Below are 288,358 nucleotides of genomic sequence, written 5' to 3' on the forward strand. Positions count from 1 at the left end.
TAAGGCTTTCCTGTGGCAGTGAAGGCTTCCCTTCTCTTGGCATTCTCTCTGAGCCTGAAGGATGTTGGGAGGGAGGGAGGATTCTGGAACTCTGATCTGTGGCCAGAATAGCCCTTTCTTGTTCCAGGGGTAGCTGAAGATGCAATGTGGTTATCTTGCAAAGGCCAGTGTTTCAGATCCATCCCCTCCCCCAAAAACCAGTGACTCAGGCTTCTCAAGCCAGCAATATATACTGGGCACAACGTTGAGAGGTTCCCACTTCTTCCTCCAGGACTGGTAGTCAACTCCCTCCAGGTACCAAGCACCACAATCCCCTGTTCCTACTCCCATGGCTCTGGGGACAGCTTCTAGCGCAAGGGGCAGGGGCTGAGGAAGAAGAAAGATGCTCTGGGCCTGCCCCTTCTTGCCCTGCCATGGGACCTGTGTGGCTCACTCAGACTTTCTGGTCTTTCAGTTTCTCACAGAGCCTCCTATGATGTGGGATGTGGAGCTGAAGCAGACACACATGAGAGCTCAGGATAGGGTATTCTGGAAGCATCTTGGCCAGCTCCTCCTGGATGGTAGAGAGCTGAGTGCACAGCTCCGTCCTAGAGGAAGCTCTGGGAGATGAGGAGAATGAGGTTTCTGTCCTTGCTTTTTCTTTCTAAGTGTCAGTCGAGTCGCAGAGAAAGAGAGCGATTTCCTCTAGACCACACAGCAAGAACAGAAACAGCGCCCAGACACGTGGAGCTGCTCTGGGGCACCACGCCCTACCCAAGTGCAAAACACTCGCACAGTGAGTCAAAGCCCTGGGCAACCCCCACAGATTGCCCCTCTCCCGGGGATAGCATGCTTTTAAAAGGTGCCCTGAGCACACTCCAGCCTCTTTGTAGCCTGTGACCGCTGCCCTCAGAACCCAAGCCATTTCGGGGGAAATTACTTTCATAAGTCTCAAATCTACTTCTCTCCAAAACCCCTGACTCAGCATGTCCCCCTCTGCCCCACCACTCACTCAAGGAAAACAAGCCGCAAACAGCTCAGGCCAGGGGTCTGTTGTTAGCCCAGTGCCTGTTCCCACCCCAAACCACAGATATCCGAGGACACCACCCCTTCCTGGGTGGCCAGCAAGCCCCCTCCTTCCTGCGGCCAGTAAGCTCTGGTCTTGGGCTACCTTGTTGACAGCTGGCCGGGGGCACGGCAGTGAGCAGGCCCAACACGAGCAGGCGGGGGGCCAGCATGGCTGCAGGCAGGAGCTGAGGTCCAAGTTGGTGGCTGGGCTCCTGGAACTACCGGCGATCTGCGGTTGTTTGCCTTAGATCAGTTCCGTTGCAGTCTGGCCGGGCAGAAGAGGAACAGGTTAGGAAGAAGGTGAGGGAGGGCGGAGAGAGAGAACAGCGGGAGTGGAGAGAAACTGCCCTCCCCCACATGGAAATGAGCTGCCAAGCCTGGCCTCCCTGGCCTCTGCCCCAACCTACCAGGCTGGCATTTGAGGTCACCCTTCAGAGGCCATCTAAAAGGTGGGTCTGTGAATGAGGGAAGTGTGGGAGGAGACCCAGTCCCTCCAAGCCACAAGACTGCCCCAGAGTCTCTGCCTGAGCTCACCTTTCCTGGCAGTAAGGCTGAGCTCTGGTGAAAGGTATGACACATTGTCACTCCTGTCTGGAATGAGCCCTGTGGGTGGGACTTCTCAAAAGACTGACAGTATGATTAAGAAACTTATAGCCAGTCAGGGAGCCTAGGAAAAACCCTAAATCAGGAGGCTCAGGGAAGATTCCTTTACCCACTTCCCCAAGAACCTGGCCTATGTTTTGTCCTCCTCTCACCTGTCCCTGCCCCACCAACGCAAGGTCTGGGACACAGTCTGGCTGTCCCTACCTCTGGCCAGCCCAGTGACTCCCTAAATCCAGCCCAGCACACAGTCCTGCTCAATTCTGCCTCTTGTCTCGGTGGTCCCTGTCAACTCAGCAGTCTCATAAGATCTGCCTTGATAAGAGGCCTCAATGCTCTCAGATCCACCTCCATCCATTTCAGGAAACAGAAGTGGGTGGACAAGAAAAAAGAAGGAAGCTCTCAGGTACCAGAGTCTACAGTCTACAGCCAGGAGAACCCTGAAGGAAACTCACCTGTCCCAGGATACAGGACATGGAGCCACACCTCTCAGAAGAGAGAAAGCCTTTGTGCAGGACATATAACATCCATGAAGCCCTCTAGCTCAGGAACAGAGAACGGCCCAACTACCTATTGAGGCCTGGGGCTGAGAGTCATGCTGGGACCTTGTCTCAGCCATTCCTGGAGTACAGGAGTTGAGAGACTAAGAACAGATCTGACTTCCTTCTTCATAGGACAGCATGGAAGGGCTGTAAGCACAGCTTTCTGGGTGGTCAGTGTACCCCTTTGCTTCCAGGAGCTCCCCAAAGGACTTTGGAAACAACACTTCCCAAGGAATGGTCATGTTGCAGATTCATTCTGTCTCAGGGTCCTTTGGAAAGCTATATTCATTGTGTGTCCTTTGGAAAGGACATATTCATTGTGTCCATCTACATCTGGGTGCATGTTATCCAAGCTTAAGTTCAAATTCCCTGACTGCTAGGACATCCAGTTTCAAAGAAGTGGGCCTGTACCAAATTTGACAGAGATGAATTTGAAGACATAGTTGCTGAGTAGTGGGTGGCTGTGGGGTCAAATCAAACACATCCCTGGGTGCTATAGACAGTAGCCTATAGCACCAAAGTCAGCACTTGTGAGGGATTCCACTATGCTGCCTCTCCTGAATGACACCACGTCCTACATCTTATCCAGAAAAAGAGGAAGGAAGGGAGGAAGGGAGGGAGGGAGGGAGGGAGGGAGGGAGGGAGGGAGGGAGGGAAGGGAGGGAGGGAGGGAGGGAGGGAGGGAGGGAGGAAGGAAGGAAGGAAGGAAGGAAGGAAGGAAGGAAGGAAGGAAGAAAGGAAGGAAGGGGAAAGAAGGATGCAGGTACACCATGAGCAGTCTGAAATGGGCCATTCCCAGAGGCCAGGACCAGAGCAGGAGGCCCTCCACAACACCCAAGGGGAAGCCACCAAACTGCTGTTCAGAGATAGCCCTCTCTATTTGGGGTTGTTCTGCAGGTGGGAGCCTTGTACCTACTTCCTCCATGTATGTGCATGTGAGGGGGTTCATGTGTGTGTGCCCACCAGCACCCATGTGCAGAGGACCTGTGGTAATCCAAAACTGAGCTATTCTCAAAGCGCTGTGGGGGAGTTCTACATGGCATTGAGCAGTGTCTTCCATACAAGTCTACTTTGTTGTCCCTCATCCAATGTGGGGTCAGAATCTTCAGGCATACCTGAGAGCAGGCAAGGTGCATGTTAATGAACAGCCAAGGAGCCACTAGCTGGAATGTAGGGAATGGGCAGAAGTTGCCAAACATCCACTATTTCTTTCTCGGGGGCTGTAAGCAGGGCAGTCAGGAAGTCAGGTCTGCATCTGAGAAAAGGAGACAGGCATCAGAGTGGGGGCGGTGGGCCTGGGGATGCTGTCATGAGAGCCACACAGCTAGTGACAGAGCCTGCGGGGATAGACTGAACTGTGCTGGGAAGACTAAAAAATAAAACAGGGTGCGATTTCTAAAACAGTGGCTGACTGGGAAGAGTAGGGAATTGGTGAGTCCCAGGTTGTTTCTGGCAATTGGGTAGGTACCACTTCCTCAAGATGGGAGAACATGGCTTCCCTAAGGAGTATGGTGTGTGTGTGTGTGTGTGTGTGTGTGTGTGTGTGTGTGTGTGTGTGTAGCAGAAGGACCAGGTTCCAATACAAAAGTGTCTCAAAGGAAGAAAGAGGAGCCAGGATGCAGCAGGAAGATGAAATTCCTAAATACAGTATATCCCAGGAGCCAGAAGCAGCCTCACCTGGGTCACCCCAACCCCCATCCCCGCCCCCAAGAAAAAGAGAGGTGAACAGAAGTCACTAGTCACTCGCCAGCTAGGACCCTAAGGGCAGCAAAACCTCTACCATCATCCTGGGAGCCCCAGGCTCTGCCTTCCCACCCCCAACTTCCCTAAGACCCAGGAAAAGGCAAGGACTCTCAGGACCATACTTTGGGTTCCCTGGGGGAGGAGGATGAGCAGGAAGGACATCAAGTGACCAGCAGGAGGTAAACAGCTTGCAGGGCAAAGTCCCAAGCTTTAAAGCAAAAACAAGTTGTTCCGGAAAGGGAGGGTATGGGTGGACCCTTGGCTTTGAGGCTGGTCCCTGCTGCCTGGAGATCTTCACCACAGGTGAGAGCGTCAACGCCCCAGCCTAGTGGACAGACCTATCCCCATGGTAACAAGGTGGTGCCTGCTGTCTAGCTGAGGTCCAAGGTCTAGATGGGTCTCAGCAGGGCTGTACCTTGGGTCCTCTCTCCAGAAAGCCAATTGCTTTATCCATGCTTGGTTTCAGTTCCCAGTCAAGCTGTCTTCCAGAATCACCCCACCCCAGATAAGCCCTCCACCTGCTGGATGGAGCTGCTAGGCTGGACGCTGAGGCAGCAGCTTCCCAGAACCCCTCCCTCCTGAGCCGGGCGTGGTGCCTTCCCATCTTCTGTGTCATTCCACTTACTGCCAGCAGGTGGCACTATGTGGCACCAATGCCGCGCAGGTTAGGGAAATGAATAGGGAGGTTTGTAATCGAAGATGCAAAACCATCCTTACCTGGGACCTGCACTCCTACCCTACTTCAGAGTGGCTTAAAGAAGGGTAAGGTGTCGAGAGAGAGAGAAAGAGAGAGAGAGAGAGGGGGGGGAGAGGAGAGAGAGGAGAGAGAGAGAGAGAGAGAGAGAAGCAGCTTGTGGCCAGAAGTGGTGGCGCACAACTTAAATTTAGCAGAGTTAGGAGGATCTTCATGAGGTCAAGGCCAGCCTGAGACTACATAATGAATTCCAGGTCAGCCTGGGCTAGATTGAGACCCTACCCTGGGGGTAAGAAAAGAGGAGGAGGAAGGACACTGATGAATAAACAGTTGTCGGTGTTGGGAACAGGGCACACTGCGTGTCCAGGGCTGTGGTGTAGATCCACAGGCGGTGAAACATTAAGGAAGTGTCCTGGGGAGAGGGCATGACACTTGGGGCCCGTGGCGTGGGGAGGGACAGTTAGATAGGACGTCATGACTTTGCAGAAAGGGCAGAGACCTTAGCTTGAGAAAAAAGTCGAGTTATACATTCAAGAAGGAATGTTTAGAGCACAGGTATAAACCTTCTTTATTCATTCTTGTGATGTTCTACCTGTTAATCTGTTAGTTTCAAGCCTGTGCACTCCAGACTGATTCAGCCTTCTTATAATCCTAACACAACGCTTCCACTTCTGCACAGGCGCCTGAAGAGCAGGGCGACCGTCTTTCAGCCTCCTCTCCGGTCTCATCTGGCTCAGGGCCCCTGCTCCAGGCAAGACCCCGGTGCTCTTCCCTCCCGCTGAGGGGCTCTCTCCATCCCTCCTAGCACACTGGTTCTCCAAGTCGTGCAATTTAATGCAAGGTCACTTTCTCCAAGGTTTCTCGTAATGAGCAGGGTACAGGGCATGGTGGTGCATGACTTCATTCCCAGCACTTGGGAGATAGAAATAGGATTGCTGTGAGTTCAAAGCCACCCTGAGACTATATAGTGAATTCCAGGTTAGTCTGGGCTAGAGCTAAACCTTATCTCAGGAAAAAAAAAAAAAAGATTTCTCTTGACTCCCCCACCACCTCAGTCTCCTGCGTGCCTCTAATGACAGCCATTATCAAAAACTGCAGTATTGTATTATGGATTTGCACATTCAATGTGTCTCCTCCAAGGAAAGTCACATGAACTTGGACAGGGAAAATAACTACAAGTATTTCTTATGTTTTTCTCCAACCTAAATTGACCATCTTCTTCCATTAGGAATGAAAGCCAAAAAAGAACCCTCTGATACACTCCTTTCACTCCACAACTACTGCACTATCTGAGCATATTACACATGTTGATCACGAGGGAAGTATAACGCTCGTCAGGCCAGAGAGATGGCTCAGCAGTTAAGACACTGGCCTGCAAGACCTAATGACCCGGGTTCAATTCCCTAGTACGGATGTAAAGCCATATGCACAAAGTAGTGCACATATCTGGAGGCCGTTTGCACCCACTGGAGGCTCTAACACACCCATTCTTCTCCATCTTTCTATCTATCTATCTATCTTCTCTATCTCCCTCCGCTTAAAAAAATATTTTTTGTGTGTTTTCAAGGTAGGGTTTCACTCTAGCTCAGGCTGGTCTGGAATTCACCATGTAGTCTCAGAGTGGCCTCAAACTCATGATGATCCAACTATCTCTACCTTCCAAGTGCTGGAATTAAAGGTGTGTGCCACCACACCTGTCTATAAATAATTTTTTAAAAGATGTACTTAATGGGCTGGAGAGATGGCTTAGTGGTTAAGCACTTGTCTGTGAAGCCTATGGACCCCAGTTCAAGGCTTGATTTCCCAGGACCCACATAAGCCAGATGCTTAAGGTGCATGCATCTGGAGTTCACTTGCTGAGGCTGGAGGCCCTGGTGTGCCCATTCTCTCTCTCTATCTGCCTCTTTCTGTCTCTGTCACTCTCAAATAAATAAGTAAAAATAAACAAAAAATTTTAATTTATTTTTGTTTATTTTATTTATTTATTTGAGAGCAACAGACAGAGAGAGAGAGTGGGTGCGCCAGGGCTTCCAGCCACTGCAAAGGAACTCCAGACGCATGCGCCCCCTTGTGCATCTGGCTAACGTGGGTCCTGGGGAATTGGGCCTCGAGCTGGGGTTCTTAGGCTTCACAGGAAAGTGCTCAACCACTAAGCCATCTCTCCAGGCCCCCCCCCAAAAAATTTTTAAGATGCACTTAAATTACTGTAATGCAAACGTATCTTAAATATTTTGATTACTATATGTCAATATAATTGGCTGAATTTGCAGTGTTTAGCATTTTATTTTATGCTTCTAAAGACAGAAAGGGTTCATAGGCTTTTACCCAACAGCAGTTGTGGCCCATGGCACAAAGCAGTTAAGGGGTCCTGACGCTTCACAGCATAAGAGCAAGTGTGCTCAAGGTAACACCATATGATCATGCAGTCAGACTTGGAGAAAGACTGGCAATTCTCTGGGCAGAGACTTTCAGGTGCTGAGAGCCAGGGCTATGATCAGGTTAGATGGGTACTTGGACCCCCGGGGGGCCCCAGTGCCAGGAGCTGGAATTGCCAAAAGCTGCCAGCCTGGAGCCAGTAGAGCCAAGAAATGCACTGCTGTGGCTCCTGGGTCCTAGGCGACCCCACTGTGCTGGGGAGATTTACTGCCAGGACCTCCCAGTAGGGCAGATCAATCAAGCATGCTGCTGCCTCTTCTTTCAGCCAAGAAACTTAGGTGCTAGCCAGGTGCCTGCCTGCCTGCCTGCCAGCAGAGGGCCCACCGCCAAGTTTCCCTGGTGGTTCCAGCTGAGCCCTGCTGCCCGTCCAGGGCTTCCTGTGGGTAGTGAGCCAAGCTGGGGTCATGGCTTCTGCAATCAGTCTCTCCTAGCCTACAGGCTTATTCCAGAGTGAGGCCAGTTTGCTCCCTTGATCCTCATTTTTCTGCTGGGGCAAGTGTGACCCAGAAAGGTTTCCAGCAAAGACCACTCAGTGCTAACCTCAGGCACTCCTATGTCCAGCCCCACACCTGCTTATTGTTCAGTTTGCCCAATAACACCCTGGCATGTTTACTGCATATTGAGGTATTGAAAATACAGCAGTGGGCTGGAGAGATGGCTCAGCAGTTAAGGCACTTGCCTGCAAAAACCTAAGGACTAGAGTTCAATTCCCCAGTACCCACATAATCCAGTCATAGAAGGTGGTACATGCATCTAGAGTTCATTTGCAGTGGTTAGAGGCTCTTATGTGCCCATTCTCTTTCTGTCTGCCTTTCTCACGTTCTCTCTGTTTTTTAAAAAGAACATACAACAGTGAATAAGATGGTGCTTATATTGTGCTGTGCACATCTGTGCTTATATCAGCCAGTCGTGGCGACACACATCTGTAATCCAGCATTTCTAAGCCAGCACAGGAGGGCTACTACAAATTCAAGCCCTGACTGGGCTAAGTAGTAAGTTCTAGGCCAAATTTCCTGCCCTCCTAAGCTGATGCTCCAGAGCATTCACCAGGAAACAAACAAGTAAAATATTTTTAAAAGTTGCACGTGTATCAATGGGTTAATAATCCCTTGGTGAACTCATAACATGGTGACATTTGGGGAGGTCATGGAAAGTAAGAGGTGGTACTTGGTTGGAGGAAGTGGGTAACTCGGGGTATGCCTATGAGAGATGGTGCACCTTGCCCCTGGCCTCTACTTCTTTCTTTCCCCTCTGCTTTTGGCCACCATGAGGTGATCAGCTCTGTTCCACTGTGCCTCTCGACAGCGAGGTTCTGCCTTGCCACATACACATAGCTATGGGACCAAGTGAAACCTCTCAAATTATGAGCCAAAATAAATCTTTCCTTTCTTTAAATTATTTCTCATAGGGCTGGAGAGATGTCTTCATGGTTAAGGCACTTGCCTGCAAAGCCAAAGGACCTAGGTTCAATCCCCTAGGACTCATGTAAGCCAGATGCATAAGGTGACACATGCATCTAGTGTTAATTTGCAGTGGCTGGAGGTTATTCATTCTCCCCCCCCCCCCCCCTCTCTCTCTCTCTCTCTCTCTCTCTCTCTCTCTCTCCATATATATATATATATATATATATATATATATATATATATATATATATATCTCCCCCTTGTGTCTTTCTCTCAAAAAAATAAAAATAAAATATTTAAAAAATATATATTTCTCATATGTATCTGTCACCATTTCCATGTTACTTACTTTTATAGAACTGAATTTAAAAAGCCTCACATAGACTACTTAAAGGAGAAAAGATGGTTTCAGAGGGCTCAGTCCAAGGTTGCACGGCCCCATGCACTTGAGCAGAACATCATGGTGGTGGCAGCATGTGGTAGATGCTGTTCTTTGTTTCTTGGCAAACAGGAAGCAAAGAGAGAGAAAGACAGGAAAGGGCCAAGAACAAGATAACCTCAAGGACCAGCCTGCAGTGGTCTCACCTCCTAAAGCTTCCAGAGCTTCTCAGTACAGCACCCAGCTGAGTAGGGGTGGGGGCAAATGTTGAACACATTTTCCCCTGACTCCCAGAAGCCCACATTCATCTACCAGTGAAAAGTCCGTCTCCAAGAATCTTCATTATCATAATCCCACCATTGTTCACGTCTAATCCCAGAGACTCCTTGAAACCCAAGACATCTCTTGGCTATGAACTCCTACAAAAGAAAAGTGACACACTTCCAGCATAATGGCATAAGTAAACATTTTCATTTAGAAAAGGAAGAATGGGAGCACTGACAGAGAGATGCAGCCAAAACAAGACCAAAACCCAGCATGGAGGACAATATCCTGGTGTGAGCCCCGGAGGGGCTGGTCAGCCCTGCTCTATAGGCTTTCTCGCTGCAGCCCACATGGCTTCTCCTTCAGGCTGCCTTCACTTGTCACCTGTGGATCTCCTCCACTGACACCCCATGTTCCTGGGATCCCCAGTGTAGCTCAGGCTTTACCCTCTAAGCTTTGTAGATCACCTTCTCAGGGGCTCCTTGCAGGGAATCCAATCCTGTTGCCTTGTCTCCTAGGATTTCCTTTGAAATCTCCATGGAAGCCTCTATGATCCCGTAACTCTTACAAACGCAGCAGCATCGGTGAACGATGCCAAGCTATTCTGCCAGCTCAAGCATTAAACACACCCTCTGGGCCCAGACCACATTTGAAGTGGCCTCTGAGTGCCTGGGCTTCTGAAGCAGGGAAAACAATGGTTCAAAGGGAAGCCCTGTAGGAACAGCATACCCTAGTGACTCTTACCAAGAAAAGGTCTTTCAATTGAAAAATTTATAATTTTTAGCCAGGCGTGGTGGCACACGTTTTTTAATCCCAGCACTTGGAAGGCAGAGGTAAGAGGATTGCCATGAGTTTGAGGCCCCCCTGAGACTACATAGTAAATTCCAGGTCAGCTGGGCTAGAGCAAGACCCTCACCTCCCAAAAAATTGTGATTTTACAGCCTATAGCCTGTGATGGGTGGGGACTGACTGACCTATTCCTGAAATGCCCTCAAGACACCCTACCTATTTTCTTAGTGTAAAGTACTTGGCTTCTCTGTTTGTTTGAGAGAGAGGGAGATAGCAGGCTACAGAATGGACGTGCCAGGGACTTTAACTACTATAAACCTGTACATCTGGCTTTATGTGAGTGCTGGGGAATCCAACCTAATTCCTTAGGCTTCACAGGTAAGCATCTGAACCACTGTGGTGTTTTGATTCAGGCGTCCCCCATAAACTTAGGTATTTGAATGCTAGGTTCTCAGCTGATGGAGATTTGGGAATTAATGCCTCCTAGAGGGAGTGTATTGTTGGGGGGCTCTCTTAAGGGTGATATAGCCAGTTTCCCCATGCAAGTGTTTGGCACACTCTCCTGTTCCTGTTTTTCACCTTATGAGGGCCAGAGGGTAATATCCATCCTCTGCTCATGCCATCATTTTACCCTGCCATGTGGAGCTTCCCTTTGAGCCTGTAATAATAAATAAACCTTTTTTTCCCACAAGCTGCTCTTAGTTGGGTGATTTCTAACAGCAATGCGAACAAAACTGCAACAACCACTAAGCCATCTTTCCAGCCTTTTTTTTTTTTTTTTTTTTTTTTTTGAGGTAAGGTCTCAGTCTAGCTCAGGCTAACCTGGAATTCACTACGTAGTCTCAGGCTAGCCTTGAATTCACAGTGATCCTCCTATCTTGGCCCCCAAATTCTGGGTTAAAGGTGTGCTAATCTCCTCAGCAACCACAACCTGCTTGTTCAACTTTCCTCTTGTTTCTTTTCTGGTTAGACTTCTTCTTCTTTTTTTTTTTTTTTTTAATTCTTCTGCTTTGCTTTTTATTCCCAATTATCACCCTAAACCTTGCTAAAAGCAGCTAGCAATCATGATGCCATAGCCCAAATGCTATGCTGTGTTAAAATTTTCTCCACCAAATTAATTAGTACATTACTTTTTTTATTTTCAATTTGAGAGAGAGAGAGAATTGGCACGCCAGGACCTAAGCCACTGAAATCAAACAACCAGATGCTTGTGCCACCTACTGTGTATGTGTGATCTTGCATTTGCCTCACCCTTGGGTTTCTGGGTTAAGTGAGATCTGAAGAGTAAAACATGGGTCCTTAGGCTTCACAGGCAAGCACCATAACAACTGAAACATCTCTCCAGCCCTACATCACCTTTGAATCTCAGCACCCCAGAAAATTTCAAGATTTGGATGAAAAGCAGAATTCTTTGCAGAATGTAACATAAATGGCCTGTATTCCATTTCTCAATAGAATACTTTTTCCCATTTGGATCTTCATGAGTGGTTTTTGCTACCTACTTTGTTAAGGCATTCTGAGCTCCAACAAAATCATTCTTTAAGCTGAGCTTACAGCATTGTAAAACTTCTCTAACTCATTTTTCAAACTCTTCCAAATTCCTTCTGCAAACTAGTTCCAAAGGCCTAAGAACCATTTGTTTAGGTTTCTCATATCAATGACTCCACAGTACCAGTTTTCTCTGTTAGTTACTGTGACAAAAGAAAAAAAAAAAAAAAACCAACACAGGGCTGGAGGGATGGCTTAGCAGCTTAGCAGCTAAGGCATTTGCCTGCAAAGCCAAAGGATCCCAGTTCAATTCCCAAGGACCCACGTAAAGCAGATGCACAAGGGGGCACATGCATCTGAAGTTCGTTTCCAGTGGCTAAAGGCCCTGGTACACCCATTTCTCTCTCTCTCTCCTCCCCCCCCCCCCGACCTCTTTCTCTTTCTCTGTCAAATGAATAAATAAATAAAATAAAAAATATTTTTAAAAATCTAACACAGGAATGGAGGGATGGCTTAGCAGTTAGGGCATTTGCCTGCAAAGCCAAAGGACCTAGGTTCGATTCCCCAGGTCCCACGTTTGCCAAATGCACAAGGGGGCACACGCTTCTGGAGTTTGTTTGCAGTAGCTGGAGGCCCAGTTGCACCCATTCTCTCTCTCTCTCTTCCTCCCTCTTTCTCTGTCAGATAAGTAAGTAAAATAAATTATTTTGGCAGGCATGGTGGTACACACCTTTAATCCCAGCACTCAGGAGACAGAGGTAGGAGGATCGCCAAGAGTTCGAGGCCACCCTGAGAATTCAGAGTGAATTCCAGGCCAGCCTAGCATAGACTGAAACTCTGCCTTGAAAAACCAGAAATAAATAAATAAATACAAAAAAACACTTTTAAAAAATCAAACACAACTTAAAGAAAGAAGTACGTATTGTGACTCACTGTTCAATGACTTCAATTCATGGTTATGTGGTCCCATGGACTTGGGCAAATACTGTTCTTCCCTTCTTAGTGGACATGAAGAAGAATGACAAAGAGTGATCAGGACAAAACACTCCCAACGACCAGCCCTCGGAGAGTTACTTCCTCCAGCCAGGTCCAACCTCCTAAAGTTTCCACAACTTCCCAGAACAGCACCAGCAGCTAGGACCAAACATTCCACACATGCACCTTTAGAAGCTATTACATACTCAAACCACAAGGCACAGTGACAGAAATCTCACTAGGACTAATGGCAAAATGGAAAAGTCCCAACAGGCTCATGAGCAGAGGGGCCTCAAAGAAGACATGCTACATTGTATAGACTCAACAGGAAATGGAGTGACAACCTGAAGGTGAAGAAGCAAGATATTTCACAATCAGAGGAGAGGGAGTGACAAGCTGAAGATGAGGAAGCAAGGCACTGCACAGTCAGAGGAGAGGGGTGACAAGCTGAAGGAGAGGAAGGGAGACATTGCACAGTCAGAGGAGAGGGGTGACAAGCTGAAGAGGAGGAAGGGAGACATTGCACAGTCAGAGGAGAGGGGTGACACGCTGGAGGTGAGGAAGGAAGACATTGCACACTCAGAGGTGAGGGGATGACAAGCTGAAGGTGAGGAAGGGAGACATTGCACACTCAGAGGAGAGGGGTGACAAGCTGAAGGACAGGAAGGAAGACATTGCACAGTCAGAGGAGAGGGGTGACACGCTGGAGGTGAGGAAGGAAGACATTGCACACTCAGAGGAGAGGGATGACACGCTGGAGGTGAGGAAGACATTGCACAGTCAGAGGAGAGGGGTGACATGCTGAAGGTGAGGAAGGGAGACATTGCACAGTCAGAGGAGAGGGGTGACACGCTGGAGGTGAGGAAGGAAGACATTGCACAGTCAGAGAAGAGGGGTGACACGCTGGAAGTGAGGAAGACATTGCACAGTCAGAGGAGAGGCGTGACAAGCTGAAGGTGAGGAAGGAAGACATTGCACAGTCAGAGGAGAGGGGTGACAAGCTGATGGTGAGGAAGGAAGACATTGCACAGTCAGAGGAGAGGGGTGACACGCTGGAGGTGAGGAAGGAAGACATTGCACAGTCAGAGGAGAGGGGTGACACGCTGGAGGTGAGGAAGACATTGCACAGTCAGAGGAGAGGGGTGACAAGCTGAAGGTGAGGAAGGGAGACATTGCACACTCAGAGGAGAGGGGTGACAAGCTGAAGGTGAGGAAGGAAGACATTGCACAGTCAGAGGAGAGGGGTGACAAGCTGATGGTGAAGAAGGAAGACATTGCACAGTCAGAGGAGAGGGGTGACATGCTGAAGGTGAGGAAGGAAGACATTGCACACTCAGAGGAGAGGCGTGACAAGCTGAAGGTGAGGAAGGAAGACATTGCACACTCAGAGGAGAGGGGTGACACGCTGATGGTGAGGAAGGAAGACATTGCATAGTCAGAGGAGAGGGGTGACATGCTGAAGGTGAGGAAGGAAGACATTGCACACTCAGAGGAGAGGCGTGACAAGCTGAAGGTGAGGAAGGAAGACATTGCACAGTCAGAGGAGAGGGGTGACACGCTGATGGTGAGGAAGGAAGACATTGCATAGTCAGAGGAGAGGGGTGACATGCTGAAGGTGAGGAAGGAAGACATTGCACACTCAGAGGAGAGGCGTGACAAGCTGAAGGTGAGGAAGGAAGACATTGCACAGTCAGAGGAGAGGGGTGACACGCTGATGGTGAAGAAGGAAGACATTGCACAGTCAGAGGAGAGGGAGTGACAAGCTGAAGGTGAGGAAGGGAGACATTGCACAGTCAGAGGAGAGGGGTGACACGCTGAAGGCGAGGAAGCACGTCTTTGTCCAGTCAGAGGAGTGGGACTTGACATCAGGACCGGAAGTGCAAAGGTCCTGAGAACAGACCTTGGGGGACTCTCAGAGTGTTTAGGGGAGAGAGGAAGGTAGGAGGCGCTGAAGGTTGCAGGATATCCATTTACTTGGGGCCTGTGACTGCAAACATATTGGCTTTGATTCCAGTAGAGACCAGTCAGCCATTGGAGGTCTCTGAGCATAGAGACAATTTGGCTGGTTGGTTGAGAAGAGACCATGTCAAGCCACACCTGAAGGGCAGGGTAACCCTTCAGGAGCCTCATACAAGGTTCCAAGCCAGAGATGGCAGCTCCTCCTGTCAGGAAGGAGCTGGGGTACACAGAGATATGTACTGAGATGGGCACCTGAGACAGGTCAGTGCAGCCTGAGGGGTGCTTCCCAGGAACCCACGTTGAGATCTGAGTGCCATGCTCAAGGCCTGGTGGAGAAGTACACATGGAAGGCAGCTGTGATGATGGCCCGGCTGGAGAGCAGAGGCAGATAGGGAGATTAAGCCCAGAGGGCCTTGTGGTGGGACAACTGTGGAAGAATCCAGTGTGTGTGATCTTCACCTTACAGATCATGCAAGGTCATCACAGGATTTTAGGAAAGAATATGACCAGATGACCCCATCCCCAGCTTAGAGAATGGGCTGGATGGAAGGCAGGGGACACGGATCAGGCTTTGAAAGGGAACCAGCAGTGGCCAGGGATGTGGCTCATTGGGTGACTGCCTGGCATGCATGAAGCCCTGACTTAGATCCCAGCACTGCATAGACCAGGCCTGGTAGCCTGTGCAAATGATCCCTGCCCTTAGGAGGTATAGGCAGGAAGATCGGAAGTTCAAGAGATCCAGGAGGACAGTGGCACCTGGGACAGAGCCATGCGTGGAGAGAACTGGTGCACGCAACACACAAGAGTGGCTCAGCCCGCTGCATGGGCGTGGGAGTCCAGCATTCAGAGCAGAACCTGGTCCTCTGACTGTTTCCAAAAGGGGAAGAACAGAAGAGCAGCAGGCTGGGATGAGGCATGGTGTGTATTCACTGGTTTAACAAGCCTTTGCCACGGCCCACTCTGACCTAAGCACCACAGCGCCCAGCCCTGCCTTCGGGGGCTTGGGCCAGTCAGGGACATGGCTGTGAGCAAGATGAGCCTGGGGAGCGTCTAAGTACAAAGTTGATATTGCAGTCTGGCATTTGAGGGAGAGCTCTTAGCTGGAAATAGAGGCTCAGCACTCCACAGCTATGGACAGAGACAAAGACAAGAGGCCTCAGCCCAGCCTTGAAAGTGGAGGCTGAGGAACTGGGGCAGAATGCCCTCAAAAACCTAACGAGGGGGCTGGGAAGATGGTCCAGCTGTTAAAGGCAATGTGATGGGATGTTAGGGGTTCAGGAAAGTCATTGAACCCTAAATCCTAGGTCTGCGTCTACTTTTCACCAGAGAAGGAGAACAAGAGAGAGAGAGAGAGAGATTGAGAATTGGCATGTCAGGGCTTCCAGCCACCACAGTCAAACTCCAGACACATGTGCCATCTAGTACACATGTGCCATCTTGAGGGCTCGTGTCACCTTGTGCTTGTGCAGGACCTGGAGAGTAGAACATGCAGGCAAGTGCCTTAACCACTAAGCCATCTTTCCTGGCCTGTGCCTACTTTTAATCAATGAATTGAATTAAAAGACTGAGAAAGATAATTATTAAAATATTATATTTATTTAGGGACGTACAGAACCAAGGAAAGGAGAATTAATACACCCATGTGGCTTGAAAGCCCACATGATGGGCCTGAAAAAACCTGTAGAGAGGATAGACAAGAAAGTACAAAATCTCCTGCCATATGGAGAACTGGAGGAGCAAAAGAGCCCATGTGGAGAGTCAGGGCTGGCTGGGGGGGTCTCCCCTCAGCTAGGCCTGGCTGTGCCTGGGCCAAGCAAAGGGGAAACTCACCAGCATCTGGAGGTTTCCAAGTGGTCAGGCAGCTAAGAGAGCTCGCCTTCCCCTTGCAAATGTATTTATAACCTTATGGTGGTGGGCCCTGCCTTCTGGGTCAGCTCACCTGATTGATCTGGGCTAGGGGCTATCTCAGGAAGAGGATAGCCATGACACCAAGTCCTGGGGGCTGAACTTTGATCAACCACAATGTTAGGGCTATATTTAAATCCTAGGAGAGACCTCCCTCGAAGGAGGGGCCCAGGTTGTGATAAAACAGGTTTAGGGAACCAGGCAAGATATAAGATCATTCTTTGATTTCTAGCAAGTGTCTTTTTACTTTCAGAGGTCACCCTAACTGCCTAAAAGAACTACCTGACTCCGCCTCAGCAAATGCTTTCAAAACCTGCCAGCCCAGGTTCAATTCCCCAGCCACCCATGTAAAAGCCTGATGCAAAAAGTAGTACAAGCACCTACCATTCTGTTTGTTGTGACAAGACGCTGGTGTGCCCACGCACATACACACAAACTAACAAATAACTAGAAACCTTATTTTTAAAAAACCTACATAATGAATTACAGGTCAGCCTGGGCTATAGTGAAACCCTACATCAAAAAAAAAAAAAAAAAAAAAAAAGCCAGGCATGGTAGCACATGCCTTTAATCCCAGCACTCGGGAGGCAGAGGTAGGAGGATCACCATGAGTTCAAGGCCACCCTGAGACTACATAGTGAATTCCAGGCCAGCCTGGGCTAGAGTGAGACCCTACCTCGAAAAACCAAAACACAAGCCTACTTAGGTGAGTGGGAGTGGGTCACCCTCACCTAGAGGAACATGAAGAAGTGCTACCAGTGACTTTTGTCACAAAACTCAAAGCCCCATCCAGGCCGGGCCCATCACTTCAGAGCACTAGTCACAAAACAGATGATCTTTCACTCTAACAAAATATTCCCTTCCCCAGGTATTAACTTTTCCTAGTCAATTAAATATCAGGAAAGATAAGATTTTTCAGCATGAAGAGCAACAGTGTCAGAGTCCATGTACCCAGAATGCTCTGAGAGGAAGGCTGAGCTTGTGCCCCTGACCACACAGAGGTCATGAGAAGAGTCACCTGGCAGCTGGGTTTAGTTCAGGCTAAGGGAGCTATCTTTTAGAAACTACTCTGAAAGGTGGTGCGTTCCCTCGCCAGAGGTATGCAGGTAGAAGCTTTAAGTTTGTGGAGGATGTAGAGCACCTCAGGGAGCATGGGAGAGACAATGGACTCATTCCTGAGGTCCAGGAAGGGAGCTGGGTCAAGATCCTCATGCACAACTGCTGTGTGACTTCAAGTTTGGCCTTTCTTGGGACCCATTGCCAAGGAATACTCCACTAGATTAGCCGAGCAGAACACATCTGAACACCTCACAGCAAAGGACACAGCTAGAAGCATCCAGATCCAAACAGGGCAGCAAGTGTCTAAGCCCTGCTGCCCCGCCGCAATCCAGTTTTGGCTTGGGATAGACACCCTAGCAGGGTCGGGAGAGGCCTGACAGGCATGCGGTAGCAGTCATGTGGTAGCCACTTCTGGTGCCGCCAAGAAGCCACTCCCAAGCTATCTGACCCCATCATGGCTGGAGCTTTTGTCAGAAAGGTCAGGCTTCAACCTTTAGAATAAGAATAATTTTCAAAGGCTGGAACTGAAGGCAAAAATCAAACAAAATGCAGTTACAACTTTGCCAAGGGGGAAAACCAGACTTTTTTTTTCTTTAAAAAGAAAGAAATACAACAGAGTATTGATTGGTAACCTGGGCTGAATTTGTGACTACATTTTTCTTCTTCCTAGCTTCAATCATGAGAAGGTTCATTTGAGGGTGGGAAGAGGAAGCTTGTCATTCAAAAGTAAACAAAATATGTTTACATTTAAACAGGGGCTGGAGAGATTGCTCAGTGGTTAAGGTGCTGGCCTGCAAAGCCTAATAACCAGGGTTCAACACCCCAGTACCCACATAAAGCCATATGCACAAAGTGGCACATTCAGCTGGAGTTCATTGGCAGTGGCTGAAGGCCCTGGTATACTAATTCATATTCTCTCTCTCCCCCCCTCTAATTGCAAATAAATAAATATATTTTAAAAGATGAAAACACCTTTTTTGTCAGTGCTGGTGATTAAACCCAGGTCCTTGCCCATGTGAAGCAAGGACTGTACCCCCAAGCTGCCTCCCTACCCTTGGCTGTTTTGAGACAAGGTCTCACTATGAAGTGAACCTCTAACTCAGGATCCCTCTGCCTCAGCTCCATCTCTCGATTACAAGCACGTGGCACCATCCCCACCTCAAAGTCTTTACTGTGCCCTTAGACAGACCAAAAGTCAACCCAGCCAGGGCTGGTGTAACCCTGTAATCCCAGCTCTTGGGAGGCTAAGATATGAATGTTGAGAGCTAGAACCCAGCATGAACTACATAACAAGGTCCAGACCCGCCTGGACAACATAGCAGATCCAATCTCAAGAAAGAGAAAAGCTAGGAGCGCCGGCTGTGCGCACGCGCCCTGCGGTCGCCGCTGTCTGTGGACGAGAGGAGCGGGCGCGATGGCCGGGTCCGCATGGATCTCCAAGGTCTCTCGGCTGCTGGGCGCATTCCAAAATACAAAACAGGTGACCAGAGGTTTTGCTGGTGGTGTTCAGACAGTAACTTTAATTCCAGGACATGGAATTGGCCCAGAAATTTCAGCCTCAGTTATGAAGATTTTTGATGCTGCCAAAGCACCTATTCAGTGGGAGGAGCGGAATGTCGTGCCATTCAAGGACCAGGAGGAAAGTGGATGATCCCTCCAGAGGCCAAAGAGTCCATGGATAAGAACAAGATGGGCTTGAAAGGCCCTTTGAAGACCCCAATAGCCGCTGGTCACCCATCTATGAATTTATTGCTGCGTAAAACCTTTGATCTTTATGCCAATGTCCGGCCATGCGTGTCGATTGGAGGCTATAAAACCCCTTACACCGATGTAAATATCGTCACCATTCGAGAGAACACAGAAGGAGAATACAGTGGAATCGAGCACATAATTGTGGAAGGAGTCGTGCAGAGCATCAAGCTCATCACCGAGGAGGCCAGCAAGCGCATTGCCGAGTTCGCCTTTGAGTACGCTCAGAACAACCACTGGAGCAACGTCACCGCTGTGCACAAAGCCAACATCATGCGAATGTCAGATGGGCTTTTTCTGCAGAAATGCAGGGAAGCTGCAGAGAACTGTAAAGATATTAAATTCAATGAGATGTACCTTGATACAGTATGTTTGAACATGGTACAAGATCCATCCCAATTTGATGTTCTTGTTATGCCAAATTTGTATGGAGACATCCTTAGTGACCTGTGTGCAGGATTGATTGGAGGTCTTGGTGTGACTCCAAGTGGCAACATTGGAGCCAACGGGGTCGCCATCTTTGAGTCGGTCCATGGGACAGCCCCGGACATCACAGGCAAGGACATGGCCAACCCCACTGCCCTCCTACTCAGTGCTGTGATGATGCTGCGCCACATGGGACTTTTTGACCATGCTGCCAAAATTGAGGCTGCGTGTTTTGCTACAATTAAGGATGGGAAGAGCTTAACGAAAGATTTGGGAGGCAATGCAAAATGCTCCGACTTCACAGAAGAAATCTGCCGCCGAGTCAAAGACTTGGATTAGCGCTGCACAGGTGGTGTTTGCTGAGTCAGTCACTACTGCAGGACTCCCCGTGAGCCTTTACTGAGAACGCCCCTATTCTGTCTGCATTTGCTTGTTTCCTGATGGGGTACATTTTCAAATCTGGCCTTTTCTTTAAAAAACCTGTGCAGCCGATTGATGTACGCCATCCGTGGCCCTAGGCCTGTTTTCAAAGGATTTTTTCCAAGTGCTTGTTTTATTTATTAAATGTCTATCTGGGAAACAGTTTTTGTAACTGTAAGTGGACTGTGTTATTTACCATTACTACCCATCTCACACTTCAGTTAAAATAAGTTTTCCTTTACTGTAAATATTATACAGAGTTAATATGAGAAAAATATCTAACTTTTTAAACAACAGCCCTGTTTTCCTTGGTTTATGAAAAACATTGGAATAAAAATAAAAAGTGGACATAATAGCACAATATAACATTCTTATAAATGTCTTTAGTCTTGTAACTAAATGGGCACAGGAGAAATTTCCTGGGAAAGTTCTTATCAAAAATAGCAAAATGACATATTTCTTAGTGATTTGGAAAATAAAGACATTTGTCCTTTACATGAGTTACTGTTAATAAAAACTTCAGATCCAAGAAATACAAAAAAAAAAAAAGAAAGAAAGAAAGAGAAAAGTGAATGCAGAGCGTGTCTGTCCAGGTGGGGCTACAGGCTGGTCAGACTGTGTCCTGTCCATCTGGAGGTTGCCCCTCCCATTTTGTTCCACAGAGACCACCCAGGTGCCCAGGTGCCAAGGCCCATCAAAAGCAGTACTGGCCCAGCCCTCCAGCTCACAGAGAGACATGTAATTTATAAAAGGAATGTTTATTGTATGCCAGGCACATAAGGTGGATTCTTTTAAAGTCATATTAATTTTTCCCAGAGAGACATCTATTCGCTCCCAAATAAGCACCACCAGCAGACCAAGGTAACAAGTCCACCAAAGTCCAGCTTAGGAAGCCAGTGAATTTACTGGGGTTAGTCCCAGGAGTGTGAGTGAAGGGTTGCTTACAGGAATACAGATGACTCAAAGGCCCCTGCTTCTCTGCAAAGCCCTCCCCAGCATAACCAATGCCGCATCTATGGAACTCAGTGAACACCTTAGGCAGCTTCCCGGGATACTTCTCTCAAGCAGTTTTTTTTAAAATATATATTTATTTAAAAGAGAGATAAAGAGGCAGAGATAGAGAAAGAATGGGCGCACCTGGGCCTCCTGCCACTGCAAATGAACTCCAGACACATGCCATTTTGTGCATCTGGCTTTACCTGAGTACTATGAATCCGTCTCCAGCCACTGAGCTTTGCAAGGAAGTGCCTTTAACAGCTGAGGCATCTCAAGCACTTCTTTTTTTTTTTTTTTAATTTTATTTATTTATTTGAGAGCGACAGACACAGAGAGAAAGACAGATAGAGGGAGAGAGAGAGAGAATGGGCGCGCCAGGGCTTCCAGCCTCTGCAAACGAACTCCAGATGCGTGCGCCCCCTTGTGCATCTGGCTAACGTGGGACCTGGGGAACCGAGCCTCGAACCGGGATCCTTAGGCTTCACAGGCAAGCGCTTAACCGCTAAGCCATCTCTCCAGCCCTCAAGCACTTCTTGATCGTCACATAAGCTTGGGAAGGGGCCTTGTGAATCTTGCAACTTTTAGGAACTTCCTGAAACTTGTGGTGTGTTTGCATCGTGAGCCTTAAGGAGATTGTGTCTTAGCCTGTTTTAATCTGCTTGGGAGGAAATTGCTATGTAATAGAATCTTCATCCATTCCTTCTGATATGAGGTGAGTATAACACCTTCATTTTACTGATAACAACAGTGGGGTCTCAAAAAATTAAACTTGGAAATTAAGTGGATCTAGAATTTTAATCCAAATTTATTTGAATCTGAAGCTCTGAAGTATTACACCATATCTTGTCTTCTGTGTTAGTTGAATATCTGTTTCAGAGATATATAACTTCAAGGAGGAAAGGTTTATTTTGGCTCATAGTTTCAGAGTGTTCAGTCCATGGTCACTTGTTCCACTATGTCTGTGGTGACACAGAACTTTTACTGCAGGGAATGGTTGACAGGTGGTTGCTGAAAGGAGGGGAGGGACAAGGGTCCCAATATACCCTTTGGATTTTTGTTTTGTTTTGTTTTTTTGGTTTTTCGAGGTAGGGTCTCACTCTAGCTCAGGCTGACCTGGAATTCACTATGGAGTCTCAGGGTGGCCTCAAACTCATGGTGATCCTTCTACCTCTTCCTCCTGAGTGCTGGGATTAAAAGCATGCGCCACCACGCCTTGCCCTATATACCCTTTGTAAGGGCATGCCCGCAATGATTCACTCCCTCCAGATCAGCCTCATGTTGGTGGTTTGAAGGTGAAATGTCCCCCATAGTCCCATGTGTCTGTGGCTAGATGCTTCTTCTACATCAACCTCCCTAGTGCTGGGATTAAAGGCTTGAGCCACCACCATGCCCAGTGGTAATTTTTTTTTTTTTACTAACTCAACTAGTAAAGCTATTAACTGACTGTGCAGATGAAGTAATGTGATGTTTGAGATTCATTTGTAATGACCCAATGTGGGGACTGGGTGTGGGGACAGAAATGGAGGTATAAAAGAATAACGATTCCCTGACATGCTGGTGTTTGAAATGGATTCACACTAAGTATCACATTATCCTCTCTATTGCTACACAGTTGAAACTGTTCACAGTAAAAAAGAAAACAGAAAAATTCAGGCTGGAGAGGTGGTTCATCAGTTAAAGAAGCTTGTTTGCAAAGCTTGGTGGTCTGGGCTTGGTTCCCCAGTACCTATGTAAAGCCAGATGCACAATGTGGCACATGCATCTGCTGTTTGTTTCAGTGCCAAGAGGACCTAGCATACCTATTCTCTCTCCCTCTCCCCTTCCCTCTTCCTCTCTCTCTCTCTCTCTCTTCTTTTTCTCTCTCTCTCTCAAATAAATAAATAAATATTTTTTAATTAGGAAGATTCAAAGAGATGCTGGATGTTATATTTTACCATAGTTGAGCTCTTTTAAAGATACTAGAAAGGGGAACGAGCTTAGCAGTCAAAAGTGCTTGCTTGCTAAGCCTGCCAGCCCGGGTTCAATTTGCCCAGTACACATGAAAAGCCAAAGTGGCATGTGTCTGGTATTTGTTTGAGCAGCAAGAGGCCCTGTCACACCCATTCTCATTCTCTCTCTCTCTGCAAATAAATAGATAAAAATATTTTAAAAGACATTAGAAAGCTAAAGATAAGTATGAGGCATTAGAGGACACATGTACCACACAGCAAGTTCAATACCAGTATAAGCTACATGGTGAGATCTTTTACAAGATTTTACTTTTATTTACTTGCAAGCAGAGAGGGAAAGAATGGGTGCACCAGGGCCTTTTGCCACTAAAATGAACTCCAAATATATGTGCCACTTTGTGCACCTGGCTTTACATAGGTACTAGGGAATCAAACCTGAGTTGTCAGTCTTTGCAAGCAAGATCCTTTAACTGCTGAGCCATCTCTCCAGCCCCATAGTGAGGTCTTGTCTCAAAAAAAAAAAAAAAAAGAAGAAGAAGAAGAAGAAGAAGAGGAAGAGGGGAGGAGGGAGAGAAGAAGGCAAGAAAAAGGAAAGGGAAGGAGGGGGAGAGGAAAAAGAGAAAGAAAGCCCGCTGCATTCACAGATGGACTTGCAACGGTACTGATGGGTCATGAAGCTCATGTTCAGAAACAGGACTAATGGAAGGTGGAATCCCAGCTTTGCTTCTCCTTAGAGGCTTGACTTGGACAAGCCCCTCGTGTCTTGGGCTTTAGTTAAAATGAGGATGACAGTAGCACCTGCCTCTTGGGCTTGTGGGAGGCTGAGGGGAAAATGGTATTTGGAAAGTGTGTGTGCGTGTGCGTGTGTGTGTGTGTATCTGCAGATGAGCATGCTGTCCCACTGTAACTCTCCGCCAGCTAGCCCACTCCCACAAGCAACATCTCAAAGACAAAACGTCCAGCTGGGTGTGGAGGTGCACACCTTTAATTCTAGTGCTAGGGAGGCTGAAGTAGGAGGATCTCTGTGAGTCTGAGCTAGCCTAGGGCTACAGAGTAAGTTATGGGTCAGTCTGGGCTAGAGCAAGCCCTATATCTAAAAAGAAAAGAAAAGAAAAGAAAAGAAAAGAAAAGAAAAGAAAAGAAAAGAAAAGAAAAGAAAAGAAAAGAAAAGAAAAGAAAAGAAAAGAGAAAAAATGGGCCTGGAAAGATAAGTCAGTGGTAAAAGGCACTGGCTTACAAAGCCTGATGGCCTGGGTTTGGCTCCTCAGTACCCATGTAAAGCCAGATCACACAGTGACACATGTACAGTGGCAAGAAGCCCTGGTGTCATCCCTCCCACACACACACACACACACACACACCCTATTTCTCTTTCTTGCAAATAAATAAATATATTTTTAAACACACAATGTCCAAATGAGCCCCTAAGCTCATCCCCACGGAGCTCTGGCTCCTGTGCAGCTTCTGCCTGGCTGAGACACCCTATCCTCCCACCATTGGTCAAAGAGCTCAGAGAGGTGTGTCAGAGATGCCTTTGACATCTCTCACACACCTCACATCAGGAACATCGCTGATCCTCTAAGCTCTTCTTAAATATATCCACCCTTCTGACCATTCGCGTCACCTCCACTGCTATGCTGTAGCCAAGCCTCCTCATTTTACCAGGCTTGTTGCATTTTTACAGTACGTGGTTTCCCCACATTCATCGATGTCTGCTCTCAGCATGGCAGACAGAAATTCAGCTGGGCATGGTGGTGCACACCTTTAATCCCAGCACTGGGGAGGCAGAGGTAAGAGGATCACCGTGAGTTTGAGGCTACCCTGAGACTCCATAGTGAATTCCAGGTCAGCCTGGGCTAATGTGAGACCCTACCTCAAAAAGCCAAAAAGAAAAAGAAAGAAAGAGAAAGGGATTCAAGGCACCATATCTCTTGTCTATTCAAAATTGTCCCATAGTGGACTGGGAGAAGACTCAGCAGTCAAAGGCACTGCTTGCAAAACCTGCCAGCTTGAGTTCAATTCCCCAGCACACATATAAAGCTGCTTGTGGCACAATTGAGCCGCACCCCCGCCCCGAGCTCCTCCTGGAAGGAGGCCTACTTACCTAAAATCTAAATCTAATCCTGACATTGTGGTTGGTCAAGTTCAGCCCCAGAACCTGCCACCATGGCTAGCCTCAACCAGCTATCTTTCTGGCTCACCTGAGCTGGAAGGTAGGGCCCACCACCATAAGGTTATAAATACATTTAGCAGGGGAGGGACTCTTGGCCTGCTCCTGAACCTCGAGGTCAAGGTTCTGGTAAGCTTCCCGCATCTTGACCCAGTTGGGCCAAGACAAGGGGAGACCCCTATTCCCACACAGGCTCTCTCCCCCTCCTGCACTCCACATAGCAGAAACTCTTTGTGCTCTCTATTCCTCTCTCTCTCTCTTTATTTTTTTTTTACTTTTATTTATTTATTTGAGAGAGGCAGACAGAGAGAGAGAGAATGGGTATGCCAGGACTTCCAACCACTGCAAAGGAACTCCAGACCAGCACTCCCTTGTGTATCTGGCTTCTGTGGGTTCTGGGGAATCAAACCGGGGTCCTTCTGCTTGCAGGCAAATGTTTTAACCACTAAGCCATCTCTTTTTTTTAATGGACAACTTCTATACTTATAGACAATAAACCATGAAAATTCACTCCCCTCCCCGTACTTTCCCCTTCACAAACTCCACTCTCCATCATATGCCCTTCCTTTCTCTGTTAATCTCTCTTCTATTTTGATGTCATTATCTTGTCCTCCTATTATGAAGGTCTTGTGAAGGTGTTGCTAGGCACTGCGAGGTCATGGATATCAAGGCCAATTTCTGCCTGGATGATTGCATTGTAAGCAGACCTACCCTTTCTTTGGCTCTTACATTCTTTCCTCCACCTCTTCTACAATGGATCCTGAGTCTTGGAAGGTGTAACAGAGATGTTTCAGTGCTAAACACTCCTCTGTCACTTCTTCTCAGCACCATAGTGCCTTCTGAGGCATCCCAATGTTCACTGCCATCTGAAAAAAAGAAGTTTCTCTAACCAAAAGTGAGAATAGCATTAATATATAAGTATGAACATTAAGTAAAGTGCTTACAGAGCCTGGCATCTGTGGGGTGCTTGTTAAGTACCAGCTAGATTTTAAAACACACAGCTCAGGGGTAAAGGTGGAACACTAAACCCTACTCCAATCCCCTCCAATCACACCAAGTAGGTGCCTTCCATTTCCCCACCTTCCCTACATTAGTAAGACCACAGGTACTGAGCACAGATGCTAGACCCCTCACTGCCATGGGGCTTTTAAACAGTGTGGTGGAATCTATGAACTCTTGAAATGAATGCCTTAAATGCATAAAATAAAATATAGTGTTATAATGAAAACCAGTGGGATTAAAATACAATTGTCAAGGTAGCTTTAAACTTTGTCACATGGGGGAGGGGGGGTCTGGAGAGATGGCTTAGTAGTTAAGGCAGTTGCCTGTGAAGCCTAAGGACCCAGGTTCAACTCCCCAGAACCCACATAAGCCAGCCACACAAGGTGATACATGAGCACCAGGTAAAGTACGTATCTGAAATTCGATTGCAGTGGCCCTGGTATGCCAACTCTTTCTGTTGCTCTCTCTCCCTGTGTCTGTCTTTCTTTCTTCCTTTCTTTCTTTCTTTCTTTCTTTCTTTCTTTCTTTCTCTCTCTCTCTCTCTCTCTCTCTCTCTCTCTGTCTCTCTCTCATAAAATAAGTAAAAAATTTTTAAAATATCTTTAAAAGTTTATCATTTGGTAGTTGGGCATGTGGCCCACACCTATGACTCTAACATCTGGGAAGCTGAGGGAGGAGGATTGCAAGTCTTGCCTGAGCTACATAGACAGACCCTGTCTCAGAAAAATAATACTCGTCATGATTTCAAGATGGGAAAAATCATGGACACTATCTCAAGGTTACCATCCTCAACTGAAATGTGATGCCCACTGTGGGGACAAAAGTCTCAGATGCCACTGGTAACCCTGCTGTTATCAGCTCCCTACATCAACAAAGGACGCAAAGTCAGAGCCTGGGGAAAATAGAGATGTGCTATACCTTCCCATTAATATTCTGCCTGAATTCTCTCCTCAAACGTCTTAGATGCCCATGGGTCCCAGGTTTGAGAAGCTGTGTCCCAGAAGAGGCGTGGAGCAGGACTGGGAGGCCCAGTTATTCATCCCCTGTGTGACTTTGCACAAGTCCCCACATCCTTTCCCAACTTCAAAATGAAGCTATGATCTGTTGTGTACCCTCCTGGGGGCTGATGAGAGCAGGAAATGTTTACTGAGCACCTGCTAGGTGGAGCCCACAACCCTGTCCAAGATGGGGCCACAAGAGACCAGTCACACACTGACCCAGCACTGAGCAGCTCCCAGACAAATGGGGGGAGGAGGCAAGATGCACATAGGGGCTGGTGGCAGCTACGGCCAGACGTGGTGCAAGTAACCCTGGGCGTTCAGAAAGAGGAGAGACGTGGTACCAGCAGAGATACTCTAACAGGGTCCTGGTGATGATTCCTGGTGGTGACAAGCTCCAGAAGGCATTTTAGGTCCGCAAAGTTGTAACGTGGGAAAGGAAGGAAGGACAGGGAAGGGTGGGGCAGTGTTTTCTACATGCTGATTTTGAAATAGGTTATTCTCTAGGAATTCAGAGGCAGCACTGAACCAACCTGCTCCCTTCCTTCCCCACCATCTCTGTCCATGTCCTAGAACAGCCGGTGCCATCAAAGTGAGCGACGGCAGGCTCATCGAGGGTACTTGGGCCTGAGGAGGGCCTCTTGTTTCTCTCGGAAGACCCTGGGCAGAGACAGCCTAGGACAAAGGCCGGCCTCCCCTAGCCTGAGACTGCCGCATTAGCATCACGCAGAGCCTGCCAGCAGGCTCCTGCTCTGCGTGCAGCTTAGCCGCAGCCAGGCAACTGGACCGGTCAGCAGCGCCTTGGCACAGCCCCAAGCCAGCAGATGTGGACCCTGAAGGGGTCTATAGCCACTCCCCTCCCCATAATAAGCAAGCCAAGCACCTACTGCCTCGCCCTGCCTGCCTGCACAGGGCCTCTTCTGGAATTATCACAGTGCGGCAGCCAAAGCCTAAGGGAAGAGTAGAAGCACACGGCCCCAAACGAGCCTCCAGCCTGCACGAGCTAGCCACGGGGCCTCAGGAGCCGCGCCTAGCACAGGGCGGGCAGGCTGAGCGTGTAGGCTCAGTCGGCTGCTGTAGAATACACATTGTCAGACAATGGGAGCGCAGGCTGCTGGCTCAAGCTCACTGGCTGTAGCAGGACATGCAGTCCTGCATGTGGCAAGGCAGGTAACATGTCAGCACTGTGAGATCCCAGGCGACCCGTCCTGGGAGAGATTGGCTGGGGGCTTGGGGCTGGGAGTGTCCATATCTGTCTGGATCCCACCTATTCAGGGGTAACAGAGGAGGGAGTGAGAGTGATGGGCAAGCCTGATAGCCCATTGAATGTGAAATGTCTGGGGGATTGCTGGAGAAAGGGGCGGGAGAGCTGAGAGACAAGCCTCCCACAGCCTGTGTGGGAACGGCCAGAGGGCAGAAGGCCCAGCCCCCTGAGATCCCACAGAGCCTGGGACCCAGGAGCACTGAAGGTCTCAGGCTGCAGCGGGGTGAGCCAGGAGCTGGGAAAGGCTGGCACCCTCAGCCATGGGGCTCAGGTGGCGGGGCTGTCTCAGGCATAGGGTGGGAAAGGGTCTTCTAGCCCAGTCCCGTGACTTTGCTGGATCTCAGAAAGGCAGGGATCTTGGGGACATAGTCAAGGAGTGGGGGGTGGGGGGAGCGGGGAATCTCTGGTCAGATCTGCACAACTAAGTTTCAATATAGACACATCTCCCAAATCAGAGAGCTCATGAAATATCATACATAAACCTCCCAGTATATGGAGCTGTCCTCTGACTTTCCCTCCAAGGACTGCCAGTCCAATGGTCTGGGCGGTTGTTCACACCTGAAATGATCACAACACTGTCCATGTCGACATCATCAATAACTTATCTCTGAGCCACCCAGCCTCTCTGACCTCAATGTTTCTCTCTTTAAATGGGAGTGAAGGTCCCCTGCCCTGTCTGGTTTTCTTTGGATGAATCTATCTTTGACATGAACTGCAGAACGCAGTACTGGGGAGGCTCACCCTCAGGAATTTACCTCCTCTTTCTCAATGTCCCAGGCCTGGGATCTGGAACCAGTTCTGTCAAAACTGCTCTTGCCAGGGGATGGGTCCACGAGTTTGCCCTGACACCTTGGCACCCCACTGCACTATTCCTTCGAGGGGGCAGGCATTCCTATAGGAATGGAGTCCCGTGACAGAATAGGTAGCTAGCATGGGGGAGGATGTTGGACAAAAGGAAGGGCTGATTGGAGCCTGGTTTCACAGGATTCTGATCTCTCCTGAATCCCCTGCCTTCGCCTTGTCCAGGAACCCACAGTCACGAGTTCCTTTCTCACAGTCACACTTGGGTTTTGGTGAGAGCAGAAAGCCTGTCCCAGCCTGCTGTGAAGCTGGCTGCTGTGCAATGCTATGACTAGCTGACTTTCTGACACCTCTCTTGTCTCCCTACCTCCAGCTGCCCTCCACCATGGCTACTTATAAAGTCCCTAAAACACAAATCTGGTCATCCTCCTACTGCTCACAACCCTCTATATGGCCCCATTGCATTCATGCCATTCAAGGCCCATGGTGACCAGGCCACAATCCTTCTCAGGCACAACCTACGCCCTCACTCACAGACCATAGCCTCCAAAGCACATCCACTCTTACCAATGCTGCACCTCTGTTCATGCCATTCTTGCCACCCAAATGTCCTTCCTTCTGAATGCCTGATACATCCCTGCTCATCTATCAAGACCCATATCCTCTTGAAAGCCTTCATGACCCCTAGGTGAGTCACAATCTACTCCATGATTAACATCAAAGACAGTTCTTAACATACGGCTTCAACTACCTGACTGATGTGTGTCCCCAGCATGGCCTGGGTTAGCAAAGGAGACAGTAAGTGAATAGCAACTTAATGGAGGAGGCAAAACTTCATATAAATGACTGCTGTTCTCACTGCTAGCCTGACAACCAGCTCCGGGGAGATGGCAGTAGCCACTGAGGAGACTCAAAACCCATCAAAGCAGAAATCCAGAGGTTGCAGAGGGCTCAACACTAAAGTAGACTTATGACATCCCAGCCAAGACTCAGGGACATTGTGGAAGAAGGAGCAGAAAGATCATAAGAGCCACAGGGTGGAAAGGAGTATCCTGCGGCATTGTTCCCCCTCCCCACAGAGACTGACTGATGCATTCATAACCCCATGGTGAATACTAGTAACTCCACTGAGGAGGCTCTCAGTGGACTGGGAGAGGAGAGAAGGCATATAACAGGATAATCTGAGGGAAATATGACCAATACATTATCTGTTCATACAGTAAAGTTCATAATTAATTAAAATTAAAACAAAGAAAGTAACAAAGGTAGAACAGTTTGTTTAGCTAAGGAAATGTCAAAGATAGAAATACTCTTTGGGATGACTCAGAAGTATCATAGTGTTGGAAAGAAGTGGCTGGAGTACTGAGTAACATCTCGATCACAACTTCCAAGGCTCAGGGTCTAATGCGGAAGAGGCGGCAGAAAGAATGAAAGAGCCCAAGGAAGGGTAGGACTCCTTACAACGTGCTCCTCCAGTCATCAAATGGCCTGGATATCCATGACCTCACAGTGCCTGACACTACCTACACAAGACCATCATAAGAGAAGGAAAAGACCATGACATCAAAATAAAAGACTGATTGAGATGGGGAGGAGATATAATGGAGAATGGAATTTCAAAGGGGAAAATGGGGGGGGTGTATTACCACGGGATACTTTTTATAATTATGGAAAATGTTAATAAAAATTGAGAAAAAAAGTCAAGGTTAGGGAAAACAGGATCCTCACAGTCTGGATGCCTTGTTTTGCTCTTCTTTGCACATAGCTCCTTAAAATGCTCAATAAATGTTTTCTTTAAAAAAAAAAAAGAGAAATACTAAATCAAAGAAACACTTAAGTTTCTTGACATAAGTTATCAAATAATTCATGTTTTTAAATATCTTGAAAACATTACCAAACTACTTTCAAAAAGGGTATAGGACTTTATTTATTCTTCCCAATAATCTATGAGCTATGTCTAGCCATAAACAACACTAGATATTACCACTGTTTCAAATATTTTATATGTTGGCATAAGAAATATAATCTGTGAATTTAAAAAAACAAAATCTTTATTGTTCAATAGCCAATAGCTACATCTTGCATTTAAGTTAATTCATATTAAATGAGGTTAAAAATTCATTTTAGCTGAGCATGGTGACACACACCTTTAATCTCCGTACTTGAGAGGCAGAGGTAGGAGGATCACCATGACTTTGAGGCCAGCCTGGGGCTACAGAGTAAGTTCCGTGTCAGCCTGGGCTAGAGTGAACTCCTACCTTGAAAAAACTAAAACCAACAACAACAAAAACTCAGTTTACTTAGCATAACAGTCACATTTTATGTGTCAAGAGTGGCATGTGGTTAGTGGTTGTCTATATTATACAGGGCAGATCTAGAGCATTTCAATCTGCTGGAAAAGTGCTAAGGATAGCACTGGCCAAGAGGGTGATGGAGCACCAGTAGACCTAGCACTGGATTCCAGCTGATCCTAGTTCATACTTACTGCCCCTTGCCTCTCTCAGCCTCACCTTCCTCATCTGCTTAGTCCCTCATGGTCTTCAAGGCCAAGCCCTGCCTGCACTTAACGACCTGTTGACTGATTCTACCACCTACTGTTTAAGTCAGGACATGTGCGCCTGGGGAAGCAGTTGGGCTAGTGCAGCTTCTGGCCTGGAGGCTGAGTGACCTTCATGTCCACCCTCAGGCTCTACCCAGAACTAGAAAGAACCCAGCATCTAAAGCTTGGACAGCAAGCCTACCAGGAGCAGGCCCTAAAGAGAGTGTAGTCAGTGTGTGTCTGTCCTTAGTCTAACAGGCCTGTGTGGCCCCAAAGTCCCCATGCTCATCCCTCCTGGACCCAGACACAGGTCTGGAAAGGGCCTGGGGGAGGAGGAACTGCAGGGGCTGGTGTACAGAGAAGGGAAAGAGTGGAGAGGGAGAGTCAGAACGGGCTATCAGCCCTGCCCGTCCTCCCCCACTTCCTATCTTGAACGGATCACATCCTGTTATTGTGTGGACAGAGAAGGCCAGGAGCTGGGGAGGGGGCAGGGCTCAGACCTAACCAATGGAAAGAGGGGGAGAAAGGAGGGGCCAGAAGGCACATCACAGGGACAGGGTTGGCCCAAGTGGCCAGGGTAGGAGTATGGGACCCAAGGGGGAGGACAGCATTCTTGGAAAGAAGATGCTGAGGCTTGGGATTAAAAAATGGCCCTAACTCCCTCTCAGGTCCTTTAGTTCAGTACCTTGGGTCCTATGTCCAGAGCTGCCTCTGGGGGTTTTCCCTACATACACTTCAATCCACCCTGCAGCCCATGCTGACTTGGATGGGTGGTCCTTCCCTGCTATCCAGCAGTACTCCGGACAGACATAGAGGAAGACCTGATGGTGTGGGTGATGAATGGCCCAGTATGCCCAAGGACCAGATCCCATTTCCAGAAACATTAATGACTGTTTTCTATAAAACATGGGCACTTTACATATGTTATTTTGGAACTCCCAAGACAGTCCTGGAAAATGATCTTCATGTATCAGATGAAGAAACTAAACCTTAGAGATAAAGTGACTCACCCAAACTCACACAGCCAGGACACTCAGTAGCAGCAATAGAACGTAAACCCAGATGCTTCTGACCCCAGAGGCCATGCTGGTGGCCCAGATGCCTTTCCTGGTCACTCCCACCCAGGTTCTGGTTCTGCCTGTTCATGAACCATGCCACATAGACTGTCCTCAGCCTTTGTCCTTACAGTCAACTACTGAGCCTGCCCCTCTGACCAGCGCCTACTTCCAGCAAGCTCTCTAACACACACACACACATTATTCTCAGTCCTAAGCTGAACTGCCATCTCACTCACAGAGAAGCCAGGCCTATGTGCTCTAAGAACACCAGCTGCCTATTGGCCATCTCTTCACCTTCCTAATCTTCCTGGGAAGTCTGGGTGCAGCCCCAAGTCCACACCCAAAGTCACCTGGGTCAAGCTCCTTCCATCTCTGGGAAAGATGTCCTACTATCATAGCTGTTGGAGTCAACTCCATGTTTCTGGGATGAACAACCAAACCAGGCACAGTTGATAGGACGAAGGGTTTATTTCAGCTTACAGATTCAAGGAGAAGTTCCATCAGTGGGAAAAGAAGCTGGTTCCCATTCATAAATCCAAACAGCCAGACACCTCCAAACAGCCAGCACCACAAGCAAGCACAAGCGAATAGGAAACATCCGGGACCCAGGCGGAGGTCAGACTTCTCTGCATAACTTCAGCCTGTAGTTAAGATCTTCCACCAGTAGCACCTTAGGGCTGGACCCCAGGATCTGCCCTCAGTGATACCTCCTCCAACTAGGCAGCTGGAGATAAGCTTTCATAAAACATGTGAGCCTGTTGGGGTACATACATTCAGACTACCACACCAGGAGATCCAGATGTATGCCTTCCTTTGTCTCAGACTCATGGATCCCTAACTTTATTGCTGGGTACTACCAAACATCAAGGCCTGTGTCCCCACTGTTGTCTGGCTCACATGAAGAGTGGGGTAAGAGGGTAGTGCTAAAAGAACAGAGAAATAGGCAGGAGCAGGCATGAGGGGACCAGGCAGCTGGGAGTGGACTGGATACACAGCCTTCCATCTTCACCACTCTGCCTCCCATGATGACAGTCTGCTACAGACAGCCAAGCCCCCCAAAGCCCACACCTTCTTCCCTTTCCTTCAACAAGATAAAACCAAGCACCTCCCAAGACACAGCTGCCATCTACCAGGGACCATCGCAGAGCCTGGCCAGCCCAGAAGTATGGTTTCAGGTAGCAGGCACTGGAAATTCCTGTACAAGAAAGACTTGCCTCCATCTATGTGCCCCTTCCCTGCTGCCCTCACGAATGAGCTGGTAGATGGCAGAGGGAGGGAGGACCGCGAACTGTCAATATGAAAACAGTCTTGAATCCCTTATACTCACAGGTACTTGGGGCAGAGGTCTAAATCAGACTTAATCTCATCACCAAGAGGTTTATGTTTCAGTGGAGAAAGCAGATAAATAGGCCCCTGGATGCAGTATAGCTTCCTGGATATTGAGAGCAAATCAACTAAACGAAAGGAGTGTGGACAAGGAGGATGAGTAGGCTGTTCTGAGAAAAAGAAACAAAAGATACAATAAAAAATCTGGAAGGCCATAAATTGGTAAAAGAATGTCTGGAGCCAAAAGGCAGTAAGGAGCAAAGTGAGTGTGATGGTGAGAAACGACAGTGGACTATTTCAGGCACGGCCTCAGGATGCCACTTTTTCCCTGTGTGGTTAAAGGACTCTGGGTCTCAGGGGCCAATCTGAGGACAGATTGTCTAAGCCTGCCTAGCTTAGATGCAGGGCCCTGGAAAGACTTTGCCTCTCTAGACCTCAGTGCTTCCATCTGAAACTTAGATAACCCCAAGGACCAGGCCAACCTGAATATTCTGATCTCATGGTTTCTCTCTTAGCAGCCACAGAGTACAACAAGTTCTTGCCCTCCCTACATAGAAAAGGTCCACCTCTCCCGAGGAAAGTCACGGGATGGGAGAGCTGTTTTTCTCCTTTAGCCCAGGACCATCAGGCTGCTGTCTCCGCCTTTCCCTGATGCTGTCTTTCCTGGCCATTAGTGGACCCAAAATCCAATCAACATGATCATGTCTTGCATGACCCTGGGCATGGCTAACCACTTCCTCCACCCAAACATCACATATGCTCTCTTCCCCCTCCCCTCCCCCTCTCATCTCTTTCATTCAGCCATCCCTCAGGCCTGTGAGCCTAACATAGCCAGTTCCCATCATCTTCCCCACTCCATGGCCAAATCACTCTCTCCCACCTTGTTCTAGTCCAAAAGAGGTACATCTGAAGTCTTCCAAAAATGGAGGTACAGCTGGGCGTTGTGGAGAACACCTTTAATCCCAGCACTTGAGAGGTAGAGGTAGGAGGTAGAGTTCAAGGCCAGACTGAGACGACAAAGTGAATGCCAGGTCAACCTGGGCTACAGCAACACCCTACCTCAAAGAAGGAAAAAAAAAAAGGAGACAGGCTGGAGAGATGGCTTAGCAGTTAAGCACTTGCCTGTGAAGTCTAAAGACCCTGGTTCGAGGCTCAATTCCCCGGGAGCTACGTAAGCCAGATGCCCAAGGAGTGCATGCATCTGGAGTTTCTTTGCAGTGGCTGGAGGCCCTGGCTTCCCATTCTCTCTTTATCTGCCTCTTTCTCTGTCTGTTTCTCTCAAATACATAAACAAAAAAAAAAATCTTTTTTTAATGGAGGTACTTCCCCCAGGCCTGGGTCATACCTTTACCCTCCTGGAAATGGTTAGAAACCTAGAGATCAGGTACTACAAAGACAAGATCCAGGCAAGGATGGAAGAATTATCCAAGACCTTCAAATTCCCCTCCTAGCATAGGTTTTTGGGTTAATACTAATCACATTGTTACTCAAATAATGAGCCTGTTTAATGTAGTTGTTGTTACTCCTGCTCCACAAGAACAGCAATGTCTGCTCTGCTCAGTGCTGGACACCCCAGCCCCTAGAACACTACCGAGCCCAGAGCAGATGGTCAGTAAATGCTTGTTAAATGAAAGGAAGGATGAGCACTGGACCGGAAGCACCCACCCTAAAAAAGTCCCTAAGGATCAAACAATTGGTGTGCAAAGTCTCCCGTAGGGGTCTTTCTTGAAACCCCATTCCTGAGTCCCTGGGGAAGCCTCTCCCTCCAGGTAACAAAGCCTGAGGCAGGGCCTCCAGCTTTCACCCCCAGCACCCTGGATGCAAAAGCCACAGCTTCCCCTGAGTCATTAGGGAACCAGAGGATGTGTGTGGATGGTAGGTGACAGCTTCGTGTCCTCAACCTTTGCTGAAAACAACTGCCCCAGCCAGGAAAGCCAACCCAACAGAAAAAGGGAGAACGCTGGCCCAAAACAGAGGAGCTGTCCTGGGCTGAAAACTTGGGGACAACATATTGAGGAAAGGGGCCTCTCTGTGATCTGTGAGGCACTGCAGAAAGACAAGAGGAGCCTCCATCCTTCCCACCAGGCCAGTCCTGAGGGCAAGGGCTGGATTTTTCTTCCCAAGAGTCTTGGAGGCACCCTCAAGCCAGCAGAGGCAGACCTTACCACACCTTTCCTTTTAAAGGCCCCATTCTCAGGCCCTAGGGCACAAAGTGTAAGCACAAAGTCCAAGCTCCTTTGTAAAACTTTTATTTAGAAATCTTCCCCATATAACCTTATATATGTTCACACATCATCATCACCACACAGGTTTCTTCACTAAAGAGTCACACGCCCACAGTGTTGGCCTCTGAGCTGTACAAATGTCAAGGTACCCGGAGTGGTTACTCCTCTTCTGCAGAAAAAATGCAGAGACCAACGCAATTCATTACATACAGTACAACATTGACGGAAAGTGCTGGGCCCACCCTCAGACAGTGCCATGTACACAGGCTGGGGGCAAGCCTTCGGCAGAGGGTCATGTACCATTGGAATCACAAGTACAGAGAGACCCACACGAAAGGCCGAAATAGCTGTCAGCTGACTACAGATGCTGCGCCCATTGTTTTACTTCTGGAAAATGATAAAGGTTGTACCATCTTGTCATTTACCACCACAAATAAACATGGATTCTTCTTCAAAGATGTGAATCTCTTCAGTCATTACATTCATCTTTGTTCTCAGTATGTTTTACCTTTACATTTTCTCCTTTTGTACAGATATTATTCTTGGACTGCTGCCGTTTCTTCAAGGGCAAGGAGGAGGCAGAGGAAGGAGAAGGGTGTGGGGTATAGGAGATGTAAACAGAGTTCTGGAGCTTCTTACGACAGATGAAAACCTGCCCCTTCCCTGTTCCAGTCCACTTGTGGACAGTCTGCCCACATCCCCGAATCTCTTGTCCCTTCTTACTCCTGCCCCTGGCCTTGGAATGACATTTAGAAAGAAACCTGGAGAAACGAGCTGGACCTAGATAGCTCAGGAAAGGGGTTACCAAAAGTACCCAGCTGCCAACTGCCCAGGCTGGCTTCTAGCTGGAACTTCACGGCAGGGGTGGGGGAGTAGGCACAGCAGGAAATGGAGCCTCTTCTGTGTGTGTTGGGGATCAAACCTAAGGTCTGTACGTGCTAGACAAGCACTCTACCACTACTACCATCAGAGCTCTTTACAGTCGCAAAAGATTTCACTTTCATGTCACAGCCATCTACACCACTGGCCTAGGAGTCAGACCAAGACAGGTTACTCCATCCCAGTGACACAGCTCCCCAGAAAACGTGTGCTTCCTTTTACAAAACCCGCCCACTCATCTACATATCATGTTTTATTCCCTCGCAAAGTTAACCACCACGAAGCAAACACAGCCTTGGAGACTAAGACAACTGCTCCATTTTCACATAGATGACACTCCTCAGATAAACATGAACTCCAGAGCACTGGAGAGGAACAAATCCTGATGTCAATGGAGACATATATGGTGATGTGAGAGTATGAAATAAGATGAACAGTCAAGGAGCTTCAGTGGCTGACCATGTGGTGCCCAAGAAATGGACCTCATCACTTTAAAGGAAGGGAAGAGGGACAGGATTGGCCCATGTCTGCATAAGTCTATACTCGAAGCCCCATCATAGTGGAGCCAAGTCACTGGGTTAAAACCCAAAAGACAAAAGCAATGGGCTCTGACATGACAGGATGGAGTTCTGGATATTTTCCTCTGGCTCAGAGACAGAGCTTAGGGGAAGAGGGCTGAGTAACTTAAGCTACGGTGACAGACATAGAGAACTGAGCAATTTGTTCCAAGGGCTCAGATAGACTTCACTGAAGACAGGTCTACTTATCTTAAGAAAACCTGGTCCCACCACCTGGACTGACAGAAGAGAACAAAGGGGGCAGCTGTCCACATGACAAAAGGGCTCTCTACTTTACGAAAGGACTTGTAGTAGTTGTTTCTTCAAAAGATGAAAGATTTGATTTACAAAAATTCCATGTACAACTTTTAGAGGGGCACTGGTGTTGTGTGAAACCAACCTCTCATGCATACCCTTGGGGGCCAGCAGCCGCATGAGGGAGGCGCATCTAAGGTTGTGCTGAGTGATGCATGCGCAGGTCGCAGCCAGGGCTGGACTCTTAGCAGTGGGCTACATCCTGGGTCATAGAAGGCCTAGAGTTCCCACCAATAACTGAAATCAAGCAAAATCGCAAATACAAAGTATTCATAGGACATTTTGCATTCCCCTCATAAGCCTATCTTGCAGCAAGGCGCTCCCTCTAATCCTCCAGAAAGCCCACAGGCTGCGCGTGCCCCAGCAGTCTGCCGCGTGCTCCCGGCATGAACACTGGCATTTAGGAGCCCATGCGCTCAAAACACTCAAGTTTCACTCTAATGTCACTTTCCCTTTCTGTACCTGCACACGAAACTCAACAGAGCTTTGTGGGGGTGCTGACTCAGTCCCCACAGTCACAGGATAAAGAGGAAAGTCTCGGCAGAGAGAAAGCAGAGCTCTGATTCCCAGGGCAAGAAGTAGGAGCTGCTGGGCTTTCTGGCCCAGCTAGTCGCAAGCAGGCTGTCAGTCCACGGGCCAGCTTCTGCAGTCCGGCCCTGAAGAAGGCACCTCAAGGCTTAATGCTCTGCAGCAGCCAGCAAGCTCGATGGATTGCCATGGGCCTGGGTGAAGATGGGGCTCAGGACATGGGCAGCTCTTGGGTACCTATATATTTGGACAGAAACCTCCACAAAAGCCACCCAACAAGCTTCAGAGGGGTTAAAGGCAAGGTACAGACTGCTGGATGCCTTGGGTGACAGCTGACAACCACAGGTCTAGTCCAAGAAAGGGGTCACAAACTCCAGGCCCAAAGCAGTGACACTTGGCAAGTCTTAGGGGTTGGGAAAGGGGGAAGACCGTGCCATCTTCAGAAAAAGTACCTACCACTTCACTCCTTTTTCCTGCTCTCTCACTGAGGAAACAAAAGCCAGTCCAGGGTCAGTTAGGGCTTCCCAAAGTTTAGAAGTTCAAATCCATTGCCTGCTTCTCATCCCACCTGCCCTGTAGCCCAACAACCCCTCTGCCTAGAAGCCCCTGCCTGCTGATCCTGGGCAGCCCCAGACACATCACCGGGGCCCGGCCCCTTCAGCGGCAGGCAACAGGGCAGGGTGGAGACCTCGGGCAGCGTGCTTGGGCGCCGGCTCCTCCATGTAGCTGTCCGGGCTGGCTGCCCCATCCAGGGAGCTGCCGCAGCTGGAGTTGGGGGAAAGCACATCCTGCAGAAGGTCTTCAGGGGGCGTGCCACTCCCTGTCCCGCCCCCACCAGCCCCCACCACAGGGTCCTTGCCAGGCTTGGCCCTCTGGGTGCCTTCCTCCTCCTGGTCATTGAGCAGCTTGGCCAGGAAATTGATGTACTTCATGGCCAGGCGGAGGATCTCATTCTTGCTGAGCTTCTTGTCTGGGGGATGCGTGGGGATCAGCTTGCGGAGTTCGGCAAAGGCCCCATTCACGTTCTGCTGCCGCCATCGCTCGCGGCTGTTGGTGAAGATTCTTCGTACAACTTTGGTGTGGGGACCTGGAGGCAGGAGAATGCCGATTAGAAGCGCAGGTGGAGACTGCCAACGTCCCACATCCACCAAGAAGCTCAGGAAGAAGCGCTCACTTACTCATCCTCCAACTCCAGTTCACTCATCATCTCCTCTGAGGTCTTCCTACACCTCTCCAATCCTATCCAATGAACCCTAAAGCCCTATTCTCTTCCTCTCCCTCGCCCTCCATGATGGTGTCTTCCTGTCTGTGTTGAGCCTCTTTTCTAAGCTGTGCAGCATTTGAGGACAAGGACCATAGCTGGTGCCAAGAGGCTTAGGGCATTCGAGGAAGAGAGATTGGAGCCAGACTGTCTAGGTTCAATTCCTGACCAGTACTCACTACAGACGTGCCTCTGGGCATGGCCCTGGTGGCTTCCTCATCTGCAAACTGGGAACTGTACAAGTAAGTGACGTCACAGATGGTTAAGTCACTGATATCTCACCCAGGTAAAGTGCCTACCACACCTGCCTCCACTTAAACATCCTCTAAGTGAAAGCTATTGCTATTCACTCACTGGGGTTTTCACTAACAACCTGCATCGTGCTAGGCATTAACGAATAATGAACAAGGGGCTGGGAGGGTGGCTCCGTAGTTAAAGGCACTTGCTTGCAAAGCCTATTGAGCAGAATTCAGTCTTTCTTGGCACCCACATAAAGTAAAGCTGGATGCATAGTGGCACATGCATCTGTTGATTCCAATGTGCCTGACAATGGAAGGAGAATCCAAAGCTCATGGGCCAGCTAGACTGCCATTTGTTTGCAGTGGCAAGAAGAGACTCTGTCTCAAAGAAGGTGGAGGAAGAGCATAGATGCTTCGAGAGTGTCCTCTGATCTACACACGTGTGCTATGGCATATACACACACACATAACAGATAAATGAATAAGTGAATAATATCTAGATGAGTAATTAACAAACAGGGTTGCTGCCCTCGGAGCTTCCATCTGATTGTAGGGGTGACAGAAAGCACAGGAATAGGGGCTTAGTACATGATTTCTAAGTGATCTATCATGGCAGGAGACGGACCAAAGGGAAGCACAGAAGGTAAAGGATCTACCCTGGGGGCTCCCATCCCCAAGGAAGGAAGGGAGAGAAGCCATGCACAGCCATAGCTTGAGGTTCTGCTCAGCTTCCAATGACTGCCTCAGTCTCCCCATGCCTACAATGTACTGTTCATAGCTTCACCCAACCATCATGATCATATGGGATACTAAGACCTGTCAGGCAGGCACAGACACCAGCACACTTGTCTGCAATGCCTGTGTGTGCAAAGTACTGTGTGAGTGCTTAAGCCAGACCTGGGCTTCCATTCCACAATGCCAGGAAGGTACGGGAGGGCTTTGCCAGGGGTCCTGAGCTGAGAACACAGCTCCCCAACACACACAGAGCCAACAGGTCCCCAACAGCCCTCCAAATCTCTGTTCACAGAAGGGACTACCTCTTCCAAGTAACTCAGACAGTGAAAATGGAGAAGGGGTCCCTACAGCCCATTCAAGTCTTCTGCCACTGCTCCCTTTACAGTTAAAGAGGGAGGCCAGCACAGAGGCAGTGATAGCCAGGGACCTGCTCACCCATGCTGGCATGCCTGGTCATCACTGTCTTGCATGCACACCCAACCCCATGTTTTCCCCAGGAGGATCACGCAGCCCTTGCCCTACCTATCCAGTACCTCCAAACCCCTGCCTGACCCTAGGATGAGACTTGGGCTGGGGAAAATGCCATACACCTGCTATCTCAGAAGAAACAGCCTGATATTCTCAGGCCTCTAGACCACACAGAGGTGTGACATAGAAGATTAATGCTGGTGAGCTTGATGAAGCTCCCAGTTGGGGAGTTGTTGGGGGGTTGGGAGTGGCATTATTACTCCTGCCATAGTGAAAGACAGCCAGACTGTTGGGGAAGGTAAGGGAGAGACCAGGACTTCCAAAACTTCAGACTAATGATATGAAGGTGGTCCAGGACTCAGCTGTGTAACTGTGATCAGACTGCTTAATCTCTCTGAGCTTCAATTTCCTCACCTGTGAAATAGAAAACATATTGACCTGTTTGTGGTGAAAATTAAATAAAAATTGAATGCACAAAGTCTGCTGCATGTAATACGAGTCCAACAAATGGCAGCAAGATTGCTGTCACCTACCCATCACACCCTTTGGGTGACTACCTGGGGACTGTTAGCAAAGTGGCTGCTGCTAAGCATATGGCCATGGATAAACTAGAAAAAACCTCTGTGTTGAGAAGATCCAAGCCTTGGTTAGAGGGTATTATTATGACTGCAGAGGAAAGGGAAGGGAGCCAGGAGCACTCCTATGTTCTCAGTACCTACCCTGAGCCAGTTCCTAAAGGCATTTTACAGAAATCTCAAAAGTCTACAAGGAAAAGAAAAAGAAATAAAGTCTGGAAGGAAGCTGTTATCCTCCCCATTTAATAGTATTTATTTATTTATTTATTTAAGAGAGAGAGAGACAACCGAACAGACAGAGAGAGAGAGAATATGGGCACGCCAGGGCCTCTAGCCACTGCAAACATACTCCAGACACATGTGCCACCTTGTGCATCTGGCTTTCCGTTGGTACTGGGGAATCGAGCCTGGGTCCTTTGGCTGTGCAGGAAAGTGCCTTAATCACTAAGCCATCCCTCCAGCTCTCCCTCCATCACCAACCACTTTTATACATAAGGAAAGTGAAGCAAGAAAACTCCAGCAGAGAACCCACACTAGTGCCCATACCTGTGGGTCCTGAAATAGATTTGTGTAGCAGATCTACTTCTAGGACTGACTCTTCTTGTTCCAGCTCTGATTTCTAAGTCCCAGAGATGTCCTGCACCCATCCCACACCATCACATTCATGTCTGCCTGTGCTTCTCCAATGCCCCCCCCCACACACACACACACGTACACTGTTTCCATTTTTCTTTCCACACTCTGTCTGTCCAGTCTGGCACTGAATAGTGCTCAGGAGATACATGTGACATTAACAGGTCTTACACTCTCCCAGCCCTCCCCACTGGCCCATCTCCTCTGCTTCTCACAGCTGGTCCTGCCTGCTTCCCATTTGACCCCCTGATCTCTATGAGGCTGGAGAACATTCTCTCATCCAGAAGCACCTGTCACCCTTCCTTCTTGGTCGCATGAGCCTGTGTCCATCTGTGTTGGGAGGTTCTGAGTTCTCTTCTGTTATTGTCAGACTCCAGCCCTCTCTGCTTCAGAACCTTACACGAGTCCCAGCTCCACACCCATGCCCCTCCCAAGGGGCCCAGCCTCAGTCGTAGGTTTCTATGGCCCCTGAGTCCCTCCTACAGGAGCCCCAGCCCTATACCTGTACCCTCTCACTGGTTCCCAGTTCCAACTCTGCAGCTTCGGGGCTCATTCTATAGGAGTCCCAGCTAGGCAGCAGCCGTGAGAGATTCTTCCCACTGGCTGAAGTCACTCAGTTAGGAAGAGACTCTGCACCCTGGTGCCATCAGGTCAACCCTGAGAGGAGGGGCCAGAGCCTCCAAATCACTCACCAAGCCTGAGAGCTTTCAGTACAGGGTAGACGCTCCCCTGGGGGTGATGCTGGCAGCAAGAGCCATGCCGGCCCAGAATGTGGAACAGGGGCTAAGGGAGCCCACAATGGAGGGATCTGAGAATGAACCCTTGAAGGTATAACTCCATTCAAGTAACAGACAGAATACTCCAAAGAGGATTCGTGGGGCCCTGCAGGGACTTCGTAAGAGCCAGGGGTTGGAGCTGGGGTCATGGAGTATTTCTGCCCTCATCGGATCCCTGTCAGAGTACAGGCATGGAGTCTACAGTGGGACAAGAGCAGCCTTTACAGCTTGGTCCTCAGTGCCAGTACATGCACCTTCTGCCACATCCCCTTTCAAAACAGGGCTCTCTGTGAGTGTAGCCCTCACCCCCAAGTTCACCTGGTCCCAATTCAACCCCAGAATGAAGGGCTTTGGCAGTTTGGGGTTCCAAGGTAGCCTGCCCACCTGTATGAGACACCACCATTGTCCCCACATTGCCCCCTGCAGAGAGATCTAACCAAGTGAGGGGTGAGTGCAGAGGTAAGACAGATAGACTCACCATCAGTGATCTCCATCTCATAGGGGGAGGGCCTCCTCTTCACCCGGTTGTTGTTGGTGAACATTGGGAAGGCATCAGGCTCCCCAAAAAATCCGCTGAGGAGGCGCATCACAAGGGGACAGAAAGAGACTCCTTAGGAATCCTCCCATGTCTTGAGAGGCCCCCACCAGGTAGCCCTCCTTTCAGACTTGAATTGTAGATAGGGAAATTACCTTCTCTCCTCTTTCTCCCCCCACCCCCCCCCACACACTCATGGGACAAGCAAAGAAAGGACGGTATGTCCACACAAAGAAGCCTAGAGGAACACACGGCGCGATGACCGAAGTCAAACAGCACACGCATCTGTTAAACACGCACACATTATGGCCCACAAACAAGCCAGCGATCCGTGCGGACATCTTCCCTCAAGAACAGGTACTAGCTATACAGGCAGACGCGGCCTTCACTTCTCATGGTATGTGAAGCCAGTGCCACCTTGGAATGGTCATCCTGTCCCCTCCCACCACCTCACCCTGCCTGCCTCGGGCTGCTCGGCCAGCACAACTGTGCCCTGGAGCTCTTTCTCACTGCCAGCCCCTGTGCCCCTGCCTCATCTTCCTTTTCGGCAGAAAAGCTGTGCCACCACCCAGAGCGGGGGCAGCTAGGAACCCAGCGGCTAGGAGGGAAGGATAACGCTCCTCGCGCCATGCCCAGCGGAAATGCAGACGGCCAAGCCTGCGCAGCCACGGGCACATCTTTCCTCGCCCGTCCGCTCGTCCTGCAGCTTCCAGCACACAGACGTTTGCCTGGGACCCACACTGGGGAAGCTCTTCTCGCCGGGCATCCCTCCCAGCACCCCACAGGGCTTCTCACACCAGTCACACGCCTGCCTCCCGGAAGGCGGGCACCCCTCAGCTGCTACAAGTCCCACTGATCTCTCTCCACCTAGAGCCCCTTCCCCGCTTGCCCGCGTGAGATCCCCGCTCTGGCCCTGGGTCTCCCGCGCGCTCCCCTCTCCCCGCGTCCCGCGCTCACCTGCCCAGCGAGGCCAGCGGCTGGCTGAGGCTGTAGAGCAGCGCGCGGCCCGGGCCCGCGGGGGCCGCCAGCGCCGGCGGGCTCAGCTGCACCATGCGGCCGTCTCCGGACAGCTCCGCGGGGACCGAGGCGGGCGCGGGCGCCGGGACGGGCCCCGGAGGTCTGCACAGCTCGGTGGTAGGCACCCGGTGGCGCGCTTCGGTCACCGTCGCGTCGCGGCCCTTTAAGTCCCTGGCGGCGCCGCCCCCACCCGCGGGGCCGCCCCCCGGGCCGCCGCCGCCGCGCGCGCCCAGCTCGATGACCGCGGGCTCCGCGGGGGCGGCGCGGCTGGTCTCCTTGGCGACGCCGTTCAGCAGGACCAGGTGCGGGGGGGCCATGCGGGCCTCGACCGCGTCCTGTCCTTCTAGCTGGGGGTCACTGGGTGCCGCCTCGCTCGGCGGCCGCTCCGTCATCCTGCAAAAGGGCGAGGGGCAGAGAGAGAGGTCACACGCTGAGAGGAGGCCCCGAGCGCCCCCGAGCCCCCCGAGGACAAGCACCCTAGGGCCTGGGGAGGGGGGCGGTCCCTGATAGCGAGAAACAGGCTGAGGAGAGATCGCCTGGGAGGCCTGGAAACCAGAGCTGGGGAAAGACAGTAGAAACATTAGAAGGAAGGGAATACAGCCAGAGAAACAAAAACCAAAGGGAAGAAAAGGAGGAAGGAAATGTACAAAGAGAAAGAAAGATCACCCTGTGCCCCCCCCACACACACACACCACCTTCTCAGGCCGCAAGGGAAGAGGAGGGAACCTACCCTATTCTTCCTGCCCCCTTTTGGTTTTGGCGGGGAATCTGTCAGGCAGGACAGAGGTGCTTTGGGAACCTCTACCACCCAGCCACACATTTGCACCCCCACACACACACCAAGAAACCTAATGGAGGTGGAAGTAGGGAATGGAGTCTACACGGACTGGGGTCCATTTAGCCAGAGCTGGTGGAAATAATCCACAGGCACCGGCAGCTGAGCACACTGAGCATGTCCACGCTATACTTTGTGTGCATCTCCCCCACCCTAAGAAGAGAGGTCAAGGAAGAGGTGATCCTAGCCCTAGGTGCCCCTACAAAACAAGGGAACATGTCAAGGGCACCCATTAGCTCTGCCAATCAACCCCTCCATCTTGGTATTCTCCACAAAGTGGAGCTCAGATCTCTGAATTACCTTCTCATATGCAGCCCAGAGCCTAGAAACTACCTGTCCCAGACCACTATGCTCTAAGATGAGCTCAGACCCTCACTCCACTTCACACTGGCACCCTAGGGATCTTCCCACACCCAGCTTCTTCCACATAGAGCCAGGCCCCAGTGAAAGGCCCAACACAAAAACCCTGCGACTCAGGATCCAGAGTTTAAGGGTCCTTATGAGTTGTTTTAATATAAAAAAAAAAATAGGGGCCTCGGTGTGGTGGTGCACACCTTTAATCCCAGCATTCTGGGAGGCAGTGGTAGGAGGATCGCCATGAGTTCAAGGCCACCCTGAGACTACATAGTAAATTCCAGGTCAGCCTACCTGCCTCAGAAAAACAAACAAACAAACAAACAAACAAAAGGCTGAAGAGATGACCTAACGGTTAAGGCACTTGCCCGCAAACCCTAACGACCCTAGTTTGAGTCCCCAGTCCCCCCACATCACAGTCAGATACACAAAGTGGCACATGTATCTGGAATTTGTTTGCAGTGGCAGAGGTGTGCCCATTCTCTCTGTCTTTCTTCTTTCTTTATATATATATAGAGAGAGAGAGGCTGGAAAGATGGCTAAGGCGCTTGCCTACAATACCTAATAACTCCAGTACCTATGTAAAGCCAGATGCACAAAGTGACACATGCATCTGAATTCATTTGCAGTGTCTGGAGGCCTTGGTGTGCTCATTCTGTCTGTCTCTCATCTCTTCGCTCTCTCTCTCTCTCTGTACTTGCAAATAAATAAAATATTCTAAAAAAAATAATGAACTTATCAGATGTGGTGGCACATGGCTGTAATATTAGCCTAGGATGGTGGGGACACGCAGGCAGGAGAATCTTAAGTTTGAGGTCTGCTTGGGTTATACAAGGCTCTATCTCAATGTATACATTTATGTATGTGAGATTATATATATATATATATACACACACACACATACACACACATATATATGTATACATATAATATACATATATATCACATACATATACCACACATTATAAATTGTTCAAAGTAAGATTTTTGCTCTCAGAATTATTGGGGATTTTTTTTCAAGGTAGGGTCTCGCTCTAGCCCAGGCTGACCTGGAATTCACTCTGTGGTCTTAAGGTGGCCTTGAACTCATGGCGATCCTCCTACCTCTGTCCCCCGCTCCAGTGCTGGATGAAAGGCATGCCCCACCACACCCGGCTCAATTGGGCTATTCTTAAAACAGAAAATAAATACATAAAAGCCCAAGTCAACTCAGAATACAGTCCATCTAATTAATTATTGGCGGCAGGCACTGACCTCCCATTTGGCCAATGCAATGCTAGGGACCAGAGTCATCCTGCAAAGTGGCTCTCCCATTCCAAGAGGGAGACTGGACCTTCCTCATCCTCCAGAACTCAGTTCTTTAATCATACATCCACGGGAGGTGGGGGAGGGGGAGGGCATGGGGGAGGGACAACAAGAGTTGAGATTCAGGCTGATTTGCTGTTCTGGGTTAGCCAGCCACTGCCACCAATGAAAATGGCAAAATTCCTCAAGTCTTGTTACACACAAGCTGCCAAGCTAGTGGGTCTGCCATGCTTCAGTGAAATCAAGTTCAAAATTATAGGGGAGACACAGTGTCTGCACCCACAGAATACCATGACCACAGGAAAGTATAGTAGCCATTCTGCTTCACACCTCCTCCAACTTCTCCACCTCATGAAAATAGACCATTCCCTGGTGAATCACACAAACCAGAGTCCTCACTATCACCATCAGGTGTGCACTGGCCAGCTTCTAACAGAGTGAAAAACGTTGTGCACTACAGTTACCCACTGAGCTCGGGCTTCTTTCCGACGCATTTGAGCTGCGCCCCCTCTCCCCACCTCCCTCACCCTGCCAAGAGGCTAGCTCCTAAGGGCCAAGGGGTTCACATATTCCAGATGAAGATGAGTTGCCCCTAGCCCCAAATGCCCTCTCCACATACCATAAATATCACGGTCTTTCAACAGAGCTCTCCACAGCCCTTCCCTGGACCTCATCTAAGGTCTCAGGAGCCCTGCAGCCCAGCGGGAAAGGGGAAGAGAGAGCCGCTGGAACGCACAAGCACCTATGGCTGGTGGATAAATGGCACCCCTCGTCTCTGATTAAGATGACTGAAAGTCTGAATGACTTTTTAATGAACTTGTTTTCATTTAGGAGGGATGGAGACGTGAGGACGTTTAAGACCAGATGGTACTAGACTAAAAGCATTGGACCATTACAACTCCCTTTGAGCTGCGAAGACCCAACTTGGCAGCCCACAACCCTCTCTTCACCCTGTTACCCCCAAACCAGAATGTCACTATGTATACGGAATAAGGAGATGAAGCATCTTCCTGGGACCAGGCAACCCTGTCTCCCGCAGCTCCCAATCCCAAGGCCCGGCATAGAGACTTTCGAGTTTATTTTTAAATGAAATGGCTCGCACCTTATACCTGGCCTCCAGTTCCCTTCCTACAGACAGCACCCACACTCCCAGGGTAAAGCGGAGATGCCAAAGCTCGCATCAGAACTACGCCGCTGGTGAACCGCACACTGCCTCTGGCACCTCGGGAGCGAAGGGGTGTTCCAGCCCAGCGCCCTAGGCCTCAGGCCTCAGCTGGGTGGCTCGGGCCTTCTTCCTGCTGGAGCTCCAGACACAACCCGCACCACCCGGATGTAATCGCTACAAAGTTACCGGCCTTGTGAAACCTACCGAGGACTTACTCCAACCAAGCGGGTTTACGCGAGGCCGGAAAAAGGAAAAGGTCCAGATGCAAGCCCGAGGCTGCTGGCGGCGGCGGCGTTCAGATCCCGGATTCCCAGCCCCGGGTGGATCCTCCTCCCCTCCCCACCCCCAGCTCAAGACTGAGCTCCCCTCAGTTCTAAGCCTCTCCCACCCCAGCCCGGAAACCTGAAGCCTTCCTAAACACTGTTGTGTCCACAGACATCACCCACTCAAAACAACAATAATAATAATTTTAAAAAAGAACTCACCTGGGGCATATTTAGAAAGGCCGGCCCTTGTGAACAGGACCTCCACTCCTCCTCGGGAGAGGGGTTGAGGATGGCACCGGGGTCTTTGCTTCCCCCCCTCTCGCCGAGGCCAGCAGTTACTTAGGCTGCGGTGCGATCCTGGGCGGTCTGCCGCGCCCAAAGAGAGTTTCCAGGAAAGATGGGGGTGGAGAGAAAGAGGGAGGGCGAGAGAGAAATGGGGGTCAATGGCTGGGAATTACCTCATGTGCCCCGTCAGCCCAGGGAATTACGAACCGCTTTCCGCCCCCTACTTGCAGGTGTTTGGAGCCCCCTTCCCGTCCAGTTAAAAAAAAAAACAAAAAACAAAAAAACCTACACCTGACCAATCCGGAATAACTATTTAGTTGAACAACAACAGCCCCTCCCGGCAGGCTGCCCGGAGCATTTTCTAACCCTCTAACTGGGATCCGTTTGCTTTAGTTTATTTGGTTTTTTGTTTTTTAACATGGTATGTCTGTGCGGTTTGTTCCGCAACCTAAACCAGGCTATATGGCCACTGCCACAGCTCAGAGGGGTAGACTCCCGGCTGGGCACCGGTGGGGAAGATGTGCTGGAAAAGGTGAAGTCTTCAGGCATTGGTTGCTGGAGCAGAAGCTCGGAAGCCCCAGCCGGTCTCTTCATAACCCCCATCTACCGGCCCAAAGTAGAACCCCATTCCAAAAGCCCTACCTCCCTAAAGGAATTGGAAGGGGATCCCCGGCCTATTCAAACCTCGTGTGTGTGTGTGTGTGTGTGTGTGTGTGTGTGTGTGTGTGTGAGAGAGAGAGAGAGAGAGAGAGAGAGAGAGAGAGAATACAAGAATGAATCCCACACCTTCCCTTCCACCAGCCTTACAAAAGAGTTTCGATTTTTCGGGGTTTGGCAGAAGATGGGAGATTTCTAATGATGTTTTGCAGCCCTAAACGAGGCGAAAAGGAAGGAGGGTAAAAGCAACCCCGTACTGCTTCCAATGGTATAGCCTTGGAGGGTTAGTTTGCTTTTATTTCCCCCTCGCCGCCACCGCCCGTGGGTTTTGTTTAATTTGTTTAATCATCCAATTTCTGATCTCACATCGAAGTCTTGAGTTTATTGCGAAGGCTTCCTTCTTTCTGCCGCGGCTTTGGTAGAAATACAGGAATAATTCTTCCCTGGGTTTCAATCCAATGCGAGGTATTTCCTTTCTCCGGTTCTAATCCAAATGGACGGAGGCAAGGGGGAAGGGGGAAGGGGGACCCACCCTTTCCCCGTATGATACTTGGGGTTAATGTTTGCTTTGCGGCCGAGACCCCCTCCATTTTCTCTCTTGCCACAAACCCAGCAACTCAGAAAACAGAGTTGGGGAGGGGCGATAACCACCCGGAGCTGCTTTGTTCTCCTCCAACGAAGCCGTAGCTTCGGGTTTCTGTACGGTTGTTTTAATTAAGATGGGACGTGAAATAAACGATGGTTGTGATGTCGGTGATATTAGCTAGCACAGTAAATGGGGGGAAACTCGATCCTTTCTTCTCGAGCTGGGGCTACACTGAGGCGGTCCCTCCAAGGAGGCCGTATTCGGAGGCGGCTGCCGGGGCGGCGGGCATCGAACCCAGAGGGGGACGTCGCTCATCCGCGCCAGAGGTGGGTAAACGTTTCCCGAAGGTGATCCCGAGGGCCCCCACCCGCGGCGCGAGGCCTAGAAAATGTGCCCATTGTCCTTTCCCAGCCCCCCCCCCCCCCAATCACCGCAGCCAGAAACTGACCCGAAATGGGCGAAGCCCAAGTGCCCAGGCGCGCACTCAGCCGGCGTCCGCGAGCGCCGCTCAGCTTGGAGCCTGGAAGAGCCTCCGGAACACCGCGCAAGGTGCCGAAGAGACGGCCACGGCACCGTGCAGCCTCCGCCTGGGCTCTGTCCGCCCATCCGAGCCAACACTGGCTCCCGAATACATCATAATTTGGAATAAAATGTGAAATCCCGCTCCCCGCCCCCATGCCGACGCCCCCACCAGCGCCTCGATCTCTCGCTCGCCCTCCCCCCGCCCCCGCCCCCAGCGATTTGCAAATGTACCTCCGAAGGACACAAACCCACAGGCACCCGACTCGCGGCGGACAGGACCACACATGATCCAGCCCCAGAGGAGCAAAGCCAGACCAGCCCCGGCCGACGCTGCCCCACGCGCCGGCGTGGGCTCCGCACACTGCCCAGCACCACACAACGAAATCAGCCACACGCAGTCGGCCACGAACACGCAACCCCACGCAGCCGAGATCACACACACCCGACCTCACGACGAAGCCCCCAGACACCACCCCAAGGCCACGCACACACACCCAAGCCCTAGAACCGAGCCCGTGGAGAAAGGAAAAGGGACAATTACATACAACGAATAAAACGCAAAGAAGCCTCGGAGGGTCCAGATGGACACACCCAGACAGTCACCGGCATCACACTCGGACACACTAGCTGCCGCCGCGGCCCACAGCTATCACACACGCGCACTCTCCGCCCCGCCGCACGCACACAAACCCCGGGAAGAAATGAAGACCAACCACCGCCTCGCGCGTTTCTGTGTATTGCGTAAGGAGAAAAGGGGAAGGAAGGAAGAGAGTCTCCGAGACGGGAGGGGCGGCGGGGCGAGGGCGGGGGTGTCGTGGAAAATGTCCCCCCCGTCGCAAGAGCCCCGGGAAGGGAACAGGGAGCGAAGGCTTCTTCCGCGGGCGAGGGAGGCAGGGACTCATGGACCACGGATGACGCGGGCCGCTCGGGAGAAAGGGCCCGGGGATGCTCACGTTGGCGCGCTCGCCCGATGGTGCGCGGGCCGCTGCCGCCGGGGAGCCCGCCCCGCCCGCCCGCCCTCGCCGCCGGGCCTCTAATCCCGCTCCAGCGCCCCGCTCGTTAGCACGGGCCGAGGCGCGCCGGGGCCGCGTGCGCCACCGAGATAAGGAGCCGCCGCGGGTCCGCCCGCCCCCGATAAGCGCCTCGGCCATTATGGGCCAAATGATTCATTTTAATTTGGCAATTTCACTGGAGGGAGCAGGGTCTGGTGGTGGCACGGGGCTGCGGCGGCCCGCCGGGGGAAAGTGGCCTTGGAGGGAAACGAGCGCGCTGTCTGGGACCCACGGGCCTAGCAACCCCATTTCTCGGCTCCCAGGCATCTCGCAAACAGCCTGAATTGCCTCCGCCTGACAGATGCCCCTTCTGTGACTCTTACCCCTTCATTGCCCTTGCCACCGAAGATCACTTTGATACCCAAACCATCACCTCCGACCTTTCTTCGTTCATTCTGTCTCTGGTGCCCTAGAGAACACATTTCAATGGACAGTTTTCCTTATCACAGGCAACCCCAGCTCCTAGCCCACCTGCTCCGCCTCAGCGCGGCACCTCCACACCCCAGGGTGGCTCTAACATGGAGCCCGAAGCTCAAACCCAAGGCCATGCCTAGAAGACGTCACTACAGAGAGGACCATGTCCCTTGTTTGTTTCAGGGTAGCGCAGAGCCCACGAACGCTAGACTCCTCCATGTTTTTTCATGCATTTTGTTGTTTTGTTTTGTTTTGACCTGGAATTCACCGTGTAGTCCCAGGCTGGCCTCAAACTCAAAGCGATCCTCCTACCTTAGCTTTCCCAAATGCTGGGATTTAGGGCGTGCGCCACCATACCTGGCATTTTCATACATTTTAATCTTGCTACTGAAGCACTGTTTTAAGCACTTACCGCTACTATGTAAGCTTCATAAGCAGCCCTGAGGGTTGGAGATGCGTCGAGTGCCTGTGGAGCTTGTTTAAGGTGCACCCCTGTCAATGCAAGCGTAAAGATGAGTGCTTAAACAAGCAAATTCTAAATTGGAGCATCTATTATTCTCGATGTGCAGGTGAGGAAGCTAAGCCACAGAGAGTAAAAGTAACCCACAACATTAAATTTCTAGTCAGTACTTTGGTTTGAAGGAAACTTGGTGCAGGAATCGTCTCTCAGGCTCAGCCCAAGAATCTAGGTTGGGATGAGAAAACTCGGCTCAATGTATGGTAAGGCCAAGATCTATACTTCAGGATAGAAATCCAAGTTCAGAACCACCCAGAGAGGCTACCTGAGTTTATTCTTTCTGAGGAAAAACCACAGGCTCAAATTTCAGTTGCCTTGCTTTCTGAGCCTCAGTTCTTCATCTGTAAAACAAGGAGATAATTTTTACCACACAAAGTTGTGAGGGGTAAATAAAATTACCTTTAAAGCCGGGTGTGGTGGCGGATACCTTTAATCCCAGCACTTGGGAGGAAAAGGTAAGCGGATCGCCATGAGTTTAAGGCCACCCTGAAACTACTAAGTGAATTCTAGGTCAGCGTGAGCTACAGCAAGACCCTACCATGAAAAACCAAAAAACAAAAACCCAACTTTAAAAGGTGGTGCTGCAGGGTGCTGTGGTTGCAGGACATCTGAATATGCTGCTGGTATGGAAAGGGAACCAGCCCTGTCCAGGCTAGCCTTCCTAGTGCTGGAGAGCCCTGTTGGAGCTGCCAGAGAACAACCGTCCCAACACGAGTAAACAGAGGACCCTACCGACTATGAATGAAATCGATCAGCAAGACAAGAAGTACTCTTGTGCCTCCACAGGTAGCCAACTCTCCTGTTCTCTGATTGGAAATGAGACCCACTCAGTGGGAGAGAACTCACATCTGGTACTGGAAAGCAAGTCAGAATCCCAGAATCAGGAAAGACTGGTCTGGCACACCAAAAATATCCTAAACAACTTTACATATCCCCCTCAAACTTGGTTGGAGAAGCTGTTTTATTTTACAGATGGCAGAGAAAATGGAAGAGAGCCTAGAGCCATCAATGAGACAAGAGGATAGTCAACTGTCCACCATGAGGCTTTCCACCTCTACCACTTCTACCAGGGGCCAGGAGAAACTGCAGAGGAAGTGACCTCATGAATGCTGCTCTTACTGCTAGGCTAACAGTCAGCCCCAGGGTGATGATGACAGACACTTAGAATAACCAAACCTTATGCAAGCAGAAATCCAGAGGCTACAAAGAACTCAACACTAAAACAGACTGACATCAGACCTGCCATGGCTCAAGGAGCTTTCTGGAAGAGGGGGCAGTAAGAAGCCATAGAGTGGGCGGGAATACCCTGAGGCATGGTTCCCACTACCCATAAGGACTTACTGAGGTCTTCATGACCCCCAGAGTGATTATCATAACCCCACTGAGGAGGACCCCCAGGATAATGAGAGTTGCGGTGAGGGGACAACAGTGTATAACTGTTATTATATATGTATGTATGTGTATATATATATATATAATAAAATTTTAAAATAAATACAGATGCACAGAAAATTTCAAAGCATAAATATATATATTTTTTAAAGGTGGTGGGGGCAAACTGAAAATTCTACAACACTAGCTTTCAGGAGGTGGAAACAGGAGGATCAACAGTTCAAGGTCATCCTCTGCTACATAGTGGTATATATACATGAGATCCTGCCTCAAAATTGTCCTAAAATAGGCGTGTGTTGGGGGAGGGGCTAATAACATAACATTATGTGTACCTGCATGGGTGGAGGTCTGGTTGTCGCTATAGTGAAGGCAATTAAGGAACATAGATGTGACTTAGCCAAACTTGTAGTGACCCAGGACAAAGCCAGTAGCCAAGGTCCATTGTTCAATTCCCATTTTATAATCCTATGCATCATAACTGGCTGCTTTGTCATTCCACTGGCTCTGGAAATTTAAAGGTAATTTTATTTAGCCCTCACAAGTTTATGAAGTAAAAATTATCTCCTTGTTTTACAGATGAAGAACTGAGGCTCAGAAAGCAAGGCAACTGAAATTTGAGCCTGTGGTTTTTCCTCCACCATGAAAGAATAAACTCAGATAGCTTCTCTGGGTGGTTCTGAACTTCTTGGCCTTATCATAAATTGAGCCGAGTTTTCTCATCCCAACCTAGATTCTTGGGCTGAGCCTGAGAGAAGATTCCTGCACCAAGTTTCCTTCAAACCAAAGTACTGACTAGAAATCTCCTTTTGCAGTCTGATAACTAGGGGAAAGCTCCTAGTCTGGTAACAGAGTAAAACCCAGTCAAGGCATAAAATGGCCTGGATATCCATGACCTCACAGTGCCTGACACTACCTACACAAGACCATCATAATAGGAAGAAAAGATGATGACATCAAAATAAAAGACTTATTGAGATGGGGAGGGGATATGATGGAGAATGGAATTTCAAAGGGGAAAAGGGGGTATTAACATGAGATATTTTTATAATCATGGAAAATGTTTTTTAAAAATTGAGAAAAAGGGCTGGAGAGATGGCTTAGCGGTTAAGCGCTTGCCTGTGAAGCCTAAGGACCCCGGTTCGAGGCTCGGTTCCCCAGGTCCCACGTTAGCCAGATGCACAAGGGGCGCACGCGTCTGGAGTTCGTTTGCAGAGGCTGGAAGCCCTGGTGCGCCCATTCTCTCTCCCTCCCTCTGTCTTTCTCTCTGTGTCTGTCGCTCTCAAATAAATAAATAAAACATAAAAAAATAATAATAAAAATAAAAATAAAAAAATTGAGAAAAAAATTAAGTTAAATTAAACTTTAAAAAAAAAAAAAACAGTGAAGGACTGATCCCAGAACTTGGCTCTGAGTTCTGGTACCTCCTAGGTTATCAGGGCCACTCCCTGAAACACACATAATTCAGAGCAGCCCATCTCTTATGTTCCTCAGAATTCTCTGGTGGAAGTTGGGATGCCGTGTGTATACAGGTAATTTTCGCAGAGTCCCTTGGTGGAAAGGCCACCTGTGTCCTGAGAAAAAAGAATGCAACTTCATTCCTTCCCACAAAACCCTTGCCTTTTCTGGGCCACTTCTCTTAGTAGCGGTAGGTGATAATGAGTTTGAGCCCCAGCTGTGACCCTGTTGGATCACGGACTGCTTAGTTAAATCATTTCATTTCTAGCTCCTGCCAGAGACAATCCATTCCCTTTTCGTATGGAAGAGTCCTGTTAGGGATGCTTCTCTGAGAACAAGATCTGAAGCTGAGGGGGTGTGAGGTCATGCAAGGAACAGAAAAGAATCTAGTCTGAATGGAGCAGTTGAAGGAGTTTTAGGAAACCATTTTCTTTGCTTACTTAACTGAAGAGCACAATGCCCTATAAAATCAGATTTGCTTTTCTGGAAACACTTTGGTTGCAAAGTGGAGACGGGGTGGGATGACGATGGGGGACACTAGGAGGCCAGCTCTGGGGTCAGTGCAGGTGTCCAAGGAAGGGACTAGGGCTTGCTCTACGGTGCCTGCAGGACAGAAGGTGAGGGGGTGCAGACAGCACAGACATAGGAAATAAAGTTGCCTGTAACCCAAACACTTGGGAGGGTCCACATAAGTTGGAGTCCATGAATTCCAAAAAGGACCATAACTAGGTTTGTAAGAATTTGGGTTTAGGGCTGGAGAGATGGCTTAGCGGTTAAGCGCTTGCCTGTGAAGCCTAAGGACCCCGGTTCGAGGCTCGGTTCCCCAGGTCCCACGTTAGCCAGATGCACAAGGGGCGCACGCGTCTGGAGTTCGTTTGCAGAGGCTGGAAGCCCTGGCGCGCCCATTCTCTCTCCCTCCCTCTGTCTTTCTCTCTGTGTCTGTCGCTCTCAAATAAATAAATAAAAACTTTAAAAAAAAAAAAGAATTTGGGTTTAGTGGGAGGAGTAAGAGAGAGGGAGGAATTTTGTGGGGCAGAATGTTTATCCCTGAAGAAGGGGTGGGAGGTGTGGGGGGAAGTGTGGGGGGGTATACATTCGGTCTTGAACTTCTTTCATATCGATGCCTTTTTCCAGGGCGTGAGATGGCCTTGCCCGGCGCCTCCACGGCCATGGAGTGGAGAAGGAATACCACGGGTGGGGGCCCTCTGTGGTTGGGAGGTGGCCTCACCATCACCCCTCCACACATGCGGAGCTCAGGCAGCCTAAGGCCAGGAGCTTATGACGTCTACAGTTTTCACGTCCCTGGTTTCCTACGGTGGAAAAAAAAAAAAAGCGGAAACTGAGCGCTAAGCGGGGCGCCGCCCGAAATAGCATCTGGTGCCTGTAGGTCAGCGCTTGTCCGAGCGCCCCTGAGCTGGCCAGGAAATGCCAGCCCTCCTCCACCCGTCCCAGGCCGGGCAGGAAACCCAGAGCGCCTGAGAGGGGGAGGGGAGGGGAGGGGAGGGGGAGGGGAGGGGAGGGGGAGGGGAGGGTGCGAGTGGGAACTCTGTGTAAGTCTGGAATCTGGGGCTGAGGCGACAAGAGAGAGGGAACAGGAGAAATGGCCTAGGTAGGCCCTAGTGCCTCCACCATCCTAGACGGAGTGTTCTCTTCCTTACAAAGCTCAGGCTTTGAAATGTTTTCAAGTGTTTCTGCTGCTGGAGCATCTCTGAGCCTCCAGCCCTGGATTTGCTGGGCCTGCCCTCTCATGGGAGGCTGCTTTTATACCTAACAGATTTAGACTGTAGATAGTATGTACTAGGCACTAAACACCTCACAATGTTGTGTTGATAGTGACAGCAACCCAAAGAGGTAGGGAGTCCTGAGACCTCATTTTGTAGGTAGCACAGAGAAGTGAAGCAACTTTCAGAGAATGTCCAGCTGGTGAATGATGAGGACAGAACTCTCACCCTGGACAGTGATTTCGGGCCATGGTGTTTCCAGACAGCAGAGCAGGTCTACTGGGCAACTGGCTTGTTGCGTAAGTCTACGCAAGATCTTTTCCTCCTCTGTAGAAGGGAGGTGATTGCCAGGGGTGGGGGCTTGTGCCTTTCATCTAGCACCCGGGAGGCTGATCCTGAGTTTAAGGCCAGCCTGCACTACAGAGCGGAGCGAGCTCCAAATCAGCCTGGGCTTGCGTGAGACCTTGCCTCAAGGGGAGATAGTAAAGGAGAGAGGGAGGGAGGGACCAAGAGAGAGGGAGGGAGAGAATAATTGTATACAGCACTGGTATAAATTTTAGTGGATATCATAATTCTCCCCTTTCACTTTCATGTGACTATTCTCTCCTTTTTTTTGTTTTTGTTTTTGGAGGTAGGGTTTTGCTCTAACCCAGGCTGACCTGGAATTCACTATGTAGTCTCAGGGTGGCTTCGAACTCATGGTGATCCTCCTACCCCTGCCTCCCAAGTTCTATTCTCTCCATTTTTATCTTAGTCCCTTACCCAGAGGAACCCTGGTCCCACCAGCTTGCAGAACTGAGCCCAGAAAGTTCCACACACCAGGCTGGCTGCCAGCATCTTGTAGGGATAGAAGAATTTTATTCTAGTTTCTGACTCATCTGCATCATCTGGGGACTTGTTAGACAGGTCAGTTCTCGGGCCCACACTGGGCCTGCTCTGAGAATGAGGCCAGCAGGATTTCATCAGTTTGCACATGATTTCTGCAGCGAGCGTGTATGTGGCATACACGCGGATATCAGAGGACAACCTCAGGATGTAGATCCTCGTCTTCCACCTTGTTTGAGACTTGTCACATGCCAAACAAGCAAGATGCTAGACTAGGAGACAAGGGTTATCCTGACTTGGCCTACCATTGCTTTAGGCACACTGGGATTAGACTGGGTGTTGCTTGAGTTGGAGTTTATGTGGGTTTCTGGGGATCCAAACTCTGGTTGTCAGGCTTGCAGAGCAAGTGCTCTTAGCCACTGAGCCTTTCCCCACCCCAAGAACCAGTACTATTGTCCACATCCATAGCAAAGCCAAGTAACTGAGTTCATTCAGAAGGTAGTGAACTTCCCAGAGCATCACAGCCTTCTCTTTCCCTCTCAACCCAGGCTTCTGCTAAAAGCATATGGAAAACCAGAGCTGTGTCCCCAACTTTACAGAAGGCGCAGTGACTAAGATTATCTGTCTTCTGGAGCTAAGAACCACAGAGTTGACAAGTAGCCACCAGCTTTCTGTAGCAAATAATTGTTGAAGGTCAACAAGACAGGGCCCTGGGCCATGTGTAGACATCCAGACAGAGGATGGGACCTAGGTCCTGAGGAATCTATGTTACTGAGTTGATCTCTTGTGTGTCTATTCTGCAACACGCCTCAACTTCTCTGTGTCATCTGACCCTACACAGTGACTCTGTCAGGCTGCTGGGGTAATCACACCTCTTTGGAAGTGAGATAAGTCACAGTTCACCCAGAGTCACTTAGCTGGTATACAATCAAATTAGCATGGCCCCCTGTTTCCTCTATTCCTTCTGGCCTTAAGGAAACATTTCTCCCTTCCAAGTACTATTCAGGCCTGACCCTGCTTAGCTTCAGAGATCAGACACATTCAGGGTGGTGTGATTATAGACAAAGGGAACATTTTTTACTATATGGGATTCAAAATCTTCAGCTGGGGCTAGAGAGATGGCTTGGTGGCTAAGGCACTTGTCTGCAAAGCCAAAGGACCTGGATTCAATTCCCCATATAAGCCAGATACATAAGGTGGCACATGTGTCTGGAAGTCGTTTGCAGTGGCTAGAGGCCCTGGTGTGCCCATTTTCTCTCTCCTCCTATCTGCCCCCCCCAATAAATAAGTATTTTTTTAAACTTCAAAAAATCTTCAATTGAACATTATATAGTATTGTGATGTGTCCTGTTTAAATCCTTGTGACCTCAAGAAGACAAAACAGTGAAAAATCTCATGAAAAGATGCACCAAATTCTATCAGGGAGCTGAAAATTAAGACCACAACAAGCTACCATGATACACCTATTAACATGGTTACCATGGAAAGACTGGCAATGCCAACATGGTGAGCATGTGCAACAACAGGAATTTGCATACATTGTTGAAGAAAATGCAAAACTTCTTCAAACACCTTGGAGGTTACTTTGGTGGTCCATCATAAAGACTGAAAGAAGTGAAAGTATGTATCTGGAGGAACATGTACACATAAAAAATTCACGGCAACCTTACAAATGGGACAGGAGAGATGACTCAGCAGTTAGAGGCACTTGCTTGAAGTATTCCAGCTCTGGTTTGATTCCCCAGTACCCATGTAAAGCCAGGTGCACACAAAGGCACAGGTGTCTGGAGTTCATTTGCAGTGGCAGGAGGCCCTGGACACCTGTACTCACTCTCTTTCTTTCCTTACAAATAAATAAAAAATATTTTTACAAAGTAGAAATAACTCAAAAGTCTATCACATAGATGAATGGATAAATGAATTTTGGCATGCAATGGAATATTGCTTAGAGATGAAAGGAATAAACTGCTGTTACATGCAAGAACAGGGAATAATCCCAAAACCATGCTCAATGAGCGAGGTCCAGACACAAGAGTCTACAATGTCTGACTCCATTAACCCAACACTCTATAAAAAGAAAAGTAAATCTATAAGGGCAGAGTTCAGGTTGAGGGGGCAATAGTGTAGAAGGGACATAATTGTAAAGAGACATAAAGGGACTTTTTTTTGGTCTTTCAAGGTAGGGTCTCACTCTAACCAAGGCTGACCTGGAATTTACTATGGAGTCTCAGGGTGGCCTCAAAGTCACAGTGCTCCTCCTCCCGAGTGCTGGGATTAAAAGCGTGTGCCACCACACCTAGCTTGGTAAAGGAACTATTTTTGTCTTCTTTGTGGTGATAGTTATATACCAGCATATGGATTTGTTAAGCCTAACTGGACACTAAAGTGGGTATATTTTGCTACACGTAAATCATGCCTTGGTATGGCCACCTACAACGTACCCTGTGCCCTGCTTCAGTCTTACCTGGTTGGGGAGACCACCCCTGATTAACCTCAGAGCCCTCCACTGTGTTGTTCAGGCTAAGGCACATGGGCACATGGAAAGATGAGGGGATAAGAGGGGACCCTAACTGATGGAGTTTGGAACAATGACAGGAATGTCACTAGGAAGTCGAGTCACTTTTTCCCCTGAACTTTGGTCTCCCTATCTGTAACCAAGACGCAGTGAGGGAACCCCAGGGTCTCTCCCTTTTATCTCTTATCATCTCTCTCAGTCTGCCTTCATTTCTGCCGTCTCTATCTTAGGCACATGCGCTCAGAATCGGCTCCCTTTCCTGCCTGTGGCCCTGTCTGTCATTTCTGCTTCCTTCCTCTGTCTTAGCCTGGGCTCAGGCACCCAGTAAGAGCTCTAGTCCCTCACAGGCACCTGTGGAAGTAAGCATTCCTTCGGGAGCCCTGCCTCACATTCCCCACTGGTCTGTCGGTTGGGGGCTGAGGCAAGAGGAAATGAAGGGAGTGTAAAAAGAAGGAAGGAGTTTTTTTGTTTTTTTTAAAGCACCATTAATGAAACCCATACCTATTCTGCAGACAAATGGGACTCTGACAGACAGCTATGGGTCACAAAGAGAAACTATGGCCCAAGACATCTCCTCTGTGTGGTCTGGGGTCTGCGTACCCTGCCCCGAAGTCTTTCCTCGGGACACAGCCTCATAGCATCGGTAGGGACGAATAACTGATTGTTAGGCACCCTGGACTCAAGCCACTCCTCATGCTTCAGTTTCCTCAACTCTAAAATGGGGCTAAAAAACAACACATGACTCATTGAGTTGCTGCAAAGAGTATGAAATTTATACAACAAGCTATAGCAACAGTGTCTTGCAAGATTTAAGAATAGAGCAACTAGGTTTTTATTATGAACCACAACTCCCCCCTCCCCCCACAGACCCTGGATTTAGGTGTAGGGACGCTAAGATGAAGGAGACAATGTTAGAAACAGAAATTGCCATGGAGTTTAACATGCTGTCTGCTGGACAGGGGTATGCAAAGCACTTTGGGAGTCCATGAGTGGCTGTGTGTGCATGTACACCCTTGTGTGTCTTTATTCTGGCCAGAAAGAATCAGAGCTTTGCACAGTGGTATCTCCTGCTTTGAGCTGTGCATAATGGGACCAGAGAGTAGGAAAGATCGGTGATGAAAAGTGGAGGGCACAGTTGGGGGCTGAACTGCTCAGTAAGATTGTGGCTCAAGTTTGCAAGGGCTTCGTAGGAATGCGGGCCTGGGGGATCAGATACATACTCACTATCACTCTCTCACTTGATTCCACTTACTAAGGACCTAGTTTCTTTCAAAATCGTAGGATCTTGGGTATCAGTAATGCAAGCTCTCCTTTCTTTCTCAATCTTGACATTACAAGTGATAGGGGAGGGCAATTTCTGATTCTCTGTGATGCTGTTCTCATCTGCACAATGGACCCAGCCACCTACCCTTTGGTTCACTTTAAGCAAACGCATTTTGAGCAGGGGTGTGAGCTGTGTGCTGACATATGGGTGAGTGTGAGAGAACTGGGCTCACTTGAGCTGTCCTTGAGGAACTGAAGCTCTCGCCTACCACAGGTCTAGGAGGACTGAAAGAAATGGGGTGAAATCACATACAAGTGCTCAGGCCAGGTGCCACAAGAGTGGGCACTTTGTTTCTCGTAGGTAGTTTCCCCAGGCCTTTAGAGGAATTGGCTCCACTTAACTGAGGGCAGGAAGTGGGTGAAAGCCCTGTGCGCAGACTGGGACAGAGAGCCAGAGAGTGGGTTGCCCTGTGACTCCCAGTAGAGCAGGAACTCCTGTGTCCTTGAAACGTCCCCAACCTGGTGCTGAATACATCAGGCTGTGTGCACAGAAAGACCTCATAAGATGGGGAGGGACGTGCCCATGGTTTGTCCTGACCCCAGCACATCGCAGGGAAGTCAGAGGCAGACCGATGGAACTGCGGAGAGAAATGACGGGACCTAGGCTCTCAACTGAGGAAGTGGAACTGGCCAGCCGCCCAGGCTCTATAAACAAGCCAGAGAAGGGTGAAAAGGTGTCCTGTCGCCCTCCCACCACGACAGAAAAGTGGCTCCACGGTCAATGTGCTGTGAGTGGCGCCCCTCTGTGGGGTACTTGGGAAATGCAGGCATGCGTGTGCTGGGGCAAGCAGAGGGCTGCGGTCTGGGGTGAATCACTCCTTAGGAACTGATTCAGCTGCTGCACATTCCCTTCCAAGCACAGCGAACACTTGATTCTGAACATAAGCCTGAGTTCAAATCTTGACTTTATTTATTTCACCCATGTAACCTTGGGTTCATAACTTTACCTAACTATCCCTATACAGGTAATCCCAACCTGATGCTCAAATTATAAACTTGGGCTGTGGAGCCAGATGATAAGGGCTTGAATCCTCATCTTGACTGTGTGACATTAGAGCAAATTACTCCAAGATCTCATTTCTATTTTCTACTTAAAAAAAAAAAGTAGGGAGCTGGCATGGTGGCACACACCTTTAATCCCAGCACTCAAGAGGCAGAGGTAGGAGGATCACCTTGAGTTCGAGGCCACTCTGAAACTACCTAGTGAAGTCCAGATCAGCCTGGGCAAGACCCTACCTCTAAAAACCACACAAAAAATACGGGATAATAATATTTGCCTCAGGCTGCAGAGATGGCTCAGTGGCAAAAGGCACTTGCATGCAAAGCCTGAAGGCCCTTATTCATTTCCCTAGTACCCACATAAAGCCAGATGCACAAGTGGTGCATTCATCTGGAGTTCATTTGCAGTGGCAGGAGGTCCTGGCACACCTATACTCACTCTTTCTGTCTGCCTCTTTCTATCTAGCAAATAAATAAATAAATAAAATAATTTTTTTCAAAAAAGACACTTGCTTATCCCGGTGTAGTGCAATTGAAAGGCAGAGGAAAGAGGATTGCTGAGAGTTTGAGGCCAGCCTGGGACTACAGAGTGTGCTCCAGGTCAGCCTGGGCTAGAGTGAGACCCTAGCTGCGGGGGGAGGGGGGAGGCACTTGCTTGCAAATCCTGATCACCTGGGGTTTGGTTCCCTCGTACCCAATGTCAGATACACAAAGTGGCATATTCATCTGGAGTTTGTTTGTAGTGGCAAGAGGCCCTGGCACACCCAGTCCCTCTCGTTCTCTTGCTTGCAAAAAACAAATAATTTTAAAAACGTCTACCTCGCTGGGCGTGGTGGTGCACGCCTTTAATCCCAGCACTCGGGAGGCAGAGGTAGGAGGATCTCTGAGAGTTCGAGGCCACCCTGAGACTATATAGTGAATTCCAGGTCAGCCTGAGCCAGAGTGAGACCCTACCTCGAAAAACCAAAAAAAAAAAAAAAAAAAAAAATGTCTACCTCTTACTGCTGTTATGAGGAATGTGAGAGTTAATATATCAGACTAGACCATAGCATGGGTGTTTGCTCAGGGATTACGTCGAAGTATGATCCTAATGGTCCATTCTACAAGCAAACTGTGTGAGCCCCTAGCAGGCAGTTCTGGTCTGTACAAACGCCTCTCTGAGAATAATCTCATCTCTTTCTCAGTCTTGTCCTCATTCTTTCCACTGTTCTGAGCCCAGGTCTTTGGTCCCAGTTCTTTTTTTTTTTAAATTTTTTTAATTTATTTATTTGAGAGCGACAGACACAGAGAGAAAGACAGATAGAGGGAGAGAGAGAGAATGGGCGCGCCAGGGCTTCCAGCCTCTGCAAATGAACTCCAGACGCGTGCGCCCCCTTGTGCATCTGGCTAACGTGGGACCTGGGGAACTGAGCCTCGAACCAGGGTCCTTAGGCTTCACAGGCAAGCGCTTAACCGCTAAGCCATCTCTCCAGCCCGTGGTCCCAGTTCTTATACAGTGAGTACTTCTGTGAGCGCCCAGGGGTGAAGCTGCAGGTTTGCTCCTTTGCCTGAAAGGGCTGCTGTGAGGCCTAAGTGAGATACAGTGGTAGTAGGGATCAAAACGAACAAACAAACCCAGTCATGGTGGCACATACCTTTAATCCCAGCACTCGGGAGGCAGAGGTAGGATTGCTGTGAGTTCAAGGCCAGCCTGAGACTCCTTAGTGAATTCCAGGTCAGCTAGAGTGAGACTCTACCTCAGGAAAAAACAAGACAAACAAAACAAGAAAACCTAAGTAACTGGGATACCAGATAGGACTCTGATCAGTGCTGAATGAAGACAGTTCTCTCTTGGTGTCTGCACAGAACGCATGCACACCCACAATGCAGGGAAGCACAGTGTCTGCTTGTGCTTCCTTGTGCGATGTTCTGGCAGGAGGCCTCCGGCTGGCAGAAGCATGCAGCAGGTCTTTTCCTCGTGCTCTTGTCTTACACCAAGGGCAGTGCTCTTAGCCACAGGCAACCATAGGCAGTTTGCAAGCTGGTTATCAGATTTATTTTTTATTTTTAGTTTTTGGTTTTTCAAGGTAGGATATCGCCTACCTCTGCCTCCTGAATGCTGGGATTAAAGACGTGTGCCACCATGCCCAGCATCAGAAATTTTTTTTTAAGAGGACAAGAAAAGGATCCGTGAAAGGGCTATGGAATTTCAGAGAAGGAAATATCACTTCCACGTGGAGATTCCAGGTTCCTGCAGGATGGGGAGAAGATATGCGGGCTGAGGGAAGTCTTTAAAGTGGGTTTGGAAGGGATCTCTTGAACCTGTGGAGAGCTTGGAGGCAAGGGGTTCAATATGCACAAGCACTGAAAACTCCATCTCTAGCTGTTTCTGTCTGTCTGTCCTGCCTTTATTTCTCTGTGGCATGTCTGAGAAATCAGAAAGGGCCTGTGTTTGGCTGTTCCATTGCGGACTCACCCTACAACAGATATCTCTGGGAGACTGGAGCCCTGATTCAGTGCCCACTGTACCATGTGAACTAGAGCGAGTCCCTTCTCTCCTTTGCTGAGCCCTGCAAATCTGATTCTCTTGGACACCTGATAGCACCCGTCTTGCTGTTTTTAATGAGTAACTCCTGTTCTCTTGGCCCCAGACCTCCCATGAAGAGGCAGGACACAGAGCTTTCCCCCATTCCACCCTTTTCCTGGTGTTCAGCACCAGGCCAGGAAATGGGAAAGCAGGATTTCCTCTGAGGATGTTCCCTATGACCTTGATGGTAGAGGGGGAGGGGAAGAAAGGAGGGGTGGGAGACAGGGAGCATCACCCAGGACTCTGTACACGGAAGAAACTTTTATGGGTTTTGTTTTTCTTCCACTGATTTGAGCTCCTTAAAAAGAGGAAATAAATGTGTAATTCAGAGAACCCTGCTGGTATCTTTTCAAACAAGATAGGATTCCTTTACATAGTGGCAGGGAATCAGAATTCCCTTTTAACATTTATCAAAAGCAGGGAAATCTTTTATCTTTTCCTGGTAAAATCTTTCAGGACCTTTTTTTGTTTTTGTTTTCGTTTTTTGTTTTGTTTTGTTTTTCGAGGTAGTGTCTTGGCTCTAGCTCAGGCTGACCTGGAATACACTATGTAGTCTCAGGATGGTCTCAAACTCTCGGCGATCCTACCTCTGCCTCCTCCTGACTGCTGGGATTAAAGGCATGCACCACCACACCTGGCAGGATCTTTGGCTTTTTTTAAAAAAGGGTTTTATTGGTGTATATTAATTATACATGATAATGGGTTTCATTATATTTTCATACATGTGAGTCCTGGAGAATCAAACCTGAGTCCTTTGCCTTTGCAGGCAAGTGCCTTAGCTGCTAAGCCATCTCTCCAGCCCATCTCTATGATTTTCTTAAAAAAATCAAAAATTTTTTAAAAAAATAAAGAGAAGGAACAGAGAAAACGCGCACGTCAGGGCCTATTGCTGTTGCAAACACCAGACACATATGCCTCTTTGTGCATCTGACTTTACATTGGGTATTGGGAAATTGAACCCGGGTTGTCAGGTTTTCCAAGCAAGCATCTTAGCTATTGAACCATCTCTCCAGCTCAAAATATTTTTATTCATTTGCAAGCAGACAGAAAGTATGGATGTGCTAGGGTCTTTTGCCATTGCAAATGAACTCCAGGTGGCTGTACCACTTTTTGCATCTGGCTTTATGTGGGTACTGAGGAATTGAACCCAGGCTGGCAGGCACTGCAAGCAAGCACTGTTAACTGCTGAGGCAGCCTTCTGCCCAGCCTCCTCTGTGGTTTTATTCTAAGCACTTGCCTGGCTGTCTTGCTAATGTTTATGCATCTCTTGCTCATTAGACTGACCTTCCTTTCTTTTGCTTTTGAGGTAGAGTATTGGCTCTAGCCCAGGCTGACCTGGAATTCATTATATAGTCTCCGGATGGCCTCAAAATCACGGTGTTCCTCCTACCTCTGCCTCCCGAGTGCTGGAATTACCTGTATGTGCCACCATTGAACTCCTTCCTTTAAGGTATGGCTGTCTTGTTCACCATCTTATACACAACATGTATCTCAGTAGCTAGGCAGGGTAGACTGCTGAATAATGAAGGGTAAGAAGGGAGCTGGTGGACAGAGAGTGGCTTCTACGGGACTAGCAGCTGTGCAGGAACATGAGGCTGGTGTCTTGGCTGTTAACTGACTTTGGCCCAGTTACTTGTTTCATCATCTGTAAAGAGGAGTTAATTATGCCTGCCATATTGCAGGGCTTTTGTCTTGAGAATCATATGGAAAAAAAAATAGGTAGGAAAATCCTTTGCAAAAGGAAATAGTCTGTAAATCAAGACATAATAAATTTACTCTGCAAGCATAAAAGCCTTTCAATCTGGAGGCCATGAAGGTTTTGCCTTCATGAACAACAAGGGCACAGCAGCCACTTTGTCTTAAACTTCCTGAAGCCCTAACAGCAGACTTGGTTGTAGCTTGTCACTGTATAGATACTGGAGTGAACACTTTCTCACAGAAATGGGAGTTCCCTCCTCAGGACACACAAGTAAGTAATGGGTTTAGCTCTCGGCTAAAAGGTAAGGAACTCCTTCCAGAAGAAGAGTGGGTGGGTAGCTTGGGGCAGTTCAATATTTAAAGACAGCACTGGCCGTACTATCAGAAGTCAACTCCAGACCCATGGCTTTCAGGAAGCTCTTCTTGATGTCCTCTGGCCTTAAAGGGGCTTTTTCTCAGTGGTTCCAAAAAACCTTGAGCTCTGGTAGCAACCTACATGGGTATGACTCTAGACTGCTCGGTGTGGCTTTCATCATGTCCTCTTGGAACTAGTTCACCTGCTTTCTCTAGAATCCTTATAAGGCTGGCATAACATCCACTTGTGTGGGGCTGAATACAGGGTGGGGGAAGGAAGAGTGCAAGGGTACACGGACTGATTGTTGAGGTCACTTGACCAGCAGGGGGTTTGGAGATTGAGTGAGGGACACTTGAAAAGGAGGGGCAAGATGCCAAATGGCAAGAACCCAGATTAATGGGTAACTTCCCAGAAGCTAGAAAGAAACGCCATCATTGCCCTATTCCACTTGAAGTCATTCATGGTCATAAACAGTATTCTGTGGGATTGGATGACAGAAATTCAAAGAAAGGCCACTTCAGAGGCAAACATCTCTAAAATCTTTTAATCCAATTTCCTCAATACTAATGCTTTTCTAAAGATATCTAAAGGCTATGACAACAACTAACATTTATAGTAAAACACTAAAGAACTTTCTAGAGTAGGCGTTATTGATAGTCCCTCTTGGCACATACTTAATAGAAACAGGTATTTTTGTTAAATTAATCTGCAGTCTAAATTCAGTCTCCAAAACTGCTTAAACATGTTATCAGAGGCCTTGAATTAGATGTGGTAACAAGTGATCAAATTAAATTTTGCCTAAAAAGCCTCAGGTTCAGTTTTTATTGTTCAGATAAAGAGCTACTTGTTTGGCATAAAAATTACAAGGTTCACAGCAAAAAGGGAAAACAATTGCTGAGGCTGTCAGTTAATCCACTAACATTCCGTTTTCAATAGGGCAACATAAATGGTACCCACGTTCACTTGGGTGAACTAGAGGGTGAAAGCTAAACAGCATACTAGAAAGTGGCACCAACAATAATTGCCTTTACTTAGACTATGTCCCAATGAGATGTGAAGGGAATTTTAGGCTAGTGTCAAAATAACTAACACTCCAAACAACACATGTGGAAACAGGGAAAAACATCACCAGTGCTATTTATATATTAACTTTAACTTGAAAGTGCAGCAATGTAGGGACAGTCTCTGGCTTCATGGAGGAAGCTCCATGTTAGCATGAGTGACCTTGCTGACTATACATTTCTATCAGGTTACTGACTCAGAAAGCCACAGTTCAATTAGAAAGCATTCAGAGATCGAAATTCTATTTCTTTCAGTTTACATATCAAACTTTAATACACGGCAATCACATCTAAACTTCAGCAGAAAATCTTTCTGTTTCAAGTGCATAAGAATGTTTTACATTATATTTAGAAATAATAATTTGGGGAGGGAGGGTAGAAGAATATTTACTGACAGATCTCAGGACATACCGAGTGAAAACAGCAAATTTCAAAAGGTGCAATTCTAAATAAAACCACAAAAAATTTAAAAGTCTAACTATTTCATGTTATATTCTTAGAGTGACAAAAAATTCTGGTGATAGAAAACAGATAATTGGTTATCAGACATAAGGATGGGAGGGACTGTTTGCTTTGAAAGGATAGTGGAAGCTATGTTAATGTAGAAGTTATATAATTTTATACAGTGACCCACAAGTAAGTAAATATATGCATGTAAGAAATTGTGGGGGCCGGAGAGACGGCTCAGTGATTTCTTGCAAAGCCTAATGGTCTGAGTTTGATTCCCCAGTACCTACATAAAGCCAGATGTGAAAAGTGGCACAATAATCTGGGATTTGGAAGTATACAGCTCCATGGTAAGTTTAAAAGGCCTTTGGGTGAGGCCTGGGTTCAATCTCTAGCAATGTCAATTCTAACCCTAAACAAACAAGCGCAACTTAAAAGTTTTGTGGTTTAGTTTTTAGTACTGTGCCTAATGTTCATTTAGTAAGTTTTAATATTTACTATGATTATGATTATGTAAGGTATGTCATGCAAGGGGGAGTGACACTAGGTAAAGTGTGTACCTGAGCCAGATGAGGGGCACTTGGCAGTGAAGGAAGAGGATCTCAAGTATGAAGTCAGACTGGGCTAAACATGGAGACTTGTGTCTTCAAAACAAAAACCAAGCAAAACAACACAGACTGGGGATGTATACCTCAGCAGAGCTCCTTAGCATGTGAAAGAACCTGGGTTCAATTCCCAGAACTTGGGGATACAGGCAATATTTTTGAATGTTCCTTGCTAAAAAAATTAATTCTAGATATGTGTACACGTGCACAATTTTTTTATGGGGGGGGCTGTGGGTGCAACAGGGCCTCTTCTGCTGCAAATGAATGAACTCCAGACACACGCACCACTTTGTGCATCTGGCTTTATGTGGGTACTGGGGAAGCAAACCTGAGTTCGCAGGCTTTAACTGCTGAGACATCTCCCCTGCTACAACTTTAAGATTTTTGTTTTATTATGTGTTCAGTGACAATGACAGCCCTAGTTGAAAAATCACACAGCCTTTCCCACTAACCAGCCATCTCATAACTGAGTCACTTGTTGTTAATAACTTGTTATCAGCTACTACTGAGACACAGACAGACTCCTACACTGATTAGAAATCCCAGAGGTACTGGCTTCTAAAGTACCTTCAGGAAACAGAACAGTCAGAAAGGAGAGGACTAATGATCTAAAATAACTTTGGCAACTGCCTGAGACGCTTTACATCTAGAAAGGTGCCTACAGAATCCATGCTAGCCATCTGCTTTATTGTTTCAGAAGTCTGCAGACTTTGAGGAAAAATGGGGATGTCCCTTTCATTTTCTTTCTCAGGATGCCGAGTAAACTCTGCTTTTCCAGTTCGAAGGCTCATGGCAGGACCTGGTTTAAGGTTCCTTAATAAGAAAGCTGGATCTTCCCTCAACTGCTGTGTTACCTTTGGCCGTGCAACTTCGTTTGTAATAGTTCTCAATACCGACATTTCTGTGAGCATGTCCTCAGATCCACAATTAGAAGGATGAACTATTTCACAGGCATTTCTGGGAAGCTCCTTCTGTGCAGCCAGCTGTGCAGGTACGGAGGCAGGGTTCTGACTCAACAAACAGGCACCCTCACTGCCCGCACCACTGGGAGGCTCCTCTTCATCTTCACTGTTGTCGCTGCCTTGTATGAGTCCATATCTCTTCATGTATTTTTTCGTTGCAAATGACATGTTGTTTGGTGAGATTAAGCTAAGCCCTACTGTGCTTCTGTCTGTATTAATATGTAGAAGGCTAAAAGACGAATCACAGTTATTTTGGTTTGATCGACTGAGAGACAGTTGTGACAGCTGATTTTCACTTAAGTATTTCAGAGCTATAGCATTTGCCTCCATGCTCAAATCCACACCAGTGGGACTTAAGCCACTCACACCAACATTAGCAAATGACATGTAGTTTAATCCAGAGATCACCGCTTCTGGGCTGATGCACGCCAAAACACTGAAAGACACAAAGCAGTAAGACATCTTTTCCTATATTCAAATAAAATTTTTCATTCTAAATGCATTTTACTACTAAAGTAACAAAAGTTTCAGCTTTAAACTCACTGGTACTTTTTACCTGAGTCCTCAGACATTTATGTCTTCATGATCCAGATATACATTCAGGGATAAATACGATAACCCAGAAGTATTCCACATTTCACAGACTAAAGGCAATGATTTCCCTAAATCTGTATATCAGTCTGATTTTAAGAATAAAAACAAGGGCTGGAGAGATGACTTAGTGGTTAAGCACTTGCCTGTGAAGCCTAAGAACCCCAGTTCGAGGATCAATTCCCCAGGACCCACATAAGCCAGATGCACAAGGTGGCGCATGCATCTGGAGTTTGTTTGCAGTGGCTGGAAGCCCAAGTGCGCCTATTCTTTATCTGCTTCTTCTCTCTCTCTCTGTCACTCTCAAATAAATAAACAAAAAAATTAAAACAAAAAAGGGCTGAAGAGATGGCTTAGCGGTTAAGCACTTGCCTGTAAAGCCTAAGGACCTGAGTTCAACGCTCGATTCCCTGGGACCACATTAGCCAGATGCACAAGGGGGCGCATACATCTGGAATCTGTTTGCAGTGGCTGGAGGCCCTGGTGCATCCATTCTCTCTCTTTCTCTCTACCTGCCTCTTTCTCTCTCTGTCTGTCACTTTCAAATAAATAAATAAAAATAAATTTAAGAATTTTTTTAAAAGCTGGGGATGGTGGTGCATGCCTTTAATCCAGCACTCAGGAGGCAGAGGTAGGAGGATTGCTGTGAGTTCAAGGCCGCCCTGAAACTACATAGTGAATTCCAGGAGGTCAGCCTGCACCAGAGTGAAACCCTGCCTCGAAAAAACAAAAAACAGGACTCTACATGTAAGTGTCATATGCCCTGTTGCTTGATTTTTCAACTATTCACCACAAAAATCATGAGAAATTTGGTAATGCAGTATAAAAAATGTATATCAATATATATTAAAAATATATAAATAAAAATTTATATAACAAAAAAGTAAAATTACACACAAAACACATCCAATGATAGCTTTGTAAGCACATCAGAAGAATGCTCGTAGTTGAAGAGATTCCATTAGTAGTAGCGAGTGACAAGCATTGTGCAGATTGGGCATAGGCTTACGCAAATACACATACTGACGTTTTCATTAACTATAATGAAACTCACTTTTATTAGCATTAACTAGCCTTTTTCTCTGTGTCACATATGCAATTGATATAGAAGAACTCATAGTAACTGTAATTCTCATGGAGGTCTTAAATGTCAATTCACCCTCCTAAAAGTTTTCCATATTATCTCAGTTCTTCCTCAGAGTGACCCTTCCCATGGAGGTACGCCCCATCTATTTCGACCACATTCTCCACATCAACACTTTATATTCCCTTTTCCTACTTTCTGTCTATCCCATCCCTATTTATTGCTACCTATATATCGGAAGTACATATCTTATTCATCATCTAGTTCCCTCATGAGAGACAAGATAACAACTGGTCTGTTTGTTTCTCATTGCTGGACCCTCAGGGATTGGAACAGTGCCTGTCAGGTATATAAAATGTTCTAGTCTGGGTGATACAGCTCAGTGAATAGAGTACATGAGCCCCTAGGTTCAATCCCCACTAACACATAAAAACTGAGTGTGGCTGGGTGTGATGGTGGACACCTTTACTCAGCATTCAGTAGGCAGAGGCAGGAGGATCACTGTGAGTTCGAGGCCAGTCTGAAGCAACAAAATGAAGTCCAGGTCAGCCTAGGCTAGAACGAAACCCTACTTGGGGTACAAAAAAAAAAAGCCATACAAACAAGGCTCAACAGTTAAGGCACTTGTTTGCAAACCCTAACAACATGGGTTCAGTTCCCAAGGACCCACGTAAAACCTGATGTACAAAGTGGCACATGCATCTGGAATTTGTTTGCAGTGGCTGGGAAGTGCTAGCATGCCCATCCTTTTTATCTGTCTCTTTTCTCTCTCTCTCTCTTTGCTTGCAAACAAATAATAACAAAAATAGCTATTTAAAAAAAATGAGCCATAAAAAAAATGAGCCATGCATGGTGGTGCACAGCTTTAATCTCAGCTCTTGGGAGGCAGAGGTAGGAGGATCACCATGAGTTCAAGGCCACCCTGGGATTACATACTGAATTCCAGGTCGACCTGGGCTAGAGCAAGACACAACTTCAAAGAAACAAAAAAGAAAAGAAAAGAAAAGAAAGAAAGAAAAAAAGCGGCGGGGGAGGGGGAAGGGGCTGGAGAGATGGTTTAGCAGTTAAGGCACTTGCTCGCAATACCAAAGGACCCAGGTCTGATTCCTCAGAACCCATGTAAGCCAGATGCATAACATGGCACATGCATCTGGAGTTCATTTGTAGCTGCTGAAGGCCCTGGCATGCCCATTCTGCCTACCTCTTTCTCTCTCAAATAAATAAATCAAATAAAAAAAATACAAGTGTGGGGGTACACAACTATAATCTCTGTGCTCAGGAGGTGGGGGCAGGTGGATAGTTCAAGGTAATCCTCAGGAACACAAATTTGAGATCACCCTAGGATACCTGAGACCCTATCTCAAGAAATAAACACAAAAACTCAGCTGGGTGTGGTGATACATGCCCTTAATCCAAGGAGGCAGACGTAGGAAGATGGCCATGAGTTCGAGTCCAGCCTGAGACTACATAGTGAATTCTAGGTCAGCCTGGACTAGAGTGAGACCCTACCTCGAAAAAACAAAAAACAAGCAACAACAAAAAAACCAAAAACTCTATTCTTGGGCTGGAGAGATTGCTTAGTGGTTAAGGCACTTACCTACGAAACCTAAGGACCTAGGTGTGATTCCCCAGTACCCACATAAGCCAGATGCACAAGGTGGTGCATGTGTGTGGAGTTGTTTGCAGTGGCTAGACACCCTGGCATGCCCATTCTCTATCTGCCTCTTTCTCTCTCAAATAAATAAAATAAAATATTTAAAAAAAAACTTCTATTTGGGCTAGGGAAATGGCTTAGCAGTTAAGGTGTTTGCCTGTGAAGCCTAAGGACCACAGTTCAATTCCCTAAGTCCCAAATAACCCAAATACACAAGGGGGCGCATGCATCTGGAGTTAGTTCATTTGTAGTGGCTAGAGGTCCTTGCATGCCCATTCTTTCTCTCTATCTGCCTCTTTCTCTCTCAAATAAATAAAAATACAAAAACAAACAACAAAAAGACCCTTCTATTCATGGGCTGGAGGGATGGCTCAGCAGTTAAGATGCCTGCTGGCTAAGCTAAAGGACTTAGGTTCAATTCCCCAGAACCCATGTACAGCCAGATGCACAAAGTGGCACATGCATCTGGAGTTTATTTGCAGTGGCTGGAGGCCCTGGCATGCCTATCCTGTCTATCTCTCTCTGCTTGCAAATAAATAAAAACATTTGAAGAACTGTGAAAAAAAACCCTTCTATTCATAAGCTCTACAATATTTTATGCAATAACAGATAATACTATAAAACATTTAAAATGTTTTAAAAACACTTCATAAGGATATAAAGCTATGTTATTGTAAAATGTTTGCCAATTAATTCCTTGACATATTGTTTTGAACTGAAGATTTCATATTTTAGTTCCTTGAGAAATTATATTATATAGAACCTAAAATCCTGCCTATGTATATGAAAACTTCAACTCATACATAGATAAATGAATTTAAAAATGGAAATCACCTATAATACAAAGTTAAAATGCCTCTTTAGTGCTACGGAAAATAAGATTGCATATATTAAAATGCCAGTTATTTCATAAAAAGCTGATTTGTCTTGGGCTGGAGAGATGGCTTAGCAGTTAAGGCGCTTGCCTATGAAGCCTAAGGATTCAAGTTTGATTCTCCAGGTCCCACGTAAACCAGATGCACAAGGTAGTGCATGTGTCTGGAGTTCATTTGCAGTGGCTAACAGCCCTGGCATGCCCATTCTTTCCTTCTCTCTCCTCTCCCTCTCTCTGTCTCTAATAAATAAATAAAAAGAAATTTTTTTTAAGCTGATTTTCTTTATGTTCCTACTTTATATGACATTTTAAATTTTTCCCAAGTTTAACCATGAGTATGAATTATTTTTTAAAATATTTATTTATTTATGAGAAAAATAGGCAGAGAAGGAGTATGGCATACCAGGGCTTCTAGCCAATGCAAACAAACTCCATATGCATGCACTACATTGTACATCTGGCTTATGTGGGTACTGGGGACTGGAAAATCTAACCTGGTCCTTAGGCTTCACTGGCAAGTGCCTCAACTGCTAAGTCATCCCTCCAGCCCTACGCATGAAATTATTTTATAGTACAAACTTATAACTTATTTATTTATTTTATATTTTAATTTATTTATTAAGGAGAGAGAAATAATGGGCACATAAAGACTTCTAACCACTGTAAATGAACTCCAGATGCATGTGTCACCATGTGTATCTGGCTTGCATGGGTACTAGAGAACAGAACCTGGGTCCTTAGGCTTCCCAGGCAAGCACCTTAACAGCTACACCATCTTTCTAGCTCATAACTTACTGAAACCAGGAACTTGTGCATACTGTGCAGGAGTTCTACCAATGAGCCACACCCCAAGCCAAAAATCAAAATAATTTTGATAAAAACAAACTGACTGCCTTATCAGTATACCTTAAAAAATACTTGGGCTGGAGAGATGGCTTAGCGGTTAAACACTTGCCTGTGAAGCCTGAGGACCCTAGTTAGAGGCTCAATTCTCCAGGACCCACGTTAGCCAGATGCACAAGGGGGCACACGCATCTGGAGTTCGGTTTGCAGTGGCTGGAGGCCCTGGCACGCCCATTCTCTTTCTCTATCTGCCTCTTTCTCTCTCTCTCTGTAGCTCTCAAATAAGTAAAAATAAACATAAAAAAATAAAAAAAAAAAACTTTACTTGGGCTGGAGAGATGGCTTAGTGGGTAAGGCATTTGCCTGCAAAGCCAAAGGATCCTGGTTCCATTCTCCAGGACCCACATAAGCAAGATGCACAAAGGGGCACATGCATCTGGAGTTTGTCTGCAGTGGCTGGAGGCCCTGGCACACCCATATTCTCTCTCTCTTTCTCTCTCTCTGCTTCTTTCTCTCTCTCAAATAAATAAAATTTAAAACAAACATAAAACATACTTTACTTGCCATTTCATTTTAGGTATTTAAAAATCAAATCAAGGATCTGGGGATATATATATAGCTCAGTATGAGACTGCCTTCTTAGCATACATGAGGCTCTGAGCTTAGCCCTCAGCACCACCAAAAAACAAATAAATAAATGCACTATTTTGTTTTTTCTTTATAATCTTTGCATGTGTATATGCATGTATATGTGTGTTAGTACAGGTGTACATGCACATGTGTGCACATGCATATGAAGTTAAGAAGATAAGGTTGGGCAGGAGGGATGGCTTAGTGGTTAAGGCATTTGCCTACAAAGTCAAAGGACCCAGGATCAATTCCCCAGGACCCATGTTAGCCAGATGCACAAAGGGGTGCACATATCTGGAGTTTGTTTGCAGTGGCTGGAAGCCCTGGCACACCCATTCTCACTCTGACTCTAATAAATAAAATTTTAAAAAATTTAACAAAAAAAAAGAAGATCTGGTGTCATCCTTAGATAAGCTATCCTCCCCATTTTGAGAGAGGGTCTCTCAATGGTCTGGATTTTGAGGATAGCTGGGAAAACTCCTGTTTTCATATGTCCACATGACTTCTGTTACAGAGTAGGTTTCTTTTTTTAAAATTTTTATTAACTTGTGTATGTGTACATGCATACATGTTGGTATGGATATATCAAAAATTCTTGCCACTGAAAATGAATTCCAGATGCATGTACTCCCTTACATCTGGCTTTCTGTGGTTTCTGAGGAATTGAACCTGGGCCAGCAGGCTTTATAAGCAAGCATCTTTATCCACTGAGCCATCTCTCCAGCAAATAGTTTTTTAGGTATTTTTTTATTCTATTCATTCTTTCCCATCCCCCCTTTTTTATTTTTTTTTTGTTTTTATTTATTTATTTATTTATTTTGGTTTTTCGAGGTAGGGTCTCACTCTAGCCCAGGCTGACCTGGAATTCACTATGGAGTCTCAGGGTGGCCTCGAACTCACAGCGATCCTCCTACCTCTGCCTCCCGAGTGCTGGGATTAAAGGCGTGCACCACCACGCCCGGCTTATTTATTTATTTGAGAGAGAGAGAGAGAGAGAGAGAGAAGCAGAGAGACAGAGAATGGGTGCGACAGGGCTTCCAGCCATTGTAAACAAACTCCAGATGCGTGTGTCCCCTTGTGCATCTGGCTAACATGAGTCCTGGGAAATCGAGCCTTGAACCAGGGTCCTTTAGCTTCACAGGCAAGCTAAGACATCTCTCCAGCCCCCTCCCCCTGTTTTTGAGACAGGGCCTTATGTAGCCTAGGTGCACTACTCTAATAAATAAGTAAAAACGAGTCAATTAAATTAAGATACAGGCTTGTACACTTTCTCAGGAAAGTGCTACAGTATCAGTAAAATTCACTCATCGTTAAAACAAACTGTAAAGTTACCTGGCCTGATCCACTTTCTGTGCATTCTTTTTCACTTTAGTGGGAGAGTCAATTTTCACTCCCAGGCTTCTTAGCTGCTTAAGAGTTGCATTAAGAACACCGTCTTTGTCCACTAGTCCTGAATTGTGCTTTTTGGTTTTTGCATGGTAAACATTTTGGGTTTTGGCACACTCATGGCTGATGACTACTGCTTTGGCAGATGGTTGATCTGTTTCTTTGGAGGAGTTACTTAGTAGGTGGTTCACTTGACCCTGGGGGGAGAAAAAAGGATTTATTTTAAAATCAGTATTAATATTCAGAATAGATCTTTAAAAACACAATAATAGCCAGGCGTGGTGGCACATGCCTTTAATCCCAGCCCTTGGGAAGCAGAGGTATGAGGATCACTGTGAGTTTAAGGCCACTCTGAGACTATATAGTGCATTCCAGGTCAGCCTGAGCTAGAGCTAGAACTAGAGCTACAGCTAGAGCTAGAGCTAGAGCTAGAGCTAGAGCTAGAGCTAGAGCTAGAGCTAGAGCTAGAGCTAGAGCCTACCATGGGGAAAAAAAAAAAAAAAAACAGCTGGGCATGGTGGTGCACATCTTTAATCCCAGCACTCAGGAGGCAGCTGTAGGAGGACTGTGGTACATTCAAGGCCATCCTGAGACTACATAGTGAATTCTAGGTCAGCCTGGGCTAGAGCAAGACCCTATTTAAAAAAACCAAAACAAACAAACAAGAAACCAGTAAGGACAAATATTATCTTGTCAGATCCTATTAAATATCTAGTTTACTTGAAACTATTATAGTTTTTAATAAAAAGAAATTCATTATAATGATTTCATCAGGCCCTAAAGGAAACAAGTATTTGCTGAGAATCTTCTCATTGAAAAACCAACATACTTCAACAGGTATGGTGGTACATATTTGTAATCCCAGCACTCCAGAGGATGTGATACGAGGATCTAGAGTTCAAGGTCTGCCTGCAATAGATAGTAAAACCCTGTCCTATCCCACCCCAAACCACAATAAGGACAAAAAAATATAAGGGGGAAAAAAAAAACCTTACCAACATAGATAAAATCATTTGTAAAGCATTCTAAGTATTTTCAATAAATGCTTTAGAAATACAAGTTTTAAATTACTCATTTTCAAAATGGCAACGTATTTGAGAGTTAAAATTAGACCATATTATTTTTGGAATTAGACTCCTTTTTTTTGTGTGTGTGTCTTTCTAAAAACAAACACAAGGTGGACTTCCAGTTAAGATGGTAGTGTAGGAACCATGCCAAAACAGCATAGGGGAGAAAAAGCAAAAGCAAAAAAAGCCAAAAACCAACAACAACAACAACAACAAAAACAAACCCCTTTTCTACTAAAAAGTGAAGGTGTATAAGAAACTACCAACCACAGCAGTGAAATAGGAGAAATCCAGAGTGTCTAAAGGCCACAGAAACAGACAGAAGCAGCTCCAGCAGCTCCAGGTCCCCGCAGCTGCAGCCGCCAGCTTGGCCTGAACTGCAGGAAAAGCCTGGTGAGGGGATTTTACACTCAACGGGAAGGGAAGGACAACAGGGACCAACAGAGTGGCTCAAGAGGAGAGGACTGTGAGGACCACCTGGAGAACTTCAGCCACCATCCAAAGCCTCCCGTACCCCCACCACCAGCGTAAGCAGCAGCAAGCACCAGAGACCTGGGGAAGGGAGCTCACCTACCCAGCACATGGCAAAAAAAAAAAAAAAAAAAAAAAAGCAGTGTCCCACTGACCCAGCCATCCTACCTGAGCCCACAGCACAGCAAAGAGGGACCCAAGCAGGCACGCAGCATAACTGGGATCAAAGCCATCCTAACACATAACTGGGTTTATACCAGGTCAGTACCTGCCAGAAAAGCCTGGTATATGGGCTTACATTGGAAGTGCTAATTGCACCTTCCGTGTCAAGGTAAATTATGTTTAAATCTGATGGATGGCCGGCCTGATTTGCCATTCTTAAATAAGCTATATTTTGGGCTTTTTTTATTTGCTGCTTCCTGATTTATAGTGCCTTTGTCTCTTCTGTTGTTTGTTGGGGTAGGGTCTCACTTGGTCAAAAGCTGACTTTGGAACCTTCTACAGACCAGAAATCTCAGCCTCCCAGTTGACAGGATTAAGAGTGTAGGGCAACACACATCCTTAGGGACTTTGACTTTGTTAGAGGATCTGTTTGTCATAATACCTACTCTTGGATTAATACTCTATGCTGCTTTTCATTAAATGTGCATATTGTTCAGTTAAATTTTGGAATTTCCTTATATTTTGTTCCACCCAGACTACTAGAATATTCTCATAGCAGGCAAACCCAACAGCTAGGTTCACTTTTCTAGTTTCTTTGAGAGTCTTTTAAGAGCCATGCCTAGCAACTTAAGCTCCTACTCTGAAGATATATAACATCAGATTGATTGATACATCTAATAATACTGCAGATAATTAGAAAAACAAGCATTAAATTAATCCAAGATGTAAAAGTCTCTACATTATAAGAAATACAAAAAAAAAAAAAAATCCCTCAAGACAATATAAATCCACCAAAAAGTATTAATCCATCAGAACTGGCCTCCAGTGAGACTGACTTAGAGGAAATGCCTGAGAAAGATTTCAAAAGAATGATTATAAATATGTTCAAGGCTGGAGAGATGGGTTAGCAGTTAAGCACTTATCTGTGAAGCCTAAGGACCCTGGTTCGAGGCTCGATTCCCCAGGACCCACGTTAGCCAGATTCACAATGGGGCGCACGTGTCTGGAGTTCGTTTGCAGTGGCTGGAAGCCCTGGTGTACCCATTTTCTCCCTCTCTCTTCTCTCTCTCTCTCTCCTCCTCCTCCTCCTCCTCTCTGTCACTCTCAAATAAATAAATAAATAAACAAAAAAATGTTCAAAGACATCAAAGAGGAAACCAAAGGAATCAAAGAGGAAACCAAAGGGATCAAAGAAGAAACAGGAAACCAATTTCATGAAATAAGGAGGTCAATACAAGAAATGAATAAGGAAAAAGCCGGGCGTGGTGGTGCATGCCTTTAATCCCAGCACTCGGGAGGCAGAGGTAGGATTGCTGTGAGTTCGAGGCCACCCTAAGACTCCATAGTGAATTCCAGGTCAGCCTTGGCTACAATGAGACCCTACATCGAAAAACCAAAAAAGAAAGAAAGAGAAAGAAAGAAAGAAAGAAAGAAAGAAAGAAAGAAAGAAAGAAAGAAAGAAAGAAAGAAGGAAAGAAAGAGATGAATAAGGAAATAGAATAGTTAAGAAAACCTAGTCAGAAATACTAGCAATAAAAAACACAGTAAGTCAAATAAAAAACTATGTAGAAAGTCTCACCAGTTGAATGGATGAAGGAATGGACAGAATATCTAAACTAGAAGACCAGGTGGCAGATCTAATACAGTCCAACAAAGAGAAAGACAATCTAATAGGAAGATATGCAAGATATTCAGGACACTAAGAAAAGATCAAACATAAGAATTCAGGGTATAGTAGGAGAATTTTACTCCAAAGGCATAGTAGGTGTTTTCAACAAAATCATAGAAGAAAACTTCTCCCAAACTGAGAAAAAGATGCCAATGCAGATACAGAAAGCCTTTAGAACACCAAACAGACAGAACCTGGAAAGAGGGATGGCTAAATTGTTAAGGCATCTACCTGCGGAGCCAAAGGACCCAGATTAAATTCCCCAGGACCCATGTTAGCCAGATGCACAAGGAGGTGCACGTGTCTGGAGTTTGTTTGCAGTGGCTAGAGGCCCTGGCACACACATATTCATTCTCTCTCTCTCTTTCTCTGTCAAATAAATAAAAATAAAATAAAATTTTAAAAACCTGGAAAGAAACTTTCCTCACCATATTATAATTAAACCACCATACACAAAACCAAACAAAATATATTGAAAGCAGTTAGAGAAAAAAATTAAGTCACATACAAAGGCAAGCACATCAGGATCACAGCAGATTATTCAACACAAACTTTAAAAGCCAGAAGGGCTTGGAATGATAATAAATAAAGATAGTAACTGTCAACCAAGATTTCTTTATCCTGCAAATAAGGACATTTCACACAAAAAAAAGCAGGCTAAAGGAATATTTGAAGAGAAACCAACTCTACAGAAAATACTTGAAAGAATCCTCTATGCTGAAGAGAAAGAAAAACACACATATAATGAGCCTGGAAAAACAAAAAATACTCAAATACTAATTAGCACAAGAGAACAAAGGTAAAATAAAACTGGAAGAACTACAAAACGAAAATAGCAAGAATAAATACACACCTTTCAATCATAACTCTTAATATCAACATCCTTAATGTCCCAACCAAAAGACATAGGTTTGCAGACTGGGTTAAAAAGCAGGATTCTTTCATTTGTTGCCTCCAAGAAACTCACCTTTCTACAAATGATTGACACTATCTGAGGGTAAAAGGTTGGAAAATGGCGTTTCAAGCAAATGAGCACAGAAAACAAGCAGGGGTTGCTATCCTAATATCTGACAAGATAGACTTCAGTCCAACATTAGTTAGGAAAGATAAGGAAGGTCACTTTATATTGATTAAAGGAACACTCCACCAGGAGGACATTATAATCCTAAACATATATGCACCTAACATGGGCGCTACCAACTTCATCAAACAAATGACATTAGAACTAAGGTCACAGGTAATACCAAACACAGTTGTAGTGGATGACTTCAAGACCCCACTCTCAATTGGCAGGTCATACTGGCAAAAAATAAACAGAGAGGCATCTGGATTAAATGAGATCATGGAACAAATGGACCTAACAGATATCTACAGCACATTTCATCCAAATGCTGCAGAATACACATTCTTTTCAGCAAACAGCACATGGGACATTCTCTAAAATAGGCCATATATTAGGACACAAAGCAAATCTTAACAAATACAGGAAAATTAAAATAATTCCTTGCATTCTATCTGATCACAATGGGATCAAACTACAAATCAATAGTAAGAAAAGCTATAGAGCATACATATGATCATGGAAGCTAAACAATACACTACTAAATGATGAATGGGTCAATGAAGAAATCAAGAAGGAAATAAAAAAATGCATAGAGTCAAATGATAGTGAGAACACAACATACCAAAACCTATGGGACACAATGATGGGAGTCCTAAGAGGGAAATTTATAGCTTTCAGTACCTGTATTAAATTAGAAAAGTCACAAGTAAGCAACTCAATGCTTCACTTTAAGGCCTGAGAAAAAGAACACAGAAAACCAAAACTCAGTAGATGGGAAGAAATCATAGAGTAGGGCAGAAATTAATGAAACAGAAATCAAAAAAGCAATTCAAAGACTCAATAAAACAAAGAGTTGGCACTTTGAAAGGATAAACAAGACTGATACACCCTTAGTAAATATGACCAAAAAAACACAGAAGAGAGACAAATTAATAAAATTAGAGATGAAAAAGGCACCATCACAACAGATACCAGAGAAATTCAAAATATCAAGGGACATACTATAGGAACATATACTCTCTAAGTTTGAAATTCTGAAAGAAATAGATGATTTCTTCTCTCTTTACCTCTGTCTTAAATAAATAAATAAAAATAAATATTTTTAAAAAACAAAGAAGAGAAAGGGCTTGAGAGATGGCTTAGCAGTTAAGGCACATGCCTGCATAGCCTAAGGATCCTGGTTCGATTCTCTAGGTCCCATGTAAGCCAGATGCACATGGTGGTATATGCATCTGGTATTTGTTTGCAGTGGCTAGAGGCTCTGGTGTGCCAATTCCCCTCTCTCTCTTTCCCTCTTTCTGTCTCAAATAAATAAAACAGCTATTTTTAAAAAATAGATGATTTCCTAGATTTGTATGACCTACCTAAATTAAATCAAAATGAGATCAACCATTTAAATAGACCTATAACAAGTATGGAGATACAAGCAGTTATAAAAAAATCTCCCAACTGAAAAAAAGTCCAGGCCCAGATGAATTCACTGGTGAATTTTACCAGATCTTCATGGAATAATGCTTCTCAAACTTTTCCATCAAATAGAAAAAGGAAGGAATCCTACCAAACTCCTTCTTAAGAAGCCAGTATCATCCTGATACCAAAACCAGACTAACACAGAACAAAAAAATGAAAACTACAGACCAATCTCCCTCATGAACACAGATGCAAAAATTCTCAACAAAATATTGGCAAACAGAATCAGAAAGATCATCCACACTGACCAAGTAGGCTTTATCCCAGAGATGCAAGTATGGTTCAACATATGCAAAATCGATAAATGTAATATATTATATAAATGGACTGAAGGACAAAAATTACATGATTATCTCAATAGATGCATAAAGAGCATTTGTCAAAATCCAACATCTCTTCATGATAAAAACCCTAGAGAGAGCTGGGCATGGTGGTGCACACCTTTAATCCCAGCACTTGGGATTAAACTTAGGCAAAGGTAGGAGGATCGCTGAGAGTTCGAGGCCACCCTGAGACTACATAGTTGATTCCAGGTCAGCCTGGACCAGAATGAGACCCTACCTCGAAAAACCAAAAAATTAAAATTAAAATTAAAAAAAAAATCCTACAGAGGGCTGGGTGAATGGCTTAGTGGTAAAGGAATTTGCCTGCAAAGCCAAAGGACCCAGGTTCAATTCCTAGGACCCACGTTAGCCAGATGCACAAAGTGGCACATGTATCTGGAGTTCATTTGCAGTGGCTGGAGGCCCTGGCGTGCCCATTCTCTCTCTCTCTTTTTCTCTGTCAAATAAATAAATAAATATTTTTTTAAAATCTTACAGAAACTGGGCTGGAGAGATGGCTTAGTGGTTAAGCACTTGCCTGTGAAGCCTAAGGACCCCGGTTCAAGGCTCGATTCCCCAGGACCCATGATAGCCAGATGCACAAGGGGGCGCACACATCTGGAGTTCATTTGCAGTAGCTGGAAGCCCTGGCATGCCCATTTTCTCTCTCTTTTTCTCTGTCAAATAAATAAATAAATATTTTTTTAAAATCCTACAGAAACTGGGCTGGAGAGATGGCTTAGTGGTTAAGCACTTGCCTGTGAAGCCTAAGGACCCCGGTTCAAGGCTCGATTCCCCAGGACCTATGTTAGCCAGATGCACAAGGGGACGCACACATCTGGAGTTCATTTGCAGAGGCTGGAAGCCCTGGCATGCCCATTCTCTCTATGTGCCCCCCGCCCCCTGTCACTCTCAAATAAATAAATAAAAATGAACAAAAAAATTAACAAAAATCCTGTAGAAACTAAGAATAGAAGGATCATATCTCAACATAATAAAGGCTATTTATGACAAACTTACAGCCAACATAATACTAAATGGAGAAAAACTTGAAGCTTTTCCACTAAAATCAGGAAAAAGACAAAGGTGACACCACTTTTATTTAACATAGTACTGGAAGTCTTAGCCATAGCAATAAGGTAAGAGACACACAGAAAAGGGAAACAAATTGGAAAGGAAGAGATCAAGTTATTATTATTTGCAGATGATATAATTCTATACATATAGAAGCCTAAAAACTCTACCAGCAAAATGTTACAGCTGATAAGCACTTTTAGCCATGAGGCAGGATACAAAATAAACATAGAAATCAGTAGGCTTCTTATATGCTAATAAAAAACACATAGAGGATGAATTCAGAGAATCATTCCCATTTATAATTGCATCAAAAATAAATAAGTAAATAAAGTACCTTGGATAAAACCTAACCAAGGAAGTGAAGAATCTCTACAATCTTGGCAAAAGTAATTTACACATTTTCCGATGGCATTCTTCATGGAAATAGAAAAAACAATCCAAAAATTCATTTGGAAGAACACACACAAAAAAACAACCCTCAAATACTAAAATAATTTTGAGCAACAACAATAAGGCTGGTGGTATTACCATACTTGATTTTAACCTATACTACCGAGCCATAGTAACAAAAATAGCATGGTGCTGGCACAAAAAAAGACTGTAGATCAATGGAACAGAATAGAGGACCAGATGTAAGTCCGGGTAGCTACAGCTACATGATCTTTGACAAAAATGCCAAAAATACTCATTTGAGAAAAGATAGCCTCTTCAGCAAATGGTGCTAAAACTGGATATATATTTGTAGAAGAATGAAAATAGATCTGTATCTCTTTCCATACACAAGAATTGAGTCCAAATGGATCAAAGACCTTAACTCTGAAACTACTAGAGGAAAAAGTAAGGGAAACCCTTCAACACATTGGTCTTGGCAAAGACTTTCTGAATATAACCCCAAATACTCAGGAAATAAATCCACAGATCATCCCCTGGGACTTCAAGAAATTATAAAGCTTTTGTACAGCAAAGGACACTGTGACTACAGCAAAGAAGCAACCTACAGAATGGGAGAAAATCTTTGCCACCTATATATCTGACAGAGGATTGATATCAAAAATATACAAAGAAATCAGACGGTAGCTCAAACAGTTCCCATGTACCTCCTTATGTTCTTTTACCTGTTGTTAACATCTTATAATAAAATGTATATTTGCCACAATCAACTAAAAAAAAAAAACCAAAAACCAAACAAAAAAAATATACAAAGAACTAAAAAAGCTAAATAATAAGAAACCAAACAACCCAACTAAAAAATGGGCTATTGGGCTGGGTGTGGTGGCACATGCCTTTAATCCTAGTACTCGAGAGGCAAAGATGGAGGATGGCCATGAGTTCAAAGATGCCCTGAGACTACATTGTGAATTCCAGGTCAGCCCAGGCTAGAGTTAAGACCAAACCTTGAAAAACCAAAAATAAAAAGGGGGGGGGGGCTATGGAATTAAATATAGTTTTAAAAAGAAGAAATACAAATGATATATAAATATCTAAAAAAAATGTTCTACATCCCTAGCCATCAGGGAAAAGCAGACTAAAACCACATTGAGATTCTATCTCACTCCTGTCAGAATGGCTACCATCATGAAAACAAATGACCAGAAATGTTAGCAAGGATGTGGAAAAAGAGGAACCTTTCTACACTGTTGGTGGGAATGTAATCTGGCCCAGCCATTGTGGAAATCAGTGTGGAGGTTCCTGAGACAGCTAAAAATAGATCTACCATATGACCCAGCTATACCACTCCTAGACATATATCCTAAGGACTTGTCATACTACTTTAGAGATACTTGCTTAACCATGTTTATTGCTGCTCTATTCACAATAGTTAGGAAATGGAACCAGCCTAGATGAATGGGTAATAAAAATGTGGTTAATTTACACAATGGAGTTCTATTCAGTGGTAAAGAAAAATGAAATTATAAAATCTGCAGGGAAATGGATAGACCTGGAAAGTATTATACTTAGTGAGGTAACCTAGGCCAAGAAAGTCAAACGTCACATGTTCACTCTCATATGTGGATCCTAGCTACAGATGATTGGACTTCTATGAGAATAGGAATAAAACTCAGTAGCAGAGGTCAGTAAGCTAGAAAAGGGATGTAAAAGGAATAGAAAAAGGGGGAGGGGACCTAATAGGATGGTATTATATATATGTAAGTACAAGAACAGATTAATGGGGTAAAAAGGCCTAAGTAAGGTCAGGGGAAGAGATTGAGTAAAGGAAAGGTGGAGGGAGAATTAATCAAAATCTAAGAAGATATCAATAAGTCATATGGAAACCTATTTGTGGGGGGGCAATGGAACACTCAGGAGCTATAGATTGTTGCTAGAAAATTTTCAGTGTCAGGAATGGGATACCTTCCAGCAAGTTGTTGGCCAGGGAGGTCCCTGATACCCATAAAACATTACAGGCCATTGCCAAGGCTCTTGGTTTCCCACCAGGAATAGATGGTAAGACCCTATTGCTGAAGACTCCACATACTTGTACTCCAAGGTCACTGAGCAATCCTGCTGGACCTGAGCTGAAAACCTTCTCTGTGTAGAACAGCTGAGAGAAAGCTGGAAAAAGTTACGCTGCATGCAGTTCAGTGGAAGAAAGAGAAATCATCAGTGGAGATACTCAACAGTGGACACTGCAAGCCTTAAATTTGGCCAGCCAGGCCAAATGAGCCAACTGATGCAACTGTGGCATGTCTGTTATGGGGGAAACCAACCACTCTCTAATTGGACTGGAGACCTGGTCCATGGGAAGAAATACATCCCTGGTAATGAAAACCTACAACAAGGGTAGTCATGAGCCCTAGAGGTGTAATATCTGCTGCTGTATGGCTAAATGTATACTATGTTCATCAAACTGCCCGGTAAGCACTTCTCTTAATGTTCATACTCATATATTAATGCTGCTCTCACTTTTGGTTAGAGAAGTTTCTCTTTTCAGATGGCAGTGATCTTGGGATGACTCAAGGCACCATGGTGCTGAGAAGTGAGAGAGGAGTGCTCAGCACTGAAATACCTCTATAACACCTTCCATGGCTCAGGGTCCATTGTGGGAGAGGTGGTAGAAAGAATTTAAGAGCCAAAGGAAGGGTAGGGCTCCTTATAACTTGCTCCCCTCAGACACAAAATGGCCCAAATATCCACTGACCTTGGAGTGCCCAACACTACCTACATAAGACCATCGTAATAAGAGAAGAGGAGGACATAAAAATAAAAGAGGTGGATTGAGAGAAGGAGGGGATATCGTGGAGAGTTGCAAAGGGGAAAGTGGGGTGAGGGAGGGAATTACCATGGGTTATTTCCTACAATTATGGAAGTTGTCAATAAAAAAAATAAGTTGAAAAAAATGAAATTATCAAAACAAAAGAATTAAAAACAAGAATTGCCAGTGATGTTCTCTGTCTTCATGAAAGAGCATACATGCTGGCACCAGCCTAAGACCTAGCAAGCAAATGACAAATGTGTATTCGCTGGTAGAATACATAAACATCTACTGAAGTATGTTTATTCATTAACTACAAATATAGCAACTAAATGTTCCAAAATTTATAATTTGAATAGAAACAAAAGTGAGGGTCATTTTAACACTAAGTCCTAGTTCACATTGTGTTTCCAAGATTAGGCCCCCAGCCAGATCCACCCTATCCTTTCCATGCTCTGGCTTTGCACCATGCTCCAACCTGACACGTTTGTTTATTACTGATGTATGTTAGCATTTTCCCTGTGTTCTCAAAGGCACAGATGATCATACTCATCTTTATACTGTCTACTGTAATTGTTTAGTCTCTTTTCTTAGACTAAGCTAAATATTTAATAAACATCTGTTTACCTGAACTACAAACAGTAAAATCACCATCACTATTTTCTAATTCTCAAGTTTCTTATAAACTCTTGCTTCTTTTCCCCTAACTTCAGTATGAGTTTGGTATAATGTCAACATTCATATTTTAAAAATAAGAATTGGTTTTTTCTGGCTAGGTATGTGATGACTAGAAAATTTACACTAAATTATTGAATTTAAGGTATTCTAATTTATGAAAGCTAAAAAATAATCTACTGTGAAATAATCAAAAGTGTTTCTATTTGAATTTTCCAATCAGTTTAAGTTAGGAAAAGTTTAAGTGGTATTTCCTATAGTAAATAACCATCTCACAAAAGATGACATACTCTAGACTTTCTTACCAATAAATCCTGGTATATTTTCTGGTTATCTGATGGAAGATGAGTCATGGACTCCATCACTTGCCCAACTTGTGGTTCCCTTGGTGTTGCAGTGCCATGACCACCACCAACAACCTCTGTTGGCACAGTCTGTAAACACATGCTCACACTTTCTGCCAGCAGGGTATTTGGAAAGAACACAGGCACTTCAGGTTCTTTTCTCATCTCTGAAGAGCAGTTTCTGGAAAGGACATGTGAGGTATGTTAGTTACCCAAATATTTTTAATGTTCTTTGAAATGTAGTAAATTGGGAAGACCCAAATATCTGGTTTGTATATTCAAATCTTAGTGATGTATATAAACATACCATTTGACAGGCTATATATAAACTGGATCATCTTAAGTCATGTTATTTGTTATATATTTTGGACAATTTTCCTTTAAGGCTGGAAAACTACCTACTGATACCTGCCAAACCTAAGGCAAGAAAAATTTTAGGATAGCTAAATATTTTAAATATATTATTTGTTCAATGAAAGATCCTAAGTTGTCATTTATAATCACATTATATACTTAATGTCATTACTTTACTTTTTTGTTTTAAATACTTATTTGCACCAGGAATGGTGATGCATGCCTTTAGTCCCAGCACCCTAGAGGCAGAGTTAGGTGGATCACTGTGAGTTTGAGGCCATCCTGGAGCTACAGAGTAAGTTCCAGGTCAGACCCAACCTCCATAAAAACCTTATTTGCAAGCAGAGAGAAAGAGACAGAGACAATGGGCTCACCAGGGTCTCCTGCCACTACAAACAAACTCAAGAGCATGCACCATTTTGTGCATCTGGCTGTACGTGGATACTGGGGAAGTGAACCCAGAATGTCAGGGTTTGCAAGCAAGTGCCTTTGACTGCTGAGCCATCTCTCCAGCCCTTATATAATATTTAATAAAAATAAATAAATCCAAGACATATATTGATTTAATTCTTACTATATTATGAAATGGGTACTTTTTAATTTTAATTTTTTATGTTATTTCAGAGAGAGAAAGAGGCAGAGAGAGAGAATGGGCACATCAGGGCCTCTAGCCACTGCAAAGGAACTGTAGACACACGTGCCACCTTATTCATCTGGCTTACATGGGTGCTGGGGAATGAACTGGGTCCTTTGGCTTTTCAGCCCTGAAATGGGTACTTTAAAAAAAAATATTTTTATTTATTTATTTGCAAGCAGAGAAAGATAAGAAGAGAGTCAGGGAAATAGAATGAGTGTGTCAGGGTCTCCAGTTGCTGCAAACAAACTCCAGAAGCATGCACCAGTCTATATATAGTTTTATGTGGGTACTGAGGAATTGAACCCAGTTGTCAGGCTTTGCAAGCAAGTATCTTAACTGCTGAGCCATCTCTCCAGCCCCAAAATGTTTTGTTTGGTTTTGTTTTTCCAGTTTTTTGAGGTAGGGGTTCACCCTAGCCCAGGCTGACCTGCAATTCACTAGGTAGTCTCAGGGTGGCCTCAAACTCACAGCGATCCTCCTACCTCTGCCTCCCAAGTGCTGAAATTAAAGGTGTGTGCCACTATACCTCACTTGAAAATGGCTACTTTTAAAAAAGATATTTATTTGCAAGTAGAGAAAGAGAGAGAGAATATCGAACTGGGGCTACCAGGCTTTGCAAGCAAATATCTTAACAGCTCTCTCCAGTGCCCAAATTATTCCCATTTTATACATGAGAAATCTGTGAACAAGAGATCATGAGACGGACTGAAGACGTGGCTCAATGGATAGAAGTGCATGAATCCCTTAGTTCCATCCTCAACACTGCATAAACCAGGCATGGTGATTGTAATCCTGGCACTTAGTAGGTGGAGACAGGAAGAACAGAAGTTCAAGGTTATCCTCAGCAAGTTCATGGCCAGCCTGGGCTATATGAGATCCTGTCTCAAATAGAGAGATTTTGAGACCTGTTCACTACCATATTGCTGTAATTCAAATCTGGTCATGAGCCACGGCTAACAATCACTCTGCCATAACTGTCTATTCAAATTTTGGTGTCTAACCTAGATGATATGAAAAAATTTTAAACTTCAAGATTTAAGATTGGTTGGAGAAAGCCGGGCGTGGTGGCGCACGCCTTTAATCCCAGCACTCGGGAGGCAGAGGTAGGAGGATCGCCGTGAGTTCAAGGCCACCCTGAGACTCCATAGTGAATTCCAGGTCAGCCTGGGCTAGAGTGAGACCCTACCTCGAAAAAAAAAAAAAAAAAAAGATTGGCTGGAGAGATGGCTCAGCAGTTAAGGTGCTTGCCTGTAAAGCCTCATAGCCAGAGTTCACTTCCCCAGTTCCCACATAAAGCCTGATGCACAAAGTTGCACACGCATGTCTGTTTGCAGGGGCTAGAGGCTCTAGCATGCCCATTCTCTGTGTCTGTCTCTCTTCTCTCTTTCTCTACTTGCAAATAAATAAAAATGTTTAAAAAGATTAAAACACAACTTTAAATGATTCCAATGTACCAGTTATTATATATCCAAAGCACGGCTTCTTATAAAATTTTCCCAAGTATTTATAGATGCCATATACCATTACTCTCCACAGGGAAAAAGCAATCAATAAGCAATTAAACTGCAAGGAAAATAAATCTATCTTTCACAGACTGCTTCAATATCAGACAGACTGATCAAGCAAGATATCAAGAGGGATTGGAGCCCAAGTGGGGACAACTATTATTCCTCAGCACAACTCGGACTAGGTGGTTGGGAAGAGCCCAGAGAAGCACCACACCACCAGACAGAGCTAGCTGGAGATGATAATTTCTTCTTTTATGGACAAGTACTCACTATATAACTTGTGCTTGCCTCCAACACACGATCCTCCGAAGTGCTGAAATTACAGACGTGTGCGACCACATCCAGGACGGAGACAGTACTTAATCCAAATCTATATATTATGTTGAACAAGACTAAATTTACATCTAATTATAGGTTAAAATGAATAAAGGTGATTAGTTGCTATGCAAAAGCAATTAATGGGCTGGAGAGATGGCTTAGCGGTTAAGCACTTACTTGCCTGTGAAGCCTAAGGACCCCAGTTTGAGGCTCGATTCCCCAGAACCCACATAAGCCAGGTGCACAAGGGGGCACACACATCTGGAGTTCATTTGCAGCAGCTGGCGCACCCATATTCATTCTCTCTCTCTCTCTCTCTCTCTCTGTTACTCTCAAATAAATAAAAATAAACAAAACAATTTAAAAAAAGAAAAAGCAATTAACTTCATTCAAACAATTAAATTAGACCCTTTTTTAAGTTCAACACCAAAGGATTAGAGATTTCTCTTCTAAATTGAAAAACCCCATAACTCCAGAAAGTATTCTGCAGCTTACAGAATTAAGTCAGGGAATATAAATCATGGCTCATTCTTTGTTCTCAGTTTCAATAATTACTCCAAATAAAATATGGACATACTGCAGGGCATGGTGGCGCACGCCTTTAATCCCAGCACTGGGAGGCAGAGGTAGGAGGATCACTGTGAGTTCGAGGCCACCCTGAGACTCCATAGTGAATTCCAGGTCAGCCTGGGCTAGAGTGAGACCATACCTCGAAAAAAACAAAAAAACAAAACAAAAAAAAAGGACATAGGTTGACACTTACCCCAAATTGCTCTTCCTGTTAGTAAGCCTTTTCAAGAGCTGGACATTTACCATGAGTTGACTATAGTAGTACATACCTTTAATTCTAGTGCTCAGAAGGCTGAGGCAGGAGAATCTTGAATTTGAGGTCAGCTTGGGATATATAGTAAGACACTATCTCAAACAAATAAGCAAAAGGCTGTAACTGAGGAGATGTTCACAAAAGATCTCTTCAATAAATCAGTATATAAAATGAATATTTATTAAATTACGTGTTATTAGAAATAGTATTCTGGGGCTGGAGAGATGGCTCGGCAGGTAAGGTGCTTGCCTGTAATGCCTAAAGACCAGAGTTAGTACCCACATAAAGCCAAATGCACCTTATGTAGGCCAGGGAGTGATGTCTGCCCTCTGCTCATGCCACCACTTTCCCCTGCCATCGTGGAGCTTCCCCTTGAGCCTGAAAACCAAAATAAACCTCTTTTTCCCACAAGCTGCTCTTGGTTAGGTGATTTCTACCAGCAATGTAAACCTGACTGCAACAGTAAAGGAGTACCAGGGAGTGGGATTGCTGCTAGACACCTGACTGTGTGGCTTTGGCCTTTTGGAGCTGATTTTCAAGAGGAATGTGGAAGGATTTGAAACCTTGGCCTAACAGACGCCTTGCAGTGCTCTAAGTACAGCTTGATGGACTATTCTGGTCAGAGTTGAAAGACCTGAATGCAGTAAGAACTATGAACAGTGAGGTTTGGCTTAAGAGGGTGAAAAAGAGCTTTGCCTAGACTGGGCTAGAGGCAGTTTGTGTGGGAAGCTTGCTGTTATGCCCATGTCCTAAGAAATTGTTCAGGGTTGCTTTGCATAAAAATGAACTGGTGTGAGAAGAGGGATATGGCACACACACACACAAAAAATCTTTGGGTGAACTGCTGTCCATTCAGCTGCAATTTGAGAGATTACAACCTTTGAGTTTGGGCCAGCTGACCTTCTGAAGGTGCCTGAGTGCTCAAGGAGTGTCCTCTTCTTCAAAGTCTGCTTTATTCCCCCTGGATTAACAAACTGGCACCCTACCTGGTATTGTGGAGTATAAGAAATGCAGGAAAGAGAGGGTCATTGAGCTTGCAACACGGTCTTGTGTTTTGGAAATGGCCATGGGCAGTGTGAAGCAGGTTTGCTGGATGCCTGCATGGAGACGCCATGGGGCCATGAGGATGAATCGTGGGTTGCAGTAGAGACCCATTGGAGATGCCGGGACCACGAGATGGCTGCTAAGGAAAGCTGCCAGCTCTGATGAAGTTTTCCAGGACTGTGAGTAGCCTAGCTGGAGGGGCAGAATTGGAACACCAGAGACTTGTTGCTGGTTCAAATTATTGGACTTGGAGACTTGTCAGTGACTAGATCATGGATGATTATCAGTTTACGGGGGCCAGGGGCAGAATGTGGTGGTTTGATTCAGGTGTCCCCCATAAACTTAGGTATTCTCAATACTAGGTTCCCAGATGATGGAAATTTGGGAATTAAAACCTCTTGGAGGCAGTGTATTGTTGGGGGTGGGCTTATGGGTGTTATAGCCAGTTCCCCCTTGGTAGTGTTTGGCACACATTCCTGTTCCTGTTGTCTACCTTATGTTAGCCAGGGGGTGATATTCACCCTCTGTTCATGCCATCATTTTTCCCTGCCATCATGGAGCTTCCCTTCAAGCCTGTAAGCCAAAATAAACCTATTTTTCCTACAAGCTGCTTAGCTGGGTGATTTCTACTAGCAATATGAACCTGACTGCAACACGGTTCAATTTCCCAGTACTCATGTAATGCCAGATGCACAAAGTAGCACATGCATCTGTAGTTGGTTTGTAGTGGCAAGGGGCCCTCGTGTGTCCATTCTCTCTTTCCCTCTCCATTTGCAAATAAAAATTTTTTTTCAAGGTAGGGTCTCACTCACTCTAGCCCAGGTTGACCTAGAATTCACTGTGTAGTCTCAGGATGACCTTGAACTCACAGATACTCCTATCTCAGCCTCCAGAGTGTTGGGATTAAATGCATGTGCCACCATGCCCGGCAGAGAAAGAGAGAATGCGCGCACCAGGGCCTCCAGCCACTGCAAACAAACTCCAGAACATGCACCATTTTGCATCTGGCCTTATGTCGGTACCAGAGAATTGAAGTTGGGTCATTAGGCTTTGCAGCTAAGTGCCTTAACTGCTAAGCCATCTCTCCAGCCCATAAATATATTTTAACAATACTTTCATTTATAATTGCAGTGTGGAGAAGCTTTAAGACTTTACAAACTTCTAGGCTGCATCTTTATTTGGAACCTCATATTATCAGAATCTTTCATGTGAGGCCTGAGCATATGTACTTTTGAAACTTCCTTCAGATGTTCTGATTCAGATTGTTAACATATCCAACAATTGACATATGGGAATGATTGAAGGAGGTTCAGAGTTGGCAGTGATATTGACACCTTATTATACAAAGACACCAGTGAAAAGGGTATTTTATAATAGCCTCTCAGAAGACCAAAAGAATATTAAAGTTTTGGGCTGGAGAGATGGCTTAGTGGATAAGAAACTTGCCTGCAAAGCCTAAGGACTCAGGTTCATCCTCAGGACCCACATAAGCCAGGTATACCTAGTGGCACATGCATCTAGAGTTCATTTGCAATGACCAGAGGCCCTGGCATGCCCATTCCTTTTCTCTCTTAAATAAATGAATAAATAAAAATAATAAAATATTATTTTTTAAAAGAAAAAGTATACAAAGTTGTCTCTAATAATGATGCGTGGTAGACTGGCGAGATGGCTTAGTGGTTAAGGCACATGTCTGCAAGGCCTAAGGACCCAAGTTTGATTTTCCAGGTCCCACGTAAGCCAGATGCACAAGGTGGTGCATAAATCTGGAGTTCGTTTGCAGTGGCTAGAGGCCCTGATGCGCCCAATGTCTCTCTCTCTCTGTCTCTAATAATAAATAAATAAAAATAAATCTAAAAATAATAATAATGCATGGTAATTTCAAAAGTGCAGAGTAGATATTTTCATCACAAAAAAGTATGTTAGGTGATAGATTTGATTACACTTTAACCTACAAATGCAATGATCCATAAATTAAAAATAAAATGTATTCAATCCTTTGCACCACACAAGAAAATAAAATGTTTTTTTGTTTGTTTGTTTGTTTTTTAAAGCAGGGCTAGGGAGATGGCTCAGTAGTTAAAACATTTGCCATTCAAGCTAAAGTACTTGAGTTTAATCCCTAGACCCCATGTAAAAGACATATTGACTGGGCTTCTGTAATCCCAGGATATTGATGCTGATGGCAAGATGGGTGGTGCAGGCAGGAGAATTTCCAGGAAGCCCGTGGAGAGTGCAGAACAGCAGAGCCAGAATCCAGAGTGAGAAAGCGGCTCAAATGAGGTGGGCAGATGAAGGCTGATCTGAAAGTGGTCCTCTGACCTCACGCCTGTGTCTTGGCTTGCTCATAACCACCATCACACATATACACACATGAACACGTACATAAGCTCATGAGCAGGCATGTACACAAATAATACTACAGCAAAAAACACAGTGAAATGTTGACGCAAAGAGCCTTACTTGGATTCAGAAAGTAGCTGGGAGCATTCTTCTACAGCAGTGCTGCTCTCTTCAAAACTGGGAATATCAACAGCCTTTAAAGAAGATGCACTATCTGGAGGACTTGTGACTTCATTATTAATGTCAACAGAAAAATTCATGTCTTCACTGGAGATCTTGGTGTCATCTTGCTTCTGCTGACAGTCAGGCTCTTGGTCATTACTTGCTGCATTCCAAAATAAGCTAGCACCTGCAAGTCAAATGATTTCACAGGTTGTAAAACAAATACACAACTAGAAAAATAATCAATATAAAAACTTGTTAAGACCACCTCCATTACCCTAGCACAGTTACTTGAAGCAGTTTCAGATATTTCCTCAGACATGCTACAGAGGCAGAAACACGGAAAACTGGGGACAGCATTCTTGGTCCTGCCTCTTTAAGAAAGTGGCTCTCGGCTTTACATGTTAAGGGTCTGATAATCACGTATAGTAACTCATCTGCAATCCAAGCACTTGAAAGGTTGAAGGAGGAGGATCAAAAGTTTAAGGACAGCCTGGGATACATATTGAGTTCAAGGCCAATCTGGAATTCATGACAGATTCTGTTTCAAAACAAAAATACCAGGAGAAGACATATGAGATACAAATGCCCAGGTTGCCTGGTTTTGATCTTAAGAATAATATTTAAGAGGCTATGAAACATGCACCAGACATACACAGTAGCAAGCAGGTATTGACACTGGAAAAAAAAAAAAAAGAGTCAAATGCTTTGGCTGCAGTTACCTTCTCATTGCTGGCACCTAACCAAAAGCAGCTGTTTGGAGAAAAGTTTTTATTTTGGCTTACAATCTTGAGGGGAAGCTTCATGATGACAGAGGAAAACATGGCATGAGCAGAGGCTGGACCTCACTTCTGCCATAGCGGATGGACAACAGCAGCAGGACAGTGAGCCAACACTGGCAAGCTAGGGCTAATGAACCTAAAGGTCCGTCCCCAGCAACACACCTCCTCCAGCAAGGCTCCACCAGTCAAGCTGCCACCAGCTGGGGACCAAGCATTCGGAACACATGAGTTATGGGGGACACCTGACTCAAACCACCACAGCTTCCCTAACTTAATGGACCATTTGCACATATTCTCAGAGCTTATATTCTCTGTTAAATTAACTCACTTTATCTGTACCTAGCTTCATGATTTCTATGAAGTTACAGGTTTGATATACTAATTATACCTGTCCCAAGACACAAAATATTGACAAAATATAAAATATTTATCTGTATCCTACCCCAAATAATTTTTTGTCTTGTGACCTATCTCAGTCTGCAATTCAGGAAGTACTGTTATATACAGTAATTTGAGGAAAACAAAACAAAACAAAAAAGTCAAAATGGTTTCTTCTTTCCCCTTCCCCCCTTATCATCCTGTTTCTCTCCTTTCCTCCCTCCTTCCTTCCTTCCTTTCCTCCTCCTCCTTTTTTATTGTAATTTATTTTTTCTTTACAGACGAGATCTTGCTAATGCAGCCCAGGCTGGCCTCAAACTCAAAGACCCTCCTTCCTAGCCACTATGGCAGGTTTTGACATCAAAGGTCCCTTTGGATGATTTTTTTTTAAGGAATTATTTATATGAGAGCCAGGACCTCTTGCCATTACAAACACTAGATGCTTGCACCACTTTCTGAGTGTGACTTATGAGGGTGCCTTGAAAACTGAACCTGTGCTAGCAGGCTTTACAAGAAAGTGCCTCTAAACACTGAGACATCTTCCCAGCTCCACTACTTGGATAAATTTTATGAAAAAAAAATCAATAAAACCAAGATTTAAATTTTCATTTACTAAAAGAGAAAAAAAGATGAAAAGGTTGCATTAGGTCCTGCTTTCTTTTCCTGACTGTATATCAACATATAACTCTAGGTAAAGTTAAGTATGTCCTTCTAAGTCATTTAGTTCAAGTGGCTCTTAATAAATTCTTTTGAGGGGCTGAAAAGATGGCTCAGTGGTTAAAAACACTTTTAGTGCAAGCCCGAGGAGACCTGAGAGATGTCTTGAATTTGAATCTCGAGTACCTACACAGACAGGAAGGCATGGCCACATGTGTCTGTAACTCCAGTCATACAGGGGAACAAAGACCCAAATCACTGGAGTTAAAAACAAGCAAGCTCTGGGATCTGTAGGAGTTTCTGGCTTATGTAAATACAAAGAGTGGGGGAAATGATGCAGGAGGACACCCAATTTTCCATTCTGGCCATGGCATAAGCACATATATGTGCATGCACATTATACACACATGCACATAAGCAAGCAAAAAAAATTCTTGGGCTGGAGGGATGGCTTAGCGGTTAAGGCGTTTGCAAGCAAAGCCAAAGGACCCAGGTTTGATTCCCCAGGTCACACATTAGCCAGATGCACAAAGGTATGCAGGTGTCTGGAGTTCGTTTTCAGTGGCTGAAGGCCCTGGCATGCTAGTTCTCTCTCGCCCCCTCTTTCTCTGTCAAATGAATAAATAAATAAATAAAATTCTTTTTCTATGCACATAAACAACTCTGATGGAATCTGTAAAAATTTTAAATATTTGAATACTATATATCATGCTTGGAAATGTCTAAACTCAGCTTATCAGTTCAAAAGTGTCCCTTTGCCAGTGTTCGGCACAATCTCCTGTTACTACCGTTCACCTTATGTTGGCCAGGGGGTGATGTCCAATGCCATCTTTTGCAGTGTGAATGTGTATTCTGTGCCATTATGGGTTGGGGGGGGATTTTTTTTTTTTTTTTGGTATTATGGCTCAGTTAAAAGACCTTGGATTATGGGGATGTTTGAACATCATTAAGATTGGTAAAAAACTATGGGGAGTTTTAAAGTTGGACTGAATGCACTGCATTTGACATCATGATGGTTATCAGTTTATGGTGGTCAGAGGCACAATGTGGTTTGATTCAGGTGCCCCCCATAAACTTAGGTGTTCTAAATGCTAGGTTCCCAGCTGATGAAGATTTGGGAATTAACGCCTCTTGGGGGCAGTTTATTGTTGGAGGCAGGCTTATGGGTATTATAGCCAATGTCCCCTTGCCAATGTTTGACACACTCTCCTATTATTATAGTCCACCTTATGTTGGCCAGGGGGTGATGGCCACTCTCTGCTCATGTTGTCGTTTTCCCTGCCATTGTGGAGCTTCCCCTTGAGTCTGTAAGCTAAAATAAACCCTTTTCTCAAAAGCTGCTCTTGGTCAGGTGATTTCTGCCAGCAATGTGAAACTGACTGCAACACATTTTTATATCCCTCTAGAAAAGTCCCCTTCTTTGTTTATATTAGTTCAATGTAGTTTATGTTCTTGTACACAGTTTTAACACTAAATAATATGTGAATATGACTTATGAATGTGCATGTAGCTCTTGTTTCACTCTCTACTTAGTCCCATAAGATAATTTAAATAATGCAGTTTAAGGAATATATAGGAATTGGGCTGGAGAGATGGCTTAGCAGTTAAGGCAATTGCCTGTAAAGTTAAGGACCCAGGTTCAATTCCCCAGGAAACCATGCAAAGCCAGATGTACAAGGTGGCACATGCATCTGGAGTTTGTCTGCAGTGGGTAGAAGTCCTGCTGTGCCCATTCTCTCTCTCTTGCTTCTTTCTCTGTCTCTCAAATAAAATAAATAAAATATTAAATGTGTGTGCGTGTATGTATGTATGAATTGTGCCCAATCTAGAAAAGTGGTACAACCAAGCAATATATCATATGAAAACCTATGTTAAGAGTCTCATCACCTTGGTCTTGCTTTTTTTCTTAAATTTTATTTATTTAGGGCTGGAGAGATGGCTTAGCAGTTAAAGTGCATGCCTGTGAAGCCTAAGGACTCTGATTTGATTCTCCAGGTCCCACATTAGCCAGATGCACAAGGGGGCGCATGCATCTGGAGTTTGTTTGCAGTAGTTAGAGGCCCTGGCATGCCTATTCTCCCTCCCTCCCTCCCTCCTTCTGTGTCTCTAATAAATAAATAAATAAAAATAAAATCTTTAAAAATAATTTTTATTTAGTTATTTGAGAGTGGGGGAGGGGAGAGAATGGGCATGTTAGGGCCTCCAGCCATTGCAAATGAACTACAGATGCATGTGCACCTCCTTGTGCATTTGGCTTACGTGGGTTCTGGACAGTCAAACCGGGATTCTTTGGCTTTGCAGGCAAATGCCTTAACTGCTAAGCCATCGCTCCAGCCCCAGTCTTGCTTTTATTATAGCGTATAGCAATTTCAGCACAAAAAACTCAAAGAGCAAGGGCTGGAGAGATGGCTTAATGGTTAAAGCACTTGCCTGCGAAGCCTAAGGGACAAAGGTTTGATTCCCCAGTATCCATGTAAGCCAGCAGCTAGAAGCCCTGGCACACCAATTTACTCTCTCTCTCTCTGTGTCTGTTTATATGCCTGTTTCCCTCTCTCTCTCAAATAAATAAAAATATGGAAAAAAAAATCAGGCATGGTGGTACACACCTTTAATCCAGCACTTGGGAGACAGAGGTAAGAGGACTGCTGTTAAAGTTCAAGGCCACCCTGAGAGTACATAATGATTTCCAGGTCAGCCTGGGCTAGAGTGAGACCCTACCTCAAACCAAAAAAAAAAAAAAAAAAAAGAGAGACAAAAGAAAGAACAAAATTCAAAGAGGAATAGGAAAAACATTATAAAATAATTTCTTACACATGAAAAAAAAAAAAAGGTTACCTGTGCCCACAGCAATGCTTACACTTTTTCTCACGTGTAAGCCAGAAGACTGTGCTTCCATGGAAACCAGATTCATTTGTCTTGCATCTTGCACAGGATCTTTAATAGCAGCTGTCTGAGAGGAGCCAGGCTTCAGAGACTGTGCTTCCAATAAACGCTGAATCTGCATTAATTAAAACCATACATTAGGGCTGAGGACATGCACAGTGGTTAAAAGCACTTATTTGCAAAGAATGACAGCTGACAGCCAGGGTTCAATTCCCTAGTATTCATTTAAAGCCAGATGCACAAAGTGGTGCAAGCATCTGGAGGTCACTGGCAATGGCAAGAGGTCCTGGCATGCCATACTTACTTACTATCTCCCTCTCCCCCCACTCCCCATCTAGCTATATCTCAAATACATAAAAACATTTAAAAAACACATTTAAGCCAGATGTGGTGGTGTACACCTTTAATCCCAGCACTTGGGAGGCAGAGGTAGGAGTACTGCCATGAGTTTGAGGCCACCCTGAGAATATCTGGAGAATAAACATACATTAAACTGACAGTGAAGTAATTATCAAAACTGGCAGCAGGTTTTAGTAACAAATTACCTCAGTTATTACACAGCTAACCTAACCTAACTACTTGTTCTCACATTATAGTTAAATCATACTATGAAACTTACTGGCATCAAAAGCCAATATTGTTAATTATTTTTTAAAATATTTTTATTTATTTATTTGAGAGCAACAAACAGAGAAAGAGGCAGATAGAAGGAGAGAGAATGGGCGCGCCAGGGCCTCCAGCCACTGCAAACGAATTCCAGACGCGTGCACCCCCTTGTGCATCTGGCTAACGAGGGTCCTGGGGAGTTGAGCCTCGAACTGGGGTCGTTAGGCTTCACAGGCAAGCGCTTAACTGCTAAGCCATCTCTCTAGCCCCCCAATATTATTAATTATTAAGAAGCATTTTAAGTGAAGTATAAATTTAAAAATGAAACATGAGGTTGAGCTGATGGCTCAGTGGCTAAAAGTGCTTGCTTGCAAAGCTTGACAGCCTGGGTTCAATTCCTTCATACTTACATAAAGCCACATGCAAAGTGGTGCATGAGTCTGGTGTTGGATCAGTATTCATAAATTTACACTTGTAAAGATAAGATTGAATGATCACTACTTCAAGATGTTAACAATCCCATAAAGAGTCTACCACTATTAAACTCTATGTTACAAATAAGTGACATTGAAGTTACTTGTTGACGTCATATAATTAACAAGTGCTTATAGAGTCAGGTCCTACCACAGCATTTTATAATAAATTTATTTAACCTTCAAATCCACACAGACACTACTCATTATCTCTCCTAGTTTATCAAAAAGTGAAGCTTGGAAAGATTATAATAGCAAATATTCAATAAAAGACTTACATACATACAGGGTCTACAGTTGTATATTCAAGTTAGAGAGATGGCTCAGTGGTTAAGTGCTTGCCTGCAAAGTCTAATTCTTCAGTGCCCACATAGAACCAGATGCACAAGGTGGCACATGTCTGGAGTTAGTTTGCGGTGACTAGAGGCCCTGGTGCACCTACTCTCTCTACGTATATATCTGCCTCTTTTATTTTCTCTCTCAAGTAAATATTTTAAAAATGTATATTCAGATCTGTACATGGAGCTCAATGGTAGAATGCTTTCATTCTAAGTGAGGACTTGAGTTCAAACCCTAGCAACACACATACCAATGTATTTTGTTGCTATCATCTTTATAGATTTTTATTACTTGTCTTGAGAGAGAGAGAGAATGGGCGCACCAGGGCTTCAGCAGCTGCGAACAAAGTTCAGACACATGTTCCCCCTTGTGTGCACATGCAACATTGCATGATTCTGTCACTGTGCGTCTGGCTATGTGGAACCTGGAAAATCAAGCATAAGTTCTTTGGCTTTGCAGGCAAGTGCCTTAACCATTAAACCATCTCTCCAACCCACCTTTATAGATTTTTTTTTTTTAAATCTAAATTTGATTATTTTTTGCTGAGACAACACCTCACTATTTAGCTCAAGCTGCCCTCAAATTGCAACACTTCTGCCTCAGCTTCTCATGTGCTGGGTATACAGATGTACCACCATGAGGAGCTTAGCTCTCAATATTTTAATACATTTTACATTTAAGGACTATTTTCCTCCTTAGAAGTTTAAGAATTTTTTTGGAGAAGGATTTTGTGTGTTCAATTCCCCAAGTTCCTCTGTTCAAGCTCTGTCTTCTCCATTAAGAACAAAACATCCATATTAAAATGCCACCTTTGGGGCTGGAGAGATGGCTTAGCGGTTAAGTGCTTGCCTGTGAAGCCTAAAGACCCCAGTTTGAGGCTCGATTCCCCAGGACCCATGTTAGCCAGATGCACAAGGGGGCACATGCATCTAGAGTTCGTTTGCACTGGCTGGAGGCCCTGGTGCGCCCATTCTCTCTCTCTCTCTCTCTCTCTCTTTCTCTCTATTTGCCTCTTTCTCTATCTGTCGCTCTCAATTAAATAAATAAAATAAACAAAATTTTAAAAAAATAAAATAAAATGCCACCTTTGGACTGGAGAGATGGCTTAGCGGTTAAGGCGCTTGCCTGCAAAGCCTAAAGACCCATGTTGGAGTCTCTGGGTCCCATGTAAGCCAGACTCAAGGTAATGCAAGTACACAAGGTCACACGTGTGTGCTAGGTGGAACACACATTTGGAGTTCAACTATAGTAGCTGGAGGCCCTGGTGTACCAATTCCCTCTCACTCTTGCTCCCACCCTCGCTCTCTCGCATTTAAAAAAAAAAGTCAGTCTGTTGGACTTGCCTCCAAAAAAAAAAAAAAAAAAGCCACTATCCTTTGGTATGGGGGAGGGAGATTGGTTCCAGGATTGAAGTGATTCAAGTGTAGAGAACAACATAGAAGGTGGTAAGACAGGAAGTTGGCAGAAGATATAAGTAAGGAATTTGGATTTATTCCTGTTGCAATGGAAAACCTTTAAGAGTATTTTAAGGAATGCTATAATCTGGTCTTGCTTTAAAAAGATGGCTGTGATGTTTGCAATGCAGGAAACATGAGGGGAGACAGGACAGAAGTCTGGGTATGATAAAACTAGTCTCACATGACAATGACCAGGATACCTGTACAAAGTAGAAGCTAGGTGTTTGTTTTCTTTTTCACAATACTGAGGGTTAAATCTAGGGTCTTGTGTATGCTAGGCAACTGCTCTACCACTGAGCTACATGCTTAGCACCCAAAACCTAGGTTCATCTTAGGAAAATTTGGCCTGAGTGACTAAGAGCTAATACCATTAACTGAAATAGTAATCGAGAAGAATAGTAACAAGTACTTTTTAAAAGTATTAACTGTACATCAGTCCTTATTCTAATCCCTAACGTAGTAGCTCTTCATCTGTAGTTCAGTGGCCACAGAAGATTTTTTTGTCATATTTGTGTAATGATTTAGATAAGATAATCTAGACAAGAGCCCACCTAAGTATACAAACTGTAAGTGACTAGGACTACTAAATATCTTATAGAATCATTTTAGCCCCTACTAGCATTATCTTACATGAGACAGATATAAATGATCAAGAACCCTTTCCTGGGCTGGGAAGATGGCTCAACAGTTAAAAGCACTTGCCTGACAGTCTGTTTGATTCTCCAGCACCCATTTATAGTTAGGGCTGGGCACAAAGTAGCACATGCATTGTGATCCCAATGTACACATATCCGGAAGCTAATGGGCCAGCTAGATTGGTGCACATGCAGCAATGAAACAATGAGACCCTACCTTAAAAACAGAGGTGGAAGGAGAGGACAAACATCCCTGACATTGTCCTATGATTCCCACACACATGCATATGTGCTCACAAATGTATACACACACACACATATACAAACAACATAAGGTATTTTCAGGACTGGAGAGATGGCTTAGCAGTTAAGGTGCTTGTCTGCAAAGCCAAAGGACCCAGGTTCAATTCCCTAGGACCCACAAAAGCCAGATACACAAGGTGGTGCATGTGTCTGGCTGGAGTTTGTTTGCAGTGGCTAAAGGCCCTGGCATGCCCATTCTCAGTCTCTCTCTGCCCTTTCTCTCTCTGTTAAATAAATAAATATTTTTAAAGAAGATTCTAGTCTTTTTAAAAGTCTTTTCAATGTCAAAAACTTCACTAATTAATTTTTTAAATTTTTAAAGTGTTTATAATGATTTTTTGAAATTGAATTTATAATTTCTAAGAGCTTACCTCTATTTAAAAAACAGAAAAATATTTTCTTAGGCAAGCGCTATAACAGCTAAGCCACCTCTCCAGCCTTTTCTCAGGTATTTATCATTTTTTTACATACAATGTAACTTTATTTAGCATTAAAATGAATGATATGAAATTCTAGCACATGCTACAATATTACACTAAGTGAAATAATCCAACAAGATAAAGAAAAATGCTATGCAAGGTTTCTAGAAGTAAGAAGTAGAATCGTGGCCTCCATGGGATGAACAGAGGGAGAAATGAAGGCATATTTCATGGATATAGTCATAGTTTGCAGAATGACAACTGCTCAGGATCTACTGGTCAGCAATGTAGCAACATTAGCACTGTTGAAGTATTCACTTAAAATGGCCATTTTAAAGAGACCCTTATTTACCATTTTTAATTTTTAAAAATATTTTACTTTTATTTATTTATTTATTTGAGAAAGAGAAAGTGGGTGTGCCAGGGCCTCCAGCTGCTGCAAATGAACTCCAGATGCATGCGCCACGTTGTGCATCTGGCTTACACAGGTCCTGGGGAATCAAACCTGGGTTCTTTGGCTTTGCAGGCAAGTGCCTTAACCATTAAGTCCTCTCTCCAGCCCTTCTCAGGTATTTCTATCTAAAGCATTTTAAAGCAGAATATTAAGATGTTATTCTTTTTATTACAAAATGAAAATCCTCTGGCTCTAATTTTATAAAACTACAATTAAAAACCATGCATTTTATCCATATATTCCTATACATACATACACATACATACATACATATGGGATCATAGAAATGTATGACATACATTCTAAGTTATTTCAGGCATTAGAGGAAGAACTGATTTGAGGTATGCATTTGCAAGAAGGATATTGATGAGGAAAGAAAATCAAGAGAGAAAAAAGAAGACAATACAGATTAAACTCTGCTTAAGGGTATAATTAAAAGACCAAGCCAGGTGTGGGGGTGCACGCCTTTAATCCCAGTACTCAGGAGGCTGAGGTAGGAGGATAGCTGTGAGTTTGAAGCCACTCTGAGACTACATAGTGAATTACAAGTCAGTCTGGGATAGAAGAGCAAGACCTGACCTCAAAAAAACAATAAATAAGAAAGAAAAGAAAAAAAAAAAAGACCAAGAACTCTGTAGTAAAAGCTACAAAGAAAGAGAGAATTTTGGAATAAAATAAGTGGATCAACTGTCACACAAATATCCAGAGACAACTGGTATGGTGGCACATGCCTGCAATCCTAGCACTAAGGAGGTGGAGACACGAGGATCAAGAATTAGGGGTTGGGCTGGAGAGATGGCTTAGCGGTTAAGTGCTTGCCTGTGAAGCCTAAGGATCCTGGTTCGAGGCTCGGTTCCCCAAGTCCCACGTTAGCCAGATGCACAAGGGGGCGCACGTGTCTGGAGTTCGTTTGCAGAGGCTGGAAGCCCTGGCGCGCCCCTTCTCTCTCTCTCCCTCTATCTGTCTTTCTCTCTGTGTCTGTCGCTCTCAAATAAAGTAAAAAAAAAAAAATTAAAAAAAAAAAAAGAATTAGGGGTTATCCTGGGCTACATGAGACCCTGCCTCAAACACAAATACACAGATACACAGAAAGATCCTCAACTATTCTCAAAGGGTACTCTATCCTTTAGAATAACTACTACAGGGTTGACAAGCTAAAGGTGTGTCAATCTTTGTATTTAGTTGTATAGTAGTAGATTATACAGTCTTTTCATTGAAGGCAAAAAGCAGTTGGCTAGCTGTCAGGACACTGGAAAGAATGATGCAGGGTGCTGGGGGAGAAAAGTCATCAATGGTTTTAACCAACAGTGGATCCTGCAAGCTCTAGGGGTGGCCACTAGTCCAAATATACCAAGTGGTGCAATGGTGGCATGTCTTGTTATGTGGGACACCAACCGCTTTCTGAATGCATCTGAGGCCCACTTGATGGGAGGGAATTAATGCCTGGTACTGAAAACCTAATCAAAAGCCTATGACTGGGGAAGTCATAAGCCCTGGGGGGGTGGGAGGAACTACTACTGTCTTTTGGTTAAATGGATATATTATGCCCACTAAATGACCCTTAAATACTGATGTTTATGCTCACATATTAATGCCACTATCACTTTTGTTAGAGAAGGTCCTCCCTTTAGAGGGCTGTGAGCAGTGGATGACTCAAAACTCACCAAAGTGCTAAGAAATGACAGTGGAGTGTTCAGCACTGAGACATCTCTATCACACCCTTCAAGGCTCGGGGACCACTGAGGAAGTGTTGGTGCAAAGAATGTAAGAACCAAAGGAAGAAAAGGAGTGCTTTGCAACACTGTCTTCCAGATACAAAGTGCCTGTAGCATATATGCCCTCACAGTGGCTGATGCTACCTATGCAAGACCTGCATAATAAGAAAGAAAAATGTGATGACATCAGAATGGAAGACTAGGGGTTCTAGCAGTTCAGGTGGCAAAAGGAGCAGTGATGGCGGTGGCAGCCAGGCAGCATAGCTTCAGGAAGGTTCTTGCATGTCTCAGCCAGCAGCATCCGCATACGCCACCAAGACGCCCGAGAGGAAGGTCAGCTCCAATGAAGGAGAGGCGAAGGACAAGCCCAAGCGCAGGTCAGCCAGGCTTCTGCAAAAGTGGAAGGGAAGCCAAAAGAAGCAGAGGGAAAGGATACACCTTCGGACAAAAAAGTGCAAGCAAACCGGGTATGGTGGCACATGCCTTTAATCCCAGCACTTGGGAGGCAAAGGTAGGAAGATTGCCATGAGTTCAAGGCTACCCTGAGACTACAGAGTGAATTCCAGGTCAGCCTGGAATAGAGCGAAACCCTTCCTTGAAAACTAAAATAAATAAATAAATAAATAAAATAAAAAGTGTGCAAGCAAAAGGGAAGAGGGGAACAAAGGGCAAGCCAGCCAAAGTGACTAAGCCAGAGACTAAAGATGACCCACATGCAAACAAAGAGACAAGGAGGGTCCAGCCTCTGAGGAAGTGGGAGAGAAAGGAGCCAAGGCTGACTAGTCATCCACCCAGTCCGTCAGTGACCCTGTCTCCCTCTGGGACAATCCAGAAGAATATTTTTATCAACTATTTTGTAAATGCAAGTTTTTTAGTAGCTCTAGAAACATTTGTAAATGGAGGGAATACCATGTCATCCCATTTTTTAAGTGTAAATGATTTTTTTAAGATGTTGTTTATTTTTTGGTACAACCAGAAAATAATGAGATATTGAATTATGGGCGGCTTTGACTGTCCAGGGTGTCAGCTTAACATCCCATAGGCGAGGGGTTAGTTTTATAAACAAATGGTAATTTTGAGTCACATTTGTGCATTTAATATGTCTTGGATATTTTCAATTACTCTAGTCCATTTTTAGTAGAGTTGTTTCCTAAAAAACAGTAAGACCACTCCTTGGTCACTATTCTGTCAGTACTATGTGCCTCTGTGACATCTCTGGTTGTGGTAGTCCAGTGTTCCTAACAATTTTGATAACGTACTATGAAATACAAACAATCTGCATTTACAGGGTATATGATACTACAATTGTGAGCCAGTGGGAGTTGCATAGAGATTGTGAGCATGTGAGCATTGCTTGTACTCAAGAACCTCTTAAGGAAAAATGCCTCCAAGATTGAAGCAGGGTGTTAACTGGAAAACAACACATGGTCTTGAGATTTTCAGTACAACTGAAATGTCTGTGTACGGTTCCTCATGACCCATAAAATTATGAAAAAAATAGAAGACTAGTTGGAAAGAAGGGATTCAGTGGAGAAGGGAGCTGGGAGTGAAAAGGGAAAGTAGTAAGAAGGGATAATGGTCATGGTATGTTGTCTGTATTTATGCAAGTTGTCAATAAAAAGTTTAAAGAGAAAAATAAAATGAATAGCCAGAAGTAGTGGTGCACACCTTTAATCTCAGCACTTGAGAGACAAAGGTAGGAGGGTCACCATGAATCTGAGGCCAGCCTAAGACTACATAGTAAATCCCAGGTTACCCTGGGCTAGAGTAAGCCCCTACCTACCTCAAAAACAACAACAATAAGTTTAGGGCTGGGGAAATGGGTCAGTAGTTAAGGCACTTGCCTGTAAAAATCTAACAAGCTGGGTTCGATTCCCCAGTACCCATATAAAACCAGATATACAAAGTAGCACGTATGTCTAGAGTTTGTTTGCAGTGGGTGGAGGCTATGGTATACCCATCTCTCTCTATGTCTCAATCTCTACCTGCTTGCAAATAAATAAATAAGCACACACACACACACACACACACGTACATATTTAAAAGCAAAAGAAAAACACAATTATGCTACAGGTTAGGATACTCTCAAATAGAAAGAAGGCTTGCTTTCTAGTCCTGGCTCTACTAACTAGCAATGTGGTACTGAGTTAAATTATTCCAATTTTCATTGTAATTATCTGCAAAACAAGGGACTAGAAATCAATTTCTAAGCTTCTCACAGTTCTGATAATTAAAATTTTAACAAAACGAAGAAAGTTTCAAGCAAACCTGTGCCTGAAGTAGCCTTAGCTGTCTGTCCTGCTCTGTGACAAACCGATAGGCATCAGGAGACAGTCCCATCATTCCATTGTCTGACCCAGTCTTTGGTGTGTGCATGCATACCGCACAAGGCTGTAGAATATAGGAGTCCACCTGTGAAGGTCCTGCCACAGGCGACGGTTCTCCACTGTTGTGGGGAGAATTGCCACCCATGGGTCCCTGAGGTTTCAATGCTATAGGACTACTTGAAGAGCAGACCGCATGATGACACAGAGATGGACATCCACCTGAGTAAAATAACGGGTGCTTCTGAAGGGCTTCAGATCGGAGGTCTTGATTGGAGCCTACTGTATTTATTCCTGGACAAGAACTTATTGTACTGCACTGAAAATGGCCATGGTGCTGACAACAGCTGCACATATTCGCAGAATAGTAAGTTGGGAAGGAAGGAGTAGGAATCTGAAGTTCCATTTGTCTTCCTGAATTATGAGGTGGCAAAACAAAATTGTGCAAGTGGGTCTGTGGCTCAAGAGAAGACTGCCTAGAATTAAGTGTGGACGGTCTTAAAGGACAGTCTTCTTTTTGCACATTTCCAGCAGAAACTACTTGCAGTTTCTCAGAAATATCAGGAGATGGCACACTGAAAGAAGATGGCTTAATGGCACTGCCCCTGAGTTGGGAGTTCCCCTTCTTACAGGCAGATGGCTGCCTTACTTGGCAGTGTCTTGAAGCAGGACCCTGGCTGAACTGACTTGGTTTCCCTTTCGAGGAAGGCTCTCCAGCTTCACCACAAAGTTCAGGCTGTGATGGCTGCAAGTGTTCAGAATAGTTCATCAATAAAAGAGGATTTTCAGCATTCACTGTTTCCAATGTACCAGAAAGATGACTTGATTCCACGAAATTGCCATCCAGCACAAGTGAAAGTTCTGGAACAGATGGTTGGATCTGAGAAATCTGTAAAGAGTTTAAGAAAGAGGAAATTTACAGGAGAAATAAATTTGCTTTACTTTCCTGCAACCAGTATTTTGCAAACACATCCAACTATGTATTAAAAACTATTCAGGGGCTGGGGAGATGGCCTAGAGGTTAAGGCACTTGTCTGCTGCAAAGCCAAAGGACCCAGGTTCAACTCCCCAGGACCCATGTTAGCCAGATGCACAAGGGGGCGCACACATCTGGAGTTCGTTTGCAGTGACTGGAGGCCCTGGTGTGTCCATTCTCTCTCTCTCTCTCCCTGCTATTTCTGTATCTCTCTCAAATAAATAAGTAAATAAAAATAAAATATTTAAAAAAGAAAAAAATCAGGCTGGAGAGATGGCTTAGCAGTTAAGCACTTGCCTGTGAAGCCTATGGACACTGGTTCGAGGCTCGATTCCCTAGGACCCATGTTAGCCAGGTGCAAAGGGAGCGCAAGTGTCTGGAGTTCGTTTGCAGCGGCTAGAGGCCCTGGTGCGCCCATTCTCTCTCCCTCCCTCCCTCCCTCTCTCTCTCTGCCTCTTTCTCTCAAATAAATTTAAAAAAAATGAAAAAAAAATTTTATTTATATGCTTGTGAAAGACAGAAAGAGACACACACAGAGAGAGAGAGAGAGAATATGAATGGGCACACAGGGCCTTTAGCCATTGCAAATAAACTCCATATGCATGTGTCACCTCATGCATCTGGCTTACGTGGGTCCTGGGGAATCTAACCTTAGGTTTCACAGGTAAGTGCCTAAATAGCTAAGCCATCTCTCCAGCCCTATAAGTATTTTTTAGGCATCTACCATATGGCAGACTGTGGGAACACAGCTATGAACAAAACAAACATGTTTGCCTTCAAATACAGCTAAGCATTTCCCAGACTTATTTAAACATAGAATTCCTGGGCTGGAGAGATGGCTTAGTGGTAAAGGCACTTGCCTGATAAGCCTAAGGACCCAGGTTCGATTTCCCAGTACCCACTAAGCCAGATGCACAAGGTAGTGCATGTGGTGTCTGGAGTTTGTGTGCAGTGGCTAGAGGCCCTGGTGTGTCCATTCTTCTCTATCTGCCTATCTCTCTCAAATAAATAAAACAAAATATTAAAAATAAAAACACAATTTCTTTCATTGTAACAGTGATTAGCATTGCTCAGATACAGAACATAAAAATGGAAAACTGTTTCTTTATAGTACTTTTCATCCTCCTGCTGTCAAAAAATATTATCAGGCAGAATGCTTCAAAATAAAAACAAATATAGTAGCAAATGGTAATAAATCTTAAAAACAAGAAAATCTCCAATAAGTACTTCAGAATATTTCTCTACTAACTCAGTTATTTCTTCTACTAATATCAACTAAAACAGATGGAAGAGAATAGATGAAATCTTCCCTGTGGAGAATCTATTGCGGCATGATATCAACATTTTTGTTGTTGTTTTTCAAGGTTAGGGTTCCCAGGTTGACATGGAATTCACTATGTAGTCTCCAGGCGGCCTCAAATGCATAACAATCCTCCTACCTCTGCCTCCTGACTGCCAGGATTAAAGTCATGTCCCACCATGCCCAGTAGAGATGGAAAGAATGGCACACCAGGGCCTCTAGCTGCTGCAAATGAACTCCAGATGCATGCAACACTCTGTGCGTCTGGTTTTACACAGGTACTGGGGAACTGAAGTCAGGTTATTAGGCTTCACAGGCTAGTGCCTTAACTGCTAAGCCATTTCTCCAGTCCAATAATATTGTTTTTAATACTTCTTTTTTTTTTTTTTTAATTTGAGAGAGTACGAGCATGCCATGACTTCATGCCACTGCAAAGGAACTCCAGGCACATATGCCACTTTGTGTAGCATCTTTATATGAGTAACAGGGAATCAAACTCAGGCTAACAGGCTTTGCAAGCAAGTGCCTTTAACTGCTTAGCCATCTCCCCAGTCCAGTTTAATACTAATTTTTAAAACTCTTTCCCACTTCTTTTCCTTACAATTAGGTCAATTAAAGGTAACAAATAATTCTAAAATAACCTATTTATTTAGCAGCAATAAAAAATAACAGGAGGGCTGGAGAGATGGCTTAGCGATAAGGTGCTTGCCTGCGAAGCCTAAGGACCCACATTCCATCTCTCTCCAGATCTCATGTAAGCCAGACACACAAAGGTGAGGCAAGAACAAGGTCACGTGACCACTAGGTAGTGCAGGTGTCTGGCATTCCACTGCAGTGGCTGAAGCCCTGGTGTGCCCATTCTCTTTCTCTGCCTCTTTTTCTGTTTGTCTGTTGCTCTTAAATAAATAAATACAAACAAAACAAGTTAAAAAAAAATGGTTGAGAGCCAGGCATGGTGTTGTGTGCCTTTAATCCCAGTACTCAGGAGGCAGAGGTAGGAGAATCCCTATGAATTCAAGGCCAGCCTAAGACTACATAGTGAATTCTAGGTCATCCTGAGCTAGAGTGAGACTCCCCTACCTGGGGGGGGGGGGGGAATCAAACAGAAAATGACAAGGCCCTAGTTACTGCCCAGCCCACTGCCCACCTGCAGTGTATCTAATAACTATTTTTCCTTAAGAAAATGACAGGGGTTGTTAGCAATTAACCTTTGGATGCAAGTAGAATGTTTGCTCAGAATACAGCAGCAAAAACCAATGTCAAGCCCTGGTGATAGTACAGAATGCTGAGTGCATATGGTTGTTAAAACCACTAGGTTCAGAAGACAAGCCTCCCGAATTAGAATCCCAGCTTCCCTATTTACTAGCTCCTTGATCGTAGACATTAACCAATCTATGCCTCAGTTTTCTTACACTTACGTATATATTAGGACATATGTATGAGCATATGTTTATATTATTACTTAACTATATATTGCTGTGATATACACAAAATTTCTGTAGGGCTGGATAGACAGTTCAGTGGTCAAAGCACTTGCGTGAAGAGCCTAATGACCCAAGTTCAATTCCCCAGTACTCATGTAAAGCCAGATGCACAGAGTGGTGCATACTTCTGGAGTTCATTTGCAGTGGTGTGCCCATTCTCTCCATTTCTCTGCTGAGCAAGGTGGTGCACTCTTTTAATCCCAGTACTTGGGAGGTCAAGGCAGGGGGACTGCTAGGAGTTTGAAGCCACCCTAAGATTACATAGTGAATTCCAGGTCAGCCTGGACTAGAGTGAGACCCTACCTCAAAAAGCCATAAAAAGAAAAAACAAAGTTGATACAATATCATTTTCCACAGGGAGGGTTTCATCTATTCTATTTTAGTTGATTTTAGTAGAAGAAATAACTGAGATAGAGAAATGTTCTGACATTTTTATTGGAGAGTCTCTTGTTATTTAAGATTTATTATCATTTGAAGAGAATCGTATTGGTCCAGAATGAGACCCTACCTGGAAACAAACAAACAAAAACAAAAAGCACACCTTTAATCCCAGCACTGGGAGGCAGAGGAAGGAGGATCACTGCAAGTTTGAAGCCACCCTGAGACTACATAGTTAATTCCAGGTCAGCCTGGGCTAGAGTGAGACCCTACCTCGAAAAACAAAAACAAAAACAAAATCCTGTAAAGAGATACCATTTTATAAATATAGGAGTCCAATGAGAAGTTTTAGGTAGCATTTAAATGCTTTAAGTATTTATTTACCAATATAAAGAGACTAAGTGCTTTAAGTATTCTAGCTGCAAAGATGAATTTATTGAAAGATAAATTGTAAAGTACCTTCTGACTCACTGGGTGAGGATTAGGAATTGGTCTTGGAGAAAAATCCTCATCTTCAACACCAGAGTCATGTTCATTTATTGGCATTTTCCTAGGAGACAACTTTGGGGATGACCTAAGGAGTAAAATGGGAGGTAAGAAAAACCTTCAACAGTATGGACTGTCTCTTCCTTTTTAAAATTCAGTGAAGACCTTTAATTCAGCATTTGACAACCAGGTGAGCGTTAGGTTATCAGGAAAACTAATCTGCTCAGACTGGCACTTCCACAGCTATTTGATCTGCCTGACTAAGGCAAATTAAGCTCTCTATGGGTAGATGAGACAGTAAATCAGTCACTGAGCACCTTCTGGTCGACTACACTAATAAATGTACAAATATATAATTTAGTGATTGTCATGTAAAGATACAGATTTAATCTGAAATACACCCCACATGCTCAGGATTTGAACAATTGGTCTCCAGCCTATGCCACACCATTTCTCTCTCATGTGGATACATTTACCTATGGACATAAGCATACAACACATGACATGGAAGCGCAGGAAAACAACACCAGCAACAGGGAAGGAGGGATGAAAGAGTAATATGGGGAGTTGCAAAGGGGCAAAATACATATGCATCCACTTGTCAGAATGAGGGGTTGGGGAGAAGGTTCATCAGCTCAGCATGCTTGCTGTTGCAAGCTTAAGAACCTCAGTGTGATGCCTAGCACCCACATAAAGCCAAGCATGGGCTAGGGAGATGGCTCAGAGGTTAACGGTACTTATTTGCAGAACCTACCAAACAGGTTCAATTCCCCAGTACCCATGTAAAAAAAATCATGTAAAATCATGGGGCTGGAGTGATGGCTTAGCAGTTAAGCGCTTGCCTGTGAAGCCTAAGGACCCTGGTTTGAGGCTTGATTCCCCAGGACCCACGTTAGCCAAATGCACAAGGGGGTGCATGCGTCTGGAGTTCGTTTGCAGTGGCTGGAGGCTCTGGTGCACCCATTCTCTCTCTCTCTCTCTCTCTCTCTCTTTCTCTCTGACTCCTTCTCTTACTGTCTGTCACTCTCAAACAAATAAACAAAAATACCAAAAAGAAAATTTTTTTTTAAAAAAAACATGTAAAATCAGATGCACAAAGTGGAATTTGTATGCAGGGACAGGAGCCCTGGAGCACCCACACGCTCTCTCAAATAAATATTTTTTTTGAAAATGGCTAGAGAGACAGCTTAGCGGTTAAGGTACTTGCCTGCAAAGCCTAAGGTCCCAGGTTTGATTCCTCAGAACCCATGTAAGCCAGATGCACATGGTGGTATATGTGTCTGGAGGCCCTGGAGTTCCCATTCTCTCTCTCACAAATAAATAAAAATTATATAATCTCCAAGTATGGCCATCCCTGGCTGTAACTCAAGTGTGAAGTGAGTGGAGGACAGAAGCAGAGACAGGAGAATTGCTGAGATTTGCAGGTGAGCCAATCTGACGAACAGCAATAGAGGAAAACTCATGATGCTTTCCTCTGGCATCCATGTGTATAAATGGGGTATGTCTTGCACGCGTACGTGCATATGCACAAACACACACATATACCATGCATAATACACTCTACAGAATCCATTAATTTGCATGTTAACTAAAAAAAAATAAGCAAAATGAGGAAAAGTGGGTGTGGTGGTGTTCACTTAGGAAGCAAAGGTTCAAGGTCATCCTCAGCTACATATTGTGCTTGAGGCTAGCCTAGTTACAACAGATACTATTTCAAAACAAACTAACAAATAAATGAAAGTCAGACCAAAACAGACAAGTCATCCACTAGGATGAATTGAAAATAAAATAGTTTCTAACTGAAAAGTCAATGGGTAAATGTGGGCTGAAGAGATGGCTCAGAGGTTAACGTGCTTGCCTACAAAGCCTAAAGACCCCAGTTCGGTTCCCTGGTACCCACAGAAAACCAAATGTACAAAATAGCATGTGTCTGGAGTTCGACTGCAGTGGCTAGAGGCCCTGGTGCACCCTTATTCATTCTCTCTCCTTCTCTCCTCTGCTATCTCTGTAAATAAATTTCAAAAAGGGATGGAGAGATGGTTTATCAGTTAAAATGCTTGCCAGCAAAGCCAAAGGGCCCAGGTTCAATTCCCCAGTACCCATGTAATGCTGGATGCACAAGGTGGTACATGCGTCTTGAGTTTGTTCGCAGTGTCTGGAGGCCCTGGCGTGCCCATGCTCTCTTCTTATCTGCCTCTTTTTCAAATAAATAAACAAACTAAATTTAAAAACCTTTTAAAAAAAAAGGTTAAGTAACATGCTTTTAAAAAGTAGTATTTGAGTTGGGCATGGTGGCGCATGCTTTTAATCCCAGCACTCAGGAGGCAGAGGTAGGAGGATTACCATGAGTTCAAGGCCACCCTGAGTATACAGAGTGAATTCCAGGATAGTCTGGGCTACAGTGAGACCCTTCCTTGAAAAACTGGAAAAAAAAAAAGTACTATTTGACGGCAGCTTTGAACTGAGTACATCAAATTAACAAACCTCTCAAATAATCTAGACAACACTGACCAGTTCATCACTGGCTCATTTGACTATGAATTCCATGGGTGCGTGCATCTGTCCGATATGCCCCTGTATCCCTAGCCCTGAGCATGTTACCTAACACAGCAGAATAAATGAAAATTAGGGAGGGAGGTCAGGTTGCCTAGGCCACAGTACCATATTTAGTTACACTTTGTAAAACATTATTCTAGATGTTTCCAGGGAAGCATTTTTTATGAGATTTGCATTTAACTCAACTGAATGTCTTAACAGGGAAACACTGACCTCCCTAGAGGCAGAAGGAATTCTGCCAGGAGATGACCTATGTCCTCAAATGCAATTATAACCTGGGTCTTCAGTCTACCAGCCTACCCTGCAGATTTCTGCCAAACCTCCATAATTATAGCCCCTCAAAATAACCATCTCATTTTGTACATACATTTTTCTATGGAGAACTCTTGATGAACGTGAGACAGCATCTTCTTTTCCACAACAGGATATAATGACACAAGTCACAAGCCCTAATTTGATATTCTCCAAGTACATTTGTTTGATACTTTTTAAACAAACAATTTCTTTTTTAGGTAGAAGGGTTATAATTATACTAGTTTATCTGATAGACCCAGACTTGAAACTACAAGGAAGGGAAGAACAAATACAAAGCACCAAACAAAAAAAGAATGCTACTTCCTAAGCAAAATCTTTTCTTGATAGATACTGTTTGGTTTCTTTATATAATAAATCAAATTAAACGAAAAACATATTCAAGTTGTCATTTCAAGAAAAGTACGATCCAAGTTTCCAGTGAATGTGAAGGAATGCAATAAGAGAATATATACCTATGGTATGTAAGAATTACAAGTAGCTTTGTTAGAAATAACTTGAGTTATTAAAACTACTCAATAAAAACGAGTGAGTATAGTAAAGAAAATGTGCATGATAATAAGAGGTATTTTCCTACCTCTTAAATGGAAGAATCTTAGAGACTTTGCCAAAACACTCTGCCTCTGCATCTGGACTCGCAGCACTCAGTTCAAAATGGACTGGGTTTCTGTCAGTTGGCTCAACATTCTGAAATTAAGAAGGTGATACTTTGAAATCTGACTTAAACAAAATACCACAGAATTCTATTTAAATGAAAAGTAGCTCTGAAACACTGATAGGGGAGAATACTTCAGGTAGCTGTAACCCTCTTTTATAAAATGTACAGTTCCCTGTTTTGTGAGAATGAAAACCTAACCCCCTTTACTATATAATTTAGTAATCATGGATTCAGTGAATGTAACAATTATAAACTGAAACTATCATAAAATAGACGATACATATATCTAAAGTGAGACTAAATTATTAGATCTCATTTCAGATGACTATAATTAAAATATATAAACTTGGGGGCTGGAGAGATGGCTCACTGCTGAAGGTTCTTGTCTACAAAGCCTAAGGACCACAGTTCAATTCCCTAATACCCATGTAAAGTCAGATGCACAAAGTGGCACAAGCATCTAGAGTCTGTGTGCACCTGCTGGAGGCCCTGGCACATCCATTCTCTCTGTCTCTCTTCTCTCTCTCTCTGCTTGCAAATAAATAAAGTATTAAAATATATAGATACAGACACTTAACCATGCACTTATACAACCTATAATAAATAAAAAGAAAATACTAAAATAAGACGAGTAGAACTATAGATTATTTAGAGGCCTTCATGCTTGCAAAGAAAGCACTCTTAACCACTGAGCAATCTCTCTGGTCTTCCTGAAACTTATATTATTTGTTATATCCTCGAATCAGTATTTCTAGTAAAAAAAATAAATTACACATTTGTAACACTGCTCATGAAACCTAGAATGATCAGTTGTTTTTCTAAAAAGTAGTCTTTAACATCTCTATCACATTCTCCAAGGCTCAGGGTCCATTACAGAAGGGGTGGTAAAAAGCCAAAGGTAGGGTAGGACTGCTTACAATGCTGTCTTCCAGACACAAATGGGCCTTGATATTCATGACCTGACAGTGTCTGATACTTCCTACAGAAGACCTTCATAATAGGAGAAAAAGATGATGATGTAAAAATAGAAGAGAGACTAATTGGAAAGAAGAAAGGATTCAATAGAGGATGGATTTGGGAGGGGGAAGACGGGTGGTATGTTGGGAGGGAATTGTCATGGTTGATTGTCTATACTTATAGAAGTTGTCAATAAGATTTTAAAAAACATTTTATATTTGTATATATTTGAGAGAGAGAATAAAAGAGGAAGATAGAAAAAGATTGGGTGCACCAGGGTTTCTAGTCACTGCAAACGAACTCCAGACACATGCACCACCTTATGCATCTGGCTTACATGGGTACTGGGGAATAGAACCTGGGTCCTTAGTCTAAGCCAACTCTCTAGCCCAATAAAAAGTTTTTTTTTTTTTTAAAAGTCTTTTAAGCCAAGATTTGCAGTCTCAGTTACAAAAGTTGACAAAGAAGGATTATTTGCATTTACCAGTTTGAAGCCAGCCTTGGCAGCATAGTGAAATAGCCCTTCCATCTCAAAAAAATTGAGTTAAGCTAAATTTAAGTTTATTTTATATATAATGCCACTTATAGTTTCAAAGACCCATTTTTTTCTGTTATGACCAGCTAGATACATTTTATTAAACACAATACCAATTTATTCCAATCCCTAAAATTACATTATACAAATACTAACTTTAAGTGTGAAAGCTTTTTTTTTTTTTTTTTTTTTTTTTTCTGAGGTAGGGTTTCACTCTTGCTCAGGCTGACCTGGAATTCACTATGTAGTCTCAGGGTGGCCTTGAACTCATGGGGATCCTCCTACCTCTGCCTCCTGAGTGCTGGGATTAAAGGTGTGCGCCACCACGCCTGGTTTAAGTGTGAAAACTTTTTTTTTACATATGCACAAGTACAGTGTGTGTTTGTGTGTGTGGTGTATACAGATGCATGGGCCCACTGAGTGTGCATGCACAAGCCAGTTAGGGTCAGAGTTTTTTGGTTTTTTTTTTTTACTAATTCTGGAGTTTGAAGATTTTGTGGGATCCAGCAATCCAGTCCCGTGGTCTCTCCACAGGACTGGGATTACAGGCCGGCACACGATCACACCCAAGTTTTAATGTAGGCCCTGGAGAGTTGACCTAGGCCATCTAGGCACCCTTATGCTTTCATGCTTGTGTGGGAAGCATTCTTAGCCACTAACTCATCTCTCTAGCCTTCCTAAAACTTTGGTATATTGTCATATCCTTGGGAGTGAGGGAGGCAGTCTGGGGGTTGGAGAGATAGCTTAACAATTAAGGCACTTGCCTACAAAACCTAAGAACCCAGGTTTGATTCACCAGTACCCATATAAGCCATATGCATATGGAGTTCATTTGCAGTAGGTAGAGGCCCTGACATGCCCATTCTCTCTATCCGCCTCTTTCTCTCTCTCAATAAGTAAATAAATAAATAAAAAGTCAGGCCGGTTATGCTGGTGTACACCTTTAATCCTAGCACTAGGGAGGCAGAGGTAGGATGCTGTGAGTTTGAGGCTAGCCTGGGATTACAGAATGAGTTCCATGTCAGCTTGGGCTACAATAAAACTACACCTTGGGGGAAAAAAAGGGCAGGGCAAAGAAACATGAAATTAATTCTCAACAGTATAGAATGTATACACAATGTATAAACTACTGACACAAAGATGAGAAAAATAAGGTCAATCTTCATTGTCACCTTGACTAGGTTGATTCACCTAGAGACCGACGCACACCTCTGGGTATGTCAGTGAGGGGCTTCCAGAGGATTAACTGAGGGGGAAGAGACTCTCCCTGAATGTGGGTGGCACCATTCCATGGGCGGGAGCCCAGACAAATAAACTGGCAGGGGGAGGAGGTCAGGGGATCGGCAGAGCGCTTGCATTCACTATTTCTCTCTTCTCCTGTCAGCATGAGGTAAGTGGCTCTCCTCACCACCAGCCCCTAATACCACCATGTTCTAACCAGGCATGTGGGCCAGCCAACCATGGACTGAATGCTCTGAAATTAGGAGCCAAAAAATAATCTTTCCTTCCTAGTTTAAATCAGATATTTTGGTCATTGCAATGAGAGATACTAATATCCATGGGCACAAGGTATTCTACAGTAACATTTGATAGTCTTATCATAACTTAGTTTTAGAGATATGGACTAAGATTTACTAGGCAAAACTTAACCACAAATTAATAAAACTAACACTCAGTAAAAATGATTATAAACAAATAATAGTTTGAATTGCTATTTTAAAAGGTAAAGACTTAAGTTTAATAAAATCTAATCACACCAGGCATCATGGTACATACCTTTAATCCCAGAACTCCATCAGCAGAGGTAGGAGAAACACTGGGAGTTCATGGCTAGCTTGGGACTACAGAATGAGTTCCAGGTCAGCCTGGGCTAGAGTAAGACCCTACCTAGAAAAATCCAAACAAAACAAAAACAAAAACCTAACCACTTACCTTGTAAAGATGTAATGTTTCCTTGCTGGTTAGTAACTGAAACTGAAGGTCAGACATCCTGCCATCACAAGGGAGGCATTCATAAAATTCAGGCTCCTTATGTGTCAAAGAATAGAGAACTATGATGAAATTTCCAGATTCTGAAAAGACCCTGGACCAAACAAACGAACAAACAAAAAAGTCATTTAATTAAAATTTAATGATGATAACGAGATTACACCACCTTAAGGTCTTATAGTCTAGCCCTACTTGGCTTCATCTTCCTCTACTTCCTCCCTGATGATGTGACTCTGGACCCCTGCTCCTGCTGTGCTCTCCCCACCATGACAGACCCCCACCCACTGGAACCGGAACTGAATTAAACCCCTTTATTTCCATAAGCTGCTTCTCCTCAAGCATTTTGTCCCCACAATGACACAGTAACTGAAATACCTCCCATAGCCAGGAGTATGGGCTACTGCTTGTAATCACAGCACTTGGAAAATTGGGCCAGGAAGATTTCCTTGCGTTCAAGGCCAGTGTGGGCTATGTAGTAAGTTCAAGGCCAATCTGTGCTACGGAATGAGGCCTTGTCTCAAAAATCGAAGGAAATAAAATGGCCTTCCATTTCCCTCTCTGGGCTCATCCCTTACACCCCTGACCTTCTCCCTAGCAAAGCTAATGCTTCAGTAGCTTCTTGAGACACACAGTGATCTTTCATGTAGGGCCTTTGCCTTTGCACTTTATTACTCTGCCTAGAGCACTGCCCCACATGGCTACATGGCTTGCTCCTTTGTTCCTTAGTCCCATTTTATATAAATCTTATTCTAGGTAGTTATGTAAGTCTTAAGGTACTATATATTGTTAAAATGCTAAAAGCATTATAAATTTTAAATGAGACCAATAAGCTATGAACAGGGGAAAGATAAAAGATAAAATAGCACTTGCCTTTCATGAACAAAAGAACTGAACATGTATCTCAAGCAGCAGGCCCATACCTGAGGGCTATAGATATGTATAATTCCAGACACCCAACTAAAAGAAAAAGAAATTAAAACTAGACATCCTGGCAGATACACATGATCCCAGTACCTGGGATGGGAGATCTTCTCTCAAAACAAACAAATACAAAACTAAAAACAGCTATCTACAGTTATTTAAGATGAACTTCTTTTGTCAATATTGTATATCTATATTTCAGAGGTAAAAGCAGTGTCAGAATGAATGAGCTTGTGCTGGGAATAATGGGCTGTATTAGAGGATGATGGCCTAAAACCACTCTATGGAGTTACTGGGATTAAGGTCTGTAACAGATATGAGTAGCCCCAAATACAGAAGATTCTTAGGACATACATATGTTCTCATTAACTTTGTGCATACCACCGCGTTCACAAAATCCCCTTCCTTATTAATCCTCTGTTCTACCACCCAACTACGGTCTACCTCAACTTTTCTTACGTGAGAAAATGCCCTCTGTTGCTTCTTTCTTACAAATACTAATAGTGTACAGTCCATAGTAAATCATATGCTTCATTATGGCTTATTTTTCTATGTGTGAATATCTTATTACCTAACATGAAAAGCACCCTATAAATACTGAATGAATACAAAATTCTGAATGCCTATCATTAACCACTAACTCTTAACATAGAGCCATTAACAACTAAAGGGAATTTCAGTAAAACTGCCTGGCAAGAGATTTTAAGCTGTGTTATTCTGAGCCCTGGGTTCTTCATGGTATCTTAAGGTAAAGGAGAAGCAAGAGAAGATTGAAGAAATAGGGCTCTATGCTTTTAACTAGAAGCATTCAATTTTATCTGTTTTATATATACTAGACTTCTTCCAAAGACTAGGCAAAATTTAATTTGGCTGATTCTTTATTAAAATAAGAAAACATAGCCAGGTGCACTCGGGAGGCAGAGGTAGAAGGATCATTGTGAGTTGAAGGCCAGCCTGGGTCTACAGAGGATGTTGCAAGTCAGCCTGGCCTAAAGTGATACCCTACCTTAAAAAAAAATTGTTGCTGTTAAAAGAAAAGGAGCTAGGCGTGGTGGTACATACCTTTAATCCCAGCACTTAGGAGGCAGAACTAGGAAATCACCACTGAGTTCAAGGTCACCCTGAGACTACATAGTGAATTCCAGGTCAGCCTGGAATAGATTGAGACCCTACCTTGAAAAACAAAAAATAATAATAATAATAATAATAAATAAATAAATAAAAAGAGAGATAGAGAGAAAAAAAAGAAAAAGAAAATTTAGCCAGGCATGGTGGCACATGCCTTTAATCCCAGCACTCGGGAAGCAGAGGTAGGAAGATTGTCATGAGTTTGAGGCCACCCTGAGACTATATAGTGAATTCCAAGTCAGCCTGGGCTGAGTGAGACCCTACTTTGAAAATCCAAAAAAAAGAAAAAAAAAAAAAGGGAGGAAGACTTAAGTACCACCAGCTTTTGTGGTTTTATAAAATAGTCCAAGTTTAGATTCTACATACTCATAACTGAATCATATGCTTATCATATACATCTGGATGCACATTTGGCTGAAAAGTTTTCATAAGTAGTACAATACTCACATTCCCACTAATGGTAGAGAAGAAACCTTGGGATCAGATTCCAGTAAAAGTAACAACTTGCGTGTTTCATCCATGGTAAGATATCTAAATAGAAGACACTTATATAAAGATAATCTGAGTATGTACTTTTTTAGAAAGAGTTTTATTAAAAATATTGTTATTCATTGATGAGAAAATGGGCATACCAGGGTCTCTTGCTGCTGTAAACAAACTCAAGAGACATGTACTACTTTGTGTATCTGGCTTTATGTGGATACAAGGGAACTGAACCTGGACTGGTAGGCTTTGCAAGCAAGTACCTTTAACTGCTGAGCCATCTCCACAGCCCAAGTATGTACTTTTTACCTAATAAAAGATAACGTGAGTCATGAAGCATATTTTAGGTAGAGAATATGATTGAAATGAACACTGTCTTAGACTCTATAAACAGAAGACTAGTAAGAAGAAATTAAACAGATTTAATATTTAAAAATTTATAATCCACTAAAATGGTCATTAAAAATTATATACTTTTGGGCTGGGTAGATAACTCAGTTGGTAAAGTGCTTGCCTTGCAAGTATGAAGACCTAGAGTTCAATCTCTAGAACCTATGTAAAATGCCAAGTGTGGTGGCACAAGCCTGTAATCCCAGCACTGGGGAGGCAGAGGCTGGAAGATCTCTGGCCACCCAGTCCAGACTAATCAGTGAGCTCCACACCAATTAGGAATCTTCTCTCTGAAAGAAATGAGCTGAGTACCTCAGGATAACATCTCAGGTTGTTCTCTGGCCACTACATACATGCATATCTGTATACACGTATATACCCATAAACATACAAACACACATATGAAAAAATAAATAAAATTACAAATTTTAAAAAGTATTTTAGTAGTCAACATTACTTACAATTTACTTATTAAAATATTTTTATTCATAAGCCGGGCATGGGAGGTAGCCTACGCCTTTAATCCCAGCACTTGGGAGGGAGAAGTAGGAGGATTGCCATGAGTTCGAGGCCACCCTGAGACTCCATAGTGAATTCCAGGTCAGCCTGGGCTCTAGCTCTTGTCTCATTCTATGAGACTCTACCTTGGAAAAAAAAATTATCTGCATACACACACATATATATATGTACATATATATGTACACATACAGATACATACATACACTTATTTATTAGAGATGGGGAGGGAGAAAACAAGCACACCAAGGCCTCTAGCCACTGCAAACAAACTCCAGATACATTGTGCCACCATGTGTATTTGGCTTAGGTAGGTTCTGGGGAACTGAACTTAGGTCCTTAGGCTTCACAGGCAAGCGCCTTAACTGGCTAAGCCATCTCTCCAGCCTACAACTTATTTTTATCAAGAGAGTTCACACTAAAGCAGACAATTTCCAAACCAGTTAAGTTGCACTGTCATTGGAAGTGTTCAAGTATCCAGATGCCTTGAAAAGACTGTAACAAATGTGACTTCTTACTGAAGAAGGCTGCAGTGGGGGAGGCATAATCAATCCTCTCAGTATCACATTCCTCCAACCACTGTCAAAGAATATAATAAAACTCAAAAAGCTCAGGTCTTACATGGGTCCTGGGGAACTGAACTGGAATCTTTTGGCTTTGCAGGCAAACATCTTAACCACTAAGCCATCCCTCCAGCCCCCAGACCTGAGCTTTTTGAGTTTTATTATTATATATATGTACATGTACAGATACACACATACACTTTGACCCACATATCCTAAGAAACTAAGGGCAAGGCAGCTGGAGAGGGGTCTCCTCCAAGTGTGTAAGGGAGCTCCACTCTGAAGTGGTTGACAACCTGTTAAGAGTACTACCAAATTTTCATTTCTCTCTTCCTCTATCTGCAGTGATCATTACTTACATTTAAAACTACACATTAGCAGGGCAGTGTGGCATACACCTTTAATCCCAGCACTTGGGAGGCAGAGGTAGGAGGATTGCCATGAGTTCGAGGGCACCCTGAGACTCCATAGTGAATTCCAGGTCAGCCTGGGCTAGAGTGAGACCCTACCTCATAAAACAAAAAAAACTATACATTAGCTGGGCGTGGAGGCACGTACCTTTAATGCTAGCACTGGGGAGAAGAAGGTAAGAGGACTGCTATCAGTTTGAGGCCAGCCTGAGACTACATAGTGAATTCCAGGTCAGCCTGGGCCAGACCCTACCTCAAAAAAAAAAAAAAAAAAAAAAAAAAACACCAAAAAACCCAAAAACTTGCTGGAGAGATAGCTCAGTGGTTAAGGCATTCACCTGAAAAGCCTAAGACCCAGGTTCAACTCACCAGTACCCACATAAAGATGCACAAGGTGGTGCATGCATCTGTTATTCATTTGCAGTGGCTAGAGGCCCTAGTGTGCCCAATCTTTCTTTCTGTCTGCCTGCCTCTCTCTCAATCTCAAACAAACAAATCAAAGCCTGCCATTCTAAATAAATTCTCCTTGTAGATTCAAAGTCAGATTAGGGTATTAGAAAAAAGCAGGGCTGAGAAGATAGTTCAGTGGTTAAAGGTGCTTGCTTGTAAAAGCCTGCCACCCTGAGTTCAATTCCCATGCCATATACATAAGCTAGAAGTAAAAAGTGGTACAACCATCTGGTGTTCATTTGCAAGAGGCCTCGCACACCCACTGTGGTGGTTTGATTCCAGTGTCCACCATAAACTTAGGTGTTCTGAATGCTAGGTTCCCAGCTGATGGAAATTTGAGAATTAATGCCTCCTGGAGGGAGTGTATTGTTGGAGGCAGGCTTATGGATATTACAGGCAGTTTCCCCTTGCCAGTTTTTGACACACTCCCCTGTTGCTACTGTCTACCTCATGCTGACCAGGGGGTGATGCCCACCCTCTGCTCATGCCATTGTTTTCCCCTGCCATCATGGAGCTTCCCCTTGAAACTATTAAGCCAAAATAAACCCTTTTTACCCAACCAAACCTGACTGCAACACCCATGCACACACACAATTGATTAAAAGGAAAACAGAAAGCAAAGAAAGGAAGTAGCCTAAAGCCAGGCAAAACATGACAGGAAAAATAATGCATCACTTCTCCCCATCAATCAATGTTTTTGTTTTAGAGTAGTGCTGGGGAAGACCCCCACCACTGAGCCACATTCCCAGACCCACAGTCAATTTTAATATAATTAACACCAGGTTTTTGTAGGGTGATGGGCTCAACTCTTATTTAATAAAAACGAGCTGGATTTTATTTCAACAATAGAGTAAGCTCAGCATGCATGAGAGCCTGGGCTCAATCTATAACACCAAGAACTTAAGTCATTTGTTTTAACCTTCCCTGGATATTGATCAAATTGCCAAATCTCTGATAGGTAAACTGATTAAAGAGTTATTTCAGAGCCAGGTGTGGTGGCATATGCCTTTATTCCCAGCACTTAGCAGGCAGAGGCAGGAGGACTACTGTGAGTTTGAGGCCAACCTGAGACTACACAGTGAATTCCAGGTCAGCCTGGGTTACAGGGAGACCCTACCTCAAAAAAAAAAGCCAAAAAACCAAAAACCCAATGATGGAGAGTGGAGATTCAAAGGGTAAAGTGAGGGACAGGAGGGAGGGAATTACCATGGGATATTGTTTACAATTATGGAAGTTGTCAATAAAAAATTATTTTAAAAAAGTTGTTTCATATTATGTGGATATTCTAGAAAATATATTAATGCAACCAATATTTATGAGTGTAGATTTATATATACTTTACTTACCCATATTTATAGGTCCCTTGAACTTGAGAAAGATTCAGATTACTGATCAAGTTTCGCGCTAGAGCTGTTGGAATAATGGGGATAGGCTTCACAGGTGCACATTTGAAAGTATGTGCTGGAGTTACTGCTGCCCAGTGCAAGTCAATATCCATGCTGTCCAAACTCTCCCTGGAAGTGACATGGACTCTTAAGGAAAGCAGCTTTCCACAGTCCAAGGAGTCTTTGCTACATACGTGGTGCTGTACAGCCTGAAGAATCAATATCATAAAATTATTTTAAACTGTTGTAACATTTCTATCTCAAAAGCTTATTTAATACTGGTACAAGACCAGATGTGGTGGCACATGCCTTAAGTCCAGACACATGTGCTCCCTTGTGCATCTGGCTTATGTGGGTCCTGGGGAATTGAACAGGGGTCCTTAGGCTTAGTGGTTAAGGTGTTTGCCTGCAAAGCCTAAGGACCCTGGTTTGATTTGCAGGCAAACACCTTAACTGCTAAGTCATTTCCCCAGCCCAATACTTCATTATTTATTTGAAAGAGAGAGACAGAGAGAGAAAAATGGGCATGCCAAGGCCTGTACCTACTGCAAGTGAACTCTAGACACATGTGCCATCATGTGCATCTGGCCTATGTGGGTACTGGAAATCAAAGCTGGGTTGGCTTCACAGGCAAGTGCCTTAACTGCTAAGCCATCTCTCCCACCCTCAATACTTGGTCTTTAAAAATTATTTGTTTGTTTTTGTTTTTAATTTATTTTATTTGAGAGCAACAGACAGAGAAAGAAGCAGAGAGAGAGAGAGAGAGAGAATAGGTGCATAGGACCTCCCGCCACTACAAACTGCAGGTGCACGCACCACCTTGTTCATCTGGCTAACGTGGGTCCTGGGGAATCAAGCCTCAAACCAGGGTCCTTAAGCTTCACAGGCAAGCACTAAACAGCTAAGCCATTTCTTCAGCCCTAAAAATTATTTTTATTTTATTTTATTTATTTACAAGCAGAAAGACAGAGAAGACACACGGGGGTGAGGGGGCACAGGGAGAAAGAGAGAGAATGGGTGCACGCCAGGGCCTCCAGCCACTGCAAACAAATTCCAGAAGCATGCACCAAAGATGAATGTGCCATCTTGAGCATCTGGCACTATGTGAGTACTAGGGAGATTCAGGGTCATCAGGCTTTGCAGGAAGTGCTTTAACTGCTGAGCCATCTCTCCAGGCCTATGTCTATTATTTTAATAAACTTATTTTTAAGATGTATTAATGGGGCTGGAGAGAAGGCTCAGCAGTTAAAGTACTTGCCTAAAAGCCTAACGACCAGGATTCAATTCCCCAGTACCCATGTAAAGCCAGATGCACAAAGTGGTTTATGTATCTGGAGTTCATCTGCAGCAGCTAGAGGCCCTGGCACACATATTCTCTCACTCCCTCCCTCTGTTAAAAAAAAAATACTATACACAGTATGAGTCTATGTGGAATTAAGAATTAAGTTATCAGTGAATCTTACCTCAAAAGCTGAACTAATATCATATAAACTGTGTCCTGTCGTTTCTCGCGAACACAGCCCCTGTGTCTGAACAGTGCAGGGAATCACAAAGTCCCCAGGAAGAGAAGCAGTGGGGGCTCTTTCCAGGCATTCAGATACTGACCGGCCAGGGTCAAAGCGATCTACTGTCACTGCCACTCCTTCTTCATCTGTTGAACAAAAAAAATCACCAGTTAGGTACCATGCTAATTAAAACATAAAACTATCAAGTCAAACTACATTTTGGTAAAATCCTTTGTTCACACAGGAGTATACTAAAATCTTACATTAATAAGTGACCTGAAAAAAAAAAGTTGAGAGGGAATTACCATGGGATATATTTTATAATCATGGAAAATGTTAATAAAAATTAAAAAAAAAAAAAAAGTTGAGTGTGGTGGTACACACCTTCAATCCCAGCACCAGGGAAGCAGAGGTAGGAGGACTACCATGAGTTCGAGACCACCCTGAGACAGCATAGTAAACAGGTCAGCCTGAGCTACAGTGAAACCCTACCTTAAAAAAAAATTAAAGCTGGGTGTGGTGGCACACGCCTTTAATCCCAGCACTTGGGAGGCAGAGGTAGGAGGATTGCCGTGAGTTCAAGGCCACCCTGAGAATGCAGAGTGAATTCCAGGTCAGCCTGAGCTAGAGTGAGACCCCCACCTTGAAAAACAAAAAAATAAAAAATAAAAATTAAGAGCCAGGTGTGGTGGCACATGCCTTTAATCCCAGAACTCAGGAGGCAGAGGTAGGAAGATCACTGTGAGTTCGAGGCCACCTGAGACTACATAGTGAATTCCAGGTCAGCCTGGACTACAGCAAGACTCTACCTCAAAATAAATAAATAAATAAATAAATAAATAAATAATGAGTACACAGAAATAATAAAATGATCTGCTTATATATTTACCCACCTGACTATACTATGAATTCTGTGATGAGAAGTTTTATTCATCTTCATACTCTTGGTATATAGTAAAGAGAATTCACATAAAACATAATACAATATACATTCTATACAATATACATTCTATTATAGTCATACAGTATTTTTTTAAAAAGGAAGAAAGGAAAAGGAAAGAGAGAGAGAGAGAAAAGACGGGGGCTGGACAGACAGCTTAGTGGTTAAGATGCTTCCCTGTGAAGCCTAAGAATTCACGTTCGCATCTTCAGGACCCATGTAGCCACATGCACAGTTATGCAAAGTGTTCTATGTTGCACAAGTGCACAAGAGGGCACAAGCGACTGGAGTTCACACTGGCTAGAGTGCCTGGTGTGCCCATTCTCTCTCTCTCCTTCTCTGACTCTTTCTCTCTCTGTCTCACTCTCAAAATAAATTTTAAAAGGGAAGGGGTGGCTGGAGAGATGGTTTAGCAGTTAAGGCACTTGCCTGTGAAGCCCAAGGACTCAGATTAGATTCCTCAGTACCCACACAAGCCAGATGCACAAAGTGGCACATGTGTCTGAAGTTCGTTTACAATGGCTAGAGGCCTGGCACTCCTATTCATTCTCATTCTCTCTCTCTCTCTCTTTCCCCTCTCAAATAAATAAATAAAACTTGAAGAAGAAAAAAAGAAAATAAAGGAAAAAGAGATGGAGAAATGGCTTAGAGGTTAAGGCACTTGCCTGAGAAGCCTAAGAACCCATGTTTGGCTCCCCAGGTCCCACGTAAGCCGGATGGACAAGGTGACACAAGCACAAAGGTCGCATGTGCGCACAAGGTGGCACAAGAGTCTGCAGTACAATGGCAGTGGCTGGAGACCCTGATGTGCCAATTCTTTCTCTCTTTCTCTCATAAAAAATATAACATAACAAAATAAAATAAAATAAATGTATTACCTTCATCCACAGTAAGAGAACCAAGTAGAAAGCTTGGCACATTGTTTTTACTCTGCTTAGCATGACGATAAGCAAGTCGGATGGCCTTTTCAGTCACCACAAGCTTTGGTTTTCTGAAAAATAACAGAAGTCTTCTCTGCAGTGGTGAATTTAATGTCCTAAAAAATCCTCACGATGAAATGCTGCTTAAAATGTAACATACACTTTTTAAAATCTACACAAAGATTGTTATCAGGTCAAAGGCAGGGAACAGAAGGTACCTGGAAACCAAACCACATGGCAATAAACTGACAGAGAAGCTATAATTTTACCCCAGACACTTGCCTAACTTTATCCGGACCACAAACTGACAAACTATGAGGCTGTAAGCTTTTGTAAATTACATCTGATTGGAATAACAATATTCACTTGTTTATATAGTATTTATAAATTCCAGTAACAGCATCACTGAATAAAATAATATAAATATATATATATATATATATATATAATTAAAATGTTTAAAGAAATATAAGAAAACTGAAATATGTGCAAGGAACAAGATGCTAGAAACAAAGACCAGATTTGAATGAAAGATGCATTCAGAACTTTACTTACAGAAGCAAAACTCATGATCAATTAATTAAAGTTTCAAGGATATAGTCAACTGGGGACAGGTACACAAGTGTTTATTATTCTATAAACTACACATATACATTATAAACTTTTTTCAAATATATAATTTAGATACCTTGACATTTACAAAAACCTAACTGGAGCTAGGAGCATGACTCAATGTTACAATGCTTGCCTAGCACACACAGGACCCTGGGTTTGATGCTCATCCCACCAAAACAAAACATCACAACTAAGGAGAAAATTAATAGACATGAAAAGCAAAGACACTGGACATGGTGGCACACGCCTTTAATCCCAGCACTTGAGAGGCAGAAGTAGGAGGATCACCCTGAATACAAGGCCACCCTGAGACTATATAGTGTATTCCAGGTCTGTCTGGGCTAGAGTGAGATCCTACCTCTAAAAAACAAAACAATTAATTAATTAAGAAAAGCAAAGGCAACATGCTAGAAAACACATTTTCAGTACTCACTATATTCTACCTCTCATTTGAATGCCTACAAATCAAGCACTTGTTTGCAGAATATTTTAACTATAAAATTAAGATTATTATCAAAAGCACAAGGAAAAGATTTAAGAAGCAGATGGACTTTTTGCCTGACAGCAACTTTTAGTGGAAAAGTAAAGAAAAATGCATGTAAGTTGAACATCCTATACCTGAAATGCCCAAGACCAGTGTTTCAGATTTTGGAATATTTGCATAGACATAATTTTAGGGATGGGACCCAAATCTAATCATGAATCTCAACTATGTTTTATATATACTTTGAATACATAGTCTTAGGCAATTGTGTACAATTCTATGTTGTACACATTCGTTTTGACTAGGCATACTTTTACACACATGGAATTTAGCATGTGTGGCATCATGTTGGCACTCAAAGTTTCAGACTTTGCAGCATGTAAAATTTTGGACTTAGGCCAGCTCAATCAGTAATCAGTCACAGTGACCCTTATACAATTCATTATGGTTTATGTTGACACTGGTTTGATTTGAAAAGAACATTTTATACCTGTAGTGACTGAGATGCAAGTAGATGAAATCTCCAAGTGGCACTGGGTTCCAGAGCGCTAACTTTGATGGAGGAAAGTGGAAAGGTACCATCTTGCTTGAAGCAAACCTTCAAAAATAAATTAAAATTGAAAGTGGGGGGGGGGAGTTAACATGGGATTTTTTTTATAGTCATGGAAAATGCTAATAAAAATTTTAAAAAAATTAAAATTGAAGTATCCTTATAGATAATTATGCATCACTTAACGGCTAAAACGTTAGGCCTGAGGAGATAGCTCAGCTGTTAAAAGGTACTTGCTTGCAAAGCTTGATGGCCTGGTATTATTCCCCAGCACCATGTAAAGCCAGATGCAAAATGGTGTGTGCTTCTGAGATCCCACCACCAGTGAAAAAGGAAGAGCCAGGAGAATCCTAAACTTCAGGCCCAGCTAACCCAACATTTGTTTATAGTTTGGCAGCTGCAAGAGACCCCATCTCTGACCTGTACATATATGCCATGTCATGTGCACCCATATACACACGTACACACAAGTAAATAAAGATAATTTTTTAAAAGTTAATATATTTTTAAAAATAAACTAAAAATCAAAAAGATTTGAGGGCTGGAGAGATGGCTTAGCGGTTAAGTGCTTGCCTGTGAAGCCTAAGGACCTCGGTTCGAGGCTCGGTTCCCCAGGTCCCACGTTAGCCAGATGCACAAGGGGGCGCATGCGTCTGGAGTTCGTTTGCAGAGGCTGGAAGCCCTGGCATGCCCATTCTCTCTCTCTCCCTCTATCTGTCTTTCTCTCTGTGTCTGTCGCTCTCAAATAAATAAATTAATTTTAAAAAAATTCAAAAAAAAAAAAAAAGATTTGAGCTGAGGAGATTGTTCAGTGGTTAAAGGCACTTGCTTACAAAGCCTGCTGGCCAGGGTTCAATTCCCAGTACCCATGTATAGCCAGATGCACAAAGTGCCACATGCATGTGGAGTGTTTGGGTTTTTTGTTTTGTCATCCAGTAAGCTACATTTACTCATTGGGCACATTATATACACAAGAGGGAGAATGGGGCAGATAGAAACTTGCAAATTAAATATATACACTAAGTTTATTATTAATTCTAACTGAGAAGTATAAAATTTGCATGTTACACTTTATAGTGAAATTGGGTGGCTGCCTAAAGGAAAATAAGTTTCACATATACTCCAATAAAAATGTAGAAAATAGGGCTGGAGAGATGGCTTGGCAGTTAAGGTGCTTGCCTGCAAAGCCTAATGATCAGTGTTCAGTTTTCCAGTACCTACATAAAGCCAGATGCACAGGGTGTTATATATATGTTGAATACGTCTGTGGTGACTGGAGGCCCTGGTACGCCTATTTTCTTTCCCTCTCTCTCTCCCCCTCCCTTCCTCTATGCTTTGAAATAAATTTTAAAATGTGAAAAACTTGTTCTTAACATCATGGAATTTCCCTAACATGGGTTGACAAAATGCCCATACAGCAGCCACTCTTAGGACACCTAAATATTTCTCCTCAACGATTACTTGAGTAGTAATATTTGGACTTCATTGCTGAGAAATTCATGGTCAACAACTATGTAGACAGTTTTTCCATGAAACATCACAGCGTTTGTACTCAGTCCATTTATTCATTAAAATACACCTTATTTCCAATCTAACTCACTACCAGGTTCTCTCAACACTACTTATATGTCTTCTGTCCAATCATCTTATTTGATCATCTTCAATTTTTCTAATTTCATTGTTTTAGACAATTTATAGTTTCACAACTTGCTTTTAACCTCTTCTTAACTTCTGCAATTTCAAAGTTTTTTTTTTTTGGGAAGCTTCTAATTTTCTATGGTTTTCACTTCAAGTTCTGCAAATTCTGTTTCATGCTTATAAGCTCCTACTGTTACCTAAGATGTTGTTAATAATTGTTGCATCATTGCTGTTGGGTCTTCTTTTTTCCAATTTAATTTAACTTATTTAATCAATTTGAAGATAAAGCAACAGATAGTGAGATAGACTGGGTAGGCCAAGGCCTGCAGCCACTGAAAAAGAACTCCAGACACATGCACCACCTTATGTATTTGGATTATGTGAGTACTAGGGAATCAAACCTGGGCCCTTAGGCTTTGCAAGCAAGTGCCTTAATGGCTAAGCCATCTCTCCTGCCCCTGCTGTTGGGTCTTAAAATCTTGTTTCAGGGCTGGAGAGATGGCTTAGCGGTTAAGCGCTTGCCTGTGAAGCCTAAGGACCCTGGTTCGAGGCTCAGTTCCCCAGGTCCCACATTAGCCAGATGCACAAGGGGGAGCACGCGTCTGGAGTTCGTTTGCAGAGGCTGGAAGCCCTGGCGCGCCCATTCTCGCTCTCCCTCTGTCTGTCTTTCTCTCTGTGTCTGTCGCTCTCAAATAAATAAATAAAAAATTTTTTAAAAAAATCTTGTTTCATCACAGAATTTGAAATTACTGTCTTTGCCAGGCGTGGTGGTGCATGCCTTTAATCCCAGCACTAGAGAATGCAGAGGTAGGAGAATCACCATGAGTTCGAGGCCACCCTGAGACTACATAATGAATTCCAGGTCAGCCTGGGCTAGAGCGAGACCCTACCTCAAAAATCAAACAAAAAACACCAAAAAAAATCACTGTCTTTCCCCCCAGCATGGCATTGGTGTCTGATTGGAACAGCTTTAATAAATGATAAGAGATAACAGGTCTTTCATTAGGGTCAATGAGAAATTTTTTAAATATTTTATTTATTTATTGGAGAGAGAGGCAGGTAGATAGAATGGGTGAACCAGGGCCTCCAGCCACTGCAAACTAACTCCAGATGCATGGGCCACCTTGTCCATTGGCTTATGTGGGTTCTGGGATATTGAACCTGGAACCTTAAGCTTCCCAGGCAAATGCCTTAATTGCTAAACCATCTTTTCAGCCTCAGTGAAAAAATATCTTCATAATTATTTCATATTTACCCCACTCTGTTTCAGTAATTTCATATGAAGGCTTAATACAACTGTTAAGGAACTGCCATAACTTTCATGTTATATAAACTGGATTTTCTTTACTTATGCTGACATAGCCTTATTTCTGTATGATTTTACATACTGATGGGTATGGCTATTTTCTCTTTGCTTTCCAAAATAGCTATTTTCCAAAACTGGTTAAGGATAAGGACAGTAACTCCCTTTACTCTCCCACGGCAATCAGGCCAGAATTCAGCCATTCTCTGGAACATACCATCCCAAGGAAAGAGTTCTAGCCAGTGGGGTCACAGATCCCCTCAGAGCTCCCGCTCATCTTGTGAGCCTTGTGGAGACTTTCAGGCTGAAGGAGAGTGTGTCACCCAGCTCACAGCTAGGCCATCAACACCACGCCAAGCAGATGCATTTGGAGTTGGTGTGCAGCAGCAAGCAGCCCTAGCATGCCCATAACACTCATTCCCTTCTTCCTTCTCAAATAAATAAAAAATAGTTTAAAAAAAAACTAAAAAATTATAAATGAAAAAGCTAAATACTAAATAAGTAAAGTGGAGGCTGGTTGGGAAATACAAGGCAAGGGGAGAGATACAAGCAGAAAGATGAAAAAAAGACCTTGTGAATTAACTGTTTAAGTCTGAAACCTAGCTTCAAAATTTTCTAATTAAAAAAAAAAATAGGGGCTGGAGAGGTGGCTTAGCTGTTAAGTGCTTGCATGTGAAGCCTAAGGACCCTGGTTGGAGGCTCGATTCCCCAGGACCCACGTTAGCCAGATGCACAAGGGGGCGCGTCTGGAGTTTGTTTGCAGTGGCTGGAGGCCCTGGCGCACCCATTCTCTCTCTTTATCTGCCTCTTTCTCTGTCTGTCACTCTCAAATAAATAAAAATAAAAATAAATAGGGCTGGGGAAATGGCTTAGCAGTTAAGGCATTTGTCTGTGAAGCCTAAGGATGCCAGTTCAATTCCCCAGGACCCACGTAAGCCAGACGCACCAGGGGGCGCATGCGTCTGGAGTTCGTTTGCAGTGGCTGGTGGCCCTGGCATGCCCATTTTCTTTTTCTCTGCCTCTTCCCCTCTCTCTCTAATAAACAATATTTAAAAAAATAGAAGCTGGATGTGGTGATGCATGCTTTTCTCAGCACTCAGGAGGCAGAGAAGGATCACTGTGAGTTCAAGGTCACCCTGAGACTACATACTGAATTCCAGGCCAGCTTAGGCTAAAGTGACACAATACCTCAAACCCCTTCCCCCTCCATCGAAAAAAGAAAAAGAAAACATTGTTTTAAAAAAGAAGGGGCCAGCTGGGCATGGTGGTGCACACCTTTAATCCCAGCACTCAGGAGGCAGAAATAGGAGGATCGCAGTGAGTTTGAGGCCATCCTGAGACTCCATAGTGAATTACAGGTCAGCCAGAGCTAGAATGAGATCTTACCTCAAAAAAAAAAGGGGGGGGGGCACTGCAAGTCTTAAATTTTGCCAGCCAGACCAAATGAGCCAACAAGTGCAATAGTGGCACATCATCATGGTGGAAACCAACTGCCCTCTAATTGGACTGGAGACCCACTCCATGGGAAGGAATACATTCCTGACACTGAAAACCTACAACAGGGGTAGTCATAAGCCCTAGGGGTATAACATCTGTTGCTATCTGGCTAAATGTATATACTATGCTTATCAAACTGCCAAGTAAGTACTTCTTTTAATGTTCATACTCATATATTAATGTTACTCTCACTTTTGGTAGAATATCTTCTCTTTTTAGAAGGCAGTAACCTTGGGATGACTCAGAAGGCATCATGGTGCTAGAAAGAAGTGACAGGAATGCTCAGCACTGCAATATCTCTATCACACCTTCCAAGACTCAGGGTCTATTGTGGAAGAAGTGGCAAAAAGAATATAAGAGGCAAAGGAAGGTAGGACTCCTAACAACGTGCTCCCCCCAGACACAGAATGGCCTGGATATCCATGACCTCACAGTGCCTGACACTTCCTACACAAGACCATCATAATCGGAGGAAAAGATCATGACATCAAAATAAGAGAGACTGGCCAGGCATGGTGGCACACGCCTTTAATCCCAGCACTCGGGAGGCAGAGGTAGGAGGATCGCCATGAGTTCGAGGCCACCCTGAGACTACAGAGTTAATTCCAGGTCAGCCTGGACCAGAGTGAGACCCTACCTTGAAAAACCAAAAAAAATAAGAGAGACTGATTAAGAGGGGGAGGGGATATGATGAAGAATGGAGTTTCAAAGCGGAAAGTGGGGGGAGGGAGGGCCTTACCATGGGACAATGTTTACAATCATGGAAGTTGTTAATTAAAAAAAAGAGGGGGGGGGCAGAGAGATGGCTCAGAGGTTAAAGACACTTGTCTGCAAACCTTAACATCATCTAGGGTTCAATCCCCCAGTACCCATGTACGTACTGCCAGAAAGAAACACAAAGTGGCGCATATGCATCTGGAGTTTGTTTGTGGTGGCTAGAGGCCCTAGCACACCTATTGTCTTTCTCTGTGTCTCTAATAAATAAATAAAAATAAATCTTTAGGGGCTGGAGAGATGGCTTAGCAGTTAAGCACTTGCCTGTGAAGCTCAAGGACCCAGGTTCAAGGCTTGATTCCCCAGGAAACACATAAGCCAGATGCACAAGGTGGTGCATGCATATGGAGTTTGTTTGCAGTGGCTGGAGGCCCTGGAGCACCCATTCTCTCTCTATCTACCTCTTTCTCTCTGTGTCACTCTCAAATAAATAAAAATAAAAATAAATAAATAAATAAATCTTTAGGGCTGGAGAAGATGGCTTAGAGATTAAGGTATTTGCCTGCAAAGCCAAAGGATCCCAGTCTGATGCCCCAGGACCCACGTAAGCTAGATGTACAAGGTAGCACATGCATCTGTAGTTCATTTGCAGCAGCTGGAGGCCCTGGTGCCCCCATTCTCTCTCTCTCTCTCTCAAATAAATAAATAAACATATTTTAAAACATAAATCTTTTAAATAATAATAATTTCTAGTTCAATGTAAGTGCTTAATGTTGGCAATTTACTTTTTCAAATTTCAACAGTCCATAGTACTTCCTCAACACATTAGGAAAAGAAATTAAAATCCTGACTATACTACTTACTAATATATAACCCGAGATTGATCAAAATCTCTATGCTATGCTTTCTTCCCCCTCCACCCTAAAAAAAAAAAAAAAAAAAAAAAACAGTCTGGGGCTGGAGAGATGGCTTAGCAGTTAAGGCACTTGCCTGCAAAGCCAAAGAACCAGGTTCAATTTCCCAGGACCCATGTAAGCCAGATCACAAGGTGGGGCATGTGTGGAGTTTGTTTGCAGCAGCTGAAGGTCCTGGCATGCCCATTTTCTCTATACCTTTCTCAAATTTAAAAAAAAAAAAAAATGTGGGCTAGAGAGATGGCTTAAAGGTTAAGGCACCTGCCTGTGAAGCCTAAGGACCCAGGTGTGATTCTCCAGGTCCCACATAAGCCAAATGCACAAAGTGAAGTTCGTCTGCAATGGCTAGAGGCCCTGACATGCCCATTCTCACTCTCTCCCTCTGTTTGTCTCTAAGAAATAAATTAAATAAATAAAAATAAACCTTTATTTTAAAAACTGTGCTGGAGAGATGGCTCAGTAGTTAAGGCATCTGCCTACAGAGCCTGATGACCTGGGTTCGATTCTCTAGTGCCCACATAAAGCAGATGCACAGAGTGTACATGCATCTGGAGTTGGTTTGCAGTGGCTAGACGTCATGGCATGCCTATTCTCTCTGTCTCTGTCTCTCTGTTTGCAAATAAAAGTCTGGATAACAATAATACCAATCTCAGAGTTTGCTGTGAGAATTAAATAAGAACAATGTATGCAAAGTGCTTTGCAATGAAGGAACATATCAAGATTTAAACATATGCTATTTTTGTTTATTTTTAATTTTTTTGTTTATTTGCAAGCAGAGAGAGTATACATGTGCCCACCAGGGCCTCTAGCCACTGCAGACACATATGCCACTTTGTGCATCTTGCTTTATGTGGGTACTGGGGAACTGAATCTGGGCCATTAGGCTTTGAAGACAAGTGCCTTAAATGCTGAGCCAACTCTCCAGCCCCTATTTTATTTATTTATTTTTGGTTTTTATAAGGTAGGGTTTCACTCTAGCCCAGATTTACCTGGTACTTGCTTTGTAGTTCCAGGCTGGCCTCAAACTCACAATGAGGATCCTCTTACTTCTACCTCCCGAGTGATGGGACTAAAGTCATGCACCACTATGCCTGGCTGTTTTATTTTTTTATTTATCTATTTTGGTTTTTTTTTTTTTTTTTTTTTGGTTTTTCGAGGTAGGGTCTCACTCTGGTCCAGGCTGACCTGGAATTAATTCTGTAGTCTCAGGGTGGCCTTGAACTCACGGCGATCCTCCTACCTCTGCCTCCCGAGTGCTGGGATTAAAGGCATGCGCCACCACGCCCGGCTGTTTTGGTTTTTTTGAGGTAGGGTCTCACTCTAGCTCAGGCTGACCTGGAATTGGCATTGAACTCTTGGTGATCCTCCTACATTTGCCTCTGAAGTGCTGGGATTAAAGGTGTGCACCACCACACCTGGCTTATTTTTAGTTTTTTTAAAAAAAATTATTTTGGAGTCTACTGGCAGACTTTGGAGGCAGAGGAGCCACAAACTAAAATTTTTAGACTGAAATGATGCAAAGTTTTGTATGTATACTGTTTTATCTTACGAAGTGAGATGTATGCTTCCTATGAGATATTCCAAGGGGTTTGAGCTCCCTTTCCGATGCACATACACAAATCTCCACTGCCATCATAAACCTCAAAGATGACTGAAAACCAGTCACTAAGTAAGTAAAAGAATGTATAAGGACTAGCCAGTTTAAATCATGAGGCTGTACCTTATATAGAATATAAGGAATGACTGACCATTAGTCAATCTGATACTAGGAAAATGTAATGAACTTACTATACAGCTGCCCCTCTCAAGAAGAGAAGTTGACAAAATCTCAAAGAAAGGTGGCAGTGGGATGCAACAGAAGGGCCAAGATTAAAACAAAAGGAACATGATAGCCTCCTTGGGTCATGTTTCCCATTGTCTTTATCAAGGACATCTGGCACCAAGGAGGATAATAAAGAAAACAAAGGGATTCCATAAGTTTAATTGAAGCCTGGGAGAAAAAAAAAATCTACATATTAGTATTAACTGCTCTTCCCTTGGGGAAAAAGTACAATAAATGATTTTAAAAGGCAGGTAACATAAGCCAACTTCCCTGGCCCTAAATGTAGTAACAAACAAAGAAAATCAGGAGCAGGTGGCAATGAGAAAGGTTTATTACAGTCTGAGGAAATTTGAGATGCCCAGATGTGCAATGATTCCCATTAACCATTGTTTAGGACTAGAGATTTCAAAGGAAGAACCCAGATATTTTCCCATTCTTCTAGTATGTAAATAAACAACCTCAGGGGTTCAGGTACTATTTTTCATTGATTTTTAAAAAATCTCAAGCATAATTAAAATAAGTGAAAGAGGCAATGGGACCAATATTTACTAAGTGCCTACAGGACACCAGTCTCTTGAGTTTAATACTCTTACCTAACAAGCATCTTCTGTTAGAAAGTAATCCACATCCTCATACCTCCAGTGAGTTGTTGGACAGGGAGGTCCCTGATGCCCCCAAAATATTATAGGCCATTGCCAAGGCCCTTGGTTTCCCACCAGGAATAGATGGTAAGACCCTATTGCTGAAGACTCCACAGACTTGGGTTGCAAGGCCACTGAGAAATCCTGCTGGAACTGAGCTGATAACCTCCACCATGTAGACCAACTGACAGAAAGTTGGAAGAAGCCGTTCTACATGTAGTTCAATGGGAGAAAGAGATCCCACCAGTGAAGATACTCAACAGTGGACACTGCAAGCCTTATAATTGGCCAGCCAGGCCAAATGAGCCAACGGGTTCAATAGTGGCACATCTGTCATGGAAGAAACCAACTGCCCTCCAATTGGACTGGAGGCCCACTCCATGGGAAGGAATATATCCCTGATACTGAAAACTTAAAACAGGGGTAGTCATGAGCCCTAGGGGTGTAACATCTGCTGATGTCTGGATAAATGTATATACTATACTTATCAAAATGCCCAGTAAGCACTTCTCTTAATATATCTACACTTAACGCTACTCTCACTTTGGGTAGAGAATCTTCTCTTTTCAAATGGCAGTGACCTTGGAACGACTCAGAAGGTATCATAGTGCTGGGAAGAAGTGACTGGAGTACTGAGTAACATCTCCATCACACCTTCCAAGGCTCAGGGTCTAATGCGGAAGAGGTGGCAGAAAGAATGTAAGAGCCAAAGGAAGGGGAGGACTCCTTACAACATGCTCCCTCCAGACATAAAATGGCCTGGATATCCATGACCTCATAGTGCTTGACACTACCTACACAAGACCATCATGAGAGGAGGAAAAGATCATGGTATCAAAATAAAAGAGAGACTGATTGAGATGGGGAGGGGGTATGATAGAGAATGGAACTTCAAAGGGGAAGGCGGAGGGAGGGAGATTATTACTATGGGATATTTCTTAGAATCATGGAAAATGTTAATAAAAATTGAGAAAAATAAAATACAATAAAATGAGAAAATGAAAAGAAAAATAGAAAGTAATCCACATCCTCATTTTACAATGAGAAGCTGAGGCTTCACTAATAAACTTGACCAAGATACCCACCTAAGTAAGTGGTGCAGCTGGTATATGTGCCTAGATTTTCCTAATTCTGAAGACTATATTCTTTCTTTTCTTGTGATCTTGCCCCCCAAGTTAATGTAAGCAGCTATGATAAACACTGTAAAAATACTTCTTTGCATGAAAATACTTAGTAGCAGAAGCCAGTAAGTTGAAAAGGAGACATAAAGGGAAGAGAAAGGAAGGGAGGAGGATACTTAATAGGTTGATATTGTATATATGTAATTACAATGATTGTAATGGGGAGGTAATACGATGGAGAATGGAATTTCAAATGGGAAAGTGTGGGGGTGGGGAGGGAGGGAATTACCATGGGATATATTTTGTAATCATGGAAAATGTTAATAAAAATTTAAAAAAAAAATACTTCTTTGCCAGATGTGGTAGCTGGCGCCTATACTCCTAGCACTTGAGACTGGGATGGGAGGACCAAATGAGTCCAAGAGTTTGAGATGAGCCTTGGCAAAGTAGCAAGACCCTATCTAAAAAAATAAATAAATAGATAGCTTGGCATGATAGCAAATACTTGTAATCTCAGCCCTGGGGAGGCTGAGGCAGGAGGGCTCATACGTTTGTGAACAGCCTGGCCTATACAATGAGTTCCAGGCCAGACAGCCAGGGTTACATAGCAAGACCTTGTATAAATTAATTATTTATTAAATAAAATTATATACCTGGTATTCATCAGGGACTTTTCAAGAAGATACAGAGGCTCTATGATATTTGGTGAGTGACTTATTCAATTTCAAATTTTCAGTATCCTATAGAAATAGAAATATTAATAAAAACATAAAATAAGAAATAACAGTTTAACTACATAGTAACGAAATTACAGAAAAAATAAGTTACGTCTATGAATTATAACTACAGATTAAGAAGATCAAAAGATTGTGGGGCTGTGGATCTAGCTGGGAGATAGAGGGCTTGACTACTATGTACAAGACCCTGGGTTCAATCCTTAGTACCACAAAACAAGAGATTAAATGCTTACAGATTGTACTGACTACTTTCATACTTTATAAACATCAGTAGCAAAATCTATTAGTATATCTATTCATTCAGGAAAGCATATATTTTGCCCAAAATTTTGCAATCAAGTTCAACAGTGAGCTTGGTAGGATAAGAAGCCATTAATGAGATTTATGAAAAAAAGATTTATTTATTTGTAAGGAAAGAAGGGCAGGGAAGAGAGGGAAAGAATGGGAATGCAAAGGCCTCTTGCCACTGCAAATGGACCCCAGATGCTTGTGCCACTTTGTGCATCCGGCTTTACACAGGTCATCAGGCTTTGCAAACAATCTCCTTTAACCACTGAGCCATCATCTTCAGTCCAAATAATTTTTTTTTTTAAACCCAAAGCCTCATAACCCTTAGGAAAACACAAAAAAGCAAGCAGGAGAACTTGGCACTATTTACTGGGTCTATAATAAATTTATCAAGGAGTCTAGAGCAATCAAGGAGAAATTCTCCATTCTCACAAACTGCCCTGTACTGTGAAAAATGGGTGTTCAGTTTGGATCCACATGCACAACCACTCTGGATATTCCAAATTTGTATACTCTCATCCACACATAGCACATCTCCAGCTTACATCTCTCTTCTGAGCTTCAAGTCCACATGTCTAATTGCCCACTGGAGAGTTTCATCTATTAACTGAAGGAAAACATAGACTTTATAGTCCTTTCTGTACAGTATGGTATTTACCATTGAATCTTATAATCCTTTATCTTCTGCACATTGTTTCATTTATAGCAAAAAAAAAAAAAACTGCTTGGATCAAGATAAAGGAAGAATGGATAACAAATACAGGTGCAAAAGTCAGAAGGCAGAAGTAGGAGGATCACTGTAAGAGTTCTAGGCCAGCCTGAAACTCCAGAGTGAGATCCAGGTCAACCTGGACTACAGGGAGACCCTACCTTGAAAAAAACAAAAAGTCATTTAGAAAAGACTTTTTTCCATTAATCCAAGATGAAAATATTTATGAAAACAAAATCTATTGGATGTGCTCTTTAAGAGTGACTAACAAGTCACTCTTGGGCTAGAGAAATGGCTCAGCCTTGCAGTGCCTAACGACCAGGGTTCGAACCCCAGTACCCATGTAAAGCCAGATGCACAAAATGATGCATGGATCTGAAGTTTGTTTGCAGTGGCTAGAGGTGCCGGCATGCCCATTCTCTCTCTGCTTGCAAATAAATAAATTTTTTTAAAGTCCCTCTTACAGATATTTGAACTTCATAGAATACAGGCTTTAAAGTCAACAGGCCTTCTATAGCACTTGGTTGTCATGGGTAACAGTACTGCTACTGGTAACTCTGTCTACAAAGTACACCAGCACAAGAGTGTAAGTGCTGGCTTTGGCAGCCCATATACTAAAATTGGAACAATACAGGGATTATTAGCATGGCCCCTGCACAAGGACGACAAACACATTCTTGAAGCTTTCCATATATATGTTTTTTAAAGAGTGTTTTTAAATTCCCTGTTTGTCTCTTCTTTCATGTATTAGGGTGAAAAAGGTGGGTAATACTGATTTATTTCTCATTTTAAAACAAATATCGAAATCCAGACATGGTGGCTCATGCCTTTAATCCCAACACTAGGTAAGATGAGGTAGGATGAACACCTTGAGTTTGAGGCCATCCAAAGGTACAGGATGAGTTCAGCTTGAGCTAGAGTGAGAATCTACCTCAAATTAATGGGGCTGGGGAAATTGCTCAGCGGTTAAATGCACTTGCTTGCAAAGCCTGAGTGCCTGGGTTCAACTCCCTAGTACTCATGTGAAGTCAGTGCATGCCTCTGGTGTTTGTTTGCAGTCACAAGAGGTCCTGGTGTGTCCATACACATTCTCTCTCTCTAATAATAAAAGTATTTTTTTAATCGAACTAAAATAATTTATCTTGACAGTATTACACAAACAATGCTAATCACTCAAAGCCCTTCCTTAGCCCCCCCCCAAAAAAAACAAAACAACAACAACAAAAAAACTCTTCTTAAATAATGGCATGATTGTGTAGCAACAAAACATCAGGTTATCCTTCCCTCTTCTCCCTTTCCTCTCACATAAAGTTCTCTCCCCAGCAACCTCACAGGATTTATTGAATAGTCCCTTCAATGCTAATACAAGGATGTCTATACAAATCTGAACAAGCCTTTCTCCTGCTTAAAAGTCGATGGCTTGTCTTTATATACAGAATAAAAGATTTTCGGGGTTAGGCTCCACCCCGTTCTTCCAAAAGTTATCCACCATCCCAAATTGCAGTCCCTCAGTTTCAGCGTCTGGATAGGCTACCTGCCCTCTTGGAACGTCCTAGTAAACCCGTATTATCCAACTTCCAACTCCAATGTCAGTTCCTCTATGAAATCTACACACCACGGTGACGCTACTACTATCTGTATTTACACCTCGCTGTTGACATAGTACTTCCAGTACACCAAGGACTTCGAACTTTCCCTGACCCCTTAACTAAAATTAGTCTAGGCAAGTTATTGTAAGGAATGCAAGTGCGAGGATTCAGGGTGTCAGTAAAATTTCCACCCTAAAAGCAATTTACACCGCACGCATCTTAGCACGGACAACAGGCAAGGGCTCCGTGGTCGGCTTAGCTTCTCCCACCAGCTCTTGTCTACCTATCCAGGGGTCCCGGCAGGATAAAGCACCACCAGGCCCCACGTTACCCACCGTCTTTTTCCAGGTGCCGCGGGTAGCCCCGGGGGTAAACAGGAGCTCGGGTGGTGCCGCCGCCGCCAGCCTGGGGTTTGTTTGCGGGGCACCCGGGCCCGGCTCCGAGGAGCGCGTCTGCCAACTCTGGCCCCACCTCAGGGACGTTGGGGTCGCGGGAACCACGGCGGCAAGAACCCGCTCACGTACCAAAGGGCGCGCCGCAACTGCTGATTGGCCAGAAACCCAGCCAGTCCCGGGGCAGGGGCGGTCCTAAAGTCGCACGCTAGGTCTTCACGACGTGCTAGCCTGACAGCCAATCAGAGCTAGGCTGGTTTTGCGCTTGGCCAATCCCAAGGTCCTTTTGAGATTTGAGGGCGCCAGCAAAGTTTCTGGATTTAAAACCTTCGATAGGTCAACGGTTAAGTTCCGGCACGGATGGACCGTGCGCATGCGCAACAAAACCCTAGCCGGCTAGACTTGAGAAGCCGGAAGTCCTGAAGGTAGTGTTTGTAGCCCGAGAGCCAGCCTCTGTTTTCTTAGAAGCACTGTCACCAGGGCGTGGTGATTACACGACCATAATTCTAGCGAAGAGTTCTTCCGAGTGCTGAGGCCGGAGGATCGCTGTGTTATCAAGGCAAGCCTGAGCCATATAGACGCCATGTCCAAAGAAAGAAGTGTCATACGCCTGTTCCCAGAACACTGGAGAATCAGGAAAGACAGCCTCAACAATACAGCAAGTTCAAGCCCAGCCTGAGCTACATGAGACCCTGACTGGGGGGGGGGGGGGGAGTTTCTAAGGCCTTTATGTGATTGGACAAGAGCGATGAAGTTCAAGTTCTGATATGTATCCTAAGAAGAATTTATCTTTTTTTTTAAATTTTTCATTTATTTATTTGAAAGCGACAGACACAGAGAGAAAGACAGAGGGAGAGAGAGAGAATGGGCGCGCCAGGGCTTCCAGCCTCTGCAAACGAACTCCAGACGCGTGCGCCCCCTTGTGCATCTGGTTAACGTGGGACCTGGGGAACCGAGCCTCGAACCGGGGTCCTTAGGCTTCACAGGCAAGCACTTAACCGCTAAGCCAGCTCTCCAGCCCAAGAATTTATCTTTTAAGAGCTTCAGAAAAGAATGCCTGTTTACATGCTGTTTACACTTCTTTCCAGTGCTAATATTGGTATTCTATGCAATATTGATATTTCATGTATTTTTATGTAGTGTTCTTAGCATGGTCGTTTATAAGCTCCTTCACAGCTGATTTCGAGTTTGTTTGTTTTTGTTGTTTTTTTCTTTTTGAGACTGGGTCTACCTATGTACCTTCGCCTTGAACTGGGGTCCTTAGGCTTCACAGGCAAGCGCTTAACCGCTAAGCCCTCTCCAGCCCAAGAATTTATCTTTTAAGAGCTTCAGAAAAGAATGCCTGTTTACATGCTGTTTACACTTCTTTCCAGTGCTAATATTGGTATTCTATGCAATATTGATATTTCATGTATTTTTATGTAGTGTTCTTAGCATGGTCGTTTATAAGCTCCTTCACAGCTGATTTCGAGTTTGTTTGTTTTTGTTGTTTTTTTCTTTTTGAGACTGGGTCTACCTATGTACCTTCCTGCGTGGAATCCTGCCTTATCCTGAGCACTAGGCTTATAGGCATTGGGCACCTGCGGACATTTAAAACAATTTTTTTTTCTTTATTTGAGAGCGTCAGACAGAAAGGCAGAGAGAGAGAATGGGTGCGGAAGGGCCACCAGTCGCCACAAATGAACTCCAGATGCGTGTGCCACCTTGTGCATTTGGCTAACGTGGGTCCTCGTGAATCGAGCCTTGAACCGGGGTCCTTAGGCTTCACAGGCAAGCGCTTGACCGCTAAGCCAGCTCTCCAGCCCACCTGCAGGCGTTTTTGTTGTCCACTCTGCTCTCAAATTCTGAGCTAAAGTGTTCTTCATTCTCAGCCTCCTTGGTAATTAGTCCTACAGGTGTCTGCCATCATGCCCACCTCCTAAAGAGGTAATTGTGCCTTCTCGCCAGCATCTTAAGGGATTAGTTTCAAGACTCCTCCCCCACTCAAAATCCGGGAATGCTCAAGTCCCTTATATAAAATGGCATATTTGCATGTAACATATGCATATCCTCTCTATATATTTGTGCATGTATATGTGTGTAGGTGCTCTAGAGGCCAAAGGTTCACTTAGGGGTGTCTTCCTCTCCACTTTATTTACTGAGACAGGGTCTCCCACTTGGATCCTGAGCTCACCAGTTCAGATAGTCCAGCTAGCCACTTTGCTCTAGGGATTGGTTCCTCCCCAAACTCCAGCTCCAAGTGGCTGGGTGCCATTTGGCTTTTATATGGGCTGGGGAGTATGAACCCTACTTGCTCAGAAGTACTTTTATCCACTGAGCCATCTTCCTAGTCCCTTTCCAAGTATAATTTTAAGACATCTCTAGATTACTTATAACACCTAGTCAATGTAAATCACTGTACTTATATTGTTTGGGTAATGAGAAAAAGTCAACGTTTAGTAAAGACACTTTTTTTTTCAGAATATTTTTGGTATAGACTTGGCAAATCTGTGGATTTTTAACTGTGGAACAGAGGCCTACTGTATATAATTCTCCTAACAGACACAGTAGACATATTATTACCCCTGTTTAAGAAGGGACAAAAGGTTAAAGATCTGATAGTTAGCACAGGGTCTAAGTACCACGTATTTTTCTCAACACTCTACTTTTGTTTCCTGAGCTATATTTGTACACTGTTCTGCTTGGAGTAAATATCCACCATTAAGAGTAAAAACATTATCCTGGAAAAAACAGTATCCTGGAGAAAGTACATCGAAGTAGACAAGAAATACATACTTTATAGCACACACACACACACACACACACATATATGTATATATATATGTAGAGAACACATACAAAGGAAATAGTGGCCAGTTCGTTAGCTCTGGTGTGAAGCTGAATGAGTCGCAGACAGAAATGCCTGTGTGAGCCAGGCTTGGTGGCACATGCCTTTAATACCAGCCCATGGAGGATCACCATGACTTCAAGGCCACCCTGAGACTGCATAGTGAATTCCAGGTCAGCCTGGGCTGGAGCAAGACCCTACCTCAAAAATAAAAGTTAATTCAAGCCGTGCATGGTGGTGCACGCCTTTAATCCCAGCACTTGGGGGAAAAAACAAAACAAAAAAAAAAACAGTTCATCTAAAACAAAGCTATGATGAAATCAAATATTTTGTTGTAAGGAAATTATAACTACAAAACAGGGAAAGCCTGAGGACGGTAAAGAGAAGCCTAAAGATCTAAATGCAATATGGTGTCAGAGAGGGTATCATTAAAATTTTAAAAAGACATTAAGGTTGCATGCATGGACAGCTCTCTTTGCTGATGGGTCAAGAGGAGGAATGGCCATCTGAAGCAGAGGCAGAGCAGGGTCAGGGTGGGTGAAGATGTGCTGACTCCTCTGAAGAACCTCATTATTGGCAAGAGTGAGGTGGGCAAGTCCAGCCTACTCTTAAGCTTCACAGAAAATACTTTTAATACAGAACTTTCAGGAATAGATGTTTGGTTTAAAATGAACACAAGTTTAGTGGAAGTAAGACTAAACTTGCAATAGGGGATACAGCTGGTCAAGAAAAGTTTAGAGAGCCAGGCATGGTGGTGCACGCCTTTATTCCCAGCACTTGGGAGGCAGAGGTAGGAGGATTGCTGTGAGTTCGAGGCCAGCCTGAGACTATGTAGTAGATTCCAGGTCAGCCTGGGCTAATGCAATGCCCTACCTTGAAAAAGAGGGGCTGGAAAAATGGCTTAGCAGTTAAGGCACTTGCCTGTGAAGCCTAAGGACCTAGGTTTGATTTCACAGGACCCACATAAGCCAGATGTACAAGGTGACACATTTATCTGGAGTTTGTTTACAGTAGCTAGAGGTCCTGACGTGCCCATTCTCAATCTCTTTCTCTCTCTGCCTCTTTCTCACTCTCTCTGTCTCTCTAAAATAAATAAAGTATTTTAAAAAAAGATGTTAGATCATTAACTCCCAGTTATTATAAAGGTACAGATAATATCTCAACAAGTGACACCTTTGCTAAACTAGATATTAGCTAAATGAGTTAGAAATATTGTAAAAGAATGACACAGTAAACATGCTAATTAAGAAACAAAATTGACAAAACAAAACTGACAGGGAAAATGAAGTTGGTAGAAATAAGTCCTGAAAATTTTTTTTTTTAAATTTATTTTGACTTTTATTTATTTATTTGAGAGTGACAGACAGAGAGAGAAAGCGGCAGATAGAGAGAGAGAGAGAACGGGCGCGCCAGGGCTTCCAGCCACTGCAAACGAACTCCAGACGCGTGCGCCCCCTTGTGCATCTGGCTAACGTGGGATCTGGGGAACCGAGCCTCGAACCGGGGTCCTTAGGCTTCACAGGCAAGCGCTTAACCGCTAAGCCATCTCTCCAGCCCCAGTCCTGAAAATTTTGCAGAAAAGCTTCCCATGTTATTTATGTAAGTGCAAAAACCTGTGATGGTTAATGTGCCTTTGAGGAACTTGTCAGACAGCATCCAGAAACCTGGAAAGTGAGTAGCACAACAAAGAATCCGTGGTGGCACATGCCTTTAATCCCAGCACTCTGGAGGCAGAGGTAGGAGGATCACCGTGAGTTTGAGGCCACCCTGAGACTCCATAGTGAATTCCAGGTCAGCCTGGACTAGAGTGAGACCCCACCTCGAAAAACCAAACCAAAACCCCAGAATCCAGCCTATGCAGGGAAGAAAGTAAATGATGGAGGAGAGCCTGTAGCAGCTGTTCTGTGTTTAAAACTCTGAAAAGTTCCAGTTCTTGCATGTGTGATCAGGCAGTGGGCAGAAACCCCTCTCATCAGCTTTCCCAGACAAAATGATAAGTGTAACGTTTGCAGTCTAGTTTTTTGGTTTTGCTTTTCTTTCTTTCTTTTTTTTTTTTTTTTTTAAGATTTATTTTTGGGCTGGAGAGATGGCTTAGCGGTTAAGCACTTGCCTGTGAAACCTAAGGACCCCAGTTCAAGGCTCAATTCCCAGGACCCAAGTTAGCCAGATGCACAAGGGGGCACATGCATCTGGAGTTCGTTTGCAGTGGCTAGAAGCACTGGCATTAACTTTCTCTCTCTCTGCCTCTTTCTGTCTGTCCCTTTCAAATAAAAAAATAAAAATAAGCAAAAAAAAATTTTTAGGATTTATTTTTATTTATTTATTAGAGACAGAGTGAGAGAGGAAGGGAGACAAAGGGTGCAACAGGGCCTCTAGCCACTGCAAACGAACTCCAGATGCATGTGCCACCTTGTGCATATGGCTTATGTGGGACCTGGAGAATCGAACCTGGGTCCTTAGGCATCACAGGCATGTGCCTTCACCACTAAGCCACCTCTCCAGCCTGGTTTTGCTTTTCTTGAGGTATGGTCTTGCTGCAGCCCAGGCTAACCTGGAATTCACTATGGAGTCTCAGGCTGGCCTTGAACTCACACGGAATCCTTCTACCTCTGCCTCCTGAGTGCTGGAATTAAAGGTGTGCACCATCATGCCTGATAGTTGGGTTTTTTTTTAATGTAACTTAAAGCAAGTGTACTTTTTAAAAAATAGTTTGCCGGGCGTGGTGGCGCACGCCTTTAATCCCAGCACTCGGGAGGCAGAGGTAGGAGTATCACTGTGAGTTCAAGGCCACCCTGAGACTCCATAGTGAAATCCAGGTCAGCCTGGGCTAGAGTGAGACCTTACCTCAAAAAACCAAAAAAAAATAAAAAAATAAAATAAATAAATAAAAAATAGTTTATGGGCTGGAGAGATGGCTTAGTGGTTAAGCGCTTGCCTGTGAAGCCTAAGGACCCCGGTTCAAGGCTCAGTTCCCCAGGACCCACATTAGCCAGATACACAAGGAGCGCATGTGTCTGGAGTTCATTTGCAGTGGCTGGAAGTCCTGCCATGCCCATTCTCTCTCTCTCTCTCTCTCTCTCTCTCTCTCTCTCTCTCTCTCTCTCTCTCATTCTCTGCCTCTTTCTCTGTCTGTCACTGTCAAATAAATAAATAAAAATAAACAAAAAAATTTTAAAAAATAGTTTATTTATTTGCAAGCAGAGAGAGAGAGAAGAGAGACAAAGAGACTGGGAACCCCAGGGCCTGTAGCCACTGCAAATGAACTCCAGAAACGTGCACCATTTTGTGCAGCTGGCTTTTTTGGGTACTGGGGAATCAAACTTGGGTCCTTAGGCTTCATAGGCAAGTACCTTAACCACTAAGCCATCCCTTCAACCCTGAAAATATACTTTTATGAGCACTTTTGATGTTTTGCTTTTGAGATAGGGCTTTACACTGTAGCCCACAATAGTCTGGAATTCAGTACATAGCTTAGATTAGCTTTTTAAAAAAAATATATATTATTTATTTATTTATTTATTTGATACAGAGAAAGAGGCAGAGAGAAAGAGAATGGGCATGCCAGAGCCTTCAGCCACTGTAAAAAAAAACCTCCAGATGCATGCACCTCCTTGTGCATCTGGCTTATGTGGGTCCTGGAGAATCAAACCAGGATCCTTTGGCTTTGCAGGCGAATGCCTTAACCGCTAAGCCATCTCTCCAGACCTAGAATAGCTTTGAACTCACAGAAATAATCCTACTTCAGTCTCTCAAGGGCTGAGATTATAGACATTGTGTTACCATGCCTGGCTGATTACATTTGATTCATATTTATCATGTAACTTCTGTGTAGTATATATTGGTAAGGTTTGGTTTTAGTCTCCTTGCATAAATACTCATCAATTACTGAATTATTTGATATGTAGAACTCATGGAACCACAGAAGGCTACAGAAGTCCCTTTGGGAAGTATAGCTCTCCTAGGATATTAGACATTTATAAAATCAACCAAAAAATTTTTTTTTGTTTTTTCAAGGTATGGTGTTGATCTAGTCCAGGCTGACCTAGAATTCACTATGTAGTCTCAGGGTACCTCAAACTCAAAGCAATCCTCCTAATCCTGCCTCCTGAGTGCTGAGATTAAAGGTGTGTGCCACCATGCCTGGCTTATTAATTTATTGTAACATGTAACCAGTAGTTTATCAAAACCAGCTTGTCCAGGCTATGTTTCTATAGTATTGTTTTCTAACCTTTTGCTATTGTATGGTTTTTTAACTCATGCTGTTTAATTTACATTGACTTCTGTGATTCTAAGCTATAAATAAGTAATTTGTCCTTTAAGGCTGGTCAGTATAATACCAACCAGTAAGATCCTAATAATAATTTTTTCACAGAATATTCATTAGGTTCAAGTATTCTCTATGATAAGTATTTTTGTATAGCTCTGTAATATGTGTGCTAATAGATTTGCTTCAGGTTGAATTCTTTCTGAAATGTATATCACATATGAAAACCTCACATTTAGCCAGGTGTAGTAGCACACACCTCTAATATCAGCACTTAGGAGGCTAAGGTAGCATGATCGCCATGAGTTCAAGGCCAGCCTAGGGTAGAATGATACCCTCCCTCAAAAGAAATAAACAAACAAAAAGAAAACAAATAAAAGGACTAGAGAGATGGCTTAGCAGTAAAGGCATTTACCTGGGAAGCCTAAGGACCTAGGTTCGATTCCTTAGGACCTATATAAGTCAGATGCACAAGGCGGTACATGTGTCTGGAGTTAATTTCCAGTGGCTAAAGGCCCTGGAATGCCCATTCTCTCCCACTCTGTGTGTATGTGTCTCAAGTAAATAAATAAAAATTTCAGGGGACTTCCGGTTAAGATGGCGGCGTAGGTACCACGCCAAAGCAGCCTAGGGGGGAAAAAGACCAAAAAAACTCAGCAAAATACACGCTTTTACTAAAAAGTGAGGTGTATAGGAAATTGAGGCGGCAGTGGAGAAGTAGAAGAGTTATAGAGCATCCAGAGCCCGCACAGGCGGGAAAAGCGGCTCCAGCGGCTCAGGCAGCTTGGCCAAACGCCGCAGCTGCGGCGCAGCAGAAAACCGCCAGACCAGCTTGAGCCGCAGGAAAAGCCAGGTGCGGGATTTTCCCCTCACACCATGCTCTCCGCAACTCGGGAAACGTGAGGGGAGAGCGGCAGCGAGCAACGGAGAAGACTGCGAGGTAGAACACGTGGAACAGCGAGACAACCAGAGCAGCCGCGGCTCCCTCCCCACCCCCACCGCCTGAGCCCAGCTCCAGCGAACACAGCAGCGGCCCGGGACCCGGCCACGCCAACTTGGGCTGACAGCGGGACCCAAGCAGGAGCAGAGTTCGGCAGCAACTTCAGTGGCTCCAGCACCGGTACCAGCGGCCCCAGCAGCAGTGGACCCAGGAGCGGCAGCGGCGGCAGATCCCGCAGCAGCGGCTTCGGGGGGAGCAGCGGCGGTGGTCACAGCAGTGGCAGCTTCAGCTGCGGTGGTGGCTCCGGTGGTGGCAGCTATGAGAGCAGCAGAGGCAGCAGCAGCGGCTCGGTTTGCCCCGTAGGAAAAGCAAGTGCCCAGCTCCAGAAATCAGAACAGCAGCCCGACGACCCAGGCAGCAACTTGACTGAGACCAAAATCACCCAAGGTAACTGGGATTGCACCAGGGAAGGGTCTCACTTGGTCACAAGCTGACTTGGATCCCTCAACACACCAGAAATCTAAACCTCTTTGTTGATAGAAGATCTGGTCATTATAATAACTACTCTTGCGTACATACTCGGGGCTGTTTTTGATTGAATGTGTACAGTGTTTAGTTAAATTTTAGAATCTACCTGTATTTTACTCCACTCAGCCTGCTTGAATACTCCTATAGCAGGGAATCTCAACCCCTAAGAACATCTTTGTAGATACTCTGAGAGTCTTAAGAGCCACACCTAATACCTTAAGGTCCTACCCTGAAAATATATTACATCAAATCAATTGATACAGCTAAGAATACACAGCTAGCTAGAAAATCCAAGCATTAACTTAATCCAAGATGCAAAAATATATACATTATAACACAAGAAACACTAAAAAGCAAGATGATATAAATCCACCTAAAAGTATTAATGCATCAGAAATGTCCTCCAGAGAGAAAGAGTTAGAGGAAATGCCTGAGAAAGAGTTCAAAAGAATAATTATAAATATGTTCAAAGAGGTCAAAGAACACATGAAAACAATCAAGGAAGAAATCAAAGAGGAAATCAAAGGAATCAAAGAAGAGGCAGGACACCAATTTAATGAAATAAAGAAGGCAATACAAGACATAAATAGGGAAATAGAAATAATAAAGAAAAACCAGTCAGAATTACTAGCAATGAAGAACACAGTTAATGAAATAAAAAACTCTGTAGAAAATCTCACCAGTAGGATGGATGAGGGAGAGGACAGAATATCTAAGCTAGAAGACCAGGTGGCAGACAAACTTATAGAAAAGTATGAGTGGGAATTTCAAGATATTCGGGACACTATGAAAAGATCCAATATAAGAATTCAGGGCATAGTAGAAGGAAAAGAACTCCACTCCAGAGGCATAGTAGGCATCTTCAACAAAATCATAAGGAAAATTTCCCCCAAATTGGGAAAGAGGTGCCAATACAGATACAGGGAGCCTTTAGAACCCCAGCCAGACAAAACCCAGAAAGAACCTCCCCTTGCCATATTATAATCAAACTTCCAAATACACAAACCAAAGAAAAATTATTGAAAGCAGTTAGAGAGAAAAATCAAGTTACCTACAAAAGCAAGCCCATCAGGATTACAGCAGATTATTCAACACAAACTTTTAAAGCCAGAAGGGCTTGGAGTGATATATTCCAAGTTCTGAAAGATAACAACTGTCAACCAAGGTTACTTTATCCTGCAAAGTTATCCATTCAAATAGATGGAGAAATAAAGACATTCCATGACAAAAGCAGGTTAAAGGAGTATTTGAAGACAAAACCAGCTCTACAGAAAATACTTGATAGAATCCTCCATGCTGAACAAAAGGAAAAGCACACATATAAGGAACCTAGAAAAAACAAGTTATACTCAAATACCAGTTAACAGAAGAGAGCACAGATAGAACCAGTAACACACACACACACACACAAAAATGGCAAACATAAATACACACCTTTCAATAATATCTCTTAATAACAACGGTCTCAATGCCCCAACGAAAAGACATAGATTTGCAGACTGGGTTAAAAAGCAGGATCCTACAATTTGTTGTCTCCAAGAAACTCACCTTTCTACAAAGGATAGACATTATCTTAGGGTGAAAGGTTGGAAGACGGTGTTTCAAGCAAATGGGCCTAGAAAACAAGCAGGGGTTGCTATCCTAATATTAGACAGGGTAGACTTTAGTCCGACGTTAGTCAAGAAAGATAAGGAAGGTCACTTTATATTGATTAAGGGCACACTCCAACAGGAGGACATTACAATCCTAAACATATATGCACCTAACATGGGGGCTCCCAAATTCGTCAAACAAACACTATTAGAACTAAGGTCACAGATAACACCAAACACAGTGGTGGTGGGTGACTTTAACACCCCACTCTCATCAATTGACAGGTCATCCAGGGAAAGAATAAACAGAGAGGCATCTGGACTAAATGAGGTCATAGAAGGAATGGACCTAACAGATATATACAGGACATTTCATCCAAAGGCTGCAGAATATACATTCTTTTCAGCAGCACATGGAACATTCTCTAAAATAGACCATATATTAGGACATAAAGCAAATCTTAACAAATTCAGGAAAATTGAAATAATTCCTTGCATTCTATCGGACCACAATGCAATTAAACTACAAATCAGTAGCAAGAAAGGCTATAGAGCATACACAAAATCATGGAAACTAAACAATACACTACTAAATGATGAGTGGGTCAATGAAGAAATCAAAAAGGAAATCAAAAAATTTATAGAGTCAAATGATAATGAGAACACAACATACCAAAATCTCTGGGACACAATGAAGGCAGTTCTAACAGGTAAATTTATAGCCTTAAGTGCCTATATTAAGAAATTAGAAAGGTCACAAGTAAACAACCTAATGCTTCGCCTTAAAGCCTTGGAAAAAGAAGAACAAGGCAAACCAAAAATTAGTAGACGGGAAGAAATAATAAAGATTAGGGCAGAAATTAATGAAATAGAAACAAAAAGAACAATCCAAAGAATTAATGAAACAAAGAGTTGGTTCTTTGAAAGGATAAACAAGATTGATAAACCCTTAGCAAATCTGACCAAAAGAAAGAGAGAAGAGACACAAATTAATAAAATCAGAGATGAACAAGGCAACATCACAACAGATTCCAGAGAAATTCAAAAAATCATAGGGACATATTACAAAAGCATATACTCCACAAAGTATGAAAATCTGAAAGAAATGGATGATTTCCTTGATCTATATGACCTACCTAAATTAAATCAAAATGAGATTAATCACTTAAATAGACCTATAACAAACATGGAGATCCGAACAGTTATCAATAATCTCCCAACTAAAAAAAGCCCAGGCCCGGATGGATTCACTGCTGAATTTTACCAGACTTTTAAGGAAGAGCTAACACCATTGCTTCTTAAGCTTTTCCAGGAAATAGAAAAAGAAGGAATTCTACCAAACTCCTTCTATGAGGCCAGCATCACCCTGATACCAAAACCAGGCAAAGATAGAACAAAAAAAGAAAATTACAGACCAATCTCCCTCATGAACATAGATGCAAAAATTCTCAACAAAATATTGGCAAACAGAATACAAGAGTATATCAAAAAGATCATTCACCCTGACCAAGTAGGCTTTATCCCAGAGATGCAGGGATGGTTCAACATACGCAAATCTATAAATGTAATACATTACATAATTCTATCGGACCACAATGCAATTAAACTACAAATCAGTAGCATTACATTATTACATTACATATATACATTATTACAAATACATACTATACATTACATTATTCCCAGTCCTACAGAGACTGGGAATAGAAGGAACATATCTCAATATAATAAAGGCTATTTATGACAAGCCTACAGCCAACATATTACTAAACAGGGGAAAAACTGGAAGCTTTTCCACTAAAATCAGGAACAAGACAAGGGTGTCCACTGTCCCCACTTTTATTTAATATAGTTTTGGAAGTCTTAGCCATAGCAATAAGGCAAGAGACACACATAAAAGGGATACAAATTGGAAAGGAAGAAATCAAGTTATTCTTTGCAGATGACATGATTCTATACATAAAGGACCCTAGAGACTCTACTAGCAAGCTGTTAGAGCTGATCAAAACCTACAGCAATGTAGCAGGATACAAAATAAATACACAGAAATCAGTAGCCTTCATATATGCTAACAACAAACACACAGAGGAGGAAATCAAGAGAATCACTCCCATTCACAATTGCATCAAAAAAAATAAAATACCTTGGAATAAACCTAACCAAGGAAGTAAAGAATCTATACAATGAGAACTTTAAAACACTCAAGCGAGAAATTGCAGAAGACACTAGAAAGTGGAGAAACATCCCTTGTTCCTGGCTTGGAAGAATCAATATCGTGAAAATGGCAATCTTACCTAAAGCAATCTACACATTTAATGCAATCCCTATCAAAATTCCAAAGGCTTTCTTCATGGAAATAGAAAAAACAATCCAAAAATTCATTTGGAATCATAAAAAACCTCGAATATCTAAAATAATACTGAGCAACAAAAAAGAGGCTGGTGGTATCACCATACCTGATTTTAACCTATACTACAGAGCCATAGCAACAAAAACAGCATGGTACTGGCACAAAAACAGACATGTAGATCAGTGGAACAGAATAGAGGACCCAGATGTAAGCCCAAGTAGCTATAGCCACCTGATATTCGATAAAAATGCCAAAAATACTCATTGGAGAAGAGACAGCCTCTTCAGCAAATGGTGTTTTGAAAACTGGATAAATATCTGCAGAAGGATGAAAATAGATTCTTCTCTCTCGCCATGCACAAGAATTAAGTCCAAATGGATTAAAGACCTTAACATCAGACCGGAAACTTTGAAACTGCTAGAGGAAAAAGTAGGGGAAACCCTTCAACATACTGGTCTTGGCAAAGACTTTCTGAATACAACCCCAATTGCTCAGGCAATAAAACCACAGATTAACCACTGGGACCTAATGAAATTACAAAGATTTTGCACCGCAAAGGACACAGTGAAAAAAGCAAAGAGGCAACCTACAGAATGGGAAAAAATCTTCGCCAGCTATATATCTGATAGAGGATTAATATCTAGGATATACAAAGAACTCAAAAAGTTAAATAATAAGGAATCAAACAAGCCAATCAAAAAATGGGCTATGGAGCTAAATAGAGAGTTCTCAAAGGAAGAAATACGAATGGCATATAAGCATCTAAAAAAATGTTCTACGTCACTAGTCATCAGGGAAATGCAGATTAAAACTACATTGAGATTCCATCTCACTCCTGTCAGATTGGCCACCATCATGAAAACAAATGATCATAAATGCTGGCGGGGATGTGGAAAAAAAGGAACCCTTCTTCACTGCTGGTGGGATGCAATCTGGTCCAGCCATTGTGGAAAACAGTGTGGAGGTTCCTAAAACAGCTAGAGATTGATTTACCATATGACCCAGCTATAGCGCTCCTAGGCATATATCCAAAGGACTCATCTCATTTCCTTAGAAGTACATGCTCAACCATGTTTATTGCTGCTCAATTTATAATAGCTGGGAAATGGAACCAGCCTAGATGTCCCTCAACAGATGAGTGGATAATGAAGATGTGGTACATTTATACAATGGAGTTCTACTCAGCGGTAAAGAAAAATGAAGTTATGAAATTTGCAGAAAAATGGATGGACCTGGAAAGTATTATACTAAGTCAGGTAACCCAGGCCTAGAAAGCCAAGCGCCACATGTTCTCTCTCATATGTGGATCCTAGCTACAGATGACTGGGCTTCTGCGTGAGAATGAAAATACTTAGTAGCAGAGGCCAGTAAGTTGAAAAGGAGACATAAAGGGTGGAGAAAGGAAGGGAGGAGGATACTTAATAGGTTGATATTGTATATATGTAATTACAAAGATTGTAATGGGGAGGTAATATGATGGAGAATGGAATTTGAAACGGGAAAGTGTGGGGGTGGGGAGGGAGGGAATTACCATGGGATATATTTTATAATCATGAAAAATGTTAATAAAAATTAAAAATAAATAAATAAATAAATAAAAATTTCAAACAAAACAAATAATGGCTAGAGGGACGGCTTAGCAGTTAAGGCATTTGCCTATAAAGCCAAAGGACCCAGGTTCGATTCTCCAGGACCCATTTTAGCCAGACACACAAGGGGGTGTGTGCCTCTGGAGTTTGTTTGCAGTGACTGGAGACCCTGGTGCACCCATTCATTCATTCTCTCTCTCTCTCTCTCTCTCTCTCTCTCTCTCTCTCTCTGTGTGTGTGTGTGTGTGTGTCTCTCTCTCCCTCCCTCTTTCTCTGTCAAATAAATAAATAAATAAAAATTAAGGGAAAAAAAAACAAATAAAAGAACAATAAAGAAAATCTACATAGAGCGGGGATGTGGAAAAAAAGGAACCCTTCTACACTGCTGGTGGGAATGCAATCTGGTCCAGCCATTGTGGAAAATAGTGTGGAGGTTCCTAAAACAGCTAAAGATTGATCTACCATATGACCCAGCTATAGCACTCCTAGGCATATATCCAAAGGACTCATCTCATTTCCTTAGAAGTATGTGCTCAACCATGTTTATTGCTGCTCAATTTATAATAGCCGGGAAATGGAACCAGCCTAGATCTCCCTCAACTGATGAGTGGATAACGAAGATGTGGCACATTTAGGCAATGGAGTTCTACTCAGCAGTAAAGAAAAATGAAGTTATGAAATTTGCAGAAAAATGGATGGACCTGGAATGGATTATACTAAGTGAGGTAACCCAGGCCCAGAAAGCCAAGTGCCACATGTTCTCCCTCATATGTGGATCCTAGCTACAGATGATTGGGCTTCTGTGTGAGAATGAAAATACTTAGTAGCAGAGGCCAGTAAGTTGAAAAGGAGACATAAAGGGAAGAGAAAGGAAGGGAGGAGGATACTTAATAGGTTGATATTGTATATATGTAATTACAATGATTATAATGGGGAGGTAATATGATGGAGAATGGAATTTCAAATGGGAAAGTGTGGGGGTGGGGAGGGAGGGAATTACCATGGGATATATTTTGAAATCATGGAAAATGTTAATAAAAATTTAAAAAAAAATCTATCTAGAAAAAAAAAGCTCACTAGACTGACAAGTTCTGGAGTTTTATGACCTCCCATCATTGAACCTGGGCCAACCAGCTTTGTAAGCAAGTGCCTTTAACCACTGTGCCATCTCCCCAGTTCATCAGCTCACTTTTTTTTTTGTTGTTGTTTTGTTTTTGTTTTTTCCAGGTAGGGTCTCACTCTAGCTCAGACTGATGTGGAATTCACTATGTAGTCTCAGGGTGGCCTCAAACTCTCAACGATCCTCCTACCTCTGTATCCCAAGTGTTGGGATTAAAGCATAAGCCACCATGCCTGGTTTATCAGCTTACATTTTTAATTTATTTCCTAGGAGAGAGGAGAGAAGAGACATAGGGATTGGGTACATGAAGACCTCTAGTCACTGCAAAGGAACTCCAGAAGCATGGGCCACTATGTGCATCTGGCTTTACATGTGTACTGGGGAACTGAACCTCAGTCATTAGGTTTTGCAGGCAAGTATCTCAACTGCTAAGCCATCTCTTTAGCTCCACTTTTTTTTTTCAAGGTATGGTCTCACTGTAGCCTAGGCTGATCTGGAATTCAGTATGCAGTCTCAGGCTGGCCTCGAACTCACAGTAATCCTCCTACCTCTGCCTCCCAAGTGCTGGGATGAAAAGCAGGCACCACCACGCCAGGCCAGCTCACTTTTTGAGTTAGCTGGAAGATACTTTCCTGTTCTGCCTGCTAGTATTACAACATCAGGCCCCATAAAAGGCTTCTGAAAAGAGAAAAGTTGTTGGCTTCATTTTAGGATTGGAGTCACTGGCTTTGTATTCAGGGAAGCTTGGAGGTCACTTCAAAGCTTTGTCTCTGGGTATTTTACACCATTACTCAAAGAAAATACCTTAATGAAGCAAGTCCTAATTGTGCCATTTAGTCTTTCTGAAATTTATTTTCCTTATTTGCATATTGTACATTATCATGAAAACTTAATGCACGACTGTCAAAGTTAATTAAAGATCTGTCCAAATATTATTAGTCTAGGTATGCTGCAACTGACATTATTAATAAAGAAGCAACACCTCCCTATACTCAATTACTTTCTATACTCAGATAAAGGGAATTAATTAGTTAAATTAGAAAAAGTGTTAAGTTTAATGAACTAAAACTTACAAATTCTATACCAAAGACCTGTTACACAGTAAGCTTTGTGTTAGCAGATACGAGGAATATAAAGAACAAGGAAAGTACTGTTTTATAGGTTAGATAGTAGGAGGTAATTATCCAAAGCCAATATGAATTACTGGGAGACTGCCAGGTTAAACAGACTATATACTATGTTATTCTTTGATCCTTGCTTACACGTATTTGTGCGTCAAGACCTTGTGGAATTGCTATGGCTACTGACCTCTACAGAGAAGGTCTACCAGTTTAAGTACTTTAATTTATCTCACAGAGAACCATTTCAAATGTTTCATAATTAAAAATATGTATATTTGGGCTGGAGGGCATAGTAGTTAAGGTGCTTGCTGCAAAGGCTAACAGCCGGAGTTCAGTTCCCCTGTGTCCATGTAAAGCCAGTTGCAAAAAATGGCTCATGCATCTGGATTTTGTTTGTAGGGGCTGGAGGCCCTGGCATGTCCATTTTCTCTATCTGTCTCTCCTCTGTATCCCTCTCTCCTTGCAATAAATAAATAAAAATGTTAAAAATGTATTAATTGGGGCTGGAGGTATAGCTCAGTGGTAAAATGTCTGCCTACCATGCATGCATGAAGCCAAGGGGTTACCATAGATAAAAATGAAAAATATATAAAAAACTGTAGTTTTGTTTTTATTTTTTTGTGCACATGTACGTATGTTCATATGTATGTGAGTATGGACTAGAGGTTGATATGTCTTCCTCATTCACTGTCCACTTCATTTTTTGAGATAGGGTCTCTTACTAATCCCAGAGTTTGCTAATTTGGCTAGACTCCTATCTCTGCTTCTCCAGCACTGGGATTACAGGACCACACTGCTATGCCTGGCGTGTTTTTTTTTCTTTCTCAATTTTTATTAACATTTTCCATGATTATAAAAAATATCCCATGGCAATACCCTCTCCCCCCCCCAGACCACCACTTTTCTCTTTAAAATTACATTCTCCATCATATCCCTTCCCCATCTCAATCAGTCTTTCTTTTATTTTGATGTCATGATCTTTTCCTCCTCTTATGATGGTCTTATGTAGGTAATGTCAGGCACTGTGAGGTCATGGATATCCAGGCCATTTTGTGTCTGGAGGAGCATGTTGTAAGGAGTCCTACCCTTCCTTCGGCTCTTATATTCCTTCTGCCACCTCTTCCACATTAGACCCTGAGCCTTGGAAGGTGTAATAGAGATGTTACTCAGTACTCCAGTCATTTCTTTCCAGCACTATGATACCTTCTGAGTCGTCCCAAGGTCACTGCCATCTGAAAGAAGAAGGTTCTCTACCCAAAGTGAGAGTAGCATTAATATAAGGATATGAATATTAAGAGAAGTGCTTACTGGGCAGTTTGATAAGCATAGTATATACATTTATCCAGACAACAGCAGATGTACACCCCCAGGGCTCAAACTACCCCTGTTTTAAGTTTTCAATATCAGGAATGTATTCCTTCCCATGGGGTGGGCCTCCAGTCCAATTGGAGGGCAGTTGGTTTCCACCATGACAGATATGCCACTATTGCACCCATTGGCTCATTTGGCCCGGCTGGCCAATTATAAGGCTTGCAGTGTCCACTGTTGAGTATCTTCACTGGTAGGATCTCTTTCTCCCATTGAACTACATGTAGAATGGCTTCTTCCAGCTTTCTGTCAGCTGGTCTACATGGAGGAGGTTATCAGCTCAGTTCCAGCAGGATTTCTCAATGGCCTTGCAGTCCAAGTATGTCTATGCCTGGCTTTTATGTGGGTGTTGCAGTTGCAAAATCAGGCCCTCATGCTTGCAATGCAACCACTTCACCAACTCAGTCATCTCCCCAGACCCAAACTACAGTTTAAAAAATACATAAATTTGTTATACAATGTTATAGCAAGGATAATTAAAAGAGAAAAGTCCTCCATGGTTCTATATCCTAACTGCTGTAGACTGAGTATATCTTACTAAAATTCATATGGTGAAATCTTTACCCCCAGTGTGAGGCGTTGGGAAGTATAATAGTTACCTTGTCATTGCTAGGACAAAACACCTCACCAGAAGCAGTTCCAAGAAGAAGTTTCATTATGACAGAGAAAGCATGGAGGACAGGAAGCTGTCAAATATCTGGGTAAAAGTATTCTAAGTACTGGGCTTGGAGCTGGGTTAGTACCTCAAGGTCTGACTGCAGTGACACACTTCCTCCAGCAAGTCTCCACCTCCCAAACTGAGAATGAGGTTTAGTCACAAACACATGAGGCTTTGGGGAGACATTTCACAATCAAACCCCTCATGAGCATCTTATGATACAAAAGTGCATTCAATCCAGTTTTAGAAGATTACATAGAAGATGACACTGTTCAAAAATACAAAGTCTTGGGCTGGAGAGATGGCTTAGTGGTTAAGGCGTTTGCCTGCAAAGTCAAAGAATCCCCAGTTTAACTCTCCAGGATCCACATAAGCCACATGCACAGGTGGTGCATGCATCTGGAGTTTGGCTGAAGTGGCTGGAGGCCCTGGCATGCTCATTCGTTCTCTCTCCCTGTTTCTCTCTCGAATAAATAAATAAATAAAATATATTAAAAAATACAAAGTCTGGGGCTGGAGAGATGGCTTAGCAGTTAAGGTGCTTGCCTGCAAAGCCAAAGGACCTTGGTTTGGTTCCCCAGGACCCACATAAGCCAGATGCACAAGGAGGCGCATGCATCTGGGGTTCGTTTGCCTTGGCTCTGTCTCTCTCTCTCTGCGTCTTATAACTAAGTAAATAAATATTTTGCTGGGCGTGGTGGTGCACACCTTTAATCCCAGTACTCGGGAGGCAGAGGTAGGAGGATCGCCATGAGTTCGATGCCACCCTGAGACAACAGTTAACTCCTGGTCAGCCTGGACCAGAGTGAGACCCTACCTCAAAAAAACAAAAAACAAACAAAAAACAAAAAAACACCACCAAACAAAGTCTGATCTGAGATAGTCTCTTAACCATGAGCCCTGTAAAATAAAAACATAAATACTTCCCACACATAATGGTACAGAGTAAATATTTCCCACTGCAAAATGAAGACATAGCGAGGAAAGAGTGGGCTGATGTAAGATAGAAAAGCAGTAGGGTCCACATCTGGCATCTGGGAGCAATGACAAAATCCCTGAGCTCTAAATTCTTCCCCTCCATCCTTAGCTGCTTGCCTTCAGGGCAGAGCCATCCAAGCCAGAGTGAGCAGCTGTCGCAGAGCCCTTGTACCTCAAAAATCCTGGGGGTCTGCACTACACCTCACAGTTTATTCCCACAACTCCACGCCATAGCCTTATAGGGTCTCCATTGCAGAAACTTCAACAACCCTGCCTCACATGTTCCAGTGGCCATTAAAAAAAATATTTGTTTCAAATCCAACAATCCTCTCTTTCTTGCATTTGTTAGACTTCTGAAACCAGTTCCAGGTGGGTGAGACTGTCAAAATTTGCTGATCTGGGAGAAATAAAGCAAACTTTAAGGAGCAGGTCTCTCCTTCAGTATTCTCCCTTCAAACCCCTTCTTTTCAAGAGTCAGCATTCTTCCTACTATCCTAATGCAGACACCTGGTCCAACTCATTGTTGGTAATCTCTAAAACTGAGCTGAGCTAATGCAGAATCCAGTCCTGCTCATATATCCTCTAGCAAACACACCAGACCATTACTTTTGTTTTTGTTGTTGCTGTTTGTTTGTTTGTTTGTTTAAGGTAGGGTCTAACTTTAGCCCAGGCTGATCTGGAATTCACTATGTAGTCTCAGGCTGACCTCAAATTTACAGTAATCTTATCTCTGAGTGCTGGAATTAAAGGCGTGTGCCACCAGGCTCAGCTTTACCCTCACCCTCAAGGTGGGGATTTCACTCTAGCCCAGGCTCACCTTGATCTTACTCTGTGCTCCCAGGATGGCCTTGAACTCACAGTAATGCTTCTACCTATGCCTCCCAAAGGCTGGGATTAAAGGTGTCAGCCACCATGCTCAGCCCATTACTTTTAAATTGAACTTTGCTTAAGCTTTTAGGACCTGGGCAGAACTCAGCTTGAATATCACATGAACTCTTTCTAGCTCAGTACCAAAAAATTTCTCTTTTTCTCTGAAGCCTCATAAACAAGTCTCCATAGTACACAGTTCTCTCTGCATTTAGATCTTTCAGATGTTCATTAGAATGTCCTACTGCATTCTGCTTACAGTGCTAAAAGGTATCTCTTAGTACTAAGTTCCAAATCCTTTCACATTTATCTTTTAAATTAGTCCCAAACAGCCAAAACCTACATAGGCTTAAGGCAGCAATGGCCCCATTTGTTAGTACCAGTGTTTCTGTTATAGTTACCTTATCATTGCTGGGACAAAACACCTAATCAGAGTCAGTTAATGGGAGGAAAGGTTTCATTATCAGGCTTACAGCTTTGAGAGGGAGCTTCAGCATGGAAGGGATAAAGCATTGTAGAACAAGACACTGTCATATATCTGGGTGGAAATAGTGTCAGTTCTGGGCTAGGAGCTGAGTATGTATGTGGGAGCACTTGTGTGCTATGGAGGCCAGAGGATAACCTCAAGTGTTCTTCCTCAGGAACACCGTCCACCTCCTTTGAGATAAGGCCTCTTGTTGGCTTGGAGAACACCAATTAGACTATACTAGCTGGCCAGAGTCCCAGGAATTGGACTGTCTCTGTTCTCCTGCACTGGAGGTACAGGTGTTCCACACCCAGCATTTTACATGGGTACTGGGGATCAAACAAGTCATTATACTTGTATAGAAAGTATTTCACTGACTGAACTATCTCTTCAGCCTTTCTCTCCACCTCCCCTTTTTTTATTTGAGAGAGAAAGAGGCAGTTAGAAAGAGAGGACAGGCATGCCAGGGCCTGTAGCCACTGCAAACAAAGTCCAGATGCATGTCCCCCTTGTGCATCTGGCTTACGTGGGTCCTGGGGAATCGAACCAGGGCCCTTAGGCTTTGAAAGAAAACACCTTAACCACTGAGCCATTTCCCCAGCCCTTGTTTTTTTTTTAAAAAAAATATATTTTATTTATTTGACAGAGAAAGGGGTGGGGAGAGAATGGGTATGCCAGGGCTTACAGCTAATGCAAATGAACTCCAGACGTGTGTGCCCCCTTGTGCATCTGGCTAACGTGGGACCTGGGGAATGGAACCTGGGTCCTTTGGCTTTGCAGGCAAATGCCTTAACCACTAAACAATCCCTCCAGCCTCGTGTTTTTTGTTTTTTTTTTTAACATAGGGTCTCATGTATTCCAGGCTGACCATGAAGTTCTGATTCTTCTGCACCTACCTCCAGCTTTGGAATTGTTTTCTTATTCTGAATACCTGTCCCCATGACATGGTCTTCCTGTAGATCAGGCAAGTGTCCAGTGTTATAAACTCTGGTGTCTGCTAACAAACTGACATGAGAATTACAGAGAATTAAACTGTTATCAGCAGGAACAAGGAAGCTTGGAAGCTAGAATTTGTTATTTCTCTCCCCTGTTCTCTTACTTGTGTATTGAACTAAGTTTCTCCAAATACTCTGCTTTCCTGTCTTAATTTACCCTTCTGAGATAAGTTAACTGCTGCTTTGTTGTTGTTTGAGGCAAGCCCAACAGACTGACCTTTTTTTTTTTTTTTAATGTGAGAGAGTGAGAGAGAGATGGAATTGGTGCCCCAGGGCCTCCAGCCGCTGCACTCAAACTCCAGATAATTGCACCCCTTTGTGCACATGTGTGACCTTGTGCATCTGGCTTATGTGGGACCTGGAGAGTTGAACATGAGTCCTTAGCTTTGCAGGGAAGCACCTTAACTGCTAAGCCATCTCTCTGGCCCTGATTTTTTTTTTTTTTAATTGATAAAGGGTCTCCTGGCTGGGTATGGTGACACATGCCTTTAATCCCAGCATTTAGGAGGCAGAGGTAGGAGGATCACTATCAGTTTGAGACCAGTATGAAACTACATACTAAATTCCAGGTCAGCCTGGGCAAGTGCAAGACCCTACCTCAAAAATCAAAAAACAACAAAAAAATTCTCTTGTAGCCTAGGTTGGCTGGCACTTGCTATATAGCCAGAGGTGATTTTGAACTCCTCTCCCAAGTTCTGAGATTATAGGCATGTACCACTTGGCCTGCTATCAGAATCTTCAATTAAGCCTTTGTTTTGTTTTTTTGTTTTGTTTTGTTTTGTTTTGTTTTTCGAGGTAGGGTCTCACTCTGGTCCAGGCTGATTTGGGATTAACTCTGTAGTCTCAGGGTGGCCTTGAACTCACGGTGATCCTCCTACCTCTGCCTCCCGAGTGCTGGGATTAAAGGCGTGCGCCACCACGCCTGGCAAGCCTTTGTTTTTTTAAGAAAACTATCATTTATTGATATATTTAAGGTGTAATCAGGTTTCCAAAAATGTGGCAGTGAGAATACCAGCATAAAAAAGAGAAACTTGTGCTAAAAACAACCTGAATTCATCATTGACAATATTATATAACAATCAAGGTCCTCACAAACTGATTTCCACTTTTGTCTATATCGCCAACCTCCCATACATCAAAAAAAATAAAGGTAAGATTATGAAATTTGGGAAACAATGAAGTAATCTATGAATCTTAAGATACTAGGAAAATTTGGGATATTTGCAAAATATATCCTAATCATCATTGTGTACAATCTTATTTCTACTCATTTTTTCAGTGATCATTAGTGAATAAAAAACAGATTTACAAGTTTGTATAGCAGGGCATCTGGGTTCAACACAAACTGTTACAAACTTTAGGTAAATACATGTTTCATAAGACACGGCTAACACTTAAAAGAATTAAAGATTTCAAAACTCAATTAATCCTTTTACATCAGCCAGGCAAATGTGAGAGGTAGGAACTTTGAACTCAAAAACTCCATTATGTATCTAGTAATGCAATGGGTTAATCATCCCTCTGTTACTGTATGGCAGTCTTTCCCTGGTGAGAATGGAGGCAGCCTGGTATATTCACACTGAGCAGCCTACCAGGTAAGTACTGAAGAAGCCATCTTGCAGTTAAATCTAAGGTTCTCCTGGCTTTTGTCTCATGGTTCCTATAATTTGAAAGACTGCCACAGAAAAGGTGGGGGGAAATTAAGAGCTTTTCTCACCCAGTTCTGTCCACAACTATAACAAACATAGTTTCCTTAACTAATATTTGATCTCCGGGTTTTTTCTTTTAGAGTGCAGTTAGCAATGAACCTTAAAAGACTGGTTACACCTATGAAAAAATACCCTCAGGAAATAGATTACTAGGAAGCTATGAAGGCTTGTTGCAGTTACCTTCTCATTGCTGGGACAAATATCTGACCAAAAAAGCAGCTTATGGGAGGAAAGGATTTATTTCAGTTTTATAGATTCCACAGAAAGTTTCACCATAGTGGAAGAAACTGTATCACTCCACCATACACCCATATCAAAGTTACAACCACTGGCACCAGCAAACACGAAAGCCAGAGCTCAAGCTGGCTCTCAACACATCTAGTAGGGTTGGACTCAAGATCTGCCTCCAGGGCTGGAGAGATGGCTTAGCAGTTAAGCGCTTGCCTGTGAAGCCTAAGGACTCCAGTTCGAGGCTTGATTCCCCAGGACCCACATTAGCCAGATGCACAAGGGGGCACACACGTCTGGAGTTTGTTTGCAGTGGCTGGAAGCCCTGGCGCATCCATTCTCTTTATCTGTCTCTTTCTCTCCCTGTCTCTCTGTCACTCTCAAATAAATACATACAAATGAACAAAAAAAATATTTAAAAAAAAGATCTGCCCCCAGTGGCACACCTCCTTCAGCAGGGCTCTGCCTACTGAAGACTAAGTAGGAAGCTTAATCAAAAATACCTTAGAGGGGGCTGGAGAAGATGGCTTAACAGTTAAAGCATTTGCCTGCAAAGCCAAAGGACCCAGGTTCTATTCTCCAGGCCCCATGTAAGCCAGATGCACAAGGGGACGTATGCATCTAGAGTTCATTTGCAGTAGCTAGAGGCCCTAGCATGCCCGTTCTCTGTTCTCTGTCTCTCTCTCATAAATAAATAAACAAAAATATATTAAAAATTACCTTAGAGGGCTGGAGAGATGACTTAGCAGTTAATGTGCTTGCTCGCAAAGCCTAAGGACCCAGGTTCAATTCCCCAGTAGCCATGTAAGCTAGGTGCTCAAGGTGGCATACTTACTGAGTTCGTTTGCAGTCGGCTAGAAGGCCTGGCATGCCCATTCTCTCTCTCTCTCTCTACTAAATAAATAAATATTTTTAAGAAAAATCATTAGAGCTAGGTGTGGTGGCACATGCCTTTAATCCCAGCATTCAGGAGGCAAAGGTAGGAGGAGTGCTGTGATTTTGAGGCCACCCTGAAAATACATAGAAAATTCCAGGTCAGCCTGGGCTAGAGTGAGAACTACCTAGAAAAATCAGAAAAACAAACAAACACCTGAGTCCAGGTTGGAGACATGGCTTAGCAGTTAAGGCACTTGCCTGCAAAGTTGAAGGACTCAGGTTCAATTCCCCTGTACCCATGTAAGCCAGATACATATGGTGGCACATGTCTGGAGCTCATTTTCAGTGGCTAGAGGCCCTGACATGCCCATTCTCTTCCTCTTCCTCTCCCCCTTCTCTCTCTCTCTCTTTCACAGTAAGTAAATAAAAATAAAAAGTACTTGAGGGCTGGAGAGATGGCTTAGAGGTCTGAGGCACTTGACTGTGAAGCTTAAGGACCCAGGTTTGAGTCCCCAGTACCTACATAAGCCAGATGCACAAGGTGGCACATGCATCTGGAGTTCATTTACAGTGGCTAGAGGCCCTGGTGCACACATTCTCTCTCTCCCTCAAATACAAATAAAAATTAAAAAATACCTGAGTCTATGGGGGACATACATTTACATTCACCACAAGGCTTGAATACAAAGCATGCAGCCTACATGCTGGATCATGTAGTAAATTATGCTGAACCAATAACATGCTACCATGTAACTAACTCAATGTTGTACAAAGTGTCCCTTGAGAAGCTTGAAGTCTGGAGCAGAGCTGTCTTATATCAAATATTGATGCCACAGAAGTAACACAGGACTTCTTGGGTGAGGAGAGAAGCACAACAGTGGTATAGCTAGCCTAGTCTTGAGAACTTACAGAGAGTGTCCCGAGGAGGTAAGATCTGAGCTGAATTCTGAAAAATGATTCAGAAATTAAAAGGTGTCTAGTATCTTGGCATGGAAATAGCTACAGAACTTTGATTTTTTTCTTTCTTTCTGAGGTAAGTTCTATTCAGGCTGACTTGGAATTCACTATGTAATCTCAGGCTGTCCTTGAATCTATGGCAATCCTACCTCTGCCTCTAGAGTGCTGGGATTAAAAGCATGCACCACTATGCCTGGATGTTTTATTTTTTTTAATTTGCCAGCAGTCAATATTTATTAACTGACCATATTACAAAAATACTATTGTAGATATCTCAGTTCTTCCATCTAATAAGCCTATTGATCTGGTCTTCCCTGTTGCCAGTGTCTTCACCTTCCACAAAGTGGGTTGTCTTTTCCTTCACTCCGCCTCGTGGAGACAACAGCTTGAAGAGCCACAGGAAGTTATTTGCTTCCTTTGAAGTGTTTCCCTACAGTACAGAACTCATGAATTAGATCTTCCATGCAGATAATGCCATATTTCCCAAGAGATCAAGCAATCAGAGGGTTATCTGTCAAGGCAATTCGGTTCTTATGGATTTTGCCATAGCCATGCTTGAAGATCATCTCATTTACTTACTTCAGGCTTGTGTAGCCCCATGCAATGTATGGCTCCACAATCCTCAGCATTTTAATGGGAGCCTTGTTGAGCTTAACAGAGGTACTGCGGAAGACCTGGCAAAGGTGAAGAATCTGGGACACCTTGTGGACCTGTGGGCTCATTTGGGTTCTGCCTGTACATAGATGCTGCTTTCCTGGACATCCTAGCCATCTGGATCTAGTTCTATACATCTGCCTGTGTTCCCTGCAGCAGTGCTTAGCCATTCCATAGACGAGCTCCTCCTTGCCTTTCCAAGATTCTTCTGGGCAAACTTCTTCCTCGGGCGCTTCATCTCCAACTCTGTGAAATTCTTTCGGTTTTTCTTAAGAGTTTCTGGCACAGCAGGAACCTTCTTTTCCTTCTCTTCAGCACCCTCCATGGTTCCAACTGGAAAAGAGCTATTTTTTTTTTTTAAGTTTGAATATCATCCAAAAAACAAGTAACAAGGAAAGTGGCTTTGAATTATTTGACAGTACTGTTGTCAGAGTAGGACCTGTGCACCTGCTTTGTGAGGCTGGGCTCTGTCCTGGTTAACTGAAATATGGCAGAAGCTCTGCTGTGATAGTTTCTGGGTTCCAGTTTTAGACACTCGCAGTTTTCACATCCTGTCTCTTAGAATGTTTCCTATCAGAGCCCAGCCATCATGAAGAAAGAAGAAATCCAATCTATGAGAGTATGAGTAAGTATATGGAAACATACTTTATTGGACAGTGGTGTACCTAGAAGCCATAGATTGTTAGTAGAAAAAAGTTTCAGTGCCAGGGATGGGAGTTGTTGGTCAGGGAGGACCCTGATGCACCCTAAACATTACAGGCCATTGCTGAGGCTCTTGGTTTCCCACCAGGAATAGATGATAAGACCTTATTACTGAAGATTCCCCAAACTTGGGCTGTAAGATCACTGAAAAATCTTACTGGAACTGAGCTTGAAACCTCCTCCATGTAGACCAGCTGACAGAAAGCTGGAAAAAGCCATTCTGCATGCAGCTCCATGGGAGAGAGAGAAGTCATCAGTGGAGATAAACAACAGTGGATACTGCAAGCCTTAAGTTTGGCCAGCCAGGCCAAATGGGTCAATGGGTGCAACAGTGGCATGTATGTTATGGGGGAAGCCAACCACTATCTAAATGGACTGAAGGCCTGTTCCATGGGAGGAAATACATGCCTGAAAACAGATGATGGGGTAGTCATGAGCCCTAATGATATAATACCTGCTAATGTCTGCCTAAATGCATATGTTATGCTCACTAACTGCCTCCAGCCACTACAAATGAACTCCAGACACATGTGCCACCTTGTGCACCTGGCTTACGAGGGTACAGGGGAACTGAATCTGGGTCCTTAGGTTTTGCAGACAAATACCTTAACTACTAAGCCATCTCTCCAGCCCATTTTTATTTTTTAAAATGTTTTCTTTCTTTCTTTATTTATTTAGAGAGAAAGAGACAGATAGAGTGAGTGTTTTAAAGTCCATCTGGTGTCTCATTTTGAAGGGTTGATGTTCCATGTTTTCTTTCTTTCTTTTTTTTTTTTTTGGTTTTTCGAGGTAGGGTCTCACTCTGGTCCAAGCTGACCTGGAATTAACTCTGTAGTCTCAGGGTGGCCTTGAACTCATGGCGATCCTCCTACCTCTGTCTCCCGAGTGCTGGGATTAAAGGCGTGCACCACCACGCTCGGCCATGTTTTCTTTTTTTAAGATTTATTTTTATTTATTTATTTATTAGAGACAGGGGGAGACAGAGAGTGAGAATGGGCATACCAGGGTCTCTAGCCACTGCAAACAAACTCCAGACACATGCACTACTATGTGCATCTGGCTTAGGTGGGACCTGGAGAATTGAACCTGGGTCCTTAGGCTTTGCAGGCAAACACCTTAACAGCTAAGCCATCTCTCCAGCCCAGTGTTTCACTTTTTCTATCAAACCATACCTGTACTTAAACACAAGCTCTAGTACAGCACTGCCCAATAGGTCTTTTTTTTTTTTTTCCTGGTTAATAGGTCTTTTTTATGATGGAAAATTTTCATGTGTGCATTGTCCAATACACCTGTAGCCACACATGACTACCAAGCCCTTAAAATGTGGTCAGTGTGAAGACCAAAATATTTATCTGAGAGAGAGAGAGAATTCCAGATTCCTGTGCTACTTTGTGTATCTGGCTTTGACCTGAGTGCTGGGGAATCAAACCCATGCCAGTAGACTTCACAAGTAAGCATCTTTAACCAGTTTGCCATCTCTCCAGCCCAGTACTTTTTAAAAATACTTATTTGTTTGAGAGAAAGAGAGTTAGAGAGGGGGCAGTAGGGAGAGAATATGAATGGGTGCACCAGAGCCTCCAGGCACTACCAACGAACTCCAGGCACCTGTGCCACTTTGTGCATCTGGCTTTACATGGGTACTGGGGAACTGAATTTGGACCCTTAGGCTTTGCAGACAAATGCCTTAACTACTGAGCTAACTCTTCAGCTCTGCAGAACTAATTAAAATTTATTTATTTATTTATTGGGGGGAGAGAATAAGAATGGGTGCACCAGGGACTCCCACTACTGCAAGTGAACTCAATATACATGTGCTACTTTGAGCATCTGGGTTTACAGGTATTGGCTAATTGAAGCCTGCCCAGTAGGATTTACAAGCAAGTGCAATTAACTGCACAGCCATCTCCTCAGCCCAGAACTAAATTTTCTTTCTTTCTTTCTTTCTTTCTTTCTTTCTTTCTTTCTTTCTTTCTTTCTTTCTTTTTTTTTGGTTTTACGAGGTAGGATCTCACTCTGGTCCAGGCTGACCTGGAATTAACTATGTAGTCTCAGGGTGGCCTCGAACTCTGGATGATCCTCCAACCTCTGCCTCCCAAGTGCTGGGATTAAAGGCGTGCACCACCATGCCCGGCCCAGAACTAAATTTGCACTTAATTGAACTTATTATAATTCAATAATCTCATGTGGCTAGTGGCTAGTATGTTGGACAGCTTGGCTCCTGTCTCCTATGTAAATGTTGCCTTGACTTATCTATTTGTTCCTCATGTCCTACTCATTCTAGCTTTAAATTAACATATTGTGTGGGCTGCTCTGGGCCAGAACCAAGTTATCTGTACTCATCTGCCTTTGATAGTATTCACCACTGCCTCACAATCTGAACATCCTTGGCTCATGGGGTAGGGGGTGCACATTCCTCAGGTTTCTTTCCTGCCTCTTTGGTCTTACTTCTCAGGTTCCTCCTTCCTCTCTCTAATTTTGAAAGATTCATGTTCACCCAGCCTCAGTCCCTAGTATTACCTTTCTTCTTCCTTAAGATATTTTCCCTAATAAAAGGGGCAGGGAAACGGAATTATAGTTTAGGCTTTTCTCTGCGATTAGAATACAATCCAAATTCCTTTGCATAACCAAAGGTCTGGATGATAAGCCACTTCTTCAGACCTGCCATTCGCCTCTCCCTCACAGACAGCGTTATAGATTACGCTCCACAAGTAGGACGGTCCGTCCCAGCTTTCCCTGGCTTTGCTCTTTCCTCCAGCCTTGGCTTGAATGTCACCTTCTACTACCTTAACCAAGCTATGTCCTCGTTTCCCCTTCGTTTGTTTCCTTCACAATAGATTCATGATCACTCCTTCGGGTCGACCGCCTCGTCGTTGGAACTGGACCTGCGGCAGGGCGGACCTCGGGGCTCCGGGCACACACAAACTCCCGGTGGCCTGCGGGCACGGGAACCCCCGCCCAGGCTGGAGCGGGCGGGCACCCAGCGGAGCGGAGCCCGGCGCGGCAGGAACCGCCTGACTGGAGACCGCCCGGGCGCGGCCGCCCGCGTCCGCGGAGGCCCCGCCCCTTCCGGCCGCCCGACTCCGGGCCGCTGGGCGGCGGGGGCCGGGGCCCCGCTCGGCCCGCCCCTTTCTGCCGCCGCCCCACCCCGCGCCGCCCGCTGTCACCGAGCCGCTGTATGCAGAGCGGCTGTCGTCGCCCGCTGCTGCGAGTCCTGGGCCCGAGCTTCTCGCTGCTGACCCGCGGGCCGCTTCTCCAGTGTCCTCGCCGCCTCATGAAGCCTCTGGTCGTGTTCGTCCTCGGCGGTCCCGGCGCCGGCAAGGGGACCCAGTGCGCGCGCATCGTGGAGGTGAGGCCGGGCGGCGGAGGGCTTCGGGGGCTCGGCGCGCTCGAGCCGCCAGCCGCACGGGCCGCGGACTACGAGTCCCGGCGGCCCCCGCGCCGCCCGCGTGGCCCGGGGCGGAGGGGCGCGGGCGCGCGGCGTTTCGGGGCGCTAGCGTGCTGAGGCCGGCCGGGGGTGGGGAGCTGCTTTGTGTGTCTCCCCGGATTCAGGACATTTTGGGGACCCGGTGTGACTCGAGAGTGGGTGGGACAGGACTCCGGGAGGGCCAGCATCTGGGGCTCGGCGCGGACTCAGGGTCGCCGTTCGTGGAGGGTGAGCTCCGGGAAGCGCGCCTTTGGCCTGACGCGGACACTGGCTTTTTTCTTTTTCCTTTCCCCCTCTCCGTGCCTGTCCGTGGGCTGAGCGCCGGGCTAACCCTTCGGCCTTTAGCCCGCCCCGGTCAGGCAAGCTACGCTTCTGCCCCACCTAGGCAGGCTCCAGGGCAGGGCCCGAGCAGTGAGTACACCCGGATCTTGCGGTTGGAAAAGCATCTGTGAGGTGTGCCGAGGTCAAGCTTTTACCCTTTAGCCGGTCTGCCAACTCATTCTTCCCACCTGTAGGCGTCACGACCTTTCTGTGGTCCTCACTTGCCTGGTCTCATGAAATAAAAGGCTGTCTGCTCTCAGATGGGCTGAGAAAGTGAAACACCTCTCAAGTCAAATCCTGTTACATTTCCCCTTCTTGCTTTGAGGCGCGACAAGTTTACCAGTTCAGTGCTGTTAATATTTGGGGTCTAGAGTGCCAGATACAGGGAAGGGAGCAAAGACATTAGACTCAATCAGCGGTTCAAACCTCTGCTCTGCCATGACTGTTTTTCCAGTCCTGGAGATGTTAGCTGCAGTGATACTGTTAGTGATACTGTAATGGACAGTCTGGGGGAGTGCTTGGGAAGAAGAAAAGATGGCTAGAGACAGTGGTGTGGCAAATCACTGTTAAATTTAATGGCCAGCGAGCTTTTGACTTAGAAATTCTAAGATAGTTTTCCTCTTTTCCCGGGGGCACAGCCTATATTCGCTTCCGACTTTTACTTTTGTGATCATATGTTCAACTCCTGTCCTATATTTTATTCCCTAAAGAGTGCTTGGGAAAAGTAGGATGTGTTCTAAAAGTCACTGTTTTGGTTTTTTGAGGTAGGGTGTCACTCTAGCCCAAGCTGACGTGGAATTCACTCTGTAGTCTCAGGGTTGGCCTTCTAAATGCTTGGATTGAAGGTGCACCACCACACCCGCTGTATTCACTTTTCATAAGACACATGACAAGTGGTTTTAAGGTTTTTGTTTTATAAATGAAATAACTTAAAATATAAATATACTAAGGGCAGGTGCAAAGACTTTAGAATTAAACAGATATGAGTTCAAACCCTGACTGTGCTGTTACTGTTCGTTTTTTTTTTTTTTTTTTTTTTTTGCCCTAGAGAAGTTACTTTTAGCTTGAACTCCCTTGTAAGAAAGGAGAAACTAGAAATGTCTATCATCTGTGGTAATTGTAAATATTAAATGAGTCAAAAAACATCTGGCACAAACAGGCAAATAATTTGTTCTCTATTTAAACTTCCTTTTTTATATTTATAATTTTTATTTATTTATTTTTAGAAATTGAACAGCTTTACTTAGTACACTGCTGTGGGCAGCAGGTAGGGTGGTAATAAGATTATTACCTGCAGCCAGTAGGTTTTATTTTGAAGCTGCCTTACTTTTTTCTCTTAAGTTTTATTTTTTTTTTTATTTTTGGCAATTTCACACATGTATATTTCATATATCATATATGTTCATCATATTTAATCCCCACTGCCCTCCACTCTTGCTAAGCCCCAGTCTTCCCAACTAGTCCCTGAAAGTGTTCTTTAAAATGTAATGATAACATCTATAGTTGAGTGTACTTAAATATTTTGTTTTAGTTTATAATGTATAAACATTATAAATGCCCATATCTACCCTAATACTCACATTACTTCACTGGATTAAAAAAATATATGTCCAGGTGCCTGGGAAGATGGCTCAGAAATTAAAGGCACTTGCTTACAGAGTCTGCTCCCCTCAGTTCAATTGCCCAGCCACCCATGTAATGCTGGTTGAGCATTCGAGTATTCATTTGCAGTGGCTAGAGACTCTGGCATACCCACATGCACCCTGACAAATAAATAAATAATTGAAAAAATGATCAGTGATTAGTATTTATACTTTGTTCAGTAATATCTTAAACTTGTTAATTATCAGTTATAAGATTGTGATCTTTAAATTTTGTTTTTATCATGAGAGAGAGAGAAAGAGGTAGATAAACATTGAGAATGGGCACACTAGGACCTCTAACCACTACAAACAAACTCCAGATGCGTGCGCCACCATGTGTATCTGGTTTACTTGGGTATTGAGATTGGACCTGGGTCCTTAGGTTTTGCAAACAAGTGCCTTAACTGCTAAGCCATCTCTCCAGCCCAGATTCTGTTCTTTAATGTATATTAACTTTTTTGACAGTATTGGGTGTTGAACCAAGTGTCTCATACATACTAGGCAACTTCTCTACCACAGAGGAGTTACATTGCATTCCTCTTTTTAAAATTTTTTGTTTTTGTTTTTTTTGAGGTAGAGTCTTACTCTGGCCCTGACCTGGAATTAACTACGTAGTCTCAGGGTGGTCTTGAACTAACAGTTATCCTTCTACCTTTGCCTCCTGAGTTCTTGGATTAAAGGCATGCACTACCACACCCGGCTGCCTTCCTCTTTTTAATTTTTATTTTGAAACAGGATCTGACTAAGTTGCTGATACTAGCTGACCCAGGCCTTGAACTTAAGATTCTCCTTCCTCAGCCTCATGCATAGGTGGGCCCACAAGTCTGTCCCACCAAGCATTTAAACTATTTTGATCTGTCATCTTTCATGAACCTCTTTGCTGTTGGTTACAGTAGCCATAAATGTTAACCTGATAATTGGCCAATTCTAGACAATTTGTATTTTAGCATTTACTTTCCCCTTGCTGATTAAATAAACACTGGAAGATCTATAATCACCTAAGTAAGGTATTTTTCCCTTTGCAATTTTTTTTGCATTTTGGCTCAATCTTTCATTACACAGGAAGTTATAAACTGAATCCCAAAAGATTGTAATTTTTGAAATTATTTTTTTTCTGTTGGGAAAATGTTATATAACTAGATATTAAATTCCCCAACTATCATGTCAAACCTAATTTAGTTCACAGGGTTCCTGAAATGTGCTGAAATAGAATTGTTTCTGTGGGGAAATTACCTTGACTTCTAACTTGCTGCCAGAAGTTGGTTTTTTGATTTTGAGACAGTCTCACTCTGGAGCTCAGGCTGACCACTAACTATTATTATTATTATTATTATTAATTTGGTTGTTCGTTCTTTTACTTTTTAAAAATATTTTGTTTTTATTTATTTCAGAGAGGGGAAGAGGCAGGTGGGGGGAGAATGTGGGTATGCCAGGGTTTCTGGCCACTGCAAATGAACTCCATATACATGTGCCACCTTGTTTACATGGGTCCTGGGGAATCAAACTGAGGTCCTTTGGCCTTGCAGGCAAGTGCCTTAACCACTAAGCCATCTCTCCAGCCCTCTTTTATTTTTATTTATTTATTAGAGAGAGAGAGGGAGAGGGAGGGAGAGAGGGAGGGAGAGAATGGGCACATCAGGGCCTCTAGCCACTGCAAAGGAATCCCAGATGTATATGCCACCTTGTGCATTTGGGTCCTGGGGAATCGAACCTAGGACTTTGGCTTTACAGGCAAGCACCTTAATCACTAAATCATCTCCCCAGCCCAGCCATTAACTACTCTGCCTCAGCCTCCCAAGTGCTAGGAATACAGGTGTTGCCATCTGGGAAGAAGACTTAGGGGGGATGTCTAAAGGATTGACTTTACCCATTTATTTGTGCTGGTCCTTTTTTGCTTTTTATTTGTTTTGCTCTCTACTTGATTATTTCTAAATCTGTGTCATCTTTAAATTTTTTTTTAAATTAGCAATTTTCTAAATCAGTTCAATACATGTGCTCATAGTGGAATTTTTTTTTTTTCTAAAAACTCATGAAGGCAGGGCTGGGAAGATAGCTCAGTCAATAAATGGTTTTGCCTTGAAAACATGAGTTCCTGAGTTTGATCCCCAGTACCCATGTAAATGCCAGTGGTGGTAGTGTGTACCTTTAATCCCAGTACTGAGGAACTGGAGATAGATGGATATCCGGAGCTCTAGCTAACCAGTCTATCTAATGAGAGACCCTGTCTCAAAAAGAGGTGGACAGTGTACCTGAGGATGACACCTGAGGTTGTCCTCTGGCCTACACACACACACACACACACACACACACACACACACACACAACCTCAAACAATGAATACATATGTATACCACACACACATATGTGTGCAAAACAAAATCATGATGTCAATGCTGTGCTATTTTTGAGTTTTGAAAAATTAAATTTTGGGCTGGAGAGATGGCTTAGCAGTTAAGTGCTTGCCTGTGAAGCCTAAGGACCCTGGTTTGAGGCTTGATTCCCCAGGACCCATGTTAGCCAGATGCACAAGGGGGTACATGTGTCTGGAGTTCATTTGCAGTGGCTGGAGGCCCTGGCGTGCCCATTCTCCCTCCCTCTCTATCTGCCTCTTTCTCTCTGTCTCTCTCTGTGTGTCACTCTCAAATAAATAAATAAAAATGAACAAAAAAATTTTTTAAAAATTAAATTTTATGTTTGTTTTGGCCCAAGAGAAATTATAACACCATAACCTCAATTACCTTTAAGAATAACACCCACAATTTTGCATGTGTTAGTTAGAAAGAATATTTAAACTTCTCTTTTTACAAATTGTGAACATTTTGTCATTTTAAAAAATATTTTATTTATTTACTTGAGTGGTGGGGGAATGGGAATGCCAGGGCCTTTAACCACTGCAAACAAACTCCAGACTCATGTGCCACCTTGTGCATCTGGTTTATGTGGGTTCTGGGGAATCAAACCTGGATCTTTAGGCTTCACAGACAAGCGCTTTGACCACTAAGCCATTTCTCCACCCCAAAATAATTTATTTATTTGAGAGAGAATGAAAATTAGCATACCAGGGCCTCGAACCACTACAAACAAACTCCAGACTCATGCGCCTTGTGCACCTGGCTTTACGTGGGTACTAGGGAATCAAACTTAGGTCCTTAGGTTTTGCAGGTAAGCTCCTTAACCATTAAGCCATCTTACCAGCCCTTTGTTTACATAACCAAATTACGACTTAAACTTCTATCCATGTTATAACTTTCTTCAGGTCTTGTTTGCAGGGGTGACTCCTATTTGCATGTCCATCCCATTTACTGAGTTCAGGAAACATTTTGAATAATACTGAATTTAAGTATGTAGAAATCAGAAAGAGTCCAGGAAACATTTTGAATGATACTGAATGTAAGTATGTAGAAATCAGAAACTTGGAGTTGGGGAGATGGCAGTCTGTAAAGCTACTGCTGCAAAAGCATGAGGGTCTGAGACTGGATGTTCCACCCATGGAAATGCCAGGCCGAGAGACATATGTGCTTGGGAGGCAGTGGCAGGCAAATCCTTGGAGCAAGATGGCTAAGTGGATTAGCTAAGTTGGTGAACACAGGGCTTAGTGAGAGACCCTGTCTCAGTGTGTAAGGTGGAGTAATGTCAACCTCTGGACTACACATACACAGATGCATGTGCACACATGCACACATACCATACACACACAAAAATATGAAGCTTCCATTTTAAATTTTTTCTTTAAATTTTATTTTCATTTATTAGAGAGAGAAGGAGGGAGGGAAAGAATGGGCATGCCAGGGCCTTTAACCTCTGCAGAAGAACTCCAGATGAATGCACTACCATGCACATCTGGCTGTGGGTTCTGGGGAATTGAACCTGGGTCCTTTGGCTTCACTGGCAAGTGCTTTAAACACTAAGCCATCTCTCCAGCCCTGAAACTTTTCTGTTTTTGTTTCCATTTTTGTACATTGTATCTAGCACGTAATAGGTTCTTAGTAAGTAGTTATTGAATAAATATTGACAGAAGACATAACTTAATCCTGTACTTAAAAAAATTTGGTCCCCAGGGGGCGCCCAAGTAGTGGGTAGCTTTCCCACTTTCTGGAAGATAAGGGTGAATAATGAGACCTAGCTCTATATTTCTCATAGTTCTCATGTGACATTTCTGCTTACTCTCAGTGAATGAGTGGTAAGTATGCTGAGCAGATTTTCAAAAGCTTTTGATTACATATTCCAGAACACACGTGCACTGAAAAAAAAAAAAAAACAAACAGATAGGAAAAATCTGTAGACCTCAGAGTCCAGTCTGATGTTTAAGAATAAGACTTTTTTCTTCCTGGTGTGTATGGTTATGGAATAATTTTTGTTTGTTTGTTTTTTGAGGTAGTGTTTCACTCTAATCCAGGCTGACCTGGAATTCACTCTGTATTCTCAGGGTGGCCTCGAACTCATAGCAATCCTTTTACCTCTGCCTCCTGATTGCTGGGATTAAAGGTGAGCGCCATCACATCTAGCGAATAATTTTTTTGTTTTTGTTTTTCAAGGTAGGGCCTCAGTCTAGCTCAGGGTGACCTGGGATTCACTGTGTAGTCTCAGGGTGGCCTCATGGTGATCCTCCTACTTCTGCTTCCCGAGTGCTGGGATTAAAGGTCTAGGGTTTCACTCTAGCCCAGGCTGACCTGGAATTCACTTGTAGCCTCAGGTTGACCTCAAATTCATGGTGATCCTCCCACCTCGGCCTCCCAAGTGCTGTGATTAAAGGCATGTGCCACCATGTCTGGCCTATTTTTTGTATTTATTTATTGGCTTTTCGAGGTAGGGTCTTGCTCTAATCCAGGTTGACCTGGAATTCACTATGTTGTCTCAGGGTGGCCTTGAACTCATGGTGATCCTCCTACCTTTGCCTCCCAAGTGCTGGGATTACAGACATGTGCCAACATACCTGGCTTGTTTTTATTTTTAAAGTAGTTTTAAATGATCTGTATAGAGATGGTTCATGGAATCCTTGAAGTACTAGTGTTTTATTAAGGGTGCTTATACCATGGTTTTTTTCATTTTTTGCAAGCAGAGAGAGAGATAGAGACAGACAGAGAATAGGCATGCCAGGGCCATTAGCCAAATGCAAATGAACTCCAGACACATGTGTCCCTTGTGCATCTGGTTTATGTGGGCCCTGGGGAATCGAAACTGGGTCTTTTGGCTTTGCAGGCAAATGCCTTAACCACTAAGCCATCTCTCCAGCCCAACCCTGAGTTGTTTTTCTTTTTATGTTGAAAATTTAGAAGAGGGGAGAATAGCTTCAAATTATTTTTTTGTACTTCCTTTGTGGCTTTTTTTCCCTTTCCATTTTAGTTGCAAAAGTAACATGCCTGTTGGGGTAAATTCAGTTTCTTTTAATCCTGAGGTTAGCAGTATTAACTGCCTCATCTCTTTCTCAGTAATTTTACAAAAAATCACAAATCTTTTAGAATTTTTTTTTTTTTTTTTTTTTTTTTGAGGTAGGGTCTTACTCTAGCCCAGGCTGACCTGGAATTTACTATGTAGTCTCAGGGTGGCCTCAAACTCATGATAGTCCTCCTACCTCAGCCTCCTGAGTGCTGGGATTAAAGGCATGTACTGCCAGTTCCAGCTACATTTTCAATGTTCACTAGAGTCATTCTGTTTTCTAGTAAAGAAACTATATCCTTTCAAGGCTTAACTACAGATTTAATTCATTTTTATTTGTAGCTCAGATATTCTGAATATTGCCCCAGTTTGCTGTGGATACTTTTATTTTATAAGCAAGATTCGTATATGTGGATTGCTGGGTCAGAAGGTTTGTACATTTAAAATTTTTTTTTTTTTTGGATTTTTGAGGTAGGGTCTCACTCTAGCCCAGGCTGATGTGGAATTCACTGTGTAGTCTCAGGGTGGCCTTGAACTCATGGTGATCCTCCTACCTCTGCCTCCCGAGTGCTGGGATCAAAGGTGTGTGCCACCATGCCAGGCTCATTTTAAAATTTATTTTCTTTTATTTTTTTTTCATTTTAAAATTTTAATTGATGATTTTTCCAGTTATTTTGAGAAAGCATTATATTTGACTTTTCCACAAAAAGAGAATTATTCAGCTATTGATACCAAAAGGGTACTTACTTGGGGAACTGGCTGACGATTATAAAAGCTAAGAAGTCACATGATACTCCATATGCGAGGACCTTAAGCTCCGAGCAGTGTTGTTCTTCCTCCGGCTTTTGTTCTAGGAGCTCTGAGTGGATTGGATGGTGAGGGCTGAGGGCTAACACTTGCTCAGTCCACTGGTTCAAATGCTGACGTCTTCCAAAACATCTCAAGACCCACTCAGAAAAATTTCACCAGCTCTGTGGTTGTTTATCCCTTAGCATCATATTGATACTGAAAATTAACCACCAGAAGCTTATGCTTATCACATTTCTGTTAGCAGCATGATTCTTTACCAATATTGGAAAATTATTATTTTAAGTTTTGTTACCTTCTTTCTAAAGAAGTTTTTCTAGCTGGATGTGGTGGCACATGCCTTTAATCACAGTACTTGGGAGGCTGAGGTAGGAGAATCTCTGGGTTGTAGGCCAGCCTGTGACTGCATAGTGAATTCCAGCTCAGCCTGGGCTAGAGTGAAACCCTACCTCGAAAAACAAACAAACAAACAAACAAAATACAGTTGAAGCATTTGCCTACAAAGCCTAGTGACCGGGGTTCAATTCCCCAGTACCCATGTAAAGCCAGATATACCAGTGGCACATGCATCTGGAGTTTGTTTGCAATGGCTGGAGACCCTGGCATGCTCATTCTCTTGTCTCACTTTCTCTGTCTCTCTACTTGCAAATAAATAAATAAACTTTAAAAAATAGGGCTGGAGAGATGGCCCAGTGGTTAAAGGTGCTTGCTTACAAAGCCTGCTGGCCCAAGTTCAATTTGCCAGCCATCTATGTAAAGCCAAACAGATGTTAGCTTACAACAGTAAGAAACCCTAGCATGCCCATACCCCCCGACACACACATGCAAATAAAAATTTTTAAATGCTTTCTAAATAAATGACAAGTACAAATGAATGAAAACATGCATATGTATATATACAGATATACATACAAACACACATACACATACACATGTACACACACACACACATCTCCCCATTCTACCTAATGTGTCCCTAGGGGAAAATGAGTAATTTACTCAGAAAAAAAGGTCTTTATTTTATTTTTTATTTACTTTCTTTATTTGAGAGAGAGATAAGAGGCAGAGTGTGAGAGAAATAAACTCTAGATGCATGTGCCACCTTGTACATTTGGCTTAAGTGGGTACTGGGGAATCAAACCTGGGTTCTTTGGCTTCATATGCAAGCACCTTAACCACTTAGCCATCTCTCCAGCCCTATTTTTTAAAGTTTATTTATTTATTTGCAAGTAGAGAGACAGAGAAAGTGAGACAAGAGAATGAGCATGTTTTTTAAGAGCCAGGTCCTTGTGATAGTTACTGAAATGCAAGCAAGCACCTTTAATTACTGTGCCATCTGCCCAGTTGACTGAAAGGAACTGTAGGTATACAGTGACAAGTCCTGTGACACATATGTATCTCATATGTCATTTAAATCCTGGCATCTAAGCTTCAATACATGTACAAGCTTCATGTACAAGTTCACTTGTGAAGGCCAGGGGCTGCTGGAAGATGTGGGAAGTGAAGGCACTTAAGACTGAGTTACCCTTGTGTACAGTAAGTGGAGATTGAATTCGGAGAAAAGTCTAGGGAAAACCAACATTAAGTGAGACTGAAACTCAGAATGCTTCCTGAATACGGACTGTGCAGTGTCTGTGGATAGGGATGCTTCTCAAGGCTCTCATTTGCAGGTGTGCACCTCATAGAACTTCATGACAAAAGATAAAAGAATTTTGCAGGTATTAATGCTTTACCATAAAGTATTTTAACTGTTTTTCTTTTCTTTTTCCTCCCCAACTAGAATGTAATGCTTTTAAGGGTGAGATCTCTTTGTCATTTGCTCCTGCACATTTTACCACATGGTATTTAAAGGGCCTGTTCATTTTTCAGGTCTTACTTTGAAGATTCCAGAATGTTTGTCATGCCTGATGCTCATGGTGTCTTATTTTTTTCCACAGTGACTCTTGGCCAAAAGAAATATCTGACAGTTGTATTTATTAAAGTCAAGCAATACTTAATTATTTTGTAACAACTTAGTAGTGGTTTGAGGGAATAATACATATAAATTAGGAAAAATTAGCAACTTAATTTCATCTCAGTTACTAATGAGATGTATAGACCTATTGAGGACTACAGTTTATTATAACTTGGAATCTCACTGGACACTTTCACCCTCATTTCCTTTCCCACATTAATTTTCATGTGGCAGTTTTTTTTTTTTTTAATTACAGCACTTGCCTACAAAAAAAACAAATCAGCATTATAGAGCTATGACAACATCCAAAAGTACATGGTCTGAAGTTGAAACTTAGCTACCTTGACCAGGAAGTTTATATGGGGTCTTAACAGCTATCTAGTATTACCTTGTTCCCTTGAAAATTTAAACCCAGGCTGGAGAGAAGGCTCAGATTTAAAGGTACTTGCTAGCAAAGCTTGTGTGCCGGGGTTCAGTTCCCCAGTACCCACATAAAGCCAGATGCACAAAGTGTCACATATGTCTAGAGTTAGCTTGTACTGGCACACCCATTGTTTCTCTCAAACAAATAAAAATGTTTTTTAAAAAAGAAAAGACCAGGCATGGTGGCATATATCTTTAATCCTAGCACTTGGGAGGCAGAGGTAGGAGTGTGGATGTGAGTTCAAGGCCATCCTGGGACTACAGAGTAAGTTCCAGGTCAGCCTGAGCTACAGTGAGACCTAACCTTGGGGGAATGCATAAAAAGGAAAAGAAAAGTAAACATAAGCCTAGGGCATTTGGGAATTTGTCTGAAGGTACCTTGGCACATAGTTTGGGGACCAAGAGCTTAAATGTCATTTTCTCTGTAAAATTTACTGTGGCATTTTTAGACGAGATTAGGTTTTCAATATGCTTCATAACATGTATTGGTTTGTAATTCTGTCGTTCTATAGCTATAATTCATTGTTATGATTATTTAATTGACTCCTTTATTGTAAGGTAAGAATTTTAAGCTTTTAAAAACTTTCTGTGTTTTGGTTTTTCTAAGTAGGGTCTCGCTATAGCTCAGGCTGATTTGGAAACCACTCTGTAGTCTCAGGCTGGCCTCCAACTCAAAGTGATCCTCAACCTCCTGAGTACTGGGATTAAGAGTGTGTACCACCTCACCTTGCAAAGATTGTAGATTTTTTTTGAGGCAATGTCTCACTCTAGCCCAGCTGACCTGGAACTCACTATATAGTCTCAGGCTGGCCTCAGACTCACAGGGATCCTCCTACCTTGGACTCCCGAATGCTGGGCTTAAAGATGCCTGGCAAGAATTGTAGAATTTTTTCTTTTCGAGGCAGGGTGTTACTCTAGCCCAGGCTGACCTGAAATTTACTATGTACTCTCAGACTGGCTGCAAACTCAGAGCTTTCTTCCTACCTCAGCCTCCCAAGTGCTTGGATTGCATGTACCACCATGCCTGATGAATTATAATCTTTTTAAAATAAAACTTACTTGCAAGCAGAGAGAAAAGAGAGAATGGGCATGCCAGGGCCTCCAGTTACTGCAAACATACTCTGCATGCATGTGCCTCTTTGTGCATCTGAATTTATGTGGGTACTGGGAAATTGAACCTGGGTATTAGGCTTTGCAGGGAAGTACCTGAATCACTGAGCCATCTCTCCAGCCCCAAATAGTAGATTTAAAATTTTTATTTATTTATGAGAGAAAGAGAGAGAGGAAGAAAGAGGCAGATAGGGTTGGAGAGATGGCTTAGTGGTTAAGCGCTTGCCTGTGTAGCCTAGGGACCTCAGTTCGAGGCTTAATTCACCAGGACCCATGTTAGCCAAATGCACAAGGGGAACACATGCATCTGGAGTTCGTTTGTAGTGGCTGGAAGCCCTGGTGTGCCTATTCTCTCTGTCTGCCTCTTTCTCTCTGTCACTCTCAAATAAATAAATAAAAACTTAAAAAAAGAAAGAAAGAGGCAGATAAAGAATGGGTGCCTCAGGGCCCCCAGCCACTGCTAACAAACTCCAGATGCATGTGCCATCTTGTGCATCTGGCTTATGTGGGTTCTGAGGAATCAAACCTGGGTCCTTTGGCTTTGCAGGTAAGTACCTTAACTTCTAAGCCATCTCTCTAGCCTTGAATTGTAGATTTTTTTAGAAAAAGTTTTTGTTCATTTTTATTTATTTATTTGAGAGTGATAGAGAGAGAGAATGGGCGTGCCAGGGCCTCCAGCCACTGCAAATGAACTCCAGACACGTGCGCCTTCTTGTGCATCTGGCTAACGTGGGTCCTGGGGAATTGAACCTTGAACTGGGGTCCTTAGGCTTCACAGGCAAGCGCTTAACCGCTAAGCCATCTCTCCAACCCCTGAATTGTAGATTTTTAAATGTGTCATTGTACCTTTAGTGTCTAGCACTTTGGTGTGAATTGATGCTTAATAAATATTAAGTAGAGCTTGAAGCTAGTTATATCTGGCTCCTGCTCCTGGATATTTCAATTTTTGACTTTAATTTCCTCAACTGATAATTGTAAATTTAAAAAAAATTATTTTTATTTATTTGTTTGTTTACTAGAGAGTGAGAATGGATGTGCCGGGGCCTTTAGCTCCTACAAATGAACTCCAAATGCATGTGCCTCCCTGTGCATCTGGCTTACATGGGTTCTGGGGAGTCGAACGTAGGTCCTTAGGCTTTGCATGCAAGTGCCTTAACCACTAAGCCATTTCTCCAACCCAATTGTTCATTAAAAAATATTTTATTTATTTGAAAGAAGAAAGAGAAAATATGGGTGCACCAGGACCTCTTGTCCCTGAAAATAAACACCATTTTGTGCAGCTGACTTTACATGGGTACTGGGGAATCAAACCCAGCTTTCAAGTAAGCACCTTTTACTGCTGAGCCATCTCTCCAGCCCCTAGGAATATATCTATGTTATAGGGTATTGGGAGGATTAGCCAAAAGAACCTATGTAATTGAATGGTATGATGATTGAAATGTATTAGGTACTTAATATATGTTAGCACATCTCCTTCCCCCATTCTAATCTGCTCATCCATAGTAAATGAGAAAAATATGTTGAGGAATTGGAAGATGGGTCAGTGATTAAAGGCACTTGCAAAGCCTGCAGGCCTGAATTCTATTCCCCAATACCTATGTAAAGCCAGATGCACAGTGTGGCTGTAGCATGTACCGGGAGTTCATTTGCAGCAGTGTGAGGTCCTAGCATACCTATTCATTCCCCCCTCAGATAAATAAAAATATTTTAAAAATATGTTGAGAAGCATAAATACCAAATTTTAGTAGTCATTCTGAGTTACTAGACAAAATAACTAAAGGACACAGATCAAAAGTTTCATACCTAATGCCCCAGTGAGAGAAATCTGATGCATTATTCCTACTGTACAGACATGGAAATGGAAGCAAAGGACTTGGCTAAAGTCACATGGTTAAGTTCATTCTCAGGCAGTCTGACACACATGTTGTTATTTTGTTACTTTTTTTTTTTTTTAAAGGCAGGGTCTCTGGCCCAGGCTGGCCTCAAACTCACAGTAATCCTCGACCTCAGTCTCCAGAGTGCTGAGATTATAGGTGTGAGCCACCATGCTGGGCTGTTTTATTGAGGTACTGGGGGTTGAACCAGGGCTTTACATGTGCCAGGGAAGGACTCTACCACTGCTACCATTGAGCTACAGCCTCAGTCCTGGCATGAAACTTGATTTGTATCCTTCAATACAAATATGTAGCTCAGTGTTAGGTGCTTACCCAGTATAGATAAGGCCTTAGGTTCAATTTTCGGGAGGAGGGGTGCGATTGAAGAGATCTTTAAGCTGTATGGGTCTCTGTGTTGTGCCAGGTAGCAGTGGTTTGTCTGGTGTGTGTGGGGTGGGGAAGGTAGCGTTTTAAAAAATCCCAAACAAGGGGCTGGAGAGATGCCTCAGTAATTAAGGTACTTGCTTGCAAAGCCAGCCCAGGTTAAATTTCCCAACACCCATGTTAAGCCAGATGCACAAAGGGTGCATGTACCTAGAGCTCATTTGCAGTGGCAAGAGACCCTAGTGTGCTCGCTCACTCCCCTTGCAAATAAATAAAATATTTTAAAAATGTATTACTAGCAAGATGAGACAGAGAGAGAGAGAGAGAGAGAGAGAGAGAGAGAGAGAGAGAGAATGGACTCTCCAGGGCTTTAAGCTACTGTAAATGAATTCCAGACATATGTGTCACCTTGTGCATCTGGCTTACATGGGTACTGGGGAATTGAACCTGGGTCCTTTGGCTTTATAGGCAAGTGCCTTAACCCCAAAGCCATCTTCCTAGCCCATAAATAAAATATTCCTTAAAAAGGAAAAAAAAAAAACTTTAAAAAATTTCCCAAACAAAATTAGATATTTCTGCCTCAGTTTGCCCTAACTCAAAGTCTTCTTTTCCTCGTCCTTATTCCCTTTGAAATCTAATTTACACACTTTGGGTTAAAAGTTCCATTGACCATAATTGGTTAATTTAAACATTACATTCCAGTTGAAATGCTAATGGAAGAGAACTGTGCTAACTAAGACCTCCCAAAGTCACATAAGAGTACAGTATTTAACAGCTGGCATTCTGAATTGAAATCAGAACATTTCTAAGAAGTCATTCTGGTGATACTTCGTGTCATGAGGTCATGTTGACTTTTGTTACTTGAAAGCTAATACTTGAAAGTGTATTTGCTGTAACATTTCAGTTGCTTTAACCTGACAAATCAAGAACATTTTTACAGACTAAACATATGATAAGAGCATTTAAAACTTAATAGAGAACAGTTGTGGCTGACATACTGTTTGCTGACAGTGTTGTTCAGCCCGGTGAATAAAGTTATCACAACATAACTTGGATAAAAGAAACAGCACCAGTTGTATCTTACTGTCTCAGAACTGTCACTTTGAGGGACTGGGTCCCATTAAATATATGTTCTATGTCTGGTTTATGTCAGTGTTTCCCAAAAGACGTATAAGTTGTTACATTCATCATTAGGCTATATCCCATACTAACAAGCAAATATGCCTTCCTTGAAGTTACACAAAAAACATTTCCTTTCTGCCAACTTCTTTTTTGGAGCTTCTAAAGTGTATTTGCTATTTAAAAATCCACATGGTTAAACCCACAGGATTTACCTTTATAATGATGTATGGTTTAGGTAGACAGTAATACATGCATTTCCTTTTTCTTGGTCTACTGGGAGCATACAGGCACCCCAGAAGACATTTTGATTGTGTAATTGAAAATTGACTTAATAGCTAATTTAGGCTGTCAAATAGTGGAACATTACTAGTTATTCAAGTACTAACAAAATAGGAAATGTTAGTGTTTCAGAAGTGGAAAAATATCAAGGATAAAGCAAATGAGACAAGGATGTCTAGAATCTGGCTTAATCAAGGTGGATCAAGAACACCCAGCTTTTTGAGTGTGACTGAAATTTATGTTCTCATTTCCATGCCAGTATACAGTAAAAACCTATTAACTCTGAGCCTTCTTTTTAAATGTCTACCAGCAGATTCTGATCTTCAAAGGCCATCTTGACAAAATAGGTAAAAAGGGCAAGAAATAGAAGCTCATTATTTTATGCTACTGAGTTTGGGGATTGTCACCCATAACCTAGCCTAACATGGGAGTGCATATGCACCACTTGAGCACCAGGACATGACCATCTTCTTCCAAATGGGCAGTTCATTGTTAAGTGCTCAACTGTATTATTGTAGATTATGTACCCATAGAGTTCAGAGTGGTGGGAACTCAGCTGTGCATTAATGATGTGAGTCTGATTTTTTTTGTGTGTTTATATGTGTGTGTTTCATGTGCATGTGAGAGTATGGATATGGATGTGGAGGTCAGAGTCCTTGCCTTTCAGCTTCTTTTTTTTTCTCCCCTGAGGCAGGGCTTTCTGGATCATGTGCTTCTGGAGTTCTTTGCAGTAGTTACTGCAGCTGCAGGTTTTTTGGAAGTTCTCTTGTCTGTCTCCCATCCATACCAACATGCTGGGATTACAGAGGCTCACCATAGGATTTTTACATATTGTCTGGAAAGGACTGAACTTGGGTACTCAGATTTGAGCAGCAAGTGCCTTATAAACTGGGTTATCTCCCAAGTATAATTTTAATTGTGAGGAGTCAGATTCCTTTCAGAAGGTAATTATGAAGTGGAGCTCCAGAACAATCCCTACAATACCTTTCTGAAGTTCCTCTCCTAAGCCATTGAAAACATTACCAGGTACAAAGGCCAGCAGCCATTAGAACCTGTTCTAAAAGTATCATTCACCAGTGGGAGAGAAGGACATCATTTTAAAGATCCAGTTTTTATCTATCTATTAATTAATTATTTTTGGTTTTGTGAGGTAGGGTCTTGTTCTAGCTCAGGCTGACCTGGAATTCACTATGTTGTCTCAGAGTGGCTTTGAACTAACTCATCAGTATCCTCCTACCTCTGCCTCCTAAGTGCTGGGGTTAAAGACATGTGCCACCACACCTGGCTTGCTCCAATTTTCTTATATGGAAGGTTTCCTTCATGGTTTATTTCCCTCCTCCTTTTGCCGTCCTTCTGCCTTAGTCTCGTGGATACTGGTGTTTCAAGTGTGTGCCATGATGTCATGATTAGAAGTTGTTTTTTTTTTTTATAATGTTTTATTTCTTATTTATTTGAAAGATAGAAAGAGTCAGGTAGAAGCTGGGCATGGTGTCGCACGCCTTTAATCCCAGCACTCGGGAGGCAGAGGTAGGAGGATCACCGAGAGTTCGAGGCCACCCTGGGACTACATAGTGAATTCCAGGTCAGCCTGAGCCAGAGTGAGACCCTACCTCGAAAAACAAAAAAACAAACAAACAAACAAACAAACAAAAAAAAGTCAGGTAGAGAGAGAGAGAGAGAATGAGTGTACCAGGGCCTCTAGCTACTGCATATGAACTCCAGACACATACGCTACCATGTGTATTTGGCTTATATGGGTACAGGGGATTTGAACTTGGTCCTTAGGCTTTACAGACAAATGCTTTAACCACTATGAGCCATCTCTCCAGCCCAGAATATACATTTTTAAACATAACGATTGTATATGTTTGCACTTTAAAGTTTTAAATATTTAAGAAATGGGGGACTGGAGAGGTGGCTTAGTGCTTAAGGTGCTTGCCTGCAAAGCTAAAGGACCCAAGTTCAATTCCCCAGGACCCATGTGAGCCAGATGCACAAGGTGCCACATTCATCTGGAGTTTGTTTGCAGTGGCTGGATGCCCTGGCATGCCCATTCTCTCTCTCTCTCTCTCTCTCTCTCTCTTTCTCTCTCTGCCTCTCTTTCTCTCAAATAAATAAATAAATAAAAATAAAAATATTTCTTAAAAAAGAAGTGGGATGCATTGAAAATTAATGTGGAGGGCTGGAGAGATAGGTTAGCAGTTAAGGTACTTGCCTCTGAAGCCTAGGGACTCAGGTTCAGTTCCCCAGAACCCGCATAAGCTCATGGTGGCACATGTCTCTGGAGTTTGCAGGAGCTGGAGGCCCTGTTGTATGCATTCCTGCCCCTTTCTGTCTCTCAAATAAATAAAAGTATTTTAAAAAATGAATGTGGGCTGGAGAGGTGGCTCAGTGGTAAAGGTACTTGCCTGCAATGTCTAAGGACCCAGGTTCAGTTCCCCAGTACTCATGTAAAGCCAGATGCACAAAGTGGCACATACATCTGGAGTTTGTTTGCAGTGGCTAGGGGCCTTGGTATGCCCATTCTCTCTCTGTCTGGCTGACTCTCTTTCACAAATAAATAAAAGAATAAATGTAGTAGAATTTTTCCAGAATAGTATTTGAATTTAGATAGTGGTCTGTATTTTAGTTTAGAATCCATGAAAATATATATATATATTCTGTATCTTCCTTTATAAACTGAACATACCATCAGTTTTATGTAGTTGTCACAAAGACTAAATAAAGGCTGGAGAGATAGCTTAGTGGTTAAGGTGCTTGTCTGAAAATTTCCACATTAGCCATTTTCTCTGTGTGTGTGTGTGTGTGTGTGTGTGTGTGTGTGTGTGTGTGTGTCTTTTGTTTGTTTTTTGAGGTAGAGTCTCTCTGTAGTCCAGGCTGACCTGAAGTTCACTGTATAGTCTCAGGCTAGCCTCAAACTCAAAACGATCTTCCTACCTCAGCCTCCCAAATGCTGGGATTAAAGGTGTGCACCATTACACCCAGCTACTTTCACTGTTTTAAGTGTGTAATTCCATAGTATTAACTGTATTCACAATGCAAGTGTTCAACTATCACTGCTATGTTTGTCTAATATATTTTCATTAATCAAAACAGAAGTCTATAATCATTAATAATTCCTGATACTTCCTTTTCCTGGCAGCTGTTAGGTTTTTTTAGTTGGTTTTGTCTCAAAAAGTGACATTTATTTAAAGAAGCAAAAAGAAGATAAGATATCTGTTGTAGACAGTTCCACAATGCTGGGATGAGCACCCAGCCAAGCACAGTTTATGGGAGGCAGGGATTCATTTCATCTGATAGATCAAGGGGAGTTTCAGCAAAGGTGGAAGAAGCTGGCTGTCATTCATAAATCTAAGCAGAGAGAGAAACAATCATCATCCAGCAAATACCAAAAAGCAGCAAGCACAAAACTGGCAGTAAGCGGGACCCCCAATCTCAAACTGCTCTCTTGCACCTTTGGGCTGGACTGCAGGATCCCCTCAAAGTGACACCTTGGGCTGGACTGCAGGATCTGCTCCCAGTGACACATCCTCTAGTCAGGTGGCTGCAGACCCAAACGCAAGTTTTTTTTTTTTTCCCCCAGTATTTTATTTATTAGGAGGAGTGGGGGGAGGGAGAGAGGGAGGGAGGGAGAGAATGGTTGTACCAGGACCTCTAGCCATTCATGCAAACTCCAGATGCATGTGTCACCTTGTGCATCCAGTTTATGTGGGTACTGGGGAATTGAATCTGGGTCTTTAGGCTTCACAGGCAAGCACCTTAACTGCTAGGCCATCTCTCCAGCCTCCACATTATAAGTTTTAATAAAACACCTGAATCTATGGGGAACCTACATTCAAACTACCACATTCTGCCCTTGGCCTCCATAGACTCATAACTATCTCACATTATAAATTGCATTTAGCTCAAATTTAAAGGTCCTCATAGTCTTTGCCAATTTTAAGACTGTTTTAAAATCCCAAATCTCATCTGTGATTCAAGACTGTCTCTTGACTGTAAGTCCTGAAAAATCAAAATAGTTACATACCTCCAACATATAGTAAATATTTTCTTTGTTATAATGTATAACAAGGAAAGACTGGATGGACAAATGCAAAATCAATAACCATCTGGTAAACATCAAACATCTGCAGTTCAAGTCCATCATCCATACCCAGTGATTATAGTCTCTGGATTTCTAACTTTCATCCCTCCAGCTGGGCTTAGTAGCCAGGGAAAACTTCGATCCCAAGCCAACAGCACTTTATGATAGCCTTTGCATAGTTCTGGTATATTTAAAACATCTTTGGGTCTCCATTGCAAATCATGGTCAGTCTTATAATGACCTCACTGGTTTCTCTACCAGGCACATCACACACCTGTTTCCCATGCTGCATTTCAGCAGTGGTTCCTGGAATCGTGTGTACTTCATGACCCACTTCTATGCATTTTTCGTGCTTCTAAAATTGATACCAGATGTGCAGAGACACAGCCGTATTGTCAGTCCAGGGAGGAAATAAATCATGATGTTGATGAAGAGCAGGTTTTCTTTCAGTCTTCTCCTTTCAAAAGAGTTTTCATTCCTACTCATTCATCCTTTCTTGGGTGGACTTTATTTCAGGCATCTTTTCTATTGTTTGAATGTAAAGCAGTTAATGGTGGTAATCTGCTTGACAGTAGCAGCTTTAGTAACCTAAAACCTCTCTCTGTGGATTCTTCCAACTGTAAATCTTACATCTTTCAGTTCTATGTCTTCTGCCAAACACACCAGCCCCATTAAATTCAAATTTAACTTTGATCAAACTCTCTGGGCAGCAGAATATAGCTAACCCCTATGCCAATAGCTCAGTTCCTCCAAAATATTTTGCTGTCTTTCCTTCTCTTTTAAAAGTTCATAAGCCAACATAATTCTTTCTGCACTTAGCATTGCCAAGCTCTTATCAGAATAACCCATAAAATTTGGCTTACCACACTATGCGGCTTCTGCAGTCACAAGTACCAAGTCCATACATATTCCTCTTCCAATACACAAGTTCAAAAGACCAAAATCCCTGTGATTAGAGTCAGCTGATCAACTCCCCACTCCCAGTACCAAATTTCTGCTGTAGACAGTTCTACAATGCCGGGATGAGCATTCAACCAAACACAATTTATGCATGGTATGGGATTAATGTCAGCTTACAGATCCAAGGGAAATTCCATCAATGGCAAAAGAAGCTGGCTCCCATTCATAAATCCAAGCAGAGAAAAATCACCACTTGCCAGCAAACACCAGAAAAAAAGAAAGCAGCAAGCACAAAACTGGCAGCAAGCAGGACCCACAGAGCTCAAACTGCTCTTACACCTTTGGGCAGGAATTCAGATCTGTCTCTAGTGACACCTCCCCCAGAGCTGGCAGCTGAAGATCCAACTTACAAGGTTTTAACACCTGAGTCAATGGGGACATACATTCAGACTACCACAGTGTCCATTTTTAGGCTTCCTCCTATCTCCTCTAACCTTTATGAGATCAGCAGTGCTGAGGGATATCTCTTCAGTGGGGGTACTGTAGAAGGCTCCATGGATGGCTTTGAGATCTAATTCAGTCTGCAGCAGAATCAGTATGCAAATGTGGTTGTTATTTCAGGCCCAAATTAGGTTTGAATGTTGGTGTCATAATCCTTGATACAAGGAAAATGACCCCATCACAGCAAAGATGCTAAGGAAACATTCTGAGACGTTCATGTCATCAAAACTGCCAACAGTCTCCTGGCTATTCTCCAGGAGCCTTCCTTCTGGCTCCCATCTCATTGGGGCTGTTGTATCTAGATCCCAAGTAGCTCACCTGTGAAGGAAAGGAAACCTGTCACAGCTTCCAATTGTTTAGTCTGGGCAGCAAAATGGATCTAACTTAGGTTTGGGGTGGGCTCCTGGGCCTCAGGGTTAGGCTCAGTCCTGGCCAGCAAGAAAACCTGCACACCAAACAGCCAGTTTTGTCTTCTCAGGCCTACATTTCAACACTCAAAACTGCTGGCTGAGGACCCAGGCATTCCCACTTTTCTCAAGTGGTATACTGTCAGAATCCTTTCGAACCAGTATGCACCAGCCCTCTGTCAGCATATTGGTGTAACTGAGCCCCTCCCTGTTAACTTCTGACCTGTTCTATGAACCTGCCTATTCTAGGTGCCTCCTATCTGTGGACTCGTATTTATTCTGTTGTGTCTGGTTTATTGCACTAGAGGATGTATCAAAGTGTTACTCATTAGTTCATTTCTATGGTTGAACAATGGTTCCTTGTATGTACCATATTTTGTTTACATATTCCTCTGCTGATATACACAGTTTCTCCCCCCCCCCCCCCGCACCTATTGTCCAGAGTTTCATTCCTGCTTTACACTTCTCTGGAGTGTGCAGGTATCATATTCTGTTAGCTTGTTGAGGATCCACCCAATTGTTCTCTACAGCAACCACACTGTTCTACATTTGTAGAAGCAGTGTACAAAAGGTTCTTCCACTACTATGTACTTTTTTAATTAACTCCAGACGCTTGCACCACCTTAAGCATCTGGCTTACATGGGTCCTGGGGAATCAAACCAAGGTCCTTAGACTTTGCAGGCAAGTGCCTTAACCACTAAGCCATCTCTCCAGCCCACTACTATGTAGTTTTTATACCTATCCTAGTAGGTATGAAATTAGCTTTTCACCAAAATAGTGTACCTTAAAAATTATCAGTGCTTTTTTTTTTTGCTATTTTTCAATGTAGGACCTCAGTCTAGTCCAGATTGACCTAGAATTCACTATGTAGTCTCAATGTGGCCTTGAACTCACAGTGAGCCTCCTACCTGTGCCCCCTGAGTGCTGGGATTAAAGGTGTGTGCCAACATGCTCAGCCTCATTGATTATTTTTATTTGTATTATCATATTATTGAGCTGTAATAATTTATGTTTTTATATATATTTCCCAGATTGATTTATAGTTATTTTTAAGCAAGTGCCTTTAACTACTGACCCATCTTCCCAGTCCTACACACTTTCTTTCATTGTATGAGTTGTCTTTTTTAAAATTTTCGTGGTAGTGTCCTTGGAAGAAAAAAATTTTAATCTTGATAATGAGACATTATATCTTACCTATTTTTTTTATTGGTATTTTTTTAATAATTTTTATTTATTTATTTGAGAGCAACAGACACAGAGAGAAAGACAGATAGAGGGAGAGAGAGAGAATGGGCGCGCCAGGGCTTCCAGCCTCTGCAAACGAACTTCAGACGCGTGCGCCCCCTTGTGCATCTGGCTAACGTGGGACCTGGGGAACCGAGCCTCGAACCGGGGTCCTTAGGCTTCACAGGCAAGCGCTTAACCGCTAAGCCATCTCTCCAGCCCTATCTTCCCTATTTTTAAAAATTATTTATTTGCAAGGAGAGACAGAGAATGCGCACACCAGGGCCTCTATCCACTGCAAATGAACTCCAGATGCATCTGCCACTTTGTGCATTTGGCTTAACATGGGTACTGGGGATCAAATCTGGGTCATTAGGCATTGCAGGCAAGTGCCTTAACCCCTGAGCCATCTCCAGCCCCAAACTCCTACCTATTTGTATATATAGCATACCTTTCTTGCCTGTGTTTCAGAGACTAAAAGACTGATCAGTTAGTCCAAGACTAACTAAAAGTGTTTGTGTTGTAGTTTAGTGTAGATAGAGGCATAGTGGTAGACTGAAGGGAAAATGGGGTAGGGAAGGTTTACATTAGTGTGAGGAGGGACAGTACCCATTTTGAAATGATTTCCAGTGTACTTCCTATTATGAAGTCATGGCAGGAAAGAAAAAAAAATTTTAAATTTTATTGACATTTTCCATGATTATAAAATATATCCCATGGTAATTCCCTCCCTCACCACCCCCACACTTTCCCATTTGAAATTCCATTCTCCATCATATTACCTCCCCATTACAATCATTGTAATTACATATATATAATATCAACCTATTAAGGATCCTCCTCCCTTCCTTTCTCTTCCCTTTATGTCTCCTTTTTAACTTACTGGCCTCTGCTACCAAGTATTTTCCTTCTCACGCAGAAGCCCAATCATCTGTAGCTAGGATCCACATATGAGAGAGAACATGTGGCGCTTGGCTTTCTGGGCCTGGGTTACCTCACTTAGTATAATACTTTCCAGGTCCATCCATTTTTCTGCAAATTTCATAACTTCATTTTTCTTTACCACTGAGTAGAACTCCATTGTATAAATGTGCCACATCTTCATTATCCACTCATCTGTTGAGGGACATCAAGGCTGGTTCCATTTCCCGGCTATTATAAATTGAGCAGCAATAAACATGGTTGAGCACGTACTTCTAAGGAAATGAGATGAATCCATTGGATATATGCCTAGGAGTGCTATAGCTGGGTCATATGGTAGATCAATCTTTAGCTGTTTTTGGAACCTCCACACTGTTTTCCACAATGGCTGGACCAGACTGCATTCCCACCAGCAGTACAGAAGGGTTCCTCTTTTTCCACATCCCCGCCAACATTTATGATCATTTGTTTTCATGATGGTGGCCAATCTGACAGGAGTGAGATGGAATTTCAATGTAGTTTTAATCTGCATTTCCCTGATGACTAGTGACGTAGAACATTTTTTTAGATGCTTATATGCCATTTGTATTAGGAAAGAAAATTTTATGGAAAATTTTTCTATGAGCTTACCAATTTTTAATGGCATTTTTCAAGTAAGACTGATCAAGAATCAGCAGGCCCAGGTTTGGCTCTGAACTATAAAATGGTCATATTTATCTATGTTCAACATTAAATCCTGTGCTGGACTAGGAATGATTGCTGTGTCATCAAAAATGTATATTCTGGTCAGGAGTGGTGGCTCTTGCTTTAATCCCAGCACTAGGGAGGCAGAGGTAGGAGGATTGCCATGAGTTCGAGGCCACCTGTAGACTACAGAGTGGATTCTAGACCAGCCTGGGCTATAGTGAGACTCTACCTTGAAAAATATATATACGTATATATATTCTGGGGCCGGAGAGATGGTACAAAAATTAAAGTGCCTGCCTGCAAAGCTTAAGAGCCCTGGTTCCATTCCCCGGTACCCATGTAAAGCCAGATGCACAAAGTGGTGCATGTATATGGACTTCATTTGCAGTGCCCAGAGGCCTCCCTCTGGCCTTCCTCCCTACCTCCCTCCCTCTCTCTTTCTCTTTCTCTCTGCTTCTTTCTCTCTCATAAATAAATAAATCAAAATTTTAAAAAATGTTTATTCTGCCAGGCTTAGTGGCATATACCTCTAATCCTAGAACTTGGGAGGTAGAGGTAGGAGGATCTCTGTGAGTTTCAGGCCACCTAGCTAGTTCCAGGTCAGCCTGGACTAGAGTGAGACTCTACCTAAAAAAAGATGTACATTCCTAAACTGACTTTAATTTTAGGTTAAGCACAGTGTGTTCATGAAAGTAATTATACCAAAAACAATTTAAAACATACTACTTCTCAAAAACAAGTGATTTTTCTCATACCTTCTTCTGTTAACATAGGTTGTTAGACTAAAAATGAAGCTAGTTCTCTGTTGTCTACGTGTGATTCATGCTTTTAAAGCTGGTTGAGAAAAGTTCCTTAGCACATAGTTCCTACAGGTCATTGTGGAGCTGAGGGGCAGTGTGAGTGTGTTGTTGTGGTATAGAAGTGACTTTGTTCGTTCGTCCCTCCCTCCCTCCCTTCCTTGTTTCCCTCCCTTCCTCCTCCCTCCCTTCCTTCTTTCCTTGTTTCCCTCCTTCCCTCCTTCCCCTTCCTCCTTTTCTTTTGGGTTTCCGAGGTAGTGTCTCATTCTAGCTCAGGCTGAGCTGGAATTCACTCTGTGTTCTTAGGGTGGCCTCGAACTCACGGTGATCCTCCTGCCTCTGCCTCCCAAGTGCTGGGATTAAAGGTGTGCACCACCACGCCCGGCTCAGAAGTGACATTTCTTAAACATCTGGCTTATAATTTTGAACTTAAATGTCTGGAGTAGGGCTTCATTGGATATGTTTCTTTTTAAACTTTTGGATAATCTCAATTGAATACATATCTAAATTTTCATCTGTTTTTAGGGTATGAAACTGGACTGTTTTCTGTCTCCTTCTATAACTTTTGATTCCATGTCCATGTGGTATGTCCGTGTGTTGCTATATTATACTTTTGTTTCTCCTTTGTTTAAGGAATACAGCACTTTCCAGAGAAAATTTATGTAAACATGTGGACTGATTGTTGGTTTTAGAGGAATGCACAGATACCAGAACTGTTTCTTTCTATAACAATTTATTTTCAAATTTTAAGTAAGATTTTGAATTGTGTAGGTGTAATTTTTCTTAGAATCAGATGGAGTTTCTTACGTTGAGATTTGGGGTGGGGGGGGGACGCAGCTAACTAAGCATGTGCTTTGTCACTGACCTGCAGCTGCTGCCCCTTACATTAAGATTCTTACTTTATATAATGTAAAGCTATTTTGAATTTAATTTTATTGTGCTATTAGAATTTGATACTTTTAAAACATTTAAAATTTATTTTGTGGTATTTGCTTTTTAAGGACATGCAATTTTAAAAATTAAAGTTAGGTATATGTGTATATAATAAAAATTCAGTTAGAAAGTACATAAAGTGGGCTGAAGAGATGGCTTAGTGGTTAAGGTGCTTGCTTGCAAATCCAAAGGACCCAGGCTCAATTCCCCAGTACCCATGTAAGCCAGATACACAAGGCAGCACATGCGTCTAGAGTTCATTTGCGCTGTTTACAGGCCCTGGTACACCCATTCTCTCTCTGTCTCATTCTCTCTCTTTCTCCCTCAAATAAATAAATAAATAAAATTTATAAAGAAAGTACGTAAAGTAAACAAGTGAATGTTATTATCAGTCTCATTCTACTCCTTATATACTCACTTAACAATTTTTTCTGTGCCCTTGTTCTTGGTATTAATGCAGACATAGTACATGTGCATATGTATACACATATTACTTGAGTCAGGCATTTTTAAACAGTACATTTTGGTAACCTTCCCAAATTATAACATAACAGATAACTTTATATCCTCACAATAATTTACTTAGCCATTCATATATTAGTAGACATTTCAGATTTTCTTTTTTTTAATACTACCATAAATATTTATGTATACATATCTTCTTGCACATGTGCAACAGAAGTAGGATTATTGAGCCAAAGGATTTGCAACTTGATAGATTCTGGCACATTACCTTCCAAGAAAGCTGACCACTTGCACAAAGAATGCGGGTACTCGTTTCCCTTTATCCTTGCTGTTGCCTCATCTTTTTTTTTTTTTTTTTTTTAACTTTAATCAGCCTGGTGGGTAGAACATGGAATCACTTCATTTTAAGTTGCATTTTCATGATTACCAGTAAGATCCAGCTTCTTTTTTTTTTTTTTTTTTACCACCCTATGAATTGATTTTTATGCTGCTGCTGCTCCTCCTCTCCCTCCTCTTCCCCTTCCCTCTCCCCTTCCTCTTTTTCTTCTTTTTTTAGATTTTAAAGTAGGGTCTTGCTCTAGCCCAGACTGATGTGGAATTTACTATGTAGTCTCAGGCTGGCCTTGAACTCAGTGATCCTCTCTCCTGTGCCTCTCATGTGCTAGGATTAAAGATCTGTGCCACCATGCCTGGCTCATCTTTCAAAAATGTTTTGTTCTCTCTCCTCTCTCCCTCCCTCTCCCTCTCTCTCTCCTCTCTCCCTCCCTCTCCCTCTCTCTCTCTGCCTCCCCTGTGTTTTTCTCTCTCTCAAATAAATAAATAAATAAATAATAAAATATTTAAAAAGGGGGCAACTGGAGAGATGGCTTAGTGGTTAAGGCACTTGCCTGCAAAGCCAAAAGGACTGTGGTTCGATTCCACAGGACCCACATAAGCCAGATGCACAAGGTGACACATGTATCTAGAGTTCGTTTGCATGCCTCTCTGTCCTTCCCTCCCTCCCCCCCCTCTCTCTCTCTCTCTGTCTCCCCCTGTGTCATTCTCTCTCTGAGATAAATTAATTTTTAAAAAAGTTTTGGTTCATTACGTTTCCCAGACTGGTCTCAAACTCCTAAGCACACTTCAGCCCCCAGAGTTGCTATGGTTCCAAGGGAATACCATCATATGGATGCAGGATTTGGGGTTTCAGGAGGGGTTCTCCAGGCCTGTGAACTCTAAGTTTTGCATCTCTATCCTATTTGAGCAAATAATTGATAAAATGGACTCAGAGAAGGGTAAATTATAAATTACTAAATTTATTTAGGGAGAAGTCACAGATTATGATGTTCATTTTAGGGGGACTTAAAATCCAGGGAGGAGGATAGTTGAAAGACTCAAGCCAGAGGAGAATTCTTCTTGCCGGGCTGGAAGGGGAGAGGGGAAACATAAGTAATCTCCATCATAGAGGCACTTGCACCCACGATGGAAGGCAAAGCATAAGAACCAAAAAACCCTTTCATATGAATGACTAGAGGATTAAGCAATAGTGAAGGGGCTGGAGAGATGGCTTAGAGGTTAAGGAGCTTCCTGGCAAAGCCAAAGGACCCAGGTTCCATTTCCTAGTACACATCTGAAGCCAGATGCACAGGTGGCATGTGCATCTGGAGTTCGTTTTCAGGGTCTGGAAGCCCTGGTGTGCCCATTCTCTATCTGCTCCTCTGTCTCTCAAATAAATAAAGTTTTATTTATTTATTTATTTATTTAGGTTTTCCAAGGTAGAGTTTCGCTCTACCCCAGGCTAACCTGGAATTCACTATGTAGTCTCAGGGTGGCCTCAAACTCACGGCGATCCTCCTGCCTCTGCCTCCTGAGTGCTGGGATTAAAGGCTTGCACCACCATGCCCAGCTAAATAAAGTATTTAAAAAAAAATAGTGAAGGACTCAAAGATCAGAGAAAAATTACATCAAGTGAGAAAGTGCCCCAAATCATGACACAGATAGAAGGCAAGCAAAAAAGTACTCAGGTGGAGAGTTCTCTCCCTTTCCAGGTTTATGGGAAGAGATAGGTTTACATGTATATTTAGATAAGGTAACAGTAAAAGGAGAAAGGAGGGGCCCAATGTGGTCAACCTCTTTTATACAAATCAGACATCTTGTTAACAGACACTGGCGTGTAAGGAGAGAGCTGATTGGTTCATGCACTCAGGGGGCCAACACTTAGAAGCTGAGCTGAGGAAGAAACAGGAAGTTCCTTCTGGGGAGTAAGTGCTACCTGTGGTGAGACAGCATCAGATATGTCTTCCAGTTTGCCAGGAAGGACAGAATGGCATCTCTCTATTTCCTCTTTGGGCTAACGTCTCTGACTAAAATACTTGTAAAAAGCTATCTTATTCCTGTTTCTCCTTCAATATTGGTTTGCTTTTTTTTTGTCGTTGTTGTTATATTTAAAAGAATTTACTAGTGGAGTTTCTTCATACAACATATATAGTGAACATATATTTGTACAATGAAAATGATTTCTTCCAGGCTGTTGCTTGCCATTTGTTTGATGTTTGAGACAGAATCTCAATCTGAGAAGCATGGAGAGGGTGAAGTAGAGGTTACAGAACCTTCAACATTTCACTTAAAGCCTTTTTATTAGATTTGATTAGGCAGATTGCCTTTCATGCATGATGTAATGCACACCAGTAATGCAAGCACTTGGGAGAGGATCAGGGTTCTCACTCTGTAGCCCATGATATAGTCAGGCTGGTTTGGAATTCATAACAATTTTCCTGACTCATCCTCCTAGGGCTGAGAATACAGGTGTTAGCCACCACACCAGTCCCCCCCTACATACACACCTTTTTTTGTGAGACAGAGTTTCTCTTGCTGTGTAGCCTAGGTTGGCCTGAAACATTCAATTTTGTGTCTTTCTTTGTTCAATTTTTGTTGTTGTTGTTTTGTTTTTGAGGTAGGGTCTCACTGTAGCTCAGGCTGACATGGAATTCACTATGTAGTCTCAGGGTGGCCTCAAACTCATAGTGATTCTCCTACCTCTGTCTCCCGAGTGCTGGAACTAAAGGTGTGTGCTACCATGCCCAGCTCAAAAGTTTTTATGTACCAAACATAAACCTTCGCTGTGTGGATTCTTTTAATTTGTGTGGGTGTGTGTATGCACCATGATATATGTGTATAGGTCAGAAGGCAGCTTTGGGTGTTTCTTAGTCTTCTTTTTGAGACAGGTTTTCCCTTAACTGTTTTTTGCCACTGTGTGAGTGCCAATCTAGCTGGCCTCAAGCTTCTAGATTGTCCTTGCTTTGCCTCCCTCTCATTGCTGTAAGAAAGCTGGAATTACAGACCATGTGCCACTTAGCATCTGGTTTTATGTAGATGTTAGGGAATTGAACACTGGCCGGTAGGTTGACAAACTAACATCTTACAAACTGATGAGTCATCTCCTTAGTTGCTGTGTTGATTTTTGTTTAGTTATACCTCTGTTTCATGATTGTTTTCTATCATTATTATTACTATCAAAGTGTTTTTAACTATTTTTTAAATTTTTTTATGAGAGAGAGAATTGGTATGCCAGAGCCTCTAGCCACTGTAATTAAACTCTGTATGTGTGCCACCTTGTGTGCATGCATGACCTTGTGCATGTGCGTGACCTTGTGCATCTGGTTTACGTGGGTTCTAGGGAGTTGAACCTGGGTCCTTAGGCTTTGCAGGCAAGTGCCTTAACAGCTAAGCCGTCTCTCTAGCCTTCAAAGTGTTTTTTAAAAGATTTCTTTATTTATTTATTTGAGATAGAGAAAGGGAGAGAGAGTGTGAGAATGGGCACACCAGGGCTGCTAGACACTGCAAATGAACTCCAGATGCATGCTCCACCATGTGCATCTGGTTTACGTGGGACCTAGAGAATTGAACCGGGGTCCTTAGGCTTCGCAGGCATGAGCCTTAACCACGAAGTCATCTCTCCAGCCCCTCAAAGTGTTTTTCAAATATTTTATCTTTATTTGCTTCTTTATTTGACAGAGAAGAGAGAGAGAGAGAGAGAGAGAGAGAGAGAGAGAGAGAGAGAGAATGAGTGGGCGTGCCAGGGCCTCCAGCCCCTGCAAACAAACTCCAGAAGTGTGTGCCCCCTTGTGCATCTGGCTAATGTGGTCCTGGGGAATTGGGTCCTCTGGCTTTGCAGGCAAATGCCTTAACCGTAAGCCATCCCTCTAGCCCTGATTTTTTTATTTTTATTTTTATTTATTTGAGAGTGACAGAGAAAGAGGCAGAGAGAGAGAGAGGGAAGGAGGTAGGGAGGAAGGAAGGAAGGATATGAGAATGGGCACGCCAGGGCCTCCAGCCACTACAAACAAACTCTAGATGCGTGCGCTCCCTTGTGCATCTGTCTAACATGGGTCCCTTGGGAATTGAGCCTCAAACTGGGGTCCTTAGGCTTCACAGGCAAGTGCTTAACTGCTAAGCCATTTCTCCAGCCCATCTAGCCCTGGTTTTTTTTTTAATTTTTTTAATTTTTATTAACATTTTCCATGATTATAAAATATATCCCATGGTAATTCCCTCCCTCCCCACCCCACACTTTCCCATTTGAAATTCCATTCTCCATCATATTACCTCCCCATTACAATCATTGTAATTACATATATACAATATTAACCTATTAAGTATCCTCCTCCCTTCCTTTCTCTACCCTTTACGTCACCTTTTTAACTTACTGGCCTCTGCTACTACGTATTTTCATTCTCACGCAGAAGCCCAATCAGCTGTAGCTAGGATCCACATATGAGGGAGAACATGTGGCGCTTGGCTTTCTGGGCCTGGGTTACCTCGCTTAGTATAATACTTTCCAGGTCCATCCATTTTTCTGCAAATTTCATAATTTCATTTTTCTTTACCACTGAGTAGAACTCCATTGTATAAATGTGCCACATCTTCATTATCCACTCATCTGTTGAGGGACATCTAGGCTGATTCCATTTCCCAGCTATTATAAATTGAGCAGCAATAAACATGGTTGAGCATGTACTTCTAAGGAAATGAGATGAGTCCTTTGGATATATGCCTAGGAGTGCTATAGCTGGGTCATATGGTAGATCAATCTCTAGCTGTTTTAGGAACCTCCACACTGTTTTCCACAATTAGCCCTGTTTTTGATAGTAATATGTAAGTTGCTTTTCATTTTAGAGCTTTAATGAGTTTTGGCTGTGATATGCTATCTAACATTGTTGCAGTGTGGAGAGCCAGTTATACAAGTATCATTCACTCATTTTTTTTTCTCCACTGATTTTTTTTTTTTTTTAAGATAGGGTTTCACTCTAGCCCAGGCTGACCTGGAATTCACTATGTAGTGGAAGGGTGGTCTTGAACTCGCAGCGAGCCTTCTACCTCTGCCTCCCGAGTGCTGGGATAATAGGCGTGTGCCACCATGCCTGGGTGATTTTGTTTTTATTCAGTAGAAACTTTGTGTGGACACATGTGTTGGTACAATCAGTTCCCTCCTTCCTTACCCCATTCTACTGAGGACCCTCCTCAGTGGGATTGCTGGTGTTTGCCATGGCATTGTGTGATATGAGTGGTGAGGGCAGCAGTCAGTCATTGTAGGGGAGGGGACAGTGCCTCTGGATATTCTCTCCCACTTTATGGCTCTTACAATCTTTCTGCCCCTCTTCTGCAAAGTTCCCTGAGCCATGATAGGTGTGTTTTAAGTCTACTTTAGTGTTGAGCTCTCAGTAGCTTCTGGATTTCTGCTTTGATATGTTTTGAGTATCCTCAGTGTCTGTCTTCACCCTGGCACTGGTTGTCAGGCTCGCCATGGAAGCAGCATTCTTGCTCATCTTACAAGTTCCTCTCTGGTTTCACCTGGGCCCTGGTCTGTTAGGAGTGGTTTATCTTCTTGGTTATTGCTGCCTTCTGCTCTTGGCAGGAACACTTACCTGGCCTCTCTCCACTGATTTTTTTGAAGGGTTTTTTGTTGGTTTCCTTGGTTTTTTTTTTTTTTTTTTTTTTTTTAGACAGGGGCTCATGAAGTCCAGGTTGGCCTTAAATTCAGTGTGTAGTTGAGTATGGCCTTGAATTCCTAACCCTCTTCCCAAGTGCTAGGATTACTGTTGTGTTCCACAAGACTCTGTTCTCCACTGATTTTTTTTTTTTTTTCAAGGTAAGGTCCTACTCTAGCCCAGGCTGACCTGGAATTCACTATGTAGTCTCAGGGTGGCCTCGAACTCATGATGATTCTCCTACCTCTGCCTCCCGAATGCTGAGATTAAAGACGTGCGCCACCACACCCGGCTCCCACTGATTTTTAGATGTTGACTATCATTTACTGAATTCTTACCCATACTTAGGTTTGTTTTTGCACTCACTCAGGGTTTCATTGTTGTCTTTTTTAAATATTTTTTTTGTTTATTCTTATTTATTTGAGAGTGACAGACAGAGAGAGAAACAGGCAGAGAGAAAGAGAGAATGGACACACCAGGGCTTCCAGCCACTGCAAACGAACTCCAGATGCATGCGCCCCCTTGTGCATCTGACTAACGTGGGTCCTGGGGAATTGAGCCTCAAACCGGGGTCCTTTGGCTTCACAGGCAAGCACTTAACTGCTAAGCCATCTCTCCAGCCCTGTTCTCTTTTTTTTTAATACCACTATCACATAGTTTTATAATATTTTATTCTACCTGGTTAGACAAATACTTATAATTGTTAATATTATTTCCAAAATATTATTTTGTCCATTTACTTACTCATGCTTATTTCTGGTAAGCTTGACAACCATCTTTCCAATTGTTGTTTACAAACAAACAAACCTGGCTGGGAGTGTAGCTCAGTAGTAGCACCCCAAGCCTAGCATTTGCACAGGCTTTGGATACGAATGGCATATAAGCATCTAAAAAAATGTTCTACGTCACTAGTCATCAGGGAAATGCAGATTAAAACTACATTGAAATTCCATCTCACTCCTGTCAGATTGGCCACCATCATGAAAACAAATGATCATAAATGTTGGCGGGGATGTGGAAAAAAAGGAACCCTTCTGCACTGCTGGTGGGAATGCAATCTGGTCCAGCCATTGTGGAAAACAGTGTGGAGGTTCCTAAAACAGCTGGAGATTGATCTACCATATGACCCAGCTATAGCACTCCTAGGCATATATCCAAAGGACTCATCTCATTTCCTTAGAAGTACGTGCTCAACCATGTTTATTGCTGCTCAATTTATAATAGCTGAGAAATGGAACCAGCCTAGATGTCCCTCAACAGATGAGTGGATAATGAAGATGTGGCACATTTATACAATGGAGTTCTACTCAGTGGTAAAGAAAAATGAAGTTATGAAATTTGCAGAAAAATGGATGGACCTGGAAAGTATTATACTAAGTGAGGTAACCCAGACCCAGAAAGCCAAGCGCCACATGTTCTCTCTCATATGTGGATCCTAGCTACAGATGACTGGGCTTCTGCGTGAGAATGAAAATACTTAGTAGCAGAGGCCAGTAAGTTCAAAAGGAGACATAAAGGGTAGAGAAAGGAAGGGAGGAGGATACTTAATAGGTTGATATTGTATATATGTAATTATAATGATTGTAATGGGGAGGTAATATGATGGAGAATGGAATTTCAAATGGGAAAGTGTGGGGTGGTGAGGGAGGGAATTACCATGGGATATATTTTATAATCATGGAAAATGTTAATAAAAATTTTAAAAAAAAAGCAAACATGAATAAAAATACCACTCAGGTTTTGATTGAGGTAGTCATGAGTTTATAGTTTAATCTGTGGAAATTTCAAACAGTAAGGGTCTTTGTATCTGAAATCACAGAATGCCTCCTTTCTATAACTTTGATTTTTATTTAAGTTCTGTAGTAAAATAAAACTTTAGCTTTATAGAATTCTTCCATATTTAATTGTAGGTTATTTGTACTTTTAATTTTTAATCACTATTTTTGGATTATTTGAATTTTTTTTTTTTTTTTTTTTGGTTTTTCGAGGTAGGTTTTTTTTTTTTTTTTTTTTTTTTGCTCTTTATCCACTGGGCGCCAGCTACTTCCCCAGTCTCCGGGAAGAGAAGGACTCTTATTTTTATTTATTTATTTTATTTATTTATTTATTTTTTTATTAACATTTTCCATGATTATAAAATATATCCCATGGTAATTCCCTCCCTCCCCACCCCCACACTTTCCCGTTTGAAATTCCATTCTCAATCATATTACCTCCCCATTACAATCATTGTAATTACATATATACAATATCAACCTATTAAGTATCCTCCTCCCTTCCTTTCTCCACCCTTTATGTCTCCTTTTCAACTTACTGGCCTCTGCTACTAAGTATTTTCATTCTCACACAGAAGCCCAGTCATCTGTAGCTAGGATCCCCATATGAGGGAGAACATGTGGCGCTTGGCTTTCTGGGCCTGGGTTACCTGACTTAGTATAATACTTTCCAGGTCCATCCATTTTTCTGCAAATTTCATAACTTCATTTTTCTTTACCGCTGAGTAGAACTCCATTGTATAAATGTACCACATCTTCATTATCCACTCATCTGTTGAGGGACATCTAGGCTGGTTCCATTTCCCAGCTATTATAAATTGAGCAGCAATAAACATGGTTGAGCACGTACTTCTAAGGAAATGAGATGAATCCTTTGGATATATGCCTAGGAGTGCTATAGCTGGGTCATATGGTAGATCAATCTCTAGCTGCTTTAGGAACCTCCACACTGTTTTCCACAATGGCTGGACCAGATTGCATTCCCACCAGCAGTGCAGAAGGGTTCCTTTTTTTCCACATCCCCGCCAACATTTATGATCATTTGTTTTCATGATGGTGGCCAATCTGACAGGAGTGAGATGGAATCTCAATGTAGTTTTAATTTGCATTTCCCTGATGACTAGTGACGTAGAACATTTTTTTAGATGCTTATATGCCATTCGTATTTCTTCCTTTGAGAACTCTCTATTTAGCTCCTTAGCCCATTTTTTGATTGGCCTGTTTGATTCCTTATTAGTTAACTTTTTGAGTTCTTTGTATATCCTAGATATTAATCCTTTATCAGATATATAGCTGGCGAAGATTTTTTCCCATTCTGTAGGTTGCCTCTTTGCTTTTTTCACTGTGTCCTTTGCGGTGCAAAATCTTTGTAATTTCATTAGGTCCCAGTGGTTAATCTGTGGTTTTATTGCCTGAGCAATTGGGGTTGTATTTAGAAAGTCTTTGCCAAGACCAATATGTTGGAGGGTTTCCCCTACTTTTTCCTCTAGCAGTTTCAAAGTTTCCGGTCTGATGTTAAGGTCTTTAATCCATTTGGACTTAATTCTTGTGCATGGCGAGAGAGAAGAATCTATTTTCATCCTTCTGCAGATATTTATCCAGTTTTCAAAACACCATTTGCTAAAGAGGCTGTCTCTTCTCCAATGAGTATTTTTGGCATTTTTATCGAATATCAGGTGGCTATAGCTACTTGGGCTTACATCTGGGTCCTCTATTCTGTTCCACTGATCTACATGTCTGTTTTTGTGCCAGTACCATGCTGTTTTTGTTACTATGGCTCTGTAGTATAGGTTAAAATCAGGTATGGTGATACCACCAGCCTCTTTTTTGTTGCTCAGTATTATTTTAGATATTCGAGGTTTTTTATGATTCCAAATGAATTTTTGGATTGTTTTTTCTATTTCCATGAAGAAAGCCTTTGGAATTTTGATAGGGATTGCATTAAATGTGTAGATTGCTTTAGGTAAGATTGCCATTTTCACGATATTGATTCTTCCAAGCCAGGAACAAGGGATGTTTCTCCACTTTCTAGTGTCTTCTGCAATTTCTCGCTTGAGTGTCTTAAAGTTCTCATTGTATAGATTCTTTACTTCCTTAGTTAGGTTTATTCCAAGGTATTTTATTTTTTTTGATGCAATTGTGAATGGGAGTGATTCTCTGATTTCATCCTCTGTGTGTTTGTTGTTAGCATATATGAAGGCTACTGATTTCTGTGTATTTATTTTGTATCCTGCTACATTGCTGTAGGTTTTGATTAGCTCTAACAGCTTGCTAGTAGAGTCTTTAGGGTCCTTTATGTATAGAATCATGTCATCTGCAAATAATGATAACTTGATTTCTTCCTTTCCAATTTGTATCCCTTTTATGTGTGTCTCTTGCCTTATTGCTATGGCTAAGACTTCCAAAACTATATTAAATAGAAGTGGAGACAGTGGACACCCTTGTCTTGTTCCTGATTTTAGTGGAAAAGCTTCCAGTTTTTCCCCATTTAGTAATATGATGGCTGTAGGCTTGTCATAAATAGCCTTTATTATATTGAGATATGTTCCTTCTATTCCCAGTCTCTGTAGGACTTTTATCATGAAGGGATGTTGGATTTTGTCAAATGCTTTCTCTGCATCTAATGAGATGATCATGTGATTTTTGTCCTTCAACCCATTTATGTAATGTATTACATTTATAGATTTGCGTATGTTGAACCATCCCTGCATCTCTGGGATAAAGCCTACTTGGTCAGGGTGAATGATCTTTTTGATATACTCTTGTATTCTGTTTGCCAATATTTTGTTGAGAATTTTTGCATCTATGTTCATGAGGGAGATTGGTCTGTAATTTTCTTTTTTTGTTCTATCTTTGCCTGGTTTTGGTATCAGGGTGATGCTGGCCTCATAGAAGGAGTTTGGTAGGATTCCTTCTTTTTCTATTTCCTGGAAAAGCTTAAGAAGCAATGGTGTTAGCTCTTCCTTAAAAGTCTGGTAAAATTCAGCAGTGAATCCATCCGGGCCTGGGCTTTTTTTAGTTGGGAGATTATTGATAACTGCTCGGATCTCCATGTTTGTTATAGGTCTATTTAAGTGATTAATCTCATTTTGATTTAATTTAGGTAGGTCATATAGATCAAGGAAATCATCCATTTCTTTCAGATTTTCATACTTTGTGGAGTATATGCTTTTATAGTATGTCCCTATAATTTTTTGAATTTCTCTGGAATCTGTTGTGATGTTACCTTGTTCATCTCTGATTTTATTAATTTGTGTCTCTTCTCTCTTTCTTTTGGTCAGATTTGCTAAGGGTTTATCAATCTTGTTTATCCTTTCAAAGAACCAACTCTTTGTTTCATTAATTCTTTGGATTGTTCTTTTTGTTTCTATTTCATTAATTTCTGCCCTAATCTTTATTATTTCTTCCCGTCTACTACTTTTTGGTTTGCCTTGTTCTTCTTTTTCCAAGGCTTTAAGGCGAAGCATTAGGTCGTTTACTTGCGACCTTTCTAATTTCTTAATATAGGCACTTAAGGCTATAAATTTACCTCTTAGAACTGCCTTCATTGTGTCCCAGAGATTTTGGTATGTTGTGTTCTCATTATCATTTGACTCTATAAATTTTTTGATTTCCTTTTTGATTTCTTCATTGACCCACTCATCATTTAGTAGTGTGTTGTTTAGCTTCCATGATTTTGTGTATGCTCTATAGCCTTTCTTGCTACTGATTTGTAGTTTAATTCCATTGTGGTCAGATAGAATGCAAGGAATTATTTCAATTTTCCTGAATTTGTTAAGATTTGCTTTGTGTCCTAATATATGGTCTATTTTAGAGAATGTTCCATGTGCTGCTGAAAAGAATGTATATTCTGCAGCCTTTGGATGAAATGTCCTGTATATATCTGTTAGGTCCATATCTTCTATGACCTCATTTAGTCCAGATGCCTCTCTGTTTATTCTTTCCCTGGATGACCTGTCAATTGATGTGAGTGGGGTGTTAAAGTCACCCACCACCACCGTGTTTGGTGTTATCTGTGACCTTAGTTCTAATAGTGTTTGTTTGACGAATTTGGGAGCCCCCATGTTAGGTGCATATATGTTTAGGATTGTAATGTCCTCCTGTTGGAGTGTGCCCTTAATCAATATAAAGTGACCTTCCTTATCTTTTTTGACTAACTTCGGACTAAAGTCCACCCTGTCTGATATTAGGATAGCAACCCCTGCTTGTTTTCTAGGCCCATTTGCTTGAAACACCGTCTTCCAACCTTTCACCCTAAGATAATGTCTATCCTTTGTAGAAAGGTGAGTTTCTTGAAGACAACAAATTGTAGGATCCTGCTTTTTAACCCAGTCTGCAAATCTATGTCTTTTCGTTGGGGCATTGAGACCGTTGATATTAAGAGATATTATTGAAAGGTGTGTATTTATGTTTGCCATTTTTGTGTGTGTGTGTGTGTGTTACTGGTTCTACCTGTGCTCTCTTCTGTTAACTGGTATTTGAGTATGGCTGGTTTTTTCTAGGTTCCTTATATGTGTGCTTTTCCTTTTGTTCAGCATGGAGGATTCTATCAAGTATTTTCTGTAGAGCTGGTTTTGTCTTCAGATATTCCTTTAACCTGCTTTTGTCATGGAATGTCTTTATTTCTCCATCTATTTGGATGGATAACTTTGCAGGATAAAGTAACCTTGGTTGACAGTTGTTATCTTTCAGAACTTGGAATATATCACTCCAGGCCCTTCTGGCTTTAAAAGTTTGTGTTGAATAATCTGCTGTAATCCTGATGGGCTTGCTTTTGTAGGTAACTTGATTTTTCTCTCTAACTGCTTTCAATATTTTTTCTTTGGTTTGTGTGTTTGGAAGTTTGAGTATAATGTGGCGAGGAGAGTTTCTTTCTGGGTTTTGTCTGGCTGGGGTTCTAAAGGCTTCCTGTATCTGTATTGGCACCTCTTTCCCAATTTGGGGAAAATTTTCCTCTATGATTTTGTTGAAGATGCCTACTATGCCTCTGGAGTGGAATTCTTCTCCTTCTACTATGCCCTGAATTCTTATATTGGATCTTTTCATAGTGTCCCGAATATCTTGAAATTCCCACTCATACTTTTCTATAAGTTTGTCTTTCTCTTTGTTGGACTGCATTAGGTCTGCCACCTGATCTTCTAGCTTAGATATTCTGTCCTCTCCCTCATCCATCCTACTGGTGAGATTTTCTACAGAGTTTTTTATTTCATTAACTGTGTTCTTCATTGCTAGTAATTCTGACTGGTTTTTCTTTATTATTTCTATTTCTCTATTTATGTCTTGTATTGCCTTCTTTATTTCATTAAATTGGTGTCCTGCCTCTTCTTTGATTCCTTTGATTTCCTCTTTGATTTCCTCTTTGATTTCTTCTTTGATTGTTTTCATGTGTTCTTTGACCTCTTTGAGCATATTTATAATTATTCTTTTGAACTCTTTCTCAGGCATTTCCTCTAACTCTTTCTCACTGGAGGACATTTCTGATGCATTAATACTTTTAGGTGGATTTATATCGTCTTGCTTTTTAGTGTTTCTTGTGTTATAATGTATATATTTTTGCATCTTGGATTAAGTTAATGCTTGGATTTTCTAGCTAGCTGTGTATTCTTAGCTGTATCAATTTATTTGGTGTAAAATATTTTCAGGGTAGGACCTTAAGGTATTAGGTGTGGCTCTTAAGACTCTCAGAGTATCTACAAAGATGTTCTTAGGGGTTGAGTTTCCCTGCTATAGGAGTATTCAAGCAGGCTGAGTGGAATAATATACTGGTAGATTCTACAATTTAGCTAAACACTGTACCCATTCCATCAAAAACAGCCCCGAGTATGTATGCAAGAGTAGTTATTATAATGACCAGATCCTCTATCAACAAAGAGGTTTAGATTTCTGGTCTGTTGAGGTATCCAAGTCAGCTTGTGACCAGGTGAGACCCTTCCCTGGTGCAATCCCAGTTACCTTGGGTGATTGTGGTCTCAGTCAAGTTGCTGCCTGGGTCGTCGGGCTGCTGTTCTGATTTCTGGAGCTGGGCACTTGCTTTTCCTACGGGGCAAACTGAGCTGCTGCCGCCGCCTCTGCAGCTGTTGTAGGTGCCACCGCCGGAGCCCCCACCACTGCTGAAGCTGCCGTTGTCGTGTCCACCGCTGCTGCTCACCCCGAAGCCGCTGCTCTCCTGGGTCCGCTGCTGCTGGGGCCACTGGTACCGGTGCTGGAGCCGCTGAAGTTGCTGCCAAATTCTGCTCCTGCTTGGGTCCCGCCGTCAGCCCAAGTTGGCGTGGCCGGGTCCCGGGCCGCTGCTGTGTTCGCTGGAGCTGGGTTCAGGCGGCAGGGGAGGGGAGGGAGCCGCGGCTGTTCTGGTTGTATCGTGAGCTTTTACCTCGCGGTCTGCTCTTCCCTCCGTTGCTCGCTGCCACTCTCCCCTCACGTTTCCCGAGTTGCGGAGAGTGCGGTGTGAGGGGAAAATCCCGCACCTGGCTTGTCCTGCGGCTCGAGCCGAGAGTCCGGCGGTTTTCTGCCACTCCGCGGTTGCGGCGGGTAGCTGAGCCGCCCCGGAGCCGCTGTTCCCGGCTGTGCAGGCTCTGGATGCTCTATAACTCTTCCACTTCTCCGCTGCCGCCTCAACTTCCTATACACCTCACTTTTTAGTAAAAGTGTGTATTTTGCTGAGTTTTTTTTGGTCTTCCCCCCCCAGGCTGTTTTGGCGTGGTACCTACGCCGCCATCTTAACCGGAAGTCTGAGGACTCTTCCAGGTAGGTTCTTACTCCAGCCCAGGCTAACCTGGAATTCACTATGGAGTCTAAGGGTGGCCTCGAACTCATGGCAATCCTCCTACCTCTGCCTCCTGAGTGCTGGGATTAAAGGCGTGCGCCACCATGCCTGGCTTATTTTTAACTTTTTATTGACAACTGCCATATATATAGACAATATATTATGATCATAATCCCTTCCCAACACCCTTCCTTTTTCCCTTTTCTTTCCCTATCTCCCTTCTACTGAATCCCTTCTTTCCAACTGGTCTGTCTTCTGTGTTAATGTCATCATTTTCCCCCCTTTTATTATACAGGACTTGTGTAGGTGGCATCAGCCACTGTGAGGTAATAATGCCAATGGCCATTTTGTGTCTGTATGACACTATTGCAAAGTACTCTTTCTTTTCCTTTGGCTCTGGTATTTTTTAAATATTTTATTTAATTTTTAATTTTTTAATTAATTAGTTTTGTATTCAGCAAATACAGTCAGTTTGGTACCATTGTTAGGCTCATCCATGACCTGCCCCCTCCCCTTGGCCCCTTCTTGTTGAGGTATATGGGTCATGCATTGTGGAGTTAGCCCACAGGTATGGGTAGGATGAATGTCTCTGCATATCATGACCCAACATGTGGCTCTGGCACTCTTTCTGCCCCCTCTTCTGCAAAATTTCCCTGAGCCATGTTGGGTTCATTTTTGGTCTGCTTCAGTGATAAAGTGTTGGGGGCCTCTGGGGCTCTGGATCTCTGATTTGGTAGGAGTTGAGTTTTCTCTGTGTTGATCTTCACCCTTGTGCTGATATCCGGTTCACCAAGAAAACAGCACCCTTGCTTGTTTGGCCAGTTTTTCTTAGTTTCAGCCGGGGCCCTTTTGAGGTATGATGGGGTGGCTCTCTCCTTAGGATCTAAAAAATATGGAGCGCTTCACGAATTTGCGTGTCATCCTTGCACAGGGGCCATGCTAATCTTCTCTGTATCGTTCCAATTTTAGTATATGTGCTGCCAAAGCGAGCACTGGCTCTGGTATTCTTTCTGCCACTTCTTTCAAAATGGTCCCCTAGCTTTGGAACATGTGATACAGATGTCTCACTCAGTGCTGAATACTCCATTGTCACTTCTCAGCACTTTGTTGAGTTTTGAGTCTCTCTAGTGGTCACTGCTATTTGAAAAGTGAAGCTTCTCTAACCAAAAGTAAGTAGAGCTAATATATGGACATAAGCATAAGTATTTAGAGGGCATTTTGGTGGGCATAATATATTCATTTATCCAGACAGTATTAGTAGTCCTCCACACCCAGGGCATATGACCTCCCCAGCCATAGGTTTATAATTAGGTTTATAGTATCAGGCATAATTTTCTCCCATGGAGCAGGCCGCAGTTTGTTGCTTCATAATAGACATGCCACTATTGCACCATGGTTTCATCTTTTCCTGGCTGGCCAGTTGTGTAGCTGGCAGAGTCCACTGCTGGTTAAGACTATTGATGATTTTTCTCCCCCAGCAGCCTGCAGAGCACTTTCCAGTACTGTGACAGCCAGCCAGCAGGGAGGGGGCTTCAACTCAGCTCCAGCTTGATTTCTGTGTCCTACAACCAACATATGCACTATCTTCAGCAGTAGAGTCGTACTATCTAGTTCTGGTGGGCAACCAAGAACATTGACAATAGTCTGTATTGTTTTGGGGACTTCAGGGAAATCCCTGGCCAACAGGTCACCGGAAAATTTCCCACCCCTAGCACTGGGGTTTTCCTGCAACAACCTTTGGCTTCTGGGTGCAACACCCAGGGTTTTTGTCTTTGTGTATTCTTTCATGTTGAGTCCTACTAAAGTCCAGATAAATTTTAGTTCTTACCACCTAAACTGTTTGTAGCAGACAGATTCAGGTTCACTGAGATGAACTTTCAGACTAGACACAGTTATGGAGGAAGGGATATTTAATGAAGCTTACAGATCCAGGGGAAGTTCCATAATGGCAGAAGAAACTGGCCTGCCTTCACAGGTCCAAGCAGAGAGAGAGAAGTACAAGCCTAAAAGCCAAAAGCCACAGCACACTTCAGTAACTCCAGCTAGGCACACTTTGCATATCTTTAGATTGAAATCTGAAACCCACCACCACACCTTAAGATCCACCCAGTGATACTGCCTCCAGCCAGGTGTCTGCAGATGCAAACTAGAAACAACTGAATATATTGGGGGCCATCTATTCTATTCAAACCACCACACTTAAAATGTTTTTATATTGTGATAAAACTCTGTAAGATTAAGTAGTTGAGTCTTTTAGGCTGGCTGACTTTTATCCCTTTACTTTTATTTTCTTACCTCATTTTTGCAGTGCTGGGAATTGAACCTAGGATTTCACACATGTTAGTCAAGCATACTACCACTGAACTGTATCCTGTCTTGTTCGGGCCTTGTTTAGGCCACATATTATCATTGCTTTTCTTGAAATGTTCTTACAGAACTAAATGAGCTGAATTATAAACTATAAGAATCTTTGTCTTATAGTGATACATGGTAGTGATATATGAGAGAGTTCTTGAGACACTGCTCTCAGTTTCTGGAATCCCTAGGGGTTTCTGAGCCTAGTCTTTATCTTTGAGTATTTTCCATCTCCTTCTAATATAGATTGATTCAGATTGGTGGGATGAATTAAAAGAAAAGTACTGGGATTGGACAACTGCAAATGAAGTGGGATTCACAACTGCTGAGGGGATGATTAGGTATGTAAATCAAATACCATAATCTCAATTATTTTGCATTCTGTAAAACATTAGAGGACCATCCAGGGCTTAGCAGTTTAGTGGCTTTTTTTCTTGGTAATTTTATTTCTGTATACAATGTATGAGCCCCTTTTTCCAATTAGTCCTACTTTGATGTCTTGTTGAGTCGGGGGGGGGGGGGGGGGGGGGCGGGCCCACTGAGTTAATTAGAGTTGTTTGCATGAGCATAGGTTGGGGCTTATTACTGGGCATGAACAGTGGCTACACCACAGAAGCAAATGCCCCTCCCTTCCCCAGCATCCATTCATTGTCAAAAGCACCTCAGGGAGCAGCGGAGCCTCGTGAGTCCCTCCACTATCCATGACAGAATATCGATGAGTCCAATATTGTGCAGCTCTTAGGCGAGCAACCATAGCTGCTGTGAGTTCATGAATGCAATGACCATGTCATATCCAGAACACAGTGTTCTACAGCACTCCTCTCCACCCTCTGGCTTTTATATTACTTTTGCCCTCCTCCAGTGTTTCCTGAGCCTTGGAGGAGGTTAATATAGATATCCTATTTAGGTTTGATCATTCTTACTCTCAGCATTTTTTTTTTAGCTTGGTTTTTCAAGGTAGGTTCTCTAGCTCAGGTGACCAGAATCTCACTCTGTAGTCCCAGGCTGGCCTTGAATTCCTAGCAATCCTCCTACCTCAGCCTAAGTGCTGGGATTGAAGATGCACACCACTCCACCTGGCTACTGTCAGCATTGTGACAAGTTTCAAGTCTGCGAATAATCACTGCTCACTGCAAAAAGCAGCTTTTCTGGCCAAAGATGAGAGCAACACTAATCTATGGGCCTAAAGATTAATATTTAGAGGGCAAATTGATGGGGACATCATGTCCGTTTAGCAAAACAACAGTAGTAGCTTTTCCCCTAGGACCCAGGTCCCCCAGCTATGGTCTTTTAATGTTTACAGTATGAAGTATGAATTCCCTTCTGTGTATGTAGTGGCTTTAAAAAAAAAAAAAAAAAAGAGGGCTGGAGTGATAGTTTAGAGGTTAAGGTCCTTGCCTGTGAAGCCTAAGGATCCAGGTTTGATTCTCCAGATCCTGCGTAAGCCAGATGCCCATGATAGCACATGCATCTGGAGTTTGTTTGCAGTGGCTAGAGTCCCTGGCATGCCCAATCTCTCTCCTCTTCTCTCTCTAATAAATAAACAAAAAATAAAATATATTGTAAAATACCCCACTAAACAAAAAGATACCTTTTATCTAAGTTTTATTTATGGTTTGCCTTTTTACCATTGCTTCTTAAGAATCAGCATCCCCAAGCAGACAGAGCTGGTTGAAGCTAATGAAGGCATGGAACTATGAAGAATTGTTCTTAATTTGTTGTACTCAAGTCACTTTTAAGCTACTATTGCATCCTTTGGGAACACAACCTGTTTGCCTCCTCTGAGTCAGGACATTACCCAGCACTGTAAAGACACTGAATACATATTTATAGATGTAAGAGAAGTTCAAAGATAAGTTGTCTAAATTAAGGTTTTCTTACATGCAGAGCAGAATTGGAAAATGGAATAGTACTGTAATTGTGTATAGTTGAATAGATTATATCCCTCCTCTTTTCTCCCTAGCAAAATGAAAGCTTTTAACATACTCTTTAATTAGAGAAAGAAGTTGGCTACATGTTAATTTGAACTCTGCTAAAGCTTCTTGCTTAAGAATAGATTTAGCTTTACTTATAGCTTCTATGTTGTATAGCTAATATGTGGATTTGCAATTTAATGTGCATGATTAAATCGGTGCACAGATTTAGAAATACAACCACTACAAACAAAATGAGATTGAAAATCTACTTGCAATTTAAGTCAGATATAACACTCAGCTTTTCTTTCACTTGATAGATGGTTGTTTCTCCCTCCCTAATTAATGATAACCTTTCTTTCATGGTGCTTATGACAAGAAAACCCTCCCTGCCTCCAGTATTTTATGGATGGAATCCTAAAAAGTTGGCCAGTAAAGTATCTGAGCACTGATCTTATATTAAAAACAAAGCAAGCTTCCCAGACTGGCAGGTGTTGCTCCTGGAAAGTCTTTATCCCACCTTAGATTTAGTTGTAAAAAATTTTATTGAAAATATTTTTGAAGCAAATAATAGCCTTACAGAATGTGTTTCTGCCTTCTTTGTGGTTGTGCTATTTACAGCAGGTAGTCTCTGGCGAAAGTCTTCTTAGCACCCACTGCATTTCTGTACTATTTACAACAGGTAATCTTTTACCTGCATGACTGCATAGCACCCACCACATTTCTTGGTGTTCTTCTGAAGGTAGATTGTTGACAGTACAAAACTAACATTTTGATTTTGATTCACTAATTATAGAAAATGCAAAGTATATATGGGTGTGTATTTAAAGAACACTTAGCAGCTTCAACTATGCCTGCAAACAATATGACAAGACCCATAGAGGCGCAGCAAAGTGCTAAGGTACCAGTCTCCGCCAAGTGAGAGCTACTGGCCTTGGATGATCTGACACTGGACAGTGTGCACAACTCACACTTAAGCTGAAATGGTGTACTTGGGATCACTGTCTACTGCCCTTTCCCAATTTCTGAAGCTCAGAGGAAAGTAAACAGATGATGAGTAGCTTCATGCTTCATGTTACCAATCTCTGCTTTGGTGATATTCTGCCTACAGAATCAGCCAGTGACATCACTTTAGCAGGACCACATCCTGGTCTTCCTCTACCCACCTTCCCCAAGGCCTGGCCTTTCTCTGCTAAACCTTCCACCCTCAGCTGCTGTCCTGGACATCCTGAGTAAGATGATCTCAAGGTCTCTATCCCTTGGGTCCCTTGTCTACTGGAGACTTAGAGGGGAATACCCTAGGCCTACTTCTGTGGCTTCCTCTGCCTTGCTTATTGCTAGGGAGATAATGTTCATATTTCTACATATATATTCACTCATTTTCTTATTGAAACTCGGTAATACGGTCTTTCACTTTGGCTACTGTTGCAGTTAGGTCCGCATCGTTGGTAGAAATCACCCAACCAAGAGCAGCTTGTGGGAAAGAGAGTTTTATTTTGGCTTACAGGCTCTAAGGGAAGCTCTACGATGGCAGGGAAAACAATGGCATGAGCAGAGAGTGGACATAACCCCCTGGCCCACATAAGGCGGACAACAGGAACAGGAGAGTATTCCAAACACTGGCTTGGGGAAACTGGCTATAATGCTCATAAGCCCACCCACAACAATACACTCCCTCCAGGAGACATTAATTCCCAGATCTCCATCAGCTGGGAACCAAGCATTCAGAATGCCTAAGTTTATGGGGGACACCTGAATCAAACCACCACATTCTGCCTCTGGCCCCCATAAACTCATACCCATACATGTTATAAAATGCATTCAGTACGACTTTAAGAGTCCCTATAGTTTTTATCAATTCCAATGATGTTCATACATTCCCATAGTCCAAGATCTTTTAACTGAGCCATAATGCCAAAAAATAATGGTCATAGCAAAGAAAGAGTCAAGCAATACATAATTTAAACAGGGCAAACACCAAACTCTGTAGCTCCAAGTCTAACAACTCTAGCCAGTGACAAATCTCCAGTTCCACCAACTAATCCACAACAAATCTCTGGCATTCTAATTCCGCCCTTACAGCTAGGCTACTCACAGTCCTGGCAAACTTCATCAGGCCAGCAGCTTTCCTTAGCAGCCATCTCATGGTCCTGGCATCTCCACTGGGTCTCCACTGCAATCCACGGTGCATCCTCATGGCCCCATGGGGTCTCCATGCAGGAATCCAGCAAACCTGCTTCACACTGCCAATGGCCATTTCCAAAACACAAGACCGTGTTGCAAACTCAATGACCTGCATTTCTTTTTTTTTTTTTATAAATAATTTTTTAAAAAATTTTTTATTTGAGAGCGACAGACACAGAGAGAAAGACAGATAGAGGGAGAGAGAGAGAGAATGGGCACGCCAGGGCTTCCAGCCTCTGCAAATGAACTCCAGACGCGTGCGCCCCCTTGTGCATCTGGCTAACGTGGGACCTGGGGAACCGAGCCTTGAACCGGGGTCCTTAGGCTTCACAGGCAAACGCTTAACTGCTAAGCCATCTCTCCAGCCCAACCTGCATTTCTTATATTCCACAATACCAGGTAGAGTGCCAATTTGTTAATCCAGGGGGGAATAAAGCAGACTTTGAAGAAGAGGACACTCTTTGAGCACTCAGGCCCCTTCAAAAGAGTTTACATTCTTCCTGTTGCCCCAGTGCAGGTCAGCTGGCCCAGTTTCAAAGGTTGTCTCTCAAACAATTTGCAGGTGAGTGGGCAGTAGTTTAGGCCCACAGATTTCATTTTTTCTGTGCCATATCCGTCTGCTCACACCAGTTCATTTCTACGCAAAGAAACCCTGCACATCTCAGGACACAGGCATAACAGCAAGCTTCCCACATACACTGCTAGTTCATTCCAGGCACAGTTCTTTCTCGCCCTCATAAGCCAAACCTCAAAGTCCATAATTCTTACTGCATTCAGGTCTTTTAATTCTGACCAGAATAGTCCATCAAGCTGTACTTACAGCACTGCAAGGCATCTCTTAGGCAAAGGTTTCAAATCCTTCCATATTCCTCTTGAAAATCAGCTCCAAAAGGCCAAAGCCACACAGTCAGATGTCTGAGCAGCAATCCCACTCCTCGGTACCACTTTACTGTTACAGTCAGGTTTGCATTGCTGGTAGAAATCATCCAACCAAGAGCAGCTTGTGGGAAAAAGAGGGTTTTTTTGGCTTATAGGTTCAAGGGAGAAGCTCCATGATGGCAGGGAAAACGATGGCATGAACGGTAGACATCACCCTCTGGCCCACATAAGGTAGACAGCAGGAACAGGAGAGTATGCCAAACACTGGCATGGGGAAACTGGCTATAACATCCATAAGCCCTCCTCCAACAGTACACTTCCTCCAGGAGATATTAATTCCCAAATCTCCATCAGCTAGGAACCTAGCATTCAGAATGCCTAAGTTTATGGGGGACACCTGAATCAAACCACTGCAGCTACCAGTAATTACTAAAAACAGTTTTAAAAAGGGACAGTTAATAATTTCAGTTCATTTAGTTGCTTTAAAGTTGCATTTGCAGGGCTGGAGAGATGGCTTAGCAGTTAAGCACTTGCGCACTTGCCTGTGAAGCCTAAGGACCCTGGTTCAAGGTTCGATTCCCCAGGACCCACGTAAGACAAGATGCACAAGGTTGCACATGCATCTGGAGTTTGTTTGCAGTGGCTGGAGGCCCTGGCATGCCCATTCTCTCTCTCTGCCTCTTTCTCTCAATGTCTGTCGCTCTCAAATAAATAAATAAAAATTAAAGTTGTATTTGCGGCTAATATTTTTGCTATCTTCTTTCTGTGAACTATAAGAGGGGCTTAGTAGCAATACTTTCTAAATGACACTTAAAAAGGTACTTGGCATTTGGATCTCTGCCTTCAAGGACTAAGCATTTGTATGTTGAACTCCATTTTATTTATTTATTTATTTATTTATTTTTTTTTTTTTTGAGGCAGGGTCTCACTCCAGCCCAGGCTGACCTAGAACTTACTCTGTAGCTCCAGCCTGGCTTTGAACTCGTGGTGATATTTCTACCTCAGCTTCCCAAGTGCTGAGATTAAAAGTGTTTGTCACCACACCCAGCTTTTTAAAGTTTTTTAAAAATATTATTTGAGAGAGAGAGAATGAATGTGCCAGGGCCTCCAACCACTGCAAACACCGGACGCATGCGCCACTTTGTGCATCTGGCTTATGTGAGTGCTGGGAAATCAAACCCGGGTCCTTAGGCTTCACAGGCAAGTGCCTTAACCACCAAGCCATCTCTCTAGCTCTGAACTCCATTTTCTTTTTCCTTCCTCCTGTCCTCTTTTTTTTTTTTTCCCAGATGTAGTTGATGCTTGCCTCAAACTCATGATTGTCCTGTTCTACTCCCTGAATTCTGGTATTACAGATGGTGTGCACTATGTTACCTGGCTTGTTTCCTCAAGCTTTTATTGTTCTTTATATAGAGCCACATTATTTTGTTTTTATTTAAAATTTTTGTTAATCAGTTTGTGTATATATGTGGTACTGGGGATCGAACCCAGGGCCTTGCACATGCCAAGCGAAGTGCTGTACTGCTGAGGAACATCCTAGGTCTCCACATTATCTCAGTTTCGAAGGAATGAAAGGTACTTGCTGAGAAGTAAAAATAGATCAGGATGGTTTGAGTTGATGCCATATAATTGACAGATTTTCTTGGTTATGGTAAAAGAATGCTGTTTAGTAGTTAAGAATAATTAATACCTTTTTCCTTCCCACTAAACCTTTGTATATGATTCATAAAGGTTGTTCAACTATAGTTTTGTTTGTGGCTTGTGTGTGTGTAATGTATGTGTTATATATGCATGTGTTTATGCCCTTACAGCCCGCTTGCCTGTGGTGGCCAGAGCACAAACATCAGGCATCCTGCTCCGTCACTCTCCCTCTTTCACCTATTTTTATTTTAGCCAGATTTCTTACTGGTACTGGAGCTTGCTGCTTTTCATGAGCCAGTACAGTTCCCTGGTCTCTGCTCCTGTTTATGAGGCTGAGGTAACAGGTGCCTGTGCCCACTCCTCTTTAATGTGGGATCTGGAGATGCAAATTTGGGCAGTCTTGGGCCCCTTCAGGTCCTCATGCTTATATAGGAGGCACACTTAATTGCTTAGATATCCTTAAATCCCCTCAGCTATTATTGTGTGGGGGATGGTTGCATGTGTGTAGACATAGATGTAGGCACAGGTGTACACATGTGTGAATGTGCTTGTGAAGGCTAGGGGTTGATGCTGAGTTTCTTCCTTAATAGCTCTCTTTGTTTACTAAGGCAGAGTCTCTCAGTTGAGGCCAGATCTCATTAATTGGATGGTCTAGCTAGCCAGCTTGCTTTGGGTCCCCCTTTCCCTATCCAGCCTCCAGAGAACTGGGATTTCTCTGGTCCTCACACTTGTGTAGCAAGCACTTTATCCACTGAGCATTCTCTCCAGCCCCCTCCCCCACCTTACTCCCTTTGTGTTCCTTTTAAAAATTTTTGTTCATTTTTATTTATTTATTTGAGAGAGAGAGAGAGAGATAAAGAGCCAGATAGAGAGAGAATGGGCGCGCCAGGGCTTCCAGCCACTGCAAACGAACTCCAGACGCATGCGCCCCCTTGTGCATCTGGCTAACGTGGGTCCTGGGGAATCGAGCCTCAAACCGGGGTCCTTAGGCTTCACAGGCAAGTGCTTAACTGCTAAGCCATCTCTCCAGCCTCCTTTTTGGTTATTTTAAAGACAATCTTATTACGTAATAAATAGTACAGGCTGACTTGGACCTTGCTAGATAGATCAGCTTGGCCTTGGAATGATCCTGTTGCCTCTATTTCCAAACTGTTGGGACTATAGAAATGTGCCATCACACTGAACCTTTTCAACTTCTTTAAGGAGAAAATGAAAGTTAAAATGTTTAGATATTCTAAATAAATTAGGTTTATTCATTTGTCACTAGAAAACTTTTTAGTTGCGTAGTAGCTCTTTTTTCCCCAAGAAAGGCAGACTTAAAAACAAAACAAAACAACTTTTTATTTATTTATTTTAGAGAGGGAGAGAAACAGAATTGGTGCACCAGTGCCTCAGCCACTGCAGTTGAATGCCAGACGCTTGTGCCACCTAGTGGGCATGTACAATCTTGCACTTGCCTGATCTTTGTGCCAGCTTATGAAGGTCCTAGAGAGTCAAACATGGGTCCTTAGGCTTCACAGGCAAGCGCCTTAACCATTTAAGCCATTTCTCCAGCCCGATTAGTAGTTTTTATTTATTTATTTTTACTGTTAGAAGATTTATTGCAGTAGTACAATAAAAGTTTAGAAAACATTTGTATGACTCAAACCTGTTCCTAAGTCTCAGAGCAAAGGGAACCTCCTCCTCCAAGACACAGCGAGGAGATTCTGACACTCAGTTCTTTTAACAGCAGGACAGAAAGTGTTCTTTCCCAAAGAACACCTGGATCCTCAACAAATTCTGTCCACTATACCTGGTGACATAGTTTCCCCCATAAGCTACCTCTTGTGCAAAACTTTTCTTCATTATATTCTGGTACATAAAAATGTCTTTTGTAAGACCACTTAAAGCAGCCTACTTGGTGCCTGTGGGTTTTTATTATTACTTTGTTTCAATAAATCATTTTAAAATGGAAACCATGACCAAGTTCCATGGGTTTTTGTTTAAAGGAAAAATCACCAGCTTCATTTTTTCAGAAAGCTGTTTACACATGGCTCTGACACCTACATGAAAGGGCTAACGAGCAGCAAAAAGAGTAGAAAAAACAGTGGTTGAAATGTAGATTTACGAATATTTACAGGTGGATCCAGTGCAAAATAGTAAAGCCCAAATATTTCAGCAGTGTAAGCCAGCATGTTGGTGTTCAAGCCGTCAGTGTCAGACCACTTACCCTGACGTAAAGTGAAGTCGACAGAAAGTGTGATATTAACAACAACAAAATATCAATCCCTAAATTCCCCACATCCTTGTTTTGTTGCTCTAGACATGAATTTGTGGCCTCTAGATTCTCTCCTGTAGCTTCCTCTCATTCTAATGCTTTCTAGTTGGCTGTTATCTGTGCATTCTACAAGTGGGCAGGAAAATGCAAGCCCAAAAATCAGTGATGCTAAGCTCTCACAAAGGAGACCCTGGCTGAATGAGCCTGCATGTGTTTGGAAAGCCTGTCTCTTCCCTAAGCAGAACATTCACAAAACCAGAGAACTTAGGACACCTGGGTAGGAATAAAGACCTTTCTTCTACCCTACCTCAAGCCCTACTAACCACCAAGTACACAACAGCAAAGATTAGATAGCCCAACTGTTAACTGTAATCACAAAGAGAAAAGAAGTCAGGGCATGGCAAACCTCTTAATCACTGATCTGAGATACTATCATGCTAGTCACACTAATAAGACATGGTAATAACACCTGTTAGGAATCTTTTTGCTAGGATTTCCTTTTGTTGTTGTTATATAGGATTTTTTGTAGCTATTAAAAATAAAAAAAGAACCACTTACAAATTTGTACATAATGCCCCTCATTATAATTTTCTGCAAGATTGTCATCTAGATACATTAGCTGTAAGCGATCATTTGGTGAGGGAAAAAGTTCATGACAGCTGAACCTTCATGACAGGAATATAGTACCAGCCAGGAGAGTGCTCTGCACTTGGCACCAGGCAGTGGCGTCAGAGCCACAGAGTCCTACAGGGAGCAAGCAGGAGGGTGTCCTACACATGCATGCCACTGCCTAGGCCCCTCAGGAAGAAATTGGACACTGAAAGGAGGACCAGAGGCCACTCAGTCAAGTGGCTTTAACTTGTGTCCAGGCAAGCATTTTGCTCACAAGGGAATGACTTTAATAACTGATTTTCACTCATAGATATATTTCATTCCAAAATGCATATACTGTGGATAGTAGAAATTCAGAACGAACTTATTCCCTCTCAGAAGACAAGAAAATACTTAGGTATCTCTAAGACATTATTGCAGCTGGGAGTTCTTCCATTTATGGGTGTGGGCCATTTAGAAATAGAGACCTTAGCTTCTTTGGTGTGTAGGAAAGAGACCCAGGAATGTGATGAGCTATGACAGCAGCACAAAGAAATAAGCATTGAACTACTACTGGTCCTCTAAAGCCACCCTTCACAAACAAGACCAAAATCTCAGCTCAAAAACCAAAGCCGACAAAATTATCAAGAAATCAAATATTTCTAATTGCTGCTGGCTCTCTGTACAAAAGGAAAGAGCAGAAAAACAAACTCAGTTTTAGACTTTCAGGTCCTCATCACCAAGAGCCACTTCCTTGGGATGTGACACATCTCTTGAACTTGGTGTTAGGAAAAGTATGAGTATCAAAGGACCAGTGTGTTATGATGTCTGGCAGGCCTGGGACCCAAAGATACCTAAGGAGAATGTCTCGAACACACTGGCCAGTGGAAGCCTGGGTCTTTCTACTGACACTGGTCGTTGCGGAAGGATGTTTGTGTGCCCTCTCTTCTGTTACCCCACGCATGTCAGTTGCCATGACAGGCTACCTAATAAGCGAGGTGCTGTGTCTCCCTGTCAGAAACAGCAAACTGTGGTTTGACCTCTTTGACCTGCAGGCACAATCATAACTCCATCACAGGGTCACTGAGTGCAGTGGGAGATGGGAGAGCACACTTTCTTCATGCTCACTAGCGGTGTCCAGTGTAAGCTTTGAACCAGGAGGTCACAGAGGCTGTAGCAGAGGAGATCATCCCACCTGCACTGCTGCTGGAGATGGGTGGGGACACCTGGGTGCTTTGGCTCTGGGAGACTTCCACAGGCTGGGACGGGATGTCACAGAACTGGGGACTCAGAAGGTTCTCCCAGTCTGTACCCAGGTCAGTTTCCTCGTCACTTGTCATCTGATTCTCCAGTGACTCCAGGGTCTACAGATTCCATGGACTCCTCGGTCTGCTAGTACTTCAAAAGGTCCTGACCTGCCCAGGTGTTCAGAGCTCAAACTAAACCAGGTACATGAGGTTCCTGAGGGTGTGCAGTGGTTGTAATTGGTCTAAATTTACATGCTGTGAAAAACAAAGGTAAAGGATACCAGTGTTCACTTTCTTCAGTGCTTGAGTAAATCTCTGCTGAGATTTTCTCCACAAAATTCACTGTTGCACAGCATTTTGGGAGATCGACATCAAGTATATGAGACAAAATGTTGACCAGCTGAGTGGCATAGCACAAGGCGACCCTGATGGTGTGGGTGGGGTTATTATGCTCCATGTCAGGCCCCTATGTAGTTTTCTTCTCTTCTACCAAGTACAATAGGCAAAGTAGTCCCCATTGTTAGGAAGGCTAATCCAAGGCCCTGCCATGCTAATGCTGGTGTCACCATTGTGACCATCACAGACCCATCTTCCAGAGAGATAGGTTGTCCTTTGGGCTTCAGCAAACTTGCTCACGGTGCTGGAGGTCATGGCACTGTCACTCTCTGAGGAAACATCTGCAGGATTTCTCACAGCAGTCTTCACTTCATCAATTAGGAAGATGACAGAGGTGAGCTCTAGTATATAGAATTGCTGGAGACTCTCCAGATGCTCATAATGACTTCTCAAGTCAATAGTTTTCTTTTCCACCAGGTCACCAAGCTTGCAATTGTGCCTCTGAATCTTCTCCTTTCTTTCTTGGTGCCACTGGGCTCGACAAAGTTCCTGGTTCTTTTCCTTGGTTTTGATAAGGCCTTCAGAATTTTTCTTCATTTCCTTTACATATTGTTTGTTTCAGTTGTTCAATCCTCATCTTGCAGGACATTATTTTCTATCTCAACTGATTTGTTAGCCATTTTCCTTCCATGGCTTTTAATACTTCCTTCTGAAATTCTTCTTGATTGCTCTTAAGTTGGCTTAATCTTTCTTCCTTGTCACTAAATCTGCAGGGCTTCTGTTCTGCAGGATATAGCACACGGAAGCAAATTCTCACGACAACAGATTTTCCATTTCAACCAAGTGGCCTGTTTAATTTTCTAGTAACTAAGTCTCTACACACCAAATAAATTTATCCAAATGCAACAAAAGTATTATTAGCAAATGAGCCAGGTGTACTGTTGCATGTCTTTAATCTCAGCACTTGGGAGGAAGAGGTAGGAGTATCACCATGAGTTCGAGGCCAGTCTGGGACAAGAGTGAATGCCAGATCAGCCTGAGCTATGGTGAGACCATACCTCAAAAAAAAAAAAAAAAGCAGCATCCTTACTGTTCTGCTAGGCATCTAGCCATCTGGAAACAATTTCCTTGGGGCACAGACTGACAACCACAAAAACAAAAACACTGGAAGGGAGAGTATCTATATGGGACATAGGCTTTGCCTCTCCCTTAAAATCTACTACAATGTCTAAATTTCTTCCTTATCTTATTCTTGACTTGTGCAGGGCCATCATCGAAGGTAATGCATCCTTCCCCCAAATGTTACTTATTTATAAATGCCACACGTTATAGTCAAAGATATGGCTTTTTTTTTCTTCTATTCCACTGGCTTCTCAAACCATCAGGCAGACTTCCCTGATTTCTTCAGAGCACATCTCCAGTCCTCTTCCTCCACCTATCATGAAATGGTAAACAGTTTCTTTCCAGTTTTGAGGAAAAGATTACTCAGTGTATCAGTCATCTATTGCACAATGGTGTTATTTTTGGAGTTAGATAAATATATGATCCAGAAAAATATGCTCCTTTGATAAGAGCATCAATGTCCAGTAGTACAAGATCCAAGGGAAACTGCTGGGGGAGTGCTTAATGTCATCTGTCATTTTCATTCCTCTCCCAGTCCCAAAGTAGATGAAATCACTGCTCTGGACGCACTTGGCACAAGTCAGGTGGCTGCTGATGATGTTGCACAGGGGCACATTCACCAAGTCCACCAGGTCCTGGGTGAGCAGCTGTGGCCCACAGACTTGGAGCCATGGGCACCCAGGCTCTCTTCCCCAGTGGGAGATGCCATGATGGCCTGAGCGCCTCAAGTAGTAGCTTTTCACCACAGCTATTGTAGTTTATACTATTTATGCACTTTTGTGGTTATGAATGTTGCCCTTAAGACTATAGATACCTGCTAGGTTGTTATTTTATTATCTATCTATTTATTTATTGGGGGTTGCAGATAGGGAGAATGGGCACAACAGGACCTCTAGCCACTGAAAATGAATTCCAGATGCATATGCCACCTTGTGCATCAGGCTTTACATCGAACCTGGGTCCTTTGGCTTTGTTGGCAAGCACCTTAACCATAAACATGTGAGAGCGAATGGGCATGCCAGGGCCACCGGCCACTGCAAAATGAACTCCAGACACATGTACCACTTTGCTTATGTGGGTACTGGTGAATCAAACCTGAGTCCTTAGGCTTTGCAGGCAAGTGCCTTAACCACTAAGCCAGCTCTCCAGCCGTGCTAGGTTTTAATTCCTAGAAAATTTCAGAATGTGAAAAAAAAAAAAAGGGCTAAGGGTGGAAAATACTATTCTTGCTTTTTTTCAAAAAGTTTGTTCTCATGGCTTACCGACAGCAGAGTGCCTTGTAAACTATGCCTTTAAAAAAATTTTTTTTAAGAGAGAGAGTGAGATAGAGAGGGAGGGAGAATTGGTACATCAGGGCCTCAGCCATTGAAGTCAATCTCCCGATGCCTGTGCCACCAAGTGAGCATGTGTAACCATGCATTTGCTTCACCTTTGTGCATCTGGCTTATGTGGGATCTGGAGAGAGATGACATGGGTCTTTGGACTTTGCAGGCAAGCAGCCCAATCACTGAGCAATTTCTCCAGCCCTTAAAACTATACCTTTTAAAGGGAAGCTACCATTAAAGTGCCATAATCTGTATGTGAGTGATAGCTGCTTTTTGTTGTTAGAACTCTGGGTAAGAGGAGAATGTCAGCAAAATCCTTAAGAAAAATACTGACTGGGGCCTGAGGAGATGCTCAGCAGTTAAAGGTATGTGTTTGCAAAGCCTGCTAGCCTATGTTAATTCCCCAGCATACATGTTAAGATGATGCAAAGTGTCACAAGCATCTGTGATTCCAATACAGTTACAAAAATGGGAGGTAGAGCCAGGAGAATCCAGAGCTTTGGACTACTTAGTCTGATACTTGTTTGCAGAGCCAGGAGATCCCATCTTAATGAAGGTAGAACACAGACTCCTCAAAGTTCTTCTCTGACCAAAATATGTGCCTGTACACACACATGCATGTGCACACATGCACACACAAATAAATTAATTAGAATATAGTATCAAAGAGAAAGTGGTAAATACAGTTTTGTAAAAAGTAGAATGTTAAGCTAGATGTAGTGGCACACGCCTTTAATCCCAGTACTCTGGAGGCAGAGGTAGGAGGACCTCTGTGAGTTCAAGGCCAGTCTGAGACTACATAGTGAATTCCAGGTCAGCCTGGACTAGAGTGAGACACTATCTCAAAGAAACTAACAAAAAAAGGAATGTTGATGAGAAATTGACATTTGTATCATAGGTCTGACATGTTAATGCTTATTGACATTCCTTGTTAACTTTGACTTCACATGCAATGTCATTTTTCCTTTATGACAAGCTATAAAATTGCCTTTTATAGATATCATTTGTGTGTATGTCTATAATTTACAACTTACTTTTTTCCTTTAAAAAAGTGATATAATGCCAAGCCCCATTTTAAAGCACTATAAAGCTTGCAAATTTGAGCTTTCCGGAGTCAGGAAACAAACAGTGAGTATACTAATTTCTAAATTACTAGCTGGGCTTCTAATGTATATGTTCTTCATATGCGCAGCATTATGGAGTAATCTGTTGGTGTTTTCACTGAGCGCTTGCCATTGTTTGTCTCTGCATTTGTTCAGTATTACCATGTGCTATAATCACTAGACCAGAGTAGAGCATCCAGCAAGCAGAGGCTCCCATCTAGGAGCCAAAATAAACAGGGGGAAATGAGACTGCTATAAAACTTTGTGAACAGTCATTGGAAAATGCTGTTTTAAAATTGTACACAGTAAGTGGTAAAGTAGGTCATGCTGCATTTTGTGTTTGTGTGTATGTGCAAGTGTGGCGGGGGGGTTGGTTCGCATATGTGTGCATGCATGTGGAAACAAAGAGGACAACCCTAGGGATCTTCCTCAGCAATGCCATCCATCTTTTCAAAATAATATTTTTGTTTTGTTTCATTTTTTTCAGGTAAGGTCTCACTCTAGCCCAGGCTGACCTGAAGCTCATTCTGTAGTGCCAGGCTGGCCTTGAACTCACAGTGATCTTCCTGCCTCAGCCTCACGAGTTCTTGGATTAAAGGCATGTGCCAGCACACCCAGCTAAAACAAAAGTGATTTATTTGAGAGGAGAGAGAGAGACATTGGCGGGGAGTAGAAGGAGAAGAGAGGGAGGAAGTACAGACATTCCAGGGCCTCTTGCCACTGCTTCTTGCCACTGCAAATGAACACTGGATACATGTACTGCTTTATGCATCTGGCTTTACATGGGTCCTGAGGAATCAAACCTGGGCTGGCAGGCTTTGCAAGCAAGCACCTTTAAGTGCTTAGCTATCTCCCTAGCCTCTTTTTTTTTTTTTTTTTTTTTTAGCGTTTAAAAGAATCTTTATTGTTTTTCTTAACATGTGCATTACAGGAAACAAAAACACAAGCAAAAAGCAGCCATCCAGTCACAGGCAGTTTCCCTAGCCTCGTTTTTAAAAGATACTTTTATTTATTTATTTGCAAGGAGAGACAGTCAGACAGACCCATCTTCTTCTGAGACAAAGTCTCATTGACCTGAAGCTCAACAAGTGGGTTAGAGATCCCCCTATCTCGGCTTCTTCAGCATTGGAATTATCAGTGTTTGCCACCATGACTGAGTATAGTGTTTTCTTAATTTTGTTTTGGTTTTTTGAGGTAGGATCTCACACTAGCCCAGGCTATCCTGGAATTCACTATGTAGTCTCAGGTTAGTCTCAAACTCACAGCACTCCTCCTATCTCTGCTTCTCGAGTGCTTGGATTAAAGTGTGTGGCTTTAAAAAAAATTTCTTTTTTTTACATGGGTTCTGAGGATTAAACTCAGGTCTTCATGCTTGCATAGTAAGTACTTTGCTGATTGAGCTACTTAACCTTCATTTAAGTTACCGAGTATTTATTGTATACTCAGATAAGATAAAGACACATTGAGGAGTCTCAAGAATTTGGGATGAGGGCTAGAGAGATGGCTTAGCTGTTAAGTTACTGCCTGTGAAGTCTAAGGATCCAGGATCAATTCCCCGGAACCCACGTAAGCCAGATGCACAAGGTGGCGCATGTGTCTGGAGTTCATTTGCAGCGGCTGGAGGCCCTGGCGCACCCATTCCCTCTCTCTCTTTCTCCCTCTTTCTCTCTCATATATCTCATATAACAGATAAATAAAAAAATAAAAATAAATTGGGAATGAGATGAGTCTTAGCTGAGTATTGAATATAGTTTTTTTTTTCTTTTTTTTTTTTTTTTTTTGTCAAGGTAGGGTTTCACTCCAGCCCAGGCTGTCCTGGAATTTACTATGTAGTCTCAGGGTGGCCTCAAACTTACAGTGATCCTTCTACCTGTGCCTCCAGAGTACTGGAATTAACATGTGTACTACCATACCCAGGTTGCATATAGTTTTGAATGTCTTAATATTTGTGAGTAAAAACCAAAATATTATTATGAAGCACACAACTGTATCATATAAAAAAGATTAAGGTAAGTATGTTTATAATAACAAAGAAACACTGGTGGCTGTTCTTCCTAATATGTATTAGGTGATTTATTTACATTATCTTGTTTAACTGTAACCTATGTAAACTATACAATAGTTTACAACTATATAAACTATAACATAAGTCATTTAATTATTTATATTATCTCATTTAACTATAACTGTTTATTTACATTGTCTCATTAACTATAACAAACTTACAGAATAGGTATCCACATTCCCATTTTGCAAATGAGATTTCTTGTAAGTGGGAAGTTAGGATGTGGACTTTGAAGGGACTGGTCTGAGTCAAGAGACAATGACATTCTAAGATGCATCTGCTTATGTGTGTATTCATTTCATGGAGTAGGTAGATCATATGCTATTTATTGAGCAAGAGAAGAAAAGAATTAGGTTGATGAGAGTGGTGACATGTTAAACATGTTGACTTGAAAGCATACCACAAGGAAGGTATTACCAACAATGGGTAACTTTTTTACTTTTTCTTTTTTTACTCGAGGTAGGATCTCACTCTAGCTCAGTCTGACCGGGAATTCACTATGTAGTCTTAGGGTGGCTCAAACTCTCGGCATCCTTCCTGCCTCTGCCTCCTGCGTGCTGGGATTAAAGACACACAGCACCACAGCCAGCCACAACTTACTTACTTTTGTCTTGAGTCATAAATCTTTAGTAGACATTTCCATTATTTTTTAAAAACATATTTATTTATTTGCGAGAAAGAGGCAAAGAGGGGGGAGGAAGGGAGAGAGGGAGAGAGAATGGACATGCCAGGGCCTCCAGCCACTGCAAACGAACTCCAGATGCATGCACCCCCTTGTGCATCTGGCTTATGTGGGTCCCAGACAGTCAACTGGGATCCTTTGGCTTTGCAGGCAAGTGCCTTAACCACTAAGCCATCTCTCCATCCCCTCCATTCTTAATATATTTAAACTTTGGTTGTGTTTGTGAAGGAAAATGATGAGATGAATAATGTTTTAAATAGATAAATGTTGGGATGGTTTCATGCAAGAGTAAGACTACTTATTATTAAACAAACTTGACTATGTAAAATATCTTAAAATTTTCTTTAATTATTTTACCATACGAGCAAAATGTTTTACTTTGGTATAGGAAAACTAGCATGTAGAAATGAACACAAAGAAAATGATAGTCAAGATGATACCTTCAGGGATCATTTCTATAGTTCCTTACTAGAGAAGTTTCTCTGTGTAGAGTACCGGAAACCATGAATAGGTCCAGTGTTCTCTCCTGAGTGTGAAGCTGGCACTGGGCATTATTTTGTACAGCTGTCCATTGCTACTGATGATCGTTCTTCTCTCCTCTTGGGAGAGTTAGAGGAAAAGAATTCAGTCTCACTGGCAAAAAGGAAAGAATAAAAAAGAAATTTAAAGAAGAAAAAAAAGGAAAATCATAGTCTCTATCATTGTGCTGAATGAATTCTGATTTTTTTCTATATGTTGTTTCTTTCAGAAATATGGCTACACACACCTCTCTGCAGGAGAGCTGCTTCGTGATGAGAGGAAGAACCCAGATTCACAGTTTGGTGAGCTTATTGAGAAGTACATTAAAGAAGGAAAAATTGTGCCAGTTGAGATAACCATCAGCTTATTAAAGAGGGTAAGAAACATGAATGCCAACCAGTTCACATTCCCAAGGACACAGGAAGTTAAGCCTTCTTTTGAGTCATGAGCAAGTCAGACCAGTGAATTTCTTGCTTGAGGAAGGCTGTAGTGGTTGAGAATGGCAGAACTAGAAGTTGATTTCACCGGGAAGAAGTTGAACAGTAGCAAAATTTCTCTGCCTTGTTCTGGGTTCAGTTTTAGTTCTGCCTAATATGCATATAGGTACATTTTCCTTTGTTTTGTGGGGGATTTTTTGGACATAGGGTCTCATGGATCCCTGGCTGGCCTTGAATTCATATATGGCTGACCATGGTCTTGAATTCCTAATACTCCTGCCTTGCCTCCTGAGTGCTGAGATGTGCTACCATTGACCCTTTCTTCCCAACATTCAGTTATTTTCTCTTCCATTGTTTATTTTCCTCTCCCCTTTCTCCTTCTTCTATTTGCTTTCCTGCAGACTTTTTTCACTCTTTCCACACAGGATGTGTGTACATATACATATATCATAAATGCTACACACACACACACCCCAAAAAGAAAAAAAGAGAAACTTTGTTAATGTAGTATTGGACCTTAATCTTTTCTCTTTAGGAAATGGATCAAACAATGGCTGCCAGTGCTCAGAAGAATAAATTCTTGATTGATGGATTTCCAAGAAATGAAGACAATCTTCAAGGCTGGAACAAGACCATGGATGGGAAGGCAGATGTATCTTTTGTTTTGTTTTTTGACTGTAATAATGAGGTAATGAAAATCTTCATTTGCTTACATAGGCTTTAAGCAACTGATTACCAGCTATCAGGGAAAAATTAAGTGATTTTTAATTTGCATTCCCATTGTCTATTGGCAACAATATATATTTTTTTATTTTTATTTATTTATTTGAGAGCCACAGAGAGAGCAGGAGAGAAAGAGGCAGAGAACAAGAGAGAGAATGGGCGTGCCAGGGCTTCCAGCCACTGCAGACGAACTCCAGACACATGCACCCCCTTGTGCATCTGGCTAACGTGGGTCCTGGGGAATCGAGCCTCGAACTGGGGTCCTTAGGGTTCACAGGCAAGCGCTTAACCGCTAAGCCATCTCTCCAGCCCAACAATCTATTTTTTAATTAGTAAATCGGATGGACAGAGCAGCACTGTCTTACTATCAGAACTAAAAGTTGTTTGGCACCAGCATTTTTGTGTACCTAAAGTTTGCTTTATTTTCAAAATGACAGAAATCAGGCTTTTGTTTAAAACTAAGAAGTGACATTTACAATCATGTCAGCAGTGAAGCTAGACTACTGCTTTCTTTTTTTTTTAATTATTTTTATTTATTTATTTATTTGAGAGAGTGAGAAAGGGAAAGAGGCAGACAGACACACACACACACACACACACAGAGAGAGAGAGAGAGAGAGAGAGAGAGAGAGAGAGAATGGCCATGCCAAGGCCTCCAGCCACTGCAAACGCACTCTAGACGCATGTGCTACCTTGTGCAAGTGGCTTACGTGGGTCCTAGGGAATCGAACCAAGGTCCTTTGGCTTTGCAGGCAAATGCCTTAACTGCAAAGCCATCTCTCCAGCCCAGCTGCTGCTTTCTTAAGTATGCATTACTTTTAGCAGTGTGCTATTGAGGAAAAACATGCTGAGGCGCAGAAGCTTCTATTTGAAGGAAAAATACAAGATGGGTTTGTTTGTCTTTTAGGAATGAAATGATCTTGAAAAATAGCAGGAAAGAAATTTTTTTCAGATACTTGTAATAATATACCCAGACATACCTTTGAATAACTAAATGAATTTCTCAGAACCATTTAATTAAAAGACCTCACTGTTTGGCTGCTGCTACAAAATACATTTTATTAAATCAATGCCAACTGTCTGAAGAATAAGAATCTGAAGTAGTGCCTTGAAGGAGGTTGTCTATTCTTAGATTGTGTCATAAATGTGCCTCTGGGAGAGACTTGTTGCAGCCTGAGTTGTTTTAAAATGAAACTCTCCTCTCCAATCCTTAAAAATATGTTTTTACTTACTCTTCAAAGTTAACTTTAGTCTGTTACCACAGCTTTATAACTAAGGAATGTTTATTCATGATTAACAAGAGATGCTTTATTCAAATATGTTGACTCAAACATCTGAATATTTATGGAATTATTATACAGTAAGCAAAAGTGGTACAAAGTTTGGGGCATGTAATTCATACCTAATAAGTTAATAATATATCTGAGATGGAAGCATATCCACACAGGTCTTTTTATTGCGGTTTGAAAAAAAACACGTAGGAAAAACTGAGTCATGACTGAGTTCTTGTTTCACTCTGTATTCATTTAACCTAGTTTATATAAATTGAACCACATGTTTAAATTTAAAAAAGATTTTGCATGTTGATTAATGAGTTAGACACACTGGGTTTAATGCAAGATAATATATATTTTTTGATAGCCTCTTCAAACTTTGTAGGATTTTTTTTCACATAACTTTTTACCTGTATCTCTCTTTAGATCTGTATCGAACGATGTCTTGAGAGGGGAAAGAGTAGTGGAAGGAGTGATGACAACAGAGAGAGCTTGGAAAAAAGGTATTTTTCAGTTTTTACTTTAACCCCACAATCCCAGTGCAGAAATTGGGTGATAGATAGAATTCCTGCCCAGTTTTGGTCCAGAAAAAGAAAGTAATGTTTACACAGGTGCAGTGGTGTGAGTAAAGAGATAACAAGGTTGGGTCCTACCTTGTATTGTCCTTTAAACCTTCCTATAATGTGGAAGGAAGAGGATAGGTACCTAGAACCTTGAAACATTCACTTCTTTTCCAGAATTCAGACTTATCTTCAGTCAACAAAACCTATTATTGATTTATATGAAGAAATGGGGAAAGTCAAGAAAATAGATGCTTCTAAGTCTGTTGATGAAGTAAGTATTCCTGGCTTGTTCATGAAAACAAAAGTCAAGTAAAAATGTGGTCATTTATTTGGGGGTAGGCATGAGAGAGAGAAATTCTGTGATAGATTACTTGGTTTTTCAAGACACTTGAGATTGTGAAATTAGGTCTCTTCTTTTTGAGTATGTCTAAAGTGGGTTTTATAATTTTAGGTCTTTTATTTATTTATTTATTTATTTTTGATTTTTCAAGGTAGGGTCTCATTCTAGCCTAGGCTGACCTGGAATTCACTGTGGAGTCTCAGGGTGGCCTCGAACTCAATAGCAGTCCTCCTACCTATACCTCCCGAGTGCTGGGATTAAAGGTGTGTGCCACCACACCCGGCTTTTTTTTTTTTTTTTAATGAGGAATGGGTGACTTTATTAATTTCAAATCTCTTTCCTCAAACAGTGGAAATTGGTATTTTCAGTATAGTGATTTGGATCTTGTTCATTTTTAAAAATCTATAGCATGACTGGCAAGTCTTCTAGCCCAAGGCCCTCAGGCTGTTTTCTCTCCCAGGACAGAAGAAAGCTCAAAGGTTCAAGGCTTCCATGGTGCATCACTTTTACAAATCCAAGCTTTCTAAACTGTGGCTTGAGCCCATTGTGTCTGTAATGTTTCTTACATCTTTTGGTTCATCTGATCTACCTTCCAAGTGCCTCAATCTTCTTTGTATTAGCCACAAGACAAAAAAGTCCAGAGGAAGAAGATTTAGGTTTGTTTGTTTGTTTTCTGGGCATGGTGGCACACTTTTATAGGAAAGGGACACCCACACACAATTGGCATGCCAGAGCCACTATAATTGAACTTCAGACGCATACGCCACTTTGTGCACATTTGCGACCTTGTATGTACATCACCTTGTGTGTCTGGCTTACATAGGATCTGGGGAGTTGAACATGGGTCCTTACTTAGGCTTCGTAGGCAACTGTCTTAACTCCTGAGCCATCTCTCCAGCTCTAATATGTCTCTAATACAGTGTCACTTCCTATAGAGAGGAGGTAATATATAAGAAAACCTTGATTTGGGCTGGAGAGATGGCTTAGCAGTTAAGCACTTGCCTGTGAAGCCTGAGGACCCCGGTTTGAGGCTCGATTCTCCAGGACCCACGTTAGCCAGATGCACAAGGGGGTGCACGCATCTGGAGTTTGGTTTGCAGTGGCTGGAGGCCCTGGCATGCCCATTCTCTTTCTCTCTATCTGCCTCTTTCTCTCTCTCTCTCTCACTGTCACTCTCAAATAAGTAAAAATAAACAAAAAAAAAGAAAGAAAACCTTGATTTTTAGAATTAGAACCAAGATAAAACCTTTTAATCTGCATTTTTTAAGCTACTGGTAGCCTGCTAAGAAGTGTTTTGAGCCTGGCATGGTGGTGCATGCCTTTAATCCCAGTACTCAGGAGGCAGAGGTAGGTAGGCAGATTGTCATGAGTTCAAGACCACCCTGAGACTACATAGTAAATTCCAGGTCAGCTTGAGCTAGAGTGAGACCCTCTCTTAAAAAAATTGAAAAACCAAAAAGAAAGTGTGTTTTGTAAGGCTCAGTGGGTAAAAGTGCTTGCTGCTATGCAGGTGTGGCAGCCTGAGTTACATCCCCCACGTAAAGGTAGACGTGTCTATAAGCCCAGCCTTCCTACAGGCCAGATGAAAGTGGAGACAGGAGACTTCCTGGAAGCTTTAAGGCTAGCTAGCCTGGCAGATGCAGCAGCAAATGAGAGATTACCTGAAACAAGGTGGAAGGCAAGGACCAACACCTGAGGTTGTCTCTGACTTCTACATACACATTATGGCACGTGCTTACTCCCTCCCCTCATATGTCATACACAGAGATAACTTAAAAAGTTCCTCTGTGAGGATTTAGAGACTGTTAGTGATTGCTAGGGGAGGAACAAGCATGGAGAGAGATTTTCTTGTGTAGCCACTAGTAAGTTGTTCATGTTCCTATTAGTTACTAATAGCACCAGGGAGAGGGTACCTGGGACTTATTTTGTATTTTCAAAATTACATTTTCCTAATAAGAGTCTGCATTCATCCACCTATTAATTCACATGCTCATTAATCTAGATGCCCACCTATTGTTCACCAGGCACTGACCTAGGATCTAGAGTTATAAAGCAAATAGGACAAAATTGGTATTTTTGGAAGGGTTCTATTTGTAAACAAGTGTCATTAATTTTTACAGCTTCTGTGTAAGAAGTACTGAGGCAGGGGAGTATCATGCACAGAGTGAAGTCTGGGGGAAGTTTCATAAAGGCTCCAAAGTTAGCATATGAAAAACACCAGTTGGCCAGGAGAAAGGCTGGATTACCACCCTTCCAGGCCTACCAAATCTAGCCATCTGTCTTGGGAAACTTTTCCTCTGGAAAGACACACACCTGTCTTCATCCTAAATAGGGCAAAGATGGTAGAAAGTATGATTACACCAATACAAGTTTGATGAACCAGTGAGATTATTGGGGGAGGGGAGGGTTGCTTACAGAGCATAAAGAGGGGTTACTCATGGGAATGTGGAGCCTCCAAAACAGCTGCTTTGATGGAGAGTCCTATGTCAATATTACTCCTTGGCTGCTCCTTCCTCAGCCTCAGGATGAGGGCTTACTTACAGTGCATTGGGACCCCAGAGTAGCTGCACTGTGGAGAAGTCTCATCCACTCTGCATGATTATGGCTGCTTCTTAGAAGCTCCTTTTCTCTGTCCAGCAGTATGAGACCACAGAGCAACACTTCAGTGGGGCTCAGTGTATCAGGGTTACCCCTGTGAATGCTCCTCCCTCGGCCTCAGGGTGAGGGCTTACTTACAGAGCATGAGACCCCAAAGCACCACTTCAGTGGGGCTACTTGTTCCTAGGTCTTTTATTTTCTATATACTTTTATCTCCCCCCTAAGGTCACAAGACCTCATGCATTATTGTATACAGCTGGCGCAGGAGGCACCTGAATCTTAGGGTGTGTGTGTGGGGGGTTCTGATGACTTCCCAGCCTTTTCTCTTGAGTTGACCCAGCTGTTTTTGATAAAGCTGGCAATAGCTGTTTACACTTTTCAATACAGAGGAAATTTGCCATACAACATCATCCGTGCATGCTCACCATAACACTGAATATGCATCCGTGGGTAGAGATTTAAGATGCTAATGAGACATGTAATGCATGAAGTTGTATGCAGAACTACATGTACAGGAAAGTCTGCTATGCAAGTAACACAAACAGCCCTTGATATGTGACGTAAAAGCCCTAGTTCTTTGTATAGCGAGGCAATTTGAGCTTCTAAACTTCTCCCAGTTCCAGCCTGTTAGCTCCCTTGGAAGTGTATCTTTTTCCAATAAACTGTCCCTACTAATATTACAAAAAAAAAAAAAAAAGGTGGGGGGTGGGGACTGGGGAAATAATGGCTCAGTCTGTAGAATGCTTGCTGCACATGCATGAAGACCTGAGTTGGGGTCCTCAGCACCCACACATCAACATAAAACACAGCTCTTACCTCAAAGGGAATAGGAGAGTTTATTCTAGAGCCAAATATAAGCGACTATAGCCTCAAATCAGATTTATGTTACCTCAAATACCAAGCTCCAATGTGTTAACAATTTCCTGAAGTTTTTATAGTACATAAATGAAAACACTTTTCAAATATATTGATGGAAACATCTGGTAGGTGGGTTACAGCCAAGTAGGGAAATCTCTGCTGTAGGCCTCATGTGCTGTATTGATGACATTCTTAGCTTTTGGGGGTTAGTGGAGATTAGGTATCTGTATATTTTGAAACGGTTTACCCAATAATGTCAGGACGTCAGATCACACACTGAGTGAATAAACAGCACAAGAGAATCTGGCTCTGGACCTCATGCACACACTGCACATGCAAAAAATCACTGATAAAGTTGAATGGAACATGTTTACAGATTTATGTATATCTAAAGTAAAATAAAACTTAAAAGTTGTGTTAAAAATTAATATAAGATAGGTGGTTTTAACAGAAACTTATCTGTATGATTTTTGTATGTATGTTTTGTTTATTTGGGTTTTGGGAATTGAACCCAAGGCTTCACACATCCTTATAGTTTTAACAATATCTGCTTTTGAAATTATTGTCTTTTACAGGTTTTTGATGAAGTTGTGAAGATTTTTGACAAAGAAGGCTAACCCTGAAAGGACCCTTGAAATCACGCTTGAATATTGGTTTGGTAGCTGCTATCATAGCCCCTTTTAAGGCAGTTTTAATCTTTCAAAATTTTATCTCAATAACTAGAAAATACACACTAAGATGAATTACATTTGTTTTACTTTTTAATGTTTGTTCATGAGAGTAAACAGTGAGTTCAGGGTCCGCTTCATTCTGATTATCATGGTGCTCACAAGACAGAGAAGGGTATCAGCTAGCTCTTTGTTTTTGTTAAAAAGACCATCCCTCTTATAGTTTGTGCCTTCTGTGAGCGAATTTTTTTAGAATGCATGTATTTTTTTTTTTTTTTTAGTAACTATAACATGTTCAGATTAGAGATTTCCACTGTTCCTTTTTGCTGCAGATTTTAAATTTCCAAACTGTTGAGTGAATTTGTGGACCAAATTTAAAAGAGCTTTTTGTGTAGTCAGGTCTACACAAGGTGTTTATTAAACACACTCATAAAGTGGATTCCTAGCAATGTTTTAGTATTTATCAAGTAACTGATCATTTCCTGTAGGAAGAGGAAAACTGAGGTTTTGATATATTACAGCTTGTGCAAAGTTATCTGAAAGTTGTATGCAAGTCTGCTTCCAAGGTTTGGGCTGGAGTTGGAGGGGTTCAGAACCTGGAAGAATTGTCTGCATTCTTCGGACAGAATCTGGGGCCAGGATCACATTCACATTGTGTCCTTGTGCTCCATACACAGTACTGTTCATTGTTAACTGATGTTAACAAAATTCTTAGCAAGAGAACCTTGAGATGCATATGCTAGATTTGTGTTAATGTGACTCACTTCTCATTCTAATCATACTTCAAGGGATTTTTGTTTTGCTCTGTTTTGTTTTCTAGACTAAACATATAGTTAGAATAAATTAGGAAAAGCAATCTAATGGTTAATTTTCCCATTTGTATTTTATTTTCTGAAATATTTTTTTTCATAGCTATTTGTTTAAAAAGATTTAAAAATCATTGCACTTTGGTCAGAAAAAAAATAAATATATCTTATAAATGTTGAATTTCTTTCCTGGCTACTTTGTTCAATAAAGTCTAAATGTCCAAACAATTTTCTTTTATATGTATTTTTCCTTTAAAAATGATCTTTGAGACATTGGTTTTGTTTTGTTTGTGCCTTCTTTCCTCCTCTGTCCCTAAAGCTGAATGGTATTTAAGGTTTCCAATAATAGATTTCTTTAAGTGTTTCTCACTTCCGGCACTTACTGCTGTTTGGTACACAGGGTTAAATAGGGTGCAGAATTTTGTCTTTGTATAGTTACATTTTATATTTATAGTCATCAGGAATACTAAGAACAAGTTATTTGATACTTTTGTAATACATTTATTTCTATATGTTATGAAATTCACTTACTAGTGAGAAAATTTTCAACATACCATTAAAAAACAAGATATCTTCATACTGTAATATATTAGCCACTAAAATCAATATTGATACTCTCCTGTTTTCTTGGAAGAGATTGTATTGTTATCTGATAGTCATTCTATCAGTACTGAGGGGTGAGGGCTTTGCTGGTGGTTTAACCCACAACTACAGATGAAGCAAGAGCAGAGACCCATGTTTTGAGACCGTTCCTTTCATGCAAGTGAAGAAGTCTGTCCCATGAAAATGTAAATATTTATCCCAGTGATCATGAGAACATCCTTCACGTTGTCAGAAGACCATGGAGCTAGGTGTTTTGCTTCTTTCATCAAATATCTCTCTGTGGCATTTGCCAACAGAAAGACACCATATTTACTCAGTTATGAGACCTTGCTTTTGTTCACATTTAAGTAGAAAAACATGCTGGAAATAATTGAATTTTGAAATTGATTAAGATACATCTGACTTCACTAGTTTTGTCATTCCATTTGTTAAAGAAAGTTTTGTTTCTTGAAATATCTTCCCTTGAGTCTTGCTATGTTTTTAAAATTAACATTCTTTCCATCCAGTGATGTTGAATGTATGTGGATTGCTTGGTAAATAATCCCAATAAAGTTTGTGTTGATGCACTTGCTGTATTGGCTGGTTTAGATTTCTATCTTCTTAAGTACATTGATGATCAAAGAGTATCGTATTAGCAGGTAGTCCCCCATGCACAAGCAGAGCTCAGGACCCAGAAGAATCGTCTCTTCTGTGTCTGTTTAGGCATCTGGCCTTAGGTAGAAAGTGTGACTTGATATCATTTTTTTCTTTCTTTCTTTTTTTTTTAGTTATATGATCAGAGCATATTTTATTTTTTAAAATTTTAAAATATTTTTTATTAACAACTTCCATGATTATAAAAATACCCCATGGTAATATCCTCCCCTCCCCCACTTCCCCTTTGAAATTCCATTCTCCATTGTACCCCCTCCCCATCTCAATCAGTCTCTCTTTTATTTTGATGTCATGATCTTTTCCTCCTCTTATGATGGTCTTGTGTAGGTAGTGTCAGGCACTATGAGGACATGGATATCCAGCCCATTTTGTGTCTGGAGGGAGTGTGTTATATGGAGCCCTGCCCTTCCTTTGGCTCTTACATTCTTTCCGCCACCTCTTCCACATTAGACCCTGAGCCTTGGAAGGTGTGATAGAGATATTGCAGTACTCAGCACTGTGGTCATTTCTTTCTATCACCATGATACCTTCTGAGTCGTTCCAAGGTTACTGCCATCTGAAAAGAGAAGATTCTCTCCCAGAAGTGAGAGTAGCATTAACATAAGGGTGTGAACATTAACACAAGTGCTTATTGGGCAGTTTGGTAAGCACAATATATACATTTAGCCAGACAACAGCAGATGTTACACCCCTAGGGCTCATGACTAACCCTGATTTAAGTTTTCAGTATCAGGGATGTATTCCCTCCCATGGAGCGGGCCTCCAGTCCAATTAGAGTAGTTGGGTTTCCCCCATAACATACATGCCACTATTGCACCCAATGGCTCATTTGGCCTGGCTGACTACAGACTGAATTTCTTAAGGACCTATGTTCTACATGAAAACAGACTGAACGTTTGAACTGGCAGGTAGAAGGCAGCTCTGCTGAATACTAGTTCAAGCCCCCAGTTCAGTGCACAGTCCCACCCCTCCCATCTGCACACATGACCCAGTCACAGTTTGATATAATTTCTTAAAGTGATCTGGGTGGAGGCACATGCAGTCTGTTTTGCCACCATGGGCAACACCCCTTGGAAAACTGACAATAGGGAGTATTTGTCAGAATATGGACTTCCTTGGGACTGTTGTTATTGTGCTTGTAATTTACTATTTTCTGCACATTTGAGCAGTCTCTGGAGATAATAGTAGCTGAAAGACTAGGCCATCGGAGGTCTGTGTCCCTTATTCAGAGGTTTGGGTCTTCAACTTCAAGCAGGTACTAATAACACAAGCCACCATGCTACCAGCATATTCTCTGCTTCCCAGTTTTCTGTTTGAAACACCTTCAGATGTCTTCTGTTACTTAATTTCAGTCTTCCCCCCAAGACAGGGCCTCACTATGTGTAGTCCATGCTGGCCTCAAATTGGCATTCTCCTGCCTCAGCCTACCTAGTGCTGGGACCACAGGCATATGCCACTAGCTTAGCTCAGTCATTCTTACCTGTTATCATTTTAGTTGTCCATACTCTCCCTGCATCTTCAGCTATATTAAATACTCCTTTAGTCCTCCTTAAAATTTTTGTGAGCTAGGGTCTCACTGTAGCCCAGGTTGACTTGGAATGTAGTCTCAGGCTAACCTTGAACTCACAGTGGTCTTCCTACCTTTGCCTCCTGTGTGCTGGGACTAAAGGCATGTGCCACCACACCCTGCTATTTTTTTTAAATCTTTATTTGAGACAGAGACCAGGAAGAGGCAGAAAGAGAGTGAGTGGCCATGAGTTCGAGGCCACCCTGAGATTACATAGTAAAATTCCAGGTCAGCAGTGAGACCCTACCTTGAAAAAACAAAAGCCAAACAAACAAACAAAAAAGTGAGTGAATATGGGTGCACCAGGGCCTCTTGTCACTGCAGATGAACTACAGACACATATACCACTTTGTACATCTGGTTTTATTTGGCTACTGGGGAACTGAAACTAAGCCATTTTTTTCAAATAAGAACCTTTAACTGCTAAGCCATCTCTCTACCCCATACTCCCCAACCAACCTACCTACCTACCTTCCTTCCTTCCTTCCTTCCTCCCTTCCTTCCTTCTTTCCTTCTTTCTCTTTTTATTTTCTTTCCGCATGTGTGTGTATGTGTGTTTGTGTGTGGGGTACATTCACATGAACATGTGCAACTGCATGTGGAGGTTGATGTCAGATGTCTTCTTTACGTGCTTCTCACCTTGTATTTTGACACAGGGTCTCTTGCTGAACTGAGAGCTTACAGTTTAGCTAGACTAGCCCAAAACCCCAGTAAGCTGCTTGTCTCCACCTCCCAAGCTCTGGGATTATAGGCACTTTGCATCATACCTGGTTTCATGTGGGTACTGCAGCTCAAAACGCAGCAAGTACCTTAGCCATCTTCCCAGCCCTATTTTTATAATTATTTTCAAAAATTACTTATTTGCATGAGAGAGAAAGAAAGAAAGAGAAAGTGAGTATGGTCACACCAAAGCCTCTTGCCACTATGAATAAACTCCAGATACATGTGCCACTTTGTGTTGGGTGGCTGAAGAATTGAACCCTAGGCTGGCAGGCTTGCAGGACAAGCAAGCACTTTTAACTGCTGAGCCATCTCTCCAGCCCTACTTTTTCCACTAAAGGAAATTAAGCTATTATGCACCAAAGAGAAAGGTTCTAATCACTATCCTCTTATTTTCTTGAAGCCACACTGACCCAATGTGCTTGCTAGAGGAGTGATTGTTGTGATTGGTGGTAATCTGGGTACTCTTAAATCCTGAGGGTCACAGTTTTTCCTGTTAGGGGAGAAAAGTGAGGTGGAATTTTAAGCCATGCCAGCCATACTAGCTCCAGGCTATCACAGATGGCTCAGGCTTTTGAGGACCCTTGCCTGCTGGAGCCTTTGAGAGCAGAACCTGCTTCCCTTGGGTCTGTGTTCAAAGAGGCCCTTCTTTTATGACTTTGCTCTCCCAAGACACAGCCTGAGAGAAGTGACTCACTGCCTTATTTAGGGAACAAAATCATAGACAACATGTATGCAAGATTTGAGAATGCTCTTACACTACTCTCTCTTGAACGCTTACTGGAAGGAATAAGCTCTCTAGCTACTTTCTACAAATTAAAAAAAAAAAAAAAGGGAGCTGGGCATGGGGGCATATACCTTTAATCCCAGCACTTGGGAGGCAGAGGTAGGAGGATTGCAGTGAGTTCAAGGCCACCATGACACTACATAGTGAATTCCAGGTCAGCCTGGGCTACAGTGAAACCCTACCTTGGGGAGAAAACAAAAAAAAAGCCAGGTGTGGGCATGATGGCACCCACCTTTAATCCCAGCACTCAGAGGTAGAGGGCACAGGTAGGATTGCTGTGAGTTTGAGGCCACCCTGAGACTATATAGTGAATTCCAGGTCAGCTTGAGCTTAAACAAAAAACAATAAAAATATAAATGACTCATGGAATTGTGAACATCCAAGAAAACTCTGGCATTCAGTAAGTTGCCTTGGAAATTCCTACACCCTTGCTTTGAAGCCCCTGTGAGGGCTTAAACTAGCCTCAGTCCTCACAGCCACCTGGCTCTATGGGCTTCTAGGGCCAGAGGGCACAGACAATTGGCTAGGCTCAACAATCAGTACATAAAAAGCACAAAGTTGTGTGCCCTGGCTCACCCTGAGTTGTTTATTGGTCTTATAAAGAGGCATTGTTATAAGCAGCCCCCAGAGCGGCTGCCAGAACTTGGCAAGTGGTGATGAGATGGAAATGGCCTCATGCTGTCAGGATGCGCCCTCTCTACTTGCCGTCTCCCCGCCTTCATCTGGGGTGATGGTCAAGATGGATACGTTACTTGAAGGGGGCAATGCTTAAGTTTACTTGGCTGTTTTCAGATGTGAGAGACTATTCCTACATTAGAGCTGCATAGTTGCTGGACTGAGGATGTAGCTAGCTCAGTGTACAGTACTTGGTTTAGCATTCTCTGCAAGAAGTAAACGAATAAAATGACCAAGTTAAACAACTGCATCAGCTGAGTGCTGAGCCAGCCAAGTGCCTGTACTCCCAGCTTGGGAGACTGAGGCACAAAGGAATCATGGGAGCCCAGGAATCTGAAGACAACCTGAGCCACAATGAGACCCTGTCTGAAAGTCCTTGATGGCCCTGGTCTCAGCTGTGCCGGAATGCCCCTGTTACATGCAGTACCAAGCAAGCATTACTGAGCTGAGCTGAGCTTCTCTCCCTTCTGCTGAGGCCTCTGCTTGGGCCTGGATAAATGCTGTTTGAGCAAGAAGGGCAAATACTGGGCTTGGCCTGCGATGTGGAACTAGGATACAATCAATGCATTCACCTCCGAGCCTCACCCAATCGGCCTTCCGTCTTTTTTTTTTTTTTTTAATTATTTGTGTGGGAGGGGCACTCCAGCATCTTGTCACTGCAAACAGATGCTGGTCAACATTATGTGGATAGTTGGGGAATTAAACCCTGGCTAATAGGCTTTGTAAAGCAAGCAACTTTAACTGCTGAGCCATCTCCCCAGCCCTGTGCCTCACATCTTTCTACATGCTGCCTATCTATAATCGGGCAATGTGTCCTTTCATACCCTACCTTCCTCCTCTTTATTAAAAAGTCTACATATTGGGCTGGAGAGATGGCTTAGCAGTTAAGGTGCTTGCCTGCAAAGTCAAAGAATGCAGGTTTAATTCCCCAGGATCCACATAAGATAGATGCACAAAGTGGTGCATGTACCTGGAGTTTGTTTGCAGTGGCTGAAGGTCCTAGTGAGTCCATTCTCTCTCTCCATCTGCCTCTTTCTCAAATAAAATTTTTTTAAAAAAGTGTAAAAAACTATCTACTTTTTTGGGGGGTTTAGTTTGAGGTAGGGTCTTCTCTATCCCTGGCTGACCTAGAATTCACTATGTAGTCTCAGGGTGGCCTTGAACTCAGCAATCCTCTTACCTCTGCCTCCTGAGTGCTGGGATTAAAGGTGTGTGCCACCATGCCTGGCTTTTTTATCTACATATTTTGAGACAGTGTCTTGTGTAGCTCAGGTTTATTAGGGTTCTCTAGAGGAACAGAACTGCTAGAATGAATTATATTAAAAAGGGAATTTATTGGATTACTTTATGGTATTCCAATAGCAGTTGCAGGCCCAAGAATCAAGGAACCCGGTGGCTGCTCAGTCCACTTGGCCGGATGCTGCAGCAGTCCCAATCTGGCACTGAAGGCCTGGAGGTTTCCTGAGGAGCTGCTGGGTTTCAGTCCACACGGATCTTCAGTTGACGCTGCTCTTCAGCCTATGCTGGTCTTCAGTCCACGCTGGAAGGCAGCAAGCAGCTCTGGAAGGAAGGGGCTCTTTTCACCCAGAGCTTCCTTATATAATGTCCCCCTCTAAGTGGGGCCACCTGCTCTGGGGGGAAGGCTCACTCTAGGGAAAGGACTTCTTCCTTTAGTTGATCCTTTCTGGAAGCAACCTTGGGGACCCACCCAAAAGGGATTTCTGTGGATTACTAAACAGATCAAGTAGGCAACACCTTAACCATCACTCCAAGTTAGCCTGAAATTTGGCCGTAGCTCAGGCTGATCTCAAATCCTTAATCCTCCTGCCTCAGCCTCCTGAGTGCTGGGGTTACTGGCATGCACTGCTGTACCCTGCTCTATTTGTTTGGTTTTGTTTTAGTTTTCTTAGAAACAGGATCTTGCTGTGTAATCCAGGCTGGCCTGGAATTAATGATCCTCCTGCCCTCTGCCTGAGTGTGGAGATTATAAACCCATACCCTGGCTCCTTGCTTATTTTCTTGCTGGTGTGTTTTACCATGAGAAACAACTAGATTTAAGTGCCAGGAGAACAGAAACATGTCCATCCCTGCTTCCCCATACCTGAGCACAGGAAGCAGTCAGTAAGTACATATTTGCAAACAATGCTTTTGGCAGTAGCTGTAGCTACAAGTTACATCTCTGACTTTAGATCCCAGGATGGTCTAATTGTGATCTCCTTGGAATTCCATTGTTACTGCTGTAAGCTAAGGAAGTAGTGAGGATGCAAAGGGACATGGACTTTGGATGCCATCAGACACACAATGTGATTATCTCAGAGGGAAAAGAAGGTCCTTGACTAGAAAACACTGTTTTGGCAGAAATCTCATCCATCCACCAATTCATCCAATCTATGGTAGTTTTGGTTTTTACTTTACCTCTATTTCAGTATTGCTGTGTTTGGATGGAAAATCTATGCTACAAAGACAAATTTCTGGTTCTTATTTCAGATGTACTTTAAGCCTTATGAAATTATCGTATATTCTCGGGTCTTTAACTATATTTATCGAAGCAGGCAAGAACCAGTGACCGCTCCTCTTTAGCTGGGCATTGTACTGGTTTACTTTTGCTTTTTTTTTGAGTAAGCATGCACCTTTCTTTAATCACTGAGCAATATTCCCAGCCCTTTTGTTTAAGACAGGGTCTCACCATGAAACCCTGGCTGGTCTAGAACTTACTATGTAGACCAGGCTTACCTTCAACTTGTAAGATCTTTTGCCTCTGTCTCCTAAGTATTGGTATTATGGGGATATATGTCCCATACCCGGCTAGCACAGTGATTCTTAAACTATTTTTATTTACTTATTTACTTAATTTATGTATTTATGTGGTGAGGGGAGAGGAGAGACAGAATGGGGACACCAGGGCCTCCTGCTACTCTGTCTGGCTTTATGTGGACACTGGGGAATAAAACCTGGGCCAGCAGGCCTTGCAAAAAAAGCACCTTTAGCTGTTGAACCATTTCTCCAGCCTTCCCTTCTCCATATTGTGATTCATTCATTGTGATATGGGATCAGCGGATGTTGTTGAGTGGGAAGGAGATGTTAAAGGGCTGTTAAGTTTATTGCATATTCTCTCCTTTTTTGGTGTGTGTGTGAGGAGGGCGTATGCCCCACGTGCTTGCCTATGGCAGGGTTACTTGTATGCAGCGGTCAGAGCCGAATCAGGATTTCTGCTGTATTGCTCAGCTTCAGGCACTTATTTGAATTGGAGTCTCTTACTGACCCTGGAGCTTACTGAAGCTCCAGTGACTCTCCATTCATGGCTCCCTACGGGACTGGAGTTACAAATGCTCGTGGCCACCCCAACTGTTTATGTGGGCCCTGGGTCTCTCAGGCCTCCTAAGGCCCTCCTGCTTGCACAGGAACTACTAACTGCTGATCCACCTCTCCTGCCCCTCTGTATTTTCTCAATGAAGAGATTTATTTAGTACTTAGCTCACTGTGTAGATTGTGTGTGTGTGTATGTGTGAGTGTGGGTGCATGTATGCTATGTTGCTTGTGTTAGGTTAAAGGACAGTTTTCAGATGTCAGCCTTTGCCTTCTACCTCATTAAAAAATTTTCTGGGCTGGAGAGATGGCTTAGCAGTTAAGCGCTTGCCTGTGAAGCCTAAGGACCCCAGTTCGAGGCTCGGTTCCCCAGGTCCCACATTAGCCAGATGCACAAGGGGGCGCACGCGTCTGGAGTTCGTTTGCAGTGGCTGGAAGCCCTGGCGCGCCCATTCTCTCTCTCTTCCTCTATCTGTCTTTCTCTCTGTGTCTGTCGCTCTCAAATAAATAAATAAATAAATTTTTAAAAAATTTCTTTTGCTTTATATATATATATATATATTTTTTGAAACAGGGTCTCACTCCATCCCAGGCTGACCTGGAACTCACTCTGTAGCCTAGGCTGGCCTTGAGTTTACAGCAGTTCTTCTACCTTAGCCTCCCAAATGCTGGGTTAAAAGGCGTGTACCACCACACCCAGCCCACCTCATTTTTTTAATTGATAACTTCCATAATTATAAACAATATCCTATGGTAATTCCATCCCTCCCCCACTTTCCCCTTTGAAACTCCACTCTCCATGATATCCCCTCCCCTTCTCAATCAGTCTCTCTTTTATTTTGATGTCATGATCTTTTCTTCCTATTATGAGGGTCTTGTGTAGGTAGTGTCAGGCACTGTGAGGTCATGGATATCCAGGCCATTTTGTGTCTGGAGGAGCATGTTGTAAGCTGTTCTACCCTTCCTTTGGCTCTTACATTCTTTCTGCCACCGCTTCTGCAATGGAAGAGTGTGATTGAGATATGTCAGTGCTGAGCACTCCTCTGTCATTTCTTCTCAGCACCATGGTGCCTTCTGAGTCATCCCAAGGTCACTGCCATCTGAAAAGAGAAGGTTCTCTAACCAAAAGTGAGGGTAGCATTAATATATGGGTATGAACATTCAGAGAAGTGCTTACTGAGCAGTTTGATGAGCATAGTATATACTTTTAGCCAAACAGCAGCAGACGTTACACTCCTAGGGCTCATGACTACCCCTGTTGTAGGTTTTCAGTATCAGGGATATATTTCCTCCCATGGAGCAGGTCTCCAGTCAACTTAGAAGGCAGTTGGTGTCCCCCCATAACAGATGTGCCACTATTGCACCAGTTGGCTCATTTGGCCTGGCTGGCCAAATATGAGGATTGCAGTGGGTATCTTCACTGGTGATTGTTCTCTCTCCCATTGAACTGTATGCAGCATGGCTTTTTCTAGCTTTCTGTCAGGTGGTCTACATGGAAGAGGTTATCAGCTCAGTTCCAGCAGGCTTTTTTAGTGACCTTGCAGCCCAAGTATGTGGATTCTTCAGCAATAGGGTCTTACCATCTATTCCTGGTGGGAAACCAAGGGCCTTGGCAATGTGTTGGGGGCATGAGGGACCTCCCTGGCCAACAGCTCACTGGAAGGTATCCCATCCCTGGCACTGAAAATTTTCTAGTAACAATCTATGGCTCCTGTGTGTTCCACTGTCCCAAAAGGTAGGTTTCCATATGACTTATTTATATCTTCTTAGATTTTGATTAGCCCTCCCTCCACCTTTCCTTACTCAATCTCTTTCCCTGACCTCACTTAGGCCTTTTCACCCCCATTAATCTGTTCTTCAACTTACATATATACAATATCATCCCCTCCCTCCCCTTTCTTTTCCTTTTATATCTCCTTTCTAGTTTACTGGCCTATGCTACTGAGTTTTCTTCCTACTCACACAGAAGTCCAGTCATTTGTAGCTAGGATCCACAAATAAGAGAGAACATGTGACACTTGGGTTTCTGGGCCTAGGTTACCTCACTTAGTATAGTCCTTTCCAGATCCATCAATTCTCCTGCAAATTTCATTTTTCTTTACCACTGAGTAGAACTCCATTGTATAAATGTGCTACATCTTCATTATCCACTCATCAGTTGAGGGGCATCTAGGCTGGTTCCATTTCCTAGCTATTGTGAATAGAGCAGCAATAAACAAGGTTAAGCAAGCATCTCTAGGATACATGCCTAGGAGTTCTATAGCTGGGTCATATAGTAGATCTATTTTTAGCTGTCTCAGGAACCTCCACACTGATTTCTACAATGGCTGGACCAGATTGCATTCCCACCAACAGTGTAGAAAAGTTCCTCTTTTTCTGCATCCTAGCCAGCATTTATGGTCATTTGTTTTCATGATGGTAGCCATTTTGACAGGAGTGAAATGGAATCTCAACATAGTTTTAATCTGCATTTCCCTGATGACTAGCAACGTAGAACATTTTTTAGGATGCTTATATACTATCTGTGTTTCTTCTTTTGATAACTCTCTTTTTAGTTCCACAGCCCATTAATTGTTTTTTATTTCTTATTATTTAATTTTTGGGTACTTTGTATATCCTAGATATTCATCCTTTATCAGATGTGTAGCTGGCAAAGATTTTCTCCCAGTCTGTAGGTTGCCTCTTTGTTCTACTCACAGTGTCTTTTGCAGTACAAAAGGTTTGTAATTTCATTAGGTCCCAGTGGTTAATCTGTGGTTTTATTGACTGAGCAATTGGGGTTATATTCAGGAAGTCCTTGCCAAGACCAATATATTGAAGGTTTTCCCCTACTTTTTCCTTTAGCAGTTTCAGAGTTTCAGGTCTGATGCTAAGGTCTTTGATCCATTTGGACTTAATTCTTATGCATGGAGAGAGATAAGGATCTATTTTCATCCTTTTACAGATACATATCCGGTTTTCCCAGCACCATTTGCTGAAGAGGCTGTCTTTTCTCCAATGAGTCTTTTTGGCATTTTTGTCAAAGATCAGGTGGCTATAGCTACCTGGACTTACATCTGGGTCCTCTATTCTGTTCCATTGATCTACATGTCTGCTTTTGTGCCAGTACCATGCTATTTTTAATACTATGGCTCTGTAGTATAGGTTAAAATCAGGTATGGTGATACCACCAGCCTTTTTTTTTTAATTTAAAAAATATATTTTTTATTTATTTATTTGAGAGAGAGAAAGAGGCAGAGAGAGGAAGGATGGGCATGCCAAGCCCTCAAGCTACTGCAAATGAGCTCCAGATACCTGTGCCCCTTGTGCATCTGGCTTATGTGGGTCCTGGAGAATCAAACTGGGATCCTTTGGCTTTGCAGGCAAACGCCTTAACCGCTAAGCCATCTCTCCAGCCCAACCAGCCTTATTTTGTTGCTCAAAATTGTTTTAGATAGCTCGCCTTGTTTTTGAGTCAGGGACTCTCATTCACTACTCTGTTCACTAGGCTAGCTGGTCTGTGAACTTCCAGGAGACTCTGTATTCCCCTTCCATATTGCCCTAGGTGTGCTGGGACAGCTTCCTGGCTCTTACATGGGGTCTGGGGATCCGAACTCAGGATCTCATGCTTGAGCAGCAGATGCTTTATGCATTGAACCATCTTCCCACCCCAACATAATGTAGATTCTTTTTCTTATTTTTTCGAGGCAGAGTGTCACTCCAGCCCAGGCTGAACTTGCTCTGTAGTTCCAGGCTGGCCTCCAACTCATGCTGTTCCTCCTACCTCAGCCTCCTGAGTGCTGGGATTAAAGGTGTGCACCACTATGGCTTACCAGTGTAGATAAGCTTAATAAAAAATAAATAAATAGGGCTGGAGGGATGGTTTAGCAGTTTAGGTGCTTGCCTGCAAAGCCAAAGGACTCTGGTGTCATCCTCCAGGACCCACGTAAGCCAGATGCACAAGGGTAGTGCATGCATCCGAAGTTCATTTGCAAAGGCTGGAGGCCCTGGCATGCCCATTCTCTCTATCTCTCGGTGTGTGTGTGCCTCAAATAAATAAATAAAAATTTAAAAGTAAATAAGTTCTTAGTAAGCTTTTGTATAGTGAAAGAAAGTGTCCTAGAGGCCCTCTGGACAGCTGGAGCCAGAACTAAGTCCAGAACACAGCTCTCCTAACTCTGTTACTCCAGCAGCAGCATGCTTCTCCATTGTCTTCCTCATTGTGGACTTGGAAAAGCAAAATAGCTATCTTGTGTCGGGCGTAGTGGCGTGCGCCTTTAATCCCAGCACTCGAGAGGCAGACGTAGGAGGATTGCTGTGAGTTCGAGGCCACCCTGAGACTCCATAGTGAATTGGAACCAAAAAAAAAAAAAAACCCAACCAGCTATCTTGTGATGTTCCAGAACCACACCTACTACACCAGAAGTTCATTCCATGTGTGGAGCATTTGTTGACTTGTTTTTGTTTTTGTTTTTGTTGTTGTTGTTTTGTTTTTCAAGGTAGGGTCTCACTATAGCCCAGACTGACCTACTGTAGTTCACTATGTAGTCTCAGGGTGACCTTGAACTCACAGCACTCCTCCTCCCTCTGCCTCCCGATTGCTGGGATTAAAGGTGTGGCCACCACGCCCAGCAAATTGGTGTATTTAAAAAATTGTTTTTGTTTATTTTTATTTATTTATTTGAGAGCAACAGACAGAGAAAGTGGCAGAGAGAGAGAGAATGAATGGGTGCACCAGGGCCTCCAGCCACTGCAAACGAACTCCAGATGTGTACGCCTCCTGTGCATCTGGCTAGCGTGGGTCCTGGGGAATAGAGCCTTGAACTGGGGTCCTTAGGCTTAACAGGCAAGCAGTTAACCACTAAGCCATCTCTCCAGCTCAAATTGATGTATTTTTAACCATATTTAAAATAAAAAACCAATGCCTCAGGCTCCACAGGAAATTTCATGGTAAAGGCTCCCTAGATGAGTCTATCCAGTGGTTCTCAAACATAGAATCATTGTGAGGGTCTTGTTAAACTGAATGCTGGGTCCACCACTGGCATTTATGAGCCAGTAAATCTGGTGTATGGACATGAATTTTCATTTCTTACCAAGTTTTAGGTGATGCAGATTTTGGTACATTGAGAACCACTATAGTGAAAGTGGCCAGCACAGATACTGGAAACTCATTCTTGTAGCTCTGTGGGCCAGGAACCAAGTCTTCTTGGCCTTGTATCTACACAGCCTAGTGCATAGTAGGTCCTTGGTGCGTGATGAATTGACAGCTGGTGATGATGAAAGCTCATAAGTGAAATGAGATGAGAACGCCTAGTCTGCCAGTCCACCAGTTCCAGGACTGAGGGGAAGACCTGCCACAAGATGACCCCAAATGTTCTCCCAGTAGGGGAGTTGTTGAATGGATACAACTTACCATAGTGGACCTCCTTTTGTTTTACTTAGCAGCTGTCTCTGCCTTGAAAGACGAGGAGAGCCCAGAGGCCCACTGTCACTGAACCCCGTCTCTGAAGGCAGATGGTGAAGATGTGCTGAGTGTAGCTTGAGGGCAGAGCTAGGGCAGCAGAAGCAATGCCAGGAAGACCTGGTGAGGATGCTTGAGCATGAGGTCTCCACCCTGGACATGTAAGCAGAGCTCGCTATAGATCTTCCAGCCCTGGGGTTCTGAGGTCCGCCTGGGGCCCCAACCCCATTCCCAGGAGATCTCAAAACCAAATTCACAGGAGTCCCCCAGCCACAGAGGTGGGAGGAAGGGGACATGGGCATGATGAGAATCTACTTTGTCAGAAGAACCTAAATGCTGATAATGTCCTTTGGCTTCTGTTTCTGCTTCCCAGTTTGCTGGGGAAAGTGCTGCTGGTGGTCAGTAGGCGCCTGACTCATCATGGAAGAGAGGAAGGATGTATTCTCACAAAGACAAAGCACCAGAAAAAGACAGCAGATGGTCCGGGTGTGGTGGTGCACACCTTTAATCCCAGCACTTGGGATGCAGAGGTAGGAGGATTGCCGTGAGTTCGAGGCCACCCTGAGACTACAGAGTGAATTCCAGGTGAGCCCGGATTAGAGTGAAACCCTACCTTGAAAACCCAAAAACCAAAACAAACAAACAACACCCCCCCCCAAAAAAAAGACAGCAGATGGACACCCCTCTGGCAGTGCAGTGAGTCCCTGTGGACTAGCAGGGAGCAGGGGCATGCAAGGACAGGACGGGGCACTGCAGGTGAGGAACTGGATGGAGTCCTGTGATTACTTGGCTTCATACAGACCAGAAAGCTGCGTCACTGCAGGGCTGGCCGAATCAGTTCAACAAAGGCATTTCAGTCTTTGGAGGCTGCTCTCCCATTCTCCTCCGCCTCTCTTCTTCCTCACTATAGACGTTCCCTTGGGTTCTATTATAAAACCCTTAATGATTTTTCCATCTCACCAGGGATGGTTTGAAAAGCTTCTCTCACTTTGCCTGGGCTGGGTCTGGGCCCAGGGAAAGCTGGGGAGAGGAGGTGGGTCCCAGCAATAAGCAACCCACAGAATTGTGTCTGTTATTTAAGAAAAGTTTCTGGGGTTTTGGCTAATTGCAAAAATACATAATGGATGCTTTTTGCATCTGCTAGTTATTCTGGAACAGGCCTACATCCAAGAGCAAACTTTAAACAAACAATAAGATTATGGAGCTTAATTGTTTCAATGTGTAACAGAAAAGAAAGCCCAGTCCCAAGAAGTCGCATTAACATATGCACTCAGACACGAGCATCCTAACAGATACGTGTACAGATGCATGGCTGGCGCTAGTGCACGCAAATCCTCGGGCGCCAGCATCTAGGACACATGTGGACACAACTTACATTCTTGCCCAATTTGCAGTACCTGTACCTAGACTCTTAAGGCACATGCATAAACGCATTGCATGCACACACATACATGAAATCACCTCAACATTTGGGCAACACAAGTACAGACACACAACCACGGAGGTAGTTGCATTCACCCAAATAATTTTTACTACACTGTGTGATTCTCCTGCGTGAATGCATTGGGGTCCTCCCTGTAGAAAAATAAATGAAACAAACAGCTTGGGCGCCTGCAGAATTTAGGCGATATGATGTATGTTATTAGTGTGGCCACGAGAGGGCGCCAGTGACCCATTCTGCAGCCACCTTTCTCTGGTTTTGTAAACTAATCGTCTGTGCATTCAGAAGACTGCATGGACCTTCGAGTTCTGGTTCCCTGAAACAGAGCTCAGTGCTTCCAACACCAACATTCCAGGGTCCCTTGCACTAATTTTCGTCTTCTCCTGCCACACACCACTGAAACAAACATGAGCCCGCACACTGCTAACAGAACTGTGCTTCAGAGCTGGCAGACGGTCCTGTGACTCTGAACCTTGGATAACTGGATCTGTGGGGTCTTGACAGTCACATGACTCCCACCTAGCACATCGTCTCCTCGAGCAGCTGTCAAAACCTCACCAGATTTTCAGTCTACATCCGACTCTTCCAGTGCAGGGCAGCCAGCGTCAACAGTACCTGCTTGAGAGAATGCATAGTGCCTGGCCCAAATACTGCTTGCCTAGAGAACTCTCGCCTGTACACACTTACCTACTGGCTTTTTTGTGTGCTTTAGTGATACAAATGCCAACTTCAAAATAAAAGGTATGGGCAAAAAGATGCAAGATGTGAAGTCCTTGCTTTTCAGCATTCCTGGCAGGCCATCTACTAGGAGCACACCGGGTAGCTCAGCCTTTGTCTATGCAATGTGTCTGCAAACATTCTCAGGGTCCATCCTGATGGGGCAGGAACAAAACCTAGACATGCAAGGTGTCTGTCCTCCAAAGGGTTAATGGTCTGTTGTGGGCACACAGTCAGTGTGGGTGAGGCAAGCAAGTGCGAAATGCCAAGTGCAGAGGAGGCTGTGGGAGGCAACCTTCCCAGAAGAGTGGGGAAACTTCTGGAGGGAGTGAGAACTGAGCAGGAACTCACAGAATGGATACGAATGGGCATCACTGGTGCTGGTCAGGGATGTTTTTTTCTGTGCTCACAACATTTAATCCTCATAGAGGAAATGCAGGTCTGCTTGTCTGCAGAACTTAACCACCAGTCCAGAATGTCTCGATGACGAAAGTGAAGTAAGACTGGGGACAGACAGGCCAAGGACAGGCCTGTGTATTCAGTTTCTATTGCTGCATAATAAATCACCACAAACGGGGCAACCTAAAACAACACCTGTTTATTACCTAACAGTTCTATAGGTCAGAAGTCTGGGTAGAGTCAACCGGGTCCTTATACCATAGTGCCAAAAGTCTGAAATCAAGATGTTAGCTGGTCCAGGTTTTTACCTAGAGGCTCTGGGGGAGAGTCCACCTGCAGGCTCATTCACATTGTTAGCAAAATTTGTTTCCTTATTATTCTAGGGCCAAAGTCCTCATTTCCTATGGGCTGGTGGCGGTGGCATGCTCTGAGCTCTAGAGGCAGCTCTCAGGCCCTTCCACACGCCACCTTCATCTTTCACACGGCCAAGGCACCAGACCCTTCCTTCCTTGTGCTTTCCACCTCTGACTGCCAACTGGAAAAACTCTGCTCCTGAATTTGAAAAACTCAGGTGACAGTGTTAGGCTCAACCAGGTCTTAAGTCAACTGTGCAATTCCTTGGTTGTGCCTGAAAGATCTCTTTTGCCATGTTCACAGAGGTGGGAGTTGTCCAAGGGTGAAGGTCTTTGGAGGCCATTACAGACCTCTGCTCAAGAACCCTTATCCTTATATAGCCCCTTCTCCTTTGAGTGTGGGTTGAATACGTCATTATGTTTTATGGCAAAAGATAGATTGCCTGAGTGTGCCTAATCAACTTACACGAGCCCATAAAAGATGAATTTTCTTTGGCTGGTAGAACAGAAGAAGCCAACGAGGTTCAAGGCCCAGAAAGTACTTGACCTTCGGTTACTCACTTTGAAGATGGAGAGGTCCATATGCCAGGAATGGAGAAAGTCTTCAAGGAGCTGAGAATGGCTCCACTGGCCAGCCAGCACAAGCACAGAGACCACAGTTCCACATCCACAAATAACTGAATTCTGCCAACAACTGGATGAGCTCAGAGGTGGATTCTTTCCCAGAGCCTTTGGGGAAAAGGCTGGATGGTGATTCCAGTCTTGTGATACTGGGAGCAGGGACCCTAATTGAGCCTGTTCAAAATTCTGTTCCACAGAGCTGTGAAGAAATAAACAAGTGCTGTTTTAAGCTGCTAACTTTGTAGTAATTTGTTATGCCACAATAGAAAACTAATATGCCAGTCAAAGAGCACAGCATTCACCAGGGGTGGATGGTTTCTGAAGGCCCTTTACATCTTTTTCCTTCTTGACTCCTCTATCTACTCATTTATCTATTGAGCCATCTATGTATCTATCTAGCACAGTGCATGTGGTGTGTACGTGTGTGTGTGTGTATGTGTGTGTGTGCGTGTGCGTGCACACACATGAAAATGTTAGGCCCTCTTGCTATTGTAAATGAACACCACATGCTGGTGCACTTTTTGTGTCTGGCTTATGTGGTTGGCTTGGGAATCAAACTTGGGCTAGCAGGCCATCTTCCTAAATAGCCCCCTACTCAGTTTCATGTAAATGTTACGTGACCTTAGGAAGGCTGATTCTGGGGGCTGGAGATGTAGCTCAGTTGGTAGAGTGCTTGCCTAGCATGCATGCATCCTTCACTTTGATTCAAGTACCATATAGACCGTATAATTCAAGTCTATAATTCAAGCACCAGGGAGGTTGAGGGAGGTGTACCAGAAGTTTAAGACCATCCTCAGGTACATACTACATTTAAGGCCAGTCTGAGCTACATGGGACCTCTCTCTCTCTTTCTTTTAGTTATATAAAACACAGTTCTTTTTTTTTTATTGACAACTTCCATAATTGTAAAGAATATCCCATGATAATTTCATCCCTCTCCCTGCACTTTCCTCTTTGAAACTCCATTCTCCATCATATCCCCTCACCCTATCAATTAGTCTTTTATTTTGATGTAATTATCTTTTCCTCGTATTATGATGGTCTTGTGTAGGTAGTGTCAAGCGTTGTGAGGTCATGGATATCTAAGCCATTTTGTGTCTGGAGGAGCATGTTATAAGCAGTCCTACCCTTCCTTTGGCTCTTACATTCTTTCTGCCACTTCTTCTGCAATGGACCCTCAGCCTTGGAAGGTGTGATAGAGATATTTCAGTGCTGAGCATTCCTCTGTCACTTCTTTCCAGCACCATGGTGCCTTCTGAGTCATCCCAAGGTCACTGCCATCTGAAGAGAATGTTCTCTAACCAAAAGTGAGGGTAGCATTAATATATGAGTATGAACATTAAGAGAAGTGCTTACTGGGCAGTTTGGTGGGCATAGTATATACATTTAGCCAGACAGCAGCAGACATTACACTTCTAGGGCTCATGACTACCCCTGTTGTAGGCTTTCAGTATCAGGGATGTATTCCTCCCATGGAGTGGGCTTCTAGTCAAATTAGAGTGGTTGGTTTCTCCCTTAACAGACATGCTACTATTACACCCATTGCTTCATTCAGCCTGACTGGCCAAATATAAGGCTTGAAGTGTCCACTGTTGGGTATCTTCACTGGTGATTTTTCTCTCTCCCATTGAACTGCATGCAGCATGGCTTTTTCCAGCTTTCTGTCAGCTGGTCTACATGGAGGAGGTTTTCAACTCAGCTCCAGTAGGCTTTCTCAGTGACCCTGAAGCCCAAGTATGTGAAGTCTTCAGTAATAGGGTCTTACCATCTATTCCTGATGGGAAACCAAGGGTCTCAGCAATAGCCTGTAACATTTTTGGGGCACCAGGGACCTCCCTGGCCAACAACTCACTGGAAGGTATCCCATCCCTGACACTGAAAAATTTCTAGTAACAATATGTGGGGAGCCTGTCTCTTAAAGAAAGGGGGGAGGAAGGAAAGGAAGATGTAAGGAAGACAAGAAAGGCTGACTGTTCGAGGGTTTAGATCAATAATAGAGTGTGCAGAACCAATGAAGAAAGGGAGGGGACTGATTCTGACACAGGCTACATGTTAAGGAAAGTCAGTCAGTCTCAAAAGGCAAGTGTTATATTAATTCCATTTCTAGGAGCCAATTCACAGGCCAAAAGTAGAATAGGGGTTGCAGGGAATGGGTATAGAGTTTTAAGAGAGGAAGATGTAAAAGCCCTAGCAATGGGTGGTAGTGACAGTTACAGAGCAAGTGAATGTATTTAATACTATTAACGTATACTTAAAATGCTGAATTTGGTGCTATGTACTTTACCACAATAAAAGAATTGTAAAAGCAGCAGCTGCTATACACCTTCTGTAATGATAAAGACTCTCACCCATCACTGTTTCTTCTAGTCTGCCTCCACAGATTTATATGACAGGCTTATCTTTTTTTAATTTTATTTTTATTTTTTATTTTTATTTATTTGAGAGTGACAGAGAGAGAGAAAGAGGCAGAGAGAAAGAGAGAGAATGGGTGTGCCAGGGCTTCCAGCCACTGCAAATGAACTCCAGATGCTTGCGCCCCCTTGTGCATCTGGCTAACGTGGGTCCTGGGGAATCGAGCCTCGAACCGGGTCCTTAGGCTTCACAGGCAAGCGCTTAACCGCTAAACCATCTCTCCAGCCCTTATCTTTTTTTTAAATGTCAGCTTTGTTTTTTTAAAATTTTTATCTATTTACTTATTTGAGAGAGAGAGAGAAAAAAAGAGAAAGAGAGGGAGAGAAAAAGCAAAAATATGGATATGCCAGGACCTTCAGCTACTGCAAATGAACTCCAGATGCATGCATCATCTTGTGCATCTGGCTTTACATGGGTACTGGGGAATCGAACTGGGGTCCTGAGGCTTCACAAGCAAATGCCTTAAGCACTAAGCAATCTCCCCAGCCCAGGGTTATGTTTTTAATTTAGGCAAAATAACATAGCAAAGATTACATTGTGTCTATCATTAGCCTCCAGTCTTTCTCTCCACAAGCTACTCCCCCCCCCCCAAAAAAAAAAACAAGTACTGGGCTAGGGAGATGGTTCAGCACTTAAAGGCACTTGCTGTCAAAGCCTGTTGGCCTGGGTTTGACTCTCCAGTGCTCATGTGAAACCAGATGCACAAAATGGAGCATGCATCTGGACTGCATTTGCAGTGGCAAGAAGCCCTGGCACATAGGGTGAGGAGACAGACCGTGGGGACACTCAACACTTACCAAAGCGGAGGTCCAGAGGCTCCTAGGAGCCCATCACTGAAGTAAACTTAAAACCCACCCACCATGGCTCAGGGGATGTTGCAGAAGAGGGGGTGGAAAGATTATAAGAGCCATAGGTTGAGACATTGTGCCCAGAGGCACTGCCTCCCCCAATAACTGACTGCTGCTCCCACAACACATAACCCACGACCCCACTGAGAAGAGTCCCCAGCAGCATAGGGGCAAGGATGAAGGAAAGGATGATATCAACACATGATGTACCCATACTAAGTATGTCTGTAATACAAAAATAAAAAGAAGAAAGAAAAAAAAAAGAAGCAGCCTTGGCATGCCTATTCATCTCCCCATCTCCCTTTGCAAATGACTAAATAAAATATAAAAGCCAGGTACTGATTTCCAGTAAACTTCCTCCAATTACTCAATGCATAAATAGCACTCTGTAATAGATAAGCATAAATACTGTTCCCTATCTCTTGCTTTTTGCACAGTGGTAACACAGAATGCACTTGATTTCCACTTTCCTTCTTTTTTACATGTTATGTTGTGATTCTTTATTTGCCTATTATACTTTCAGTATTAAATGTATCCCACTGGCTCCTGTTTTGAACCTTGGTCTTTGGTGGCACTATTTAAGGAGGTTGTGAACATCTGGAGAGGTGGGACCTGATTGGAGGAAACAGGTGACTGGAGGTGGGTCCCTGAGGACATGTTATCCCTTGGTCCTCAAATCTGGCCCTCTGTGTCCTGCTCAGTCCTGATATGAATAGCTTCCATCTGCCACATGCTTCTGTTGCCATGATACATCCTGCCCAAGTATATGGGGCCAAGAGTCCATAGACTGGATATTCTGAAACCATGAGCCAAAATAAATTCTCTATCCATTTGTTTCTGTCAGACATGGTTGTCACAGTAGTGAAGCAAAAGTAACTACTACAACCTCATTCTTTGTATGTGTGTGGTAACGAGAAACAGGGCCTCCCACGTGTCCGCAAGCACCCAATCACCGAGCTGTACCCTAAGCCCTCTACTTCCTTCTTTTTGTTGGCTCTATATTGGCTCCTTAAGTACTTTCATTATTAGGAAATGTACCAGTTATTTGCTCAGTGCTGTGAACATTTATACCTGAGCAGAAGCAGTGATGGCAGGAAAAAGGTTGCACTTGGCTTACAGTGTTCAGGGGCAGTTTCATCATGGCAGGCTGGAGGTGAGCGTCAAGACACAGAGAGAGAACTGCAGGTGGAGCCACACTAGAACACCTCAAAGCCCACTCGCAGTGACATGCTTCTTCCAGCAAGGCTCTACCTCCTAAAGGCCCCACAACCTTTTCCCAAACAGCTTGGACCAAGTGTTGGGACACATAGTCTATGGAGGACATTTACGCCCAAATCCCCACTCTTAATCAGCACCTTACTGATAAACATTTAGCTTGTTTCAGTCTTTGGCTGATAAGTGAGGATGCAGGGAATATCCTGTTCATGACAGTTCACAGGAACAACTCCACCATCTAAAAAATTTATATGTAAGGAGAGAGAGGGAAGGGGAAAGAGGGAGAGAGATAAAGAGAGAAAGAGAGAATGGGCATGCCTGGGTTTCCAGCCACTGGAAACAAATTCTAGACACTTGTACCACTTTATGCATCTGGCTTTACATAGGTACTAGGGAATCAAACCTGGGTCCTTTGGCTCTGCAGGCAAGCTCCTTAACCACTAAGCCACCTTTCTAGCCCCGACTCCACTATTTTTAGTCCTCACATTAGACTGACTTCTCAATATAATAGATGAGAGCCAACCCTCTGGTCCTCCCCTCTCCTGAGAAGTCATATAATTGCTGTAGTGGTTACATTCTGTGTAATTCTTGTTCCATAATCTAAGGACTTTATTTATTTATTTGAGAGAAAGAAAGAGGGAGAGGGAGAGAGAGAGAGAGAGAGAAAATGGATGTGCCAAGGACTCTAGCCACTACAAATGAACTCCAGATGCACGTGCCATCTTGTGCATCTGGCTTACATGGGTACTGGGAAATCAAACCTGGGTCCTCAGGCTTCACAGGCAAGCACTTTAACCGCTAAATCATCTCTCCAGCACCTAAGGACTTCATTTTGACTCTTGCTTTGTAAGAGAACATCATAGAGATAACTTTCTATCACCACTTTCCCCAAATTTTTGTCTTTGGTAGTTATTACATTTGGATATGAAATGCCTCTCCCCTTTGGGGGATGACTGTGTTAAAAGTTTGGTCCCCAGCAATACATAAAGAACATATTGTACTAGAGAAACATCTATTATAGCATCTATTGGTGGGCTGGAGAGATGGCTTAGCGGTTAAGCATCTATTGGCCCTCAGTAATTGGATCCAATTATTGAGAGGTGATTGAATCAGTAGGGCTCTGGCCTAATTGGTGAATTAATCCACTAATTGGTTGGCATTATTGGGAATGACAGAAATTTTTGGAGGTGGGGTCTGCTTGGAAGAAGTAGGTCACTGGTGTGTGCCCTGGGGGTATTCCACCTTGTCCAGCACCCTTTCTCTTAGGGAAAGCGGGAAAGAAAAGACAGAGAAGACTTGGCTCAACAGCGGAGACAGGCTTTATTCGGGAAAGCGTGACAAGGGCTCTGACCGGGCAGGTCAGAAGCCACCTCCCTTACAGACCAGGGAGTACTTACGGGACGGTGGGGTCACGGGAATTCTGTGGTTGCAGGGTGGTCAACATTGCCTCACTCAGGGCTTGGGCCACTTCAGGGACGTGACCATTAGAAAGGTTCGGGCCATTCCAGGAAAGTGGTAATTGGGAGGGTGGATGGGTCATTCTTGGGAAACAGTTACAACAAAATGGCAGTCAGAGTCCAGAAGTGGAGACATTCTTGTTTTAGCACTTTTCTCTCTCCTTCTGAATTGCTATGCTCCCGTAATTGTCACCGTAACCAAAAGAATGTCTAGAACAACAGCTTTACCTTATGTTGCTAAGGTCAACAGCATTTCAATCCTTTTCCCCAATTGTAATTGTCTTCTCTGTTTTGTCTATAGGCGCAGCCTAAAACCTGGAAACTTAACAAACTTTTTTGTTCTTGCACGCATGTGGACATGCATGTATGTGAGCACATGTATGTGTATGTGTGGAGGACAGAGTTTGATGTCAGGTGTCTTCCTCAATCACTCTCCATTTTCTTCCTGGAGGTGGGGTTTCTCACTGAACCAAGACATCACTATGTTAGCCAGCCAGTAACTCCAAGGATTCCTTGTCGCCACGAGCCCAGGTGTATCACCATGCCTGGAATTTTACATGGGTACTGGGGATTTGAACTCAGATCCTCATGCTTGTGAGACACACACTTCACCCATCTCCCCAGTCCTAGCAGACTCTTTTTCTCTGTGTGCAGTTACTGCACAGCTGTTGTTACTGGATTTCATTTCTTTGCTTGTATTAGTTTTTCTTCCCCTCATGTGTCTCGTGGCCCTATTTCTTCCCAGAGTTTGTGTCGTGTCTCGCGCCCGTCTTCCTCCTCCCAGAGCCTTTCTTTCAGGACTCGCTGTGCTCTCACTCTGCAGGGTCTGGTGGAGTCAGGATCTGCCCTGACTCGCCCTCCCTTTCTCTGCTTGCTGCTTGAAGCCCGCTAGTCTCTGCTGCTCCTGGTTTTTGTTTTTCTTTTCATATGGCTTAGTTGTTTTGTTTTTCTGGAGCATACCCTATGAGGAACCATCTTCAGGAGGTGTGCATAGGATGTAAAGCCAGCCTATGTCTCCATTTATTCTCATCATCTCATGATTTGGCCTAGATAGATTCTAGATGAAAAAAGAAAAACACTAAGTTGTCTCAGCACTTGGAAACATTTCTCCACTGACGTCTCACAGAAAACATTGCCGCAGAGTAAGCGGAAGCCATTCTGACCACCATGCCATTGTGACTGCTTTTCTTTATTTTTCTCTTTTCTGAAAGCTTTGGATCTCATTATCCCTGTGTTTACAAACATTGGGATACTATACCAGAGTGAGTGTGGATCACCTTTTTGTTCAGTTGTGTACATAGCTCTTTTCATGTGGGAACTTTGTAAACTTTGTTTATAAGGAAGACCGTGGCAGAGCAGTGCGGGCAGCGCACCCCGGGCACTGTGCACACCAGGTAAGTGCTGTACCGTGGAGTGGCATCCCCAGACCCTGCACTAATGCTTTATGCCTCATACTTTTTTCTCATATTTTCTAACTCCTGCTTTATTTCACTCTCTGGGCAATTTCTTAACTTTAAAACATTCTGTTATAGTTTTTTAAAAAAATATTTTATTTATTGGCAAGCAGAGAAATACAGATACAGAGAGAGAGAGAGGCACACACACACGAGAGAGAGACAGACAAGACAAAGAGAGAGAGAGAGACAGAGAGAGAGAGACAAAGTATGGGTATACCGGGACCTCCAGACACTGCAAATGCATTCCAGATGCATGTGCCACTTGTGCATCTAGCTTTATGTGGGTACTGGGGAATCAAACTCAGGTAGTTAGGTTTTACAGGCAAGTGCCTTAACCACTAAGCCATCTCTCCAGCCCCATTCTGTTATAGTTTAAAATGTAATATATATATTTTAAGTGTTCATTGGCTATCTTTGTCTTGTTCCTGCACACCATCCAATTTCATTTGATGGATACAGTAAGTACCTCACTGAATGTCTGTAAGATATTAGTAAAATGTAAAATGTATTTTTAGTTTTTTTCTGCTCTTGTATTATTTCTGTTTCCTGAGGTCAATATATATATATGTTTGGTTTTTCGAGGTAGGGTCTCACTCTACCTCAGGCTGACCTGGAATTCACTATGTAGTCTCAGGGTGGCTTCGAACTCATGGTAATCCTTTTACCTCTGCCTCCTGAGTGCTGGGATTAAAGGTGTGTGCCACCACACCCGGCTAAGGTCATTTTATATTTTTATCTTATCTGAGCTTGGAGGCTTTCCTCAAACATGTGGTAATCCTGTCCATTCCTACTCAGGTGTGAAGAACTAAAAGACACGCTGGTCTGCCTGGGGGACTGTGCACTCATTGCCTAGACTTCCTCCCCTAGTGCCCTCCAGGGCAGAGCATGGATGGTCTCCTAGCGATGTTTGAGTGCCTCAGAAGTCCACTGCTCTCCCGCCCAGAGAGCGGATGCCAGGTCACTTGGTGCTCCATGCAGAGGGGGGACGGCCCAGGGCAGAATGTTCGCTGCTGGGAGGCCCCGAGGCTTGCTGGCTTTGCTGGGGTGCAGATGCCCTCCCCTTTGGCTACACGTCTCTGCACTGCTCAGACAGACAGTGCCGCCCTGAAAACTCCTGCATTACGTACTGATACTCCATCTGCTTCTTACGGTCCTGAAATCTGTCAGAATAACTTGTCTACTAAGGTTTCCTTAGATCTTTCTTAGTCCTAAGTCACTTTGGAAAACCCTCAAGAGAAAAAGGGATAAAGCCAGCAGCCTGTTTATTACACTCAGTGAGCCATGGGCCCAAATCCTCCTCATCAGCATGCTTGGGTCCTCAGGATGTCACTCTGGGTTCCCAAGCTTGTTCTCTAAGCCCAAGCACCTCTCCTCTCCGGAAAATACCACACCCTGAGGCTGCCACCAGCTGAATGCTTCTGGAACAAGATCCTGACATATTCATACCTAACAAGTGGATGACAGGATTTTAGTGCTAGGCTTAGTTTGGGGAAGATGAGACTCAGGCGTGAGACTCTCTTCCTCACTAGTGGTGATGGCTGGTGGCTGACTGAAGGCGATGGATTCTCTCTGCTCACACTAGCCATGCAGCCTGCAGCCATTGAGGAGCTGGTACTGACCCTGCCCTGTGGGGCCATAAAGCCTGGTCAGCCTGGAGGTGGCTCTGCATCTCAGGTCTCCATGGGCAGACCCACTGGGTTAGCTCAGACCCCCAAGGCTGGGATACCAGCCTTCCCCATGTCGTGGGTGCCTCTGCTTGGGTGTCCCCTGCAGGCAGGATCTGCCCACTGGCCTCATTTGCCCCGGCAGGACTGAGGGTTTCCTGAGCCTGGAAAGATCTAGGCACACAGGATGAGTTGGTCCCTCTATTTGCAGAGTAAAGCTCCCCTGTCTCCAACCCCAGGGTGGCTTCTAAGAGGCAGTTTTGGTGTCTTCAAATTTTGGCATGTGGTATTCTAAACTAATTTCTTAGGGCTCCAACCAGTCTCAAATACAGGCTCCTTCCCACTTCTTCCCAATCACTGCATTATGATGGACAGCCAGTGTCTCCTGAAAAGTCCTTCCATAGCCTCCCTCATGGGTCTCCCAGCCCAGCTTGTGCCTCAGGGATGGGAACTAGGTACAGAGATGCACACGTGTCCTTCACAGAGTATTTTCTTAACGCTTCCCCTTACTGGTTCCAGCATGACCACAGGAGCCACATGGGACAATGTGGCTTCCTGTCCCTCATCCCATTTAACATCATTATTTTAAATAACAATAAGTAAATTTCAGCTCATTTATTACAAGCCCTGTACTAGACTCTCACTCATCACAAGTATACATAACTCAGCATAAAACCACACATGAGGGGCATGGGGCTCAGGGAGGCGACCTTGCTCAGAGGCATGTGGCTACCAGTAATTTTTGAAATATAATTCGTACCAAGTTGCTCCTGATGCAAAGGTGTAGAAATGTGCGATGGTCTTGGAAGATCCATTTTAAGGCTCTCCTCTTTTGGGAAGTCTTCTCTGATTCCGTTAGGTCTTTACTCTAAACTGTTACAGAAAACCCAACTCGCAATGGCTTGACTCTCCAGGACATTATTCCTTTACTTATAAAGAAATCCAGAAGGGTGTGTTCAGGGCCAGTGCAGTAGCTGATGGATAACCAGAGTTACGAGTCTTCCGTCTTACTATTCTGTGTTAACTTGGACTTCACTGCTGTGACAGGAACATGAGAGAAATAATTTAAGAGGAAGTAGTCTGAGAGGCCAAAGCTGGCTCCATTGCAGTGTATACTGGCAAGTGCGTTTCCATTTGGTGCCTCCATTCCCTCATCTGCACGAGGAGAGGACTTCTTCCAGTTCCTTCAGGCCCACAGCCCAGGACAGAAGGAAAGGGCAGGGTCTCAGCATGTGTGCAGGCTCTGAATTGCCCAAGCCAAGTCCAGCAGATCTTGCCTGTGGCCATTGGTGTGGGGATTTGCCAAACAAACCCTAATCACTTAATGAGAAACGAAAATGGTGCCTGGTTCCTCCATTTAATTGCCTCTTTGAAAACAACACACAGGAGATTTATAGTAATCTCCATAATTGCCTCATAAAACCCAGAGTCTGAAGATTGACATGCCTCATTTCTGGGAGGAATTTAGAGGCAACAAATTAAGGCAAGGAGTTCTTGGCTTGGCTGCTCCTTGGCTCCCTGAACACAGGACTCTCCCTGCCGAGTGCCTACCTCTCTGACCCACTCATACGTTGTTAGAAATGTTTCCCTGCAGGTGGCTCCCTAGGTTCCTTCTGTCATTGGTGCTCCCTAAGGAAGGTCAAACAAATGCACCAAGAAATCCTGGCATCCTGAAGGTCCCAGGAGACATCGACCTCAGAGACCACTTGCAATATCTCCTAAAGGATAGGAGGAAAGGTTGGGGACACACAGGCTGTCCCTGGCTATAACCATGACACTATGTGACAGGCACTAGATTTGACTTAGGTTCTACAGGATAGGTTCTTGCTGTCATTGTATCTGCCCAACTGATAATGAACATTAGAGATTTAAAAGGTGGGCTTTTTTCCCCTCTTCTTTCTTTTTTTAGACTACATCTCATGCAGTCCAGGCTGGCCTGAAAATTGCTATATAGCTAGAGATGACCATGACCTCTTGTCTCCATTTCCCACATGCTGGGTATAAAGACATGAGTCATCATAGCTGACTTAAATGATAGTTTGGGGTGAATAAGTAGACAAACAAATGGAGTAAAGGAGGGTAGGAGGGAAGAAAGGAAGGAATCTCTGTGGAGGAAGGAAGGTTCACATCTCTGAAAAGGAAATTGTTCCGCTGAGCTGAGTGTAGACCTCCTTGTGTCACTGTGTCTTGGTTGTGGAACGTCCTCATCATAAGAGATGAGCACTGGCTGGCCTCAGGAAAACCCATGAGCTATTATGTTCTTCCATGGCTAGGGACAGCCTGTGTGTCCCTGAGCTCTCCTTCATCCTTCAGCTTAGACAATCCAAGTGGCCTACAAGGTTGGTGTCTCCTCTGGCCTTCAGGATGCCAGACCTTTCTGGTGCATTTGTTCTGCCTTCCTTAGGGAGCACCAATGACAGAGGGGACCCAGGGAGCTGGCCTGTTAAAAAAAAAAAAAAAAAAAAAAAAAGCTAGCTGTGGAACAATAAGGGTACCAACAGGGAAGGAGCACTGGAAAAGGTAAAGTCCCTATCCTCATGGGAGTTAAGAGTCTGAGGTAGAAGCAGATGTTGGACAGTCACCCATAGAACCTGTGACAATTCCTCAGCAGTGGTGGTGGGTGTAATGAAAGTGGCCTTGGGCTGGAGAGATGGCTTAGCAGTTAAGCGCTTGCCTGTGAAGCTTAAGGACCCTGGTTCGAGGCTCGATTCTCCAGGACCCACGTTAGCCAGATGCACAAGGGGGCACATGTGTCTGGAGTTTGTTTGCAGTGGCTGGAAGCCCTGGTGTGCCCATTCTCTCTCTCTCTATCTGCCTCTTTTTCTCTCGGTCACTCTCAAATAAATAAATAAAAATGAACAAAATGAAAGTGGTCTGTCTGTGGGCAGAGGCACCATGTGCACTGCCCTGCTGAGCTGTTTGGTGAGTGGAAGGTGGTGAGGGCTTGGAGTCTGTAGGAGATGTAAGGCTTACACAGGAAGGGTGCCAAAGAGGCTTGGGAGACTCCTGAAGCCCCTTTAGAGGCAGTGGGATTCCATGTCAAGGACAGCCATCTAAAAACTGGCTATTCTGCCTCTCTGCCGCCTCTATGTGATGAGCCCTGGAGCATGCCTCTTCATGAGCTGGGACACTTGCTCCCTTTTCTTGAACAGCACAAAGCAAGTTCCTATGCTTGTTGGGAGAAGTTGTTCCCTTCTTCTTTCTTATGCTCTTTAACATCCTCTCTCCTTTTACCTTGTCTCTCCAGAACCCAGAGAACAGTAGGAGGACCAAGGGAGGCATCTAAACACCTGAAACTTAGAACTGCAGATTCACTGAGACTAGCAGGGCCACTTAAGGAATCATTTAATAGATTAGAGTGATTGAAGCTGTGCCCCAGCACCACGGCTTTGAAGCCTTCAGGCTTGGTACCTGGTATCCTATGGGAGCAGAGAAGCAGAATGGCTGATTTGTGCAGGGGGTAGCTGACATAGCAAGGACCCTGTGGTAGTCCATTGTTACTGGTTACTTCTGTTTCTGGGTTGTTGGGGCCTTATTCAAAGAACTGGGAACAACACATATAAAAAGTAAAGCAGCAGGAAACTTTGTTAGGACCAAAGAGATAGTATAAGCTTGAATATACTGCCCAAAGGGGCAGTGCGTCCCTTGAGCTGAAAAGGACTTATTTTTAAAATTTATTTTTATTTCAATTTATTTAACTGAGAACTTTACTGTATGAACATATTGCATTTTGGTCATAGTCCCATTAGGTAATACTCTTACGTTCCTTGTCCCCATTCCACTGAGGGCCTTCTGTGGGATTACTGGTATTTGCTGGTCATGAATGCTCTAGGCAGTCTTTGGGGGGAGGGGGCAATGTGGAGGCTTGTTTTTAAAAAGTATAAACGAAGGGTCAGCAGCCAAAGGGTTCAGTTTTCTATTTTTAGGTCTCTATTTCTTTTCTTTTTTCTTTTTTCTTTTCTTTTTTTTTTTTTTGAGGTAGGGTCTCACGTTGGCTCAGGCTGACCTGGAATTCACTATGTAGTCTTAGGGTGGCCTCTGACTCTCTGCGATTCTCCTACCTCTGCCTCCCGAATGCTGGGATTAAAGGTGTGCGCCACCACGCCTGGCTAGTTCTCTATTTTGATTAACACACTTGAATGCTATAACTCTTTCTCTACTGCTCATATCCCTTCCCATGATGCATCTGATTGTAATATTTTTTATTTATTTATGAGAGAGAGAGAATATGGGTACACCAGGGCTTCCTGTACTGTAAATGAACTTCAGACCCATGTGCCACCATGCACATCTGGCTTATGTGGGTTCTGGGGAGTCATATCTAGGTCCTTAGGCTTTGCAGGCAAGTGCCTTAACCACTAAGCATCTCTCCAGCCCACTGCATTTGGTTTTAATCATATGATTGTACACTTATGCATAGGCATAAGATGGTAAATAGGGGGATTCTCCCTAAAAGTTCATTCAGTGGACATAGTTGGCCTTATTGTGCATGCACCCCAAAATCAGTCCATGTTTGGTGGTCTCCTGTGTCCCAGTCCTGAACATTATCTAAGAACATTTGAATAGCAATGGGTGGGGAACTAATTGTCAGTAGGAGAGGAGAAACTTATTCCATTGCTTTTTGAGGCAAGCCCAACAGACTGCCTTTTTTTTTTTTTAATGACAGAGAGAACAAGAGAGAGAGAGTTGGAGTGTCAGGGACTCCAGCCTCTGCAAACGAACTCCAGGTGGGTGTGCCACCTTGTGCCCACACTTGCATCACTTTGTGCATCTGGCTTATGTGGGACCTGGAGAGTTGAACATGGATCCTTGGGCTTTGAAAACAAGTGCCTTATCTGCTGAGCCACCTCTCCAGCCCTTATTCCATTGTTTTGAATAAGGTATACATGCAGCTTGATGCAGGTGGTGGTGGGGATTCCAGGTACCCAACATGTTACTAGGCACATTATTAGAAAAAGGGTGTATTTATCACTCAAGACATGTGGTGCCTTCAGTTGCTAGACTATTCCCTATGCTTGTCTGCTTCACTGTATATAGCTTGCCTGTGGAAAAATCTTCCTTGACTTACAGCCTACACAGAAGTCCTTATGCCTATCTATACGTTCACAGGCACGCATCACAGCCCCCAACTCCTCCATTCTGAAGGCAGGATGGAGCCAGAGCTCCTCAAATCCTTCACTACCAATTGGGAAGTGGGGTGTATAAGAAGGCAGCACTCATGTTTCTTCCTATGATGGGTGTGATTGATAGATACACTGAGGCATTCAGCAAACTCCCCCCACCAAGGACCAGCCCCACACTGAGCGGTAAGGAGCAAGAGAACTGACCAGAGGGCTGCTGTCAGAGCCCACCTTCCAGCCGAGCTCCAGGTACGACATGGCGTAGGTCTGGGAGGGGATCCACAGCAAGCGAGCCTTGATTTCTCTGTGAGATGAGCAGAGGGTGACAGAAAAGGCATCTGGGATAACACAGCTTTTGAGATAGGCAAAGACAGAAGTGCTCTGGGCATGCAGAATTGCACAAAGGCACTGAGCTGGGACCTGGAGGGCAGGTGCAGGTGCATGGCTAACTGCCCAATGTGAGGCTGGAGCACAGAATTGCTTTCCCTATAAGTGGTTTGTTACCAGCCCTGAGAAAACCTCCCAGGTCTCAATGCTTCCAGAACCTCCCTGTACCCACCTGTACCTTGGGTAGCTTTGGATGAGCTCCTAGGGGATCAAGGGCCTCTGTCTTTCTTATTCATTGTACTGCTTCCTCTCTGCTCATATTCATGCTGCTCCGTCAGGCCAGCACCCCTCCCCACCCACTACCACTACCATTGCCTCAGAGGTTCCCCGAGAAGCCGTTCCCACTCTTCTCTCCCTGGTTTTGTCCCCTTTATCTTTTCAAGACAGAGGAGTCCTGCTTCTTTCAAAGAGCCCTTCCCAGTCACTCCAGCTGGCACTGGCCCCCTCAAGTGCCTGTGTGATTCTGTGTGTCAGCTCCTTTTCAGAAAGGCACCATGCCACACGTGATATTAGAACATTATTTTTATACAAGAAACCCAATACAGCCAGTTTAAGCAAAGAGAGAGGGTGCGATTACAAGGGGAGTGGGATTTAAAGGAACCTGCTGCAGAGAAGGCCCTCAGGACTCAGGGCTGGGCTTCCCCCTATCTCTGCATTGTCTTCTCTTCTTACACAGGCACTGTCTACTCTTCAGGTCATATGGGGAGATGTAGAAAGAATCTCCAAATACTCAAGCGCTCCAACTCCTGCCCAGAAAGCTTTGGGTAGGGGACAAGATCACACATGGCTGCCAGGGTACTTGTCTGGGAGTAGCTCTTTCTGTAGTTATATGGATGGCTGTTCTAAGAGAGGTGAAACTGTCAAGAGAAGATACCACAGAGATGCATGTTACATACCTGTAATATGATGTGACTAAATGCTCTTGTTCTCATTCCAGACAATCTCACTGGGCCACCGTTGCAGTCAGATTCACATTGCTGACCTGACCAAGGGCATGTAGGGAATAAAAATAAAAGGTTTATTTTGGCTTACAGAGTCAAGGGGAAGCTCCGTGATGGCAGGGGAAAATGACAGCATGAGCAGAGGGTGGACATTACCTCTTGGGTAACATCAGGTGGACAACAACATCAGCAGGAGAGTATACCAAACACTGGCAAGGGGAAACCGGCTATAATACCCATAAGCCCACTTCCAACAATATACTTCCTCCAAGAGGCATTAATTCCCAAATCTTCATCAGCTGGGAACCTAGCATTCAGAACACCTAAGTTTATGGGGGACCAGAATCAAACCACCACAGCCACCTACTTTGTGATTTCAGACTTATTTCCACCTTCTAGGAGCTTTAGTTTCTTCACCTGTATGCAAAGGTGGGGGAGACCAAGTGTTCTGTTGGGCTCCATAATTTCTTGAGACTTGGAGCCATTACTTACCCTCCCCTACCCTCTGTTTTCTCATCTATAAAATGGGAGAAATGATACTCACCTCAGAGTTATGGTAAGACAGTGAAGATAGAAATATCTCATGAATTGTGTATAGAATGGACCAAGAATGCTAGGCATTATGATGGATTTAAATAGGGATGGCTGCCTCGCCCCTAAAGGTCACCCCCAAGGGTTGTATCTTTTATGTCCCAATATGTTTGGGAGAAATGCTCCTCTTTGGCTGGGAACTGCTACCCCCCCCCCCAGTGTTTTGGCAGGAGAAAACAGGTCCCATACTGGCCTATTAGAGTCCTCACCAGCCACAGCCTTTAATATCCTCTGTTTGCAGAGGATGGGAGTGGGAATTCTCCAACTGCCAGGGTCCCAGGCTGAAGAAAGTGAAGAGGGCAGGACGAGGACAGGCCCACACATGCCTCATTACAGACATTCCCAAGACCACTCACAGCCTCGCACGACTCATGGCTAATGTGTCCCTACCTCATTTCTCACAAGTGACTATTCTGTTACTTGCAAGCAATGATTCCTACTCATACCTCCTGTTGTAGTCAGCTTCACAATGCCAGGATGAGCATCCAATCAAACACAGTTTTATGGGAGGAAGGGATTTATTTCAGCTTACAGATCCAAGGGAAAGTTCCATCAATGGTGGAAGAAGCTGGCTCCCTTTCACGGATCCAAGCAGAGAGAGAAACCAGCAACACCATAAAGCAGCAAGCATGCACTGCCAGAGCTCAAATGTCTCTGCATACCTCTGGGCTGGAATTCAGACCCGCCTCCAGTGACACGGCCTCTGTAGCAGGAGTCTGCCTGGTAGGGGCTGAAGCTGAAAACCCGTTTTTAACAAAACACCTGAGTCTATTGGGCATGGTGGCATACTCCTTTAATCCCAGCACTTGGAAGACAGAGGTAGGAGGATCACCAAGAGTTCGAGGCCACCCTGAGTCTATCTATATAGGGAATTCCAGGTCAGCCTGGGCTAGATCAAGACCTTGGAAAAACCACAAACAAACAAATAAACAAAAACCCACCTGAGTCCATGGGGCCATACATTCAAACTCTCACACTCCTCCCTTCCTTTTCTGAGCTGTAGTTTCTATATCTGTGAGGCAATGAGGCCCTACCCTATCTCTTTTGATAGCTCATGCTCATTTACTTTGTTCATTAATGTATTCTTCCTTTATTCTTCAATATATTCTTTCAGCTTATCAGACATTTAGTCAACATTTGCTGTGCGTCTTCTGCCCCTGCTCCTATATTGTACACTGGGAATCTTTCTCAAGGAATGACTCACATCCCCAGTGAGACATGGGAGGAAGATGAACAAGTGTTCACATGACAATGGCTGTGGCAGAGGGAAGCACAGATGCTGTTGGGAAGCCAGGAGACTTTTCCCTTTCTGAAAATTTCTTGGAGAAGGTGGCATGTGCTGGGTTTTTCAGATCAGAGTGAGGGCAGAGGATGGAAGAAAGGTATTCTGGGGAGATAACTGACTTTAGTAAGGGGCCTAAGAGAGAATGAGATAAAGCAGCAGCCTTGGGCCAAAGAAGAAGGGATCAGAGAGAGACAGGCTTCAAGTTTGTCTATACTCTTCCTGGGCTATTTTGTGTCTATCCATCTATCTACTATCAATCTATCTATTTATCTACTATCATCTATTCTATCTCTCTATCTATCTCCCTATCTCCCTATCTCTCTATCTCTCTATCTCTCTCTCTATCTATCTATCTATCTATCATCTATCTAGTTATCTATTTTTTGTCCAGGAAGCTTCTTAGGGGGGAAGAGAAAAAGAAAGAATACAAAATACTTTTTTTTTAAATTTTCAACATAATTTAATCTTTCTGATACTCAGAAGGCACTGTGATTGTGTTGTGCCATTTTCCTCATGCTGTGTATTCAGGTGTCTGTGACAAAATTCTGGTTACTGGAATTTTGAACAGAAAAGAAGTTTGATGTGTAAATTGTATACAACCTATAATATGCTAGAATAATGTTTTTGTTTTTTTGAGGTAGAGTTTCACTAGGCCAGACTGACCTGGAGTTCACTGTGTAGTCTCATGGTAGCCTTGAAATCACAGAAATCCTCCTACCTCTGCCTCCTGAGTGCTAGGATTAAGGGTGTGTGCCACCATGTCTGGCAATACTCCATTTTTTAAAAATTATTTATTTGAGAGTGACACACAGAGAGAAAGAGGCAGATAGATAGATAGATGTGAGAGAGAGAGAGAGAGAATGGCCGTGCCAAGGCTTCCAGCCACTGCAGATGAACTCCAGATGCATGCACCCCTTGTGCATCTGGCTAACGTGGATCCTGGCAAATCAAGCTTTGAACCGGGGTTCTTAGGCTTCACAGGCAAGTGCTTAACTGCTAAGCCATCTCTCCAGCCTGTATACTCCATTTTCTTAGCCTTGAGAATTCTCCTCGTGAAGTCTTGGAGAGCAGACAAAAAGAAGTGAATCTTGACCACAGCTCTGGAGTGGATGACTCTTGCCCCCCAGGCTGCTCTGCCTTGTCAGGGAAGCCACACTTGTAGCTTCATCCAGCACCTGGTCCTAGGGCTGTGAGATGAATCTAAAAATAGGAAGGCAGGCAAGGCTAACACCAAGAGCCTCACAAACAGGCCTGAGAGGAGCATGAACATGCCTCTCCTTGCAGAAAACATTCTCATTACATTCTGAGCAGGGGCGCTTACAATGCATTCTCAAGACAACATGAAGTTATTGTCTACAAAGATACCAAGGCCCTGCTAATGTCTGCACGCCTTCTCCAGAGGCACAACTGTTCCACAGGCTACCTCCAGTGGAGCCCAACTTCTTGGAGACCAGTTTTCTGTGAGATGTATGATCCACAGGGAGATGTAGAGCTAGTGGTTGCTTTGTCTGGTCCTGATGGGGCAGTCTAGGGCATCCTTGCCTTAAAGGACTATTGTAGGGACTGTTGGTATATTGGGGTGGTGAGAGAGGGTGGAGAGCCATGAGCCAGAGCTCAAAGTGTCCTGTGGCCAGGGGATGTGGGCTCAAAACTTGGGTAGGCTCCATTTCTGCATGTGTCAAGTGGGAAGTCTTTAGGGAAACAATAATTTGCAAAATCACAGGGGATATGCCATGGCTCCAGAGCCACTGTCTTGTTGGATATCCTGCAGGCCTGTGAGCCACCGCTCTTATCTGTAAATTGGGCATAGTTTTTCTTTTTAAATACTTTTATTTATTTGAGAGAGAGAGAAGAGAAAGAGGGAGGGAGAAAATGGGCATGCCAGGGTCTCTAGCCACTTCAAACAGATTCCAAATGCATGAGTACCATGTGCATCTGGCTTACATAGGTACTTGTGAACCAAACCTGGTTCTTTAGGCTTCACAAGCCGGCACCTCAACTGATAAGCCATCTCTCCAGCCCAGGATAGTTTATTTATTTTACTGTTTTTATTTATTTGTTTATTAGAGACACAGAGAGAGTGAGAGAATGGGTGCTGCAAACAAACTTCAGACGCATGTGCCACCATGTGCTTACATGGAACCTGGAGAATTGAACCTTGGCCTTAGGCTTTGCAGGCAAGTGCCTTAATCATTAAGCCATCTCTCCAGTCCCCAGGATAGTTCTTGAAAAATATTTTTACCTATTTACTTGACAGAGAGAAAGAAGCAGACAGAAATATATTAAATATAGGTGCACCAGGGTCTCCTGCCACTATAAATGAACTCCAGATGTATGTGCCCTTTTGTGCATCTGGGTTGATGTGGGTACTACAGAATCAAAGCAGGGCCATAAGGCTTTGCAAATAAGCACCTTTAGCTGCTGAAACATCTCTCAGGCCCAGGGATAGTTTTTTCTTTTTTCATTTAAAAAAACAGCAAAAAATCGTTTTGGGCTGGAGAGATGGCTTAGTGGTTAGGGCATTTGCTTGCAAAGCCAAAGGATCCTGGTTCAATTCCCCAGGACCTACGTAAGCCAGATGCACAAGGGGGCGCATGCACTTGGAATTCATGTGCAGTGGCTGGAGGCCCTGGCATGCCCATTCTCCCTCTCTCAAGTAAATAAACAAATTGCAAAGAAAAACATTTTAATTTATTTATGCCAAATGAATACCAGGTGACTTTACCACTTTGAGAGGGATGGGTGCTAGGGAATAGAACAATAAGCAAGTGCCTTTAACTGCTAAGACATCTCTGCAGCCGCCCCCCTCAATTTTTATTCCTTTATTTGCACATGTGTGCTTGGGTGTGCCAGGGTCTCTTGCTGCTACAAAATGAATTCCTGTCTGACTTGATGTGGGTAGCTGGGGAACTGAACCTGGGATAACAGGTTTTGCAAGCTGGCTTTGGACTGCTGAGCCATCTTCCCAGCCTCTGCAAAAAGTTTTTGAACTCAACATTTTTCTAGCTAATTAATTTCTGCATACTTTGTTTATATTTTTTAAAATTGAATCAAGCCACTTTTGAATGAGTTGTATACTCAGCATGATTCTAAATTTAAAATATGCAAGCATTGCAGAACAGAGCTAAAGTCTTTGTTTCACTTTCTTTTTTTTGTTGCTGTTGTTTTGTATTTTTTGAGATAGGGTTTCACTCTAGTCTAGGCTGACCTGGAACTCATTCTGTAGTTTCAGGCTGGCCTTGAACTCACAGTGATCTTCCTACTTCTGCCTCTGGAGTTCTGGGATCAAAGGTGTGTGCCACTATGCCTGGTTTGTTTTTTTTTTTTGTTGTTTGTTTGTTTGTTTGTTTCAGCATTGAGATAGGGTCTCACTATGCTGCCCAGGTAGTGTTCAAGCTCATGGGCTTAATAGACCCTTCTGTTTCAATCACTGAGCACCTGGCATACTCTTGTACCATAAGCACACAGTCCTCTCCCTAGATACAGGCATTTTGTTTGGTATTTGCCATTTACGTGTGTATAAATTTTAAACCTCTCACTTGATGTGTTAGCAAAGGTGCAGTGATATGCATATGCCACGAGAACATAATTAGGTGACCGATGCTCAGGGCCTTAGGGTGGATTCTTTTTTCACTGCTGAGCATCAAACCCAGGACTTCATGCATGCTAGGCAAACTCTCTGTTATTGATCCTAACACTTAGCCCCCTGTTCATAGGCAGGAGAATGGTTTAGACGTTAAAGGTACTTACTTGCGAAGCTTGCTGGCCTGGGGTTCAATTAAATCAGCCACAAAAGTGGGGAGATACTAGCTTTGACTTTACCTATGTCCTTGAACACGCCTTATTAAGCATAAGTTCCAAGATGAATTCCTAGATGGGGAATGAAGTCCTATAGCAGAGCTCACAATAAAAGGGAGGGGCAGGCCTAATTCACCTAGCTGAAGAAAGGATCTAGGATGTTACTTGAAGTTCTGACCTTGTCCTGGGCACAGGTGTGAGCTCCAAACATGAATGTGAGTCTGACAGTCACACAGAGAGGACAGTGGTGTCTTCTACTCCCTAACGGCCCCACTGTGTAGTCCTCGCCTTCATGGACTCCCTCGCTAAGCCAGATAAGGAAGCATCCATCTCGTCTGATCTTGATTATTTTAATGGCTGAGTCTTGCCAAGTGGTAGGCTGGTAAATATTTAGTAGCTGGGTCTTTGGCTGATAGGGGTGCACCCTGATTTGTAGCACTTGCCAACTTCTGTGGTGTAAATGCTCCCATGTGGCTCATTTCAAACTACCAATGTGAAGTCACCAAAAGAAAGCAGGGATGAGATGCCCACTCTTACAAGCTGGTTGGGGCTGGCTTGAACACCAGTCCTTGTCTTTCTACCCACCCTTCTCTCCCTGTTTTCCCTGTCTTAATCCCTCCCTGCCTGTCCTCCATGCCTGGGAACCTTCCAAAGTGATGCAGGCATTTGGGGTGGGGGAAGTCAATGTTGCCGAAAAAGAAGAAAATCCTCTCCCCAAGTCTGAAGATGAAATTAAGGCTCATCTTGGTCAAGGTTATTTGGTCTAGGTTGCCCAGCTAGAGGATGTTTTGTGAAGTTACTACTGGTCTCTCCTGGAACATTTCTCAAGTGGAAGCCAGTGGTTTCTACTGTGGAAATATGCTTTCTAGCTGTTCTTTGTGATTCATCCTAGGTTCACAAGTGGTTGCATCCTCAGCCTTGCCTCTGGACCTTAGTGACAAGCAGGGGAGCTGGACACAGAAGAGCAACTCGCACTGGGCAGAGCTGCGTGCTCCATGAATGATCCCCTGCTGAATCAACTCCAGTGTGGCTTCCCAGACTCTTCTATTCTCCCTTAGGAGCAGACGCTGTTGAGGTTTTTCTTCCCCCTTCTATTCTTCCACACAGCAATCTGCTTCATGAGCAAGTGACCCATCCACAGCCGTAGGAACAAGGAGGTCCTGGGCTACCCACTCACTTATCTTTTGTCACTTGTGATTGGTCTAAGAGTGGGAAAGTGATCCATTTTGGGGCAATGAGAGTTGAGGAAATATTTGGAGATAGGGAAATGGAAGGTTTTCTTTTCAAAGAAAGGAGCATAGGAGAGATACCCTCTGTTCTTCTGGACAAGGAACTCATGTACTGCCAATCTGGGTGCTATTGTTATCTTGTGTCAGCCAGATGACATAGGCCCACACATGAGGAACAGCCAAGAGCACCAAGGGAAGGCCAAGCCAGAGCCCTCACCCCATCCAACCTCTGACCCACTTATTAGGGAAAAAATATACTTCCCTACAGCTTTCATTGGCTTTGCTCATCACCAAAACCACCCTAAGTGATAAACACTTCCAGCCCATGCTCCACAGGGCAAATGAGAGGCTGCCGTACCACAGGAATCTTAGACCATTTTTCCATCCAAGTTCTTTAGAATTAGGATAAAGTCCACGTTCAGCCTCTTCCTTCATGGTCACTCCCCTCCCCCACTGCCAGTCCCTGCAAGTGAAAGAAGACCTGGACTACATCTTTGGTTCCTCAGCTCAGCTGATACCTATCAGATGCCACATAAAGTCCACCGAGTACACGTAAGAAGGCGCTGGCGGTCAGAGCAAGCCCGAGGACTCAATTTTGCACTGACTTGCTTGGGAACTTTGGTGGTCTATCCCCTCGTTAGACCTCACTGTCCAAAACTATAAAGATGGTGTACTATATGGTTGAGAAAATAGCTCAGTTGGAAACATGTTTGCTTTGCAAACATGATGACCTGAATTTGATCCCCAGAACACATGCAAAATGCCAGGCATGATGCTGTGCACCTGTAATTCAAGTGCTGGGGAAATGGAGACAGGAGAGTCTCTGGAGCTACCTGGCCAGTCAATCTAGCTTACTTGGTTAGCTCCAGGCCAATGAGAGACCCTGTCTCAATGGAGGTGGAAAGTGCTCCTGGGAATGATGTCCAAGATTATCCTCTGGCTTTCACATGCATACCACATCCCTGCACCTGCACACCACATATATTTTCTTAAAAGAAAATGGCATATTGTGCTCCAGTAGTAGTTTAAGAGTGAGGATCTAGGCCTGGGGAGATGGTTCATGGATAAGGTGCTTGTTGCACAATTCTGACTACCTGAGTTTGGATCCTGGGACCTCATATAAGAAGCTGGGCTGGAGAGATGGCTTAGTGGTTAAGGCACTTGCCTGCAAAACCTAAGGACCCAGGTTCCATTCCCCAGTACCCACATAAGCCAAATGCACAAGGTGGTGCATGTGTCTGGAGTTCATTTGCAGCTGCTGGAGGCCCTGGGGCATTCATTCTTCTCTCTCTTTCTATGTGTATCTCTCTCTCTCTCAAATAGATAAATAGCCTCTTTAAAAGACTCAGAAGCTGTGGTGAGCTCCAGTGATCCCAGCATACCTCCAGCAAGAAGGGAGGCAGAGGCAGGAGAACTCCTCGGAAGCTCAGGAATAGAGACCACGCCTCTAACAAAGTGGAAGGTGAGGAGCAACTGAAAAGTTGTCCTCTGACCTCCACACCCGCGCGGTGGCATGCACACGTGCATACATGCACAAACACGCACCAGGTTAAAACAAAGCACAACTAGGGTTTAGAAAGGACCTCCCAGCTACCCCATGTGCTAGCAGTTGTGCTTTTTAATATCCATCGATGGATTAAAAATCATGGCAAAAATAAAAACAACTGAAAAGCTTTTAAATGTGGTCATATTTATCCATTACAGCAGCATCTACAGCCTACTGAGAAACATTCGTATTGGGTGTGTGGGGGATGCACTGTGCATCCAGCTTACAGACAGTACTGGGCGCCATGTGGCTTCCAGATGCCTTTGGCTAAGGGTCCCAGAAGTTGGGAGTCACTGGCCTAGATCATCTTAGGGTCCACCAGGCTCCGGGAGTCTATGTATAACATGGGCTGTGCTGGTGGGTGACTTGCTTGCATGGAGCACCCAGCCAATGAGTGAGGGACTCAAACTCTCTCTTCCCCAGTCTGGACTGCAATCTCCTTTCTGACCCAGTCAGCCTGTGCACAGCACCACACCCCTCACTTCCCTGGAAATGAGAACCAGAGAGGCCTGAGCACACTGAGACTGTGAGGTTGCAGAGGCGAGGTAAATGTCAGAACGCTGACAGCCCCAATGACACGGAGCATACTTCAGATGCTGCGTGTGTGGTTTAGGAGCGGCTGGAATTACACCCTCGGGGCTGAGCCAACTCCACTGAGCTTGAGCTCAGCCTGGACCCTGCTAAGGCAAGGACTGCATGGGGGGTCTCAGCCCAGGGCTATAAGATTGTGCAGAGAGGTGATGAGAACAGGCCGATTCCTAGCTGAAAATCAAGCATAGGGACTTTCCAGACATGGGTGGTCATTCATTTCTTCATTCATTCAACAAGCTGCTCAGCGGATTACTCACTAAAGGCTTGCTGAGGAGGATGTAGCCCCACAGACTTTCAAGGCTGGAGGATGAATTTCCCAGCCACAACCCCAGACCTGTCCCCTTCTGCTAAGGGAGGTGGCCATGGGCACATACAGAAGTCTTTCTGGGTACCTGCAAGTCCGAGATGTCAGCAGGTCCATTCCTCGAAGAAGGAGAAAGGAAAGTGCACTTAGGAAATGTTTTCTAGAAAATAAGATGATTATCTTCTGAAAGTGCCTTTCAAAGGAGAAGTGGGAATCTGCCAGGCAGATCTCTCCTGGTAGAAAGCCAGCAGAAGTGATCAGTTTTCCCTCTGCCCTGGGATGAGAGATTCCCTATTGTGTTTTTATTTGTTTGTTATATTTTGATGCTGAGGAAGTGGAATTTTTCAGAAAGAGAGAACTTGCTGCACTAAAGGGCCCGGGAGAGTGTGTGGCTGTTTGGAAGAAACAGATGAAGCTGTGTTTGAATCTAAGGTTGGCAAATTGTTCTGATTTTGATTAGCTCAGAGTGAGAGGAGGACCTGGTCCTGGGCTGAAAGTCATTTCATTCTGCTCGAAATGTGTTGTGAGGATGTGGGCTAGGGAGACTGGGGGCAAACACAGCAGTCAGGATGCACAGGTCTGTCCTGTGGTGCCAGTGGGTATGGGGGGTGGGGTCTACTGAGCTGTCCTGACTGCTGAGAGAGGCAGGGGCCCACTGAAGGTCAGGCAGACCACAGATGAGGCGTGGTTATTCCTGCTGGAGAGAGAAGGCAGGCAGGGAGATCAGCAAGGAGGAAATGCTAAAACTGGACTGAACAAAGT

The 288,358-nt window shown here is 43.5% G+C and overlaps 4 protein-coding genes, 1 long non-coding RNA gene, 3 other non-coding genes and 4 pseudogenes across 12 annotated transcripts in view; 4 read left to right on the plus strand and 8 right to left on the minus strand.

Annotated features, from left to right (window-relative positions):
• The window catches only part of Pdzk1ip1 (PDZK1 interacting protein 1), a 5,686-nt gene extending 3,999 nt beyond the window's left edge, over window positions 1–1,687 (minus strand). Inside the window, exons 1-2 of one of the 3 annotated variants that reach the window (XM_045150120.1) lie at window positions 1,582–1,687; window positions 1,151–1,312 (exon numbers count right to left, since the gene is read on the minus strand). In XM_045150120.1, the coding sequence (XP_045006055.1) occupies window positions 1,151–1,217 (67 nt within the window). In that variant the 5' untranslated portion in view covers window positions 1,218–1,312; window positions 1,582–1,687. Of the gene's footprint in view, window positions 1–1,150; window positions 1,408–1,454 lie in introns of those variants that run through there. The other 2 variants (XM_045150119.1, XM_004663251.2) reach the window with 2 other exon arrangements.
• Window positions 1,688–18,697: 17,010 nt separating this feature from the next.
• Window positions 18,698–20,407, plus strand: LOC123460806 (annotated as a pseudogene).
• Window positions 20,408–36,214: 15,807 nt separating this feature from the next.
• On the minus strand, window positions 36,215–51,367 carry Tal1 (TAL bHLH transcription factor 1, erythroid differentiation factor). Of its 3 annotated transcripts, none has more exons than XM_045148621.1 (5): window positions 51,245–51,367; window positions 48,869–49,015; window positions 44,665–45,117; window positions 43,651–43,745; window positions 36,215–39,572 (listed from the first exon to the last, which is right to left on the minus strand). In XM_045148621.1, the coding sequence occupies exons 3-5, from the start codon at window positions 45,114–45,116 to the stop codon at window positions 39,124–39,126; spliced, it is 996 nt and encodes a 331-aa protein (XP_045004556.1). In that variant the 5' UTR covers window position 45,117; window positions 48,869–49,015; window positions 51,245–51,367; the 3' UTR covers window positions 36,215–39,123. The 3 variants fall into 3 exon arrangements, with proteins under 3 accessions (XP_045004556.1, XP_045004558.1, XP_045004557.1); XM_045148623.1 differs by having other exon boundaries at window positions 51,291–51,366; XM_045148622.1 differs by lacking the exon at window positions 51,245–51,367 and adding an exon at window positions 50,626–50,711.
• Window positions 51,368–68,059: 16,692 nt separating this feature from the next.
• Stil (STIL centriolar assembly protein) lies at window positions 68,060–146,146 on the minus strand. The gene is made up of 17 exons (XM_045150105.1): window positions 145,996–146,146; window positions 142,991–143,077; window positions 132,628–132,735; window positions 130,997–131,109; window positions 129,137–129,324; window positions 127,635–127,882; window positions 123,924–124,007; window positions 122,298–122,384; window positions 121,371–121,521; window positions 117,866–117,975; window positions 114,394–114,508; window positions 109,741–110,685; window positions 101,024–101,186; window positions 96,330–96,558; window positions 89,144–89,363; window positions 77,615–77,865; window positions 68,060–71,042 (listed from the first exon to the last, which is right to left on the minus strand). The coding sequence occupies exons 2-17, from the start codon at window positions 142,999–143,001 to the stop codon at window positions 70,253–70,255; spliced, it is 3,813 nt and encodes a 1,270-aa protein (XP_045006040.1). The 5' UTR covers window positions 143,002–143,077; window positions 145,996–146,146; the 3' UTR covers window positions 68,060–70,252.
• LOC101610545 lies at window positions 134,329–135,843 on the minus strand (annotated as a pseudogene).
• Window positions 144,666–144,768, plus strand: LOC123461142. Its single transcript, XR_006637460.1, has one exon. It is a non-coding gene; the product is annotated as a U6 spliceosomal RNA (small nuclear RNA).
• A 25,613-nt stretch (window positions 146,147–171,759) lies between the features above and the next one.
• LOC101610252 lies at window positions 171,760–172,464 on the minus strand (annotated as a pseudogene).
• A 3,521-nt stretch (window positions 172,465–175,985) lies between these two features.
• Window positions 175,986–246,637, plus strand: Cmpk1 (cytidine/uridine monophosphate kinase 1). Its single transcript, XM_045148707.1, has 6 exons — window positions 175,986–176,187; window positions 237,431–237,577; window positions 238,174–238,326; window positions 240,062–240,138; window positions 240,373–240,469; window positions 244,570–246,637. The coding sequence occupies exons 1-6, from the start codon at window positions 176,017–176,019 to the stop codon at window positions 244,609–244,611; spliced, it is 687 nt and encodes a 228-aa protein (XP_045004642.1). The 5' UTR covers window positions 175,986–176,016; the 3' UTR covers window positions 244,612–246,637.
• On the minus strand, window positions 217,869–217,975 carry LOC123461062. The gene has a single exon (XR_006637380.1). It is a non-coding gene; the product is annotated as a U6 spliceosomal RNA (small nuclear RNA).
• LOC101609967 lies at window positions 229,930–234,261 on the minus strand (annotated as a pseudogene).
• On the plus strand, window positions 237,113–237,320 carry LOC123461038. Its single transcript, XR_006637362.1, has one exon. It is a non-coding gene; the product is annotated as a small nucleolar RNA U3 (small nucleolar RNA).
• A 5,206-nt stretch (window positions 246,638–251,843) lies between the features above and the next one.
• On the minus strand, window positions 251,844–263,938 carry LOC123460605. Its single transcript, XR_006637116.1, has 4 exons — window positions 263,897–263,938; window positions 262,692–262,950; window positions 254,758–254,898; window positions 251,844–252,034 (listed from the first exon to the last, which is right to left on the minus strand). It is a non-coding gene; the product is annotated as an uncharacterized LOC123460605 (long non-coding RNA).
• Between the last annotated feature and the right edge of the window lie 24,420 nt (window positions 263,939–288,358).

This window comes from Jaculus jaculus, chromosome 5, assembly GCF_020740685.1.
Source record: "Jaculus jaculus isolate mJacJac1 chromosome 5, mJacJac1.mat.Y.cur, whole genome shotgun sequence".
In the NCBI taxonomy this organism is placed as follows: domain Eukaryota; kingdom Metazoa; phylum Chordata; class Mammalia; order Rodentia; family Dipodidae; genus Jaculus; species Jaculus jaculus.

What these genes read in the sequence shown, in the direction of transcription:
- Cmpk1 (XM_045148707.1), top strand. Translation starts at nt 176,017, where the DNA reads ATGCAGAGCGGCTGTCGTCGCCCGCTGCTGCGAGTCCTGGGCCCGAGC. An exon ending in AGTGCGCGCGCATCGTGGAG is followed by an intron (nt 176,188 to 237,430) that starts GTGAGGCCGGGC and finishes TGTTTCTTTCAG; the next exon opens with AAATATGGCTACACACACCT. An exon ending in CTTCTAAGTCTGTTGATGAA is followed by an intron (nt 240,470 to 244,569) that starts GTAAGTATTCCT and finishes TGTCTTTTACAG; the next exon opens with GTTTTTGATGAAGTTGTGAA.
- Tal1 (XM_045148621.1), bottom strand. Translation starts at nt 45,116, where the DNA reads ATGACGGAGCGGCCGCCGAGCGAGGCGGCACCCAGTGACCCCCAGCTA. An exon ending in CCGCTGGCCTCGCTGGGCAG is followed by an intron (nt 43,746 to 44,664) that starts GTGAGCGCGGGA and finishes GCGCCTCCTCAG; the next exon opens with CGGATTTTTTGGGGAGCCTG. An exon ending in TGAGATGGAGATCACTGATG is followed by an intron (nt 39,573 to 43,650) that starts GTGAGTCTATCT and finishes TCCTGCCTCCAG; the next exon opens with GTCCCCACACCAAAGTTGTA.
- Stil (XM_045150105.1), bottom strand. An exon ending in TTCTCTTACTGTGGATGAAG is followed by an intron (nt 129,325 to 130,996) that starts GTAATACATTTA and finishes TTTGTTCAACAG; the next exon opens with ATGAAGAAGGAGTGGCAGTG. An exon ending in TCTCTACCATTAGTGGGAAT is followed by an intron (nt 122,385 to 123,923) that starts GTGAGTATTGTA and finishes TTTTTCTTTTAG; the next exon opens with TTGGGTGTCTGGAATTATAC.